At 43.2% G+C, this 253932-nt stretch overlaps 1 protein-coding gene across 1 annotated transcript; it reads right to left on the bottom strand.

The window, feature by feature from the left end:
- Nucleotides 1-51542: 51542 nt before the first annotated feature.
- LHFPL6 (LHFPL tetraspan subfamily member 6) lies at nt 51543-194507 on the bottom strand. The gene is made up of 4 exons (XM_066582290.1): nt 194359-194507; nt 186716-187264; nt 65280-65378; nt 51543-54754 (listed from the first exon to the last, which is right to left on the bottom strand). The coding sequence occupies exons 2-4, from the start codon at nt 187098-187100 to the stop codon at nt 54636-54638; spliced, it is 603 nt and encodes a 200-aa protein (XP_066438387.1). The 5' UTR covers nt 187101-187264; nt 194359-194507; the 3' UTR covers nt 51543-54635.
- Between the last annotated feature and the right edge of the window lie 59425 nt (nt 194508-253932).

Below are 253932 nucleotides of genomic sequence, written 5' to 3' on the forward strand. Positions count from 1 at the left end.
TTTTAGTGCACATTTCAGTTGTGCAAATAATAGGACCTTCTCTATTTTCCTGTGTATTTGCGCATCAAAAAGAACCCCATAGAAATACACAGGCAATAGGCAAGGGGATGCATGAGACACTGCACAAAACCGCAGGGAAAAGAATATATATTTGCACCTCATTAGGCTAAAGAGTCATTCAAACCACGGTGGTGTGCAAAAGTGTACAGTACTATGCACAGACACACGCACAAATAAGCCCCGTTTACTGCTCAAATATGTTGCGCTGAAACATAAGGAACTAAGAACATGTTGCTATAAAATGAGAATTCTCTCTTAAGGCTTATTCACATGAACATATTTTTGGTCCATGTGTTGTCCAAGTGTACACTTAGATAGACTCTGAAAGCACACGGACCCATAGGAGTCAATGTGCTGAGTCAATGTGTCAATGATGCACACATCTGTTTTTTTCTCATGATTAGAACTTAAACAGATGAGCATATGTCGCAATACGCTCGCTCCTGCACAACGAGTGTATATCTCGCTTGTGTTTGCACAGTATTTGCACAGGCACTGCTCATTTATATGAGCAGGGGAATCACCCAGCCCTGATTAAAATGTTTAATTATCCTAACGTGCCAGTGATTGCGGGTAAGCAAAGCATTTAGAGCATACCTGCGCGGGACATTGCGTGTGCTTGCGCACCCCCCATAGATCTCTATGAGGGTTTTTTTTTGGTGCGCAAACATGCACAAGATAGACCAGGTCCTATTTTTTGAGCAAAAAAAAGAAGTAAAAATGAACCCATTGAAATCATTTACGTGCGGATCTGGCCACTACAGAATTGCTGCGGGTATTCTGTTGCGGAAAGCTTCCAGAGATTCCGCCATGTGAGAAGGCAGCCTAAATATACAGGGCTTTCTAGGGTCTTTACAATAACGATGTACTGTATTTCCAGGCTCGTCCTTTTCAAGATGGTTACTCCAATTATAGCATTTAGGGTAATACGGCCATCAGGAATTACTAGGGACAGGTTAGGTCTTTTTAATCCCTCTATGTTAAGTATTTGAATACATCACATCACAGCAAAACTATTCAATTCCTCTTTTGAGTTTGAATCTGGAATCAAAGAAAATACATGTTTATAAGTGACAGTTAACTTTGACATGAGAAGTGAGGTCCTCATGCTAGGACTGAAGAAAGCATAGATCTGTTACAGGGCCCCTACCAAACAAAACTTTATAGGGGCTCAACTCAGTCTATTATTTTCTATTACTTCTGATAAATCATATGTACAAATGTAACAATTTCGTAGCCATACTTTTGGCGTTGGCATTCTTATTTATTTTACAAGCCACGACAATAGCTAAAGTGAGAAGAGGTCTATGCAAATCAACATAAACTCCAAAACACTTACCTTTTGGTAGCTTTATGCAGTAAATCTGTAGTCACTAAAACAGATAGTCTGACCTTGAAGTAACAGCAAGGATGTACTTTGACCAATTGGCCTGGGTTGTGACTGTCGCATACCATGCATCCCTGTGCAAACTGAGTCACAGCAGTGTTGAACCCTGTGGCAGGTCAAGCAGAAGACACTATACTACACATTTTTTCAGCTTTACCAAGACAGGTGGGATCAGAAGCTTCCCAATATCTGTCTTGCTAGTTTCCCAAAGCGTCTGTGTAACCTGAGTAAGCTGGGCTATATCTGTTGGGGGCATGGGCTTGTTAGCTTTTTCCAAGAAGACACATGCTTGTAGCAAGCAAATTAACTGTTTATCCACTTCACAATCAAGGGTAACAGTGTCATCGGGTGAGAAATGGATAGGGGCTTGCAAGGCTTGTAGCACATCTGCCCCAATCAGATTTACAGGTACAGTGTTGCTGACTAGGAATTTTATCAGAATCTTATGTGTAGAGGAGACAATTTTGCTACCCCTGTCGATATCTGCATTAGGAATGGGAGTTTAAACAACATTTTCAAGAGCTCTAGTTTCACTTCCATTAATTCCAGACAATCATGCGCTTGAAATTCAATGTCATGGTGTGCCTCTACCACCCCTATCTTCACTCCTTTCCAAATTCAGTGGAAGGACTGAAGCTGTATTTAGAACTATTTTGATTGTGATATGAGGGTGCTGGCAGGGCGGTCTCATAATTAGTGAATCTGGTAGCTGAAGGATTTTTAATTTGTGCTCAATGCAGGATTTCCATGCTTGAGTGAGGGACAATAACAGTAAGAGGGCCCACAACACCTCTGTTATGTGTCCAAAAACTTGTTGCAGATCAGGGGAAGAATTTACAATCTAAAACCATAAGAACTGCACAAATGGTGATTAACTGATGGTTCACTAAAAGCCTAGTAACTCTAATACCATTTGGGGAATAGTCTCTTTCTGCTTGCATCACTGTAAGTATGTCTGCCCCAATAAGTTGACTGGGAAGGTCTCTGACACTATAAATCTACCCTCTACCCTTTAAGTAAATTTTTGTTCTTAATTGGATTCTGTTTGCAATGCACTCATCAGGTTTGTCAAGTACATAATTATCTTATTTTAAATCATCTAGTTTCACCCCTCTGGAGTCTAGCTTTCTGTTTAAGCATATCTTTCACACTTCAGATCAAGTGCTCCCACAGTACACATCTCATATATAACACATACATGAGTCCTTCTCTCTCAGACACACAACAATTTTTAAATCACTGTACATAAACATCCTTTCAATTAAACTTCCTTGTAACCTTCTGCATACAATTGTTATAACAGTTTAATTCACTTAATTTCTTTTATTTGTTTTCCATCCCGATTTGATATCCAATGTTTCACTTCCTCAAACCACCTATATAACTTATTTATCCATCTGATTCATTGTGCATAGTTCTATGCAGCAGTAACACATTTTATAAAGTTCTCTAAAGCTGACAGCCCCTCCCTGCGGAATTCATCTTATCTCTAAAGAAAAGCAAGAAACCATTAACCCTCTCTAATCAAGACTCTATGAAAGCTTGCCCTCCTTACAAACTACAAATCCACTAGACACAAACAGCAAGAACATTTATTCATTCATATTCAGAAACTAGAATTGGCCAAACTAGAAATGAACAAAGCATGAGTAAGAAAGGTCATACTCACTGTGGTTTGATGTGTTTGTCCACTATCGGTGATCTGATGCTGATGACTCAACAAATGTCATTTTTCCACTTGCACAACTGTCCAAGCATCCTTCCAGGTCCATACCAGCACTTTTTAACATTGCTTGACATCCTTGCACTGCATCTTCACCCCTCAACCAGCTGCTTTGCATTCTTACATACACCGCCCTTACCACCATTTCCTTCTGAGTTCCCCATTGGAACTCACCTTAGGCTTATCTCACAATCTTTGCCGCAGGTTCAAAGTCCTGTCTGGGCAATTGAAAAAGCCTGTATTGTGCCAGCATACTTCTTAACACTATCCTCTTGGTAGTATTACACACTGTACCCTTGACAGTGTACTTATTCCAGGAAATGAGCGGTTGGGTGGCTTTTTCGCAAACTGACAATAATTCTCAAAGTTACCCAGATCAAAAACAGCAATGCTTTAGTTATCAGCAGTGGAATCTTCAGCTCCAATCTCATTCCTCAATAGTCAGAACAATATCGGTCATCTACGAGGGTTACTATTTCTCCAGGGCAATAGATGCAAACTTCTCCAAAAGGACTATGCACTTTTTTTTCAATTACCAAATTCCATGGCTTTAGCTGATAAGAACACTCAGGTCTGACATGGATGTTAATCTGCCAGAAGGTACCGTTGCCTTTCTCTCCAGGTCGCATTAAAATCACTTATGAGTACAGGCTGTGAACATTATCTATTAAAGATTACTTTTCTATTTGCCTTGCGAGACAATATGACACTACACACACATGAAGCACACCAGTTCATTATTAACCCTTTGCAATCCAATTTTGGATTCAGGGTTTCCTAGGGGGCTTTCTCTTTCTGCCATTATACAATGGCGCCGTTTGCTGGCTAGAGCCAGTACTGCAGTATAGGATATGCGGGAGAGGCCCCCAACAACAGTGCGGCCAGTAATATACAGTAAGAATACCCTGCCGGATGTCTTCCGACATTAGAGCTTTTCAGACATCAGACAGTGGATTGGAAAGGGTTAACAACATCTAATTTGTGGAATAACCATACAATAACCTTGCAGACATTAAAGAAAAGTCCAGGACAATAAACAACCATTCAAGGACTGTATAGTCTGTTCACTGGTGCAAATCCTTCCAAGTAGCCTCTCGTGATAATATTACAGAACCTACGCACAGATTACATCAGATTCAGAGATAAAAAACAGAAGTTATATATATATATATATATATATATATATATATATATATATATAAACAAACAAGAAGACATTACAACCACAGTCTACTCTACGTCATCCACCAGCTTAAATACTATTCAATCAGAATCACACTGCAAACTTCCAACAGCGACTGGTCATTTAGTTGTTCTTTCACACACCAAAAATATACATCTGTCTGATGATTCTTCGACAAGGATCTCAAAGCACAACAGTAATGCCCTTCTTGGCCAGCGAAGAGAGACAATCACAACCTCAGAGAAGGACAGCTAATTTTGTAAGAAATAAGGTTTCTTACCTTTTGCTTATAGAGCGCTCTGTCTGTCCTTCCCGGAGAAGAGAAAATTACAGAATTCTTGGCTGGGATCCGGAGTGAGATTCTGGTCATGCCTCACATTGGGAGCTAAGTTTGTTAGTGTAACACCTATGCTCCAGGTATATTTTCAGGTGGCTAAATTCAAAGAGTTAATGCTCGAGCTGGAGGAAATTTACAAATCACACTGAATGTGGTAGGAAGTCGTTTGTCTTTATTAGTGCTGCGTCTCAATCTACAACATTAAGTAAAACAGAACATGTTCTTGGGAAACTGGTGCTGATAACGTCAAGTTTGCCAGTCTGGATTTCTTGTGCCACTTCGGCAAGCCTAAGATATTATGTCTGTTATGCACTGTAATGGAAAAGCACAAGGTTTATGATATAATACACTAAAGCATATAAAATGGATACAAGATACAAAATGGATACATATTTACTGCTCTTCCAGCATATTTGCGCACTATTTTGTACACGGAAATAGGCTCGCGCAAACCGCAGACCATAGAATACATTGATTTCAATGAGTTCACTTACATGACTTGTTTTTGCGCGCACATTTCCGTCAGGCAAAAAAATATGGGACCTGCTCTATTTTTGTGCCCATTTGCACACCAAAGGCGCCATAGGAGTCAATAGGGGTGCGCAAATGTGCATGAACTCCACAAAAACATGCGTAAAAAATGGCGTAATTGTGCAGCCACGTGTCCGGACACCATGAAGTTTGTAGCTTATTGCAAGGAAGGGACAGCAGACATTTTACAGATTGTTTAGGATCATCTCATTTGGGAAACATGCTCAACCGAGTGGAGATGCTCATCAATTTAGTTAGTTGAGCAGAGGACGGCACTCTGGGGTACCAGAGGATGAACCCAGAACTACCGAATCCATAAAAAACATATCCGCCGTTACACGTATAAAAAAAGACTCATTCACTGCGCAAATATGTTGTGGAAGAGCGAGCAAATTTGCACTTGTCTGTGGAAGCCCTAATTCATTTTTTTTCTGCATCTCTTAACAAAAAGGACCATGATGTATAAGTAGCACTTAGATTGCCTCCATGTGCTGTCAATTTTTTTTTTGCATCTCCATTGACTTGAATAGGCAGGCCCTGTCTGTAAATTGGACCAGAACAGTGCATGCAGTTATTTTTGTTCACATAGACCTTTTATGCAAGTTAAAAAAGCAACATATGAATTGACTACTACGGGTCCGTAGACTCGGACAGCACATGGAGATGTATGGCTATTGGCTAACTTTCGGTTTACATTAAAAAATACATTTTTCATATCAGGGTCCAAAAATGTCATTCTTTTTCTGTTTACCGTACTTCCTTTTCTCTTTCCTAATCTACATCCATGAAGAACTGTTGCAAAATATTATCTTCAGATGGAGAGAATTTCACACCTCTACATGCCAGCTACATGCCAGCTAGGTGCCAGCGAGGAGCCTGTCATCACTACCTGGTATTTCTCCATTTAGTTCCAGCTTTACAATTGATTGTTCCTTTAAGATAAGGTGATGGAAACTTCTTACAAGACCCCTCTACATGCTGTACTTGTCTTCACCGTCCGTAAGGGAAACTATGTATCTGGCCTCCATGGAGCATTGCTGTTTATGTTCCGTCCAGGCCAATGTTTAACATCTTGAAAGCATTTATCCAGCAGATTTGTGGAAAGCAATTAGAAGGGATGGCTGCAAACAATGCAGGATGAAAACGAAATGAAACAAGCTGTTTACTAAATGACCAAAATAATTTACAGTGTGTAATAAATACTGAGCAAATGTTGCTAATTAGAAATGAATGGAATTAAACATCATGTGTCTCTGCCAGAGCGGCTGACAGACAGGCGGGCACAATACCCGCTGCACCATCATGTGATACTTGACATCAGATTAATGTCCCTAATAATGCGCCATTTCAAGGACAATGCATGAATATTTGATTTTGTTGTGTAAAATATATTGTCTTGACTAGATTGCGCTGAACAGCGGGTAACAAAGAGGCAGTTACATGTATTAAAATGTCAATAAACATCTCAGTATTTTTTCTGCCAGTAGGAGGCACTTTTGAAAGGTAACTGCATGGAGATGTATGGCTCTAGCTTATTACGGATTCTTGTAGGCAGCAAAGGGTTGGCTTATACCACTTGGTTTATCTTCGTTTCACTATTGAACCATGTGGGACTAAGGGCCATTATCAACGGGACGATAAATTGTTCAGTGTGAATCCATGCCCCAACTGAATGGCGAACATTTGCTAAATGATGGATCGGCCATGTGAACAGGCAGCCGTCATTTGTTAACAGCTGCCTGCTTACTGTGAATGGGGGCAAGCGCTGATCCCTGACCCGACTCTATTTGCTGAGTGATGCTCATTCCTGTGTAAAAGCAAAGGGACGATTAGCACTGGGACAACTAAGCAATTGAGTAGCAGGGGCACGTCAGAACTTCAGAGGGGAGAAGACAGAGCCGGGAGGAAGATGATTCATGTTGCTCCACAAGACATTGCTTCACAGAGGAAAAAGATCATCTGGCCAGGTAGACCTAAGGGCAGCAATCGCTTCTAGCCTATGTAAGTCTGGTGCTCCGCTGTAAGTTGGTGTCTAGAACCCTGTTAGATCACACGTTTGCATGTAGCTTAGGCCAGCCATAGCAGCAGCATACCCGAGGGGGCCCAAAGACCCCACTGCTGCATAAGAAGACAGCAATGAAGTGATGAGCAAATTTTTGTTCAGTTTGACCAGTTCACCAAATTTTGGCAAAAAGATTGGTTTGGTCCAAGTGAGTTCAAACTGACTCAGAACTTCACCAGTTCCCCCTAAAATGTGTGTATAACACTGTCTAAGAACCATAAACGCCTTGTATGACACTATTAGGTCACCTATGAGTGCATCTAAGTACTTTTGAGCTGTTTTTAAGGCAACGTTAATGACGAAGGAGAAGAAGTGGAAGTAGAGAATATAGAGGAAGAAGAAAAGAAGCAATAGGAAGAAAAATATGCAAATGGCTTTGACCAAGATGAACCTGGGTTAACACCAAATTTTTTGCAAAAAAAACCCAAAACAGGGTTCAACTATTTTGACTCACATAAAACTACACTAGTATTATAAGTGGCATGTTTACAGAATTTGCTTTGGGGTCCAGGAACTTTAAAGGGTTACTCTTGCGTAAACATATTTTTCCATCCCTTCCCCCCATCAACTGATTGCCTGTCAAACTCAAGAGATCTTCTCTGTGTATAGCAGCCACTTCTGTGCAGTGAAGCTGCCTGTTTAATACTTATCAGCCACCATCTTGATGATGAAAATTTTGTCTTCCCTTTCACATCAGTCCCATGAGGTATCAGCACAGCATTAGCTAGGGGTTGTACCATTTGTGCCTGCTGGGGGAAGCGTTTAATTTTTATTACCTTCTATAGTCACCTATATAAGCTACAAACCATAAGTATACAGTCAGGAGGATGAGCTGTGATCTCCTTTGTTATAACTGTGTGACAGAAGCTGCGTGATCATCAGTAGCTGTGATAGCAGTGTTCGTGTCCCCCTCTAGGCAGTTTTTGTGGTAGGTTTATGTAAAAACATCACATAGAATGAAAGATTGACTAGTTTCAGACAGCATGAGCCCAAGTAGATCTGAGCTGGTCAGAATTGACATCACATGACCATCTGAGGAGAAAGAAGCCGGCAGATAGAAAGTAATAATTAACTTAGGTAACACTAGCTCACTTATATATACTAGGGGAATAATGAATGAAAAAAAAATTCACAGAAGTGGATCTTTAAAGGGGTATTCCGGAGACTGGGCAACATTTTCAAAATGTTGCCATTTCTATTTATTGCCACTATTGAAAACATTCACCTAAATCTAAATTACAGTAAAATAAATGTTTTTAAAGAAATTATATTAAATGATTAATGAGGCAATTAGATAAATATAAGTTGTCTGAAAATTTAGAGTCCCTCTAAAGGGGTTGTCTTATGATAAAGTCTTCTATCTCTCAATTATTCAATTGCAACTAGCTGCTGTCTAGATTTTTCGGTTACAGATCTGTTATGTTGTCCCCTGGTGTTCATTTGATTCACTCTCAAAAAGTGACAATTACTGTAGTATATCCAGTCCAGAAGAATTGTCTTCCAGTATACCGATTCTTAATGGATGGTCCACATGATAAGAAGAATAACCTTGCCAACTATGTACAAGAGGATCCACATGTCGGGATTGATTTACTGGGTATAAGTGTCCAGCAAAATTGGACCCTATGTGTAAATTCTGAGAGGGAATCAAAGAAGTACCTTGGTGCGCCATAATAATTATGTAAGAGCTATAATCACAGAAAGGACTGTTCTTTAAATTATTTCAATTAAAAACTTATGTTTTACATAATGCAACAGAGTAAATTGTTATTTAATAATAGCCCCTTTAGAGGGGTTTTCCGGGACTAAGATGTTGATGATCAGTCCTCAGAATAAGCCATCAATATAAGATCTTTGGGGTCCACTGCTTGGGATCCCTACTGATCAGGTATTTGAAGGGTCCACGGCACAAGAGTGAGCACTGGGGCCTCTTGGGATTGGATGTCACGTTTATTGGTCACATGGCCTCCAAGAAGCTCAATCCCATTCAAGTGATTGGGATTGAGCTGCAATACCTAGCACAGCTGCTATGAAAATTATAACGCAGTGTCTGGTATGTAGTAAAGTGGCCACAGCACTCACATTGTGGCCACTTCAAACAGCTAATCGGCAGAGGTCCCAAGACCTGATATTGATGACTTTCCATGGTAATATACAAAAGATAAAGGCTGGTGGAAGCCAAAACATTGCATTTTGTGGAATAAAAAGAACCTTGAAATGTCTTAACCATATCTTGGTCTCTGAAAACTCTTTTAACTCTGGTCAGTGGTATAGGCTGTGAGGTACTGAGGGGCGTGATAGTGGATGGTCGCTACATCGCCCCTAGGTTCCGCTATTATGCCTAGTAGGGCTGGAGGAAGTGCATGTCCCGCTGTTTGAGACATGAAAAGCCAGGAGTGCAATGTAATCTCCAGCAATTACTTGCTGGAGGTCTTTTCTTTAAAAGTATCTGGGCCTGGTTTTTTGGAATGGATGTCAGGTTGGTAGTGGGGCCATCCATTCCACTTCCTCCACTCCAGGTTGTGGGCGAGGTCAATCAGCACAGGTGCTGAGGGTGAGCTAGGATAGGGGCTAGATATAAATAGCAGCGTGCACGGACACAGGGGGGGGGGGGGGGGGGGGGGGAATGAGATGGCTCCTGGACCCTGGCAGCCTGTGATACCTGCTAGAGCTGAAAACCCTGCTGTGTGGTGCACCTGCGGAGCATGACCTGTACAGGCAGGGACTGCCTATTGTTATTGCTGGACGGTTATTTTTTGTGCCTGAAGCTAAGGCTGCATTTGTGTTAACTATTCTGGACTGAAATAAACGCAGGTCACGCCTGCTTTTGGACTTTATCCACTGGTTTCCGCCTTTGACTGCCACCCACCCGCACTCTACCGAGCTGTCCTCCCACAAGGCCTACAGAGAACATTGTTACCTGTATGCTTTCCAATTTCTGGACAGGCCGTAGAAATAGAGAACTTTATTCTACTGTCTGTTAAAAAAGTAAAAAATGATGCCTCTATGACATTTTTTTAAGCAGCAGATAATTATACAAATTATTGTGATAGTAATTATTGTTGTTTGGCAGTTCACATTAAATTCCGCCAATGTGGTTATATGCAGTACTCTAAGCTATGGACGGCTATTACTTATCATCATTATCATTCATTAGGGAACCCATGTCAACGGCCGGAGGTGGGAGGGAGTTTAGCAGTGTTGCTGCTAAACTCCCTCCCTCTGGTCTCCTCCCCGCTCGCTCTTTGCAATGGGAGGGGGCAGAGCTAAGCACCTCACTATCCCGCATCCTCCCATTGCTGGCTGTGGATAAGGGGCGTGGGTAGAGCTCGGCCTACCCACTTACACACATTTTCACCTAGACCAAGCATTCTCATTTTACATACCAACCTTTTCTGCTCCACAGTATCAAACGCTTTAGAAAAGTGAAGATATACAAGATCCAACGACTCTTCCCATACGGAATGTATTTTCGCATGAATGAGGTTGGGAGATAGCAAGAAACAGGCTGAAACGTCTGTGATAGATCGCTTTTTTTTGCAATCAAAATACTGGACTAGATTGACATTGTCTTCATTCAGCCTTACAAACTATGTTACTATGTAAATTACATGCTTGCGCGTTACATGCTTCCGTGGAATAGAATGGAAATTAAATGCCTAATGAATGCCAGCTGTTTTCTTTTCCCCGCGTTGTACGCAGGGTAACTGCCTCCCTTTTTTGAGCTGCCATAGAAGTCTATGACAGTTCTCTGTGTAACACGGATAGAGCAAGACCTATCTTTTCACGGACAAAGATTTTGCATGGAAAAAACACGTTCACCTGAACAAAACTATTGAAATAAAAGGCCCCGCTCTGACATGGAAGCATTTATGGCTAATAATCTAAGCCTAACACTTAAACTAACCCTAACCCTCCATCCAAGGCAAAACTCACACCCAGAGCAGGCGTCCCCCTACCAATTTCTCTGCTGAACTGCTTTCTCCCAGCTCCACTGACACTCTGCTACTGCCACTGCACTGGCATCTCAGCTCCCGTGTCTCTGACGCGCTGTTGCCTCACACCTTCGTCCAACCCCGCCGGGTCTCTCCCACTGTGCTTTGCTGATGGTGCCTCACAGCTCCATCCCCCGCTGTGTCTTTGCTGCTGTTCCGGCTCACTGCTCAGTCCCGCCCGCTGTGTCTCCTTACTGCTCAGCCGGCTCTCTGCTGCTGTGGCCGCTGATAGCTCCATCCCCCACTCAGTCTGTGTTGGGGTCTACATTGCAGGGCTGATGTCTGCTGTGTCCTGGGTGTCAGCAGGCGCCGCATCTATGCAGAAGTGAGCAGCCTGCTCTGATAGCCGCTGTGTGCCCCGGTTGGATCGTAGGGGTGGTGGTAGTGACAGTGGGGTAATGCTCGTGGTGGCCGCCTGCAGCAAATATCTCAAGGCTCCCAATAGAGTGACAGCGGGGCAATGATGCAGGCCCACAGTGGAACACGTTCGGGGACAGTGAGCCACTGCATCAGCCAATCATCTCCTGGGGTCGTCACCGGCCTTTTACGCAGCCTAAATCTTGTCTCCGCCCATACTTCTGGTGGTGGCAAAATACAATAGTACCAAAGACATGTATGCATATGCCAATTTAGTCTAATGGTTCCGTGTGCTATCCGTATTTAGTCAGCAAAAAATACAGACAGCACATGGACATAAAATACGTGCGTGTGAATGGGCCTTTAGACAGTCATTAGCTCCCATACACTTAAGCGGAAAGTCCATAGGCATGGGTGGCTACCTTTCCTTCATGTAGATGCAACAGTGGTTTGGGATTCCAGATGTTCCATCGGGGTTACACCAAATAAATTTGCCTAAGGCCTCTACCACCCGTCATCTAGCTTGTATTTAGTGAAGGATGCTCATATATTCTGATGCGTTGCCTCCTTTGCTTGCATCCCACGTCTTTGCCTTTTTTAATGGTACAAGAATGAGACACTAAGACTCCAATCTACTCCAGCTTTGTCTGACATCTATAACTGGAATCAGTCACAAATCTGATGCATACGATAATCCGTCTCCTTTCATGTGCAGCATGGAGAACCCCCCAGATGTTATGTAGCTTTGTTCTTTCTTTTTGTATAGCTGCCTTTCTGAAGATAACTGATCCACCAAGCAGCAAATCTGCTATCTAATGATGTTTCGGGGCTGTGGGCTTCCTTCTGACTCCAGCGCTCTGATCAAATGGCAGGGGAAAAAGCTCCTGACTTTTTCATTAGAGACAGTCAGCATGGTGTTGCTCCCTTGCTGTTTTCGTAATCCAGGACTGTCTTCTACTCCACACTTAAATTAAAATATGATGGAGATACTATTGCTGGCTGTACACAAAAACGTCTGCCGTCTATCTGAGGCTTTTGATCTGTTATAGTCTGATAAGTATTAGCAAGAAATTGGTCTCTGAATGCAAAATTACAGCAATATATAAATGTTCCTAGACTGCTCGCAAGTAGTGCCGCTGGCGCAACCACGTGGGTGTAGATTGTGTCTGTACTCCTGCTGGCATTCCTCGTTAAAGGAAAAGTGTCATCAGGAAATTACCTTTTGTATAGGCCATTTTTTTATGTTAAATATTAGAGATGAGCGAGCATATTTGGAAAAGCACTACTCGCTCGAGTAATGTGCTTTATCCGAGTATCGCTGTGCTCGTCCCTGAAGATTCGGGTGCCGCTGCGGCACACATAGCCACTCTCCCTCATGCCCAGACATAGGCCTGCCATCTTAGATCTAGGAATTCCACATGGCAGATACCGCAATGCAGGAAGATAAGTTGCCCAAATTATTTTAAAACAGACCAGATTATTCAACTTCCTGATACTTAAGTGTTGTAGTTTATAAAGTCCTATCTTGTGTAGATTTACCGAAACCTAGTTTTTTTTACATGCTATTACTGCTCCGGAACAGGCCCTTAAAGGGGTTGTCCCGCGGCAGCAAGTGGGTCTATACACTTGTGTATGGCCATATTAATGCACTTTGTAATATACATTGTGCATTAATTATGAGCCATACAGAAGTTATAAAAAGTTTTATACTTACCTGCTCCGTTGCTGGCGTCCTCGTCTCCATGGTGCCGACTAATTTTCGGCCTCCGATGGCCAAATTAGCCGCGCTTGCGCAGTCCGGCTCTTCTCCTGTCTTCAATGGGGCCGCTCGTGCAGAATGCCGACTCCGTGTAGCTCCGCCCCGTCACGTGCCGATTCCAGCCAATCAGGAGGCTGGAATCGGCAATGGACCGCACAGAAGAGCTGCGGTCCACGGAGGAAGAGGATCCCGGCGGCCATCTTCACCGGTAAGTATAGAAGTCACCGGAGCGCGGGGATTAAGGTAAGCGCTCCGGTAAGCTTTCTTTACGTCCCTGCATCGGGGTTGTCTCGCGCCGAACGGGGGGGGGGGGGGGGGGGGTGTTTGAAAAAAAAAAAAATAAGTTTCGGCGCGGGACAACCCCTTTAACTACTCGGCCAGTTTCATTGCATTCAGCATGCTCCGGAGGCCATGGCCGCTGCTTGTGGACTTCCTGTCCTTCAACTTCTGTCCCAGATCTTCCCTGGTAAACTACATGTTGTGTCATCCTTAGCGCTTGCATCAAACCAGTGCTTCCTGTACCCACCCCTGCATTCTCTGGACTTCCACCAACATCCAGTCTTGTCCACCTGCCCATCCAATGAACCCGTAATTAACGGCATGAACAGGAGCAGAAGTCCAAAATGTAAAATACCCCACAAAACTCCACAACTAGAGACATGATTTCGAGGAATTGTATCAATTTCTAAAACAATCAGAACAATGTAAAAAAAATATAATAAAAATAATTAAATGTATCAATTAGAAATGGTAAACTCTCACCGACTAACATTACTGGGGAGGATATATGACAGGCAGTTGGTTTCCATCATACGAGATGCTGTATACAGTAGATCAGATCTTGTGAGCCGGAGTTGTCTTTTCCCCAGTGCATGGAAGATTTACAGTTTAATTCAGGTGAAATTGCTATCATTTATCTTCACATGTCCAGGATTTGTTTTTGCTCTATATCTTTAGTTTTTGATCACATCTCACCATTTTAATTCTTGTGTTCTAGATTGTCCATCAGTTTTTGCTTTTTCTAAGCTCGTTAATCATCATCCACTAGCGGATAAAATCAAATCTCTTCCTAAGTTTTAAATGTTTAGCAATATCTTACAAAGCATTTCCATCAGCGAGGAACCATCTGGGAATATCTGCTGCTGGTTCTGTCATCATTTATATATATTGTATTCTTAGTGGAGCTAATAGTTTCATCGTAAATGCTTCAGTTATTGTTCTTTCTGACAATTGTGCAACTATTTCCTTCTGATCTGGCTTCAATGCTGGGACTGGCCGTAAACTGTAATATTCCAATGCAAAGTTCTCTTCCGAATGTAAAGGTTTCACATGCTGGATATTGTCAAGGAGAGTGCTACCATCAGCAGGAGAAATCCTGCAGCATCATTATCTCTTTCTTTTCAAGTATTTGTTGGGGTAATTGCTATGACTTGTTGAAAGGGATCAGCTGACCACACTGCTCATGCTAGCCTAATTACAGAGATGGGTGTCTGACTGGTTAGCCTCTCATTAAATACTTTTGTTTCCGCAGTGCAGTGTGGTTGATAGCTGTGGTAACAAGTTCTATCCAGTATTCCTTGCTCTAGTTCCAAGTACCTGGTTCTAGTCTAGTCAGTGTGTCTTGCTCCTTGGTTTTCTAGTTCAGTCTGTGCTTCCTAGTTTGTGGCTTGTCTAATCTTTTCCTTGTTTGTTTCTGTTTACCTTGGATCATTCCAGCATTGGCTTTTTTAAGATACCGTTACAATGGGGCGACACTCACATGAGTTATTCAGTGAATGGAGGCGTAGTATGCCAAAGATCTCTTCTGGGTGCCTGCTTCATTCACTGTGAACAGGCAGTTCATAGGAATAAACAACTGCCTGTTTACATGAGCCAATAGTCACTTGATTTTTAGATGAGTTAAAATAAGTGACTGACAAGTGAGTGGTTTCTTGCTCACTGCCCAGTCAGTGGCTGTGTGTACATAAGACGACTATTACTGGAAATCACTTTTTTCAGCAACTATTTGAACGATAATCGCCACATGTAAAAGTACCTTTAGGCTCTTGTTTGAGCCCTAGTGCCCTTCTGTTCTCATGGATAGTGTATTAGCCAGGGTCACCCAGAGGGACAATATAGGGCTGTTTAGGGACAGTGGGGTCTTGTATTACGGGACAGTGTTAGGCAGTATTTGCACAGCTGATTTTTACACTCCATTTTTGTGCGTTGCGAGGTGCACAGAATTGTATTTGAAAAGAACCCATTATTTCCAATGGGTTAATTTATCTGAGCGATTTTTTACTTGCAGCGAGAGTGCGAAATCAAAAAATCACATGTCTATTATTTTCTATTACTGCGTGAAAAAAATCCCATCACACTCAAATGCCCTGCGATTTGCATGTGAGAGCGCTGCATTTTTCCATTGTAAGTATTGAAACAACATGCCTTTTTTCGCGGGCGTAAAAAAAATCTCACGTGAAAACCGCATGTTCACCAGTGCAATGCATTTTCCTACCAAAATGCATCACATTCCCAGAAGAAAATGAACTGAAAAATTGCAGGTTAACGAGTGTGATATCAGTCCGATCTTCTCAGACCAATACTGCACTCGCCCATGTAAGCACAGCCAGAGGGAGAGGTTAGAGAGAGAGGTAAGTAGGATCATTATTGGCTTATCACTGCAAAATAGAAAAATCAACTAAAATCTGACTGCTGGAGGCCATATTTATCGATATACTAGAAGATATACAAGGGGAGGTACAAACACCACGTCCCAGCAGAATGCAGACAGCCAGAGTGCTATATGGAGGAGCATTGCATGTATCAATGGAACTTGGCATTCTTTGTATGCAATTATAAGGGTGGCTTCACACGAGCATAAGCGAAAAAATGCACACGTTTGCTCGAAGTTCTCGGTGAAAAAAACATTGCGCTATTACTCGCATATCTGCGCATTTTACTGTACTTGTTGCACTGATTTAAAAGGCTGTGCAGCCTAATAAGTGCCAGATGTGTTCGATTTCCTGCAAAATTGCACAGCGTCTTGCACATCCTATTGAACGTTTGGTGTGCAAATGCGAACTAAAATAGAGCATGCTGCGTTTTTTTCTAGCATTTTCTAGCATTTTTTATAGCCTTTACTGCAGCAGACACTAAAAATACAGCCTTTTCCTATTAAACAGTTAACGCTCTACACATCCCATCCATCTAGACTCTTGTAAACATTATAACTTTCTTACATTTAATGGATTAACTTTTTCCCACCCCCTAACAAGTGGCCACCGCTGGGGTAATGTAGTATTAGCCACACAGCTATTTAGATGAATGTACACAGCAGCTTTCTGTGTTACGTAGTTCGTAGAGCGGTGGTCCCGCGGGTACGACACCCTTTTATAATGTTTATATGCCTCAGTAAGACAGGGCTTGTCATGAAACAACCACTTCTACATCATACTATATTAGTCAACCATAAATGTGTTCCCCTTGTAGTTATCTGCTAACCACAGTTCTCACTCATAAAAGCATAAAAACAGTTGTTGCAAAATTCCCCTTTCTGTTTCTCACAGAGTAATGAAGACCAACAGTTAATCGATTATGTAAGTCACCTCCGTCGTTCACCGTGACGCTGGCAGCTCGGTGCACAGAAGTTATTAGGCTCTTTGTTTGCTAACACGGAGTTTTATTTAACAGATTATTCTCAATGGCCAGTTATTTATGTTCCATAATCTCCTAGGAAATGTCACATTTTATACGTGGCCGGAGCAGAAGAATGTTTATCCCACGGGTCTATTTCTAGGTATTACATAAAAACTTTTTCTTCTAACTATTGTCTTCTAATAATGTGGTTTTTTAAATCCTGGTTGTTCATCCACATTTGTACCATAGATTCAATACTACAACCATAAATACAGGCCAAGAATCAAGCTCATAAGTTAAATACAGCACCAGAGTCAAGCTTGCTACATAAAATACAGCATCAAAAACAACCTAATAATGTAAAGAACACAAACCAACGTCCATACATAGATACAATACCAGAACCAATCTCATAACATGAATACAGCCCCAGAACCAAGCTCATACCATAAATGCAGCCCCAGAACCAAGGACAGTACATAAATGAATCCCCAGAATCAAGCTCATGACATAAATACAGTAGCGGAACTAAGCAATTGTGTTGCGGAGGTGATGATGGACTGATATTGGCACCCGATGACATCAGAGGGGAGGAGGCAAAGCCAGTGAGAGGATAATTCATGTAGCACCACAAGACGCTACCACACAAATGATCATCTGTCTGGGAGGACCTAGTGGTGTAATGGCCTCCAGCGTAGAACTGTCTGGTGCCCCCTCCACAAGCTTGTGGCTAGACTCCTGTGCAACCGCACAGGTTGTGTTTAGCTAGAGTCACCCATTCCCATATACATCTATCAGACCTCCATACGGCAGTAAAAAATAAGGGCTCAGCATGCTTTAAATACATAAAAGGGCTTACTGCCGCAGCGATGACATCCTGACAAAGGGTTATGTGACTGTTGTGGACGATTACCGTCTGTTGAGTCAATGCTTAGGCATATGATGGGAAGCATTGGGTGTCTGCACTTCATTTAACACCTGCGGATTTGTTTTTATTTGATTTCCGGATGCCATGTGTGGACAATAAATCGCAGCATGCTTCATTTTACCACGGATCACGTGTGGATGTGCTCTATTCATCTCTATGGGATCTTACGATCTGCACTGCGGATTTGAAGGTTAAAATCAATTAGGGAGGTGAGGGAAAGGCTGGTAGGGGGGATTGCAGATTTTTTCAGCACACATAATCTGCGGGGCCATCCGCGATCTCCCGCAAGCAATGAAAAATCAATTTAATGATGACTCACAGTGCATCCGCTGCGGAAATACGCATAAAAAATCCGCGCGTGCCGTGGACGTGCGGCCCTACTGTGACTTTTAAGAACAGTCACACCAACATGGATCAATGCAAAAATACAATTGTTACTACTTTTTCTACAATTGGAATTACTTGCCATAAAAATACCGTAATGTGACTGCAAGTTGGAGATTCCAGTGATATTTCTATGGGGCGCTTCAGCATTAACGCTACATGGGAAGTAATAGGTTACTGTTTTCACTATTCTTATTTATATCTTTGGCAGCAGCTAAGGAGCTTTGATACTTTTCCATTTATGGGTAAAGTAAAGCCTCAAATTAACCAAAAGAAGGAGGGTAGAGGACAGAAGGCTTTCACTTTCTTCCCAAAATAATTCAATCTACAGTTACATATTGTGGGAAAGAAATGACGAGATGGAGAACAAATAGCTCTCTTACTTTCATATAAATGCATGCATAAAAAATATTGCTATTCCTGAAATTACAGTATAAAGACTTAAAAAACAGCCGAAGATCTTCTCAAATCATGAAAGAATTTCATGGGAGACGACCTTATGGTAGAATGGTTGGAGATCCGGTCGCAGCTGGTGGTATTGCAATGCAGATTCAGAATACAATGCAGCAGGAGGAGTTACAAAAATGTGCAACATTAATTGGCGAACAAGAAAATTAAAATGAGTAATGTTGTAATAACAAGCAAGGAATTTACCTTCTACCGTAGGGTCACCTAGCACTGACTATGGCTAAGTAAATCCTTGGATTAATGAGACTTTATGAACAATAGGAAGACAATAATACTTTGTGCTCAGTATGAATTGACATCAGTGCCGGCAAAGCAGTATCATCAATACAGTCCAAGGAACTACAGAACAGAAAGACGACCCGTATAATGTAATGCCCAGTTTCCATGTAGAGGAATAACCCATCACTTGTGGCATCAGGGAAATCAGGCATGTAATTTTGGATAAACTCTAATAACAATGTCTCTGGGATTTCAGGCCTGAATATCACTGCTTTAGCCACTTCTGAGGATTCAAGCCCAGAACTTTTGACAGTCTATTACAAAAAGTATTTTTCATTGCAAACTTTGCTGTGGATTTTTAATGCAGAAATACAATAGATATGTTTCCACTGTGTGTGAAAGTAGCCTAAGTCCTAGTTCACACAGGGTGAAATTTGCTGCAGATTTTGATGTGGATTTTCCTGCGGAATTCACCCTGTTATTAGTAGAGATGTAATCCACATCAAACATCTGTGTTTATAGAAGCAGGATGGATGGGGAAGAGTTAGATGGTGGAATTTTGTGTGTCTCCCTATAGAGATGTGCTTTTAGGGTGTGCTTCAAAACTGTGGGTATTGCATATTAACCTGATTGTCTGGGGTAGCGCATTCCGGAGCACTGGTGCAGCTTGGGAAAAGTCTTAGAGACAGGAGAGAATGATTATCGCTCAAAAAATTGTTCATAAAAGTGAAACTGAACTAAAATTTTCAGTTTAAACACGAGCCAACGACTGAATGACGAACGAGAATCGTGTGCTTCTCTTTGTTGCTCAGTTGCTGCTGGCATAATAATTAGCGCCGGCTCATGCCTGGATTGTGTAACACTTAATGATTAGTGAATGAGAACTGCATGATTAGTGAATGAGAACTGTGTGTCTAAACACACAGTCCAAGTGCGACTGAGATGGTGATGATGTCACCAGCTCATTCGCTTGGGCAAGCGAGAATTGTGTATTCACATTCAGTTTAAAATGGGCATTAATGTAAGATCATTAGCAGAACGGAGAACGATGATGAGTATAAACTGGATTCTATAGTGGACGGCAACCAAGTGTAGTGACTGGCACAGGGGAAAGTCATCAGTACAGTGACTGGCATAGAGAAAAGTCATCAGTACAGTGACTGGAAGAGGGGAAAGTCATCAGTGCAGTGACTGGCACAGGGTGGAGGCATCAGTGCAGTGACTGGCACAGGGTGGAGGCATCATTGTAGCGATGGGCACAGGGTGGAGGCATCAGTGCAGTGACTGGCAAAGGGTCGAAGGCATCGGTATAGTGACTGGTACAGAGTAGAGACATAAGTGTAGTGACTGGCACAGGGGAATGTCATCAGTGAAGTGACTGGCACAGGGGAAAGTCATCAGTACAGTGACTGGCACAGGGTGGAGGCATCAGTGCAGTAACTGGTAAAGGGTGGAGACAGTGCAGTGACTGGTACAGAGTAGAGACATAAGTGTAGTGACTGGCACCGGGGAAAGCAAGAATTGTAAGATTCACATTCAGTGTTAAAGGAGCATTAATGTAAGATCATTAGCAGAACAGAGAATGGTGATGAGTAGAGATGAGCGAACGTACTCGTCCGAGCTTGATACTCGTTCGAGTATTAGCGTGTTCGAGATGCTAGTTATTCGAAACGAGCACCACACGATGTTCGAGTTACTTTCACTTTCATCTCTGAGACGTTAGCGCGCTTTTCTGGCCAATAGAAAGACAGGGAAGGCATTACAACTTCCCCCTGCGAAGTTCAAGCCCTATACCACCCCCCTGCAGTGAGTGGCTGGCGAGATCAGGTGTCACCCGAGTATATAAATCGGCCCCTCCCGCGGCTCGCCACAGATGCGTTCTGACAGAGATCAGGGAAAGTGCTGTCTTGCTGGAGTTGCTATAGGGAGAGTGTTAGGAGTATTTTAGGCTTCAAGAACCCCAACGGTCCTTCTTAGGGCCACATCTAACCGTGTGCAGTAGTGTGGAGGCTGCTTTTTGCAGTGTTGCACTTTTTTTTTTTTTGTATATCGGACGTGCAGAGCATTGCGCCCTGCAGTAATTATACATTGTCCAGGGCCAGTAGTGGTGAGGCAGGGACAGAAGACATATTTATTGAATATAGGCAGTGGGCCTTTCCAAAAACATTTGGGAAAAAAAAATCTATTTGGGCTGCCTGTGACCGTCCTCAGTGTACTGGGTCTGTGCTGGGGGTAGTTGTCCTAATTCATACGCAGCCAGCTAAGTGTTACAGCAGGCTTGCGCAAAATTATTTCCTGGCTCTGTGTTGGCTGTTACATCACCGCTGTATTCCAGTCCACAGTGCAACAGTCTGCAGTTATTTTACATACTCCAGGGCCAGTAGTGGTGACGCAGAGAGAGAAGACATATACAGTGTATATAGGCAGTGGGCCTTTCCAAAAACATTTGGGAAAAAAAATCTATTTGGGCTGCCTGTGACCGTCCTCAGTGTACTGGGTCTGTGCTGGGGGTAGTTGTCCTAATTAATACGCAGCCAGCTAAGTGTTACAGCAGGCTTGCGCAAAATTCTTTCCTGGCTCTGCTGTGCGTTCCGTAAGCGAAGTCAGCCTCCAACCACAGGCCAATAAGCGGCACATTTAATTACAGCGTTCTGTTTCTGCACTACTGGTAATACACCATGCTGAGGGGTAGGGGTAGGCCTAGAGGACGTGGACGCGGGCGAGGACGCGGAGGCCCAAGTCAGGGTGTGGGCACAGGCCGAGCTCCTGATCCAGGTGTATCGCAGCCGACTACTGCGGGATTAGGAGAGAGGCACGTTTCTGGCGTCCCCACATTCATCTCACAATTAATGGGTCCACGCGGTAGACCTTTATTAGAAAATGAGCAGTGTGAGCAGGTCCTGTCGTGGATGGCAGAAAGTGCATCCAGCAATCTATCGAACACCCAGAGTTCTGCGCCGTCCACTGCTGCAACTCTGAATCCTCTGGCTGCTGCTCCTCCTTCCCAGCCTCCTCACTCCATTACAATGACACATTCTGAGGAGCAGGCAGACTCCCAGGAACTGTTCTCGGGCCCCTGCCCAGAATGGGCAGCAAGGGTTCCGAATCCTCTCCCACTGGAGGAGTTTGTCGTGACCGATGCCCAACCTTTTGAAAGTTCCCGGGGTCCGGGGGATGAGGCTGGGGACTTCCGGCAACTGTCTCAAGACCTTTCAGTGGGTGAGGAGGACGATGACGATGAGACACAGTTGTCTATCAGTGAGGTAGTAGTAAGGGCAGTAAGTCCGAGGGAGGAGCGCACAGAGGATTCAGAGGAAGAGCAGCAGGATGATGAGGTGACTGACCCCACCTGGTTTGCTACGCCTACTGAGGGCAGGTCTTCAGAGGGGGAGGCAAGGGCAGCAGCAGGGCAGGTTGCAAGAGGCAGTGCGGTGTCCAGGGGTAGAGGCAGGGCCAGACCGAATAATCCACCCACTGTTTCCCAAAGCGCCCCCTCGCGCCATGCCACCCTGCAGAGGCCGAGGTGCTCAAAGGTCTGGCAGTTTTTCACTGAGAGTGCAGACGACCGACGAACAGTGGTGTGCAACCTGTGTCGCGCCAAGATCAGCCGGGGAGCCACCACCACCAGCCTCACCACCACCAGCATGCGCAGACATATGATGGCCAAGCACCCCACAAGGTGGGACGAAGGCCGTTCACCGCCTCCGGTTTGCACCGCTGCCTCTCCCCCTGTGCCCCAACCTGCCACTGAGATCCACCCCCCCTCTCAGGACACAGGGACTACCGTCTCCTGGCCTGCACCCACACCCTCACCTCCGCTGTCCTTGGCCCCATCCACCAATGTCTGTCAGCACACCGTCCAGCCGTCGCTAGCGTAAGTGTTGGAGCGCAAGCGCAAGTATGCCGCCACGCACCCGCACGCTCAAGCGTTAAACGTGCACATAGCCAAATTTATCAGCCTGGAGATGCTGCCGTATAGGGTTGTGGAAACGGAGGCTTTCAAAAGTATGATGGCGGCGGCGGCCCCGCGCTACTCAATTCCCAGTCGCCACTACTTTTCCCGATGTGCCGTCCCAGCCCTGCACGACCACGTCTCCCGCAACATTGTACGCACCCTCACCAACGCGGTTACTGCCAAGGTCCACTTAACAACAGACACGTGGACAAGCACAGGCGGGCAGGGCCACTATATCTCCCTGACGGCACATTGGGTGAATTTAGTGGAGGCTGGGACAGAGTCAGAGCCTGGGACCGCTCACGTCCTACCCACCCCCAGAATTGTGGGCCCCAGCTCGGTGGTGGTATCTGCGGCGGTGTATGTTTCCTCCACTAAACCACCCTCCTCCTCCTCCCCCGCAACCTCTGTCTCGCAATCAAGATGTGTCAGCAGCAGCACGTCGGCAGCAGTCGGTGTCACGCAGCGTGGCAGCACAGCGGTGGGCAAGCGTCAGCAGGCCGTGCTGAAACTACTCAGCTTAGGAGATAAGAGGCACACGGCCCACGAACTGCTGCAGGGTCTGACAGAGCAGACCGACCGCTGGCTTGCGCCGCTGAGCCTCCAACCGGGCATGGTCGTGTGTGACAACGGCCGTAACCTGGTGGCGGCTCTGCAACTCGGCAGCCTCACGCACGTGCCATGCCTAGCCCACGTCTTTAATTTGGTGGTTCAGCGCTTTTTGAAAAGCTACCCACGCTTGTCAGACCTGCTCGGAAAGGTGCGCTGGCTCTGCGTACATTTCCGCAAGTCCCACACGGATGCTGCCACCCTGCGCACCCTGCAACATCAGTTTCATCTGCCAGTGCACCGACTGCTGTGCGACATGCCCACACGGTGGAACTCTACGCTCCACATGTTGGCCAGGCTCTATGAGCAGCGTAGAGCTATAGTGGAATACCAACTCCAACATGGGCGGCGCAGTGGGAGTCAGCCTCCTCAATTCTTTACAGAAGAGTGGGCCTGGTTGGCAGACATCTGCCAGGTCCTTGGAAACTTTGAGGAGTCTACCCAGACTGTGAGCGGCGATGCTGCAATCATTAGCGTCACCATTCCTCTGCTATACCTCTTGAGAAGTTCCCTGCAAAGCATAAAGGCAGACGCTTTGCGCTCAGAAACAGAGGCGGGGGAAGACAGTATGTCGCTGGATAGTCAGAGCACCCTCATGTCTATATCTCAGCGCGTTGAGGAGGAGGAGGAGGAGCATGAGCAGGATGAGGAGGAGGGGGAAGAGACAGCTTGGCCCACTGCTGAGGGTACCCATGCTGCTTGCCTGTCATCCTTTCAGCGTGTATGGCCTGAGGAGGAGGAGGATCCTGAAAGTGATCTTCCTAGTGAGGACAGCCATGTGTTGCGTACAGGTACCCTGGCACACATGGCTGACTTAATGTTAGGATGCCTTTCTCGTGACCCTCGCGTTACACGCATTCTGGCCACTACGGATTACTGGGTGTACACACTGCTCGACCCACGGTATAAGGAGAACCTTTCCACTCTCATACCCGAGTGATGCTATACCACAGGACCCTGGCGGACAAACTGATGGTAAAATTCCCATCCGACAGCGCTAGTGGCCGAAGGCACAGTTCCGAGGGCCAGGTAGCAGGGGAGGCGCAGAGATCAGGCAGCATGTACAGCACAGGCAGGGGAACACTCTCTAAGGCCTTTGACAGCTTTCTGGCTCCCCAGCAAGACTGTGTCACCGCTCCCCAGTCAAGGCTGAGTCGGTGGGAGCACTGTAAAAGGATGGTGAGGGAGTACGTAGCCGGTCGCACGACCGTCCTCCGTGACGCCTCTGCCCCCTACAACTACTGGGTGTCGAAGCTGGACACGTGGCCTGAACTCGCGCTGTATGCCCTGGAGGTGCTTGCTTGTCCTGCGGCTAGCGTCTTGTCAGAGAGGGTGTTTAGTGCGGCTGGGGGAATCATCACAGATAAGCGTACCCGCCTGTCAACCGACACTGCCGACAGGCTTACACTCATCAAGATGAACAAATCCTGGATTTCCCCAGACTTCTCTTCCCCACCAGCGGACAGCAACGATACCTAAACAATATGTAGGCTGCACCCGCGGATGGAAGCATTGTTCTCTCTCACCATCAATCTGTGTATAATATTCATCCTCCTCCTCCTGCTCCTCCTCCTGAAACCTGACGTAATCACGCCGCAGGGGCAATTTTTCTTAGGCCCACAAGGCTCAGTCATATAATTTTTGTAAACAATTTTTATACTTTTTAATGCTCATTAAAGCGTTGAAACTTTCACCTGAACCAATTTTTATTTTAACTGGGCTGCCTCCAGGCCTAGTTACAAATTAAGCCACATTAACCAAAGCGATTAATGGGTTTCACCTGCCCTCTTGGTTGGGCATGGGCAATTTTTCTGACGTAAATTAGTACTGTTGGTACACCAATTTTTTGGGGCCTTCGCCTACAGTGTAATCCAATTAATTTTTTGCCCACCTGCATTAAAGCTGACGTTACATCAGCTTTGTTGGGCACTGCAATGGGATATATTTATGTACCGCCGGTGGGTTCCAGGGAGCCACCCATGCTGTGGGTCCACAGGGAGTTGTAACTGCATGTGTCTACTTCTAAAGAACCCCAGTCTGACTGGGGCATGCAGTGTGGGCCGAAGCCCACCTGCATTAAACATGACATTACCTCAGCTGTGCTGGGCAATGCAATGGGATATATTTATGTACCGCCGGTGGCTTCCTGGCACCCACCCATGCTGTTGGTCCACACGGAGTTGTAACTGCATGTGTCTACTTCTAAAGAACCCCAGTCTGACTGGGGCATGCAGTGTGGGCCGAAGCCCACCTGCATTTAATCGGACGTTACCTCAGCTGTGATGGGCACTGCAATGGGATACATTTATGTACAGCCGGTGGGTTCCAGGGAGCCACCCATGCTGTGGGTGCACACGGAATTCCCATTGCGGAGTTGTACCTGCCTGTGACTATTTATAAAAAACTCGGTCTGACTGGGGCATGCAGACACCTTGACAGAATGAATAGTGTGTGTCACATAGGTTCCCCATTGCTATGCCCACGTGTGCAGCTCCTGATGGAGGTGGCACAGGATTGGATTTCTCATTGCTTCTGTACAGCATTGTGGGCTATCGCCCCGCCCCTTTTAAAGAGGGTTGCTGCCTAGCCGTGCCAACCCTCTGCAGTGTGTGCCTGCGGTTCCTCCTCATGGCAGACGCACTTATAAATAGACATGAGGGTGGTGCGGCATGAGGGCAGCTGAAGGCTGTGCAGGGACACTTTGGTGTGCGCTGTGGACACTGGGTCGTGCAGGGGGGGGTTGGGCAGCATGTAACCCAGGAGAAGTGGCAGCGGAGTGTCATGCAGGCAGTGATTGTGCTTTGTTGGAGGTAGTGTGGTGCTTAGCTAAGGTATGCATTGCTAATGAGGGCTTTTCAGAAGTAAAAGTTGTTGGGAGGGGGGGGCCCACTCTTGCCGCTATTGTGGCTTAAAGGAGATGTCTCGAGGAAGCAGTTAAATTTTTTTTTTGCCCAGTCCCCCCCATTAAGTACACATTACTAAGCCCCCCTGTAAATGACATTTCTAGCTGGTTCGTACTTACCGTTCCAGCGTTTCAGCAACTTATAAAAGTTTCCTCAAGATGGCCGCCGGCTCTTTCCCCGTCGCTCGCTGCAGCCCGACGTGCGCGCTCCCGAGACGCCGCCAGCTGTGTCTCCATGGCAACCGGACGCATCGCAGACGCCCCGCAGCCGCCGACCAGACGCCCACCGCCAGGCAGCAGGTAACCGGCGCTAGCCCCCGGCTCCCCAGCGCTAGACCCTCAGCCCAGGTGAAGGCCCCGGAGCCCAGCGCTAGGTTCCGGAGCCCAGCGCTAGTTCCCCCGGCCTAGCGGCAGCTCCCCCCGGCCTGGCGGCAGCCCCCCCCGGCCTAGCGGCAGCCCCCCCCGGCCTAGCGACAGCCCCCCCATCCTAGCGACAGCCCCCCCATCGCAGCGACAGCCCCCCCGGCCTAGCGGCAGCCCCCCCCGGCCTAGCGACAGCCCCCCCATCGCAGCGACAGCCCCCCCGGCCTAGCGACAGCCCCCCCATCGCAGCGACAGCCCCCCCCCGGCCTAGCGACAGCCCCCCCATCGCAGCGGCAGCCCAGCGCAGCGGCAGCCCCCCCCGGCGCAGCGGCAGCCCCCCCCCCCCCCGACAAATCACTTACCTGGGAGGCTTCTCGGGGCTGCTGGGCTGGGCTGGGCTTCTCCGCTGGGCAGCTCCAGTTTCTGCACCTTCCTCTAACAGAGGAAGGTACAGAATGGCCGCTGCAGCGCGCTCCCGAGCAGTGACAGCTCGTCTGCGCATGCGCAGAAGAGCTGTAGCGGGGAGCACACTGAAGCGGCTCGTGCTGAATGGAGAAGACCGGACTGCGCAAGCGCGTCTAAAAAAGCAAGCTGCTAGTGAATTTAGACGGAACCATGGAGACGAGGACGCTAGCAACGGAGCAGGTAAGTGGAATAACTTCTGTATGGCTCATATTTAATGCACAATGTACATTACAAAGTGCATTAATATGGCCATACGGAAGTGTATAACCCCACTTGGTTTCGCGAGACCACCCCTTTAATAGTGGGACCTGGGAACTTGAGATGCAGCCCAACATGTAGCCCCTCGCCTGCCCTATCCGTTGCTGTGTCGTTCCCATCACTTTCTTGAATTGCCCAGATTTTCACAAATGAAAACCTTAGCGAGCATCGGCGAAATACAAAAATGCTCGGGTCGCCCATTGACTTCAATGGGGTTCATTACTCGAAACGAACCCTCGAGCATTGCGATAATTTCGTCCCGAGTAACGAGCACCCGAGCTTTTTGGTGTTTGCTCATCTCTAGTGATGAGTATGAATTGGATTCTATAGTGGACGGCAACTAAGTGTAGTGACTGCATAGGGGGAAGTCATCAGTATAGTAACTGGTAAAGCACAGAGGCACCAGTGTAGTGACTGGAACAGGGTGGGGACATGAGTGTAGTGACTGGCACAGGGTAAGCAAGAATTGTAAGATTGACATTCAGTGTTAAAGGAGCATTAATGTAAGATCATTAGCAGAACAGAGAATGGTGATGAGTATGAATTGGATTCTATAGTGGACGGCAACTAAGTGTAGTGACTGCATAGGGGGAAGTCATCAGTGTAGTAACTGGCAAAGCATGGAGGCACCAGTAAAGTGACTGGTACAGGGTGGAGACATGAGTGTAGTGACTGATACAGGGTGGAGACATGAGTGTAGTGACTAGCACAGAGTGGAGACATGAGTGTAGTGACTGGCACAGGGTAAGCAAGAATTGTAAGATTCACATTCAGTGTTAAAGGAGCAGTAATCATCATTAGCAGAACAGAGAATGGTGATGAGTATGAATTGGATTGTATAGTGGACGGCAACCAAGTGTAGTGACTGGCACAGGTTGGAGACATGAGTGTAGCGACTAGTACAGGGAGGAGTCATCAATGAAATGACTGGCACAGGGGGAAGTCATCAGTGTAGTGACTGGCACAGGGTGAAGACATGAGTGTAGTGACTAGTACAGTGTGGAAACATCAGTGTAGTGACTGGCACAGGGTAGAGACATAAGTGTAGTGACTGGCACAGGGTGGAGACATAAGTGTAGTGACTGGCATCAGTGAAGCAGTTAGACAGAAGAAAAACATACGACACATAGTGTACTTTTTTTGAGGTGGCATTCTGTATACAGGAAAGCACACATTTTTGTCCTCCGTCTGATGAATGGGTACCTATAGAAATGTTGTCGCTATGATACCTTTTAATGACTAACAAAAATACATGATGTTATAGCGAGCTTGCTCAGGAAGAACCCTTGGTAGGTTTGTAAGATCGCTATAACATCATGCATTTTTGCTAGCCATTAAAAGGTATCATATCTACAAGATTACTTGGTTTCTCCTACTGAGAACAATCACATTTTGCTCTGCTGGATAACACGGTACTATACTTTTTTAATTTTATAGAAATGTTAACATGTACGCCGGGAGCTTTCCCCAGCATATACTTTATGATAAGTGCACAGCCGAGGTGTAAGCTTAGCCTTACAGACGTTACATGGGCATCTGCTCATGATATTGCTCCATGCTATACTTCTGGAGGTAGGCTGCCATAACCCAGTCAGAGGTATATGAGTGAGAGGAGACATATGCAGGATCGGCTGCATTTACTGCTGACATACATAAACTGGTGATAGGAACACACAAATATTTGTTCTTTTTCTATAATGACACAGTGTGAGCATGTTAAGTTCAGGATTATACTGCTCATCTCTCCGTACACAGCGTACTTTCATCAATTCATGAACATTTCCATTTAAAAATATCTTTTTCACAACTATTATTTAATTACGTGCTGCAAACATCAGCTGTTACCCGACAATTACCCATCTGTGCTCCATAATCTGCAATTAATCACATCTTCAATCTGTTCTGCGCTCATATTAGCAGCAACAAGAATACAGGGAGGGTATATTCAGACATGGCGACTGCGCTGCTGTTCTTGCTGTGTGGCGAGAACTCTGTGTCAAAAATGCGCTGTCTTACATAACACAACTGAAGCTAATTAAAGCCACAAAACTGCATTAATTAGCAGCAGAACCATGAGGTTCTTGGTGCAACCACTGCAGGTAAATATACCCTTAGGCTGGGTTCACACAAGACGGATTTCCAGGAGAATTCTCGCGGATTGGCCGCACCGAAAATCTGTGAGAATTCTGCTGGAAAACCACAGCTTTGGCTTTTGGAGCGGCTTCGCCGCATGCATTTCCACTGCAGCCATCTCTCCCCATAGAGATCGTAGTCTTGATTAAAGGTTTCGGAAGTGAGGCTGGCCTCAGTAAACACTGGTTTGCACACAAATGAGAACGAGTTAGCTAACCAGCAGGCCTGATGTGCATTCAAGAGGGAGTGATCATTAGATTCACTTATAAGGGGAATTCAGGTATATATAATAACAGGTATCACTTTTAGACAGAGGGAGTTGGGATCGCATACAATACTGTGAAAGTTATTGGATTTTTAATCTGCCTGCTTTATTACATAATATTGTTTTTTTTTCTTCCAGTTTTATGCTTGAAATAACATTTCTGTAACTCTGTCGTCCACGTTGCATTCTGTGAGCTGTGTTGCCTACCACCACCTTCAACATGAGCACCCTTAGGGCTCTTTCACACGAGAGTAGTATTAACACTGAGATAGTCGCACTACAGCTGTGCTAAAAACTGCGACTATCTGAGTGTTAAATCAGGTAAATGAATAGCAGCCATGAGCACATTGCGGCTGCTATTAGCTAGTCTACCGATCCCCCTCCTGTCCCCTCTCTTTGCCAGACGGCTTCCATAGAAATCTATGGGAGCTTCCGGCACTGTGCCGTCAAAAGATAGAAGATGAGATTTTTTTGACACACCTAATCAGCTGCAAAACAACACTCGTGTGAAACAGTCCTTAGGCATCCTTCAGACATGGTCTTTTTTTCTGGATTTTACCCCCCCCCCCCCCCCCAAAATCGGATGCGTTTTTTGAATGATACCTGCAGGGGAACCCCTCTCTCCATGCTATGGGGAAAATCCTTCTTCTCCCCCGCAGGGGAACCCTTCTCTACTTGCTGAAATGAAGGTAGTCCCCAGCGATGAAGGGAAGCTCCGCAGGGCTTTCCCTAATCTCTCTCTCCTCCTGGAGCAGCAGCACTTTTTTTCAGTGACACGCAGCTCCCAATTGGGTGAATGAGCGATTTCACCGCTAATTAAGCTTGGGACTAGAGATGAGCGAGTATACTCGCTAAGGCACATTACTTGAGCGAGTAGTGCCTTAGCCGAGTATCTCCCTGCTCGTCTCTAAAGATTCGGGGGCTGGCGGGGGAGAGCAGGGAGAAACGGGGAGATCTCTCTCTCCCTCTCTTCCCCCCGCTCCCTGCCGCAACTCACCTGTCACCCGCTCCGGCCCCCGAATCTTTAGAGACGAGCGGGGAGATACTCGGCTAAGGCACTGCTCGCTCGAGTAATGTGCCTTAGCGAGTATACTCGCTCATCTCTTCTTGGGACTTAATGTCCCTCCAGCTCCCCTGCAGGGGAATGCTTCTCTCCTCGCTGAAATGTAGGAATTCTACAACGTTGAAGGGAAGCCCTGCGGGGCTTTTCTTCATCTCTCCTCCTGGAGCAGCAGCACTTTTTTTCAGCAACACGCGGCTCCCAATCGTGGGAATAAGCAATTTCACCGCTAATTAAGCTCAGGACTTGATAGTGGGAAATTCTCCATATTTTCTCGCGAGCTAGTGGCGATTTTCGTGTGCAGCTAACTCCTGCGTGATTTCGTAGCCCATTTGAGCAAGCCCTAAGACTGCCGCATTCAATGCCATTCTAAGTAAATCAGTCCGTACATGTGACAGCAGTCTTAGGCTTCTATCACATGAGCGCATAATGGCACGTTTTTACGCCCGGCCGTACATATGCAACCATCTGAGCCATTGGTTTCCAATGCATCCGTTCACATGGGCATATATACCGCGCATAAAAACGTCAAACTGTCAAAAACGGAACATAAGCGACCGAAATACGCACTGATGCGCATAAGCTGAGCAAACAGATAGTTCTGGAACTATTTTTTTGCTTAATATATGTCCACGGCTCCCATAGACTCCTATGGGAGCTGGACAAAGAAAGGGAGCGGGAGGCATTTTAGCAGCGTCCAACGCAGGGAAAAGCTTACAGGTGCCTGTATTTAGGCATTGGAAGGCATCCTGAGGATTTTTGCTAACTCTCAATCCATTTCACCATAACTTTAATGGCAATGTACACATCCCTCTGACTGATGAGAAAACCCAGTAGCCCCCCACCGTATCTTACAAATTAAATATATTTAAATTTTGTGATGAATTAAACCCAGGGCTTCCAAATATTCTTCTTCCAGCTCATTATCTCCATCTCCCTCCTCCCGTGATAACACCGAAACATGAAAGAAATTTAAAAGCAAATAACCAGCAATTATATATAAATTACTTTCATGTTCACTTTATTTTCCATTTCATATGACCCTTTAGATATTTCATTATGCGGGGCTTTCTAATTAATTGAGGCACGAGATGGAATTTTGCAAACAATTAATTTAGTAGGACCGGGGGTTTCCTCCTTGGGGAATAATGTGATTACATGACATTAGGAGAACTAAATGAAAAGTCTGATTGATTTTTACATGTTTAAGCGGTTCGGGCCTTTGGAAGGTCATTTATAAGATCCGCAGGGCGGCAGTACATAGGTATAAATCCATATACAGGAAAGTAGGATTTTATTACTAGGGGATAATTGTAACTACGGTTTCATGTAGTAATTGCTGCTAAGAGATATCAGTGATACTTGTACTGTAATATACTGGCATTATAGGCGCTTTTATAAATGACTATGTGAGAATAGGCTATAATGATCTCCTACAGATTAGACCCATTCATTGCATTAAACATCTGTAGAGAAGCAGCGAAAATCCTCATACGTTCCATTCATTTTCATCAGAGACCCCTCCGTTGACATTTAATGAACACAGGGTTATTGCTGTTTCTGTATCAGTCAGTTGTGAAGATCTGGATTCTGCAGCTTCTCTGAGCGACTAAGGAACTGAAGAATTCTCAACGCTTCACCTGTGTACGATTAACCTTAAATACGGTAGATGGAAGTTGGCGTCTGCAGAGGGGAACAGAACAGGAAGCAAGGTCGTTTTAACCTCTTATCACCGTACTATATTTTTGTAGCAATTGTAACCAGATGCTTTTTAACAATGTATTTGCTCTTTCAGGTTATTTATGCTATTTTTATGTATTTTTTACATACTAATAAAGTAATTTTTGCATCTTTTTTGTAGAGTGTTTTGTTTTGTTGCTGTTGTACACAGAGGTTTCTTTACTGTTTATTATAATTGGGCTTTCAGTGTTTTTCAAGTTTTTGTAATCACATAGAGGAAGCATGAAGAACGTTTTTGTGTATGCTATTGTTTGATGTCTATTTAGATATATAAAATGGTCTCAGTAAGAGAGTTGGTTCAGAACTTGGACTTCAGATATGGTGGTCAGAATTATTAGGAATATATATATATATTATATATTTTTTTTATTGAAGAGGTTGTCAAGGAAACTTTTCTCTATAAAAGGTGCTAAGTGTGATGGAATAACATAAAAGAAGCCATACTCATATCAATCAATCCCATACCACTCCCGTTTTGATGGTGCCCGGTTCTCTGTCAACGTCCAGTCAGAAATTCTTTTAATTTACCGTTGAAATTTCACACTTTTGCGCATGGGTAAAAAACCCAAAAAAACAGGAAGATAGGTCCTGCCCTATCTTTTCTTGAGCGTAGTATTAACACGCGAGAATCCCAATAGTGAAAACGAAACCATTGAAATCAATGGTTTCGTTTCATAACACTTTACGGGCGAGCACCCACTGGCGTTTTTTTACCTGCGTTTTGCGTTTTGCGTTTTTCCTGCACAGGCATAGAGATAACATGTGTTCCTGTCCACTGGCGTTTTTTTTGCGTTGCGTTTGCGTTTTTAACATAGGAACTGTCAGTTGCATATGTGTCCCTATTTTTCTCCTAATGCACCCATGAATGTCAATGGAAATTAACGGAAAACGCCGCGAAAACGCCGCGAAAAACGCGCGGAAAAACGCGAGAAACGCGGCGAAAACGCTGCGTTTTTTTCCCGCGGAGAACGCAAACGCCAGTGGGTGCTCGCCCTTCAGCTGTGATTTTCACTACTGCAAACCATGACAAAGAAAACGGCCATGTGTTTAAGCCATAAAGAAAAGTCCCCATCCAATCTGGATAACAAACAGTGCCCTGCATCCAAAGAGGAAAAACACTCCATAATCAGAACTATTGGGAAAATACGGCCACGTGATCTCGGGCAGTAGAGCATGGATTTAAAGGGGTTGTACAGGGAGCATAAATACTTACACAGACTTCCACTTCCAACTCTCTCCACGTCCTTCACATCATTGCAAGGGGCTGGCTGTCCGGCACATTTTAATAATTGTAATAATTGAGCCGTCTCTCTGCTTCGCCCGTAACAGAGAAAGCGGCTGACTTATTTATTAAGATGAGCTGAACAGCTAACTCTCTGGATGGTATGAGGGCACAGAAGGAGGCTATATGTACCAGGTGACCCAGTGTCAGAGCTAGGCAGATAGTGGACGTTCTGACACGTGTAAGTAGTTAGACTTTCTGAACACCCCCTTTATCAAGTGTCTTGTCAGCAGTTTTGCTGCTGACCACACTGCGTTGGGGCAGGGGAGCAGGCCAAAATCTTTTTTGAATGAACACTTTTGTTATCATCAATTGTAATAAAATCAACTTTTATTCCACAGCGTGCACCACTGCAAGTGCTCTGGGAACGGGCCTTCTCACTGTCCATTGCTGCTCTCTCTGTCCATTAAGTTACTCTACAGCTCTATTGATAGCATCCAACCAGGAGGCCGCTACCGCTGTCAATCAGAGTGTAGAGCGCAATGGACAGACTGGAGGGCACTTCGGTGAGAAGGTTCGCCCTCAGAACACTAGAGATGGCTTGTGCTACTTGAATAAAAGTTGATTATATCACTGCTGATGATAATAAAAGCCTTCACATAGGTGTGATTACACTTTCAGCAGTTATGTATTCCCAGAAGTAATGACAAACTCCTGTTAAGCTTCTATAACTTATTTTCAATCATTAATCTCTTAAATGTATGTGATGGGATGTACTGTAAGAACTGTCTGCCCTGAGCCTATTGTAAGGGTATGTGCACATGGGATCGATTTTCTTTATGGACCTTCTGCGGCATTTACAGTAGCAGCAAAGTTGATAAGATTTTAAAAATCTTGTCTACATACTATTGAAAAAAATCTACTGTGTAAGTTGACCTACAGAGTAGATTTTGGGTCAGCAGCATGTCAATTATAGCACTGGATTATTGGTGCGGATAACACCGGTATTATTGTAACTTGACACCACTGGAAGCTAGGGGTTTGACAGGGCTTGGAAGCAGGAACGCCCAAGCCACACCCCTAGTTCCCGATAGGGTCAGTTCTGCAAGGTCCTAGCAGCACGCTGTGTAGACATTTTAGCCAGGGCTAGAGGGTTACGATTACAGATTATTCTCCATTAAGCCTTACATTACCTGCAGGGCTGGCAAACATGTCTCTACCAGATCCAGCCATTTGTCTCCCTGTAGCTGCCGTCCCACCTCTTCGAATGAAGGGGTGTATTCTGCAACAAAATCTGCAGATCCTCTGCGGAAGGTTCACTGCAGACACTCCACAGCAAATTCTGCCCCCTGTGGAATTCCCTAAGTCTCCCCATTTCTATGTCTCCTCCGCTCTCACAGCATGCACAGAGTCTGCAGCTGCGTTTCTTCTCCCCCTTTTCTGCATTTTTCTGCATTGAACTAGATACAGTAAATTGCAATTATAGTTGTATTAAAGATTTTAATAAACAGCATATAAACATCCTTCTGCACCGAGAAGTTAATAACATTTCAATTGTTCACTTTCCTGCATAAAACCAAATAACCTCTTATAAAGTGTATTTAAAGCCAAGAAAACATAAAGCAAAGTTACAGTATAGCTGCGGTATGCTTATGAGGAGCTGAAATGTAGACAAGTCCATTAGATAGGATACAGCTGTCCTAGATTGTACGGCGAGGAGCAGGATGTAAGGACACGGTTAACAGTGAAGGTATTTTAGTATAGAACTATTTCAGTTGGAAAGCAAGTATTGGAAAGGGAGCAGAAATGATTTGCTTAAATGGGTCACATTGGTGATGCTGGTCTCCTCCAGCTGTGTCACAAGATACCGAACTGGAGCAACAGACCACAAATTTGGATTTCTAGACTCCTCGTCAGTGTTGTAGACACAATATGAGGAAGACTAATGACAAGTCCCCCGACAGGTAATTAAAGTAACATCAGGCATGGCTGAAAACAAAAATAACATTTTCCCTTCCAGTCTTATTTCTCCTTTGAGACTTCTGTCTTCCATAGAAAAGACAGCACTTTCCCTTAAGACTCCAGATAGAACTTGCGCTCTTTTAAAGGAGCCACCTTGTGTCACGAGCGACGTCCCTTACAAAGATATCTTTTAAATGAGATCGTTATGTAATCTAGATCAATTTCATGATGCTTAATATCACCAAGTATTGCTTTACCATTCATCCGGTAACTTTTCTCGTAGTATTTATTTTTTTATGAAAGTCTGCTTTTATTGGGGATTTTTACAATGTCAGGATTTATCAGATATAGAAAGATGTGTAACACAATTTGTGTATCCCTAAAGACAAATTTACGGAAATCAATTGCCATTAAGAAAAATGCTTCAAAAAGGTCATCAATTGCAGGTAGGTGGGGATCTGCCTCTTAAGATCCCGCCAATCAGGTGACCTGCTATCAGAGCAGAGGGGCCAAATGTCATCATCAATGGTCAGGGGCGGAAGTGTAATAGCGGCTTCACTTCCATTGAAATCAATGTGAGCAAAGCCAACTATAACTCTTCCAGCCCTGGCCACCCATGTCAGCATCCAGCCCTGCTGCTTAGGGTCGGAAGGGTAATAGCTTTGATTTCAATGGGAGTGAGGCTGCCTATTAGACTTCTATCCCTACCCACTGATACAGACATCCAGTCCTGCTGCACTCACAGTGGGCCGGATGGTCACCTGATCGGCGGAGATATTGAGAGGTGGATCCCCAGACATCTGCTATAGATGACTTATCCTGAGGAAGAGATGCTAACAGTAACAAGCTTATGTTAAAGAAACTTTGCAGTGTTAATCAAGCTGTCAAAATGCTAGAAACTTAATGGACTCTATTAAAGGGGTTGTCCCGCGCCGAAACGGGGTTTTTTTTTTTGCATAGGCGGGGACGTTCAGCGCAGGACAAACCCAAGGGATGTGGTGAAATTTAAAAAAAAAATTTTACTTACCTGAATCCCCTCTCTGCAACTTCTTCCTTCTTTCCCTCAGATGGCCACCAAGATGGCCGCCGGGATCTTCACCCACGATTCACCCCGGGTCTTCTCCCATGGTGCACCGTGGGCTCTGTGCGGTCCATTGCCGATTCCAGCCTCCTGATTGGCTGGAATCGGCACACGTGATGGGGCGGAGCTACGCGATGACGCGTAGAAGGGGGCGGAGTCAGAACGCCGCTCGTGCCCGGACCGACCAGAAGGGAGAAGACCCTTCCGCGCAAGCGCGTCTAATCGGGCGATTAGACCCTGAAATTAGACGGCACCATGGAAACGGGGACGCCAGCGCAGGGAAGGTAAGTGAATAACTTCTGTATGGCACATATTTAATGCACGATGTACATTACAAAGTGCATTAATATGGCCATACAGAAGTGTATAACCCCACTTGCTATCGCGGGACAACCCCTTTAAAGTCAATGGGTCCATGAAGAGTCACTGATACCCATATGAAAACAGATAATATTATAGGTGTGATGGCTTTGTTATAACAGGCAGGCATTACTGTGGTATAAACTAAGAAAATTACTATGAAATTAGGAAGAGGGAGATGTGCAGTTTTCTGACTTTCATGCAGCTTCTAACCTGTGAGAGATCCTATTAAAGCCTTGTTTAGCTAAACTAACTCTAAACTGCTGGAGGACCAGGAGGAAATGTTATTTTAATAATTTGCTATGCAAATTGGGGATGGTATAATGCCTGTGCAGTGCCACCTATTGGAAGATAGCTGTTACGGCATGCCGGGCCACAATCAAGAAGTGGAGCTTGGGTGATATTGCAACATCAGCCCCAGTCCACGTGGCTCCACCTTCGCGCATGCAACTGTAGTGGCCCAAAACACCCATATCTGGTCGCTCAATAATTGTCATACATGTTATGTTTTCAATGTGGATGCCCTGTGCAAAAAGTCTTGTCTGCCGTTATGTGTATTGCACAGCTGCAGCATGCAAGAGGTTAATGTCTGAAAGTGGCTGGGGTATGTCTGGTAAAGTAACAGTTCAGTTCAGTTCTAGTCACGTGATGTCTACCCTCTATAAGTATGAGTGACTGAGAGCAAGGTGTGATCTTTCTACTTCAATGGCTGAGAGAGGAAGAAGAGTGCTGGCCACATGGGGGTACCGTCAAACCTCATGTGGTGAAGTGATGGAAGAAGAGGAGAGGTATCCAGATTTCCACTATTCTAGGAATCACCTCTGAGGAATGCAAGGAGTGAAGAAGTCCGCCATGCAGTGTTCTACAAGACAAGTTCTGAGTGAGTGTCAGCGGAGTGCTGTTTCCCCCTCCGTAGTTATTCAGAGTCCCGGAGTGTGTGTCTGTCCAGGAGTGGAGCACCACAGATAACTTAGACTGTGGGCCAAGTTTCATCCTGTGTTCTCCTCCCTGACCATCTACTGAAACACTGTCCTTCCTGCACTTGCGAGTAAGCTGTATTTCTGCAAGAAGTAAAGTTTCCAGTCACTGCCTGTTCCCATTGATTGAGATATTAAAAGTTAACTGTGTGTAGACTCTCTTATTTAACTGCCGAGGATTTGCCGGTGTGAAAGGAACTTTGACGTCACGCGTGACATCTTCAAGTTCACTACATTTACACAGGTAATCGCTATCCCAGCTTTGCCTGGAAGAGACCTAGCGGTAGCTTGGCCGAGGTTCCATGTGTCCCTCCAGGGAGGAATCTGGTAGAACCACAGTGACAAGTGACACCTCTACCCCGCCAGCTCCTCAGTGAGGGCCTTGTGTCTTGGTCGCCGTGGGGCACCACACATCCTGTCCTTCGGTGCTGGGTGCCAATAAGTGTCTTCTTCCTCTCAAGAAGGTCCCTGATGTATCGTCTATCAGAAATCCTTCAGCAGGCTCAGTGTGATTTTTTTCCCCTAAATTCCCGCTCTGTTTAGGCCATACGCAATGCATGCATATGGACAGCGTATCATACGTGTCAAATATGTTTGGCACAAAACCAACACTGAGCATCACCAAAAGAACACCTAACCCACAGTGAAGATGGTGGAGGCAGCATTATCCTTTGGGGCTGTTTTTCTGCTGCTGGAACTGGAGCTGTAGTCAAGGTGGAGGGAATCATGAACAGTTCCAAGTATCAGTCCATTTTGGCACAAAACCTTAAGTCCTTTACTTAAAAGCTGAACATTAAGAGGAATTTCACCTTTCAGCACAGCAACGATCCAAAGCAAACCTTCAAAAGAATTGGTTTGTGAGAAGAAGATCGACGTTTTGGAATGGCCCAGCAAGAGCCCAGACCTGTATACCATTGAAGATCTAAGGGTTGACCTGAAGAGGGCGCTACACACAAGATGGCCTCGCTATCTGACAGATTTGGAGTCCTTTGGCAAGGAGGAGGGGAGGCAAAAATTACCAAGCCAAGATATGCCATGCTGATAGATACCTACCCAAAAAGACTGGATGCTGTATGTCATAGGCTATTAGTATTAGTGTGTGCAAGAATTTATGGATTTGTACAAATAATGTGTCACGCTGAAGGTGGAAATGAATGACAAGAACATGGCATTTTAACAGCGGTGTGTAAACTTTTTATATCCACTGTATGTGACCTGGGGGAGTACCTTCCCAATGGGACCATAGTAGAATGTGGTTTTTGACTTGCTGCTCAAAGTCAACTGAGTTAGTGAACAATGCCATATGTAAATGCTTTGTGCTGGGCTGACAAGGCACTTTGTATTGGTATCATGCATTGATAAGAATGTGTGTGAGATGAGAGTGACGGTCTGCATTCTGTGCAGTCACTGAGATATATTTTTGCACCTATGACGCGTGAGTCCACAATATCTATATTATGCCATGGATCTCTAAAAGTACAGTTAGCCGAGTTATGGGTGGAGAACGATGGTGGTTAGCTGTGAGTAAAGTTTGAAGAATCAGATGCCTTGCCCTTCTGATATATATATATATATTTTTTATAAAAACGTTTACGTGACACTTACTCTTCTATGGAACGAAGTAAAAACTCAAGTTACATTATAATAAAGTTTGTTTGCACAACAGTTCTCTCTCCATCTGTCAGCTGCTGCATCATCACGTAACCTGCAACTTGGGTGCTTTACCCGCGACCAATTTCACTCTAAAAACCGTATCCCTCAGGGTTAAACAAGATTGAGAATGTGCTACCATATGGTGCCACCACGAGGCTTCATTTTCTCTTCTAGAAGCATTGCTTCAGAATACCTCTTTAATGTGGCATATGATGGAGCATGACATGATTCTTTTCCCTGTAGAGTTTAACATAATCCATGGGAAAAAAAAAATCACAGCTTACAGAGAGAAGGAAACACACCAACGCTCATGCTATAGTCAAACACAATAAAGTGCGAAGGGTAGAGGAAATTTAAACCTCGCCAAAGTGATCACCATTATATAAAGAAAAGGTAATACCCAATACATTGGTGCCAGCAGGTGTTGGTTGCACCATTTATCTCTGAATTGGAACTTTATTGTGTTTGACTATACCCCTGAGTGTTTCTGTATGCCTTCTCTATATATACTGGGATTTCATGACTGGGACATATTGGATATGTGGGGTAAGACCAGTGTACTCTCTTGTTTGGTTGACCACAGGTTAGATTTTAGAAAATACTTTCTGACAGTGAGGGTGATCAGTGAGTAGAACAGGTTACCATGGGAGGTGGTGAGTTCTTCTTCAATGGACGTCTTCAAACAAAGACTGGATGGACATCTGTCTGGGGTGATTTAATGAATCCTGCACTGAGCAGGGGGTTGGACCCGAACCTGGAGGTCCCTTCCAACTCTACGATTCTATGATTCTATCCTGGACGGGAGATTGATCATGAAGGTCACTATTGATTATTCAAGGTTCCCTGGAATTCCTATCACACTAGGTAAGTCTTATTCTTGTTACAGCCAACATATTTATATTCTTTTGTGTCAGAGCACTGTCCTTTGAGTTAGCATGAGTAAAAATGTCCTTGTGCCTCCGTGTAAAATTGGCAGCATGCTGAAGTGCTTATAGAATACTCTGGGCGCCAAATTGTGGATCCTTTTAGATGGATTTCCTAACTTTCACTAATAGCAGAAAGTCAACAAAGAAAGAAATGACTGCTCCACCTTCAGCCTTACGATGGCCTGATTTGGGCTGCAGTTATTGCCCAATGTATCCCTGCTTTAAAGCTGCCTATATACTGCCTTCTAACATGAAAATTCGCCAAAACACATAATTTTAACCGTGTCGGCAGTCCAATATTTACAAATTTATATGCTATTATTTGCGATGGCCAGCTGCAGACTATTGTATGCCAAAAATGTTATCTGTCAGGTTGTATTCCTTCTCCATAGTGGGCTGAAACTATGTGTGTATGGCATAATTTGTGCAAAATCACCCTGTTGATGTTTCCTTTTTTTTGTCTTCCCGATGTGGCAGTTTAGTCTGGTGTTTAAATGGTTATATCACGGTCCGTACGATCCTATACCTTAAAGATTGGCCACATCCTGACTGAGCATAATCTCATATGTACGGCCAGCTTTAAGCCCCTTTTACACGGCATGATTATCGTGCAAACCACTAATTAGATCATGCGGTTTGCACAATAATTGTGCCGTGTGAACACAAGTAGTGAATGATCGATCAGCAATAAATCGCTGATCTGATCTTTTATACAATCATCGGTCAGTATGAACAACTGTCTGTTTATTATGAATGGAGGTAGGCATGTCGGAACAATCCGTGTCCTACTCCGCCTCCATTCACTGACCGATCCTCCAGTTGTCCTGTGTAAAAGGGGCTTAACCCTTTCCAATCCGCTGTCTGACGTCTAAAGACATTATGATTTAAGGCTGTACAGCTCCGATGTTGGAAGGCGCCCGTCGGGGTTCTCTTACTGTATATTGCCAGCCTTTCTGCTGTCGGAGCCTATCCAATGTGTCACCTCGTGCAGTACTGGCTTTAGCCAGCATATAGCGCTGTTGTATAACAGCAGAAAAAGAGTAAGTCCCCTAGGAAAACCAGGATACAAATTGGATTGGAAAGGGTTAAAGGGTTTGTATCAGAATATCAAGTTATTCTCTATCCACAGGACAGGAGATAACTTACTGATCAATTGCCATCTCACCACTGAGACCCCAGCCGATCTGGAGAACAGGACTCCCATTTCCTGCCACTGCGGGGGTCGCTTCTGCCTCAGCAGTAATGTCACTCTAAGTAGAGCACTGGCCAGGCATGCACAGTCCGCCCTCTAATCATTTCAATGGGAGTGATGGGAATACTCGAGTGGGTGCGCCGTTCAAATACTCAACAGTCCCACTGAAAAAGAATGAAGGAACTTGTGCAATCAGTGCTTCATTTAGTCTCCTCCTCATTGTGGATGGTGCTGTAACCCTGCGGTGTGGAGGACGGTGGACATGGGACCCCCGTTCTTGATAATGGTGTGGGTCTCAGTGGTGAAACACTCACTGATCAGCAAGTTATCTTGCTATTCTGTTAAATTCGTGTAAGTCCACCTTGGAGTCTGAAGACCAAATCCTGGGATTTTTCAATTATGAAAAGGGAGATAAATTTATCTGAGGTTGAAAAATACCTGTCCAAGCCTGGCTATAGGTTTGTCAAAGCCGTAAATAGACAATTGTCACTTATTTTCAGTAAGTTTTCATTTTAAGACTACCACTTTTAACAGGTAAAACAAATGCCTGACAGTACTTGACATGTGGTCCTTCTATGATCAGTAGGTAATATTTCCTATATTGGCTGTACTGTTAAGTTTCCATGGAAACCCACATCTTTAAAGATAAGTGCAATAATACATATAATACTGTAATAATTCATTTTTGATGCTGAACCATTTTGGGATTTTCGTGTTTATAACTCTTATTCTCCCAGCTGGTTCCTTAAAGGGGTTATCTGGAAACAAACATTTTTGCAAAGCTGTACACCAGGCTGCACAAACATAAAAGAAGCCATTCCCACCTCATCAGATCCGCTGCCACATCCATTCTGACGGGGACCGATCCTCTGCTGCTCTCATTTCCTGCAGCAGCGATGATGTCACCAACACCACTGGCATGTGACTGCTGCAGCCAATCACTGGCTCACTTTGCTTAGTATATGGCTGGGGTATGACTCTGCTCCTGGACACACACTCCGGGACACCGGACGTTACCGGGCATACAGTCCAAATTATCTGTATGACTCCTCTCCTGGACACACACACACTGGGACACAGGATGACCTCGGGCCTACAGGCCGAGTTATCTGTATGCCTCCGCTCCTACACGCACATAACATAGGAGGACAACACTCCACTGATACTCACGTTTAAGCAGGTTTTTGAACACTGCACGGAAGTCTCATTCTCTCCTATGATTGAGGTCCTGGGACTAGGTCATTAGGGTACCTCTCTTCCTCTTACATTTCTTCACCACATGAGGGTTGAAGGTACCCCCATGTGGCCGGCGCGTTTGCTCATCACTCAACCGTTGAATGTCCCTTCTCTCTTACCTTTCACTCACATTTATATCTTACATACCCATGTGACATGACAATTGGTCACAATTTCCAGACATATCCCAGGCATTCATAGACATTAACGCTAAACGCGTTTCGGCTAGACAGTGGCCTTTGTCAACAGGGCTGTTAACAAAGGCCACTGTCTGGCTGAAACGCGTTCAGCGTTTACTTGTAAGATGTATGCGTTTTAATCAGTAAAGTTATTATTTTTAATGGTTGAAGCCTTCCTCCATATCTACAGTTTCTCTCATGAAGTTTAGGCGATTGCCAACGGCCAACTGAGGACGGAGCTCCTGCTGGGAAACAGATATTGTTTTTTCCCCTGTACCGGAGGCACTGCTGGTGAGATGAGCCCCTATTTATTTTTTTCCTTTTTTACTTATTCATAGACATTAACCTCTTACATGCTGCAGCTATACAATACACATAAGTAGTGACAGGACAATTCCAGAAAAAAGAGTTGTACAAGCAGCACTCACTTATTGCCCTCAGGGTGGGATCCAGCAGTGCAAAGCGACAAAAAGGGAACCCGGACTATTGTTCCAAGATAACCCGTAAGAGACAAATAGTCTGCTGCAGCACAACGATGTAGTGGAAAAGTAAAAAACTTTTATTCTTCCATTTCAAAGCATGGCAGCCATGCTTTTCTAGTGACAGGAGAATTTACACAGTGCATCCACATGAAAGACGTGACATGTATGACAGTTATGGAGGGGCCAGATATATAGGCTTCAGCCACTACAATGGGAGCAGATCGCTATCCCCTGCTGCGGCTGTGACAACTGCAGGGGATTCCTTGGATGTAAAACCCCTGGATGCTGTAACATCCAGGCGTTTCTCCTTGTTGCCAATAGGGTCGGCAGCAGCAGTGTCGGCCTCATTGAAAACATAGGAAGAAAATGTGCTTTTATGCCACAGCCACGGCTTAAAATATAAGCCCTTCCCTGAAAATCATCCCTAGCCGTTGAAAAGAAAACAAAAAAAAAACATTAACTCACCTAGAAATGCTGTCCGGCTCTTCTCCCTGTCCCTCCTAGTCTTCATCTGTATTTTGGAGGCCAGAGATTGAAAAATCCCCGCCTCCAGAAAGCGCTGCCTCTGATTGGCCAATCACAGCTGTCATTAAATGAATGGCTGGGTGCTGCCTCTGATTCGTCACAGTGTTCAGCCAATCAGAGGCAGCGCTTTCTGGAGGCGGGGATTTGTCAATCCCCAGCCACCAGAATACAGATGAAGGGGAGAAGAGCCAGACAACGCTTCTAGGTGAGTTCATGTTTTTTTTTTTCTACAGCTTGCGCTTATTTTCAGGGAAGGTCTTATATTTCAAGCCCTTCCATGAAAAACACTGCGGGAGTTGCCTTCATCCCATTGCTGTCAATGGGGTGGTAGCAACGCCGACCCCATTGAAAGCAATGGGATAGCATCGCGCTCTTCTGCCACAGCTGTTGCAGGGGATTCTTTCGTCCCTGCTGCAGTCCCCTCATCACCGAACACTGTGACAGTGTTTAGTGATAAGGGGACCTTCGTGGAGCAACTGTGCTTCTACAAACACAGCTGCCCCAGTAGCACGGAGCTTCGGTCATGTGCATTTTGCACATCTGTGCAGCACATTTTTTTTGCGCACATAGGTACGCAAAAAATGCCGCTCATCTGCCCGAGCCATTAGTGTGAATTTCAAATGAAAATCATCTATATTTGCATGGGTGATATTTCCGTGTGAGTTCTGTCCAATACCGATATGGATAGAACTCGTGTGGGTCTAGAACCTATTGAAATCAATGGCTTTATACATGAACAAAGTTTTTCTCGGACTGATAGAGATTGAAAAATCGCGGCATGATCTACTATTGTGCTATTCTTGTTCAGGAATCGCCCATTACTTCATATGGAAGTATGAAAAAATGCATCATACCCGCATGCCATGTGATTTGCATGCAAGTGCAATACGTTTTTTGAGCATTTTACTATTGGAAGCTCTTGCAATTTTTTCACCTGCATGAAAAAGCGAGTACATCTGATGCAAGTCACGCATTTTTTAAGTAACAACATATTGGCCATAGATATTGAAGGGAAATCTTCCCTGACTGATATCGCTAGCAGCGGTTTAAATGCAGCCTTTACCATCGGATACAGCAGCTCTATTTTTCTTAAGCTTCCGCTCCGCCATTATTTTGCTTATCCAGCATTTCATTTCTGAGACTTTTTATACACTACTGGCTCTGTGCATGTATGTAAGGGGATAATATGCCTCTAAGTAATGAGGCTCCTAGATACTCGGATATGCAAGTCCAGTCTTCCACCATCCCACCGTACATTGGGGCGCATTTAATGCTGATGTGGCAGAATTCTTGCATAAACTGCAGATTAGGCAAAAAAGGATGACAGAAATGTCTTCTAAAATATTGTCCTCATGATAAATTCCCTTCGTTGTGTTCAGATTTGATCCCAGATTGCTGATCGTGGAGGATTTTATATACTCTTCTACACATACAGTTGAGGACACTTTCATACGAGCGTACGCGTTTTTACGGTTTCTCGCCCCTGCCGTAAATTCGCATGAATGGGCGATTTTCCACCACTAGGTACAGTGCTTATTTAGTGTTTTCTCATCCACTCAGACGGCTAAAAAAAAAATATATATATGTGTGTGTGTGTTGCACCCCGGAAAGTCCTTGCTTGGCAAAATGTTCACACGGCCCGAGCCTGGTGCATATACGCCAAGCCCGCAATGCTGTCGGGCAAGGGGAGACAGTTTAGCTCTGGTAAACTGTTTCCCCCTTCGCTGGCTCTTGGCAAGAGGTGGAGGCGGGACAGGAGGTAGTGTGCATCAGATGGTAGCGTATATCGGCTGGCCGTGAAAATGGCGGCTGATATGCGCTCGTGTGAATAAAGCCTAAAAGTGAAAAAAAAACCGTTTAACATTTTATTTTTAGCGGTTGAAAAAAATATTAAAAAGCTAAAAAAAAACCTTTTCTCATTTTTTACAATTAGAAAAACTAAACAATGTCCCACATATTTGATATTGCCATGTACATAAAAATTCTGAACTATTAGAATATCACAATATCATATTACGGTGATGGCCATAAAAAACAAAAAGAGAATAAAAAGTGAAAAAGATGTGTGCACCCCAAAATGGTGATGATGAAAAGTAAATCTCAGGGCTTATTCAGATGTGCGTATATCGGCGGGGTTTTCACACCGATATAAAAAACCCTGTCACTCCCACTCACCGGCTCTCTGCTTCTCCCCTCCCCTCCAAACGGTTTGTAATGGGAGTGGGCAGGACAGGGGAGGATCTAAGCTCCTGCCCCCTCCCCGTGTCCATAGCCAGCAATGGGAGTGGGCGCGACAGAGCAGAGCTTAGCTCCGCCCCCGCCGATTGCAAACACAGTAGTGAAGGAGAAAAGCAGTGAAGGAGAAAAGCCTTACATGGCTCAACTGGCAAAAACAACCAGCACCGTGCATGACACAACCTTTCCGCGGAATAAAAGGCAAATTATTGAGTTATCTCCTCTTTTCGAACACCTTTTGCCAATCAGCTCTTGGGGAAGTAATTAACACAGAGGTTCACTTACTTTTTCTCCCTGCATTGTGTTTTTTCAGTGCGCTCCATGTTTGTGTTATTAGTCAGGCTGTTTTCCATAAATGTAAAGCCCCTTTCACATGACTTATGCGGTTTTTATGCTCACTTGATCTCGCCAGAAAACCATGTGAGAGAAAAATAGCCACAATCAAGTCCAGATCTTGATTAATGTTTTTTCGTCCATTCACATGGTGGCAAAAGGATGTGCTGCTGCACAGAAATCCCTCAGTCGGCAGGAATCATTGATACGACTACTAATGCCTAAATAGAGCAGCTGTCTTCTTTTCCCAGCATTGTATGCAGCTAAACTCCCTCCCCCTCCCTTTTTTTCAGCTCCCATAGAAGTCTATGCGAGCTTCCAGTGTAGCTCTGGAAAAAATAGAGCGAGACCTATCTTTTCACATGCCATATAAAATTGGTCACCGATGTCCTATTTTTCATGGTGGGACTTTTTTACATGCCCAAAAATCACTCATCTGAATATGTTGGAATCCAATGCTTCCGATGGTCGCGATCTTTGGACGCAGCTAAAATAGCCGCATATTACGGTCTTGTGAATAAGGCCTCAGGCCGCTTGCAGACGGCCGGGTCGGATCCCACTGTGAGAATTCTCGCAGCAGGATGTGGACCCGTGCCCCTGCACAGCCCTGTGGCTTACCCGCTCCCGGCGTCTTCACTCTGCGCCGGCGGCCGCCCAGCTGGCACGTGTGCAGAGTGGAGCTGGCCCGTCCCTAGTGAGACGCACAGAAATAGAACATGCAGCGATTTGTTTTCCACGCATGTTTTCACGTGGACAAATCGCGGCTGTGTGCATAGGATTGCATTATGTAATGCAATCCTATGCAAGCGGGCACGGGCAGAAATTCTGCGGGAAATCTCGCTGTGGAATTTCCGCCCGTGTGCAGGGGGTCTGACTTGGATAACAATAAGACCACAGTTTATTAGTAAACAATGCAGAAGTCTAGGACATTCTACAAGGATTCACTTACTTTTTCTTGCACTATTTATTAATCAAGAATTAGCGTGTACGCCCATGGGCAATTAATGTGACAATTACCCCGTGACCTGCTACATCATGACTGATATGAATTGCTGGTAATTACCGGAATGTGATATTGCTCTATACCGTTGACCCAATTATTGCCAGCATTAGCGGTTGAGATGTCTCCGATGACTGGGCCACGTTGGGGAATAGATTTTTCGTCACATTGTACAGCACTTCTTGTGTCATCCAAACAAAGTGTTATATCTGCAGAATACTGACAGCACAGGCATTTACACCAGGCAGCAGCAGACCAGCGCTGACAGCATTTGATCTTCATTATTTTAAATTGGGCATCATGTTCCCGCCAGGCTGCATGGTAATGACCCTGGATGCCACTCTGTTGTCATCGCTATTGCTCTGTGAGTCGATCTGTCTTGTAAATCTGAGTACAACAAATGTTTCATACCTTTTATACTGACATCTTTGTTGTTCATGGTGGATGTTCAAAAATGTTTGAAGCTTCTATGCGTGATATAACGTTCTGTCTGACTAAAGTAGGAAGAGTTCATTGTGTCGGTAATAAATAAGATGTTCTTCTGCTCACCTAATAATATGACATTACAGACCACGGAGCATCTTTACAGCTAAAAATGTCACTTGTGCCTCATCAACTCCCTTATTACAGTATATATGTTCCCCAGATTTAGGTGGTAGACTGGAATCATTTACTGAACATCAAGTACAACCCAAGGTCAGGTAGCTGTCAAAAGTCTTTCCAACATTCAGCCTCTGGGCCACCTGTCAGTCCATAACACTTCCAAAACTCAATTAACATTCAAGTTACACTGGCCAGTCATTTAAAGGGCACCAGCCACTGGAACGGGACCATTTATATTTACATCTGTAAAATAGACCAAATAATACCAAACAGCAGGTTAGAGAATAAGAAAACCTATTATTCACTTGTGCAAAGTGATTTCCAAGAAGAAACGATGTGGTAGGACTTGGCTGCTCTGTAAAATGTTCTGACCTCAACCTCATTAAATAGCCTTAAAGTGACCCTATTGTCTTAAGCTACCGACGCATACTAATGCACAGCATTCATCAAGTAGTCAGAGAAGCGGTGCAGCCATATTTGTTTGCCTTAAAACCACATGAAACATGGCAGCACGTCAAACCTTCTCACCCAACTTCACCAAGGTGTTGTCATCAAGGGACTTGAAATCTCACAGCCAAGTTTCAAAATCTAACCTTCCCTAGAAGAGCATAGCCTGTTGCAGCACCATATGAGAGGATCATCTCCACATAATGGCTTATGGATATTCAATGAGATATTCAATATATAACAGGGCTAGATAATACAAAGGGGAAAAAGGGGGAAATTGCCCATCAGTCTCTATCACCAAGTCTCATCAAGTCCTTGCAAGAATTTAAAGCAACCCTATAGTTTTGGGGCAAAATTCTGTGAGGGTGAGGATAGTATATTACCTGCACTTGTTCTTCTCTGCCATCCCTGTGATCTGCCAGATTCTTGGTCCTATTTTTGGCCATTTAAAATGGCCAAGAATCTTTAGACTACCTAATCCCCAAATTGGAAGGCTGCCAGTGCACTACACCTAATCTCTGATTAGCCACCAGTCAGAGTGGTGCAGTGTGTATATTAGGTAGTTAGAAAATTGTGGCAGCTATCTTGGATGGCTGAAAATAGGGGTTGCATTTGGAAGATTGAAGGGGCAACACATAAAAACAACTGTAGGTAATATACCTCTTCACTCATCGGCCATGGGATAGAATTCTGTCGAAACACAGCGGGTCATTCTAAAAAGTTTTTTAAATGAAGCAGAAGAGAGAAATGATTGTGCAGTTTTTAGACTGGAATCACATATACAGTTTTTGATGCAATTTTATGATCTAAAGTCAGGAGTTAATCCAAGAAGAGGTAAAGTGTAAGGAATAAACTGAGGTTTCACTTCTGCTCTTGTATTCACTGCTGGCTTTGGCTCTAAAAACCGCATCAAAAATGCCATAAAAATACCGTGTGCGATTCCTTACTAATATGTATTACTAATATTTATTTCTAAATTTCAGGGCTCCATTTTCCTTCCTAGGAGCAGTCTTGCCCATTTAACTGTACTTATTACAAAAAAAATCTTGTGACCAAACATGTATTCTAAATGCCATAAAAGGGGGGGTGGGGGATATGTAGCTTCCAGGTACATCTGGTGGCTGCTTAACCGCTGTCAGATTAACGATTATGCATGCTGAATCCTATTTTCCTCAATATCAGGTACTAGAGGACAGTTTGCATGAGCGATAGACATTAGATATTAAATCCTTTCAATATCTGCATCATCTACTGACAATTATCTAATGGTTACGTCCGATATAAGATAATCTCACATTATAAAAGACTATTAGTAGGGAAGGGGCCCCTCTATATTCTGCACCTTAGGATCTCTACCCTAAAACATTAGTTTTGGTTAAAGTGTACTCACGCTTTCAGGTGACTTTTCAGAAGAAGCTGTCATGTGTGCGCTTGAGGAAAAAACTATTCTTGGCAATTATCACCAGTTTCCCCTGCTACAGGCTGTATGACTAATTTTCCATTTTTTCCTGAGCTGATGAGTGGAGATTGCTGTTGTGATGGCTCCCATGTGCTGTACATGGACGAATGAGAAAATTCTCCTTTCTAACTCTCTTTAGCACACACAAAGAGATAACAGCATCATGGAGGACAATGCACAGCAGTACTGAAGAGTGTGGATGTGATTCCAGTAGCTATAATACAGTAAATAACTTACTATTAGGTCCAGCAGCTGCGTCGATGTAAGTCTCTCTGACTAAACAACAGCATCCTTCTCTCCCTTTTTCTCTCCGTAGACTTCTACAGGAGTTATCATTCTCGTCCACTTCCTGTTATCCATCTCAGTGTCTCTCTTACTAAAAAAGGACTTCACGGAGATTAAATCAGAAGAAAAGTAACACCCTAATGGCTAGCACTTCATAGGGATTTTTCGACATAAAAACATCATTTTAGGTAAATAAAGTGATTTGTACTTTTGCTACATGATATATTGGTTATCGTGTTAACACAAGTGCGGTGACCATTTAAGACGGCATATAAACTTTTGTAACTATGTTAGAAAAAACCCAGAATAATTCAGTTGTGTGTTTTTTTTAGCTTCCTATAGCTTGTGTAATTTGCTTAGAGGGAACATCAATAACATGCTGTAATCAATAGTAAATGACCGTGACTGTCACTTTGCGCAAGAACAGTTATCATGATTGAAAAAAGTATGCAATCACTCAGTCGACCTTTCCCTAAGCAAATATCAGTCATTTTAGCCCATCTGTAATTAAAAGCGATGATCAATTCTATGACGTTAGTAAATAAGCAACATGACCAGCAATTCGAAGGCGAAAGTATCCATAATACAAGAAGTCTACAAGTGTAGTAAACGTAAAACAACAGCATATATAAAAAGTACCAGCCGTACTTTATTGTTTACTCTACAAACCAATGGTAAAAGAAGCTTATATATTTACAAGGTTTATTCTTAATACAAACATACTACCTTGTCATTGTAGGTAAAAAAAAAGCATAGTAAAACGTTACAAAGCCCAAAGATGGCATGACAACTAAACCACACGTGACTTCTATGACAATGTCAAACATAAGCTGTGTGTAGGCAAGAGGGTGTTTCTAAGAGAGTATTGAAGTTCCGCTGAAAAATCATCAGGATTTTGCATTGTGAGAGCAAACAAACCTATAATTGTGTTATATAATAGTGCTGGAATATGATAAAACATGTATTATAACATAAAACATAATGCAGAACTGGTTCCTAATGTCACCTGTGCACATAAAACAAAGGACGTTATAAAAGGGTGATTACTGGTCCAATGAATAGTATACATAATATATGCAGCAAAGGAAAAATAATACTGAATACGAAGCTCCTCTGTTCTTCGAAGGACGTAGTTGCACAGAGGAGGTTCAGGAACTGAGAGGGTTAAAGAGAAGTCTCTCAAGTTTTCATGTTATTCCACAGATGGCAGAAAGGAAGCAATGGCTTTTACCCGATCAACATTTGAGAAAAGCTCAGGGGAAAGTATTATATAGAGCGGAGTAAAGGGCAAGACTGTACAGAGAAGGTTGACTTACTAAGCCATAGACTTCAGCTGGCTAGGGTTTTGAAGGAACGCAGAAGAAGTGATGTAGAAATCTGGGTTACCTTTCGAGTACTTTATTAGGAACATTTTTATCAAATCATAATTTTAACCCTTTCCAATCCAATTTGTATTCTGGTTTTCCTAGGGGGCTTACTCTTCTAGAGTTATACAACGGCGCTATATGCTGGCTAAAGCCAGTACTGCATGAGGTGACACGTTGGATAGGCTCCGACAGCAGAGAGGCTGGCAATATACAGTAAGAGAACCCCGACGGACATCTTCCAACATCGGAGCTGACAGTGGATTGGAAAGGGTTAAACAATCCATTCTTACATATGTATGTGTTATCTAGGGCATTCTTACCTACAGGACTGTGCAAAAGTTTCAGGCAGCTGTGGAGAAAATACTGCAAAGTAAGACTTTTTACAAAATAGATAGTGTCTGATTGGCTGCAAATTTATTCTACAGCAGGACAACGACCGCAAACATCCAACCAATGTCAATAACAACTATCTTCAGAGTAAAGAAGAACAAGGAGTCCTGGAAGTGATGATATGGCCCCACAGAGCTGTGATCTCAACATCATCCAGTCTGTCTGAGATAACATGGAGAGATAGAAGGATTTGAGCAAGCTACATCTACAGAAGATCTGTGGTTAGTTCTCCAAGATGTTTGCAACAACCTCCCTGCCGAGTTTCTTCAAAAAACTGTGTGCAAGTGGACCTAGAAGAATTGATGCTGTTTTGAAGGTAAAGGGTGGTCACACCAAATATTGGTTTGTTTTATATTTCTCTTTTTTTCATTCACTTTCGTTTTTTTGTCAAATAGAATGCAATTAACACTTCTATTTTTGAACATATTCTTACTTTGCAGCATTTTTCCCATAGGCTATAATAGGGCTGTCTATGGAATTTCATGGACAGCACACAGCCCCAAAATATGCTAGTATGCCCGAAGCCAAATTCAGAGAGTGGGCTCTCCACAGCATTACCACCTTTACTACTAAAAATGGCAGCCAGATAAAAGGGAGATATGATATAAGGGTCATGACTTCCTCTGGAAACCTTTTATTTTCTAATATCCTTGTGGACCAAGGTAGTGAAACGGTTAATATCAACATCTCAGGTCTAGAATAATTAGGAGATAATGCAAACTTTCCTGGCAGTTTAGGTGAATGGGTGAAAGCTAACATCCCTGGTGGTCTAGTGTATTTAAAAGGTCAAAGTCAACATCCCTAGTGGTCTAGTGTATTTAGAGTCCTATGATCGGTGGAGCCGGCTGCATAGCTTTGCAGCTGCAGCTCCTCTGATCCTATCATAGCTTTTCTTTTCTCTCTATTCCCCCATTCCTCTGTATAAAGTCCTATTAGATTCGGCTCCCGACGCTTTGAACCTATCAAGTGGGTGGTTTCCACTGTTTACTGTCAATGGAGGACATCAGATTTGAGTAACCGTGAGCGGTGGAGACCGCCCACTTGACAGATTCAATATGCCGAGAGACAAATTTATCAGGGTTCGGTATGGGGAAATGGGGGAGTGTGTAGAGAAAAGAAAACCAACCAAGCCTACTAATCCTGGAAAATAACAGGTCCTCTTTAAGAGGTCCCTGGTGGTCTTGAATATTGAAGAGGTCAATACCTTCTTAAAAGCTACCTGCTACTTACACGTTACAGTTACAAGACTGAGATGGCTTACAGATAATAGGAGGAGATTATACAGAAAGACTAATTAGGGTTACACTTGTACCTTGAAATGTTTGCTTGAAATCAGGAGAAATATGGACAGGTTACTGTAAGCTTTGCTGCCCACTACCGGAGTTACTTATCTCCTTAGTGCCTGTTGACCTGGTTAGTCACTATCTGCCCATTTTAATACTATGTATATACAGCACTACTCGATGACAGATGTGGGATTGGATCAAACAATTTTCCTAATGGAATTTCAAATACAATAACTTGTCTGGGACCATTGTGCCGAGTCTGCCATTGGTCTAATGAGCCAGCATGAGGAGAAACATGAAAACCAGAGAGACAAAGTCCTCCATTCTATTTCAGTGCAACTGTAGACCATTTTGACGGACGGAATAATCAAAGGCTGTGATAACAGGTGCCTTTGTGCTATTCATATATATGTGCTTATCCCAATCAGTAGTGATCAAGTGTAGACTCCATCAAGATCACAAATGTGGCCATCAAAAAGCGTGGTCATTTGTCCGCAACACACTGTCCATCCTTAGAACCAGACTTTTGTTTCTCTTACGTTGCATTTTATCCATTTCAAGTTCTTGCCGATGCAGTCATATTATAAGGTCATCTTAACTTGTCAACTGTCCCGGTAAACAAGCTCAAAAACTAGGTTCAGAAGATCAGACGCTGCTCCTCGTTTTCTGTGTGGCTTCTAATATGGATATTGCTTCTGCTTCTTTCCAGAGAAACATGACAACCATGTGCAGATGAGCATTGCGGCAGCTGCTCCTCCACCGGTGCAGTAATAGGCCCATCCAATTCTGCACATGCCTAGAACAAAAAATACAGTCATGAATACAGGAACATAAGTTACATTAGACAGCATAACAGCATAGTCTTCTTCTCAGCCCTGAATTATCTACTCCACACTTTTATTTTAATTGGCACCGAAGTCACCGTGCAATGGACGATATACATGCTGGAACTGGTCTGGGTTCTCTTCCCTTCATTCAGTATAAACCCTGGCCTTTGCCATCTTCTTGGAAGGTCCCACGTCTCCGGGACATGGGAGCTGGATAAATCAACCACAAGGCAAGGGGCAGGGTTTAGTATGAATGGAGGTGGAGACAGAATCAGTTCTAGTATGTGAATTGCTCTTGGGAAGGGACCCAAAGACCACTGCAATTAAAAAAACAAACAAACATATGATTACACTTGTCTTCCTATTACCCATCTATGGTTAAAAGGGTGTCTGGAACTTTTTTGAGGGTCTGCCACTCAGATCTCCGCTCATTCCGGGTGCCACTGTTACCATGGAAAGTGCAGGAAGCACATAGCGCTAACCATAACGCAGTGGCCCGGGTTTGTATTGCAGGAACCACTTCCATTAAATTCAAGGAGAGCTGCATCTGCAATACCAACCTGGACCGTTATACTATGATCAGTGCAATGTGCTTCCTGCACTTCCCATTTTGACAGCGGCACTGGTATTCAGCTGATTGCAGAGAATCAGAGCGACAGACCTCCACCAATCATATATTAATGACCTGACCTGAGGACAGGTCATCAATAGAAAAAAATTTTAAGTCTCAGACAACCCCTTTAATATAGCTTAAAGGGGTTGTCCCGCGGCAGCAAGTGGGTCTATACACTTCTGTATGGCCATATTAATGCACTTTGTAATATACATTGTGCATTAATTATGAGCCATACAGAAGTTATAAAAAGTTTTATACTTACCTGCTCCGTTGCTGGCGTCCTCGTCTCCATGGTGCCGACTAATTTTCGGCCTCCGATGGCCAAATTAGCCGCGCTTGCGCAGTCCGGGTCTTCTCCTGTTCTCTATGGGGCTCCGTGTAGCTCCGCCCCGTCACGTGCCGATTCCAGCCAATCAGGAGGCTGGAATCGGCAATGGACCGCACAGAAGAGCTGCGGTCCACGGAGGAAGAGGATTCTGGCGGCCATCTTCACAGGTAAGTATAGAAGTCACCGGAGCGCGGGGATTAAGGTAAGCGCTCCGGTAAGCTTTCTGTACGTCCCTGCATCCCTGCATCGGGGTTGTCTCGCGCCGAACGGGGGGGGGGGGGGGGGGGTTGAAAGAAAAAAAAACCCCGTTTTGGCGCGGGACAACCCCTTTAATGTGAGAAGTGAACTTGGGCTTCCATTCAGTGCGACCCTATGGCATTTCTGGCACCCCACATTTGAGGATTCCTCTCTGGAATTTCGCACTCCAGAAAGAAAGAGATGAGGTGAAGAGATGGTAGTGCATTCGTTTGTCTCTTTCTATGGTAGTTTTATGGAAGTTGTGAAACTTGTAGCTGCTTCTATACTTCACATAAACTTCAGTGGAGATATTCCCATTAGGGGCATAACTATGGAGGGTGCAGGGGATGTGGTTGCACCTTAGGGGGCCCATAAGGCCTCTCTTCTCCATATAGGGAGCCCAGTACTATGAATAAAGCATTATAGTTGGGGCCCCTGTTACAGGTTTTGCATTTGGGCCCAGAAGCTTCAAGTTATGCCTCTGTGCAGCATGGTTTAGGTATGGGTACGGGTACAGATACAGATAGAGGAGGGGCCACAGCTCACCTTTTGCATCATGGCCCCTGAGCCTTTAGTTACGTCCCTGATTCCTATTTATATGTGGCCACTGCAATTTTTCCTATCTTGAGTGCCAAATGACTGGCATTAATTCTCCCAATAAGTGAAGTCCCAAAAGTGGGACATAAGGAATAATAGTGTGCATGAGGAATAACACTATTTCTGGCATTTACAGAGTTGTATCCTGTATTTATTACCAGTGTTCCTATCTGCAGGCTGTATCTGTAATTTTCAGTTTTCTCTAACGGCATGTTTAAGTTATTCTCCCCCTCTCCTCTCCATAGACTTCTATGGGGACCACGAGTCATCACTTTTCTCCTCTTCCTGTTCACCATCTTGTTATTATTGTTACTGAAGACAGATGTCACTTGACAACCAGCAGCGGACAGCAAATTAAGAGTCTCAAAGTGCAATGACAATTTAACTGTTATTGCAGCCATTGGGAGTGGTGTAATCGAACAAAGTGGCCTTCAATCAAATAATGTTGTGCACCCATAAATTACATGAAAGAGTGAAGGCATCACTGCAAAAAAAACAAATTTAACCAAGTTTTTCCAAAAAAGACCATGCCAGTATCTGTATTCTTTTGCACCCCCATTGTGTACTGGGGACTGATGGTGTACGACGAGCAGCACTGTAGACTGGTGGTGAAAATGAGTCCTGCTAAGTGGAAAATCATCTGAATCACCTGTAATAGAGTCTGTGCACAGAGGTGAAATTGCATCGGCCTGCGGGCAAGAGTGTGTGTAAGGGCTCCTTTCCACTTGCGATTGCGTTTTTTCTTAACGCGATTGTCAATGGGACTTTCTAATGTTAAAAACGCAACGCAATGCACCAAAAACGCAGTTGCGTTTTTTACAATAGAAAGTCCCATTGACAATCGCGTTAACAAAAAAACGCAATCGCAAGTGGAAAGGAGCCCTAATAGAGACTCGTTACTGTTGCCACTAGTAACCACCGGTTGGAGTAAAGTGCTAAGAAACTTTGTTGCTGTAAAGTGCTAAGTTACTGCCTCTGTAAAGAAGTGTAACTGCCAAGCCATTTGCCTCTATAAAGATGTGCCATCATTACACCTGTTTTTTTAATTCTATATTAATGTAGGTTTTTACTACCAGAACAAATGAAGAAAGCAATATCAAGGCAGAATAGCAACAAGGCAATTGTTATCTGTATGATAATTCCATATTGTATAATAAAGAACATGAAGAAATTACAGAAAGATCTCCAGAAAAGAAAGAGTGAAACCCTTCTGATCGGAGAAGAGCCAGGGGAAGGCAAAGCGGAGGAAAGGAAACCCAAATATTACCTATAGCAATAAATACGTATACTGATACTAAACTCCATCCCGTTATACTTCAAAGTAAGAGAGATTTATATATTTCAAATGTTGTCTTGAAAACATATCCAATGATATCAGGTATTTAGAAATTTATTGCGGTATCCTTAAAGGGATGTAGTGAAATCCTTCATCCTCATCGCCTCCTAAACTTTGCTAAAGAGGTTTCCCGGTTACTGGACAACCCCTCTTGAATAGGATCCCCAGTGTGAAAATAATAAACGTACTTCTCTGTAACCGCCAGGATCCAGTGCTGCAGCTTGCTGTGGTCCTGGTGATTCCTGTAACAGATGACATAACAGGAAATCAGGTGACCACTGCAGTCTATTCTCCTGGCATGTTGCCAGGAATTCAAGAACGTGACATTGCAGCCTCATTGGCTGCAGCGGCCATGTGATTTCCTGTGACATCATGTGGAGGGGTAAGTATATCTCTGTTTATTATTTTCCCATAGGGTGTCGTATAGGGGGTTGTCCACCCCTATCCACTGCACCTGTTGTCTATATTGAAGAACTGTATCCATCGCCCCCATTGCCTTACAGTGACTAAACATCCACTTTGGTTAACCCTCCCGCGTCATTGTCTGTGCCATCGCCAAGTGGGGTCCTGGTCACACACTTTGGCCTGAAGTTCGTAAGGACTGACCCCTTAGAGGTTGTCTCCGGTATTGCAGCTTATCCCCATGGAAGTGAATTATATGAATACTAAACTATATAAATTCTACCCGATCTTGCACTCTTGAATGTCAGGTTTTGAACGCCTATTGTTCTCGGTTGGGGTTTCACAGGTAAATACACAATAGATTAGATATTCTCTAACAGTACATCCAGTGCATAAGATGCATTAGCAGTTCCATTCTCTGTGCGCTCCGTTGGGTGTAAAATCTCTGCTGATATTGAAGCTTCAATGACTCTTCAACGTTCAGAATGTCATTTTCCTGCTTTATAGCTGGTTAAGGTGTAAGCAGTGATGCGTCGCTTCATGGACAAGTTAAAGCTAAATTTAGAGAATTGAAAAGCAAAAGGCACTGAAGTAAGAATTTCGCTATAAGAGCTGAACAAAAAGTGACTATAATGATCATCATTGTCGTTGAATTATATAATATTAATTGTCCTCCTCCTTTGTAGCAACAGAGAGGCTCATTATTAAAAGGGGTTTTCTGATATTTAGCTTTTTGCCCCCTGCTGCCCACAGTCCTATTCCTGTATACTTGCTGTCCGTTGATGCTCCTATTCTTGTTCATTGCATCATCTGTGATGTCATCGACAGCCCCTGGCGCAGTGACGTAAACAGGTCACACGGGCTAGGAGCAGATATTCCTGGAACTGTTTTGGAGACGTCACGGAAGACAGCCCGTTCAGGACAATCTACTAGGACACTAGCAGCAACGACCACCAGTGTATACTAACATGTCACTGCAGCAGCCAATGCAGAGCAAGGGTGCGGACGGAGCGGTGGGGAATGAGTAGCGCATTATTAGGAGGTGAGTACTGTGACTTTTTAAAAATTTAAACCTCCCTCCCACCAACAGTAATCAAAAAACACCTTTAAGGCTGGGCCTCCATGGCGACTTTTGGTCATGATGGTCATAAGTGTTACAATGATGGTTAGGAGGCTTGAATGCTTTCCTATGGGAGAAAAATTTGCGATTGACTTGTGACGATCATAACTGTCAAGAGACTTTTCACTGTACAGAAATGCTGCAGAATCCTAGTTTCATTGATAATACACTTGTGTAAAATCTGACACATACTGATATATAGTATGGATCTATAGTAGTGATGAGCGAGCATACTCGCTAAGGGCAATTGCTCGAACAAGCATTGCCCTTAGCGAGTACCTGCCCGCTCGAGAGAAAAGGTTCGGCTGCCGGCGCAGGTGAGAGGTGAGTTGCGGCAGTTAGCAGGGGGAGAGGGAGAGAGAGATCTCCCCTCCGTTCCTCCCCGCTCTCCCCCGCCGCTCCCCGCCCGCCGCCAGCAGCCAAACCTTTTCTCTCGAGCGGGCAGGTACTCGCTAAGGGCAATGCTCGCTCGAGTAATTGCCGTTAGCGAGTATGCTCGCTCATCACTACTATAGATTTCTATAGGCACCATATTCAGTATAACTCTGGTTTAAATACATTGAAATGCTGGCCTTTATAAATCCCCCCACCACCCATGTTTTTCAAAACTCCTGGCATTTTGGGTGTTGTATTTTTCTTAGATTTTTTACAGCATTCATTGTGCGGGATTAATAATGTGATATTAAACAAAAAACTGGACTTTTATGAATGCAGAAATACCAATTTTTTCTTATGGGATGACTAGGAAAAGGGTTGGGGGACTTTTACTACTTTTTTTTCTAATAATTAATAAACCTTTTTGTCACTATTCTTTTCAGTCCGCACAGCAAACTTGAACTTATGATTGTCTGATTGCTTATACGGTATAATGTACTACCACAGTACTGCATTACACTGTCTTTTGTCTGGTGTTCTATTAAGACGTGCCCGAAGCTTGTTTTAATAGGGAATCACTTATGGCAGACCTGGGAACTTTCTGAAGGCCTCGGGCTACTATGATATCCAGATAACACTTTGCAATGTCATTATGGGGCGGCCCTTTTTTGCCCCCCCAAACACCAATCGGGGCCTTTAAAGGGTTACCAGCCACAATCAGTTATCCTCAACCACAGCTGTTGTAGCCAGGCTGTCAAAGATCGCTAACACCCCCCATACATGTTGGGGGCTTGGTTCCCAAGCTCGCTCCATACGCAGACACCCGATGTGTACCATACATGTACTTAAGGCACAAGAAGTGTTATTGTGAACTATAAACTTGTTGATGTTCCAGCTTTTCTATTTACCGAAATAAAAGTTAGAGAAGGTCAGTAATTTCACAGACTTAAGAACACATCGAGATGCAAAATTATTGTTGAACAGTCCCATAAATCATTTGGAAAGATTATTAACCAGAAAATTGGTTATGCTTTTGTTATAACAAAGCTCCACGTGTTGTAATAAATCCAGCGCTGACACTGCTGGAAAGGTCGAATGAGGCAAAAATATATATCAGCTTTATCTTCAGCAGCAGAACTTTATCAACAGAACTTGTATGGACAGGCAGTGGTGATAACGCCACGTTCATGGCGGGCAAACGTTTAAGAACTTGTTACAACTGAAGAGATTTTATAAAGAACAGGGTGTAGAGTGGGGGAGGGGTGATACTATATAATGTCCGGACATAGCTTCCTGTTAATACAGTAATAATCCAAAATAAAGCCGTGATTGATACTACAATGTCATAGAAACAGGACATACTTCCAAATGTAATCACCGTAAAAGTAAACTATTCTTTCCAACATTTAGCAGACTCTGAAGACTCGAACTCAGAGATACTTTTAGGAACTTAAAAAACTCCAAAAAAAAAAAATAGAGCACAAATAAAATAGCAGATTGTGGGGGTCAACCGCCTGGGACTCCCGGTGATCAGCTGTCCCCCTGGGCCGCTGTCTTAATGTATGTAGCTGTTTTTCTGTTGTAAGCAGACAGAGCATTCTGTACATTGCTGAGTAGCCATTACTGCAGACTGAGTACCATTCACTTCAATGGGATACAGCCTGCATTAGCAACCTGCTCCATGGAACAATGTATAGAGTGGTCTCCTTCCAGCAATTAAAAAGCCCTCGTCGCTGCCACTCCAAACCCAGAAGAAGTTGGTATCAGTCAAGTGCCAATCATTTTACACATAACCGCTCAGCCAATCACAGACTTCAGTGGTCACCTTTCATTCATGGCACTGTTGAAGCTTGTGATTGGCTAAGTGGTCACATGCACAATGTATGGCACGAGTTCTGATTGCTTCCTCTGGGAGTAGAGTGTCAGGGACATGGACCAGGGGGCACTGAAAGAGGAGTTAGTATCTATTATTTCTTTATTTTACAACATTCCATTGCTAATTTGTTTTTTTCTCTGACTCCCAGAAAACCTTTTCAATTTTTTCTTTGTCCCATAAGGAAGACTTTTTAAAAAAAAATTTTAAATTAAAATACATAGATTTTTCAATGTATTCTAGTGCATTATTGCCTATGCAGAGATTCTCACAGAGCAGGACAAGGAGCCTTTGTTAGGCTGAGGCTGTCCGCTAAAACCATCATCCCAGGCAATCAATATTAACAATTAGGGGGCTATTGGCTAGAGAACCTTTTTGCAATAAAGCCATTAATAAAATAACAATAGAAAATCTGCTGCTACAACTTGGCTTTTAGGTCAGGATCTCCTATGTGGTTCACCTTTTAGACACAACGATTTTTGCTCAAAAATCGCTCAAAGCCGTCTTTGAGGGATAATCGTTGTGTCTAACTGCACTGACATCGTGTAGTTTTTTTTAAGCCATCGCTGATCTTTCAGCATGCTGAAAGATCAGCGCTCAGTTATCGGGAATTCACAGCAGGATACAGCTGATACTATTGTTTCAGCTGTATCCCGCTCCCTGAACACAGGCTGGGTATGAAGGACAAAGCGGTCCAGCTGTGTTCTTCATACTCCACTCGGAGCACTCAGCTGTATAACAGCCGGGTGCTCCGAGCGGGGAACAACTGGAGGCAGAAGATAAGCGGCTCCGCTTGTCTTCTGCATCCTCCGCTCTAAGCGCTCGACTGTATAACAGCCGGGCATTCCGACCGAAGAACAGCTGGATGCAGAAGACAAGCTGCCCCGCTCGGAGCGCAAGGTGATCGCTCAACATTTGAGTGATCACCTTGTGCTGTAAAGAACACAATCACTTTCCTTGCGCCCTATAGACACAACGATTATCACTCAAAAAATCTTTTGAGCGATAATCGTTGTGTCTAAACCAGCCTTTAGTTTTATATCTCTGGTCTTATAAAATTTTGTATTAGTTTACAGTTCCGCATTAGAGACAAGTGTCAGATTATTAAATTTTCCGGATTACTAGATGTAAAATTCAAATAATTTTGCTGCAATCGGAAGAACAATTGAACCATACAAATGGAAAATTATGTATTCAAACCATGAAGTACCACTGATGTTGAACCTGAGCTCTGCGTCTACTCTGCAGGAAATAGTGTAAAGTGCTGATACAGTCCTTAACCAGAGGCCGAGTGTCAATGATATGTTATAAAGTGCTCATAATATAGTCCTGGATACTTGTTGGTGGGTATCTGATGCATGAAGTACTAAGAAAACAGTGGGCTTTTGTAGCAAATTGGTTGGTCAAGTCTTGGATGGATGATCTCTCCACAATCCTCCTCGCTGACCTCAATCAAGGGGGCATTCCTGAACCACAATCACTTTCCTTGCGCCCTATAGCAACTGCATGGGTCACTTACCAGTAGATAAATGTGTTTACAGTACCACAACTGCATCTAACCCTTCAATTCACATAGAATAACAAAATATTGTATGTATTATTGAACATTATGAGCTCTGTATGTCTACCGTACATATGATATCAGAAGTACAGTAGAGTTCCATAAGATTTCTTGGAGTTTATACAGATCTGCAATATGGCTGCATGCGTGAGGCCTTAAAAGAAGTCTTCCACCAAAAAGTAGCTTCCTAAACTCATCATAGTCAGAGGTATGTGCAGGAATGGTCCAGGCTCTATCCCACTACATCCTCTAAAAACACTCCTCTTGACTCTTAATTGAGGTCTCCAGCTCTCTTGAGCTGGAGATGACGTGCGTTTCACCCACCGTGCGTGCGCTACACTTCCGGAATTGGAGCATGCTCACTGATGTTTCCTGCTGCAGGCATCATACTCTCTGAGGTCACATTTGTGTGACTCCCCAGGAAGTAAATCTGAGTCACAACATCTGTTAGCGAGCCACGATGGCCACAGCCAAGAATGCGAATGTGCATGCGCTCATTAAAGAATTGCAGAGTGGAACATAAAGTGTCTCCAGTTCAAGGGAACTGGAGACGAAGAGCAAGAGACAAGGCGTGTGTTTTGAGACGATGGAGGGGAAAGACGTTGGACCAGTCCTGCAAATGAAACGCCCAGCTGACCAGTTACAGCTAATTTGCATACCACATCTGAGATGTGAAAACAGCAATTTCGGGGGATTGGAGTTGCCATAAAGAGAAGTGTTATGGCTTGACTTGTCTGCACATCCCACACCCTTGGGTAGTATTGGTTTTGAAATGATAATTTTAGGTGACAGACCTGGGGAATATTTGTATGTACCCCCTGTATATCTTTTAGATAGTTTATTTTTTAGCCTTAAGTATGCAAATCGAAGCAGCAATTATTTAAAGAACACCATGCATTCTTTTTTAACCCGATGAATTCATTAATCTCCAGCTCAGGCTCCGGGGAGATCATTCAAATCTGACACAAAGATCAAAGCAAAGTGATTAGCGAGTTTGAGGTTGAGTCAAAATAAAGAAAGTATAAACAGGTATAGGAGGCAGGGGGAACGCCAAGAGAGGAGGTATTTATAGAAAAAACGGAGAATACAGTCTCAAGTAGTAACTAATTAAAGAGACAAGCAGGTGTTCTTTAATTAGGAAAAGCAGTAATCCAGCAGCTGATAGACCTTAGAGAGTTTAGAATTTCCAACTTATCAGATTCATATTTAAAAGGGTTTTCTGGGCAAATATTGATGACCTGTCCTCGGGTCGGGTTGGCACTAGTTGATCGGCTAGGGTCCGCCAGCACAGCTGTCATTGAATTTATTAAGAGATGTGTCGGCAATTACCATCGCCAGATACTTCACAGGAGTTGGAGCTAACTGCTTCCACTCCGCACTCCTGTGTGTTGTGGCGTTGATAGCGGGTGCTCGATCGGCCGGGGTTCCGAGTGGTGGATTGCAGCCGGTCAACTATTCATGACCTGTCCTGAGGATAGGTCATCAACAGTATTTCCCTGGAAAACCCCTTAAATAAAGCAGATACATCAAAGACTTGGGCACCTAATAGAGACTCAACATTCTAAAGGAAAAACAGGATTTTTCCCTTCTTCACTCTGAATGCGCATATGAATTGGGCAACTATGTGTGACTACCACTCCATTCCCTTCTATGAGGCATTTCACACAGAACGGAATTGTTTGCAGAATGCAGCACACTCCAGGAATGAGTATAAGAGTTACAGGCATCGTATACCCCTACAGCTCTCTCCATTGTAGTTTATAGGACATCCATCATCTACAATGGAGAGAGCCCCATGCATTGTCTCCTCCTCTCTGAAGTGCTGATTGGGGGAGAAGGTGACCCCTATTCTCCCAATAGGTGGGAGTCCTGATGAAAATTACTTCAATTTATTATTGCATATTCATAGGATATACCATAAATGTCTCAGATGCGAATACCCTTATGCTCCTTGGAGCTGGTTCAGTATGGAAATGTGGCTCTAAGACCAGAAAAAGTTGTGTAACCCAGATCTAGACCTTTATGTATGCTGGTAGCTGTTGTACTTACCCAATTCAAATTGTGCAGAGAGATTTCCACATGCTTGTCGTACTTCTTCACTGTTCCAGCCCAGAGGATACAAAGCACAACCAGATCCAATCAGCAGCCCTGCAAAGAAACAAGAACAAATTATTGTATAAAACCATGTAACACGTCCTAGCTATAGACACAGCCCAGAGTCATATTCCAGATCAGGGACTATAAAAATCCTGATGAAGCTTCTTCAATTTTGGAAACAAACATCCACAATGAATACAAGATATATTAATTACACATATTAATAATAATAAATGGGTCAAGAGGGTTACGGTTTCTCCTTGTGAAGAACACCAAGCAGGCGTAAAGAGACCTGTAGGCCATGCAAATGGGAGATGGAAGGCGACATCAAATAATAAAATAGCAATACATAGGTAACAGTAATGTTCCCTCGTGCAAGCACCAACTCAAGATGTTTTCTTGGCAGACTATTTTTGCAGGGTGGTTTGCCATTGCCTTCCCCAGTCATCTTTTTTACTCTCCACCAAGCTAAGTAGCCATTTTACCAACCTCGACAGGATGCGAGGCTGAGTCAACCTTGAGCCGCCTACCTGATCCAAGCGGAGATTAAAAACGCAACCTTCAGGTCGTGAGCGAGAGCTTAGCACTGCATTTCTGCTGCCCTAACACTCTGCGCCACATTGGATTCCATAGTAATACATAACAAAGTAACAATCACAAATAAATACCAATGAAACAACTAAATAACCTCCACCTAATAAATTTGAGGTGGTCAACACAAGTTAAGGCCCATTTACATGAAGCGCCAATCGCTCCAAAAAAACCCAAAACGCTAAAAAGCGATCGTTTGAGCGCTAATTGTTGCGTCTAAATACGCGGCCATCATACACTTTTCGGGCACTGTTAGCTGATCGCTAAATTCAATCCAACCTAAAAATTATCTGACAGCCCTATCAGCAGTTCTCCACAGGTAGTGCTGATAGCATTGTTTCCCTCTGGACAACAAAAGACCTGAAAGCAGATAAGAGCCCTTTTAACTGCTTTCAGCTAAGGCTACATTTGCACACTTAATTGCTCTTAAGCAGCTGAGTAGCTACCTAATAGTTTATGCAAAATGATCGCTCAAAGCTGTCACTCAAACTGTCATTTGAGCGATCTTTGAGCGATCAACGCTCCGTGTAAATGGGCCTTCATTGTAGTTCTCTGAAACTTACAGTGAATTTACACACAAAATGTAAAAAAGGAAAAATTAGAACCGCTTCCAGAGTACTTTAGTATTTTGGCATTTTTCTTTCGCGTCATCGTGTCCATTTTTTCTTTCAAAAGTGACAACAGGAATATCGGCCATATTGGTTGCCACTTTTAAATTAGCTTCTCTAAAAGTTGTCACTTTGAAATTTTTCTGAATGTTCAAGCAGTTACAGCTGGCCATCTATTTCACGTATCATAATTTAAATGTGACAACTAAAATGGCTGCATTTTCTGTTGTCACTTAAAAAAAAAATGGCTGGAAGATCAAAACACAAAAGTACCAATCCAAAAAAAGATGTGCAATTAGCCATGCTCGAAAGCCACAAAAGAAAAGAACCGAACCCTCATAGTATTTTCCTTCTTTCGCATTCACCAAGACTGCCAGGACAATGTAAACTGAAAATATATACAGATGGTGAGAATTAAATTTGCATGAGTTTGTGACTAGTGACTGCAGCCAGCAACATTGGCCAGGAGCGAGGAATGCTAAAATCACTAATTCAGCCAAACTAAGGAAAGGAATTCTTAAGTTGCCCAGATCAATTTTGAGGAATGTGGCACCTTAGCAGCAGCATCTGTTCTGTGTCATCGCCATCAAAATACTACTTCTGTATACCGCACACACAGAACAAATCCTGATCGCCCCGGTACTACGCCCAGCGCAGTGAGGAAGCATAGCCTAATGACAGCAGCGCTCACTGCTACTGCACCCAGCGTCCGTGTAATTGAAAATAATTAAAGAGCGAACAACAGGTTCCAAGGGATATTCTGCTTGCAGAAATTAATGCGGCATGAGCTAATGAACTACTTGCATCCCGTTTCTTAACCCTTTCCTTAGCAATGGGAATATTTTATGGAATGTACAATATTTAACATACAATTCTTAAAGAGTACAACGAAAAACTATCTACAGAATAAGCCAAAGCCTAATACAGGCAATTACTTTGTAGCTCCTGTCTTATACCACATAGTGGTCTTATAGGATTTCCAATACTGTATATCCATCAAAAGCCAACATGACCCTTTCAGTTAATATTTTTTTTGAGCCTATAGTCTTGAAATGACTGGAGAATTTCATCTGGTCTGGAAGCTGCTCTTAGATGAAGAATTTCCTTTTCCATCTGAAGACTCCAAGAAATAAAGTGCTACCCTAAGGTTACATACTGGGCAAATCATAAAGCTGTCTATTCTGGCATCGTTCTTCTACGTCTTTACGGAGGTTGCACAACGTGACTAGGCCTTCTATGGATTCCATAGTTGTTACACCTAGACAAGTTAGTAACATCCACCCCTTCAGCCTTTTGGACCAATGGGAAGTTTTAATTAGTTTGATTTTTTTCCCCTGTTGTCTTAAACCTGGCTGTCTTTGGTTGTCTGAAAAAGACAGTGGAACAGATTTAGTATTCAAAATACAGCAGTTTTCTGGTGCTTTTTAGACACTTTTGTACACTTCTTCCAACTTGTCTGAAAAGAAGTGTGGCTTTATGGGAAAAGAGGGTGTGGCCAACAATTGCAGCAAATTGTGCCAAAAATTTTTTGGGGAAATTTTTGGCATAAACTAAGCCAACTAAAATATGGTGTAATCTTAGAATAGGCAGTTGTACCATCCGTATGAGTTACTGTAAGGAAATGGTGAATTTTAGTGTAGCCTAAGGCAGTCTTAAAATGAACAAGATTCATCACAGTGACTCATGCTGGATGGTACCGGTCGAATATTTTAAGACTGTCTTAGTCTGCATTAAAATGTGCCAGATTCATTACAGCGACTCATAGTCTAAGTTTATACCAACTATTAGTTGCCTTAATGTACACAAAAAATTGGTTTGTTGCTATGTTTTTGTGCAATTTTCTACGACAGAACACCCCCCCCTCTCTCTCTCAGACAAAAAATTTGCCAGTGACGCGCGCTGTGTCGCCGCAGGGAGGGGCCAAAACAGGCACGTCACAGCAGGGAGGAGCCAAAAACTGGGGCGGGGTTGAACACAATTTGATGCTCGTTCGAGTAACAAGCACCATCGAGTACGCTAATACTCGAACGAGCATCAAGCTCAACAGAGTATGTTCGCTCAACTCTAATCTGGAACCTTTCAGTAAGGAAGTCAAGTATTAAAACTTTATTGAAAAAAGTACTTCAATCACAGATAAAGTATTTAAAGGAGATGTCTCGAGGAAGCAGTTAAATTTTTTTTTTGCCCAGTCCCCCCCATTAAACATACATTACTAAGCCCCCCTGTAAATGACATTTCTAGCTGGTTCGTACTTACCGTTCCAGCGTTTCAGCAACTTATAAAAGTTTTCTCAAGATGGCCGCCGGCTCTTTCCCCGTCGCTCGCTGCAGCCCGACGTGCGCGCTCCCGAGACGCCGCCAGCTGTGTCTCCATGGCAACCGGACGCATCGCAGCCGCCGACCAGACGCCCCGCAGCCGCCGACCAGACGCCCACCGCCAGGCAGACGCCCACCGCCAGGCAGCAGGTAACCGGCGCTAGCCCCCGGCTCCCCAGCGCTAGACCCTCAGCCCAGGTGAAGGCCCCGGAGCCCAGCGCTAGTTCCCCCGGCCTAGCGGCAGCCCCCCCCATCGCAGCGACAGCCCCCCCCGGCCTAGCGACAGCCCCCCCATCGCAGCGGCAGCCCCCCCCGGCCTAGCGACAGCCCCCCCATCGCAGCGACAGCCCCCCCGGCCTAGCGCTAGTTCCCCCATCACAGCGGCAGCCCCCCCCGGCCTAGCGACAGCCCCCCCATCGCAGCGGCAGCCCCCCCATCGCAGCGACAGCCCCCCCGGCCTAGCGCTAGTTCCCCCATCACAGCGGCAGCCCCCCCGGCCCAGCGCTAGTTCCCCCGGCGCAGCGACAGCCCCCCCCATCACAGCGGCAGCCCCCCCGGCCTAGCGCTAGTTCCCCCATCGCAGCGACAGCCCCCCCCGGCGCAGCGCTAGTTCCCCCGGCGCAGCGACAGCCCCCCCCCCGGCGCAGCGCTAGTTCCCCCGGCGCAGCGGCAGCCCCCCCCCCGACCCCCGACCCCCGACCCATCACTTACCTGGGACGCTTCTCGGGGCTGCTGGGCTGGGCTGGGCTTCTCCGCTGGGCAGCTCCAGTTTCTGCACCTTCCTCTAACAGAGGAAGGTGCAGAATGGCCGCTGCAGCGCGCTCCCGAGCAGTGACAGCTCGTCTGCGCATGCGCAGAAGAGCTGTAGCGGGGAGCACACTGAAGCGGCTCGTGCTGAATAGAGAAGACCGGACTGCGCAAGCGCGTCTAAAAAAGCAAGCTGCCAGCGAATTTAGACGGAACCATGGAGACGAGGACGCTAGCAACGGAGCAGGTAAGTGGAATAACTTCTGTATGGCTCATATTTAATGCACAATGTACATTACAAAGTGCATTAATATGGCCATACGGAAGTGTATAACCCCACTTGCTTTCGCGGGACAACCCCTTTAACTAACACCAAATTTTTTTGTTGCCAAGAGTCTGGTATGGTTATCGATATGTCTTTTTGAATGACATGGGATAACATAACTTGGGAAAATCTCATGATTCTTGGTCATGAAGTCTTGGAGAACCTGATAAGTTACTTAAAAATGTTTTATTTTAATTTGGCAATTAGAATTTCAGATTTTTTTCCGGATTATTGACTTAGACATCGTTGTTGGGTTGTGTTGGGGGAGAGATACCGTGTAACATACTGTGCAATATTACTATATAATACTATAGCCGCCCCCACCCCCATGTCATGCTACAGGTGTTCAATAAAGCAAGGTGACCCCAGAGAAAACAAGGGAAACCTCGAATACAGAGACAATCTATGCTGTCAGATACAATACTACTAGATTAAAATCTTGGAGTCTTCAGTAAAACATGTCTGCTACATAAGAGGTAGTTTTTGCTTCGGAACTCTGTGTATTTTTTTTTTCATTTCCAAAATTGCTCCCAAGCCTCCGTAAATTGCTTTCCCTGCGCCAGTATTAGGTTAGGACCACACCATGTGATACGGTTATGTATTTTAGATGAAATGTAGAATTTGGTTCTAGCGGAGGTCTGCTTTTTTAGGTTGTGCAGATTTTGCTGTGTAGTAGTTCCTAGAAATGCTTTGAATTACAAACTGCACACGAGCCGCGTCACGCAGGCGACTTTGTATTTTTTTTTTTAACTAAAAGTAAGTAGCGTCAAAATATTCCAGGGACAGAGGAGTCTGAAATGTAAAATATGCTAAAAACCTTCAAAAGCGCACAGCGCATTCCTGCTGCGTGTCGGCAGCAACTGAAGGTATAGCACAAGAATCCGAGGATTGAAGTGTAATGTGTAAAATGCAAAAATAAAAAAAGGACAAAACGAAAGTGAGGCGCAAATACTTTGTATTTAATGGGAAACTTTGATGGAAAAACAGATTCTCCTGTGGATCCTCCCATGTAATAATGATGTCTGATGCCTTGGCTGTCTCTTGTAGGCTTTTGAACTGAGTGATGAAATCTTGCTATTGACACTTAAGCTCCTTCAGGCTGCTTTCTGTTAATCGTCCTTCCCTGCAGTCGGCTATACAGTGTGATAACTCCATTTATAACATTGTCATACATTGTAGTTCTCATAATGCGGTAATTGTCCAGTTGGCGTTTGCTACATCTGTAGCCTGCACACTGCTCTTGACATGCATACTGCTTCACAGGCACAGCCTGCTCCTCTCCTGTGCCTAATGGTGGCCATAAACATTAGACTACAGCTGAGGAGAATGAACAATTTCAACCAATCAATGGATGATTATTCTTTCAGCCGGTCATTGTCTAAAAAGAAATCTTCCGCTTCTGCAATATTCCTCCATTTGCCACCTGAAAGATCCTTTGTGACAAGAAAGAGCTTTGTTTGAAAGTACGATCCCAGAAAGATAATTTACCCTTTGCCCAGTTTTAATCAACATGCATGGCCAGTATGGACTGATGTGCATGACTGTTCACCAGGCAATTGATTATTCAACAGATGTTCAATCTACTTCTATCTAAAGTTTATGGCCACCTTAACGGGGTTGTATCACAACGGACTTTTATCACCCATCCATAGATAGGATAGGTGAAAAAAGTCTGATCATTGGGGTCTCACTGCGGAGACCCTTACCGATCCCACAAAGGGGGGCCAATTTCCCCCTCTTTTTGTCACTGCAGGCTCACTGTACCCGCCACAGCGAAGAGGAGATTGAATGGAGAGGCGGTCATGCATGTGCAGTGCCATTTCATTCATTTTCAGTAAGACTGACAGAGATAACCAAGCACTTGAACTTGGATATTTCTTTCAGCCCCAGTAAAATAAATGGATAGGAGCCAGAATTCATTCAATCTGCACGTCACTGCAGGTGGGTGCCCGCAGTGACAAGAAAAAAGGGACATGGGGCCTTTGTTTTTGGATCGGTGGGAGTCTCAGTGGTGATATCTCCATCTATCCCACTTTTATCACCTATCTTATATATAGGTAGTAAAAGTCAATTGTGATACAACGCCTTTAAAAAGGCTGTCCAAGTAGAATTTGTCCAACAATTGGGCCATCTGAGACATTTGTAGGAACTGATGGCGGGGGACCATCCAGAACGTGGGGACTCTCTTGCAAAGTGGGTGGCCTGGTCCTTCTTCCTAGAATCGGCAGAGTTTCAGGAATTCTTGGAATAGGCAAGCAACGGTAGATACAAACCTGGCGATGGGTGAGCGTCCTCTCTCGCAGATATTTCCCTCATACCCCCTCCTCTTCCCCTTACCTTCCCACCCTCTCTCCCCATTTAACCTCTTTCTTTCTAATGTTACTTTTCTCTCTCCGCTATACCTCTTCTTATACATGGACAAACCATGGCTGAAACATTGAAGTGTTTAATAGCAATCAGTGTCATATGACACAACACAAAACAATGTACATCGAGATTGCATTGATGTTAGTATCTTAGCAGCAGAGGGATCCCCAGAGGTCTCCTTCTACAGTTCCGCGCAAAGAAGTTCACAGTTAAGGGTCTATCACTTAGTCACTCTTGCCTATCTGAGGTCGTTGAGAGCACTAGTAGCAATTAGTACTATAATGTTTCGCACAGTATACGGTTTACACATGCTGATGAATGCTAATATATCAGAAGCAAAAAAGTAGTAACCTACAAGTGATGGTTCAGAGTTACTTATGTAAATGTCATGTTTTTATTGTTCTACTTCATTACATGGTCCGGTGAGACCTCTTTGATATGGTAGATTTAATTTGCAAAACCTTAATAAAATCGTTTAAACATAAAAAGGTTGTCCAGGATTACAAAAATATGGGTGCTCTCTCCTAAAACCAGCACCACTCCTGTCCATAGCTAATGTGTTGTATTGCAGCTCAGCTCCATTGAAGTCAATGGGAGGTGAGCTGCAATACAAGGCACAACCCACGAACAAGGGTGACATTGTGTTTGGAAGAAAGTAACCCTGGACAACCCCCATAGGGACCTCCATACAAATTAGGGAAAAGTCATCCAAACCCACTGATTTTACTGGAACCGGCCAACTGTTGTATATGTATAGGGGCCTCTTAACAGATGATGTTGAGAAAAAGAAAGATTGGGCATGTTGAATGTCAATTCTAGATCCTGCTCTTCCTAGAGATAAGCAACCGCAGAGGTGTCTGACAGCTGCTTACGGGAGAATTAGCCATTGGCCGAACCAGCATTCGACTGACACCTATTGAAGATATATGAGCACCTTAATTAGTCCTACCTCTGTGAATCTACAGCATCCAGCATACAGGCCGGCATAATCTGTATAACCATAGCTTGTGGTAGACGCTATAATGGGAGATTACTGTAAAAAGGGGTAGATTAGGTGGTGTTGGGAATGATTTCCTATCTCTATGACAGTTTCTCTTTCAACACCAATAGATTATAATATAATACAATTATTAAAGGCTGAAGATAACGTTCAATATAACATTATAATTTATGTATCTAGAATCTTCTATTCTAATAAAGTCTATTGTAATTGATGATACAATTAATTCTTAGGCCTATCTTTTTACATTACAGATACTGATGCTGTTCGTCTTCAAGAAATAAAGCTTCTTCTCTGAATACTAGGAAAAATAAAGATCTTAATTGTATTTTTTTAATCTTTTTGTACTATCCACAATAATTGATGTCTTTGAGGGTAAAAAAAAAATGTTTGACTTTGATACATTGACAAGAATAATTATTTAGACATTGTGTGCACAAATGCATTACCCTGCTGCCAAAAATAAAATCTTATCTCCTTCCAGGAGCTCAAAACTGTTTCATCTCTTACAAGCAGACAATACAAATCTAGACAATCTCGGGTCTCAAAGGATTTAAAGCACCTGATCCGCAGACACATTCTTCAGAGGTTTAATAAAACAAGTGTGTAGGTATCGCTGTCAGCGCTGGAGGCATTTCTAAATCATCTATTCCTCACAGGTAGGACGTTCTCCCCTGATACACTACGATGTAGGAGAGGAGGTGTATTTAAATAGAAATAGTCATTCATTGTCCATGTGATATGTAACCAACAAATCTGTGTTTTTGAACATATTGCTAAAAATTCTGTAAAATCCTCCCGCTCTTGCCTATTTGTGTATTAACATGAATAAGGAGAATTGAAAAGTTTTTTGGGACTTGTAACATTTTTTTTTAACAGCCATGGTATGTTGTAACATAATAATATGACATACTCCTCTTCTTCAGTGGCTCTTCATCCAACGCTGGAGCTGCCACATGGGGTATGGAAGAAGCCAACTGCGGTAAAATGCCATTCATTATGCACGTGACCACACAGGCTTTAGCGATGATTCTGCCATTGCCGCTGAGTGGTTGTCATAGTTTGCCGCCAACGCTCCCTTGAGTGACTTGCTATAGGGGCTGTGCCACCATCTTGAATGCTGTGCTCTTCCTTCTTTTGCCTCCCTTGTTTCTGTCCATAGAGTGAGCACATGCTCCTGACCCTTAACATAAAGGGCTAGTACTCGGATCTTAAACATAACCCCCACTAAATCACAAGCCTTCATTTGCATATTCCCATTCTGACCTTTTATCTATGCTCCTGACCATTCTAACTTTTGTGTTCCTTGATCTTGGTTCTGTATACTGAACTTTATTGTTGCATGTTGCCTGCCCTGATCATCCGTTTTTGCTCCTGTGCTACCAGCCCTGACCATAGTCTTCCCAACCACCTTTGGCTACAACATTCAGCCAGGCCAGGAGGGGTGGGAGCCCAAGCTTGAAATAGATGTGGGTATAAGAGGTGGAACCCACATTGATTGAACTTTTAAAGCATATCCTGTAGATATGTCATAAAAGTTCCCGATGGAAATACCCCTTTAATTGCACTATCCTACCAAAAGCATTTGGACACCCTTATCAGCTAAATGGATTGTGCCTTGTTAACATGTCATGTGTCCTATAGCGAAGTGCAATGTATCAGTCCGTCTACAATGGTGCAAGGAGCATTGTCATTGAACAATTGAGCAAGAAAAGAATGTTCTATGGAGTGATGAATCACACATTGCCACCTTCAAATCAGATGGACGTACCTGGATGTTGAAAATTCCTGGGGAACGCCTTCTGCCTGAGTGTGTTGTGGTCTTGGGATGTTTTACATGGCATGGTCTCAATCCGTTGGTTGTAGTGACAAGAACCATGGTCATGAAGGTGGACCTCGTCATTCTAGACAGTAATGTGCTGCTGACAATGTGGTAATACTCTGGGAATGGTCAGGATTCTTCTAACAAGACAGTGCCTTGTCACAAATCCAAAACTATTTTGCTTTGATTTCAGGATATGGATGTTCTACGATTGGACTGGCTGTACAGAGTCCCGACCTGAACCCTACAGAACATCTCTGGTACAAACAGGAATGTCAGGTCAGAAAATATAAACAGTGTCTATTCTCTTTGAAAGAACTTGACAGACGTTTGCAGGATGAATGGAGGGAAATACCAGCTGAACAGTATCAGACCTTAGTAGAAAGTATGTCACGGAGAGTATCCAATGTCATAAGGACCAAAGGAGCCCCACTAAGTATTAACATAGGGAAATAAACACTACTTTTCATTCTTGCTCAGGTGTCCAAATACTTTTGGTAGGACAGTGTATTTGCATAGACTCTTTCACGTTTGGTGTTCGGCAGGAGTTGGACCCCTACTGACCAAACACTCATGGTCTGTGTTGGAGTCTTAGGCCTCATGTCCACGGGGAAAATCAGGCCCGCTACGGATTCTACATGGAGAATCTGCAGCGGGTCCCTCCTGCCCCGCGGACATGAGCACTAAAAATAGGAATTTAAAAGAATTTACCCATCCGTAGCGGGCGGGGAAAATCTTCTCTTCCTCACGGCCGGATCTTCTTTTTCGGCCGGCGGATGAACTCGTCACGGCTGCGGCACGTCGCCGACGTGCCGCGCGCATGCGCCGGGCACATCCGCCGAGCCGAAGCAAGAAAGATGCGGCCGTGAGGAAGAGAAGACCTTCCCCGCCCGCTCCGGATGGGTAAATTCTTTTAAATTCCTATTTTAGGTCTCCCGCGGATCCGGACGGCTTCCATAGGCTTCAATAGAAGCCCGCGGGAGCCGTCCCCGCGGGAGACCCGCATGAAAATGGAGCATGGTCCAGATTTTTCATGCTCCATTTTTAAAAAAATCACTTTTATTGACCATCCGCTGGTATTTATCTACCCGCGGGTGGTCAATGCATCCCTATGGGGTGCGGATCCGCGCGCGGGAGAAGAGTTAAAATCCGCTGCGGATTTTAATTCTTCTTTTGCCCGTGGACATGAGGCCTAAAAAAGAAAGGCTATAAGAAACAGAAACCAGTTAAAGAAAATTAATGTCGGAACCCTCTACTGTAAAAGTCTTCAAGGTTCTCCAAAAAATAGGTACATTTATATTGTCTCTAGACTATGTAGCAATAGCCAAGCCACAGTACTGTAGTGAGGTTAATTAGGAATACGTAAAATATTTAGCCCTTGCTTAAGGCCCATATTCACAGAGCAACTTAGAGTTTCCTGGAATAAAGAAACCAAATTGTTCTGCCTGTCTGGAAAAGCCATTGAGCAGCGTGCCTTACTGTGATACAAAACTTGACCCGCTTGAGACTGGCTTTGAGCCCAGCTGTATAATAGAAATAGCCATTCTCAGAGCCTGCACTGCCAATTCCACTCGCCCCTTTATTGCACAGTCTTTGCTTCCTTTGTTCCAGGATATGTCCTTAACCTGATGCAGCTCCTTCTCTCTGAGATTCTCCGGTATATCTTGCTGAAATGTGCAGACTATACAAGGATGCTGCATATCAACGTTACAAACAGAACAATTCTTGATCACAAGTATATCACAAGTCAGATACAAAGTAACAGTATCCCCGCTGTTGCCAGAATGATGAAACTGAGCTATATGAATAGAGTATGTTCTTCTGTATAGTTTTTGCTGCACTAGGCGAAATACCAGGGCGCACCCCTCTCCACCGTAGCATGGCCCTCTTGCAGAACAATATAAGGATTTGTTGAGTGGCACTATGCACTTGTCCTTCAACAATACTGTCATTGTGCCGTCACATTTTCTTACTGCTTTCATGCCACACAAGTCTAAAGGAGCCCAGTGCCACTTATTATATAGTATAATAAAAGTAATGAAACTGTTTGAAACTATGGGGGAAATTTATTAAAGACTGGTTGGCGTTTAAACACTGATTTTACCATTTCCCCCAGCACAGGATGCACATTAATACATGAAGAGGTGCACGCCTCGTCATACATTAGGCACATACGTGTGTGCCTACACAAAAATGTACGCCAGATCTGACCTGGCATACATTCCTAGTAAAATGTATGCCAGTTTCTGGTATAAATTATGCTTAAATCTGTTGGTCAGAGGCAGCCACGCCCCACCCATCAAGCCCCGACTACTTTTTTACAAAAGTGGCAAGGGTAACAGAAAAAGGTCGCAAATTTTTTCACAAATCCCTGTTTGCTGAAAAATTTAAACTTTTATAAAAAAATGTTTATAAATGCCCCCCATATGTTATTATGGTTGCATATACGACATAACACATGCCTATCCTACTGAAGACGTCACATTTTGCACCTTCTCAATGTGAAAGAGGTTTTTTTTATTTTTGGGGGGTGCGCTTCGAAGTTCACAAAGGTCACCCCACATCACAGTTGTGCAGCTTTGCACCAGTGGTCTCAAACCTGTGACTCTCCAGTTGTTGTAAAACAAGACTACCACCCCGGGGTTTGTAGTCTGGCGGTTAGAGTGCCACAGGTTCAAGACCACCATTCTAGACAGAAGCTTTACCGTTACTTTGTACCTCAGTGCATATATAATAATTGTTATATGGCGCCAATATGTTCCACAGCATTGCTGCTGCCATGTTGGAAAGATGAAGAGAGGCCCCAGAAGGATTGGTGGCGAACCAGGAGAAAGGAGAGTGAGAGGTAATCTGACTAATTAATAACAAATTTTATCCAGAGATTAGAGGGTTGCTTCAAATGGGTATTACAAGCATTTACTATTTATGACAGAATAGGACATCAATAGTTGATTGGCAGGGGCCACCACTCATGACTCCCACCAATCAGCTAACAGTATAGTAGGGCCAAATGTCCGCATCTGCAGTGTAAGCCAGAAGTATAATAGAAGGCTTCACTCCCATTAAAATTGATAGGAGCAATGCTTTCTATGACACTTCCGGGTCTGTCTGCAATGAGGAACAGAAGTGTAATAGAAGGCATCGCTTCCATTGATTTCAATAGGAGTGAAGTCTGGCTCTGAGCACTGGTGCGGACATCCGGCTCCATTGCACTGACAGCTGATTGGTGGGGATGCAGAGCTGTGGACCCCGGCCGATCAACTATTGATGACCAATTCTGAGGATATGTCATCAACAGTAAGTGCATAGAAATCCACTTCAAACAAAAGGTTATGCATACAGGCTTTATAATTCAAAAGACGACCCATCAGCAATAAAGCATTGACGGTACAGCATAGAGTTAAAGGAACAAATCTTATATATTAGCGGGTCTTGAAGGAGAAACAATGAATTCCATCATTTTAAGATCTAAGCGTACTGATGGATGGCGAACATGACCAGCTGATCTTCGGAGATCGATGTCTGCCTGAAATCTATTCTATCAGTCCGCACTCTAGAAGTATAAATGGACATTTATGTAATACAGGCTCATAACATTGTTCTAATACACAGTGAAAGTCAAACTAATTAGAAATGATGAGTTCATTTTCACCCCGTCTCCTTTACTTTCCACAGTAAATCAAAGGCTGCGCGGTATTCAGAGCCAATGTTCTTGTACCGCTACTGCTATCACAAAGACTTTTCAACTTTTTTCCATCTGACAAGACTTTGTGGCCAATTTAGTCACATTCTGCAAATGGTAAAAGCGGTAAAATAAAGTAATGTCCCATATTCATCAATGTATTATTTCCCGTAAGGAATGATACAGAGTTTTGACAGTCATTGATCTAGACTTATGAGACCATAACCAAGAGCCATCCTGATAATGTAAAGTAATCTGATAATATGCTTAGATTTTGGAGGATATTCTTTTACCCTTTAAGGACTTGCAAAGCAATAGCATGGTACAGGAAGTATTCCTCAGAGGAGATGTGTCACACTAATAGGGCACTCTGTGTGTGATAGACATGATGATTAGTTAGTATAAAATGTCTATCGATTTGTACTAAACTAGACGTATTATGTGTGTTTTGTGACTTCAGCCTAATGTGGAACTCTGCTGCATAAGGAAAGAGTTAAATCACAGTGTTATGTTATTGCTTGTACTCAATACTGAGTGTTTTCCCAGTCCTCCCCATCCCCCACACAGAATCTTCTTCAACAAAGAGATATCTACTTTCAGTTTCAGGTTCGAGCACATGTTTGTAAGACAAAGACTTGCTTATACATTGGACTTGAGAGAAGGTGGGCAGGAAGGAGGGGGGATTCTATATGATCCGACAAATGAGAATCCTATATGTTACTGATGTAACCTGTTGCACGCCCATTGTATGCTTTACAATAAAAGGGGCTGTCTGGGTGTTTCTGACCAGAGAGCCATTTTGGATATGAGGCTGATAGCTTGTGTCTGATCTGCTCGATGATGTGTGCACACTATACAATTTGGAAGCTACAAAATACCCCGAAACCTGCTGAAGAAGACCATAATCCAGATCATGTGTGGGTACTGCTACTGATTGGGTACTTGCTTAGTGATTGGTAAATGGTGTAAAAAATACTAAAATGAAAATATGGAAAAAATGACTTTTCTTAAGAATTTCTCTCAAAATATAAAAAAAAATAATGAATCCATAACATACTGTATGTGTCACAAACATAGACAGTCTTAGCTAGATGTGACCCATACAGTCGTATGGCACTGGCCACCAGCTTGTATGGAGGAAGGGTCCACTAAGTGGATATAGAATGGGGGCAATCACTCCTCCTAAGCTTGCCTAGCCAGATGTTGTTCTTCCTCCAAGCGGCCGCGTCCTCCTCTTGGCTCGGTCTCCCACCCTCTCATGTTCTGAGTTACCCCTGTCAGCCCATCCGTGCCCCCACAACACAAGTGCTTATTTCAGCTAGTGTATTCATGTATGAACTTGATTCTGTGGTTATATTTATGTTCTGAGGTTGCTTTGTGCTGTATTTATGTTATGAATTTGGTTCTGGTATTGTATCTATGTAACATGTTAGATTATGTTGACAGACCTATACACAGAGCTGCAAAGGCTTATGGGGATTTGTTTATGGAACGTTTGTGGATAGTTCTTGGATTTCACAGTGACATCATGTGAACATAGTCAGGAAAACGGGGCCCTTCTCCAAAAGTGAGTAAATTCCATATGTGTTCAGTGTAACGTAATAAGAGTAGATTAAAAGGCAGTTTTGTCAATCGGATGACTCCTTTAGCACCAAAACAGGCTTGGTCTTGAAGGGGTTGAAAGTAGAGATGAGCGAGCATACTCTCTAAGGGCAATTACTTGATCGAGCATTGCCCTTAGCGAGTACCTGCCCGCTCGGAAGAAAAGGTTCGGCTGCCGGCGCGGGTGAGCGGTGAGTTGCGGCAGTGAACAGGGGTGAGCGGTGGGGTGCGAGGGGGGGGGGAGAGAGGGAGAGAGAGATCTCCCCTCCGTTCACCCCTACTCTCCCCCGCCGCTCCCCGCCCGACGCCGTCAGCTGAACCTTTTCTTCCGAGCGGGCAGGTACTCGCTAAGGGCAATGCTCGATCGAGTAATTACCCTTAGCGAGTATGCTCGCTCATCTCTAGTTAAAAGTAATACAACATAGAATGTAACACATTCTAGTAATAATAATAACCAATTCCGAATTCTAAAAACTAACTTTAGAAAACGAATACAAAAAATATAATAACAATAGCAGAAAAATCCTTGAGACTACTTTGTATGCGTCCTCTTCAGCGGCACTACGGGAACAGTGAAAGTCCCCAGGTTTGAAAAGAATGAACTCTGCAAAATTTCTTTGCACTGAAGTCTTATGTATCTGCCTTGGATCTGGGAAACAGCTCATTCTAGTCGAAAATGTAATAAAAATTTCCATATAAACAAACCGGCACATGAAATTCTGAAGGTTTGGGAATAAGTAAATCAGAGCTCTCCGGTGGGTTCGCACCTAGCAACACTTGTGTTTAGAGAGTTTAAAATTCATTCTGAAACTCAAGATTTTCTTTTCTGTCAGAAGTTCGGCCACATAGGTCTCCAGACAGTGTTGATTTACAGGTCAAGGCTGTCTGGGACGCTCCGGCTGACACCAGGTCCATCAAACAGGACTGCTCTCCTGCATTAATGATATGGAAAATAGTTGGTGCTCTCAGCTATTGTTTCTTCTATCTGAATTTTTTACTAAAGTGCCATGCCATACCAAAAATATTTAATCAATAGGTAGTAGTAGAGAGCCAGCAGGATGAGAGCTTATTTGCATACCATTTTTTCCCAGGAAGCATTGCCTGGCCTATAAGACTTCCTACAACAAGTTGGCGGTCTCCACAAGGAGAAACATTATTTCCCTAGAACTATTTATACACAATCACAATCTATAGTCAATAGATGCAGAATTTAAGGGGTTTTCCTGGCATTGATGACCTACCCTCATGAACATTTGATTGGCTGATGTCCGCAGCTTGGGACCTCGACCAATCAGGTGACAGCTCATCAATAGTATTTGCCCAGAAAAGTCCTTTCATGCCTTTGAGCCTCAGCAAAGACTTGTCACAAAAAGTGTCATCTTATCAATGTGCATACACAATACAGCAGTTAAATACTCCACAATGTCATGAATGAGACAACATGAACCAAATATGGCTGCCCAGGCACAACAAGATTTCCAAAAAACTCTGTCACTAAAAACTCAATGGGAAACATTTATCAAAGTATTAAGGACAGTATTCTGGCATAAATACATTAAAAAATTGGTGTACAGGTTGAAATATATATTTATTTATTTAAAGGGGTTGTCTTTTTTGCATAGGCCCCCCGTTCGGCGCAGGACAAACCCAAGAGCTGTGTTAAAATAAAAAAAAAAATATTACTTACCCGAATCCCCGCTCTGCGACTTCTTCCTTCTTCCTACGTCTTCCTTCTCCAAGATGGCCACCGGGATCTTCACCCACGTTGCACCGCGGGTCTTCTCCCATGGTGTACCGTGGGCTCTGTGCAGTCCATTGCCGATTCCAGCCTCCTGATTGGCTGGAATCGGCACACGTGACGGGGCAGAGCTACGCGATGACGTGTAGAAGGGGCGGAGCCAGAACGCCGCTCGTGCCCAGACCGACCAGAAGGAGAAGACCCTTCTGCGCAAGCGCGTCTAAAAAAGCAAGAAGACCCCGAAATTAGACGGAGCCATGGAGACGGGGACGCCAGCGCAGGGAAGGTAAGTGAATAACTTCTGTATGGCTCATATTTAATGCACGATGTACATTACAAAGTGCATTAATATGGCCATACAGAAGTGTATAACCCCACTTGCTTTCGCGAGACAACCCCTTTAACCCCCTGCGCCATTTTACCCAACACATAAAAACGTGACTTCATGATTATTTTATAATAATGTCTATGAAAAAATGACACCAAGCCCAAGTTTTTTCTTAAACCTGGTTCATCAGCATTAACCATTTTCCTGCTTGGGAAGTTTCTCTTATGTCCTTGCAGAGAGGCACTGCAGTATCCAAAAGCATATGATATGTCCTTGTTTCAAATGGCTACACGTCAGGCAGTGTTGAAGATAAAACTTTGATTTTGGTCTTGTTTGAACACTAAGAAAAAGAATTTTGGCATTAAAACAAGACCAGGATTGTGGTTCTTTCCGCACTACAAACTGAGATACTGGAGGCTGAAGATGGGGCTGCACATACCTGCAGCTCTGACTGCAGCCTTCACCTCTGATTGTATTTCTATAGTCCATACTATAGGCTGTGTTGTAGATAGAGATTTGAGTTTGGTCTTGTTTTAAAAACCAAATATATAGCCTAAGATACAGTGAGTTGAAGTTAATACAGAGAGTTGATGTGAGTTTTAGGAACAAACATATGTTAATGCATTTTTATACATGAAAGAGGACATAGCTGTCAACAGCCCATCAAGACAACTGCAAACAGCAGGTTATTGGTTTCCAGAAAATATATAAGGTTTAGAGGTGCACTTACTATTTAAGGTTTATAACTACTGTCTTCTATAGATTACTATTTTCTAAAAATTTCCAACTTAACACCAGATTTTTTTTCCTATTCTGTATTTTAGGATTTATCTGTACTTCTCAAAAGTGTGAAAATTGTCTTGGCAACTAGAGGTGCAAAATGTCGAAAAAAACCATGGGCAGCGAAAGTGTTAATCCACATTAATATGTTTGTATTTCACTGGTTGTCAGTGTACAAGCATTACACTGTATATATTGAAAGGGGTTGTGACATGTCACACCATGCTCAAGCCTGGCATCTGCATCAGACAAACAATAGGCAAATGCTAAGGGCCAACAGGCTTTGGAGGAAGGGTGTAACTGTAGTGCATAGAGGGCCTGATTGCACCCAGGACCAGGAGTCCTAGAGGGCCCATACAGTCTCTCTTCTTCATGAGAGGAGAGCGGTACTACAAATAAAGTATTAGAGTCAGGGGATCCTGTTACAGATTTCGTATTAGGGCCCAATGGCTTGAAGTTACTGTACATTATTGGCTATAATGGGAAAACATGATCTATACTTGACAAGGGTGGGTTTAATATAGGATCCACCCAAGGGCCGACGTACATCTGGTGCTGATCCTGACAACCTGCCTATTAACGTTTTTACAACCCCAGAAAATAAATGTTTAGTAGATTTAACGACGTGACTTCACTCACTCGCAGTCTGGTGCTTTCGAAGTTCCTGATACTTTTCAATTATACAGAAACTGAAAACTGTATACTAAGTGTTTATCTGGCAATCTAAAAAGTGACTCATTTGCATCTCATTAATCCTGCACATTATTAGAAGGTCTATTATTTTAGACTATTTAGACATCTGCTCTGGTCACCCTTACCGCCTCCCCCCGATCTCTGGGGACCTAATTATCATTATGTTTGCCCATATACAGTACCGGTTGTCTTGATGTATGCATACCACCAATAATGGAAAGTGTTATTTAGTGCTGAGCAAAATAGAAGATATTCCCAGCGGCGGGAGCGTCTTAGGGTAACGTGATAACACATCAAACCGCCTTCTTGCTGCGCCAGTTTTATGTTGTTGCTACCTTCACCTACAGAGATTCCAAGAGGGAAAGAGGTTTAATACAAGCCTGTGTTACATTACAATACTAGAATGAACATAGACGGCATCCCTAAAGATCCATCAGCATCCACAACCACAAGACAAGCACCCCCAAACTAACATCTCGGTGATCAGATTTAAAGGGGTTCAGCGGGACTTTTACTATCGATGAAGGATAGGTCAGCAAGAGTTGATTGGCGGGTCGGAATCCGTGCCAATCAGCTGATCACCAGGCCCGTCAGCACAGACAGTGCTGGAAGCAGATGACGTTAGGGCACCGGTGTGGTCCTGTAGGCACAGCTCCACCGCCATCACTATGGATTTACAGCAAGTACAAGTGATGGCTCCTTCACACTGGCGGTTGCGATATCACCGTGAGAAAATCGCGGCAAAATTACGTTTTGCCATGTGTTTCGCCCCTGTATCACACATTACAATCCTACAAACACCCTGTGAAAACCGAGTCTTAAGGCTCATTCACATGTGCGTATCTAATTTTGGTCCGTGAAATATGCAGCAGTTGTAGGGATTAAACAGACCTGTACAATTATTTTGCGCCGTGAATGACTGTATTTTGTGGATGTGCCTGCGCAAATACTGAGCGTACTTGCTCAGGTACTGCTCATTCACACTGGCGAGGAGGTCACCCAGCCCTGATTAAAATGGCTAATTAGGCTAATGTGGTCCTGCAGATCGCGGGTATGCGCAGCGTTTAGTGCATACCGGTGCGTGCAGATGTGTATGTTGGCGCACCTCCCAGAAATGCCTATAGAGCTCTTTGGTGTGCAAATACACACTAAACAGAGCAGGTCATGGCACCCACGGGCGCAAAAAGAGTCCGTGAGAATGAACCCGTTAAAATCAACGGGGTTTATTCTCCAAGCTTTGCAGGCGGGATTTTCTCGCTCGCAAAATCATGGTAAAACACGCTTGTCTGTCTAAGCCCTTAGAGCGTGTGTATATGTTTGTGTGTTTCTGGTGCATACTTTTTGTGTATGCCTTTTTTTGCGCATGTGTTGAATCCATATTCAATACGGTTTTTACATGTGCAAAAATACAAGTGAGTTGGCACAATTGATGTCACTGTTTCTTTAAACACGGTCTCCTACCAACATGCGTAAAAACTTAAGTGTTGCACTTTTACACGATCTCATAAACTTTAATGGGTAGTTTTCGTCGGTGATACGGACCAAGATAGGACATGCTGCAATTTTTTTATGCATGTAAATCTAACTACCCCAATGTAAATCAATGGGGTATATGCTGTCCGCAAAAAAACATGCATGCAAAAATATGTGCGCCTGCACCGTGGATCCGCAGCATATAGCACCCATAGCATGCTATGGGAAATCCATTCTTCCTGCACAGGGGGCCTAATACGGACCGAAAATCCGCCTGTGTGAACGAGCCCTCAGTCTTTGGATCTTTAAATAAATCCCATAGACTATACTAGAAAAACGCCTGGCGTGTGCCATTCTTGTGCCATGACTTCTTCACTGGTAACAGGAAACAATCACTTCAGCAGTTGATCTGCACCTAAATCCACTTTCAGGCTCCATTCACACGGGGCAATTCGGTTGCAATAAAAAACGCACTAAAAAGTGCCGTGGTGAAACCAGGTGTGTTTTTACTATGTTTGTAGTAAAATGCAGCAAAAAACGCACGCAATTTTGCAAATGTACTTTTTGGTGTGGTTTTTATAGCAACCGAACTGCCCCGTGTGAATGGAGCCTTAGACATCTTTCACACGATTGTATGCATTTTTACGCTCAGCCGATCGCGGGAAAAAATGGCATCTGTATGAAGAATAGCAGCAATCGAGTCCTGTTCTAAAACCTCATGTCCACGGGTATAATTCAACTGCGGAATCCATGCATGCCACCCGCAGTTCAATCAGCCCATAGAAGCTCATTGGGCATCTGCAAGTAATTAAATATGTGCAGATGTCATTTGTGCAGCATGCTCCATTTCCTGCGGATTCCTGCACGGACGGCTTCCTGCATTGAAGTCAATAGAAGCCGCCCGATCCACGGCACGCCTGCAGCTGACACTGCGCGTGCCCGCACGAATACGCTGTGCAGAAGCAGGAAGATCCAGCTGGGACGGAGAAGATCCGCACCGCTTCCAGACAGGTAAAAAAATGCCCATGGCTGTGGGCAAAGGTGGATTCCGCTGCATGATTCAGCAATTGGAATCCGCATGTGCCCGTGGACATAAGGCCTTAGGGCGCTTTCACATGTCCTATTTTCCCCGATGCGATTTTTGTACGCACCCATGAATCGCTCATCTGAATGAACACATTGGAAACCAGTGCTTCACATGGTTGCGATTTTTGATGCGGCTACAATAGCTGCGTATATACGATGGTGTGAATAGTGCATGTGCCATATTTCTGTTCAGTGGGGGCAGATCATTAAGCAGAGGGGCACATTTGCTAAATGAAAGCTAGATACGCCTATACATACTATACAATTAGTTCACTTGAAGCATATGTGCATACGCAGAAAAGATAAATGAGACGGCATTCAGGGGACAAGCCGACATATGGTAAATTAGTTAATCTTCATCAGCACTAATTTTCCCCAAATTCATATTTTTTTTCATGTGGTTTCCTAAGCAATTTCTAGCTCCATTAATGCCAAAGCATCTTTATTGTTAGGGCGCCTTCACACTGGCGATTGCGATATCACAGTGAGAAAATTGCGACAAAAATCGCACCTTTGTTCAGGTGAAAAATCGTGCATTGCTGCCACCCACGATTTTCTCATGTGCTAAAATCATGCAATTTTATCGCGTGGAAGTCAATAGGAGTCTCTAATGTTGAAAACTCATTGCACGAAAATCTTCCTCGTCTGACAGTATTTCGGCTTGCGGCGTACATGCGCTACAGCCCCACCTGTCTAAATGGGCGACAAAACGAGAAATGCAGGTGTGACTTGGTGGCGACTGCCTCTCGTGCATGCGATTTTGGGCCGCGACACATATGGCCGAAAATCACATTGCCCGTGTGAAGGCGCCCCAAGACACAGCTGAGGTTCTACTGAAGCACATGTAGTACAGGTAGAGAGCAGTACAGTACAGGTAGTACAGGTAGATATTTGCACAGTACAGATAGATATCAGTACAGTACAGGTACATATTTGCACAGTACATGTAGTACAGGTAGATATTAGTGTAATACATGTAGTAAGGTAGATATTTACAGGTAGATATAGAACAATACATGTAGTACAGGTAGATATTTACACACTACATGTACTACAGATAGATATTTGTGTAATACATGTAGTACAGGTAGATATTAGGACAGTATATGTACTACAGGTAGATATAGTACAATACATGTAGTACAGGTAGATATTAGTGTAATACATGTAGTACAGGTAGATATAGTACAACACATTCAGTACAGGTAGATATTAGTGTAATACATGTAGTACAGGTAGATATAGTACAACACATTCAGTACAGGTAGATATTAGTGTAATACATGTAGTACAGGTAGATATAGTACAACACATTCAGTACAGGTAGATATTAGTGTAATACATGTACTACAGGTAGATATAGAACAATACATGTAGTACAGGTAGATATTTGCACACTACATGTACTACAGATAGATATTTGTGTAATACATGTAGTACAGGTAGATATTAGGACAGTATATGGACTACAGGTAGATATAGTACAATACATGTAGTACAGGTAGATATAGTACAATACATGTAGTACAGGTAGATATAGTACAGTACATGTAGTACAGGTAGATATTAGTACAGTACATGTAGTACAGGTAGATATTAGTACAGTATATGTAGTACAGGTAGATATTAGTGTAATACATGTAGTACAGGTAGATATTAGTACAGTACATGTAGTACAGGTAGATATTTGTTACAGTACGTGTAGTACAGGTAGATATTAGTGTAATATATGTAGTACAGGAAGATATTTGCACAGTACATGTAGTACAGATAGATATTAGTGTAATACATGTAGAGCAGGTAGATATTTGCACAGTACATGTAGTACAGATAGATATTAGTGTAATACATGCAGTACAGGTAGATATTAGTACAGTACATGTAGCACAGGTAGATATTTGCACAGTACATGTAGATATTAGTGTAATACATGTAGTACAGGTAGATATAGCACAATACATGTAGTACAGGTAGATATAAGTACAGTATATGTAGTACAGGTAGATATTTGCACAATACATGTAGATATTAGTGTAATACATGTAGTACAGGTAGATATAGTACAATACATGTAGTACAGGTAGATATAGCACAATACATGTAGTACAGGTAGATATAAGTACAGTATATGTAGTACAGGTAGATATTTGCACAATACATGTAGATATTAGTGTAATACATGTAGTACAGGTAGATATAGTACAATACATGTAGTACAGGTAGATATTTGCACAATACATGTAGATATTAGTGTAATACATGTAGTACAGGTAGATATAGTACAATACATGTAGTACAGGTAGATATTTGCACAATACATGTAGATATTAGTGTAATACATGTAGTACAGGTAGATATAGTACAATACATGTAGTACAGGTAGATATAGCACAATACATGTAGTACAGGTAGATATAAGTACAGTATATGTAGTACAGGTAGATATAGCACAATACATGTAGTACAGGTAGATATAGTACAATACATGTAGTACAGGTAGATATAGCACAATACATGTAGTACAGGTAGATATAAGTACAGTATATGTAGTACAGGTAGATATTTGCACAATACATGTAGATATTAGTGTAATACATGTAGTACAGGTAGATATAGTACAATACATGTAGTACAGGTAGATATTGGCACAGTACATGTAGTACAGGTAGGTATTAGTGTAATACATGTAGCACAGGTAAATATTTTCACAGTACATCTAGTACAGGTAGATATTAGTACAGTACATGTAGTACAGGTAGATATTTGCACAGTACATGTAGTACAGGTAGATATTAGTGTAATGCATGTAGTACAGGTAGATATTAGTGTAATACATGTAGTACAGGTAGATATTTACACAATGCATGTAGTACAGGTAGATATTAGTACAGTACATGTTGTACAGGTAGATATTAGTACAGTACATATAGTATAGGTAGATATTTGCACAGTACATGTAGTGCAGGTAGATATTAGTATAATACATGTAGTACAGGAAGATATTTTAACAGTACATCTAGTACAGGTAGATATTAGTACAGTACATGTAGTACAGGTAGATATTAGTACAGTATATGTAGTACAGGTAGATATTAGTGTAATAAATGTAGTACAGGTAGATATTTGCACAATGCATGTAGTACAGGTAGATATTAGTACAGTACATATAGTACAGGTAGATATTTTCACAGTACAAGTAGTACAGGCAGATATTAGTATAATACATGTAGTACAGGTAGATATTTTCACAGTACATCTAGTACAGGTAGATATTAGTACAGTACATGTAGTACAGATAGATATTTGCACAGTACATGTAGTACAGGTAGATATTAGTGTAATGCATGTAGTACAGGTAGATATTTGCACAGTACATGTAGTACAGGTAGATATTAGTACAGTACATATAGTATAGGTAGATATTTGCACAGTACATGTAGTACAGGTAGATATTAGTGTAATACATGTAGTACAGGTAGATATTTGCACAATGCATGTAGTACAGGTAGATATTAGTACAGTACATGTTGTACAGGTAGATATTAGTACAGTACATATAGTATAGGTAGATATTTGCACAGTACATGTAGTACAGGTAGATATTAGTATAATACATGTAGTACAGGTAGATATTTTCACAGTACATCTAGTACAGGTAGATATTAGTACAGTACATGTAGTACAGGTAGATATTAGTGTAATGCATGTAGTACAGGTAGATATTAGTACAGTACATGTAGTACAGGTAGATATTAGTATAATACATGTAGTACAGGTAGATATTTTCACAGTACATCTAGTACAGGTAGATATTAGTACAGTACATGTAGTACGGGTAGATATTAGTACAGTACATGTAGTACAGGTAGATATTAGTGTGATACATGTAGTACAGGTAGATATTAGTGTAATACATGTAGTACAGACAACATTATGCATCATGATGCAGTGATTAGCTGAATTCAGAGTCAATCTGATGCCCTGCAGGTCACACCGCCGCCTCATGTAGTTTTGCAGTACTTTGGCTAATGATATCAGGAAATTGCCTATAACACAATTCTTTCGGTTAGCTTCACACTGGTGTTTCCCTTTAAGGGATCTCCTTGACAAATGTAAGGGTTCAGCATTTTCGCAGTCCTGATCTTTGGTCCCTAACACTTAGAATACAATTCCGACAAGAATCTTTATTCATCTTTTGCTGAGCGCCGGCATCCAGCCGCTTGTGCTTATCACTTAACAACATCTCTTCTAGATGCCACACAGGGAATTTGACTCATAATTTTCTGGCAGTCCGATGCTTTCAGGCATATTTTGATCTGCTTTGATAAAGAGCAAAATAGTGGGACTGTCAGACTTTAAGATGCAATGACTTCTCTGAAGTGACAGGTATGAAATATTGATGCAATTTGCCTCAGAAGCAAAAATAGAAGAGAGGAATACCTGAGACAGCAGAGCTTTCTACAATCCACCGTATTCTCAGAAATCGCTGAATATTGTCATTTACATAACCCTTTGCTGATCTGACTTTTTACACTTCAGTGATCTTACATTCTGCTGCAAATTGTACCGTTGTCAATGTCATGGATCTAACTGCAAGCATCACATTTATAGGGGGCTTTGTTGCTTTTACGCACAGCTGCAGCAATAGGGGACAGAGTACAACAAAATCGTAGGTAGCAAAAGTATATCCCAACCGCTGGACTCAGGACGAAGGGGGTTGATCTCACTTTCTTTTAACCCTTTCCAATTCAATTTGTATCCTGGTTTTCCTAGGAGACTTATTCTTTTTCTGTAGTTATAAAATGGCGCTATCTGCTGGCTAAAGCCAGTACTGCATGAGGTGACACGTTGGATAGGCTCCGACAGCAGAGATGCTGGCAAAATACAGTAAGAGAACCCCGATGGACGTCTTCAGACATCAGAGATGTACAGCCTTAAATCATAATGTCTTTAGACGTCAGACAGTGGATTGGAAAGGGTTAACTATGTGCAGCAAAACTTAATTTTTAAAAATATAAATAGAGCTTAAATGGGTTGTTTGTATGTGGCAACCCTCTTAGGTAGTCATGCCGTTTGGGGTTCTGCCGATTTGCATAGGTTTGGTTTAATAAACCCTATGATGATTGGTCAACCATTAGGGGAAGATCCTGGTAGCCATACTTTGAAAGAACTGAACTTATCAAAGCAGTATTCATTGTTTGCAGTCACTTAATGCTTCGGGCTAATAGAAGAAGGTCTTGAGTGAGGGGGCCACCACTATAATGACTATATGTCCTAATAAGGCATGTGGATTGGGTTGTTTAGGTGTGAAAACCCCTTTAATCCTTTGCAATCCAATTTTAGATTCCGGGTTGCCTAGGGGGCTTTCTCTTTCTGCCATTATACAATGGCTCCATCTGCTGGCTAGAGCCAGTACTGCAGTAGGTGACATGCTGGAGAGGCCCCCGACAATAGAGCGGCAGTAATATACAGTAAGAATACCCTGCCGGACGTCTTCCAACATCAGAGATGTATAGCCTTCAATCAGAATGTCTTTAGACGTCAGACAGTGGATTGGAAAGGGTTAAGTGACTGGAGTGCCAAAACAGCGTATCCAAGCCTGCTCAACTGTTTCTGTAAGTGCTGACAACCACGGCCACCACATTTAGCCGGGCTGCGGGAATGTGGTCCAGAATTAGAGAAGGATGCAGACAGGGGCTTCCCAAGTCTTTATCCTGCCTGAGGCAGAGCATGAAATGGCGCTTTCTCTACAAAAAACCACTCATTTTACAGACATTGAAAGCGGTAGTGCATAAGAGCAATAAGTTATAGAGCAATAGTGGCACCAATAGTAAGTGCCCCCCTTAGTGGCCCCAATAGTAATAGTGCCCCCCTTTAATGGCCCCAGTAGTAACAGTGTCCCCATTAGTGGTCCCAATAGTAATTGAGACCTCGTTAGTAGTCCCAGTAGTAATAGTGACACCCATAGTGGTCCTAGTAGTAATAGTGTCCCACTTAGTGGTCCTAGTATTAAACAGTGACCCCCATAGTGGCTTCAGTAATAATAGAAACTCCCACAGTGGCCTCAGTAGTAACAGTGACCCCATTAGTGGTCCCAATAGTAATTGTGACCTCGTTAGTAGTCCCAGTAGTAATAGTGACACCCATAGTGGTCCCAGTAATAGTGTCCCACTTAGTGGTCCTAGTATTAAACAGTGACCCCCATAGTAGCTTCAGTAATAATAGTAACCCCCACAGTGGCCTCAGTAGTCACAGTGAACCCCCCCCCCCCACTCATAGTGGCCCCAGTAGCATTAGTGGCCCCTGTAGTGGACCTTCAGGTAGGCAGAAACCTAAAAACACCAAGCATTTCATTCACTCTGTCAAGTTCTGGTCCTGGAAGATGCTGCTAGAATCAGACTATGACCCCTGACCTCTCCCCCTTTCCCCAGGTGACAACCCTAGCTCCATGCCTCTGAGGTCCTGCAGACTGCCGCCTGAGGCAACAGGCTCAGGTCGCCTCATGGTAGGGGCACCCCTGGGTGCAGTTTCCAGACATGGGACTAGTGTCTGTAATACTTTCATGGCTTATCCTGTGAATATGCCATGAAAGTCTCATTTGGTCAAACCCCTTTATCTCATAGCCGAAAGTTCATTTCTCATCAAACACATTAGCAAAATGAATCTGGATAGCAGACTGATAGTTGTTATCTGCACCGATACATTGCAGTAACCTCAGCAGCTATGTGAGCAGAACATTCTCTAAAATGGTCTTGATTTTTCTCTTCGATGGCAGCAGACAATTAACAGCATTGAACACTACACAGGGGTCTAAGCTATCTGCTTCTGCTCCGTACCCTGTGTTTTGGTGCTGACAGCAGGCGCCCGATCAGCTGGGGCCCCGAGCGGCGGACTCCAGCCGATCAACTATTGATGACCTATCCTAAGGATAGATCACCCATGAAAACTGCTGGGAAAACCCCTTTAACAATCCACAATTCAGCAGCAATGCCTTCTAGCAGCTGATATGCATCACTGCTGTCAAATGTTCTGTACACAGCAAAACCTATAGTGAGCACTTCAGTAAAAGCCTAAAATGAGACATTCGCTGAAATATGACCATTCTGCTCCAGGTCTGAATGAATCAGGGAGCTCAGCAGTTAATTAAGTAGAACAGGCCTTTTGGGCCATTACCCCGCCATGCTGTGACTGCTCTGTATGTGTGGTCTCTGTAAAAGCCTGAAATCAATGTGGAAGAAAGAAGTGCGATCGAAAAACAACAATTGCGAGTAAAAAGAAAAAGGAAATATCGCTTTATACCTGTTTTATATATATATTTTAAGATTGAAATAGACATTGTAGCAGAGGCGTAACTTGAAGCTCCCGGGCCCCGATGCAAAACCTGTAACAGGGCCCCCAACTATAATGCTTTATTCATAGTACTGGGCTCCCAATATGGAGAAGAGAGGCCTTATGGGCCCCCTGAGGCTCCTGGGCTCGGGTGCAACCGCATCCCCTGCACCATCTATAGTTATGCCCCTGCATTGTAGTAAAATAAATGAATTAATAATCTAAGGTGTTAAGAAACGTGATTAAGGAAAATTAAAATTATTGCAAAATTAGAGTTTGCTAAAATATTGTAGAATAAAAAAAATAGATATAAACAAGCAATAGCATTGTTTTTTATGCCATGTGCATTCAAATAGCCCATTAACAACACACACTCCCATAGACGACGTAGCAGGGATCAATCAACAGGCATCATGGACCCAAGTCTGGGTCAAGACAATAGAGCACTTGTGAACACAATACAAACAAGACCAATCATCTTGTCCTGAGAGAATGAAAAACATGCAGGCATAGCAATACCCGTAATCATTATATTGCTGGCAGGTCTACCTGAAATCAGCTTCCAGTGAACGTAGCTAGCCAGTTGTATTTAAAGGGAGCCTAATAGTGACCCACTGGTTTAATGGGTGGGCTGGACTGTCTCTTCTGCAGCTGAGGTCATTCCAAAAGTCCACCTCTCTCTGCCACTGTAAAGTGGATGATGCCTATGATATCATCCATAGGATGAATGATACCTTGTGTATACAAGAGATTGCAGACTAGTGCATGCACAAGATTTTGACAATCCTGTAGAGATCCAGCACATGAGAGAAACGTCATCTGTCCTGTTGTAGGCATCATCCACTTTACAGTGGCAGAGAGGAGTAGATCTTGGGGAATTCCCTCAGCTGCAGAAGAAACGGTCCGGCCCACCCATCAGAGTGATGGGACTCTAATTAGCATAGGGAACTTTTCAAAAGCTATTTTTAAGGTATACTGCTTTTCTTAGTTGTAGATGCAGAAGATTTGGAAACAGTTATTTTCGCCATTTTTTTGGTGTAGGCAGTTTTATATTTTGGGAGTCGCCAGATAGATAGTTATCCCCTATCCACAGGGTAGGGTATAACTTTCTGATCCATGGGAGTCCGGCTGCAAGGATGCTTACGGGTCCCAAAAGCAGGAGTCCGATGCATCCAGGAATGAGCAAAATGGCGGTTGCACATGTGTGTTGCCTCTCTAGTCATTTCAATGGAAGTAAAAGAGGTAGCCGTGATCAAGCACTCGGTTAACTTCAATGCCCCATTGAAATAAATGGAGCATGTTTAGACTGCTGCTCTTTTCATGTGGGGAACTTCAGGACCCCCAAGCAGTCGGACCCCCATGGATCAGAAAGTTATCCCCTACCCTGTGGATAGGGAATAACTATCTATTTAGCACAACCCCTTTAAATGGATTTTCTGGGACTAAACTATTGATAAAATAGCTCTAGGATAGATCATCAATAGTTTAGTCCCAGGAAAGTTCCTTCAAATATACTTTGTTTTATCTATTTCTTTTCATTGTAAAGGTGTGAGCTTGCTGTCAGTGAATGGAAGCATTCTTATTTACCCCCAGCGTCAGAAGACATGTACAGACCTAGCAGCTCTCAGGGCTGATGGTTTGCTACAATCGCATCTAGTCCCCGCAATCCTTTGTGAACTGAGCAGTGTGAACTCCAGACTGATACATTATAGCAAAAGATCAGAGCACGTCTATCCAAAAATAAATTTGTGTAGTATGGCGTACCAAAGAATAAAGCGATAACGTTAATAATATTCGCACTGTAGTAAAGGACTCATCACAGACAGCGCAGCAGAAAACATTATCAGCCCTGGCAGATTGCACTTGAAATGTTTCTAAGCGCCAATGTAGTTCTTAAGAGCATTCCTAGATATTTCATCCGGAACTGTAAATGCAAAAGCTAGATAAGGTTCCCATAGATGCCTGGCACTGACAATCTGGCAGGGAATAGCACTGTTCATGCAAAATGTAATACTAGAAAACGGCAAGTTCAAGACGCCTTGTAGCATCAGGAATAAACAGACGTATATATATATTAAGAAAACGGAAAAAAGTAGGAAAAAGTATGCCGCCGTCTCCCCAGGATGGTAAACTCAGATATGTTTTAGAAAAGCTTTCATTGGATACGCAGATGTCCTGGCAGTAGAAACCATTTGTCTCATCACACATTAGCCTGACGTACCATTTGTTCAGACTAGAACAAGAACATTATGGGAAAGAACTTCCTGCTTGCTATACAAGAAGAAATGGAGAAGGGAGAAGAGAGGTCACTGTGGCAGGTAATGGAACATGGTGGCTAATCGGGCTGACCCGTCATACTGAAGTACTGCAGAAAGTGGTGGTGTAAATGTGGTGCAGGAGCCCGGGCCACATTGTTCTGACCCCTGAAGAAGCTGCAACAGTCATGTGTAGTTTATTGTAAATGTAACAGCTCAACCAATATCAGGATTCAGCGGTATGAACAGCACATGATCCCTGAATATCAGAGCGGTCACGTGTACAATGACCAGCATGTGACAGCTACAGGTCCTTTCAGCTCTGAGCCGCAGGGTCCTGGAGCTTCTGTATGAGATGCGGGCCACTTAAAGGGGTTGTACCAATATAGACTTATATTACCTCTCTATAGGATAGATGATAATCATATGATTGTGGAGGTCTTACTGCTGAGTTTCCTAGTGATGCCGAGAAATGGGGTCCCGTTTCCCCATCCTCATGACTGTGGGCTCGCTGGACATCAAGCGGACCTCAAGAAAGGGACCAAAAATGGACCTCAAGAAAGGGACCAAGTGGGATACTTTTTGTTCTTTTTTTTTTTGCATTATAGTCAATGGGTTACGGAACTGAAGGGTTCTTTCTGTCCACTTTTTGTTTATTTAGCAGGAGAAAAGCACTGTAGTCTGCGCTATTTTCTCCATTAATGAAAAAAGAAAGTAGAGAGAATGTAACCGAAACAAGCATAACTGAAGCTCAGAAAATCCCCCCCCCCCCCCCGTCTTTCTGCTCCTCTGACATAACAGCAGGACAGAAAACAAAAAAACTGATATGAATGAGCCCTTAGATAAGCGGAATGCCCATGCCAGATTTTTTTGCCCTGTGTGAAAGGACCTTTATATGTATGGGTAGATCAAATATTGCCATCAAACACATCCTGAGCAACAGCAGATGAAAGTTCTTGTGAAGATCTACAGAATATAAGAAATCTGCAAACTTGTGGCACATCAGAAAGTGGTGGCTAGAAAAGGTTAAAACCTGTTGGTTCCAACATCCAAAGAAAACTACGTTTCCATGGACACCCCCGACTATTCAATGATCATGAGGCCCTTTAAGACAATTTCCTTGTAATTGCACCCTTGGCAGAGCAAGCAACTCTAAGAGAAGATAATAACGGTTTGTTCTTTTTAGTCTGCACATTAATAAATACGAAAGAACGTAGAACTTTCAGAATAATGATAGTTCCCCTTAGGAGGAGAGATTGATTTCCCATGACGGCTGTAATGCACAATACATGTCGCAAGATAACAGTGTTTACAACGCAGTAACGGAAATATTAATGACTCAGCGGGGATCCCATCATAGGAGTCTATAATAACCTCTCGCAGCGAGACATCACCGCTATTTTCTTATTTTCTTACTTATGACTGCAATATAACAACTTTCAAAAAGTAAAGCCATTCATAACACAAAAAACACAAGATTTCCAACTGTTGAAGATCCGGCTCATAAATGCCAGATGCCCCAAACATCTATTGTATCCACTAGACGCGGCTGCCCAACTATTGCCTCCAGGGTTGACCGCTTTGTACAAACATTTAATATTGAAAGAGTCCCCTGATAAAAAAAAAGCTGAATGCAGGGAGTTCTGCTACTGGGACCACAGTGATCGACTGCGAGGAAACCTGCACTAAGTGTTCAGTTTCCCTGCAGCGCCACCACAGGGTAAATGAAGAAATACACCGAATTCTATTGAAATCAATGAGATGTCTGTTCAATTTAACACACTCTGGGTCCTCCAGAGCAAGGCTGCACTGTATGTAAAGACTACAGCCACAGTAAATCGTGAAATGTGTTAAAAAAATACATTTTAGTCTCGGTTCATATGTGTGTTCAAAGGCAAGCCCAAAAATGAACCAGAATCTCGCATGTTGCACTATTTTGTCTGGGAATTTTTGGGATAGCATGCAGGAAGCCATATAGTACCCATTGTGATTAATCTAGTCCATCAGCCACTGTTCGGCATGTCTGGCTATATTTCTAATTTTTGTACTTAATGGTGATCAAGCTAAAAAAATAATACTTGTTACATGGAAATATTGATAAGCTTTGTACATAAAAAGATGCCCCAAAACTATAAAAAAGTTTTCTTAGTCATAAAATAGGTAATTCTGGTGAGCATGTACAGTACATTTGTTAAGCAGCTGAATCTTTATTACACTCTGGATTTAATACTGTATATTGCACACAGGGATGATGTGATGATGGGAAGTGACAGTCCTATCATGAAGAATGAAGTGACAGCTTGAAAAATGACATTTCACTTGGTAACACCAAGTAGCTGAAAAGCAAATCTTGTGACAGCCACCGTGATCAGCCATATAGTCTGCTAAACCTTCCACAGACTAAAGAGGCACAACTTGAAGATTTGGGGCCCCAATGCAAAATCTTTAACAGGGCTCCCAACTATAAGGCTCCTGAGCCTGGGTGCAACCCCATCCGTTGTAGTTACGCCCCTGCGTAGACCCTATCGTCATCCTTTCCATATTACCATATAATCAAAGCATTAAAGAAAACACACTACCAGTCAAAAGTTTTAGAACACCTCAATTTGTCCTATTATTTTTGACATTAACACAGTTCAAGGCCATCAAATAACATGATATGGTTCAAAGGTTCAAAAATAAGTTAAAAACCCCAAATATTAAAACATTTTTAACCTGAAATGCAACAATAGTCTGAAATTATGGTTTTAACCTTAGTTTTGTTTTTTTTTTGAGGGAACACATCAAGGAAGGCTGCTCTACAGCAGCGTTCCCCAACTCCAGTCCTCAGGGACCGCCAACAGGTCATGTTTTCAGGATTTCCTCAGTGTTGCACAGGTGATGTAATTATTGTCAGTGCCTCAGACATTGCCACAGGTGTTCTTACTATAGGATACCTTGGAAACATGACCTGTTGGTGGTCCCTGAGGACTGGAGTTGGGGACCCCTGCTCTACAGCACTGAAAGCAGATTATGGCCTCCTGCAGACGGCCGGATCCAATCCCGCTGCGAGAAGTCTCGCAGCGGGATGCGAGCCGTGGCCCTGCAGTGACCACCACGGCTCACCTTCTCCCGGCGTCTTCTCTGCTATGTGCTGGCTGCCGCCCAGCCAGCACTTGCGCAGGGCAGAGCCGACGCGTCAGCCTGACGTTTCTGTGCGGGCCTCTGCAAGGTTCGCACAGAAACAGGACATGCCTCGATTTGTTTACCGCGCGAGTTTTCACGTGGTCAAATCGCGGCTGTCTGCATAGAATTGCATTATCTAATGCAATCCTATGGCAGCGGGCACAGGCGGAAATTTTGTGGGAAATCTCGCCACGGAATTTCCACCCATGTGCAGGAGGCTTCTGGTTTAAAAAAATTGGATGGTATGTGTTCCTTTGTTAAGGTGTCTTAACTTTTGTAGATTACTTTCTAACTTTCTGATTCTATATAACCAGTGTTGGCACAGACTGCATTACATCCTCTGGGGCAGGATTTGGACAGTTTTCTTCAGGACAGAACACATTGCCATCATTTCTCGCAAAAAACATCACTATCGCTTGTGATTTTATTGAGCAATTTTTTTAGCGCAAAAGTATATACGACTTTCTAATGTTAAAAACGCATCGCACAAAAATCACAAGTTTGTGCATTGTGATAAAAAGGAGGCTCCAATATGGAAACATGGGCGATAAAGAAAAAATTAAATATCACAAAACACAGAAAGATAGGACAATTCTGAGAATTGTATAGCACAAATAACACTTCTGGCCTGGTCACCCCCTCAACAGTAATTCAGGGACTATAAACCTTTACTCCCTTATCAGTGTCTAGTTAAAAATGTTTATGTCCGTGTTGCAGTATTCCTTTGCAAACCAATCACATCCATGTCTGTGCCTTGTTATAAATATCTGTGTCATAAGGGTATATAAATATTCATGACTCTTCAGATCTATTCTATTTTAGCCTAAAGAAGGACCCTAAGTAACTTCAGAAGCTCGCTATAACATCATGTATTTTTGTTGGCCATTAAAAGGTATCATATCTACAAGATGACTTGGTTTCTCTTACTGACAACATTCACATTTTACTCTACTGGCTAACAGTACCAAACCTTTGTTTTGATTGTAACAAACAAGTCATGCCAGATTAATTTAATTTCCTTCAATGACAGAATTAGGCAATAAATCATTTATTGTTATCATATCACTGTAGCCCTGTTTTTTTGCTCCCCCTGAGGACACTGCAAGGTGAAGCACGTCGAGCTGGCTATAGGTTAGATTTTAATAGGGTTTTGGTGTTGCTGACTTATTTCCACATAGGCTTTTGGAAGTTGGCCATCTAGGCCCATGTTTTAGGGCTTATTCAGATGTGTGTATATCGGCCAGGTTTTCACACCCGGCCGATATACGCTGTCCCTTTCTGCAGGTGGACGGGTGGGAGCAGTGCACTGAGCTCCTGCCCCCTCTCTGCCCCTCGCCACTATTTGCAATGGGAGGGAGAGGGGTGGGGGCGGAACTTAGCTCCACCCCGTTCCGCCCCTCCCATTGCAAACAGTGGCGAGGGGCGGAGAGGGGACAGGAGCTCAGTGCACTGCTTCCGTCCCGTCCCTCCTCCTCCCCCTGCAGAAAGGGACGGAAAACCCGGCCGATATGCGCACATCTGAATAAGCCCTTAGTGTGTACATGCACAATTACACACGATATTAATTGATGACTGCTGGTCACATTGTTTTGCTACCATTTGCCCCATTATTTTAATATCATTCGATGTTCTCTTTGTCTTTTTGAATAATAAATATTTAGATGATATTTTAGAGGATATCACCTGTGGGTATTTTTTGTCCTTGGTAATTAGAATTGTGTTTATATAACCTGGGCAATTTCATAATATATCCATTTAGCGCTGATACTGGGACACATCAAAATCATCACAGAGACAGGCAATAAGTTTTAAAAGTCACAAGGAGGAAATGCATCATCTATATATCTTTTTTTTTAGGAATTAAAACCAGATAGTGAAACATTTTCAATTTTTCTAATTTGTCTTTATTTTCTGATTGTAGATTTGTTTTTATTCGGTTTTGTGTGCATGACTATGGGGGCAGCCATCTTGGCCGAACTAAGGTTATCAGCATTTAGAGATATGCTTTACAGTGTGTTCATATGTGTCCAATTTGCTGCAGATTTTCAGCAGTGGAAAAATTCGACAGCATGTCCAAACCAAAATCTGCTGCAAATCCACCACTCTGTTACAAAAGAACTCATGGGGCATAGACACTATGGACAGGAAGGGATCCATTGACTTCTCTGGGAGAGTGTTGTAGACATGATGTATGCAGAGGTCATTGTGCAGGAAGCGCGCGCGCGCGGGGGGGGGGGGGGGGTAAGCTGGGACCGTCACCTGTTAGTTGATCCTGTGTTAGCTATACATAGGTGTCCCCTTTAATTTTAATCCAGCCTGTAATGAAAATGAGGTGACTGCTGAAAAGTTTTTTCTACAGGAAAGTCAGAACATTGATTTATACAATACGTAATGTTCTGATAATACATCACCTTTGATTAGTTAAATAGAATTATACAGTTGAGGTGTGTAAAGTATCTGAAAGGTCTGATTGCTGAAAAGTCACTCGAAAACTATCAATGCAAAAACACTCCAGTCAATTTGGTAGCAAGGTTGTTGAAACGTTCAAGGTGATGGACATCATACTGTATTCTATATACATACACACACTTACAAACAGTTCCTCCAGCGGTAGAGCGAACACTATTCTGGGATTATCACTAGTTCCGGTTTGTCCTCTGAAGCTTCCCGAATGTGTGCAGCACACAGATCATTGTAATAGGCAGCTCTCATCTGACATAAATAGTGCAGCCACTTAATAGAGTATTCCAATTCATTTACAAAGTGGAATATCAGGTCATGCAGCTTACTAAGTGATACTAAGTGACAGTGACAGGATCCACCGACTGGAAGTCCCCCGAGCGTTCTTAGAAAGCGTATCACGCAACTTCAAAGCTCTTCAAGGGACACGGGCATTTTTCACGTAAGACAGAGCAGCAATATTCTGCGTAGATGAATAAATACGACCCTTCCCACTAATTACTACCAGCGATGGCTGTAAAATGTGAACAGTAAGAGGAGGATCTTCTATTGACATTGAATTTTTTTTAATACTAGTAGGGCTCATTAATGGTGGCGATACATGTAAATGTATTTGTTTGCACTGTCTTCGGAGAAGGCCGACTCACTGCTGAAATACTGCATCATCTACACATGCATGAACACACAGTCGCTTTTATGCAATTACATTGATATCTGCTGATGCTTTTTGCTACATTCACTTGCCGAATTGGGAATTTGGGTGTCCATACCAATTGACTGCTGCTTTTTAGTTTCCAATTACTAACTTCTGACTGTACTCAAAGGGACAATTCAAGGACTTAAAGGGGTTGTCCAACATTAAAACAGGTCCCCCATGCTACAACAAACAGGCATATACTCACCTCTCCTGGTTCCCCACATCTCCCATGTTGTCAGCGTTGGTCTCACCTGTGACATCATGTTTACAGGCTGCAGCAGCCTCTGATATCCCGCACACAGGCTGACTGCAGCTTGCAAAAGACTGAGCACAGAAGACCGGGCAGCAGCGAGGGAGATGCAGGGAGCCAGGAGAGGTGAGTATATGCCTGTTTGTTGTAGTGTGGGGGACCTGTTTTAAGATAATTTACACCTTTAATAGCTTTCTTGTATCCATCTCCTGACTCGACCTTCCAGATACCTTGAACATTTTGACTGCTTACATCCGTAAAACTAAGTGACTTCTTGAACCACTTGGCTTTTTATGTGATGGTTTACTGTAGAAGTGTCAAAATATATGCAGTGAATAGCTGCATTCAGTTATTTTGACAGCTACTATAGCCCATCCGTGATAAGAAAAATTAGTTATATAGTCAGACACATTAGTTGAAGCACCAGCATTGTATTTGGCCACATTTTACTTGACTGTGGGTAGGCTCTGGATATGGGATTATGGACACCAGAGGAGAGAACCAGGAGCAGCATCTAGGAGCAGGTATGGGACGGAACTAGGAAACATCAGATGTATCATCCAGGAGCTACACTACCACAGCACAGGGACATGGAGCAGGCACATGAATCCAGACACAATCCAATACTACGGGCGCATGCTCAAGTTTTGGGGTACAGGGCAGAATGCAAACTCAGGCTTCATAATTCAATCCAAAGTCCAAGCACAGACCAAGACACTCACTGCTGCACACAAAAAACATATCCTCAGTGACTGCTCCTGAGGCCAGTATGTAGGTAATTCAAATCCCTCACCCACCATTATAGGAGAGAATTGGCCTTAGGTTAGATGGCACCCTGGAATTATTTTTTTTGCCCCACCCTGTAAAAAGAAAAAAAGAAAAAATAAATTAAAAAAAAAATATATATATATTGCACTGATCCTGTATTCTGCTAGTGTAGAAAGCAGCAAGATAGCAGCATAACCACATCAGAACAGATCAGTGAGTAAATATGGTACCAGAACCAAGCTCATAACATAAATACAGCACCAGAAGCAAGTTCATACATAAGGCAACCTCAGTACATAAATACAAGACAACAACCAGGCTCACAACATAAATACAGTAGCACAACTAAGCGACTGCGTCGCAGGGGCACTGTTGGTCTGACAGCTGCACCTCAATACATTAGAGGCCAGGAGTCAGAGCTTGGAGGAGGATGATTCATGTGGCTACACAGAGGAAGAAGCTCATCTGGCCCATCAGGGGTGAAAGGAGAGTAGTGGAGCTACTTCATGGGTTGATATACAATGTTCGTTGATGAATAGTGTTACAAGTGTATGTAGGAGGTGCTGCCGGCCAGACGTAGACCTGTACAAGACAGGTCAAGAAGTACACAGTGGAAGAGAAAGAAAAATAGCTCAAGGCGCAACTCCTCCAAAAAATGGTGATGATGGTACGATGCAAGAAGATTTTATTATATGAGGAGTATAACCAGGAGAAAAAAAGCGTTGAGAGGAAAAAACCTCTTCTTCAGTAAGTTTAGGTTACCTACGCTTCAGACACCAGGACCTATACCTGCAGCTGGTCCTCTCCCTATAGTTTTCTTATGGACCTTGCTGGTATGGCAACTTAAATACTCACCGTAGCCATCCAGCATGTTATGCCCCAGCATCTGCTGAAGAGGTTTTACCTGGAAACATGTTTTTCTGCTGGTTATACTCCTCATATAATAAAATCATTGTACCATTATCACCATTTTTTGGAGTTGTGGTGCCTTGAGCCATTTTTATTCACTTCCATCTGGCCCAGCATACCTAGATGGTGGAGTCATGTTTCCCTCCTACAAGCTTGTCGCTGGAACCCTGGGCCACCGCACGGGTCACACGTGACTAAGGTTGGCTACGAGCGAGGGTACTCCTTACAGCACTATTATGGAAATAAACAGTGATACAGAATTTCACTGCACTTGATATTTTCATGAAGGTGAAATTGAAACAAATTCCTTCTACACATTACCTGCCATTGTTCTGACCTGCAGAACATTTAGGCTCTGGAATAGGAGAACTTTGTCAGCATGACCTGTATATAACTCCCATCAGATAGCAATCATAAAGGGGAGGCTCTGGGAGTCTACGCTACAGTATGAGAACCTGTTCAAACATGAAGACGACCAACTAGGAGGAAATCCAGTCAATGATTACCTGCGGGAGTTAGGGAGGGGAGCACCGCCGGTGGTCTGCAGCTGCTGCAAGTACCGTGTCTGGCAGGTGGTCAGGTATTATAAGCTCCAGGAATAGTAGATACACTCTATGTGACCGCAGCATGTAGGGTTTACAAACAATTGCACCTATTATGATCCATGTAACTTTCATCTTGTATGCATAAAGCCAAGAACATGAGCAGTCATTCATCAGCTTCACAAAAAGGTAGGAAAGTCAGCTGCAGTGTGCACAACCTGCACTGCCCCATACAAATACAGTATAGCAGATCTGTACAATGTGCCGAAGTTCCTTTAATCAACAGGACTCGATAGATACACAATTAGCATTTCTGATCATATCGCAAACTGTTATCAGAAAATGATGCTTTTAGTGTTGAGACATTACTAATTGGTTCTGAGCTGAGAATACCCTGTTTCCCTGAAAATAAGACATACTCTGAAAATAAGACATAGCATGATTTTCCAGAATTTTTGAGGATGCAAAATGGTTTTTCAGGCTTTTTGAGGATGCTTGAAATATAAGCCCTACTCCAAAATTAAGCCCTGCTAACAGTTATTTAAAAACAGTCAATTTAAATTGTGTCCAGGCAGCTATACATGTAAAAAAGTTAAACCTTTTTGAACAAAAATTAATATAAGACACTGTCTTATTTTCGGGGTAACACGGTAGGTGCTGGATTATTAGACTTTCTGGATTACCAGATTAAGGCCTCATTCACACAAGTGCATGTGTTTTTATGGTCACCCGCACACACTGTACAATTAAGTGAATTAAGAAAAGCCGCGATCGAGTCCCAATCTTAATTAGCATTTTCCTGTCCATTCACATGGGCGGCTGTAGCGTCCGCATGAAATAATACACTGCTGCCCGGAAATCCCTTGCTCGGTAGAAATCTTCGAAATTAGTTCTAATGATTAAATAGAGCAGCTGTCTTTTTTTCCCAGTGTTGGACGCAGCTAAACTCCCTCCCCCTCCCTTTTTTTCAGGTACCATAGAAGTCTATGGGAGTTTCCAGTGCATCTCAGCAAAAGATAGGGGCATGACCTATGTTTGGGCAGAGCACGAAAAATTGGCAAATGAAAACGGTCACTGATGTTCTATTTTTAACAGCGCAATTGTTTTACATGCCCGAAAATCACTCATGTGAATGAATGCATTGGGATCCAATACTTGACATGGACGCAACTTTCGGATTAAAGAATCTGAATTTGAGCCCAAAAATAGGATGTGCTGTGATTTTTTTAAATTTTTTTAAATCTCGGACCAAATCGGTCAATCGCTAATGTCTTTTCCCTTAAGAGTTCAATCCATATCACAACTGGGCAGAACTTGTGCTAAAATGTTGCTAGTGTAAATACACCTTAAAGGAATTTAAAGGGATTTTCCCCCCAAACATACGTATTCACTGTCCAGGATAGGTGATAAGCATCTGATTGACGGAGGTCCAGCTGCTGCGGCTCTAACTGATCATGAGAACGGGATGAATCGGCGGTCTTGCGCGTGCACTGCCACTCCATTCATCTCAATGAGACTACCACAGATAGCTGAGCGCTTGTTCCCAGATATCAGCAAAAAAATGGAAATTAATATGAATAAGATACTGGTTATTGGCAGGTCATCAAACTGTAAGTCACATTCCACATACTCCAATGAACTCTGAGGACTGTCATCTTTAATGCCGATTTCAGTACATTCTCAGATATTTACAAAAAGCCCTGGGGCTACGTACATGATGTAATGTGATGAGGGGTTTTCCAGCCTTTCTAAGAGATCTTGGCACTGCAACAAATACTTGGAATTTTTGTAAGAACTTTGAGAATACAATTCCTCATGGTTCAAAGGGGACCTGTCATGTCCTGATATTAGTGGGCACCGGCTGCTTAGCTTTCTACGGCAGCTGCAGCCCCATTGACTACAATGATGTATTTTTTAATATTCACCCCCATTCGTTCACATAGGCTCTTCTTCAGTTTGGTTCTGGGCACTGTGAATGTGTTGAGTGAGTAGTCCCCAATGCTCACTGTCAATGGGTGACAAATGAGAGGTCTGAGTAGCCAACCAATATATGTAATTGCTTGCAAATGCTATTGAATCCACAAATATATTAGTACCGCTGGTGTACAAGGTCTTATTGTGTTCCGCCCACTCTTCATGTTTGGAGATGTACTGTATGGGTATTGGTCAAATGAAGAACACACATACACCTATCCTGCTAATGAGCTGTGCTGTCTGTCAATGGGTGTCTGCAGACTTGATTGACATTGAGCGGTGGGTGGCTCCCGCTTGACCTGGAGAACCAAATCTAAAAAGAGGAATGATGCTTATAATTGGTGACAGGTTCTCTTTAAAGCAATATCCACCTTTGCAACTAATATTTTTATTTTTTGCTCCAGTGCATAAAAAAAAGAAAATGAAGCAACTTTGCAAATAGTCTGAATTAAACATTTTTTACTGTTTTGGGTCTACAGCTCCTATACTGTCCAAAGTTTCCATGGTTCTATTCTCTCTTCCATGTGTCTTCTACTTCTTGATACGCTACTAGATGTAGGTCATCATGATGTGAGAGATGGAAGGAAACAAGGACTGCAGGATCAGACTACATAAGGTTTGTTTGTAGTCTGTTACCATGGGGATACACAGGTCTGCAGAGGAGCTGTAAAGACAATATGGTTAGAACACTTGAGTCTTGATTGGCTGTCATGTTATTAGCTATATACTAATTGAGGCAATGCCACAACAAGTGTAATACTACACAGGAAAAGCTAGATGCCTTTTGGTCCAATGCAATATTTTAGAGCCAATTTCTGAAGAGTCGAATTGTACACGTAAGATGGGACTAAGAAAAAGCACTTTATGATTTACTGAGTCGTAGTGGGACCAAGCCTTCTTTGGTGCAATTAAGAACCAAGAGGATTTTCACAGCCACAGCGGGTTTAGGGCCACTTTGGCAAGCATTATGCAGTAGTGAGATAGAAGATATTACATATCTGGCAAGGTTCATAAAGCCTGTGCTCTGCTGATAAGAATCAGGGCATTTCATGTTTTGATTTTGTAAATGGCTTTCTTGTTCCACAGAGCCTCTTACTGTTTATTGGCCGTTCTCCAAATGAAAGATTAAGAACGTGAAGAGTTCAGAGCGCATTCTCAGCATCTACAATCAATAGCACTCCCAAGTTCACTGCCCCCATGATTTGGAAAAAGGCTGAGCACATAAAATCATTTCCTTGTATCCAGGATTGTGTTGCCAAATGCATTCAATCGATAATCTCCTAGAATGAATGGAAAAAGCAGCACATGTCGAAAAGTACACATATCCATCATAAATGTTCCGAGGAACGTGCAACTATCGACAACCGGGCATGAACAATGCTAACAATGGCTGTCCAGACATGCTCGGTATTACAGATAAGCAACATCAGAGGACTTAACCCTATGGCTTGTGTTAACAACAAATCAAGAGCAACAAGGCTGTGCAACATCTTACAAGGTCTAATCCCCTATTAATTTAGGCTCCCAACATATCCGAATGAGCAGTGTAAGACGTGTATAGCATGTTGACTAGTACAGTTGCCAAGGCCTTCGTATCGGTATAACACCTAGAGTTAGTGGTATTAGAATGTGAGCAATATTGGGTGCCATATGGTTGGTTGCCTCTGTAAATATATCACCTAACAAGTAGTCCTCATTGCCCAATCTTACTTCAAACTTCAGTCAAGACTCACAGAAAAGGTGAAGAAATAGTGACTCTTTAAATTGTTTTCCTCATTCGAGAACTCAATGAAAGTAACACCAATTTTATGCTTCTGGAAACTGCTCAGTGGCCCCGAGGCTGAAAACATGACAGCTCTTTTATTAAAGCAACCCTCTAGTTTTGTGATAAAATGATGTCCCAGGGTGAGAGGAGAAGGGGGTTATATTACCTACAGTTGTTCTTCTCTGCCATCTCTCTGATTTACTGATTCCAGGCACCGATTTTGCGTCAGTCCAATATAGCTGCCACCATTTTCTAACTATCCAATGCTCACTGTGCATTGCTCTATGATTGGCCAGCACTGATCACATGAGCGGCCTTGGCCAATTAGAGAGCAGGTATCATACATTGGTAGTTTACCACTACCAACATACTGTGGAGATTAGGTAGTTTGAAGATTGTGACGGCCATCCTGGACGGGCAAAAACAGGACCCGGAACCAACAGATCAGAAGACTGGCAGAGGGGCAAAAGTTCAGGTAATTTACCCCCCTCCCCCTTTGATGCCAGGACAGAATGTCCCAAAACTATAGGGTTATTTTAACCTATAAAAATATGGTGATTGGTGGTTACTTTACCCATGTGGATAAAATCGGGAATGTACAAAGAGAGCAAAATGTTTAGAGCTATTTTAATGTTACATATCGTACATCATGTCCTCATATCAGCAGGGCAGGCTGCATAGCATTGCAGTGGAAACCGCCCATTGTCAATCAAATCTGACATCACCTATTGACAGGCAGGTCGGTGGACTGCCCACTTGAAAGATTCACAACTCCAGGTGCCGATTCTAAAAAGAGCCTGTATGGGGGAACGGGGCTAGTATGACGGAAAGGAATACATTGTTGGAGTCAGCAGGCTCTTTAATTTGTGCTGAAACTGTAGACTTTCCTAACCCATCACTAACTTAAAAGCCGCCATCTGGTCTATAAAGCACCTCTATCATTATGATTTTTAGGTATTTTTCATGCCTTAATAAACCTTTGAAAATGTTTCTCTTTCCAAGCCTGTTAGGAGGGATGACATTACCTGATTTGATGTTTGCACTGAGCCAAGTAAATATGTTGTGACACCCCTTCTCCCCTCTCATAGCAGACAGTCTCAGAAAGATAGAAAGGCTGCAGCTGGATATCCCTCCTAATTGTCTTCTATTTACTGTATTACACTAGACACATTTTTGTGGGACTAAAAGTTTTTGAACAGAGTCTGCAGATACAGAAAGATGAGCTACAGCCACAGGAAGATGTGGAACACGCCTTTTTACCCCAATAAGGTTCTGCAAATTATGCACACTGCAGATTTATGAAATAAAATATTTTAGTAATGTTTTAAACGTTACTGAATGAAATTGAGTCAAATGATGATGATCTTAAATAAACTGATATAATATTAAAGAGTTTTTATGCCCAAGTTCTAAAACTTGTATGTACAGTACTTGTGAATATTTCTGTTCTACAAACAGGAGGCTGCACTACGTTCAGCCATTTTGGATGTTACGGAGAGCTGTATTTGGTTATCCATCTGGTATACAAGTATGCGCAAATTTCCCTGCACTCTCATCCTTTTATTCTCTTTCAGTCTCCGTCAATCTAGGGAATATTACGGACATGGTAACTCTCTTCTAAATTATTTTTCTACTTGGATAAATACACTAGGATGCCCTCCAAGTAAGAAACTGTGATGACGACCCATCTGTAGTCTGGATAATGGTAATGTAAACTCTTCCTTCTAAAGTTTCAATGGAGGTCCCAGCCTGCAGTGACTATAGCTATAAAATATGAACATGCACATTTTTAAAGGGGAGCTGTCATGTTATAAAGTCAGCGAGGCTGGCTGTCTATCACACTTTTTCTTCTGTTCATACTCACCTCTGTTTGCCTATAGGGGCTCTTCTTAGATCTGACTCCGAGCGCTGTGGAACACTCAACTGGACAGCTCTCTCCACTTACTGTCAATTGGTGATGTCGGACTTGATTGACAGTGAACAGTGGGGTCTGCCCACCTGACAAACTAACAGCCAGATCTTAAAAAAAGCCCTACAGGTGAACGGAGAAGAGTATGAAAAAAAAGAAAGGCAGCAATTGAGTCAGCAGGGCCATAGCAGATGTGCTATGCAGATAGCCCAACTGACTTCACAACATGACTGACTTCTTTAACTTTAGAAATGTAGTATTTTATTAATGCCTCATGAGCTTTTGAACAAATATCTATAAATTTTAATTTGAAGAGTCAAAATTAAAGAGGTTGTCCAGAACTTTGGGCATACATGATCAGTGGGGGTCTGCTGCTTGGGATCCCTGCTGATCATCTCATTCCCGCCGCAGCTATCAGGACGGACAATGCAGGAAGCAGATCATGCTAAACGTATTACAATTGACCAAGTTGGTATTGCAGGCACAGCTTCTATTAAATTCTATGGGAGCTGTGCCTGCAGTACCAAGCTAGGCCACTGCAATGTTGACAGTGCTATCTGCTTCCAGTGCTGATCAGATGGACAGTGATGCTGGGAATAAGTTGATCAGTGACGATCCTGAGAGCTGGATCCTCGCTGATCCACAATTAATGACCTATTATCTGAATAGCAGAAAATATATCCAACTTCCCGGAGAAACCCTTTTAAAATTTAAGGCCTAAATTTGACGTACAATGATGAGTTCTGTGTAAGAGTTGGAAGAGGCATTCGCTGATTCTTTGTGCAGAGAAGTTGGTTCTTGAAAAGAATTCTAAGGTCATCTATATATTTTTTGTATCTGACGAATGAGTTTTTATTAGGCAGTGTTTTCAGCATTTGACATGTTATGTATCACAGACAGCGGTGCCTATTTCATCAGTCAGTGGGTTCCTGGTAGCACATATGTTGTATCCGGCTGCTCCTTCCTTTCACAATATGTTCACCTTTGGCAGTCAGTTTATTGTTCTGCACTTTCCCTTGTATCCTCACCAACTAATCTAGTTGGCAGCTGAGCGATCCAGCAGTCATAATATCAGCATGCCTGCCACGTCTGCCACGCTACTGTGAAATGGCCATTAGATGCTAAAGACAAGGTGATTTAAGAAAAATCATACTAATATTATTGAGAAATAGCTTTCCATACACTGGTGACATTTGGAAGGCTTCTCCTTCTATAAATTAACTTTATCTGTAGCTCTAATGAATCTAAAAGTACGTTCACATGGCGCAATTATTTCTGTCACATATTTTGCTGCAAATCTGCACGCGGACAGGAGAAGCCATATGTCACTTCTTCTTTTTTCTGCAACATGGATGTCAAATCTACAGAGAAAAAAAATATGAATTCCCATTCAAGTGAATGGGACGTAGAATTGGTGTAAAATCCACCACGTGAGTTTAATAAATGAAAGATCAAAACATACATAAAACAACACAAATAGAAATCTAAATTTGTGCTCAATCTAGTTCTGGCATTGGCAGGGAACCTAAGGGCTAATGCCCATGGCAAGATTTCTGCCGCTTTTCCCATGGTGAAAATCCGCGGTGGAATTCTACAGCTATTAGGTTCTATTGAACCTAATAGCTTTTCTGCCTGCCAATGCCGCCACGCAGAATTTCACTGTGGATTTCCACAGCGGTAAATAAATAATTTACACCGTGGGAGGTCTCCATTAACATGGTATTAATGGAGACCGCGGGAAAACGAACGCTTTCTGTAACTCCCTTTGACTACAATATAAACATCCCAATGGCCACGTCTTCCTCTCTGGAGCTCCAAATGTGGGAGCAAGAAACTCACATTCTCAGTTTAGCTGGTTTTAGGAAAGAAGCCGCCAACTATCAGACATTTATGACATACAAGGGGGGGTACCCAAAGGAAAAGAGGAATCTTCTTCTGGTGGCGGGGTGTTACTAGTGCAGGCTTCTGTTGCTAGAAGAATGTCTGTGGCCTCCTTCTGAGGCGGTCTGCCAGCCAACATTGTTGGGGAAGGTTGTGTTTGGCGCCAGTGATTTATTTATTCGACGAGCTGTTCAGTTTTTTTGCCTATTTTGTGATGGCTGATTCCTACGAACAATGTGCAACTAAGAAATCTTGTTTCCTCTTAAGAAAAGCAGATAAGGAAGCTGCCATGAGTAAAATGGAAGTGTACGAATGGTTCTCCCATTTCACACTAGGTGAAATATCAATTAGTGATCAACCTCGTTCCGGACGTCCTGCGGCAAACAGGTGACTGGCTCTTCCATCATGACAACCCATCTGCAGTACAGTGCTGAGCAGGGGCGTAACTAAAGGCTCAGGGGCCCTGATGCAAAACGTGAGCTGGGGCCCAACCTCTATCTGTATCTGTACCTGTACCCATACCTAAACCATGCTGCACAGAGACAATACTTGAAGCTTCTGGGCCCCAATGCAAAACCTGTAACAGGGCCCCCAACTATAATGCTTTATTCATAGTACTGGGCTCCCTATATGGAGAAGAGAGGCCTTATGGGCCCCCTAAAGCTCCTGGGCCTGGGTGCAACCGCATCCCCTGCATCCCCTATAGTTACGCCCCTGGTGCTGAGTATTACCCTCTGTATTCACCCAATCTCGCTCCCTGTGACTTTTAGGAGTGCTTTGAGAAGTGGAAAGGAAATAACATTTCACATCTACACGTTGTTCGTATGAATCAGCCATCATAAAATAGGCGAAAAACTGAACTTGTTGAAAAAAAACCCACTGGAGCTGAATGCAACCTTCCCCAAGAATGTTTAGCAGACCTTCACCTAGGAACAGATGCCTGTACTAGTAACACCCCGCCACCAGAAGAAGATTCCTATTTATTTTGACTACCCTTACCATATACTATTGATTTTCCATAAAAATGTATCATATGGGAAAACGTTGCTAAGTTTTACTACAGCCCTCCGAAGTAGTAAAATCTAAAAACTTGGCCTTGGGACCAAAGAAAGGTTATGCAGACCTGCTGCAGACTATAATCAACTATTCTTGACTTGACCCTTGTCCATATGCTCTATATGGACATCATAGAGGGTGGTTTCCCTATTGAAAATCCTCTATATCAGCCCTAGCAGAGTACGGTCACCCCTCTTCTAGCAGACTCTAATACGTGGTAGCCCAATTATTTGAATGGGCACCATACAATATTATTTTCCCTTGCATCGGCTGCTGCAGGGTAGATGAGTGGTTGGCAGCAGTTTTCCCCAGTGATAATCAGCTACTTATCAGCTTCTTTCATCTAGGAGACTTCTTGCCATGGGTAATTTCTCCCAATTTCACTTTTATAGTGCTGTAACTTTTTAACCCTGTATGATACGGATTTCCCTGTTTCACTTTATTATGTTACAAATGTTACAACCCGTCACTTGTAATAGAAAGTCCCGGTATAACTCTTAAAACTCTAAATGAGGGATACCCGACACCATGTCCTTCAATAGCTGTATAATAAAAGTTTGCCTCAGTATGATTCTTTATATCCTTTTATCTTCACACTTTGCGATGGCTGAAAATAAGATTTATTCAGAAGTTTTAAATAGATAAAAGTTAGTGGAGACGGAGATACATGGTGACTGCATGAAGCACGCGGCTTTTCATCTTCTGCCTAAGGTCAAACATCAAATCCAAGGGGAACAGAAGAGAAAATCTTCACACAATGGTTTATCCTGGGATGCCAGCTGACGCCATCCACTGTTTCCTCAGTTTCAGTATGCGGCAGCAGTATTTAAACAGCTGGTGATCAGTAGGGTGAGATCACTGAATACATATTCTGATATATCCTCTGGACCCATAAACTAAATTCATTATTTAAGAATGCATGGAGATGTAGCAAATGTTAACTTGACATTTAACGTATTATGATAAATGACAATATTCTACAATGCTAAGAAATTGAGACATCATGATGTGCCAGTCACGTTAAAGAGATCTTGCCAAGTCATAAAGTTACAGGATGTGTGATAACTTTATGATTGGTGGGGTCTGAACACTGGGACCCATACTGATCCCGAGAACAGTTGTATGCTCAAGTGAATAGAGTGGAGGTCCATCCGGCACGCTGCCGCTCCAGTCACTAAAATGACAATCACCAAAGATTAATGAGTTCAAGAACTTTGGCAATCTCCGAAGCGGTCATTGAAGTGAATGGAGACCGAACAGACCCCATTTTCGAGAAAAGAAAGGGGTCCCAGCAGGTGGACCTCCACGATCAAAAAGTTATCCCATATCCTATGGATAGGTCTAGAAGTCAAAAAGCAACCTTGTTAAATTCCTAAAGGGGTTTCCCACTTAAAGACATTCATCCTCTATCTATCTACAGCGTTCCTGAGACTAGCTTACTAGCTTAGGTTGGGATTTTGTGTAAAATGTACATAAATGTAAAGAAAGTAAGAATAGAAGGATTTTGAATTTTCATATAAATATATTTTATTCACAAAAGAACACATATCAGAGTGTGAAAGTGAGAATTTCAATTTCACATAAAACAATTAACTCATTTAGAAATTGATGGCAGCAACACACCTCAAAAAAGTTGGGATGGGAGTAACAAAAGGCTGGAAAAGTAAGTGGTACTACTGAAAATGAGTAAGAGGGTCAATTTTCTACTATGTTACATGACTGTATAAAAGGAGCATGTTAGAGAGGCAGAGTCTCTCAGAAGCAAAGCTGGTTAGAAGTTTACCAGTCTGTGAAAAACGTCATCTAAAAATTGTGGAACAATTTCAAAAAATTTTTCCTCAATGTACAATTGTAAAAACTTCGACTATCCCACCATCTACAGTACATAATATCATCAAGTGATTCAGAGAATACAGAGAAATTCATGCATGCAAGGGACAAGGTCAATGTTAAATATTGGATGCTCGAGATTTAGGGGCCCTCAGACAGCACTGCACTCTATAATGCAAATCACTGCATGGGCTCTGGATTACTTCCAGAAATCATTGTCTGTGGATACAGTTTGCCAATCATTATATGCAAGTTATAGCTGTATCATGCAAAGAAGAACCCATATATCAACACAATCCAGAAATACAGACGTCATCTCTGGGCCAAAACTCATTTCAAATGGACTGGGGCAAATTGGAGAGCTGTTCTTTGGTCAGATGAGTCAAAATTTGAAATTATTTTTGTAAACCACAAACCCTGTGTCCTGCGGACCTAATAAGGAAGGGACCAACTAGCTTGTTAGCAGCACACAGTTCAAAAGCTGGCATCTCTGATTGTATGGGGTTGAATTAAAGCCTATGGCATGGGCAGCTTACATATCTTGGAAGGCACCATCAATGCTGAGCAGTATATAGAGGTTTTAGAACAACATACGCTCCCATCCAGACAATGTCTCTCTCAGGGAAGGCTTTGCATATTTCAGCAAGACCATGCTAAACCACATACTGCATCCATCAGCATGGCTTCCCAGAAGAAGAGTCCGGGTGCTGAACTGGCCGCCTGCAGTCCAAACCTTTCACCAATAGAGAACATTTAGCATATTAGGAAATAAAAAATCCGGCAGACAAGACCCCAGACTGCTGAGCAGCGAGAATCCTACATTAGACAAGAATTGGACAACATTCCTCTGCCAAAACTCCCGCAATTGGTCTTCTCACTTCCCGGACATTTACAGACGGTTGCAAAAAGAAAAGGGGATGCTACACAATGGTAGACACGGCCCTGGCCTAACTTTTGTGAGATGTGTTGTAAATGGAGCATCGGTGCACACGTGTGACCACAGCTCCATTCACTTCTAGGGGATGATGATAAGAGCATCAGTGCCCATCTGTTTCATAGAAGTAAAGGGATCGGCAATCAAACTGGCACACCACTGCTCTATTAACATGGAACATCGCGCTGGTCTTATGATCACTGGGGGTCCCAGCATTCAGACCCGAGTAATTAGACTTTTATCCCCATCCACAGATAGAGAATAACTGTCTTTAACTGAAACACCCTATATAAGAGGCAATAACGAATACGTTTATATGTCATTCAAGCTTTGAGGAAAGGTAGATGACAATGCACTGTAACAGTTACCATTAGTGGCTGTCACCTATCATCTGGTCACCATTGTAGGAGATCACCGAAAATGGTAAAATAAAGAGAAATAGAAACTACAATTTATAGCAACATTCATTAACGTGTCAATGTTTAACAGATCCCAGAGTGTGTGCACCATTCTTTATGTGACACTACGATGAATGGCAATTAATGGCCGCATGCAATGTCAGGCAGCTGCAGCAACAGCTGATCTACTGTTGGTATTAGTGGTTTTCACATGTTACAATTGATGGAAAATTCTACAATACAAACTGATGACACAGCGAAGACTAATCCATCTGTCTAACACACTGGTGATGCAAGCCACACAAAGATGATTTCAGTACCATCTCTATGCTGACAATACCCAGTTATACACCTTTTTCCATGATATCACAGCACCATTCCTCCAACATGCCACTGACTGTCTGTCTGCTGTCGCTAACACTATGTCCTCTCTCTTCCTAAAACTGAAACTCTTAAAAACTCACCTACTGGTGTTTCCACCATCTAATAACCAACCTCATCCTGACATCTCCAACTCAGTGTGCTGCGCCACCATAACTCTCAGACAGCATGCCCGCTGCCATATTTGATTCCAATATCTCCTTTACCCCCCCACAATCTCTGGCCCGAACATGTCAGCTGCACTTCAAGAACATCGCAAGAATCCCCTCTTTTCTCACAGCGGACACATTAAAAACGCTCACTGTTGCCCTCATCCACTCTTGCCTCGATTACTACAACTCGCTGCTGATCGGCCTCCCCGCACCAGTCTCTACCCTCTCCAATCCATCCTGAATGCGGCAGCCAGGCTCATCTTCGTGTCCAGTGGCTACTCAGACGCCTCTGCCCTGTGCCGGTCACTGCACTGGCTGCTTGTCAAATATAGAATTCAATTCAAACTCGCCACCCTCATCCACAAAGCCCCCCACAGCACTGTGCCGCCATACATTGCTTCCCTCATCTCAATTCACCACCCAGTCCGTGCCCTCTGCTCACAAAATGAGACTAAGTGCCCCTTTAATTCGAACCTCTCATTTCAGCTTCCAAGACTTTTCCAGAGCAGCACCAGTCCTCTGGAACACGCTACTCAAAACTATCTGCGCAATCCCTGATTTTCTAAACTTCAGGTGTGCTCTAAAAGCGCACCTCTTCAGGGAGGCATACTATATCCCCTAAACCAAACCCCTCTGTACTCCGCCTGATAACATGCTCCCTAACCTATTGGCTGCAATCCCTGCTAGCCACCATTAACTGCCCCTGCAGTCATAACGATCCTGCCGTCACACGGCTGAACATCTGACCATTGTCTGTGTGTATAGAATCCCTCACTGTCCACCTCGCCATACCGTGCACATCTCCAGCCCTTTACCTTCTGTATCACCCCATTACTTGTAGTATGTAAGCTCGTTGGAGCAGGACCCTCACCCCTATTGTTTCCATCAATTGATTACTTTGTAACCGTGGTTCTGTAATGTTTGTACTTTTGTCTTTCTGTATCCCCTGTCTATGTAAGCGCTGCGGAATATGTTGGCGCTATATAAATAAAGATTATATTATTATTAAGTACAGACATGTAAGGCAATATTATTCTTTACAGCTGAATCAACATGATTTTCACAGTAAGGCTGTTGTTGCTCTTGGAAAAGAATATTGTTATTTTTACTTCTTATTCTTCCTGAAAATCGTGAGCCATTATTTCAGATATTTCGCTGGATGCAAATAATGTAGCAACACCTGCAGAGTTTTCATCACAGATTTGGAATTGGCACGGCTCCGCTTCCTTACATCATACATCAATTAGCTCTACTCATAATAGCTAGTTACACAATTATGTCTTAGATAATACCTTATGTCCCTCATGCATCAAGAAATACCATTATTATCCATCTCCTGTTATACCTCCAGCACAGATGGTCAATGCAATGTTCCTCCGGATGTATATGATGCCTGTTAAGAATATTCACCCCTGTGAATACTTTATTATGTAATGTGTGGATTAATTAGGCTTTTTGACATTGATCAAAAGGAAATCTTTATAAAGCACTCTACGTTTATTACTTTTGGGACTACTGGGGGTTAGTCCAAATCTCAGAATTGGGTGAACTAAGTTTCCCTTCATGCCAGAATAGTAGCCACATATATCATGTTGCTCACCATGAGAGTCAATAGCCAAGCTTGGTTGTTTATATGTAATGAAATTATTTAGCCCTGAAGACCCTCTTAAAGGGAAACTTTCCAAATAAACTATACACGTTATAGTAGGGTTCAATGTGATTGTACCCAGCAAGAGAAACCAGGGAATCTTGTAGATATGATAACTTTTAATGACTAACAAAAATACATGATGTTACAGCAAGCTTTCAAATATCTCTCAAGCTTTTTCAGGGTTCATGCACATGATTCACTTGTACAGAATCACATCTTTATGTGAGTATCCTGAGAAAATTAGAGTAAAGGTCAGCTCATTGAAGAGTCAAGAGGATGCATAGAGGTACAGGGCTACACTACATAATTCTCAGGAAAAGAGATCACAGCATCCAATATGAGTAAAACACATGGCTTTATTGCAGATCCATAATAAACCATGTGGTGACTGCTTGACAGCTTACGCGTTTCAAGCCATGTTTAACCTTTAATCACAGCATATGGATTAGAAACGCATGCAAACAGTTCAAAAATGTGTTTGACCAATTACAAATGCAAACAGGTGACTGAATAAATATTAATGTGAGTATGACTTTTGAACCAGAGTCGTCTCACGACTGATTCTCTCTGCTTATTCTTCTATTTCTATTCTCGAGAGTCAACATCTTGGAGCATTGTGCTGGAAACACAAATTATCAAACTTTGTAGCTAGAAGCAGGATTCATGAGTATGTCTTTCTATAGACATTGGTGGCGTATCATTAGAACGTATAATCGGCACAGTTTTGACCACTATGATCCACGATGACAGCCAGAATGATGTGGTAGGGGCGCAGGGAAAGCATTGTGTAACGGCATCTCTTGTGAGCTCTATTTAGCTTCACTGGCAGGTTCATGTCAATGATCAACCATATGGCTGGACACAAAAAGGCAGGCAGAGCCTACAATAGACAAACTAGCATAGTGCTTTCCTATTGCTGCTGCCACATTGTCTTAGTAATCAGTGCTGAGACAACTTCCTCAAAGGAACTGAAGCAGAATTATGGTTAAAGGGGTTGTCCACGACTTCACTATTGATGACCCATCCTCATGATAGGTCATTAATAGTTGATTGGCAGGAGTCTGCTGCTCAGAATCCCCACCAATTCACTCATCACCAGACCCACTGTCAGTGCTGTCAATATTGTAACAGCTCAGACTGCTACTACAGGCCCAGCTCCTGCTGAATTTAATATGGCTCGGTTTGGTAATGCAGGCTCAGCTCCCGCTATTGCTTTCCTTTTTGGGTGTTTTTTCCTCTCCTGTGGCTTTTCTTGGGTCTAGCAGAGCCACAACTATCAAAGACTTTGCTTCAGTATTGTGAATTCAAGGGGAGCTTTTGCCTGCAGTACTAAACCAAGCCATGTAATACAGCTCTATCTACTTACCAGCTCTGTTCTTACTGACAGCATGCTTGGGAAACTGCTGATTGCCGGTGATCTTAAGTAGCAGACCCCTGCTGATCAAGTACTGATGACCCATCTTGAGGATAGGTCATCAATAGTAAAAGTCCCTGACAACCCCTTTAAAGTGTATCTGAAATTTCAACACGTTTACTAAAATATAACAAATTCTTCTTACCCACTCATTTGCTGCTGTTTACACCCTGTGTCATGGTTTTAAGGTCTGCTTTTCAGGTGTTCTTTGCCATTTTTCTGCTGCCCGGTTGTTTATCTACTTTTATGCAGGGAGCATGTCACAAACCTAGCATTCTACTAGTAGTTCACTGTCCTGCACTTCCCTTCCCTCACGTCCCATATTGCATTGCTCTGTCTCTGGTCCAATCAGCAGAAAGGCAGTATCTGAATGCTGACTCCTCTTCACTACAAGGATGACTATAGAAGATGAGAGTTCAGAGACATTCTGGCCAAATGGATAGTAATCCCAATATAATGTGCGGGCACACACACACAAACACACATACTGTAACAGTGGGAGAGGCAGATATTGTGGAGATTGTAGACACAGTCTGCAGATCTAACAGCATGTACAAGGAATAAGCCTATGAAGATAGCCCTTCCTCCACAGCTAAGCAAACATCCTAGCATCCCTGTTAATACTACAGAATCTCAATACCTAACAACCTGCAGTGGATTGCAGAGCAACTGGAAGGGAGACCCCTATTGGCAGCCTCTTCAAACTTTATTTACAGTGGTAAAACAACAAACCTTTTAATGAAAGTATATTACAAGATTGATTAGACTAACACAGGCTATTAGAGGAGCATAAATTGTCTGAAAAGTTTGTGCCCCTTTAAGATACATCAGTAAGTCACGTACTTTGGCATTAATTAATTTGGTGTGATATAAATAAAGCAGATGTATCATGTGCTTAATATAAAGGATCAAAAACTTGTTATAGAGTTGATTTTTCATTTAACCCAAAATGAAAGGAAAAGAAAACTTATTCTCCTGTCAACTTCATCCACAAAAGCAATTACCAAACTGACGCGGTTTACTGCTCTTTCTAGAACGGAATCAAAGACTTATCTACATGTACTCACAAAGCAAATATTGGATAAGACAGAGATTGTTGTTAATAAAAGAGATTAAAGTGCGGCAAAATACATTTCTCCCAAACTCTTTCTCTTACTAATTAGCACATCAAAGACATCAGTCTTAGGAACGAGCAGGAATACAGAAGTTATCAATTATAAAACAACTAGAAGAAGGTCTGGGACCTTGCATTTCCATATTGTGAGACTTATGACAAGCCTCACAACTCAAGGTAATAACAAGTCTAGATGTAAATCAGCTATTGATTTCTTTCTGGAAATAAAAATGGTTTAAGTGTTTGTATCCAAACAATAAATCTACATAGGAAAAGCACTAAAAGGCTAATCGTGTTATTGCCCCTCCTCCACGCAATTATTTTAAGAAAAGGATGTAATGTCTAAAGTTACCTAAACATGCAAGATATGCATCAAAAAACGTATTGTGGTTCATTCAACGCTAATTTGCCCATAAAATGTCCAGTTTGGCTAAACAGGAACACTATCCTTGCAAAAATAATTGGACACTTGAGCAAGAATCCAAACTAGTATTTATTTCCAAATGTTAATACTTAGTGGGGCTCCTTTAGCCATAATGAAATCAGATACTCTCCGTGGTATACTTTCTACTAACATCTGATACACCTCAGCTGGTATTTCCCTCCATTCATCCTGCAAACTTTTGTCGAGTGCTCTCAAAGAAGAAGGGCACTATTCATATTTCCTGACTGACATTCCAGTTTATCCCTGAGATGTTCAATAGAGTTCAGGTCGGAACTCTCTGCAGCCAGTCCAATCGTGGAGCATTCATATCCTCAAGGCAAGGTAAAACAGCGTTGGATTTGTGACAAGGCACGTTGTCTAGTTGGAAGTATTGCTGGCAATTCTCAGAATATTGCCATGTTGTGGGCAACACATTATTGTCTAGAATGACAAGGTACTCCTCCATGTTTATGGTTCTTGTCAATACCACCAACGGGCCAAGACCATGCCACGTAAAACATTCCAGAACCTTAACGGAACCTACACCGTATTTAACTGTTGTCACAACGCACTCAGGCAGAAGGCGTTCCCCAGGCTCCTCCACACCCAGGTATCTCCATCTGATTGGAAGATGGTGCAGTGTGATTCATCACTCTGTAGAACGTTCTTCCATTGCTCAACTGTCCAATAATGACGCTCCTCGCACCACTCTAGATAGGCCGATGCATTGGGCTTTGTGATGGATGGCTTGTGTGCAGCATTACCCGTATACATCCAATAGTGTGCAGTTTCCATCACAAACTATGGTTGACACCTCCTAGGGTCTTCGTCATATGTAGAATGTTTTAGGCCATGTGACATGCTAATAAAGACACAATCCAAATCCTTTGTAGATGAGAGTGTGGAGTGAAGGGAAAGAGAGGTGCAGAGGGCCAGAGATAGGAGTGATATTCTGTAATCTATGATAAAACCTGACAGTAAGCTGTATTTGCGTTGCACATACGCTCGTGTGACCCTGTCTCTGACAGCCAAGCACCTGACACCAAAATCCGAGTTAACAACCACATTAGAATCCACACCGACACTGTGGATTTTGGTGTGGATCTACTGCAGAATTCACTCTTCCATTGGAAGGGGTGAAATCTGTTGCAGATTTGCATCAAAATCTGCTGATTTGGTGAAGTTTTTGACATGGCTTTCTGCTGCGCCAATTACACTACATGTGAAGTACCCTAAACCTTCTGGGGGAGGGGAGGCTCCAAACTGGATCTTTTGCCCTGGGTGGGTACAGAAAACCTAGCTACACCTCTGTGGACAACCTGTTTAACTTGGAATTAACTAAGTGTATACGGAAAGGTTTTTTCTAAATTCGAACAACTTCTTTAAGTATCAGCATGACAGTTTTCTGTTACGCTGTTTAGTTCTGTAATATTAGCTTTTATAGTAACAATTAATTTGATTAATTGACTATTTACATCCAAACTCCAAAACTTTATGGAAATTCTAAAGAAATCTCCACATCGGATGAGCACTCAACATTTGCAATCCGTGTACTAGAGACCCAGGTACAACATCAAAGTCTCCAACAGCTGAAGTTCAACATGAAGGTGAGACGTGAGCAAGTCTAATATAAGTAACACTGCCACATGAGATCTTCCTAACAAAGACATCGCTGATTTGAAGCCACAGCACATCTAATAACATGAACAGATCCGGTGCGCTTGCCACCACCGGTATGGGAGGAATATGTTGGGGGAACATTTGAGAGATCTGGTAGATGAAGCTGAGCTGTGTCAGACATCTAATTATATCTTAAGCGTTTCACATACATGGCATCTCACATAAAAGGAAGTCGGAATTTAAATGAAGCAGAGCAGTAACAAAGCAAGATAAAATAAAGAAGCCGCTGTATATCTGACAGCTGGTTTAGAGCCAAGCCTTTGCTGCCGTATCATCCTTAGGTTCCTGGAGAAATTACCATATCTGTAGTCATTTCATAACCAACCGTTTTCTTGAGGTTTAAGAAACCTGTTATTTAATGGCTATAGAAGATACTTCCAAAATAATGACTATTCTGTTAAGGCATCATGCAAATGGCTGTATTACAACTACTAGACTGCACAGAGCCGTGATATACTTAATGGCCAATGTACTAGCCACCAGTGGCCCTCTGAAGATTAGAGCATCCCTGTATAGACATTAGGCATGTCAATCCGGATTGCAACATAAAATGAAGTGACAAATCACAGAAAAGGAACATCTCAGATTTTTGAATTGATGTCCTTTTTCTGTGATTTGTTTGTAAATTTAGTGTAGGGACTTGTAAAATAACGAGGACCCTTGACGTTAGCTGCAAGCTTGTGTATTTTGACCAACATGTTAACCAATACCCTGTATTTATCATTATTTTTGCAGCAAGTTGGGGAAGCCCGAGGGTGTCGGTCCTGTGTGGCTCACTGTGAGATGCAGGGCAACCTGCCAGGCTAAATCATTGTGGCATCATTAATAGGTTGTAAGATTGTTCTCAGTAAGAGAAACCAAGTAATCTTGTAGATATGATAGCTTTTAATGGCTAACAAAAATACATGATGTTATAGCAAGCTTTTGAACCCTTCAGGGTTCTTCCTCAGGCAGGGAGAACTCTAAGAGTTTCAAAAGTTCACTATAACATCATGTATTTTTGTTGGCCATTGAAAGGTATCATATCTACAAGATTACTTGGTTTCTCTTACTGAAAACAATCACATTTTGCTCTACTGGCTAACATGGTACCAAACTTTTTAGGTTTGCAATACACATATCAATGGGACTTGGCATCCTTTGTATGCCTTATATGTGTGCAAGTATAATACTAAGCAGCCACTCTTCCCCAATATGCGGTAGGCGTGTGAATGGTTGTTCATCAGTATCTTGTAGCTATGTCCTCCATATAGCAATCTGCCCATCTGCATGCTTGTATACCAGTAACTACGGCCTCTTCCTATGATTTTTTAATAATATCAACTGGGTACGTTTTCCATGAATCAGTTTTAATGCAAATCCACGTTAGAATGGAAAAATCTAGCAATCTGAGTGATTTCCAAAAAGACCTGCTCATCAGCGCTAGGCTAGCTGGGTCAAGATTACATACACTGTGGGCTTTTTATATGCAACGGTGTGGAGGGTATACTGGGAATGGTATGATCGAGAAAAAACATACAGCAAAAGGGGATCCTGTGGGCGTTACAACTTATTTATGAAAGGGGTCAGAGGTGATTGTTAGGAATCATTCTAGTGAACAGGCGATGCACAGTCAAGCAAATTGCAGCTGACTAGGGCACTGGTGCTCCAACAAACATGTCTGTTAGGCCCCCTGCACCCTGCAGAGCTAGATTTATTTTTGTTTCTGATTTTTGGTTTGCGGGTTCTTTGGTCTGGCTGTTTCATGGACGACCTCGTTATGATTTGACGCGGCGATGAGACGGCCATACCAGGTTTCATTGAACACCTAAACAGTAATGATTTAAATCTCAGTTTTACAGCAGAAGTGCAAAAACAGGAGGTAGCTTTTTTTGGATTTGTGTCTTGGGGGGGGGATGTGGCTTCAGGTATAGTGGTTTCTCCCACTTACCGCAAGCCCATCGCTGGAAACACGTTCCTTCATGCGAAGTAGTGTCACCTGATGCATGTAAAAGAGCGTTACCCTTAGGGGAATTTATAAGAACAAGGAGAAATTGTTTAAATGAAATTCCATGGAATAAAGAAAAAGGAAATAGTCAGCGAATCTTTCCGAGAACGAGGATACCCTAAGGGGTTATTACAGCAAGCAAAAGGTATGGCCACCACGAGAGATAGGAATTCCTTGGTAAACAATTTAAAAAGTTTGTTTGAAAACAAAAATAATGTAAAATCAGGGTTAATTTTTTCAACTGCCTATCGTTCGGAATTTGGCTGCATTAAAAATATTTTTTTAACTGTTTACCGATGACTAATTAGTTCCAGGTGTTCTTTTTCCAGCCCCATTATGCAATGTTCCAAGCAACTCCTTGCGTATTGTGTGCATTTGCACACCCCTTATTGACTTCTATTGGGACCTTCGGTACGCAAATAGACAGAAAAGTAGAACACGTAGAAATACGGAAATGTGAATGAACCTATTGCAATCAATGGCTTTATTCTTTGCATAATATGCAGATCAATTCTGTGCAAAAATACTCCCGTGTGAAGCCGGCCTCAATCTGATGACCTAGGTCAGAATTTGGCACAAGCAGCATGAACCGATGAGCCCTTCCTGTCAGCTGGTCAGAACAGGTCAGTACTTGGAATCTATGCCATGATGATCTCCTGCAGTTCTGAAGACCAAAGGAGGTCCAACGCCCTACTAGATGTGTCTAGTCATTGTAAACTGCAGAGCTCATTGATGTTAATGTAGGCTGAAAGTGTTGTAAATATTTACATAGATGTTTTATATGAGATAAAGTAGTAATCAGGATTATAGGCGACCTATTAGTAATCCCATAGCAGAACACTCCCCAACCTGGAATGGTGGCTTGCAGGGAACAATAGAGTGTAATGAACTGCACTGCGAAAGAAAGAGTTCGGGATGATTGAAGCCAATGATACGGTTGAGCGCAGGTTTGGATGTATGTTACGATTTTGCTGGTCTTGCAGTAGCGGTAATAGTATATATTACGGTATATGCACGGACACCTTGGCACAGCCTCACAGAGCAAAACAGCATGTACATGATCATGTAGACGACGAGACAAAGGCTCCGCAGCGCCACACTAGATGTGTCAGATGTAATTTGCAACCTCAAGATTCTCATATGCTATGTGTTGACCCACTTTTCATGCATATTATAAACCCTTCTGATCTATTCTTCCTCCAGGCGCTGCACTTATCAGCCGGTTCACTAAGTCAGCTTTAGACCCAACTGAGATACTCAAAAGCAGTTTTAACTCTTTGGCCGCTTTAATCAATGCACGCTGCCATTGTTCTGTATAATCAATTTGTTATTTAGTTAATTGGTATGTTTCATTAAGAATTCATGATTCTTAGGCTAATACTACGGCAATTCACTGGGGGGTAACTTCACTTGCTATGAACCTTTCCTTCAATGCTTGAATTCCAGGCTTCGCACTAATTGCATAGGCTGCAGCACTGCTTCTTTCCAGGTTTGGTATTTTTATTGTTCTTTTTAGCATTAAAATGCTTTTAACTTCAGCAATGAACACAGTTGTTACAATGGGAATGTTCTGCACCTGTTGTTGGATCATAGTCAGATTCTCCAGAGCGTTGACATTTCTTCAACCATGATAATAGATTTGCATTTATTTGAGATCACAGATGACACTAAAGTTGGGTTTACACGGGATCACTATCATCTAAATAGTCGATCGATAGAGAAAATGTAAGCAGCAGTTGTTCCATGTAAACACGGCCACCAACGCTTGGATAAGTCAGTTACTCCAGCGAGCCTCGCTCTTCTCGAGTAACTGCATTCTTGTCCGAGCGTGCTCGGGGGGGGGGGGGGGGGGGGCGTAGCGGGGGGTGAAGAGAGAGAGAGATCTCTCTAACTCTTTCCCCCCGCTACTCCCTGCTACGATAGTAAGTAGCCTTCCATTTTTTAAGACTGTGTTCACTTCTACGTCAAAGGCTCCGTTCAGATCCTGCATGAAATCCCAGACAAAATAGCACAGAATGCTGCGTTATTTCATCAGATAACATTTCTGCCCGTATGTCAGAAGCCAGAAAGACTCCGTTATAGTCAGTGGGATCCATCCAGCACCGTCTGGGTCTGGCATATGCTGGATCTGGCACTTCCAGTTTTTCTGTTGTTTGGCTCCTAGGATAACATTAGCCTTACATTGCTGTCAATGGAGAATGGATACAAACAGAAAGCCTTCCCGTTGTTATTTATCCCATTTATTTTCACCAAAGGACAAAACAGCACAAAAACTATCACTGGGAAGTGGAAAAGATGGCCTGGTCAGATGAATCCAGATTGCTGTTGCACCATGGTGATGGGAGGTCAGAATTTGGCACATAGAAGCATGAATCGATGAACCCTTCCTGTCAGGCTGGTGGAGTAATGGTGTGGGGAATATTTTCTTGCACTTTCTGGGTCCTGTGATACCACTGGATATACTCCACATTGAATTTCTGCAGCTGGGACATCCAGAAGAGGTCCAATGTGCTACCGTACTAGATGGGTGCCTCTAATAAAGTGTCTATTTAGCGCATAAGTGCCAACATATTCTACAGTGCTGTACCGAGATTATCATTAATCACATCATTCCCTCACAATCTATATTTTCTATTTCTAGGGCACACTAGAGTGAATTTATTAGAAGCTAGTTATGATACCAGTAGGTTTTTAGCACTCGTAGCAAAGTTTTAGACACATACTAGGAGCTAATTAAAGGTACCTTTACATGAAGCAACTGTTGGGTGTATAAGATTCAGACAGTCTTCCAAACTACTATCATTCCTTTGCTTTCGCACAGGAGGGATAGTCGTTGGGTGAATGGATTCAGTGGATGATAATTGCCCCATGTAAATGTGCTTTAAGTTGCTGCTGGTGCCTAACTTCTTAGGGGTTCTCCTGGCTGCCTCCAGGCTCATGGAGTGGTCTACAGTACATTTGTCCACAAAGCAGGTGTTGTCACTCCTCTACCCTGCCCCTGTCCTTATGTTCTAATAGCCTTATGTCCTTCACGCGGCACAACCTGGGCTACCACATCATTAACATGGTAGAGTATGAATCTTTATTGCGGGTGGGTTTGTCTGCTTTCTGTAGCATGCAACAAATATGACATAGAACATAAAACTTGTCAATAGCAACATAAACTGTTACTTTACCGCCAGATAAAATGATATTGATGGATTTGTGAAAAAAGAAAGAGGCGATCCGGGCGTTCAGGCATGATAGCACTACAGGAGAGGTGAAGCAAAGACATCTCACCCCACACTTAAATAAAGCAGAGATGTCTCTTGCTGTGCGTTTTGATGAAGACCTCCAACTGCGATGGGTGGAAATAGGAAAACATTGAGAAATGAACCGTAGACCCAGTGCGCAGCGCAGTTATTGTAGGAAGCAACTGAGCAATAAATGGCTGCCCATTGGGATAGAGCAGTGCATGATCGCCTACTTGTCAGGAATGCCACGTGAATGCTTTATAGTAGAAGACGGAATACTGCCCGGCTCAACCTGAAAAAAAAAAGATACATTTTTCTTCCCCTGCTAAATGGCAAGAACTGGATTCAAGAATTCTAAGCATGTCCCACATTCTTCAGACAAAGTATAAAATTAAATCCGGAAAGCCTGTATCTTTAACCCTATCCTTGACACTCATATTTCCATTATTTTCCTTGCAAGGATAGAATAAAGATGCAGTAGTTCTACAGCTGTTCTAATAAGTCAGCTAAAGCTATTACAGTGAGGGCGTCACCGAGAAATCCACAATAACGTCTTACTGGAAAACTTGAGAGAATTGGCAGCAGCAAACGGTCTCAGAATATTCTCCTAAGCAGCGAAGTCCACTCTAATGTCTAGATGCCATAATAGTACATATGACAACTTGGGCAGCATAAAATATTTCTTTATTTCAGCAAGAACACGGACAAAAGCCCAGCATAGAAGTTTAAACGACTACAAGTTTCAAGCAGGAGCTCTTCAGCGTTTAAACATCTATGCTGGGTTTTTGTTCATGTTCTTGCTGAAATAAAAAGTATTTTATGCTGCCCAAGTTGTCATATGTACTATTATGGTAGCTAGACATTAGAGTGGACATAGCTGCTTAAGAATATATTCTGAGACCTTTTGCTGCTGCCAATTCTAAGTCCACTCTAATGTCCAGATTATAGATGAGCGAGTATACTCGCTAAAGGCAATTGCTCGAGCGAGCATTGCCTTTAGCGAGTATCTCCCCTGCTCAAGACTGCAGGTTCGACTGCAGCGGGCACGGAGCTGCAGGGGAAAGCGGGGCGGAACGGAGGGGAGATCTCTCTCTCCCTCTCTCCCCCCGCTCCCTCCTGCTGACAGCCGCTACTCACCGCTCCCCCGCGCCGGCACCCGAACCTTTCATCTCGAGCGGGCAGGTACTCGCTAAGGGCAATGCTCGCTCGAGCAATTGCCTTTAGCGAGTATACTCGCTCATCTCTAGTCCAGATGCTATAATAGTACATATGGCAACTTGGGCAGCATAAAATACTTCTTTAGCTCAGCAAGAACATAGATTATAACCCAGCATAAATGTTTAAACGCTGAAGAGCTCCTGCTTGAAACATGTAGTCATTTAAATGTCTATGCTGGTTTTTCATCCACGTTCTCACTAAATTGCTGAAATAAAAAAGTATTTTATGCTGTCCAAGTTGCTGGAAAACTTTTACTTTTTTCTATGCTCTTCAGCAATGACTTTTTGCTTCTGTGCAATCGGGGGGGGGGGGGGGGGTTAAAACGGCTAGTCTGTGACCCTTTGGCTGTTTTCGCTTCTTGCAGTCTTCTTTCGCAGCTGAAGACGGATGCATAGACTTCTACAGGCCTCTATGTGTCAGCTGCAAAGAGGAGCTGGCAGGCAGCAAAGCAAGGGACACAGCGCTTGGGTGTGTGCTGCAGCTTCCTTGCTTCAGTAATTTGGCGCCGAGAACGCCCACTGGAAAAGGAGGATAGTGGGATATTGCCATTAAAGGTTATGAAAGTAAGTTCTCTATATATAGAATGTGTTCTTAATAATATGTGTGATTGAAAAAGTCGCCCTGCATAGCGACGAAACGCGTTGCCAGAAGCTGCCTTAATAAACTGATGACCATAATAAGAAGTGTTCGGAGCCTGATCCTGGTGATTTGATATGAGTAGCGTGGGTGGTTTTTTACCCTATCTCCATATTGCTTCAGTGATTAGCGGGGGTCTCAGCATCCGGACCCCACTGATCAAACTTTTAAACTGACCTTCCCAAAAGATACTGATTGATTAATTGGCTTCCTATGAAATTGGCCATAAGGAATGTAGATTATGTCCCAGTCAGAGACAAGAGAGCTGCTGTTGGTGCTCAACTAAATAGAAGTCCATGTCAGAGATGTAATTCCTGACCTCATCAGCTCCTTGATAAGACGTTGCAAGCCTGATAGACATTATACCCAGCATGGTCCCAGCACCAAACAAGTGCTTTCTGCAGACATGTCAGCCAGTGCAGGTGTCTGCATAGAAGATATGTCACAATACATTAGAGACGACGGCTAATTGCACGCTTACACCGAAACAGGAGTGTCAAACGAGCCCGCACCGCTGACACGCTGTCAGATAGCTGGCGCGCACACAAAGCCGACTTCTTTGAATGTTCTCCATGACTGAAATGTCCTCATAGCCAAAATGCAGTTGTCCTGTTTACCGGGGACAAGACAAAAGCAATAACTCCTCATGAAGCAGATGCACGCTGCGCGATGCTATATGGCCGCCATTAAGTTAATTAAAACCTGTTACAAAGATGCATTCATAAGGCCGTTTTTATTAGCGGAGTTTTTATACCTGACTGGTCCTGTTGTCAGCATTTTTATGCAATTGTAATGTTTGCTGCTTTCATTCCACCAGGGGAAGGCAAGAAAATGAAACAGCATGTGGTGCGAGCGCGTAGCGCTACCAATATTCAAAGAAGTGGTCAAACTGTTTATAATTGGACGCATGTGAATCTATTGTACACAGCCAACAGCCATAAACAGCTTTTACTATTAAAACTCATTACATTATGCAAAAGTAGGCATTAAAATACAGCCGAGCGTTGCAGGGGCCGTCTCTGTTGGCTGCGACTAATGCATTGTGCTCCGATTACTACTGCACATGTACTGATGCCATTGGCAAATACCCGCACTGATCCCATTGTGCGACACAGCCCTGTCGTGCCCTTCATGGGGTAGCATTTCGGTTATGTTATTAGCCTTCCAGTCACTACAGAACCACACAAATTAGTAATTTAGAACAATCTGGGAAATATTGTCAAATGCCATTTATAAAAGATAACGGAATCTGCATTGAGTTTCCATGACAGTGGAAATAAACAGACACTATGGGGAGAGTTAGTGAAGCGACAGGATTTTGTTCCAAAACCAGGGAGCCCTGGGACCAGAGAGGTTGGAGGCAGGGGTGTGACTAAAGGCTCAGGGGCCTGGGTGCAAAAGTTCACCTTGCCCCGCTTCCCTACCTGTACCTGTTCCCAAACCCAGAGGCATAACTTGAAGCTTCAGGGCCCCAATGCAAAATCTGTAACAGGGCTGTCAAATATAATGCTTTAATCATAGTACTGGGCTGCCTATATGGAAAAGAGTGGCCTTATCGGCCCTCTGCATGCCCTATAATTACGCCACTGGTTGGAGGAATGTTACCTGGACTTGTTTGTCTTTGCCATCCATCCTATTGGGGTCCCAGTTTTCAGCTATCCAAGATGGCCAGTGCAATTTTTTTATCTAGTTAATACACACTGTGCAATGCTCTCTGATCATGTGAGTAGCACTGGCCAATCAGACTGCACTGGTAGTCTAACCTTCCATAGAATCATAGAATGGTAGAGTTGGTAGGGACCTCCAGGGTTATCTGGTCCAACCCCCTGCTCAACGCAGGATCACCAAATCATCCCAGATAGGTGTCTGTCCAGCCTCTATTACCAATGCACGGTGAGGATCAGGAAGTCTGAAGATGGCATTGGCCTTCTTGGATGGCCAGGAATGGAACCCGAAACCAGCAGATCGGACAGACAGCAGAGAAGAACAAGTGCAGGTAATATACCACCTGCCTCTCTGGTCCCCCCGAAACAAGAGGGTCACTTTAAGACTGGTGTTTCATATGCCAGGGATTCTATGGGACCTTTTCTATTGATGACTTATCCTCAGCATAGGCCATCAATAGTTGACTGGCGGAGGTCTGGGAATCTCCATGAATCAGCTGATTCCTGGGCCTGCTGTCAGTATGGACAGCACTAGAAGCAGATCTGTATTCCAGCAGTCCAGGTTGCTACTGTAGGTGCAGAATAGACCATTAATAGTAACAGTTTAAAGAGGACCTATCATGTCCTCTGATCACTGACTATCACACTAAGTGGTGGCTATGGCTATTACCCCCAATCCTCCCACCAATCTCAGTTGGATTCAGCTGCTGGCACTTTCAATCTGCCAGGTTGGTGGTCTTCTCTGTTCACTGTCAATGGAGTACGCTGGGTTTCCTTCACTCATTGACAGTGTGAGCAGGAGACCACCCACATGACAGATTCATAGTGCCAATGCGCCGAAACTAACGGAGGTTGGTGCAGGAGAACGGGGAAAGTAGACACAAAAGAAAAGCTGCGTCATCGGAGTGCAACGCTATATACCCAGCCCTGCTGAACCGAGGACATGACAACTCCTCTTAGTTCCCGCTATGAAGACATTGATTTTCTATCCAAACAACCTCAAAAGTTTTTCTTGCAACTCAACATTTGTCTTCTGTTCGAATTCTAGTTTGTCACTGTAAGAGATGATTTCGGGGCTAAATTGAGTCCAGAGTCACAGCATTCAGTAAGAAGATGAAATAGAGATACACACAATAGGAATATATCATAATAGAGGCACATCAGACAGGAACCCCGATGTCATGGAGAATTCATCCTCCCCAGTACAATTATGCCCTGGGAGAAGGATCCTGTCTATTACAGTCCTGTATATTCTTGTATGTCTTGTTACAGTATCAGGCTTACTGTGTAATGACAAGTAATCTGAACATCAAAGAAGAGCGTCCTACTGGGTGATCAGACATGAAACAAACATGGGGAGTGGGGGCTACCGGAACGAGTGCTGCTCGGGGCCCATTAGACTTTTAAATCGCCAAATACTTGTATATGTACGGGTTATTAAAAATAAAAAAGTCAATGGTAGTAACACAATCTATCCGACTGAGATACATTACAAAGAGCTTATGAATACATATATTATGTGCTTATGGAATATTAAATATTGCAGGCAGATAGAATTACATTTCTGTAATTTTTTTGCCATTGTTGCTAGCAGAATATTCCCAGGGAGTCCACTGAACAATAAATGCATTATAGTACAACATTGTCACTCTGGTTACAGAATTTTCAAGCTTTTACAAAAATCTTGACAGGAACGGGCCAATTTTCTCTACATCGTGTTAAAAAAAGAGATGAGTCAGCTGTAGCTCCACAATCAAGATTTTTCTTACTGTGAGAAACGCAAAAACTCTTATGCGCGCATTTGTGCACTCCACATTTCTGTGTGCAATACAAAGAATAGAACCCATTGATTTCAATGGGATCGTTCACCTAAACCTTTTTGGCGCATGCAGAAAAAAAAATGCACCGCTGGCGGGTGACGCGTATGCCGCGGGACGGATGTCTTCCATTGACTTCTTAACCCACACTGTGTAACCCACACAAAATTGCAGCATGCTGCAATTTCTTCTCTGCAAGTGGAAAATTGCAATCGATTTCCACTCGTGGAGATGAATTGGTGTTTTGCCATTGAATGCTATGGGCAGTATTTTCTGCGGAGTCTAGCGACGGACGCCCGCCGTGGACTCCGCAATGCAAATATGCCTGTGTGCAGGAGGCCTTATTGTTGCCCTGATCCATTTTAGTGTTGACTACTGCAACTCACTACTAATTGGCCTACTCCGACTCCATTTACTAGCGATGATCGTTCCTGTGTAAAAGAGCAGAAACGATTATCACTGGGATGACTTGTCGGACATCTGCACCCAACAAGTCATTCCGTGTAAAAGGGTGCTAAGCTCTGCACCAATACCTTCACCCTGTGCCAGTCACTGTCCGATGCCTTTATCGTGTGCTGATGCCTCTAGCCTGTACTAGCTACTGCCCAATGATCCAATGTTCCAAACCCTGTGCTAGTCACTGCCCGATGATCCAAACCTTTTGCTAGATACTTCAGATAGTTAAAACCATGTGCTAGTCATTGCACAATGTCTCTACCCTGAGTCAGTCACTGCCCGATGTCTCTACCCTCTGCCAGTCACTGCCCAATGCCTCCACCCTGTGACAGTCACTGCCCAATGCCTCCACCCTGTGCCAGTCACTGCCCAATGCCTCCACCCTGTGCCAGTCACTGCCCAATGCCTCTAACTTGTGCCAGTCACTGCCTGATGCCTCTACCCTGTGCTAGTCACTGCTCCATGCCTCTTCCCTGTGGCAGTCACTGCCCAATGCCTCTACCCTGTGCCAGTCACTGACCAATGTCCCTACCCTATGCTACTCACTGCCCAATGCCTCTACCCTGTGACAGTCACTGCCCGATACATCTACCCTGTGCCACTCACTGCCCAATGCCTCTAACTTGTGCCAGTCACTGCCTGATGCCTCTACCCTGTGCTAGTCACTGCTCCATGCCTCTTCCCTGTGGCAGTCACTGCCCAATGCCTCTACCCTGTGCCAGTCACTGACCAATGTCCCTACCCTATGCTACTCACTGCCCGATGCCTCTACCCTGTGACAGTCACTGCCCGATACATCTACCCTGTGCCACTCACTGCCCAATGCCTCTAACTTGTGCCAGTCACTGCCTGATGCCTCTACCCTGTGCTAGTCACTGCTCCATGCCTCTTCCCTGTGCCAGTCACTGCCTGATGTCTCTACCCTTTGCTAGTCACTGCCCGATGCCTCTACCCTGTGCTAATCACTGCCCAATACCTCCAGCTATCCAGAGGATAGGTCATCAGTTGAAAAAAAGGGAAGAAAACCCTTTTCCTTCTATAGATGTCGTAAAATGGATGTAACCACACCATGGCCATGTGCATAACTCATTTTGAAGCATAATGCCAGCATAAATAGTCTGTCACTTTTAGGCAAAGTAACCTTTTGTTTTTTCACCTTTCTATGGTGGAAATGAATACTGGAAAAGAAAAAATACCTCCTGGAAACCAAAATACATATTATGGATTTTGGTAAAAATGTGAGGACCTACAGGGTCTTCTACATCCTGACTGCCAACTGTGTTGTTATGCGCCATCAAGGCATCCAGTGGGTAGAGTTTTATATTATCTAGATGCCACGGTGCTCTGTAGTTAGGCACTGTGGGGAGCAATGAGAGAGCAACCAGGGCATCTCAAAACAACTGGAGTTTGAGTTACAGAGTAACATACAAGTTACCTGCGATTCGATGAAACCATTGATTTTTTGTAAAAAGACCTAAAATATCACCACAGGAGATCTTGTGATATAAAGATAAGGAAAGCAAAAGTAGAAGTCTTACTGCTCCATCAAGATGCTATCAGCATTCATATTTTATGGGCTTTTTCTTGGAAAAGTGCTTGAAACTCAGAGACAGGAAGAAAAGAAAACAAAGTTACCAGAATACATAAAAGGTCATTTATAATTTATAACATATCTTCATAATGGAAACATATTTTCTAAATACTTCCGCAGACCTTTTATGAATCCAGGATGCTAAATCGTGGAATATTTACACATATTGCAACCATGAAAATATATTTAGCATTCCATCTGGGAACCGTTGGCTGGCTGTGATGCTGGAGAGTGGGCATGGTGCCCACCTAATGAGATTTTTCACTTTCATATGTTTATACAGAATATTATGGTTCTCGTTGCTTGGCTACCAGCTTTGATTATATTTATATTATACTATCATTATATTTTAGCATTTTTGGTCCCTCTAATTATAATACCTGTATGCTAGAATACAGATAAAGCTGTGTTTTACCGATAATTACCTGATTCCTATACCCTTTAGTGAACACTAAGCCCAATGTCCACGGGTGGGTTTTAATTCTAAGAGATCCGCAGATCTAGAAGCCCATAGGGATGCATTAGCATCTGCAGGGCAATTTAATGCATATGGATGTGATATTTCTTTCCTGGTGCGGATTGCAACTTGCCCCATTTTTCTGCGGATCCCATTGAAGTCAGCGCATCCATCCGCCAGGCAGAAGAAAGAAGATCTGGCCGTGACGGAGGAGAGCCCCGCAGCATCCGGACAGGTGAGTAAATGTCATTTTTGGCCTCTTGGCTGCGGCACAGGTGGAAACAGTGCGTGACCGTGGACATGAGGCCTTAGGCCCCCTTCACAAGAGCGTAGCATATCTGTGGAATGAATACTGCCTTTTGCGCACACAACAGCTTATTTTACTGTTTTTTTTGCAACGCAACGCATGTTCATCTGCACGCGGCAAACAAAGATACCCTGATTTAAATGACTAATTCATCTAATATTCTTTTTCCAGCGGAACTAGGCAGTGTTTTACGCATCTCCTTGTGTATTGCGTACCCACCATTGACTTCTATAGGGACCATTGGTGTGCAAATTTGCAGAAAAATGGAGCATGCTGTATTTTTTTTGAGCAACGGAAATGCGCCAAAATACGGAAATGTGAATGAACCCATTGAAATGAATGGGCTTTATTCTCTGCGTATTTACGCATGCACAAATACGCCCGTGTGAAGACAGCCTTATTAGAATTTCCTTCATGGAGTTGCTTCATCCTCGCAGCCTTAGGGCGGCTTCACATAGGTGTATTTTCGCAATACGCAGAGAATAGAACCCACTGATCTCTTCTTTTAGCGTGCGCAGCATGCTCTATACTGTTGTGCGCATGTTCCCACGAAAGGTCCACAATGAAGTCTATGGAGGGTGTGCAAATGCATATGCAACGAACAACAGGCTGCGCAATTCCACTGGAAAAAAGACATCTGGAACTTGTTAGTCTAAATAGCCACTTAAATCAGAGCGTGGAAGTTTCTAGTGCGCAAAAAAAAAAAAACATGCCCTGTGAGCGCAAAAAGTACATTAAAAAATATGCCGGTATGCACGCAAAAAAAACCTGCTCATAGCGCAAATGCATTTGGCTGAGCTGCACGCAAAAACGCATGTGTGTGTGAAGCCAACCTCAGGCTGGTCTCAAATGAGTATATTACAGGGGCATTTCTTTTGCATGTCCGTTTTTTGTATCGGTATTCGTAAGGCTGGGTTCACATACATCAGTTGTGTCTGGCCAGTTGTTCAATGATGGACACAACTGATGGCATTCGTGTGCACTGCTCTGGCATCCATTGGTTGGAACATTTTTCTATCTGGCACAGAGAGGCATCCAGCAACACACTGATGCAACAGATATCATTAAACTTACTTGCATCAGTATCAGCAGGTTAGCGCACCACCCATTTGTTCTACCTATACATTGTTCACCCTCACACTACGGGCCGCCTGCACACAGGTAGATTTGCAGATATTGCGGAATCCAGGGTTGGCACCGCGAATCTGCAGCAAATACCATTCGTTACATCCTATGGAGAACCGCTGCTTCCTGCACACCACAACTGATTTTCGCGTATGGAGGAAAAGTTGCAGCACGTTCTATTTCTTCATGGATTCCACACGGCTCGCTGTCAGACATACGCAGTACAGATTTATTTTGAACTCCTGCTTTTCCCAGGTCATCATCTAGTGATGACGCAGAATCCATAACCCTTACGCAATGTCAACTGTGGAAGGGCCACAGATCAGAAGGCTTCTATTGACTTCAATGGAAACTGTCTGCGCGGAATCCACGGAAAAATGGTGCATGCTGCGAGCTTTCTTCTGCGAGTGGAAATCGGATTTAGTTTCCACTCGTGTGCAGGAAGAAGCACTTTTCCATAGCATACTATGGGCAGTATTTGTAAATCCGCCAGTGTGCAGGCGGCCTAAATCAAATTAATATTTGGTGTGACCGTCTTTTGCCTTCAAAACAGCATCAATTCTTGTAGGTACTCTTAGGCCGCCTGCAGACGGTCGGGTCGGATCCCGCTGTGAGAATTCTGCAGGGACCAGTGCGGCTCTCACCTCTCCCGCGGCTCCGGCTCTTTGATGTGCCGGCTGCCGGTGCATGCACAGAGCGGAGCCGGCGGCCCGGGAGTGACATTTCTGTGCTGGCCTCTACGAGACCCGCACAGAAAGAGAACATGCCGCGATGTGTTTTCCGCATGTGATTTCATGCGGACAAATCGCGGCCCTCTGCCTAGGATTACGTTGTCTAACGCAATCCTATGGCAGCTTCCACGGGCAGAAATTCTGCGGGAAATCCCGCCATGAAATTTCCGCCCGTGTGCGGGGGGCCTTACACAGAGTTTTTGAAGGAATTTTGTAAGGAGGTTATTCCAAACATCTTGAGAACTAACAATAGATCTTCTGTAGATGCAGGTCTGCTCAAATCTTTCTGTCTCTCCCCACCATTCACTAAAATGAAGCTAGAGAAATGTGAGACTTTGTATCCTCTGCTCGATACTGTAGGTGAAGACATAGCCTTCGTATTGAGCTCATCCTCAGCTAGTGAGTCAAGCCAACACTCAGGTGAGCGTTCCTGCAGTTTTGCTCTAGTGATCATTAGAGGACTCCCACCAATCGAGACCTTTGACATGTCCCTGTGAAATGTCAAAAGTTTTCTGAAAGAGCGCTTCCACCTTACTTTCTCAAATCCTACCACAAAAAAGCGTCAGCACTCAGATTTACTTGAATGCTTTCCAAGTTGATATTTTGTTCTTCCTCAGAATGATGAAAAGTACTTTTTCGAAATAAACCAGATAAATCCATAATGTGGAAGACATCTGGAAAAAAATAGTACAAGTTGTGATTAAAAATGTTGATGGAATCAAGATCTGATCTCATCTGTAAGGAATGTGCGGCTTACTTCGACGATTTTTTTTTTTGTAAAGGAGACATGAATATGGAACATATTACAGAATCAGCGCAATATTTCTCCAACTGGCAATAAATCAGAGCAATAAGAATTCATACAATATCAATTTTACGGCTATGGCGAAACTTCCAGATGCTATTTGTTTAAAAAGTTACTTTTAAAAGTTTTTCAAGGACGCACCGCAGATTGCAGCTGCAAGACATCCACATTCATTAACTCTTTCAGGACCAAGCGCATATTCGCATAACTGGGGTATTCCTGGACTTTACAAACTTGTTACCCATTACCACAGCCAACCTCAATGAAACATTCAACAATGCCTCTTGTTTATCAACAATGAGTGCTTGTGCTTCAATCAGGGTGTGTCACATGACCCTGCTGCCCTGATTTTGAGACTTCCACTGATGTAATGACCATGGTCCTAGTTTTCGGTTCTGAGCATCCTGTCTCAGCTATATGAATATTTGTGAGCTGGGTGGGCAGTCAGATGTAACCTCAGAAGAAGGTACACTGCATGCTCATTGACAGCCCAGCTTATATTATAGTGGGTAAATGGGCAATATAGGTTACATTTCTGGATGGAGTGTATGCAGAGTATACATCTTATTCCACAGCATTGCTATTCACTGGATAAAGCGTCTGGGAGGTAAAGGTGTGTATTGTACTGCATGTAGAGCTGATCCTATGCATATATGGAAAGGCTGGATAGGGTAGTGACTAAGAATGCTGACTTTGAGGTGGGTTACTAGGGTTCAACTCTTGGCTAAAACCAGTCATAGTGGCATTTTGTGAGTTTATTTGGTCCAAAACAGTACATTTTTATAAGGAGGTGAAGGGGGGTCCAGTTTGTCTGTGAAAATGAACTGACGGATAAAATTAGTTGCAGGAGGATGCATTTCACAGTAGGATGACCACTGTACACTAAGAATATTCTCTTGTATGAAAGATGACAGTTGCAGCTATAGCCAGTGATAGTGATACAGACGTTCTCCTCTTCTATAGCTGGTGACAGTGATACAGACGTTCTCCTCTTCTATAGCTGGTGACGGTCATACAGGCTCTCTCCTCTTATATAGCTGGTGACAGTGATACAGGCTCTGTCCTCTTCTATAGCTGGTGACAGTGATACAGGCTCTCTCCTCTTCTATAGCTGGTGACAGTGATACAGGCTCTCTCCTCTTCTATAGCTGGTGACAGTGATACAGGCACTGTCCTCTTCTATAGCTGGTGACAGTGATACAGACTCTCTTCTCTTCTATAGCTGGTGACAGTGATACAGGCTCTGTCCTTTTCTATAGCTGGTGACAGTGATACAGGCTCTCTCCTCTTCTATAGCTGGTGACAGTGATACAGGCTCTCTCCTCTTCTATAGCCGGTGACAGTGATACAGGCTCTGTCCTTTTCTATAGCTGGTCACAGTGATACATGCTCTCTTCTATAGCTGGTGACAGTGATCCAGGCTCTCTCCTCTTCTATAGCTGGTGAAAGTGATACAGGCTCTCTCCTCTTCTATAGCTGGTGACAGTGATGCAGGCTCTCTCATCTTCTATAGCTGATGACAGTGATACAGGCTCACTCCTCTTCTATAGCTGGTGACAGTGATACAGGCTCTGTCTTCTTCTATAGCCGGTGACAGTGATACAGGCTCTCCTTTTCTATAGCTGGTGACAATGATACAGGCTCTCCTTTTCTATAGCTGGTGACAATGATACAGGCTCTCCTTTTCTATAGCCGGTGACAGTGATACAGGCTCTCCTCTCCTATAGCTGGTGACAATGATACAGGCTCTCTCCTCTTCTATAGCTGGTGACAGTGATACAGGCTCTCTCCTCTTCTATAGCTGGTGACAGTGATACAGGCTCTCTCCTCTTCTATAGCTGGTGACAGTGATACAGGCTCTGTCCTCTTCTATAGCCGGTGAAAGTGATCCAGGCTCACTCCTCTTCTATAGCTGGTGACAGTGATACAGGCTCTGTCTTCTTCTATAGCCGGTGACAGTGATACAGGCTCTCTCCTCTTCTATAGCCGGTGACAGTGATACAGGCTCTCTCCTCTTCTATAGCCGGTGACAGTGATACAGGCTCTCTCCTATTCTATAGCTGGTGACAGTGATACAGGCTCTGTCCTCTTCTATAGCCGGTGAAAGTGATACAGGCTCTCTCCTCCTCTATAGCTGGTGATAGTGACCCAGGCTCTCTCCTCTTCTATAGCCGGTGAAAGTGATCCAGGCTCACTCCTCTTCTATAGCTGGTGACAGTGATACAGGCTCTCTCCTCTTCTATAGCTGGTGACAGTGATCCAGGCTCTGTCCTCTTCTATAGCCGGTGAAAGTGATCCAGGCTCACTCCTCTTCTATAGCTGGTGACAGTGATACAGGCTCTGTCTTCTTCTATAGCCGGTGACAGTGATACAGGCTCTCTCCTCTTCTATAGCTGGTGACAGTGATACAGGCACTCTCCTCTTCTATAGCCGGTGACGGTGATACAGGCTCTCTCCTCTTCTATAGCCGGTGAAAGTGATCCAGGCTCACTCCTCTTCTATAGCTGGTGACAGTGATACAGGCTCTGTCTTCTTCTATAGCCGGTGACAGTGATACAGGCTCTCTCCTCTTCTATAGCCAAAGAATAGATCAGAGACGCGCCAGGTGATGAAAAGACAATAAATTATAATGAGCCAATATTAACTCACCTGGTGCCTGACGGGGAAATCAGCCTGATAAACCCCGTCGGCACCGATGTCCAGAAAGACTTTGCACAAGTTCTTTTATTCCCACATCCGCAGCACGACGGAGAGCAGCAAAAGGGTACACAGCAAACAAGCACCTGTCCAGTGCTTGATAGACGGCAAAGTTGTAAGTTTTTTGAGCTTGAAAAAGACGATTGTATTCATCGAAACGCGTTGCTCGTATCTATGTAAATAAATTTGATTATGTTTACATTTTTTCCATCTTTTATCCCGACGAGCGCAAAAGCAGCTTTTTTCCTTTTAGCATTGCCTCTTCTATAGCCGGTGACAGTGATACAGGCTCTGTCCTCTTCTATAGCTGGTGACGGTGATACAGGCTCTCTCCTCTTCTATAGCTGGTGATAGTGATACAGGCTCTCCTCTTCTATAGCCGGTGAAAGTGATACGGGCACTCTCCTCTTCTATAGCTGGTGACAGTGATACAGGCGCTGTCCTCTTCTATAGCCGGTGAAAGTGATCCAGGCTCTGTCTTCTTCTATAGCCGGTGACAGTGATACAGGCTCTGTCCTCTTCTATAGCTGGTGACAGTGATACAGGCTCTGTCTTCTTCTATAGCCGGTGACAGTGATACAGGCTCTGTCCTCTTCTATAGCTGGTAACAGTGATACAGGCTCTCTCCTCCTCTATAGCTGGTGACAGTGATACAGGCGCTGTCCTCTTCTATAGCTGGTGACAGTGATACAGGCTCTCTCCTCTTCTATAGCTGGTGACAGTGATACAGGCTCTGTCCTCTTCTATAGCTGGTGACAGTGATACAGGCTCTCTCCTCTTCTATAGCCGGTGAAAGTGATACAGGCTCTGTCTTCTTCTATAGCCGGTGACAGTGATACAGGCTCTGTCCTCTTCTATAGCTGGTGACGGTGATACAGGCTCTCTCCTCTTCTATAGCCGGTGACAGTGATACAGGCTCTGTCCTCTTCTATAGCTGGTGACAGTGATGCAGGCTCTCTCCTCTTCTATAGCCGGTGACAGTGATACAGGCACTGTCCTCTTCTATAGCTGGTGACAGTGATACAGGCTCTCTCCTCTTCTATAGCCGGTGAGAGTGATACAGGCTCTCCTCTTTTATAGCTGGTGACAGTGATACAGGCTCTCTCCTCTTCTATAGCTGGTGACAGTAATACAGGCTCTCTCCTCTTCTATAGCCGGTGACAGTGATACAGGCTCTCTCCTCTTCTATAGCTGATGACAGTGATCCAGGCTCTCTCCTCTTCTATAGATGGTGACAGTGATACAGGCTCTCTCCTCTTCTATAGCTGGTGACAATGATACAGGCTCACTCCTCTCTTATAGCTGGTGACAGTGATACAGGCTCTGTCCTCTTCTATAGCTGGTGACAGTGATACAGGCTCTCTCCTCTGCTATAGCTGGTGACAGTGATACAGGCTCTGTCCTCTAAATGTATTCAGCTTCATCTATATCTTGAGACACAGTTGAAATTTGGATATTCTGAGTCCATCCTAAGGAGGTCTGATAGCACCCAACAATCAGGACTGTCCTGCTTCAATCTGGGACAGTTGGCAAGCATGCTGTTGGTATGGCAATATGGATGTAAACATTGAAGGGGAAACTTCATTCAGCTGATTGGTGGGGGTCCAGCTCCAGGCTTCCAAGTATAAGTTACTAACATTACAGAGAAAATATATGTATGGAGTAGCTCACAGTCTCAGCATTCACAGCTGACTCGTACTGAGCAGAAACGTGTCCCGATCAATCTGGACACATTTAAGGCACATATGAAATAAATAAAGCAAGATATTTTCTTACCTACGGAGAGCAGCTTTTCCTTTCTTTTCCTCTGCTTGGAAAGAAGAAATCTACACACTAATATTACAGTCTAAGAAAACTACCTTAATTAGGCCGGGCTTATACAGGTACATTGTAATTGAATGTCACATGTGATGCCAATAGCCCATTGATTTCTATTGGGCCACTCACACCTATTTTTTTTCCAGACACGTATTACTCGCATGAAAAATATTGCGGCATGTCCTATCTCAGTGCGTATTACGTGTGCATAAATGCCAAGATAGTTTCGGGCATTGGCGCCATGCAGCAAGTATGAATGTCATTGCGTACTTGCTGCGTGGATCCCAGAGGATATGCGTGTAGCCCACAGGTAAACACAATCGTGTGAGCCTGGCCTTATACTAATTGTCGGTGTGATGTACAGCGGTATGTCGGTATGTCTAATATGACTCCAATTGTTTCCTGTCATTTATGGCTAGTTCGGCTGAACACAGCCTCTCTTCTCTTGCTGGTTGAGACAAATTATACAATTTAGTACAGTAAACCACCATGTCTCAATAAGATTACTTCATCTAAATGCTAAGGAAGGTTATATCCTACAGATTAACAGCTCGTTCCAGGCACACTGCTTTCTATCAGCTGCAAGCAGCAATGCACTGCAGCGGCCACCGGTGATAAGCTGAATATTGGGAGCAAGGGAAAATAATTTGATCTTATAAGCTTTGAAAAATGCTTCAACAGCTTGGAATTTGTTCAGATGTCCCTATAAATCAAACATTTACTCAACGATGATGTTTATCAGCGGGAAATAGCATGGAAGTGTTTACAAAAATGACAGCAATTTCCGCAAAGTGCTAGTAAGGGCTGTGGTCAGCAAAATGCTGGATAACCCTTCATATGCGTGAATAGTGCCATACTGTAAATGAGTTTATGGAATATGAAAAGAAGAAGATTGCCTTTTATACGTAACCCACCTAATATACTGAACACAAAAATATCGAAATACGAGTCTATATGCTTCATAAACGCTATGTCCTTGTGGGCTCTTACAAAATATCATTTCTCTTACAAGCGCTGGTTTCATCTTGGGTTTCGGTCTACACGAAAACTGCATAGAGATGCATCCCTGGATGGAACTATATGGTTCTCCTTTTAGGGCAAGTTCACATCTGTGCTAAGGCGTTCCATTTCCCTGCTGCATTATGGGAGCAGGAAAACAGAACCCAATGGCCGAATTGATTCTATTGACCATAATGGGGTCCACTCGGTTTCTGTCCGTCATTTGACAGGACGAAATAGGATGCACCACTATTTCGTTCTGTATAGTGGTCAAGCAAATGAAACCAGTAGGAACCCTGTTGTGTGTCGAACCTTGCTAAAAGTTCGGTTTGTCACGAACCCAAAACGGGCCTTTGTTCTACCCGACATTGGATTCTACTGATTCAGCTCGTCCAACACTAGTCCTGAACACTGGTATATAACACTGTCTAAGAGCCATAAAAGCCTTGTGTAAAACTGAGCATTATACAAGGCTTTTACGGCTCTCAAACAGTGTTTACACCAGTTTTAGGGGTTGAACCTTTTGAAACATTTGCCTTTTATTTGCTGAACTAAAACTGTGTTAATATCAAAAATGACTGGAAAAATCAAGGTATTCTAAAACTTATGACCAGTAGTGTAAATAAAATGGAAACGTCAAGCTAATCTATCTCTGCATACTTGCAAGCTTACTATTAGAGCACACCACATTTATAGTAATTTTTCTAATTGTTTGGTGCATGGGGACGATGAGGGTATGTTTACACACAGCTGATGTTCATACACGGCTGACAGCTATCTCTCCTAAACCCCAAACACATGCATGTTCAGCTTGGGTGAAAGCTGTTGCCAAACACCTCTATCAGTGCCTTATCTCAAGAACAAAAGGATCAGGTAGTTGTAATCCAAGTGCCCAATTCTTCTCTCCCTCCTAACATTGAGGGTGAGTCAGGAGGCCGCCATACATACACATCAGGTGATCAATTTGTCCCGTTGAAATTGACAGGTTCAACCAATCTACATCAAATGTGTATGGCCACGTTTAACTACTACCTTGTCTGATATTGTAACTGTACATGGGTGTAAAGCTTGCAGTTCCAAACATTTTTTTTCGTTAGGTGTAAGAGCAGCTAGGAATTCTTTTTGGAAACCTCTATTCTGCAATGATGTGTTAAGTTTTTTTTTTTATTTTATTTTTTTCATTTTTTTATTTATTTGCTTTTCAAGAATATAATTAAATTATAACATTGTGAAATGGGAATGTCAGGTTTACAGATTTTCAAAACTTGTCCCTAACAACAGCAACAGGCAGCGAGAGGATAGAGGTCATGTCATTGTAAGGAGCGAACCAGTTTGGAACCCAAATATTTTTATTTTTTATTTGAAAGAGAAAAGTGTTTCTGGAGTCGGGGAGATTGCACTTACATTTGGTGCCATTTTTAACACTTTTATGAAAAAGTTCAAAAGGTTCAAACACAACTTAAAAGCATAAAAATATTAGGACATTTTATCCTGAAACACAACAATAGTCTGAAGTTATAATTTTAACAAAAGGTTTTTTTTCAGGGAACACATCAAGCAAGGACAGTCGCTCTGCATCACAGAAAGCACATTGTGGTTTGAATTGGAAACTGGTTGCAAAGCTAGGGGTTTGACAGGAGGAATGCCCCTCTCACACCCCTAGCTCCTGATAGGGCCAAGGGTGTAAGGTCCTAGCAGCACAGTGTGCATTGATTACTGTGTGCCCTGCTGCGTAGGCTGAGGGTTACTAAATGTCTGAGCGTTACATTATGAAGGCAAACAGGAGAAGTAAACATCAGTCTAGGCAGTCCGACATGCAGTAATCAATGCAGACGCTGCACCCAGCACAGTCAGTGACGGTCTGTCCCTGGCTCCCAACCGGCACCCGCCGCAGCGCCTGTGCTCCCTGAAAAGGGCACTCCCCAGCTCACTTCCCAGGAAATGAATCCAGGCGCTGGAGCCTGTGTGCTGCGTCCCGCCTGGCATTTTAGAGATGCTTAACAGCCAACACAGCCGCCTCTGGTCTTCCTCCAGCCCATAGGCTGCATGCTCTGTGCCACAGCGCGGCTCAGTGTTCCCCCAACGGCAGTCGCCTCTCATGTCGGTGACGCTGTCCAGCTTTCTCCTCGGTCACGGCTGCGTCCTTTGTGAGGGCTTCTGCCTCTCCACCATGCAAATGTTGTTTACGGCAGTAAGCGCTCCCTCATGCTGGCCCCAGCTCTGCGCTTCTACACAGAGTGGGGTGGAGGCTTAAGGCCCACCATAGGGGAAGGGTCTATCTGCTGTGGAGGGGGCCGTCAAGTTACTGCTGTGCAGGCCGCCCTGGATTCAGCCACAGCATTACCTTACTGGGCTGGCAGGACCTGCAGGTAACCCAGCTCTCCAGCCAATTAGCATCAGGGGTGTCACCCCCCCCCCCCCCCCCTGTCAATCTTAACTCCACCAGGACTTCCTGGTGGTGTCAAGATACACTAATACCTAGCAGAGAAATATACAGGATAACCAACAGCCCCACTTCTCACCACTCCAATTCGGTTGGATAATCCGCATGGAAAAGTCACCTGGAATCTGAACATATTCCTTGCTGAATCCACACAAGGCAAGTAATGCGGCAGCTTACAAGTTGCTAGGTGCAAAATTTCTTTATTCTCCTATGTCAGACAAGGCTAAAGGAAGCAACGTTTTGACCTGAATTTTCTTAAACCCCAATAATAGTCTGATAATAACTGATCTGCAGAGAAAACTTTTCAGCAGTCCAACCTTATCCTCACAGAGAATACAAGATAACCCCTATATATAAATAACACCTATATTTAGATAACACATGGTGGCCACAGTTCACCTCCTCTTTCTCCCTGCCCGCTAACTTCTGCACGGTTCACAGAGCAAGCCTAGAACACTCTCCCACAGAAGTCAATGGGTCAGCTCCAGTCAATTGTGTTAATGGCCCATGTGGCTGCTGTAAGTTATATATCTACATATCTACTGCAGCTCAGGCAAGATGGATGTCCCCATAGTCAGGTTAAAACAATAGAATAAACAAAAAAAAAATCTACAAATCAGAAAAAAAATAGATTAGAAAAATGGAAAACATTTCATTATCTGGTTATAATTAGAACAAAAACATATAGGTGATACATTCCCTTTAAGACCGCTACTGAGTCTCAATATTAGAAGGAGGCCTACTGTGCCGCATAATAGAGGAGTTGTGTTCCTGTAACAGATCTGAGTTTTATGAGCCCCAGAACAGGCCGTACAAAAGGAAACAAATGGCCTAATGATTAAAACACCTGTGGTCATGCTGACATGTCCTTGTAACCTCCTCAAGAGGAATGCTGTCTGAGACGTCTGGACTGCAAGATGTTTTATGGTGACATATGGATTTCTGAGTCTTTCCACTAATCATAGAAATTATGTATAATAACACATTATCCTTCTCACGTAACAAAAGAAGACAGAACGTTCTGCTAAAAGTATACATAGTACAAGGCCCTCCGGAGAACCAAAATAACTAGTAACAACAGTATCATACTTACCTGCCTCCCGCATCACCCTGCCAATTGTCTTACGGAAGTAATCTTAGACCCGCTCTATTTCTGGCTTTTGGGATCATATCGGAGAATGTGCCCTCAATGAAAGGAGAAATCCCACATCTAATTTGGGAAAGCCGTGAGAGGCACAAACAATGGATACATGGGTGACTGAGTAACAGCATGGTACAATCACAGCCCGGGCTCCCTGCAATGCTCCGTGCGGACAGTTGTCAAGCTCAATATTTCCCAGTCAGTTGATCTAGAGTTGGTTTTTTTATGCCTTCAGATGCATGGAAGAATATCAAGGTACTCGAGAATTTACTTGCAACCTCCAAGGATTGTATTTTTTATTGTTTTAGTAATTATCTCCTAGTATTCCCCATTTCTAGATTGGAAACAGTTATTCCAGGTGGCCTACAGTACATATATAGTGTGTTACTTTTTTTCACTTACAGCCAGAGTAGGATAGGCGATATATCTGATCGTTGGGGGTCTCACCACTAAGAACCCGAATAATCCTGAAAACAGGGGATCCCATTTTCCCTCTTCTCCTCATTGCAGCTCACTATACCTCCTACAGTATGGAAGAGATTGAATGGAGCGGTTGTCACACATGCTGAGACCCCCACTGATTCTGAGAATGGGGTTCCCGTGTCCCCCTCTCCACCTCACTGTGGGCTCGCAGCAAGATTAAATGAAGCAGCCGTTGCACATGCAACATTTTCAGGATGAGTGGGGTTGTTAGTGGTGAGACTCCCAATAATCACACTTATCACCTATCCTATAAATAAGTGATAAAGTCAGTTTTAGAAAAACCGTACCCCTTTATGGCCCCCACACACATTAGACAAAAGTTGTCCAAACCCAACAGCATCTGACTCCACATTTTAAGCACACTGCCAGTGATTTGAATGGACCTATGAGGTGTCATTAACAGCAAGCAACCCCTATAAATCCTTTTGGACCAGCATTGAGATTTCCAATATTGATGGAACATACTGAGCAAAGGGTTATTCAAATCAGCTTAGAAAGTTGTTGCAGATTTTCAACAACAGAAATCTCTGTGCAGTGTTAAAGGGGCTGGGGCTCGTTCACATCTGCGTTACGACTTTCTATTTCTCTGCTCCGTTTTTGGAGCAGAAAAATTAGATTAAAGGGGTTGTCTCGCGGCAGCAAGTGGGGTTCAGCACTTCTGTATGGCCATATTAATGCACTTTGTAATATACATCGTGCATTAAATATGACCCATACAGAAGTTATTCACTTACCTGCTCCGTTGCTAGCGTCCCCGTCTCCATGGATCCGTCTAATTCTGATGTCTTTTTTAGACGCGCTTGCGCTGTGCGGTCTTCTCCCCTTCTCCTAGGTCCAGGCACGAGCGGCGTTCTGGCTCCGCCCCTTCTACGCATCATCGCGTAGCTCCGCCCCGTCACGTGTGCCGATTCCAGCCAATCAGGAGGCTGGAATCGGCAATGGACCGCACAGAGCCCACGGTGCACCATGGGAAAGGACCCGCGGTGCATCGTGAGTGAAGATCCCGGCGGCCATCTTGGTGAAGGAAGAAGAAAGAAGAAGGAAGACGTCGCAGAGCGGGGATTCGGGTAAGTAATATGTTTTGTTTTTTTTTAACACATCCCTTGTGGTTGTCCTGCACCGAACGGGGGGCCTATGGAAAAAAAAAATAATGTTTCGGCGCGAGACAACCCCTTTAAATTAAAACATTTCCCTTTTTTTTCGAAGGGTGTTCATGCAATACTTTGTTTGCTTCCGTTCAGTTATGTGTCCACAAATAGTGCTGCAGACTGCTATTTGTTCCGTAGAAAAAGACATAACGGAATGGAAGCAAACTGAAGGACTTCCATTTTTTTGAAAACCCACTGAAATCAGAGAGGAAGAAAACAAACTTTTAATTCAGTTTTTGTGCTCCAAAAATAGCATAGAGGCATGGAAAACCATATGAATGAACCCTTAAAGACTAGGATGTGAAAAACCTTAAAGGGCCACTCCTGTGAAAACACATTTGTCCATCCCTGCACCCTTCACCTGATTGCCTGCCACAATCTGGAGGTCTCCTCTGTATTAAAGCCACTTCCACGCAGTGCAACCCCCTGTCTGATACTTATCAGGCACCATCTTGAGAGTGAGATTTTTTTAACTTTAACTTTCAATCCATCCCATGATACATCAGCACAGCATTAGCTAGGGGGCTGTACTATTTCTGCCTGCTGGGAAGAGGGGCGGTTTAATTATCATAACCTTCTACAGTAACCTAAATAATCTACAGAGCATAAGTATACAGTAAGGAGGATGAACTGTGATCTCCTCAATTATAACGGTGTGACAGGAGCTACGGGATTATCATCAGTAACCGTGTTAGAAGTGCCTTTATCCCCCTGTAGGTAGTTTCTGTAGTAGGATTCATGTAACAGCATGAACAGATTGATTAGAAACCTCACGACTAATTTCAAGTAGATCTGAGCAGGTCAGAACTAAGATCACGTGACCATCTGAGGAGAAAGTTTCAGATAGAGAGAAATAACTAACCAATGTATCACTTATATATACTGGGAGTGATAAGTACGCAATGAATGGAAAAAAAATCAGCAGAGTAGCCCTTTAAGTGAAATCTGCTCAGCCATGTGCAAAAACACTTAAAAAGTTAGGCTGTATTTACACTGGTAATGTGAGTTGCGCCTGAGACTCTTGGACGCGACTTGCATTAAGCAACACACGGGCACCAGATTCGTGTGCTATGCGAAGTACGAAAATGAGGTATGCAGAGATTTTCCAATCTCGAACTGTGTGGTCTGAGTGAAAAAAAAATATATAAAAATTGCTCATGTAAATGACCCCTTGCAAATGAATAGGTTCATTTTACATGCAAGTTTTGTCCGTGTCGGACAGGACAGAACTCACACGAGTTTATCGGCTGTGCAAATACGACCTATTACCCCATCTGATCTCCTGCAACTCTCATTCTGATGGTGCCCAGTTCCCGCTGCACTCGTCAATCTCCAGTGATGATGTCCAGTCAAGGGGACATGTGACCGCTGCAGCCAATTACCAGCTGATCATGAGTAATTGATAATTGCAACCAATTACACACAGATGGTAATCGTCACATATCTTTATGAGGGGACGTTAGCTCTTGAGTTGAAAGCAAAGTGGAGTGGTGAACTAGACCAAGAACTACGGGGGAACGGGTGACCTTTTAAAAAAATATGTTTTTGTAGAGTGTTGAGCAGATTTCAATTACTTTTTTTCTCCCCAGACTTTTAACGAGTTTTGTTCAGTTCTTCATTCTACGAATTGGTGTTGTTTCGGGACCACAACCTTGACCAACGTATCTATATAATATAGTTATTTTGACTGGATTTTCCATTAATGAAGGTTCTGTATTCGGCTAAAACCTTCTTCACCATGGATATGCCGTATGGCAACTCATATTGCAAATCACCTTTTATTTCCGCTCTTGAGTATTTCCTAACTGCTTATTTAACCAAGTCTAAATTATCTTGAAATTGCCAGTTAGAAAACAACTCTAAGTGGACAGCAGAATTATTATTGCATAATAATTCCACACAAAGCACGACTGTCTAAGATTACGCCGGAGTTAAATGTAGATAAAAAGGTATCCGCGCAGGCAATTGAAACTAACTGCTGTGAAATTTAATGAAACCTGCTGAGTGCCGAGGGCATAGAAAGCCAAATTGAATTTAGAATTGTGTCTTGCAGGGGTGCGGGCTTTCAGTATAGTCACTGATGTGGAGGAACTAAGCATGGCAACTTTCCCTAATCCTTGACACTGCGAGAATTTATTGCCCGACAGGAAGAACTAGAATATTTATACTGCGCTCGTAGTTAAATCTCCATCACAAATGTTCAAGACCTTAACAAATATTCTGCATATTTAATAGGTATCTCCTGCTGCTTTTATTACTTACCCACCAACCAGAAAATAAAAATGCCGCCACCTAATTAAAATAGTTTGGATTATATCACGGTACATGGAGAAAAGTGTATTTATTTCTAAATTAGATTGGCGCATTGAAAAATAATACACAAATCATACTTCATGGTGTATTTCATCTGACTCGACCCAAAATGTATAAATCTGCTTTGTGAGTTATGGTCAATGATGAAATTATATTCCTAGCACAGCGGACTGTGGTTCGACTGTCCCAGCGTCCTTACGGTACCTCTGTATGCCCCGGATTTCAGTTGGTTTTTGTCAGATTCAGATGTAATATTTCTGTAAATATAGTACTTGAAGGACCCCGTAGGGTGGCACATTCTGCAGTATATGTCTACTATAAAGACATATATAAGGGTATAACGTACCCTTCCTAGCTCCTCAGCTCCCGAAGCTGACTCCTCACCCCCACACAGGGGAAAGAACACATAGCGCTCGAAGCGGCTGCAGCTGATGGCTGCCAAGGTGCTGGAACTGGCTGCAGCACTCCACTACCTTGGGCACTCCTGCAGCAGCCGCTCCTGCACTGCTCCTAAGAGCGGGTCCGGCAGCCCTGCCGGATCCCACAGCTCCTGCGGGTCCACAGCACCGTCACTAATGACACACGGCGACCCAATCAGGGTGGTTACTCAAAACTCACTATGTCTCCTATAGTACCGGTAGAGACATAACCCACCAGTACCATTTATATATCACCAAGCTGGGTACTCATTTTACCAACCTCAGAAGGATGAAAGTTGGCTACCTAAACCCTGTTGGGATTGAACTTGCAACCTTCAGGTTGTGAGTGAGAGCTTAGGACTACATTTCTGCTGCCTTAGATGCTGCGCCACATTTATCCTCATCTTGGCATAATTAACAATGCATTGGCTTACCTGCATGGACCATACCAAAACCCTATATCTGATCGAAATACGACAAAATGGTGGAAAGTCCACTTTATAGGGGTTGTTTGGTTTAGGAAACCCATTTTCATATATTCATTAAAGGCAGTTCCTCTTTCTGTGCTCCTATCTATTTAGCCAAAGCAAAGAGTGGCTACAAAGACCTTCTTTAGCTCTGGGAGATGTGGAAAGTCTATAAATTACCTAGAAAGTCAATTGATTTAAAGTAATCCTCTAGTTTCAAGACAAAATTCTGTCCCAGGGTCAGAGGGAGTATATTACCTGTAGTTGCTCTTCTCTCCCGTCCCTCCAGTCTACTGATTCCAGGTCCTGTTTTCAGTCATCCAAGATGCCCGATGAAATCTTTAGACTACCCAATTCCCCACAGTGCATTGGTTGTGTTAGACTGTAGCCAATAGGACAGCAGTGCATAGTGTACATTAGGTAGTTAAAAAAATTGCTGCGGTCATCTTAGACAACCAGAAATGTGGCCTGGAACTGGCAGATTGGAGAGGCAGTAGTGAAGAACAACGGCAGGTAATATATCTGCCTCCCCCTCCAGTTGTGGGACAGAATTTTGTCTCAAAACCAGAGGGTCATTTTAAGTGTGAACGTTGTAATACTTCATTTCTCCTGTTGGTGGTGTTGCAAAAATACTGATCACTCACTGCTGGGTAATGCTGCGGATTACAGCTGATCCCCTGAGCTCTAAGAATTGCGACCCCGTAATCATCGACTCATCTAATAAACAGATAACTAGTATGTCCTTTACAGGTAGCAATTTGGTAGTTCACTGCGGAAAAATCTGCACCAAAACCTGTATCATTTGGTGTGGACCCGCAGCAGACTTCATACCTAAACCCTTTCCAATCCACTGTCTGACATCTAAAGACATTATGGTTTAAGGCTGTACAGCTCCGATGTTGGAAGACATCCGTCGGGGTTCTCCTACTGTATATTGCCAGCCTCTCTGCTGTCGGAGCCTATCCAACGTGTCACCTCATGCAGTACTGGCTTTAGCCAGCAGATAGCGCCGTTGTGTAACGGCAGAAAAAGAGTAAGCCCCCTAGGAAAACCAGGATACAAATTGGATTGGAAAGGGTTACATTCAATTCAATTAAAGGGTTAAAGTCTGCTATGAATCGGTGTCAAACTCTTAATCCAATATGGATTTTGATGCAGATTGTGTTGCAGTTGTTTGGGCTCCAGAAAATCGGCTACATGTGAACGCACCCAAAAACTGCGCTGGATCTACGGTATGTACACATCAGTAGGGTTTACTCTGATGAATACACAAACGGAGTACCAGTACCAGGATACTACTAATGGCTAAATACCTCTTTCTTTACATGAAGAATAGAATACCTTCAGGCTAATCTCAAGGAGGACAATCTTCTCAAAGGAATGCTACAAAGCTTAATTATCGTCTTGACAACTGCTGCTTATCCTTGCGGCGGGCACATCCACGCTACAATTCAGAATTATTTCACACAACGCTGATTATTTTTCACCTCAGAACAACATTATGTTTATTATTTAACCAGAGGCATCCAAAAATGCTAATCTGGATGCTGAAATACACGCACCCCTCCCCCATGCTGGTATAAAATTCATAAAGAGATTTGTACTTCAAAGATAGTCTGGGTTTCTTAAAAATATGTAAAAAAAATATGAAAGGCTCTATTATTGAGCTGAGAGAAACATATTACTGAACAAATATCGTTTTGGTGGTCAAAAGTCTTGAAATCTAACCATCAAAAGTCAAGTTCATCACAGTGCAAAAGGAAAATAGTAGAACACAACTATGTACATAAAAGCTTCCAAACCACCGGGTCTTCTACTAGAATTGAGGTCTAGTTTTTGTAGACTGTCCATATCCCATAGACACAATATTTGTAACATTGTCTACACATGCTTATCAAATATCTACGTACACCTGACTCTAAAGCTGCCCATACATGAGATAAAAGTTGGCTGAAATGGCCAATTTAAGCCATTTTGGGCAACCATCAGTTTCCAACTTAACGCAAACAAATGATGGTCTGTGCGGGCTATTGGGAGAAGTTTTGGATCATTTCGGTAAATATAGGTGTAAGATACTGGAGTATAGCATGATTGCCTAATTTTGGACTATTATTTGCAATTTTGTGTGTATTCAGGAAGTCAGGCATTTTTTTTGATCAATTTCATCTTCAGTGTTGCTGGTGGGATCACAATGATCCCATGGATAATCGATCGGCCACATTGAAGATGATTGTGCTAAATGTCTCGCCAGCCTAAGGTTGGTTTCATATGGTTTTGTTTTTTTTTGTTGGCAAAAAACCACAATTTTAGATGCAGTTTTTGAGATAAAGCCAGAAGTCAATCCAGCAGGAAGGGAGAATAAGTCCTATAAGGTCTTCTTTTAAATCTTCTATTCCTTTCGGGAGAAGGGAGGGGGGGCCATTTTTTGTCTCTAAAATGTATGTATACTGTCTTTTGCAATGGGGTTTAATTAAAACTGTTGCCACTGTACATAGACACTGAGCAGGGGGTTGAACCCGATGACCCTGGAGGTCCCTTCCAACTCTACCAGTCTAGGAGTCTAGACACTACAGTCTAAGCGCAGGCTCACAGAGCCGTACACGCAAAAACACACACAGTAGTGCTATGCTTTTGCGCTGTGAAAGTACTTTACTGTACTTTTTGCATTGTCAGGCACGTGTGAACCCGGCCAAAGTGTGGGGGAGAAGAGATGAGGGCTCTATCAGTCCAACTTCACGGACTTATCTCCAACTGAGACTTCAGAGTCTCTATACAGTGATATGTACAAGTTGCAGAAGACAAACGATGCAAGATTTTTAATTAAAACTTGTGGGAAAACGACTTTCAGCCCAAAATACATAGATTTAGGGCTAATTCCCACGGACGGATTTAAGCCGCATTTCCTGCGGTGTAAATCTGCAGTGGAATAACGCAGCTATTAGGTTCTATTGAACCTAATAGCTCAGTCCTCACATGCAGGATTCTGCCGCGGATTTGCGCCAAGGGAAAAAAATCGCGACATGTTCTATTTTACTGCATTTTTCTGCGGCGGGAGGTCTCTATTAATATAGTATCAATGGAGACCGTGGAAAAAAACGGGTTTTTCCGTGATCACCAGTTGGGCCTTTTTGTTTATCCCCTACGGGATTCCCACGGCATAAAACCGCGGGTGTATCCTGCTCCGTCCGTGGGCATGAGGCCTTGAATAAAAAAATAAAAAAATCCAGGAGATCAGTGGTTCCAGATGGACTCCGCTGACTATAATGAGATTCATTGGGCTTCTGACTTGTCCTTTGGCCTTTTTGCTGATGAAATAAAGCAGAATGCTACTTTTTTGATATGTGAATGACAAAGAAGTAGAAAAGGTTACTGCATACAGAGTCTTAATCACATGCGAGGCAAAAATAGTGCATGTCCTATATAGGTTGATGCTGATGTTGCAGATACAAGGAGAACTGTCTCCTATAGTTATCTATGGCATGTTATGGTCACATGCTTATACGCTGGTCAGGCCACTAATTGTGCTTTGCGCTGTGACTTCAACCAAAAATGTTTTGCAAACTACGGGGTCTAAAAAATTTTTAAAAAACACTAAAAAAAACAGCTGATATATAGGAAAGCAATGCAAAAACATAATCCAGCTCATTTAACATGTGCATGTAAAGCAGATTTCCAACAGCAACTAGAGTGCATGAAGTAAATATATTGTCAGCCTCTTTGAAACAGCAAATTCAACCTCCCCCAGTGAAATGTAAGCCCGAAGTGAAGGATTTATACAAGTCTGCCAGCATTGTGCTCTGTGCATATGTGAGTGGGATATTCTACAGAAGAGAAGAATGCTTATGTTATAAAAGTCGTCTGGGGATTTTCTGTGCCGCTCTTGTATAATGGAAGTGCTTTGCTCTTTACATTTTGTGTTCTCTGGACAATGTTGATCTGGATCATAATTATTAAGAATGAAATTTGACCAAAATTTGACTGCAGCTGATAGAGGCCACTTATAGGAAACTAAGTAACACGAACATATAACAGTTATTAAGAAACTAACAGGTTAAGATAAGATACAGTAAGAGTCATTGCTTCTATAGTTTACACACACACACATATATATATATATATATATATATATATATATGAATGAGAGGGATGAAACTTTCTGTTAAGAAGCTAAGATTATGAAGCTTGCGGGAGTCTTTGTGGATGACACTTTATGCCACTCCCAAGGCCTCTGTGCTAAAGAGACGCCTATGCACTGAGCAGGGGGTTGGACCCGATGACCCTGGAGGTCCCTTCCAACTCAACCATTCTAGGAGTCTATGCGAATTCATTTATCTTGCCTTGGGGATATGCGTTGTAGAAGACGTTACTACAGACTATTGGATAGAAACATTGCTTCTAGGAACGATTACATTCCATATGGCAGCACACATGCCAATATTCCAACCGATGGTAAGACCTCTTAGAGCTCATTCACATCAGAGGTGAAGCCTCCCTTCAGAACCTCCATAGCAGATTTTTGCTAAAAACTGGACGAACTAGCAAAGCATGCTGACCTATTTTGTCTTGAAAACACCGGAGGGGCAAACAGAAAACCAAATGGACCCGATTATAGTCAATGGGGTTCATACGGCACCATTCGTTTCTTTCATATGATGGATCCGTTTGGTCAGGGGTTGTCCCTTCGGAGAACTGGAAAATGGCAACCCCTGACACCAGTGTAAAATAGCCCTTACTGATTGCATGCCATTATTTTAGTTGGAAACCTATTCTTGTGATGCCCTCTACAAGCTGATCACGTATTATCTGGCACCAAGTCGTCTTTGTTATTAGAGGGAAGCTTTACCATCAACGTGCTGTGCCTATGCCAAAGGGTCTAAATCTCTAGTACAAATTGACATAGTAAATGTGGTGCACAACTCTGTTCTGTCCTAAGAGCAGCCAAATGGAAAAAACACATCCGGTAAATACTCATTGATTTCAAGGGATCTTCTTTCTTCTCACTGGGCTTCAGTTCGCCTCCATTTCGCTTGGTTTCCAGTCTTCTCATGGAAAAAAATACAGACCTGCAAAAGTTTCTTTTTGATGTTCAAAATAATGAAAACCAAAGGGAATGACGTTTTCAACACTGGGGACAGACACAAACAGAAAGTATTCTGATTGTACGTGTTTATACTTTCATTTAATGGATCCGATAAATACAACCGCGCACTTGTAAAACAGAGCTGCATGTCAAGCAAACAGAAACCGGATCTGTTAACCTGACATAATGGATATCTAAGGGCTCGTTCACATGAGTGTTGGAGGTTCCATTCGCAACCGCCGTCGCTGATTTCCCCTAGGAAACAGGATAAACAAGCTCTGCAAGCTACCCTATTTCATCCTGTCAGCTCTGGAAAATCCTGGACTCTAGGCCACAAGTCGAATGGACCCCATTGTAGTCAATGGGGGACCGTTCGCTTCCATTATAAGACAGAAAAGTTCAGCCAGGGATTGCCGTTTTTCCTGCTCCTCAGGTTGACAAAAAAGACACACATCAATCCAGTTCTGCTAATTATCCTGTAATGTTGATCCAGAGGAAAACAAACCCCCACCCCTCCGATGAGGTAGCAGGTCAATTTACATTCTCTCAGAAAACAAATTCCTTCCCGACGCCAATCTGGCAATCGGAGCAATCCCCGGGTCACCGACCCTTCTAAAGTAATCACTATAACATGAATTATTGTAACACTCAAGAAAGGTTTCCAGAACCCTCTTATACTCTTTTATCGAGTTCACCATCACCACAGGCAGAGAGTTCCATAATCTCACTGCTCTTACAGTAAAGAACCCCCTTCTTTATTGCCATAGAAACCTTCTTTCCTCTAGATGCCCCCTTGTAACAGGCCTGGGTATGGTGAGATCATGGGAGCAATCCATATATTGTCCCTTGATATATTTATACATACAGTAGTTATTATGGTAAGAAATGCCTGTCCATGTAAAAGCTGATAGATGCCGGTAAGCATTTTCATAGTCTCACAACATCCTGGGTTTGATTCCACAATAAGCTCTCAGTTTCAGAAACAAGCAAGAATAAACGGAATATCTCTCCCCCCTAATGTATGGAAATCTCAGATACCAAATTACGCTCATTGTCACAGCCCCAATGATTCGCTTCAAACAGCAGTTCAAATGGGGATAGAACACTTTGGAGTTTTAGAAATCTCATCATGGAACATTACCTTTACAAAGAGGGTTTTAATAGAACATTAAAAATGTATTACAGAGGCCTCTGACAAATATAGCAAAGAAATTCTCTCTACTCAAGCATAAAAGCTCTTCTTAGACAAGACCTAGAGACAAGGCAAGCTCAGACTGCAAAATCACTCCTACTGTACCTCAGCTTGCAGATTTTTTCCAATTGGATTATGCAAAAATAAACTACAATAAAAAAAGGAATCTTGTCTTTAACCACCTCCTGACCAGCGGTATTACCTGCCTTCCTTGCTAGACATAAGCCTTTAGTCTATGGGCAGTCAGGAACTGATGAAAGGAAGTCCGTCACCTACAGTACCATTAACATCATAAACTATCCTAATCAAAGATAGGACAGAAGCGGGCAAGTCTAGTCCATTTCTGGGCAAGTCTAGTCCATTTCTTCTCTTCGCAATGACTCCATGAACCCAAATTCTCAATTTTTGCATGATATGCAAATTAGTTGCAAAACAGTTTGATGGGTGGTTGACTCGCTAGACTGGTGCAGGCTATCCCTCCCGTATTGGCGCAAACTATGCCCCTTGTCTGATGATTGACATCTCCAGCTCCCTTGAGCCAGACACATTATGTGTTCCAGACAATATGCCTGTGCTGCACTTCCAGGATAAGTGCACATGCAGTGACTTGCCCTACCCTAGGCATCTGCCTCAACGACATCACTGTGCATGACCTATCAAGGAAGTGTTGCACAAGCCGATCACCCAACAAAGGAGCATTTGCCTATTTGTTGACAGAACATTTGCAATTTTACATGGCCTGACAAGCAGGCAAATGAACGTTCCCGATTATTGAGCCATGTAATAGACCCTTGATCGGTGAGTATCAGATGGTAATAGATCATGATAGCTGGGATTTTGTATCTGCGCATAAAGTTAAAGTTTGTTTTGAAGAGGAGGTCTTTGCACCATGTTTTAGTCCTTGAGTTTTGTCCTGGGGATCCATCAGAATCCCAAAAACAGGATTCCGAAGGAAACCTGGGCAGAACTGTAAGCTTCCACTGCTCCAAGGGAAATCAATAAGGTCTCAATTTGAGCAGCTTTCTGGTGGTTTCCTGCATTTATGCCAGAAAGACTAGCCTAGTCGGCCAAATGCTGGAAACAAAACAAAAAACTGCTTAGACACCTTACTGATCATTATTGAAGCAATGGTTCTGTCCTGGGATTCCATCTCAATCCTGTTTTCCAAGATTCAAAAAAACGTTTTACACATCATCTTAGAATTGAATTACCAAATCAGTCCGAATTTACAACGAGGGCAATATACAAGCATAGTGAGTACAATCCTCACTTGACTTTGGCCATGGAAAATCATTCCCGTCATCTCAACTACTTATTACTATTACTAAAGAGGAAAAGTGCTCACTGTGTGTCTCACTTTGGTAAGAGTGACATAGTGTTACAAACCTGACATACTATAAAATACTACCAAAATCAATAATAAAAGACTAGAAAAACAGGCTTGGCCGAATAGATGCTCGTCTTCATAATGACATGAGACCAACAGAGCATTTATCTGTCATTAAGAAGGTTAACTGTCTGCAAGTCCCTTTATGTCACTGGCCAGCTAAGGTTGATTAATGGAGCAGTGAATCTGCTGTTTTTAGCTGTCTATAGTTGTATAGCAACACAATTCAAGAACAGCCAATGTCATTAAACATGTTAAAGTTACTGTAAGGTACAAATGTGACGTCTTTCCGTTAGAAACCTCTGTAGCAGATTTCTGCTAGAAAACAGGACAAAATAGTGCTGCAAAATGCTGAACTGCTCACTGGAAATTGAACCCCGTTGTAGTCAACTGTCTGTTCTACTTTGTTTGTTTCCATCATAAGAAGGAGCTGTTCAAAACAGGGGATGCCGTTTTCCTGCTCCCCAAACAAAGCAGGAAAACAGCATCCCCTAACACTGATGTGAACAAGCTCTTACCGTGCTACTCTACAAGCATATGCTCAAGCCTCATGCCATATGTCAGCATAATTCATTGTCCACTATCAGTTATACATCAAGTTGAGTTTTACAGTAAAACCTATTTTCAGCTGGACACAAGACAGCGGAACTGGACTTCACCTGTAGCAGTTGCCTTTCCTGAATACTAGTTGTGTTTCCCAGTACTCAAATACCCTCAGAACCTATAGTAGGACCAAACTGTGTAACAACCAGACAATTGAATGAACAAATATATGAAGCATGTGTCAACACTAGTAGATAATGCAAAAATAGAAACTCATCAATAGCTCACAGGAACAGAGTGACAATACTAATCAGCTGATGGCATTAATGGATGAGTGTAATGATGGTGGTCAGATAATGGAGCAGATTGGTGATGGAAAAAAATAAATAACCTGACAATATAAATTTAATGTCAGCTTTCCCTACGTATTTCCCTAATCTGTTGCTGACACTCACCCTAAATCCAGACACCACTGTCCCTGAATGACCTTAAGCTTTCCCTAATGGGAGCCCTACCTTAAATGTTATTCCTAAGAAACAATGAGTGGGTACATAGGCAAGAATACCAAACTAAGCCGAAATGAACTAGAAGCAAGGAAAGGCAGATACAAAAGGGGAAAAAGAAATCAACTGACAAGGCTAAGAACCAAGGACTACATTAAAACTACAGAAGCAAACTAGACTGACAAGAAACCAAGTTAGGTCAGAACCAAAGCACTAGAAGAAGCAGTACTAGATTTAAATGCCCATAGCTTACTCTATATCCAGCAACCCCCTGCAGAAGCCAAGACTATTAAAGAAAAACTAACCAATCAAGAACTCCTCTCACAATGAGCCTGAGCTGCCGCAGTGTGATCAGCCTCATGCATTAGATGTGGAATAGTTGCATTGCAGCTGCACTACCAAAAAATATCTACTGCAGTAGTCAAAAGATGACAATACAGAAGTACAATATGGAGAACCCCTGCTGTTCATAACACCTATTAAATTGTGACAATTACTATCTTTTTAGTAAAAAAAAAAAAGTCAAACTATCATTTCTTGAATTCTAAAGATAACAATTTAAGTATAAATAAAGAACAATTTCCCCCCAAATCGTCTTTAGCGACTGTTCAGTCACTGGAGAAAGATCCCTCATAAGAGAGTCTTGAAGTAGAGTATATGCCCTTGACATGATGACCCAAGACCACAATGGTGATACCGCCAGATTCATGTACTCAGCGTGGTTTCAGCTCACCCTTGCCTGATCAGCATCATTTGTGTAAACCCAGTGAAACAATATTTTATGTTTTGGGTGCAGAATACACCAAAATATACAATTGAAGCCACTTGTTACACATCCATTTAAGTCTTGGTGGTAGGACTTCTGTTTTTTCCCTATCTAGCAAAACAGTAATATTACAATAGTATCTTAATCTAAGAAAATGTGTGTAGGAGTAAATGAGTCTCTTGCTTTTAAGTGAATTGAGAAGGAACAGCTTGTGATGTAATACAGACAAAGTGTTTAGTTCATGTCTCATGAAAGATTACGGATAACAACATGAGTGGGAGAAATCTTCTCGATATCTAGGAAAAAACAGACTTCTAAGTGGAAAGGAAGAAAAAGCATTTCCGTCGTTATTTTATTGCACGATATACGGCTTGGCGTTTCTTTTCTAAACTTTATAGGTTTGATTTGCTTCCTCTTAGTTTATTACACAAGAGTCTTCCATAAGTTAACAGGTTAAGTACCAGATAACGAATATAATTTATCCCGTACAGTTTTATGTGCATGTAAACCTTGTAAGTTACGGGTTCCTATAAAAGTTTGAAGTGTATCTCTGAGCAGAAAAGAAGAAAATTTGTTCTAGTCCAGGTTAGAGCTGATCTCACAACCCTCAAATCCTAGAAATACAAAGAACTCGAAGGTTCTCCTGGTTTGCGTCACCCTCGGGACCCATTCTAAGGTGAAGTCATATTCTTCTAGGTTTTCTGTATAAAGAAACAGTCCACCTGCTGGATGCTGTATTATATATCCTTGGGATTATATCACTGGTTAATTCAGGATAACATTATGTGGAAGTGTTCAGGACGTCATGATTCAGATGAATGTATCTTAGGACTCGAAAAGTGGGAAAAAAACAAAAAAGAGAAGAGACAGATTTAAATGTAGTAGTCAAAACCGTAAGAAATGTAAGAGATATACAACCTTTACTCACCTGATCAAGTTATCTGCAAATGGGCATACGAATGCCTGATATAATGAAATGATCAATTAGCAGCAGGCCCTCCAGCTTCAAGCCGTGATGAAAAAGGACGTGTCGTCCTAAACACCATAGAATCCACTGTATGAAATGACGTATAGAAGAAAACCACCACCAATGGCGCTGCTGGATGGGAATCCCACTGGAAGCTACCAACTCAGAAGATAATATCCAAAGATATTTACTGAACGATTTCTGACAGACTCACAATGAATCCACAATGCGATCAGGCAGCAAACAGAGCAAGCTGGATGCTCAGCTGCATAACGAGAGGTATAACCAGTAGAAAGAGGGAGATTGTGATCCTGCTGTATAGAGCTCTGGTGAGACCAAATCTGTAAAACCGTGTTCAGTTCTGGAAGCCTCATCTACAGAAAGATATTGATAACATAGAACAAGTCCAAAGCTACAAAAATGGTGGAAGGTCTCACGGACGAAACTTATCTGGAAGGACTTAAAGAACTAAATTTGTACAGCCTGGAGAAGAGAAGGGGAGGGGGACATTTTTGAAGCTTTCAAATATATTAAAGGTATAATTAAGATTCAAGTAGGAAGTATTTTTATTAGAAAGCTAAACACTACAACAAGGGGGGAACAACTTGAGAAAAATTGGGGGAAAAAAATCTGAAAGAAGCAAGCCATTATATAAAGGTCACCCCATCGTTAAAACACGCTCCATGTACAGTTGCTGACTAGTATTAATCCCTCCTATGTATTTATCCAAGATCATTATTCTGGATACACTGCGACAATTTTTAGCATTAGTACAGGAACGGTGAATGTTCTTTGGTATACAACAGAAGAGAACTGGGGGTCAATTTCTCATTTTTGCAATGTATTAAGGTGGTTTTACACAGGACAACTATCATCCAAATAGTTGCATGATAGAATGCATGTAAGCAATAGTAATTCTGTGTAAACATGGCGGCCAACCAAATGACGAGCTAGAATTCATTTAATAGTAGTTTTACTTCAGCTTACCTAAAAATAGCTGTTGGTTGATTCATTATAGTCCGCTGTAAACAGGTGATTAGAGATGAGCGAGCACGCTCGTTTAAGGCTGCTGCTCGATCGAGCATCGGTCTTGTCAAGTAACTGATTACTAGAGTGAGCACCATGTGGGTGGGCGGCGGGTGGCAGCGGGGGAGAGAGTGAGGGAGATATCTTTCTCTCCCCCTTGCTGCCCCCCCCCCCCCGCATGGTGCTCGGTCGAGTAATCAGTTACTCGACGAGACCGATTCTCGATCGAGCATCAGCCTTAAACGAGCGTGCTGGCTCATCTCTACAGGTGATCATTGCCTTATAACGACTAGACAACAATATTACAAGGAGGCGTGTGCTTGTTCAACAAGCCCCTCCCAATGAATGCCTATTGGATGGCATCTTTTTTTTTTTTTTTTACATTTTTCATCCCCTTTAACACTCATTGGTTCTCGGAAACACAAATACATGCAAGTAAACCTTGACTGAACAGTCCCTGGTGGACTTCAAAAGAACACTTGCTCCTACAGTCTCTGGCTGGTTTCGGTCCAGTATTGAGCGTTCACTTGACACCTGCTCGCACGTATTTATTTGTATTGGGTGGACTCAAATTTAAAATCCACTCCTGCCGCCTAACTAGCTGCCGAACAATATTGTAGCCCATATAAATAGTCCCAACAACTCATTTAGCGACAGTAAAATTGAGAACAATCGCTGTTAAATCACACAGTCGTTTATACGCTTGAGCACCTATTCTGAGCGACTATTAGCCGGTTAACCTTAGACGGTCAATCATTCTTTAACCCTTCAGCGACCTGTTTAAGTGGCCCCTGGAAGAAAAAAAAACTCAATCTGGTGTGATGTGGAAGAGATATATGGATGGCCGAATAGGACAGAAATCTATTTTATGGATAGGTCACCTAGTTGTGACCTAACATATTTTTTTATTTATTTACACATATTATATATACACAATCATATCATCATAAGAGAAAGATACTAAAAAATGTACTCCACCTTCTTACCGTACAGTAAAGGTTATGTACGGTAACATTCTCATGTGGTCGACCCAGCAGAAATGTCCATGATTACTACCCAACAATTCTGTCTACGTCTCACTTAAGGAATAATAAAAATGCAATAAAGTGTCTTTATTTCGCCTATCGCATCACTCTAAAATGTCGCTGGTAACCCCGCTTAATTTATCCACTGGTTTTCTAAGAGATACTAGAAGTCCCCGATGTACTCATGCGAGGAAATGACTCTTTGACTTTAGCGTACAGGGAGCAGCTGGGCTTAAACATCCTTGCAGAAATGTCATTAGTATACTAAACATACACATAAAATGAAATGATACAGAGGGCAGTTAGACTAGACAGGTGCACCGGCCCTGAATCCCGAGCAGTGAATTCCTGATTCAGCAGAAGCTAGACTGACAAACTACCTCCTAATGAGGAGAACCAAGGAGATGACAGGGCACCTACTAGAATTTCACTGAGGTCAGAGGGCAATGTATTCCCAAAATCTGGAATTGTAAGCAAAAAAAAAAAAAAGAGTCAAAAAGTCACTAATATATATATAGTTTTTTTTCCCATTTGGTCCTTTAAGGCTCTTGCGCTTGTGAGGCTGTAACGCTACCATCATTCTGTATGGTTATTTAGTACCTACCATATAACTGCTGGGATCTATTACCCCACGGACACAGCACTTTAACCAATTAGAACCAGGGCCATTATTCAAGGAGTTTTACGCGTCTGCCCTATCTTTGACATGCTATGAACACATTGCTATGGGCCCCTCCTTCCCCAAGCCTAGAGGGCCCAGGGTTGTGGTAGTCCTGACTCCAGCCATGAGCAGAAGATCCTTTAGCTCACATTATGGAAAAAAAATATCCTTAGTCCTTGTTCTTGTATATTTCTAAGATTTCAAAGCTGAATCGCAGAGTAGTGATATGTGAAAGAATGAGTATAATCCGACAGCCCGACCTTCATCTAGACATGTCGCCTCAGGGGTATCTTCTCTAACAGCTCCATTGCTATAAGGATTTTAGGAGGATTTTTCTGGGACTGGCTAAGCAAACTGAAATATAAAAATGCTAGATAAGTTGGGCTCACCACATAGGACACAAATCAATAGGCAATACTTGAGAACCAAAGTCAATACAAGTGGATCAATCAGAGTGGAGACCCGCAGTATTAGAGAGGGGAGAGACTCTAGCGAGGGGAAGACCAATTCGAAGAGAGGTGCAGTAATCCAGATGACATTAGATCAGCACAACAAAAAGTTTTTGATGAATCTGCAGTTAGAAAAGGGTGGATTCTGGAAATGTTTTTGAGGTGCAGGTTACATGCATATACCTGGTTTGGGTTGCAAAGTAATATTTGTATTATTAATAGTTACACAATGACTGATATACAATGACTGATAGGCCTCCACTACAACTAGCAATAATTTTATATATATATAGCTAGCAAGAATCAAAAGTTGTACTTATTTACATATGTTTATACTTAGCGGGACTCCTTTGGCCCTAATGACATCAGTAACTCCCAGTGGTATACTTCTTCTAACATCTGATACACATCGGCTGATACTTCCCTCCATTCATCCTGCAAACATCTGGCAAGTTCTCTTAAATAAAATGCATCAGCCCATCTATAGCGATGTAAGAAGCCTTCGTACAACAATGAGGGAAGAAACCCTACTACATCTTCAAATTAGATGCACATATATAGTTGTGGAGAATGCTTGGGGAACAACTGAGGTTGTTGTTCAAACAGTTAAGTACAGCGGAGGTTCCGGTATGGTCTGGGGATGTTATGCATGGCATGGTTTTGGTCAGTTCGTTGTAGTGACAAGAACCATGAACATGGAGGTGTACCTTGTCATACCAGACAATAATGTGCTGCTGACAAGGTGGCAAAACTCTGGAAGTGGTCAGCAATACTTCCAACAAGACAACGAGCCTTGTCACAGATCCAACACTGTTTTATGTTGCTTTAAAGGAGATGTCTCTAGGAAGCAGTGAATTTTTTTTTTTGCCCAGTCCCCCTAATTAAGCATACATAACTAAGCCCCCCTGTAAATGACTTTTCTAGCTGGTTCGTACTTACCGTTCCAGCGTTTCAGCAACTTATAAAAGTTTCCCCAAGATGGCCGCCGGCTCTTTTCCCTTCGCTTGCTGCAGCCCGACGTGCGTGCTCCCGAGACGCTGCCAGCTGTGTCTCCATGGCAACCAGACGCCCCGCAGCCGCCGACCGGACCCACCGCAGCCGCCGACCAGTCACCCACCGCCAGGCAGCAGGTAACCGGCGCTAGCCCCCGGCTCCCCAGCGCTACGCTCCCGACTCCCCAGCGCTACCGCCCCGGCTCCCCAGCGCTACGCTCCCGGCTCCCCAGCGCTAGACTCTGACAACAGACGAAGGCCCCGGAGCCCAGCGCTAGGCCCCGGAGCCCAGGTGAAGGCCCCGGAGCCCAGCGCTAGGTTCCGGAGCCCAGGTGAAGGCCCCGGAGCCCAGCGCTAGGTTCCGGAGCCTAGCGCTAGGTTCCGGAGCCTAGCGCTAGGTTTTGGAGCCCAGCGCTAGGTTTCGGAGCCCAGCGCTAGGTTCCGGAGCCTAGCGCTAGGTTCCGGAGCCTAGCGCTAGGTTCCGGAGCCCAGCGCTAGGTTCCAGAGCCTAGCGCTAGGTTCCGGAGCCCAGCGCTGGGCTCCGGGGCCTACCGCTGTGGCCCAGGACCTTCACCTGTTAGTCAAGATCACCCCCCGACCCATCACTTACCTGGGCGGCTTCTCGGGGCTGCTGGGCTGGGCTTCTCCGCTGGGCAGCTCCAGTTTCTGCACCTTCCTCTAACAGAGGAAGGTACAAAATGGCCGCTCCAGCGTGCTCCCGAGCAGTGACAGCTCGTCTGCGCATGCGCAGAAGAGCTGTAGCGGGGAGCACACTGAAGCGGCTCGTGCTGGAAGGAGAAGACCGGACTGCGCAAGCGCGTCTAAAAAAGCAAGCTGCCAGCGAATTTAGACGGAACCATGGAGACAAGGACGCTAGCAACGGAGCAGGTAAGTGGAATAACTTCTGTATGGCTCATATTTAACACATGATGTATATTACAAAGTGCATTAATATGGCCATACGGAAGTGTATAACCCCACTTGGTTTCGCGAGACCACCCCTTTAAGGATATTTATGTTCCACAATTAGACCAGCCTGCAAAGAGACCAGATCGGAACCTCATTGAACAGCTTTGTGATGAACTAAAATGTTGGATTAGGAAATATGAATAGCGTCCATCTTCTTTGAGAAAATTTGTGAGACATTTACAGGATGAATGGAGGGATATACCAGCTGAAGTGTATCAGATGTTAGTAGAAAGTATGCCATGGAGAGTATGCAATGTCTTTAGGGCCAAATGAGGCCCCACTAAATATTAACATATGCAAAGAAATGCTTTTGGTTTTTATTCAGGTGTCTAATTACTTTTGGTAGGCTAGTATGAATTACCTATGTTACTCTATAGTATATATATATAGAAAGTCCTCTACAACAGGACATCATCATTGACAGGTGGTAGTACAAAAAGCCTTAAGGGGACCTGTGAGCTCTACTACTATCTCTGTTTTCCTAAAGAATTAAATTCCCCATAATATAATGGTTTAGGAGCATCTTTTCACATTAGTTCACACTAGCACTGTGGGTTCAATTTTCCTGCTCCATTATGGAAGCAGGAAAACAGCACTTTCATTATGAAATGGTGCTAAATCAGTCTTGACTACCAGATTGTGGACAGAAACGCTCTCTGACAAGTTCAATGGTAACGCCCAGTTGTCAATTTCTTTATAAATTTCTAGAAGAATAACAGCGGAACATCACAAAATTGTAATAAAAATTGCTCCAAAATTTAAATTTTACAAGGAATTGAGTATTGACTAAAACAAACGTGTTAGGAGAAATGATAGATCCCTTTATAGTCTGCTTACAAAGGAGCCCATTTTAGCTCCGGATTTGGTCTGTGTTTTGCGGACTGCAATGCGGAGCTAATTTAAATCTACATCTGTTCATATAGCCGTATTTTTACGGTCGTTTTTTAAAAACACAGCATGACCTATTTTTGTCCCTTTTTGCCTCTGTCTTTAGTGTTATATTCTATTGGACAAATATGGCTCAGTATTTGCCCAGCAGAAAATACAACCAATGACCAATAATATGGATACAAATATTGATGAAATACTGATCACATACTGCTGCAATGCCATCTGTAGCCCATCCATAGTATGGAGATGTTAGAATACGCTTGTCTGAAACTGACCTAAAAGTAAATATCCCTCTTTTAATACCATGTTGTTTTTAGGTCCAACATGGGGTATTCTAATCTATCTTAGACACTTATAGCATATCCTCTAAGACCTTCACATATTGATAGACTGAGGATCTGCTGAGCCCTTTGCAGACTCCTGGCCACTGCATTCTTCATACACTTCAATCCACGAACATCTACAATACTTCTGGGGTGGGATTCACATTTATAGACATACTGTGGCCATACTGTGGCTGCATCCGCACGGCCTACAAAATCTCGCTACCAAACATTGCTACAATGTGAAGCCAATGGTTTCCAATGGGTTCTTTCATGCGAGCGATATTTTGTAGCGAGATTTTATAGCCCATGCGGATGCTGCCTGATGTGAATACTCCTGTATAATAGTCAGAGTTCCCTTATACAGAGGCACGAGTCTCTTCAATAGACATATGATCTATACGATAAAGCCACAAGATGGAACCTAGGAGCTTGCATTACTCGGTTTTAGTATTGAACTCAGTGTAGAACTAGTATACAGTAAACTCCTTAGATCTTGTATCCTGCCTTTCTATAAATTTACATGGGTGGCAAACCATGCAGTTTGGCCGTTCTTTAATGATAGCGCTCAAATACATCTTCAAACTATCTATTCTGTCTATTCCTATAGCCCATTGAAAACTGGCAAATCCAAGGATGAATAATAGGGCACAGCAATGCGATGCCATCATGGCACTGACACTTTGTTTAGAAGCCATAAACTGGCAGCACAAGCCTCTCCACAGTCTAAGTATATTTCACTCCGGGTTTAGTGGCTTTCACAGTTGTCATAAAGGCACGTGCCTGCAATTTTTAGAAAACCTGCCATTTCCGCTGCATTTATCAACTTAGACTTTGTAAGCAAAAATACACTGGCTCGGAATCCGGAGAGCACATATTGTGGCATTCTCATGCCCGCCCTGTCAGTCTGCTGAGAGGTTTTAGCAACGGTAAACTGTGGCTTCTAAATTATAACCTTCAGCGTTTTTGCGCTATTTTAATTCTTTTCTTCACGAAAAAAAGAGCAAAACATCCTAAACAATGAACCCATGTCCAATCATAGAGTCTGCACACAGTGCTTTGTACGCCCAGAAGGTCCCCTGAAAGCTTTATGCTGGAACCTTGTCATTTGTGCCAGTTCCCAACATGTGTCTTCGAAGCACAACTTCATTCTTCAAAATGAAGCAGACGGTGGTGGTAAAATCGCTAGAATATGCCATCAATGTCTAATCAGTGCGGGTCACTGCCACTTCATGCCCCAAAGGACTATTATAGTCAATGACCTACCAGGTGGCCACCCTGAAAAAGCGAAGTGGTGCCGCTATGTGGTAGATTACTAGCACTACTGTTATTATGACTTCTGGGGTTACATTGTTGGAGCCCCACTGATCAATCTTGGGTGATGTGTACTATCAAAATGCAACTAAAGTTTATGATCAGACAAGTCCTTAAGGCCACTCCCACACATGGCGTTGGCAAAATGCTGCGATTTTAGCACCATTTTCGGACGCAGGTTACTGCCTCCCACAGTAGGTTTTAGTGCACCCCATCATTGTGATGGGTGATGAGGTGTGCTAAACACGGCAAAATAAAGCAGACAGCGCTCAAAAAGCACCACATTCGAGTGCAGGTCTGCGAAGCCCCATTGATGGGAGCGTTATACCGCAATTACCCCAGCATTCAAAATGAATGGCTGAGAGTGGCCCTAGTCAGGGTCCTCGAGTAGAAAATGGAAATATGTTTATTTGAAGAACATACACTGAATGGTCACTTTATTAGAGACCCCCATCTGGTAGCACTTTTGGCCTTGAGAACCACAACAATTCGTCGTGGCACAGATTCCACTAGATGTCGAAATTGTTCTGCAGGAATATCGGCCCCTGTGAACAGGAGGATTCTTGTAGTTGCCACAAATTAGGTGGAGGTGCTGACATGTTCTAAACAGCTGACAGGAAGGGTTCATCGATTCATGCTGCTTGTGCCAAATTCTGACCTCCCATCAGTATGGTGCAACAGAAATCTGGATTTATCTGACCAGGTGATGTTTCTCCACTGCTCAGCGATCCAATTTTTGGCGCTCTTTTGCCCGCTGGAGTCTCGTCTTCCTGTTTCTCTTTAGACAATAATGGCACTGGAGCTGGTCGTCTGCTGTTAGGGCTCATGTCCACGGGCAAAAGAAGAATTAAAATCCGCAGCAGATTTTAACTCTTCTCCTGCCCGCGGATCCGCACCCCATAGGGATGCATTGACCACCCGCGGGGTAGATAAATACCCGCGGATGGTCAATAAAAGTGATTTTTTTAAAAATGGAGCATGAAAAAATCTGGACCATGCTCCATTTCCGTGCGGGTCTCCCGCAGGGACGGCTCCCGCAGGCTTCTATTGAAGCCTATGGAAGCAGTCCGGATCCGCGGGAGACCTAAAATAGGAATCTAAAAGAATTTACTCATCCGGAGCGGGCGGGGAAGGTCTTCTCTTCCTCACGGCCGGATCTTTCTTGCTTCGGCTCGGCGGATGTGCCCGGCGCATGCACGCGGCACGTCGGGAACGTGCCGCCGGCGTGACGGGTTCATCCGCCGGCCGAAAAAGAAGATCCGGCCGTGAGGAAGAGAGGACTTTCCCCGCCCGCTCCGGATGAGTAAATTCTTTTAAATTCCTATTTTCAGCGCTCATGTCCGCGGGGCAGGAGGGACCCGCTGCAGATTCTCCATGTAGAATCCGTAGCGGGCCTGATTTTCCCCGTGGACATGAGGCCTTATTGTTCCTTAGCGCGGGTGGAATACAAGTTGAGCCTTCCGACATGTTAGTTGGAGCACCAGCATTGTATTCGGCTGCAATTTGCTTAGAGATTAGCTCAGCTCCTCTGGCCAGCTCATTTTTCACTGTGTCAAACATACAGCCTGTAACCGCAGAAAATTTACTAGACCCCTAAATGCGCATATAGTCTCACGTCAACCTGAACTGTCACTCCACCCCACACAACATCCTGGAGGTACGCAATTTTAAAGGAACCGTTACAACTTTAATAAAGGAACATTATTTATTTGGTTTCCATCATGGGGGCTTTCATACCCCTCTTACAACTGTGCACTGCCTGTTTGTTACAATGATTCCTGACATCCTCCTCTGACTCCTTACATCAATGAGTTGTTTAAGTCCACAGGATTCCCTTTCATTGGATGTTTTTCCTCATGCTCTATTTTTGTGCGGTGTCCGTACGGACAGCATTCATTGAAGTCAATGGAATCCATCTGACCCGCGACCTGTCCGCACTGCAATTTGAAAAAAAAAAAACAAAAAAAACTGTACCGTACATGTCTGACGGCGAGCTGTGTGGACCATCCGCAGTACAGATGAAGAGCAGAAAAGACAGGTACGCACGGACACCGGCCGGGAACCGGGTCGGACTCTGCAGCGGTATCCCGCATGCGGAATCCGACCCCTTCATGTGTAGCTCACCTTACTCCAGATTGCTGCCTTTATACACAAACATGGAAGCTCTATCCAAAGCAAGATCTTATTTTGTGAGCTGCCCACCTTTGTATGAGAGGATCAGGCCTGACACCGATGGAAGACTCTCCTACTGCCGACACATTTATTATGTATCCTCTCATACATATGGGCAATCATTTTTACTTTCAGAACGAAAAAAACTCCTCTGCTGTAAGGTGTGAAAAAATGCAAATACGCGGAGCGAGAACACGAAGTCCCCAAAATGGAGATTAATGAACACCCAACACGGAGACAAGTTGTCCTTCAGAATAGCGTGCTGGATGGATTTCATGGCAGCAGATTTCCTCTGGAGGATTTTCCAGGTTTCCATATGACTTAATTATTAACACAAGGGAAAACGTACATATTTGGCAGCGGATTTTTGAATACACAGTAACATATTCACTATAATGGTCCTTCAAATTTACAACGATTTATGCCACAAACTGCTGCAAATTATAGGCCCCGCACTGACTACAGCGGGACTGGATGTCCAGATTGGGATCGGGGCCTTGATCCTATTGAAATCAATGGAAGCTATAGCACTTCCGGCTCCAACCTCAATGCAGCCAGAGCTGTCAACATGTAGCCAGCTGCAGTGAGCATGGCACTTGAGATTAGCTGATCACCGGGGGTCCCCGGGTGGCAGACATCCCCTGATCAATTGCTTATGGTTAGAGATGAGCGAGTGTACTCAGTAAGGACAGATGCTCGAGCGAGTATCGTCCTTACAAAGCACCTGCCTGCTCACCCGCAAAGATTCGGGCGCCGGCGGGGGGCGGCGGGAGAGAATGGGAAGGAGATCTCTCTCTCTCTTCCCCCCCGCGCTCCCTCCTGCTTACTCCTGCAACACAGCACTCACCCACGCCGGCGCCCGAATCTTTGCGGGCGAGCAGGCAGGTACTCGGTAAGGATGATACTCGCTCGAGTATCTGTCCTTACCGAGTACGCTCGCTTATCTCTACTTATGATCTATCTGGCTTATAGGTTATCAGTTATAAAAGGTGCTAACTACCTGAACTCTCCTTTAGAAGTGTTTTGAAAGACTAGCATATTATTTAAAATACTAATGACCACTAGTCCGTGAGTGCTTGAGTGATTAAGTTACATGCTCCGCCCTTGATCACATGACGGTGACATCATTAAAAGGTCCTTCGTCGAGAGATTGAGTTGCATGCTCTGCCCTTTATCACATGATACTGACATCATCACAGGTCTTTCAATATTTTGACCAACTCCAACCGTCATCACAGGTCCTTCAGTGAGTTACATGTGATGATGTAATTCACTGTATTATATTCTAAATGGCGCATTGCATCACCAGAAACACTGGTACTATAAATAATACTAATAACTTGTTACCTATCCTAAAGACTGGTCATCAACATCCAATCGGTGAAGATTTGCCATTTCGAACCTCTACGATCAACTGCTTGAAGAGGTCTCAGCACTTGACTGACTGTCACGGTCTCTCCTTAGGTCAGTGATGTCACATTCATCGGTCACATGGCCTGAGAGTAGCTCAGTCCCATTCAAATGTACAACACAGCGCTTGCTGAGCAGTCAAGAGGAGACGGCGCTCTCCTCATTGCATAATCAATATTGGAGTGTCATACCATACCAGGCCTAGCACTGTACATTGTATAGTGGTCATGCCTGGTATTGTAGCTCAATCCCATTCACTGGAATGGGAATGAACAACACTCAGGCCATATATCCAATGAACGTGATGTCACAGCTGATCGGCAGGAATCCCAAGTGGTGGATCCTACAGATCAACTATTGATGACCTATTCAAAGGACAGGTCATCAATAGCATAGTCCCAGAAAACTCCGTTAATATGTGATATGTATTAAATGAGCACCCTTTTTATATGCCAGTCTCAATCCAATATGCGCTGGCGTGAAATTTATTAAATTTATTAATTAGTGCACATTTATATAGCCATCTATAGCTGGCTATGTTCCAAAAGGTCAAATCTACACCAGCTCTGAGCACGATTTACGTTTTTTAAATTTGTAAGGGCACGGGGGGACCACCCCTACAACTAAGCCCCGCCTCTTTTTAAAATAAAAGTGACGAACGCAACAGAAAAAGAGCAAAAATTTGCAGGTGTTTACGCAAGGTCAGCTTGCATAAAGAAATGTGCAATTCTTTTTACAGCAGAATTCTGGTTCAAAGCCGGTATTAAATTCCCCTTACACGGCATAATCTGGGAGGACTCACGGGCTTCGATTAACCTTTCATCTATTTTTCTCAATGTTAGCGACTTCCAAGGACCTTTGCAAAAGAAGTATACTGTACATATAAAGTTAAAAGGCAGTGGAGAAACAAGTATAAAAGTTGGTTATGTGATATTGTAGAGAGTTAGGAGCTAACCTTGTGTAGGAAGATTGAATTTAATGGAAATGTCTCAGATAGTACAGCGCTCTACTGCTGCCTACATAAAACAGATGGCATTAATATATTAAGTTTTGATTTCCTGCAACTGTTTGGATGATTAGTGTGTCTGAGCTGTCTTTTGGTGTAGACTCCTCCAAGATTAATCACAGTATTCGACAAGAACTTTCCATACTTTTTTATCTCATAAATCATATCTTCCGGTGTAACATTCAGCTTTGTTGTAAACCACCTTGAACAAGGGGCTCATCCTTGTAGAACAATAGCACCAAGATTTTCGAAATACAATATTGGGTAACCTATATTCGACAATAAAGCGGAAGACCTTCACTTGTCCATCAAAACCACAATCCCTGCTGAGTAGAAAAGTGTTTGTTGGACACATTTTCTTGCTTTTCTGATACATAGGTTTCTTAACAGGCGGTAACATCTGTTGATTCGGTGGTCATCATCCTGCTGGGACTTCCTGCTGTGCTAGAAGCAAGCAGAGCTGTTTTATTTACTGTCTGTGCTCTGAGATATCCACCTAGCTGTAATACTGGTAAATTAAACCATACAGCCCGATGATTTTAGATGCCACAAACTCATTTCATAGCCGCAGCTTTTGCATATACAACCCAATATATCTCTGGGCAAACAAACAAATTGGAATACTGAATGTGCGTATAGCTATTTAAAGGGTTTCTGTTTTCATCTCATTAAACCAGCCCCAACACACTTTCAGCCACGAAGCAACCTTCCCGAACGAGTATTTGCAGCCACCTAACTTAGGAAATGTACTTTTTAAAACTCCTGTGGCAAATGCCTGTGATAGCTAAAAAAATAGCGTGCATTACGACTGTGCAGGTCTAAAGACTTATTTTTCAGTCCAGCCACTCTGCTTTTGATTGACACAAGTGACATCCCTATGTCAACCACAGCTGGTGAAGACACCAATGTCCCGGAAGTCAGAGCTGGATAGGCACAAAGAAGTCTGATCTGTTGTGGGCAGAGTCATGAGGCTTCTCTACAAATATGCCAGTCCCGCTCTGGCTTCCAGGGCATTAGCGTCCTCACTGACCTGTGGATGATGAAGGGAACATCCATGTTGATCAAAGATGGAAGGGCTGGGTGGCAAAGAAGTCTTCAGGTGACTGGCACAGTTTGTGGATGCCTCATTAGGAGTTTTAAAAAAGTAGGTTTCCTAAGTTATGGGCAATTATAAATAAACGTTTGGGAAGGTGGTTCGTGGCTGGGAAGGGTTTAGTGGGATGAAAACAGGTGACGGGTTCCCTTTAATAAAGGGAACAAATGAAAAGTAACTAAAAATGGATACTTATGGCATGTGGGTAAGGTAGGTACCCTTTGAGTGCTAAGTGCAATTAAAGGGTTTGTCCACAGGATAGGGGATAATTAAAAAATCAGTGGAAGTCTAAGCACTGGGACCCCCACTAATCCCAAGAAGGTTCCCGCATAAATGGAACAGAGGTCACGCATGCATACCATCAGTCCATTCATATGAATGGGAGCACTGGAAAATGCTGAGTACAAATACTCGGCAACCTCCAATGCTCCCACTGAAATGAATGGAGCGGCAGCACATATACATGACCTCTGCTCCATTCATGCGGGCACCTTACAGATCCCCATTCTTGGGATGAGTCTAAACAATCGGACCCCCAACAATCATAAATGATCCCCTGTGCTGTGGCTAGGGAATCTCTTTATAAATTGGCATGGCCTTTAAAAAGTGTTTAAAAAAAAAACGCTGTTTCTTTCCAGAAACAGCACCACTTGCTTGCATAGACTATATCAGGTACTGCAGCTAAACCTCTTCAAATGCTAGTGATCTTTAATTCCAGGCACAACCTATAGACGAGGGTGGAGCCATAGAAAAGACATCTTCTATAGGCTCATACAAATTACCAAGCAACAAGGTGATTGTCTTTTAGTTGTACTACGGCTTCCAGCCCAGGATACATGACAACTCCTGCCAAAGAATGTCCAGCGCAAAGTTTCACCCTAGAGATCAATGCTTTCTTTTGTTATATGGAATCAAGTATATAAGACCTTCCAGATTAGTCAGCGCAGAACAGGTTAGCAAATGTCGAAAAATCTAGAGCACCCCCCCCAATGATGAGCTCCAAGTATTTTGACTGCAGCGACATGTCAGGCAGAACTATCTGGCTGGAGGAATTTCCATGGATGGCTGATGTCTGAGCAGTCGGTGCACAGAAGCAGCAAAGTATGCACAATCATTCCTTATTAAGAAGTTAATGGAACAATGCTGGCACCACTTATCTGGAGTTCAAAGGCACCCGGGCTTTGTACTCGCTGTGTTTGCTTTGGCGTGTTTAGTACATTATTAAAAAAATAGAGCGCATTACGAATGAGTATCCATATACAATGCCATCGCAAAGCACGATGTAACTTCCATTACACGGCGCAGTCAACGGTTCGTGGCCGGTAGTTGCCTACAGATTACACACATGCCTGTTACACTAATATACGATGAATTAAACAAGAACGAAAAAAAAAACGCGACCCGAAAAGAGATGTAACAGAATAAGGGCAGCACCAAGATGTTCTATATACAATGCGTTACTACTGAAAATGTGCCAGAACGGTCTTAGGGTACATTCGTATGTAGCGGAATCTTCAGAAACGGAGAACCCTCACCAAAATCATTGTCAATGGTGCGGATTTTGACACAGATCCGCAGCAGACCTAACCTCTTCAACTGAAAGGATGCAATCTGCTGGAGATTTTGGAGTGGCTGTGCGCCTAATTCTGCTGTGAGTGAACGTACCCTAACATGCTTTCCACCAGATTTATACGGTTTTAAAAAAATTTGCAGCCACGTGCAAAAAGGGGGCGGAGCTTCACTGGAAGGGGGTATTTCTCTATGGAAAAAGGGGCATGGCCTAAATGTTGCATTGTGGGCCAATAATTGCAAAACAATTTTGGCACCAAAACTGACATAAATTTAGCCAACTAATAAGTGGTATAAAGTATTACAAAGGTATCTAAAGCTGCGGCAGATGCAACAGCCCACGAGTCATTGTAAGAAATCTGCTGCATTTTAACCCTTTCCAATCCACTGTCTGACGTCTTCTGACATTCTGATTGAAGGCTGTACAGCTCTGATGTCGGAAGACGTCCGGCAGGGTATTCTTACTGTATATTACTGTCTGCTCTGTTGTCAGGGGCCTCTGCAGCATGTCTCATACTGCAGTACTGGCTCTAGCCAGCAGATGGTGCCATTGTATAATGGCAGAAAGAGAAAAACCCCTAGGAAAACCCTAAATCCAAAATTGGATTGCAAAGGGTTAAGACTACGCTTGCATATTAGTACACCTGCCCAAGTGTGTCCTTCTTTACATGTTTTGTGCCATCCCACTGTTACTTTTGCCTGGAAATGCAGGAGTAAGGCCAGATGACTTTTGTTTATGAACAAAGATCCCTTTATGACACTGCGATCTCACACTCACATTGAAGTCAATGGGGTTATGAGTTGCAAGTAGTCATGATCTGGCCCAGAGATTGCAAAAAATCCAAGCTTGTAGAGTGACCCTATCGACCTCAATAAAAGTGCAGGGTCATAGAGCTATACAGTGCTCTTTGGTTAGGCGGCCAAAAGTTGCCATGCAGCGTGAGCCTTAAGGCTAGGGTGCCACGTGTTGCACAAAAGAAATTTAAAAGTTACGCAACTTGCCATTGCATGACTGTTTCAAAGCTACGATCTAGCTGTTAAAAAGCAGCTGAAGGTACCATTGACAAGGTGATTCATTACACAAGTTGTCAATTTATTCCAGGAGGAATATGGGCTAATTCCCATGGATTGATTTCTATCGCATTTAACGCGGCGGAAATTTGCGGCGCTATTCCGCAGCTCTTAGGTTCTTATTAGGTTCTTTATTATTCCGCAGCTTTTAGGTTCTTCATTATTCCGCAGCTATTAGGCATCATGTGCTGCACTGCACATGCACACTGGCTCGCCGGACGGGACTCTCGCGGCGGATTCGGAGAGGTGAGTATTGGAGCTTTGTGGGGCGCCGTATCGGACTCCTCTGCAATATTCCACTGGCACAGTCCGACACTGCCGTGGGCATGGGGCCTTACAGATGAACATCACAAAGAAGATATGAAAAAGATGCTCCGAAATTCTTCTATTCTGGGGAATGCAAGCGGTTGCAGACATGTCAGGACAGATGACGGCCTCTCCAACCAATGAGTATTTTTATTAAGGAAATTGGAGTAAAGAGAGGAAACAGACAAGAGCACCGGGAAAAGATACCGATCATATACATTGTCATGGATGATACAATCGGAGCACCCCGGTGCCGAAATGCAACAGAGCTACCCACTGAACAACCGCAGTACATGTCTGCAGGTGTAGCTCCGCTCAGAGAGGTATATTGATTTCCAAACTGTGAAGTCCCAAAAGAGTGAAATGAAAAGTTCACCTCGGCTGCACCTGTATAAATGAACAGTAAACTGTGCTTCAAAAATATGTCTTTTGAGAACCGTTCTGAATAGCCAAAGGCAAGAAAATAGCTTTGAGGAACAACTTCAATCTATAAACTGCCAAGGTAAATAATCGTATAATAATAGACTATTTCTGTGTAAAACTTCACACGGGCATTGTACTAGGAACATAATAATTATACATTAACATGTATACACACATTATGTACGCAATATATATATATATATATATATATATATATACGCACATTGTATATAATAATAGGGAAAGAGGAAAGGGACTCATTATTTGTAGTGTCAAGAACCTCACAGGGGAACACGGAGGTGTATCTTGCCATTCTAGACAATATTGCGCTGCCGACAATGTGGTAATACTCTGGGAATGGTCAGCCATACTTCCGACAAGACAACGTGCCTTGTAACAAATCCAACGCTGTTTTATGTTGATTTGAGGACACAGATGTCCCACAACAGAACTGGCTGCACAGAGTCCCGACCTGAACCCTACTGAACATCTTTGGGATAAACTGAAACGTTGGGTCAGAAAACATGAACAGTGTCAATTTTTTTTTGAGAAATGTTTGCAGGGTGATTGAAGGGAAATACCAGCTGAAGTGTATCTGACGTTAGTAGAAAGTATACCACGGAGAGTATCTGATGTCATTAGAGCGAAAGTAGCCCCACTAAGTATTACCATATGGAGTTAAATCCTACTTTTGATTCTTGCTCAGGGGTTCAATTACTTTTGGTAAGATCCTGTATATCTATCCATCTGTAGTGTGATGTCACCTGTTGACAGTGAGCACCACCCACTTGACACATTCACAGCATTGGGGGCCAAATCTAAGGAGACAGAAAGACATAATTGGAGTCACTCTAGCCGTGACTGCAGCTGGCCCGCCAACATGAGGACATGAGAGGTCCTCTTTAATGCCCATTACTAAGATCACCTCTAAGATGTTTATTTCCAAGCAGAGCTACACTGTCCATAGATAGTAAGGCATCATTACAATTAATGGTCCTTCCATACACGTGCTTATTCGTAGATCCTGAGTAATGGAATCAGCCATCAACAAATGCTTCCAGGCACATTACCAAGCCCTGCTGCCCTAGGGAATCATCAGAAGATAACTAGCGCTAGACAATTCCTTTAATAAGCCTTACTACAATCCAACACTATTACGGCTGAGAGAAATCGCCTTATATCATCATGACCTCTAAGGAAGTTCTTGGCTTGAGCCGCCTTACTTTTATAAAGTTGAAGAAGTCCGGGGAGGCTTACAATAGCCATATAATGTACAGTAAGGGACACATTACCCCATATATAATCCGACTGAGTTACCTAAAAGTGATACTTAAGGAGGTTGTTCAATCAATGTGGACTACAAATGGCAGAAATAAAGGTTTTACTGTCAGTTGTCTGGCAGGAAGCAGAATTCTTCTATTTGATGTTACTTTCCTGATTTCTTCCATAGCATGATGTGTTGTGCATTAATTGAACCCGAAGTGATTAATAAGGGGAATATAACAACATGTCACAATTGGAGATCTGTCTTTGGATCGCAGCACAAAAGAAAGCATGTTTTCAGACAACACTCATGAATAATTAATGTTTTCGGGCCATTTTTGGTGCATTGGTTATAAACTGCAGCCATTCATCATTGTCTTGTTCCCAGTCTGTAGTGTGGAGCACATATCAAAAACCACTGATCTAAAGATCATCCATTATCTGGGTCTAGCAATTATAAAGTCCGAACCTTCACCGTCGTCCTGCCGGTTTGTTCACATTTCCAGAGCGTAGGCTTGTGGGGATCTGGAATACAAAATCTGTCTGGCTTTGGGGAGAAGTGGAGATCTGTCAGGGCTCACACATCCAATTACTACTACTATGGAGACAATAGGCATTACACCAATGAACAAGTGGCTGGAGGACCTTTCTCATGACCTATGCAACTAGTTGTGCTGTAATTTATGCCCCAGTCATGTGCCGCTGTAGAAATGGAATTCAGGAGTCTGGAAAAGTTGGATAAGAACTGCTGGTGGGAACTGGAATGGCAGTTACATTAGTTGTAAAACTTTCAATGAAGTATGCGTACCGTAACTAAGAAGGAACATAGAAAATACTTTCTTTAGTGGCTGGACCGTAGGTACTCTAGTAGGAGGATGTGCCAACCATGTTGGGTTTTCTCATGCAATAGTGCCAAGTGATTAAGGAAAAACATCTAGCAAAAGGTTATGCTGTGGATGCAAACAACGAAAGGGGTCAGAGGAGGATGTCAAGAATCATCCTGAAGTTGTATTTACATGGGTGAGCATGATACAGCACCATTTCAAAGCATGTCCAATCTGTTTTTTAGATAAAGACACATGATTTGAATCAGATTCTGTGCGTTTTGATTGCGTGTCCTTTTTACAAGTGTGACAAAAACGTATGTGGCTCCAAAAGAAAAATGCCTGAAAAAAAAAATCATCGCACTCGCATGCAAAATTGCCTGGTCAGATGAATCCAGACTTCCTTGCACCATGCAAGAATTTGGCACATGCAGCACGAATCGATGAACCCTTCCTGTCAGCTCCTCAGAACATGTCGCACCGCCATATAATTTGCAGCAACTGCAAGAAGCTTCCTGTCCGCAGGTGCCAACATTCCTAAAAAATTATTTCAACACCTTGTGGAATCTAAGCCAAAAAAGAACTGCTGCGGTTCTGAAGGCCAAAAGATGTTTAACGCACTACTAGATGGGGGTCTCCAATAAAGTGGCCATTCAGAGTATGCTCTTCAAATAAATATATACATTTAGACTTTTGACTCCAGGACCCTTCTTAAAGGGGTTATCTCATCACAAATACATTTCAACAGTCCATGTCATCAGTCACTGATCAGTGGGGATGCAACGCTGTGACCCCTGTAGTCATAGTCACAGTGCTGCTGGTAATGCACTCTTAATGACAGCACTTTGCTCTTTCTGGGCAGTCGTCTGGTTGGCCATTGACTATAATGGTCACCCAAGGGACAAAGTGGCAGAGGCTTTCCCAGTCACAGTGTCATTATAAATTGAACATGTCAGCTGAATAAAGAACAAAGGTTACAGGTTGTTGTAATTATTAATCCTTATGTGTCCCAAGGAATCAGCTGTCAATAATTCAGGTTTCGGTGAAAATCATCTGACTTCTCCATTCCCGATGACAACTCTTATTCTTCACCTTTAACTTGTCAGAACTGTTGGAGGGGGATATTGGTGAGAATCCACTGATGCTATTAAAATGGTTTATTAGACCACTGGTCAGGCTGGAGTTTACAGAAGTAATACATCTTGCAAGAACATGGCTGTATTGTTTAAGGGTACGTTTGCACGTAGCGGAATTGGTGAGGATTTTCCAAAATCTAAGTCCGAATGCACACGGCCGGGTCAGACTCCGACTGTGAAATCTCGCAGCCGAATCAGACCCTGCGCCCTGGCATTGATCCCCGTGTAACTGTCAGGTTGTTTTCTTTCTGCTTTGCGGGTGTGCTGGCTGGCGCGCTGCCGCACATGCACGGTGCAGAAAGTCGTGCCAGTGATGACGCGGACCCGCTGCAACTCACGCGGGACAGACGGCTTCCATTGACTGCAATAGAAGCTGTCCGTGTGAGGCACACACTAGAATAGGACCTGCTGCGATTTTCCCCTGTGAGTGGGAAAAAAAAAAAAAATCACAGTTGATTTCCGCTAGTGGGCATGGAAAAGCGTTTGCCATAGCATGTCCTATGGGCAGTATTTGCTGCGGGATCCGGTGCTGAACTCTTGCTCCGGATCCCGCAGTGCAAATAGATCCGTGGGCATTGGGCCTAAGTCAAATTCTGTGTTATAGACCGCATCAAAATCCCCGTGAACGTACCTCTAGGTGGGTTTATACAGAGGTCTTTGAGCCAAAGCCAAAAGTAGATTCATAAGGAATGGGAAATATAAAGAAAGGACTTCTAGTCTTCCTTCCTTCTGCATCCACTGGCTTTCACTCAAAAAACTGTATCAAAAACGTTGGCTTTTATCCAATAAATCCCTGTATGTAACCTCCCTTACACCGGCATCAGATTCCAAAATCAGCCAAATAAAGTAAATGGATAGAGCTCTCACAGGCAGGACACATTCTTCTTCAGTTACTTCATTTTCCAAACCCACTGCTAAATATTAACAGGAAATAAAACTTGTGGACCCGGTGAAAGTGATCAACTGCTGCTCTGCGTACTCAACAATCCCCATTCCTGCCCGTATTTACAAGCTCCGATACATACTGTTAAATGGATACTTACTAAGAAAGCTACCATTAAAAAGACATGCTTCTGGGCCCCAAAGCCAAAACCCGTAACTGGTCCACCAGCTATCCTGTGCCATTAGTACTACTGATGGCCTTGCATATGTCCGCAAATGTGGCAAATAGGAGGAGTAAATAAATTAATCAATTATTTGCTTCATTTTGTCAGAGGAGGGTGCCAAATGTGTCAAAATCCAGAGGCATCCCCATGGAAAAGTTGATTAGTGAAATCTCAACAGGATGAACACATTTGCTAGTCTATCAATATAACTCGGCATTGGAGGGAATAGGAAGAACAGGCAGGGTGGGTGCACTCATGGGTGCACAGAAATGGCACATGTAAAGACGTATACTGCAATGCACCGGATATTCACAAGTGTGCAGTAAAGTAACCAACAATGAAACACACCATCCGCAACTCTGCAAGTGAATTGGCTGCTTCAGACCAGCTTAGTGGCCCATTCAGGGTTATTACGTGATCATGGGAAAAGCAATAGAGCAGAAAAGCCTTCACACATGGTAATCAGCACACAGTCCCAGACATATAAAACTCCACTGAACAGCAATATGTCCCAGAGCCACTTGTCTTCTCCAGCGGCCGCGGTCACAAATCGGATCTGCTAGTAAAATCAGAGCAAACGCTGTGGAAATTCAACGGGATCCGAACTATTCTTCTTCTCATGAATACAAAGGGCTAATCCGGACAATAACAAAGGTTTGTGCAAACTGATTTTGCATTACTGTATGGACAGTAGAGTCAACTCACCATTCAAGCATCAAAGGGGTTATCCTACAATTAAAGTTATCCCCACAGGATAGGGAATAACTTAATGATCAGTGGGTATATCATTGCTGATCATGAGAGCAGAGGTCCTCTATCCTCCTTACTGAGGGTGTACTGTACCCCAGCAGTGAGGAGGAGATTGAGTAGAGCAGTGGTTGGGCATGCATGGTGCCACTCCATTCACTTTCAATAGGACTGCCAGAGATAGCTTAGTAGAAAGTGCACAGCAATTCCGTCGGCCTCACTGAAATTAATGTAGCAGCAGCCACACATGCATAGCCTATGCTCCATTTATTCTAATGTCACTGTGGGTGGGAGAAGCATCCCCGCAGTGATGAGAAGAGGGGGACATAGATAACTTTAGATTGTAGGATAACCCCGTTAATGTATTGTCTAAGGGGCCATATGGACGGAGGGCACCCAATTGTCCTAGGTTATCCCATGAAAAGTATTTATTTTCTATCCACAACATAAGAGATAAGGATCTGATCAGTAAAGAAGAAAGGGCTACCAAGTTTCCCCAAATGAATGGAGCTGTGATCACACATGGGAACTACCATTTCATTCATTTTAATGCAACTGCCTTAGATACCCAAGTACTTGTACTCTGCTATCTACAGCAGTTTCATTGAAATGAATGGAGTAGTAGTCAGCATGTGACCACTGCTCCATTCATTCGGGGACACTTGGGACCCCCGGTGATCGATGAAGGTCCAACATCTCTATCATCAGGACAGGTCATCAATAGTTAATTGTGAGGGGTCCACTGCTCAAGATCCCTGATGATTAACCGATTAAAGAGGCCTCTTCTCAGGGCTATGACGTCACGTTCATTTGTCACATGGCCTGAGAGCAGCTCAGTCTCATTTAAGTGAATGGGACTGAGCACTAGGCACAGCCGCTATACAATGACAGATATTCCAAATGGATAGGTTATCAATAGTTTATTGCTGGAAAACCCCTTTAAATGCTGAATAAGGACACCATCATATAAGCTGTCGAATAGTAAAAATTAGCAATTTAGCGTTTAACCTCAAACACATAAAAAAAGACAGGGGGGCAACGATGAGTAAAATAGGCCCCATATAATATCCATCAAAGTCATGTGCATTTATGAAGGATAAGTCACAAAAAACCTTTAACCTTACCTCCCAGAAACTGAATCCCACCAGCCACTCTTCCAACAGTCCTGGAGATAAGCTCAGAGACACAGCATCCCATGATAGCGGTCAATGCCACCAGAAGTAGAAGACCACATCCAAGTCCGGTAACCACTGTACAGATTCGCCACTCAGGGCTCGGAATGGCTTGAAAAGAAGCATAGCGACCACATTGCTCCACCATAACTGTGGTCTGCAGGCTCTCATCTCGTACAGGGTAAGAACATCTCCGGAAAGTACCAAATGACACTGGCTTATCCAACTGAGAGCCCAAAAGCCAATAAGGCATGAAAAACCCCACGCAAGACGCTCCAGCACACAGGAAGGACAGCAGTGCCCAGATCACTCCGGTACATGTCAAACTTGATGCCATGATGCCCAGCCAACAAGGTAAACTTCATCAAAGGTTAAACAGAGTTAAAACAAACACAGTTATCCAAGGGAAGATAATTTGTTGAGCAATTCCCAAATAGAACGTAATCCTGCACGATTTAATTTCCAGAAGCCGAAGTCAATACTTTTTCCGCTAAGAGATTCCTGAGGGGGGAGGAAAACAAATATAATTATTGGTAGGGAAGCAAATAAAACCAGACTTTAGTTGATAAGAACGGAAACATTTCTTTTCATGCAGAGTCATGTTCATCTATGATAAGAAAAGAAGTGCATTATGTTAATGGTTGTTCCATGTCATAAAGCACAATCATCAGGTCTAGTTTTCTTAGGATATTGAATTTACCCGTTCTGTAATGAAAAGGGGAAGGACAACTGAAACACTCGGTTCAATCCGTAAATGTAATTTAGTGACTCAAATGAGTAGTCGTCTTGGGATATTCAGCAGGGACACAATGTTCGAGCAAGCATCCCTGAAAGAATGCAGAGACCTTTAAAAGAGTCTTTGTTAGAAAGGGTTCATCCATACGACAAATAAGGGAAAAAGTGGGCAAAAAATAAAAAGGCATCTCTTTCTATGAGCCAAACAGCATGGAAGAGTCATTAGTAATCATTTCGAGAAAGTAAAACATTTTATAGGAATTGGCTGACTTATTAACAAGTCTTTTCAAACTTTCCTATGACCCATACATACATGTAATGACAATTCAATATGATTGATGTTCCCAAGTCAGGTTGAAGTGTATCCGATTCACTGGCTGCAACAAATAAAGGACTTTAAAAGGTTTTTCCAAACTCTTATAAGAATCTTGTAAGTTGCTCCCAATTGTAAAAAATATATTTTAATGTACTTACCCTTTAAAGTAAAATTAAATGTAGCAAATGCACAAAAATCACAGCAATTCTTCCCTTAATCTCTTCCTTCACCTGGATCTTATCTTGTGTCATATTGCAATTAAAACTGAGACTTAGATCAAGTATTCTGTGTGTCTTGGATGCACCTCCCTCCTCCTCCCTCTCACTACCCTGTATCTGGCTGTAGAATAAGAGCCCCTGCACTTCTCTATCTGCATGGGAGACACTAAACCCCTCCCCTTCTCAAAGTCCCACCTTTTAGCCACCCGCTAACTAAAAACTTGTGTCATAAGAGTTAAAGGAGATGTCTCGAGGAAGCAGTTAATTTTTTTTTTTGCCCAGTCCCCCCCATTAAACACACATTACTAAGCCCCCCTGTAAATGACATTTCTAGCTGGTTCGTACTTACCGTTCCAGCGTTTCAGCAAGTTATAAAAGTTTCCTCAAGATGGCCGCCGGCTCTTTCCCCGTCGCTCGCTGCAGCCCGACGTGCGCGCTCCCGAGACGCCGCCAGCTGTGTCTCCATGGCAACCGGACGCATCGCAGCCGCCGACCGGACGCATCGCAGCCGCCGACCAGACGCCCCGCAGCCGCCGACCAGACAGCAGGTAACCGGCGCTAGCCCCCGGCTCCCCAGCGCTAGCTCCCCCGGCGCAGCGACAGCCCCCCCGGCCTAGCGACAGCCCCCCCCCATCGCAGCGACAGCCCCCCCCGGCCTAGCGCTAGCTCCCCCGGCGCAGCGACAGCCCCCCCGGCCTAGCGCTAGCTCCCCCGGCCTAGCGACAGCCCCCCCGGCCTAGCGACAGCCCCCCCGGCCTAGCGCTAGCTCCCCCGGCGCAGCGGCAGCCCCCCCGGCGCAGCGGCAGCCCCCCCCCCCCCCCCCGGCGCAGCCCGGCGCAGCGGCAGCCCCCCCCCGACCCATCACTTACCTGGGAGGCTTCTCGGGGCTGCTGGGCTGGGCTGGGCTGGTCTTCTCCGCTGGGCAGCTCCAGTTTCTGCACCTTCCTCTAACAGAGGATGGTGCAGAATGGCCGCTTCAGCGCGCTCCCGAGCAGTGACAGCTCGTCTGCGCATGCGCAGAAGAGCTGTAGCGGGGAGCACACTGAAGCGGCTCGTGCTGAATGGAGAAGACCGGACTGCGCAAGCGCGTCTAAAAAAGCAAGCTGCCAGCGAATTTAGACGGAACCATGGAGACGAGGACGCTAGCAACGGAGCAGGTAAGTGGAATAACTTCTGTATGGCTCATATTTAATGCACAATGTACATTACAAAGTGCATTAATATGGCCATACGGAAGTGTATAACCCCACTTGGTTTCGCGAGACCACCCCTTTAAATCTACAAAAGAATTCTGCAGACTGACAAACAGTGTAGCCAAGATTATTACCCGTTTACTTGTATCATTTAGTTTTAGGTCCAGTGCTCCATGAGGATGTAGGAAATACAGTGGATGCAAAAGGTCCACACACCCCTGTGAAAATACACCTTTTTGTCATGTTACAAAATCTGACAAAGATGCATCATTTCAGATTTCTTTCCACCTTCAGTGTGACCCGTTATTTGTACAATTCCATTGAAAAACAAACTTGTGGTTGCATAAGTGTGAACACCCTCTTATATTTGGGGTGTGATTGTGTTCAGAATTAGCTAATCACATTTATACTTATGTTAAATAGTAGTCAGCACTCCGCTGCCATTAATTACAGTGATTCTGATTTACCCCATATAAAGTTCAGCTCTTCTAGGAGGATTTTCCTGACAAATTCTTCTTAGTTGCATTTTTTTAGCACAAGCCATGGTCTGTAAAGAGCTTACAGCACATCACAGGGATCTGATTGTTGGAAGGTATCAGTCAGGAGAAGGGGACCAAAACATTTCAAAGGCATTACATATATCATGGAACACAGTGAAGACGGTCAGCAAGAAGTGGATCATATTTGGCACAGCAGTGACATTACCAAGAACTGGAGGTCCCTCAAAACTTAATGAGAAGATCAGAAGAAAATTGGTCTGGGAGACTGCCAAGAGGCCGACAGCAACATTAAAGGAGCTGCAGGAATTTCTGGCAAGTACTGGCTGTGTAGTGCCTGTGACAACCATCTCCTGTATGGTATTAGTGTATCTTGACACCACCAGAAGCTGAGGTTTGACAGGAGGAACGCCCCTCTCACACCCCTAGCTCCCGATATGAGCAAGGAAGGAAGGTCCTTCTACATTCAGGATACATTTCTGGCGGCCGTGGAGGGTTAGCCTGACGGTTATTGTTCTTCTTAGGGTTTACATTATTACCTGTAAATGCTGCCATGTTACCGCGGTAACATGGCAACATTTGTATTTAATAAAGTAAGCCCTAAGGCCTAATTCCCACAGGCAGATTTCCGCCGTGTATCACGCGGCGGAAATCCGCGGCGTTGCCCAGCAGCTATTAGGTTCTATTGAACCTAATATCGCAATGCTCACAGTGCGGAGTTCCAGCGTGGAATTTCGCCCCGTGAAATTACCCGTAATCACCCACAGCATGTTCTATTTGCTGCGGGCGTATGTGCGGACAGCTTCCATTGCAGTCAATAGAAGCCGTCCGTCATGCTATCTTCCGTGGTAGCACAGCGGAAGATAGCGTGAAAAGACATATGACGCAGCCTGCGAGTCATGTGACACTGTGGGCGTGTTATATGACACACCGGCGCGTCACATGACACTGCCGGCGCCTCATGCGCTGTACTGCACATGCGCGCCAGCACGGGATGCAGGACATCGGGCAGCGGATCCAGAGGTGAGTATGGGGTCTTTGGGGGGGGCGCCGTGACGGACTCCGCTGCGGAATTCCGCTTGCGGAGCCCGTCATGGCCATGGGCACTAGGCCTTAGAAGAATAGTAACTGTTAGGCTAACCATCCACGGCCGCCAGAAATGTATCCACACACTGCAGCGTCTCAGCTCTGTGTTGGCTGGCATTTAAATGCCATGCGTGGTACCCGCCGGCCGTTAAGTCACACCTTGGTCCTGCCCGTCGCCTTAGCCCTCCGTCCCGGCCACAGCCTCAGCCCTCCATTCTGCACACCAGCTGTCAGCTCCGTGCCGGCGGCCGCAATTGTGTGCTCTGTCACGCCGCCTCCCCCCCCCCCCCCCCTGACATCTGGCAATCCACCCCCCTGCACTATTTTCAATGAGGAGAGGTGGGACGGGGGCAGAGCTAATTCCCAAAAACGTAGCCCCGCCCCCATCCTGCCTCCTCTCATTGCAAATAGTGCAGAGGGGTGGAGAGGAGGCAGAGAGGGGGCGGGAGCTCAGAGCACTGCTCCCGGACGATATACGGTCGTCTGCACGCACCCTTAGGGCGTGCATATTTATGCAACCACATTATTTTAGCTTGTTTGTTGTTCTCCTCTCTAAAAGATTTCAGCTTGTTTTTCAATGGAATTGTACAAATAATGGGTAATACTTAAAGATAGAAATTAATCTGAAATGATTCATCCTTGTTGGATTTTTTAACATGACAAAAGCATGGTATTTTAACAGGGGTGTTAGAAGTTTTTATATCCACTGTACATCCTTGCAGAGAGGCACTTCAGTAGACAATGATATATGTCCTTACTACAAATGACTATCTCAGGCTACACTGTAGATCAGGGCTTTTTTAAAGCCAAGATTCTTGGCTTTAAGACAAGACTAGGATCACCATTCTAGCCAGAATACAGCCTGAGATATACAAGGTTGAACTATAACAGAAGCCCCTATGTCAGGCTAGATGGTATCTAGGGCTGCAATCTTGGTCCAAGGCTCTTGGCTTTTATCAGGATCAAGATCATTGGTCAAGGTAAGCGCTAGCTAGAGACAGATCAAATTGTGCCCCCCCCCCCCCTTATTAACGCAACTTTTATTTTTATGTCACAATGAAGGAGGAGGCTGTACTGAGACAACTGTAGATTACCCTAGACGAGGGGGTAGCATGGACTTTTATTAATGTTACCACCACTATCACCCTCCCATCAATCAGAGGACATATTCACTCTCTGTCACATGTTTTTTTCCTCTTGAGGCTGGTTTCACATAAAATCCACCAATGTGAGAGCAAGTGAAATCGTTGTAATATCAAGTCCATGTATTTCAATGTCTTCCCTCACATGTGAAAGCATTGCTGACGCTCAAACATATCAAGTACAAAATTTGATATTGCTGTTATTCTCTCGCAGCGATATCGCAATCGCCCGTGTGAAGCTAGCCTTAGAGATCAGCACTTTCCCATCTAATCACCTCTCCTCACTCAATATTATTGACTCCACGATCCAGAAGCTTAGCAGCATCGGAATCACAGCACCAAATGAGTCACACAAATATTTGCACCACATGCACAAATCTCAATTATATGTATACACGCATCAATCCTGTCTGTGCCGATGTTTGCATAACATATGCTGACAGCTTCTCCAGCGATACCTCTTACTATCAAGCTACAGTAGCAGTCCAGGGGAATACTGTGAGATGCATGAAACGAAGTGCCCCCTGTGAACCGCAGCTGTCACTTAATAGTTAAAATTGGTCACACTGTAAAGAAAACTCTCCAGCTTTAGGTTATATTCACACAGGTGAGTGCAATGTATTTCAGTGAAAAACTGACTATTTTACACGTGATTTGACTGCAATTTTCAAGCGTTTCTAATACATTTTTACGCAAGACAAAAAAATGAACATGGGTTCCCAATATTACAATGCTTTAGAATAGATCATGCATGGCATGTAGAGATGAGCACCGCTTTTTTCGAGTAACTGACTACTCGGGAGAAAAGATTCGGGGGGCGCCGGGGGGCAGGGGGCGGAATGGTGGAGCGAGGGGTAGCAGTGGGGAACAGGGGGGAGCTCTCTCTCCCCCCCCCCCCCCCACTCCCCTCTGCAACCCCTCGCTCACCCCCGGCGTCCCCCGAATCTTTTCGACCGAGTAGTCAGTTACTCGAAAAAAGCGCTGCTCGATTGCGAAATCGCCCTAAACGAGTACGTTCGCTCATCTCTAATGGCATGCAATTGTGTTCCGATCCGATTTTTTAACACTCCCATAGAAAATAATGGGCAATTCTTGAACTTGAATCATGCAAAAATAGGAACTTGGACCATCAGTGGAAAAAATAAGTTAAAAATAAATCACTTATGTGAATGAACGCAATCACATGAATGGGTTGTTTACCTGTGTGAGTTCTGCCCATCTCAGAATAGGACAGAACTTGCACAGGACCACTGTCCATGTGAATACAGCCTTAGAAGGGCTCAAAGCTCTCCACTTAGAAACTGCATCATATATCTTAATGGAGAAAGTGGGAGTCAGAGCTGCATTTTTCTTATACCTCGAAGTCAGTCTTAAAGACCCATGCCTCTTTTTGCCCGTGAGCCCAGAAATAGGGCACTCAGGTTTGACATTATGGAAAACTTGTATGCTTCCAGGGTTGAGCCCTTGCTTGAAGTCCTTTACATATAATCTGTAGTCTTGCAAAGTTCCTCCTGTTCATTCCCAACCCTGAAAATTCCAAAATGACAAGTAATTGCCGACTAAAACCAAGTTCTGGGCTATTTTATTTTCCTACTGTATCAGGACAGGAGTTAGAAGAGAATGTAAAATCCATGATTCTGTTAAAGGACACCTCCGACCACAGTCATTCGGTTGTGCCTTCCATGTGTCACTACTGTATAGTAGAAGAATATGGGGAAATGTCCCCACCTGGAGGAGCAGCGCTAGTCAAGAAGTTAGCATTGGATGTAAGAACTGATGAGCTCATTACTATCAGGGGTTAAAAAAAGGAAACGCTGAGTGTTCCAGCAAATAGATACATAACAATAAAAAATAGTAAACATGTAACAAATACTACAGAATGTGGGAACACTGATCCCTTGGAAATCCTGCTCCCTGGGCTGACCCTTCCTAAGACATCCCTGTACTTACTGCTGGATCCCTTCTTCCCACACTTGCCCCCCTGCCAGCTCCTTCCTCCCGTTATCCTGGTCCGCTCCTTGTGTTTATGTGCAGGATCAGTCACTTGGGATACAAGCTCAGCATCACTAAGAAATCCCAGGACCCGGCTGACACCGCCAGTAACCCCATCCATGCTGGAGGGCTTGGGGAATGTGTCTAGGAGCATTGTATGAAGATGCTGAGTGCTGTGGATCCAGGATTACTGCAGGGTCTGGGGGCATCACTGGACGACCCCCGTGTATATTAGTGGTGGGCTCACTGGCTGGAGACCAGAACTACAGGACCCAGTAAAGTACAGAGGAAAGTTCGTGCGCTGCATGCAGTGCCCCCAGTACCCCATCAGTGCAGCCCCGGCGCCGGGGAGATCACTGACAAGTGCGCCCAGGAAAGTTTAGCTGCACGGAGAACTTCTCTGGGGTGACACTTACCCCACTGATGCCGCATGTCGCCGCCTCCTCCAGGGGGCAGCACCGGAGATCTACAGCCCCACAGCCCGACCTTCTCGGAGCTCCCCGGCGGTGATGAGAGACCAGAGCCCGCTGATGGCAGAGCGATCCGCCGACACAGGAAGCCTCACTACTACATTCCAGGAGGGGGGCGGAGCTGGGGCTGTCAGTCATCGGGAGGCCCGCCCACCAGAGCGCAGGAGGGGGCGCTGATCACAGCCAAGGTGCTACACATATACTATACTATATACTGTGTATGTACAGAAATACTAAGCTATATACTGTGTGTATGTGCAGAAATACTAAGCTATATTCTATGTGTATGTGCAGATAAAGTATATTATATACTGTGTGTATGTACAGATACTACACTATATATATATATATTGTGTGCATGTATAGATATATCATATATACTGTGTGCATGTACAGATACTATACTATATACTGTGTGTATCTACAGCTGCAGATGTACAGATACTACACTATACTATATATATTGTGTGCATGTATAGATATACCATATATACTGTGTGCATGTACAGATACTATACTATATACTGTGTGTATCTACAGCTGCAGATGTACAGATACTACACTATACTATATATATTGTGTGCATGTATAGATATACCATATATACTGTGTGCATGTACAGATACTATACTATACTATATACTGTGTGTATCTACAGCTGCAGATGTACAGATACTATACATACTATGTGCATGTACAGATACTATACTATATAGTGTGTGTATGTACTACAACATATATATTATACTGTATATACTGTGTGTATGTACAGAAATATCATATATAATGTGTGTATGTACAGATATACTTTAATGTGTTTATGTACAGAAATACTATATCTACTGTGTGCATGTACAGATACTATACTAATATCTACTGTACGTATTACAGGAGAGGAGGCCGAGCAGAGGCTATCAGTCATCAGGAGACCCACCCACCAGATTTCCAAAAGGGGTGCTGATCACATCAAGGGTGCTACATATATACTATACATACATACTGGGTGTATGCACTTATACTATATATACTATATGTATGTGTACATAGACTACAATATATTATATACTGTATATATATATATATATATATATATATATATCGTGGCAACCTGGTGGTTACACGCTTACTGGGATCGCCGTCTTCTCAATTCAAGAGGGTTGGCACCACACGCATTAAGGCTCAGGATCACCGAATTACTCCAGATTCTGGCTTCCATCAGTCTTATTTCACACACAGCAAACATTTACTGGAACATAAAAAATTTCAAGGTTTGCAAACCGCAGGGTTTCCGTCACTATCCCCAACCCGGGGTGTCTAGAGGGCGTCCTCCTCTGTCAGACACATGACGGGCCCCAGTCTGATCCTCAGTCTTCCTATATATATAGTATGTACATAACCTGTAATATGTTATATACTATGTGTACAGATACAGCTATGCTATATAGTATATATATAATATATACTGTATGTATGTACATAGACACTTCTACATACACACATACAAGTACATATATTACAATAAATATTGTGTTATATACTGTTTCCATGTGTACATATAATATCATATATACTATTCATGTTTGTATATACCATCATTTATCCTGTATTAGGGCTCCTGCACACTGGCGAGAGAGCGATATTGGGATGTGATTGACCCCTCGATATTGCCTTCACAATTCTTCTTGAAGCCCTGGATGCGAGCCTCCCATCCTGCAGGGCTGAAGGAATCAGGATGGTGATCTTCTCCCATTCATTTCAATGGGGCCGTCGGCAGCAGCGCCAGCCCCATTGAAATCAATGGTACATGATCGTGATCCTCTGCCACTGCTGCAATCAGAGGCAGCGCTTCAGGAGGCTGGCATTTTCAATTCCCAGCCAGAAGAGCAGCAAAAGAAAAGTGGTGGGACCTGCAGGAAGATGCGCAAGAGATGACAGCCCTTGCCAGGTGATGCATTCTTTTTTTTATTTTTTCTACAGAAATTGATTATTTTCGAGGGGTGCTTATATTTCAAACACCCCCTGAAAATCCTCATCACGGTCCCCTCCTACTGCTGTCACACATAGCAGTGGCAGAGGATCGTGATCCTCACCCATTGCTTTCAATAGGGTCGGCGCTGCTGCCACCGGCCCCCTTGGAAACAATGGGTGAGATCGCAAAAATAATGGACATTCCACGTTTTCATTTTAACGCTGCATCGGAAGCGTTAAAACATCGCAAATGTGCATGGAGCCATAGGAAGCCACCCTCGCAAGTGTGAAGCCACCTTTATACATTGTTTCTGCATGTACAAATACTATTATTTGTTGTAATATACTATATGTACATGTACTATATTATATACTATGCAGTATTTGTATATGCTGCCATATATACTGTATTATATACTATTCATACTAATATTATATAGTGACAGTTACTCTATCTGTTTGTAGGGAGATAGCTTCCATCTTGAGGAAGGACATAGGCTACGTTTTATCCCCAAAATTTCTCTAGAGTTCTCTAGGGAGCGCGATAAGACAGATTTATTAGGTGATGCGCAGATGCACCTCTGCTCAGCCGCCATGCCGTGCGGAGAGGAAGGAGGTGCACATCATTAGCTAGGCCTCCCCAAACGGGCAGACATGTGAGGTCAGATGTTGTTGCCACATGTGTGTGATTATTAAGCTAGCGAGATACCCAGCGTTGCCCAGGAATAAATCTTGAACGAAAGACACATTAACATGGATTGAGATTTTAAAGAAAATCTGTGTTGCCCATAGCAACCAATCACAGCGCAGCTTTCATTTTACCTCAGCAGTATAAGAAATGGTTTCACTTGTGCTAATCGTATTTACTATCCATTTTTTTGGTCTTCTTTTAATATGCGACGCAAGTCAGATCTAATGCAACCTTTTACGTTTCAATATACAGCAAAATACAGATTAGATTTAAAAAAATACAATTTCCACACGGCCGAAGTCACGGGTAACAAGCTAGTATATATATATATTTATGAACAATGATATTTACTGCATTAGGGCGCCTCCAGATGACCGTATATTGGCCGGGTGCCGATATACGGCGTCCCTCTGTGCAGGGGGAGGAGGCTGAAAGAGCCAGGAGCAGTGCTCTGAGCTCCCGTCCCCTCTTCGCCCTTCGTCACTATTTGCAATGAGAGGGGGTGAGCGGAGTGGAGCCAAGTTCCGGAACTTAGCTCCGCCCCTCTAATTGCAAAAAGTGTCGAGGGGCGAAGAGGGAGCGGGAGCTCAGTGCACTGCTCACGGCTCTTCCAGCCTCCTCCCCCTGCAGAGAGGGATGTCGTATATCAGCCGATATACGGTCGTCTGAAGGCGCCCTTATGCTGTACTAGCTGATATACCCGGCTTCGCCCGAGTTATTTTGGTACTGGTGTTTATCTGGTGTTCACACGGAAAATCTTATGAAGTCGTCGTTACTTTAGAGATACCGAGGAAAAAAATATGTTCACCATTTTGCATGGTTCTTTGCGTTACCCAGGAAACACTACATGGAGGTAACCATACGACATTTCCTATATATAAAATGACATCAGGAAGTGAGAGAATTAGATTATGTACATAATATTTGGACGCTAATTCTTTTGCACTTAGAATTGTATAATCGAGTTTTGACCCATTAACTTTTCCTATTTATGACATAATGAATGCCTGTGCCAAATTTCAAGTTTCTATGACATCGGGAAGTGAGAGAATTAGACTTCGTACGTAAAATTTGGATGCTAATTCTTTTGCGCTTAGAATTGAATAATCCAGTTAGTACCCATTAACTTTTCCTATTTATGACATTTCAATGCCCGTGCCAAATTTCATATTTCTATGACATCGGGAAGTGAGAGAATTAGATTACGTACATAAAATTTGGACGCTAATTCTTTTGCACTTAGAATTGAATAATCGAGTTGAGACCCATTAACTTTTCCTATTTATGACATAATCAATGCCCGTGCCAAATTTTAAGTTTCTATGCCACCGGGAAGTGAGAGAATTAGATTCCATATGTAAAATTTGGACGCTAATTCTTTGGCTCTTAGAATTGAATAATGGAGTTGGGACCCATTAACTTTTCCTATTTATGACACAATCAATGCCCGTGCGAAATTTTAAATTTCTATGACATCCGGAAGTAAGAGAATTAGATTACGTACGTAAAATTTGGACGCTAATTCTTTTGCGCTTAGAATTGAATAATTGACTTAGGACCCATTAACTTTTCCTATTATGACATAATCAATGCTCGTGCCAAATTTCTAATTTCTATGACATCGGGAAGTGAGAGAATTAGATTACGTACGTAAAATTTGGACGCTAATTCTTTTGCGCTTAGAATTGAATAATTGAGTTGGGACCTATTAACTTTTCCTATTTATGACATAATCAATGCTCGTGCCAAATTTCAAGTGAGAGAATTAGATTACGTACGTAAAATTTGGACGCTAATTCTTTTGCGCTTTGAATTAAATAATCAAGTTGGGACTGCTTTATTTTTCCTATTTTGGACATAATCTATGCTCGTGCCAAATTTCATGTATCTACGACATCGGGAAGTTAGAGAATTTTTGGCGAGTCAGTCAGTCAGTGAATCAGTGAGTTAGTCAGTGAGGGCTTTCGTCTTTATATATAGATATATGTACATGTACAAGGGGGTGCTGATAAGTCTTTTGCTTTGTGTTTTTTTTTTGTTTCCATGGTAACGAATGTTCCATCACATGAAAGCCTTATCTGTCTAATATATGTTTTCAAAATTTTGTGTTTGTAGCTTATGGCAACAGTAATCTAGACACACGGGAAAACATGGTGATATGTCGCAGACATTGGGGGATCAATGCCTTTCATAGTCTACAGTTAAGAACTGGGTTGCCAAAATTAAAAAGGGCCACTTCAGCAGCAATGATGAGGAACGTCCTGGACGATGGAGAGGTTGCTGTTCCGGAGATCGTCGATGCTCTGCACAACCTCATACTGGAGAATCGGGCAATTTCAGCTAAAGGAATAGCAGACATCATGGGGATTTCTGGTGAAGGTGTTTGTATCATTATCCATGAATATTTGAACATGAAGAAGCTTTCTGCAAAGTGGATCCCGAAATGTTTGACAACAGATCAGAAAAGCATGCGAGTGAAAACTTCCCGGTCTATTTGTCAGCGTTTCCGGACTGATAAGAACTTCCTGGATCGACTGGTCACTATGGATGAGACCTGGGTTCATTTGTATGACCCTGAAACCAAGGAGCAGTCAAAAGATTGGAGGCACAGGGGTTCTCCTCGCCCAAAGAAGTTCAGCCACTAAGGTGATGGCATCTGTGTTCTGGGATAAGGAGGGCGTGCTGCTAATGGACTACCTTCAAAATGATTCCACCATCAATGCAAGGTATTACAATGAACTTTTAGACCAATTGAAGGCAGCTCTGAAGGCCAAAAGGCGCGGCAAGCTGTCTAAAGGAATCTTGTTCCTGCAAGACAACGCCTCCGCTCACACTGCACAAGCGACCACGACAAAACTGGTGGAGCTAGGCTTCCAGCTGATTGACCACCCACCTTATTCAACAGATCTAGCTCCCTCTGACTATCATCTGTTTCCAAACCTGAAGAAACACCTCAAGGGTACCAAATTTCACACCATTTCTGATGCCATGGCTGCTACGGATGACTGGTTTAAGGCACAACCGAAATCCTTCTTTTTGCAAGGCTTATAGAACTTGGAATACCGATGTAAGAAGTGTGTTGACATCAATGGAGAGTATGTGGAATAAACGTAAAGTTTCATCTTCCTATCTCGTTTTTTTCTGGGTAAAGCCAAAGACCTATCAGCAGCCCCTCGTACTATATTATTTACTGTACCATATACTATATTTTAAATACACATATATACTACAGTAAATACATATACTATAATATATACTGTACTATGCACTGCTTATACCTATAATATCATTTATAGTGTATTACATATTGCATTGTATACTATTTATGCATATTGAAATATATACTGTATATATGTACATGTGTTATACTATGCATTGTAGTATACACTATATATGAAAATATACTATACTATACTATACTATATATATTATATACAATGTGTGTATATTGTATAGATAGATAGATAGATATGATATAGATAGATATGAGATAGATAGATAAATATGAGATAGATAGATATGAGATAGATAGATATGAGATAGATAGATAGATATGAGATAGATAGATAAATATGAGATAGATAGATAGATAGATAGGTAGATAGATATGAGATAGATAGATAAATATGAGATAGATAGATAGATAGATAGATAGGTAGATAGATATGAGATAGATAGATAGATATAAGATAAATAGATAGGTAGGTAGATATAAGAGATAGATAGATAGAAGAGATAGTTAAATAGATATGAGAGATAGATATGAGAGATAGATAGATATAGATACACACTGTATTGTACGCAATATTTTACTACCATCCTGAAAATATATATGACAGGTGTGTCACTACCATTTTTCTGATGTACATTTATACAGGGAAATTTGTTAAAGAGGGCCATCTTAAATTGAAGCAAAATATGGTCTTCTGTGGGGCGGTCATCTGAAAGAAGGGGCCAATGTACATAAAAGATACATGTAGGGGAATTGCAAGTCCATCTCAGAAAAATCTGGTGCAGATGTGGCCGGTCTTCTCAAAGAGGTGGTCTTATGTGCAGGTTCCACTGTACATATCAATATGTGAACCCATCTACAGGTTACATGACTGCATCACATGATGTAACAATTCTAAATCTCCTGGGGAGATGTTGAAGATTACATTGTAGCCAGCGCCTCTGCTGCCCATTGTGTTTACACACAGGTTGAAGGACCTGTACAAGATGAGAACTGCCACAGGATACAGGCAAGACTACATACAATTTTCTCTTACAAGTGTCGGGTCAAGACCTCAAGTCTTATGAAAGTAAAGCTACACTGTCACCTTCTATTCATTCACGTCTAGTCTTGGTAACGCCAGAAGCCCATATACCTTACCTTCAGGGCGCAGGCTACGGCTCTGTGGTGCCTACAGATAGAGACAGTCAGTTCTTGAAGTTGATTTATTGGAAGTAAGAAAAAAGTACAAATGTAAGGATCTGAGCGACTCTGACAAGGGCCAAATTGTGATGCCTAGACGATTGGGTCAGAATATCTCCTTAATAGCAGTTCTTATGGGGTTTTCCAAGTATGCAGAAGTTAGTACCTATCAAAAGTGGTCCAAGGAAGGACAACCTGTCATGGGTGCCCAAGGCTCATTAATACGTGTAGGGAGTGAAGGCTATCCTGTGGTAATGCTAACTACTGGAAAAGTTACTGCCAGGTATGATAAAAGGTGTCAGAACAAATGGGGCATTGCAGATTGATGTGTAAGGGTTGTGTGGTCAAGGACCAGTCAAAGTGCCCATGCTGACCATTGTCCACCACCGATAACACCTACAGTAGGCATCTGTGCATCAGAATTGGACCATAGAGCAATGGTAGAAGGTCGTCAGGCCTGATGAATCACATTTTCCATCATATGGCTTGCCGCTTACCTGTGAAAGAGATGGCACCAAGGCTTGGGCAAGGGGTAGATGAGAGTAGACGATCGCCTAGAGTAACACACTATGCCACAGGTGAGGAGGGGGTAAATTTTATTGGTAAAAAAATTATTTTGTGACACATAACATTCTGTACAGTGAACACTTTTATCAGTGATGGAAGTACTCATTGTTAACGGAGTCCCAGAGAGCGATGAGCATGGTTTGTATTTCTCACAAGCTCCTCACTTCCAACTGGTCCTCTTCTACTAGGGGCACTGCACGGATTTCTGATCTGCCAACATTAGTACACAGCATTCAGACAGAAGGAGTAAGGAGAGTTGAGCAATTCTTTTTTTATGGTCTACAGTCTAGACTAAGGTCAGAGAGCTTCGTGTGATGCAGAGTGTTAGGGCAGCAGAAACAGCAGTCCTAAGCTCTCGCTCAAGATCTGAAGGTTGCGTGTTCAATCAATGGAGCCTTCCATCCTTCCGAGGTCAGTAAAATGAGTACCCATCTTGCTGGGGGACAAAAGATGACTGGGGAAAGCAATGGTAAAGCACCCTGCAAAAACAGTCTGCCAGTTTGTTTTAATTATAAGGTCTGATGTAGAGATTAGTTTTAATTAGGAGGTTTACATTAATTTTGAGCTTGGATAAGGAGACTATATTAATCATGGAGTGAGATCTGCATTAATTATAAGGTCGGATCTGGCAGCCAGGGCAAAATCTGCAATAGGGTGCTCAGCTACAATGTACCATTTATAATACCGGGGTCTTCTTTTATGACATAGGGGCCTGTGGGCCCCCTCAGGCTCTAGGACCCAGGTATGATGGCTACTTCTGCACGCTCTATAGGTATGTCCCTGGTTAAAGATGTTTCGGTAGCAAACTCTGAAGTCTTTGGGAGAAATCGCTAGGACAATCTGGGCCGAATGGAGAAGAAAATTAAAGTGAGTCATGGCATCCATAATTTATTCAGCGTGTATCTGTATTTCTTTTAAAATGTGTTTAAATCTCTTTCATTAGAGAGTAAGGTGGTTTTTAATTGATTCAAGTGGCTGATAGGGGGAACAATTTTCCTAATCTGCTTAAGGCGCCAAATCACCTTGTCCCAGCCCTGGATGGCACCAGGATGAACTATGCGAAAAAGACAAGCTGGCAGAGGCAGCTCTGGGCCTTGAATAATGAGCCGTTCATTGGAAGTGACAGGTTCCCTTTCAACATGAACATTTACTACATGGATTTTTCCTGTCTGTCAGATCATTTTTGTTCACAACTACTGTACCCGTCCTTGTATGGGAAATATATTTTATCTGGAGTGGCCAAATATAGCAGTGAGGAGGAGCAGCTATCTTTGAAAAGCAGGTCCTAACCTGCGCACAATGTATGTCACACTCTTCTTTCACAGCCTCCTCAGTAAAAGATGACTTTGGAATGAGACGAGGAAATATAAAGGCTTTACCTCAGGGGCTGTTGTGGAGATAAAAGAAGAGAGTTAAAGCACAGGTCTCCTACGTCTAGGAGTTCAGCCAGCAATAGCACCATGCACGAGGGGCCATCCGCCATTGCTTTATACTGATCCTCAGCCCACTTTCAAAGAAAATGCTGTTGGATTTTTATTTCCATTTTTTGGGATTTGTACAGAACCGTATTAGGTCCCTCATTCAGGTACATCATGCCTCTACGGTGTCTGTGTACGCCTCTAGGTTCATATGGAAACATACAAACATTGTTTCTGTTAGGGTGGGGTCACACAAGTGCATTTGCACACGCAAACTAACCGCACACATTGCACAGAGAATCAAACTCATTATTTTTAATAGACTCATTTACACCTTCGCTTTTGCATGCGCATTTCGTGCACGCAGAAAAAAAGCGTGACGGGCTGTAGTTTTGTGAACATTTGCGCACCCGATCTCCGTGAAATTGCACAATGAACTGCACAATTTTGCATGGACAATCGAAAACATCAGGGACTAATTAGGCTGCACAGCGTTTTAAATCACGGCACCTCACACTGAATTAAATGGTTCCCGGCAGTGCAAAAAGTACAGCAAAATAGGCTGAAACGTGTGTGATAGCAGAACCTTCACAAAGCAAAAAGTCATGTGTTGCAAGCGTTTTTGCGTATACGCCTGTGTGAAGCCGCCCATAGGTTCCGAAAAAATTCTGTCTTGCTCTTCAAGGCTTTATTCACATCAGCGTTAGGCTGGATTCACACGAACGTATATCGGCTCGGTTTTCACGCCGAGCCGATATACGTCGTCCTCATCTGCAGGGGGGGAGGATGGAAGAGCCAGGAGCAGGAACTGAGCTCCCGCCCCCTCTCTGCCTCCTCTCCGCCCCTCTGCACTATTTGCAATGAGGATAGGTGGGATGGGGGTGGGGCTAATTTGCGAGTTTTAGCCCCGCCTTCTTTCATTGCAAATAGTGCAGAGGGGCGGAGAGGGGGTGGAGAGGAGGCAGAGAGGGGGCGGGTGCTGCTCCTGGCTCTTCTATCCTCCCCCCCACCTGCAGATGAGGACGACGTATATCGGCGTGAAAACCGAGCCGATATACGTTCGTGAGAATGCAGCCTTTTGTGTCAGTTTCTAATGAATCCGTTATAAAATTAAAACAAACCAATGCCAGATCCTTCACTTATTTGTTTCCGTTATCAGATTCCGATGGGTTGATTATATTGATTATTTTCCATCTGCGCATGTGCAGTTGAGAAAAATGGATTCGTCAAATGGAATAAATAATGGATATATATAGAAAGTGTTTAATTTGCATCCGTTTCCCGTTGATTTCAATCTGAAAACGACCATTCCATCATGGTTCTGCTACTTTCAACAGAGGAAATAGCGCTATTTGCACCATCCGAAAGACTGAACCACGAGGGAGCAGATGCTAGCTGACGCGGATGTAAGAGATTTTTTTTCCTCGTTGAAATCGCTAGGACTTTTAATGGAACTCCTTATTTCCGATTTTCTGATCCAAATACAAACTAGAAGAAACAGAAAACATAACGCTGAGGGCTCATTTACACGAACGTGGCTCATTTAGACGAAAGTGATAATCACGGCCGCATAACGGGACAAAACGAAACCACTGATTTCAATGGACTTCTGTGGTTTCATTTTCACCAGCTCTTTTCTCGCCCGTTATTTAATAGGGCGGCACCTATCCTCCTGCGGCTTTTTTCAAGCTCCTGTGCTTTTGCATAGAGTTTGAACAACTGGCGAAGGAGAAGAAATTTCCCCCATTCATGCGAAAGAACCAGTCCGCTCAGTACCAGCAAGCGTAGTTGCGCATACGACTGTCTGTTTTTGCCCTGATGTGAATTAAACCTTAGGGCAAAAACACATGGACGCGTTTTTTATCCACTGATATGACCGTGATAATCACAGCCATATAACGGGACAAAACGAAACCACTGATCTCAATAGGAGTTCAATGGTTTCGCTTTCACTGCTGGGCTTTCTCGGCCGCGAATGCTACTCGTTTTCACTAGCTCTGAATGGCTGAAAAAATCTAGTACCTGCCTTAGGAAAATCAGGGAAAATCAGGGAAAATCAGGCAGCTGCTGTTTTTTTTCATATTCCTGCGCTCTGGCGCTGAGTTTAAACAGCTATCGAGGGAGACGAAATCTCCCTCGTATAGACGCAGCTAAAATCCGTGCTGTTGAGCGTAGTTGCGCCTATTACCCGCCGCCTGTTTTCACCCTGATGTGAATTGAGCCTTACATGCACTGGCGTACCACTAGGGGCCGCAACCCAAACCCTTAGCGAACAGGGGCCCGTGGGCCCCTTCAATACATTGTTTTACCACTGTAGCCCGTGGGCCAGCTATGGGTGGTGCTCAGGGAGGGGAGGACTGTTACTCGGGAAGCTGGCAGCCTGTTACAGGCTGCCGACTCCCCGAGCGGGCGGACCTTCTTTCCACTGAGAGACTGCAGTTGTGATTGGTCACAGCTGCAGTCTATCAGCGCAATGCCGACCGCGTGATTGGGCCAGCTGGCGGTGCAGTGATAGAGGGGAGTGTAGTTCACGGATATGCGGTAGAATGAGGTATGTACTACATGTGATCTTATATGTATCGCTGGTATAACATATACCAGCTGTACATATATAATTATATACAGGAGATATCCAGGTTATATAACTATATACAGAGGGAAGTATATCTCCTGTATATAGTGATAAGGAGCATGCTGGTATAACCTGGACATAATTACACATTTACAGCTGCTATAAGCTATACATTGTGTATATAGTGATATAGACCATCGGCGGTATAAATCTAGTGACCGGCAAGGCCAGTGATAGGCTGCAGCAGTCACATGTGTATACAGAATTCGCCGGCTGCAGTCTATATAAACAAGTTGTGAGGATGGGAGCACCCACGCTGCATTGGTGGGGGGTCAGAACAGAGAATATAGTTTTGTATGATATTTTTAACTCTTTTCTGCCCTCTGTACGTTTTAATATAACTTGGAAAGCCCCTTTAATGACTGTGCGGTTTTGACATTAAGGCTGGTTTCACGCGGCCGACAAAATTGTGCGATTTTCTTGCAATGCGACAGTGCTACAAATCACGTGTACGTGAAGCCCATGCTTTCCAATGGGTTCCTTTACATTAGCAATGCTTTGTAGCCTTCCGAATATTGCCATGATTTGCAAGGTTTTGTAGCCAATGTTTCCCTATGGAGCCTTCCTTTCTGTTGCATCGCATGAAATGTGGTTTTCGTGCGGTGTGATGCAACTTTTATAGTAGAAAATGCTACCGTGAAAGCCCTAAAATACAGCCTATCTGCATTAAAAAAAAAAAACATCACATAACAGGGGCTGTCAGGTCTGCCGCACTTCTCCGCAGCTCCAGCACTTGTTTGTAGTCTTCACCCAGCGCTTTCTGGTCAGGGGGTTCAAATATCCCGCCTCCAGGAAGCACTGGCTGTGATTGGTTTTCGAGTGCCACGGCTCAGCCAATCACTGCAGCGTTCGATGAACCAATCACAGCCAGCGCTTCCTGGAGGCAGGGATTTTGAACCTCTCAGCCAGGAAGTGCTGGGTGAAAACTACAAGCAAGTCTGCCGGAACTGCAGAGGAGATTTTCGGCAGACCTGACAGCGCCTGTTAAGCGAAGTTTGTTTTTTTTACTGCTGATAGGGCTTACGTTTGGGGTAGGGCTTATATTTCAAGCCCCTCCGAAAATTCCGGCAAAAGAGAACTACAAAGTTGTGATATCGCCACGAGAAAATGCTGTGATTTTACACAGAACACAGATGCTATGCCGTTGTCGCCTGTGTGAAAGAAGCCTAAAACTTATGTTTGAAACGTGAAACCTGCATCATTACGGGTAGAAATGCAATTTTTGCGGACATTGCAGTAACTACGTGTAAGCTCTCCCCACCTATCGGGTAAACAGGGGTCCATGAATTCCCGCCCATCACACAAAAATGCAGCCACTTTACAATGGAAGTATATGGAGAATTCGGCAGTTGGTAATTTGCGAACTGGTTTCAGGTGATATTTGGAAGTAGCTGTACAATGAGCCATTGAATGTCACTGGTGGGTGCCGGGAGCCCCGGACCGACACTCCCATCACTATACATATGACACATTTACTGTCTCCTACATAAAGGAATGACATAAATAACAAGAGGTCATCCTATGAGATGTCATAATTTGCTTAAATACTGTATAAGTGATAGAAATTCCGTTTTTCTCAAATTCCTGTTGCTTTTTAAGTAGTCTGTCATCAGGAAGCGGCAGCTGAAGAGAAGAAGAAGAGGAAGGCGGAGGAGGATGGGTGAGGAGCTGGGAAGCCCTTTGCCAAGGTCTAATTTCATTGACCCGCTTTCATTTCAGCCTTAGGCAGTGATGGAGTTAATGGGATCAAACAGACAAAAACAAGTCAAAGGAGAGAGTGGAAATCAGGGACGTTTTCCATGTCATCTTGCAGAAATCCCACTTGATGAAGCGTTTCAAGAAAGTATTTATTCCCCTTTTAAAGCCTCACATGAGGGAAAATCGCGGGCTGCGGCTGCCAGTAAAACCGAGGATGAAGCTGCATTCTTCTGCCGCTCTTGTCATTCTCAGACTTTCCAAACACCAAGAGAAATAGGAGCTCTGCTGGAAGGCCTGTATCACATGGGTGCGTGCGTATACATTGGCGCAACGGACATTGCGGTTTTTCATACGCAACAGTTTATTTTACTGTATGCACCGACACTCTCAGCCATTGTAATAGACAATTAGTTTATTAAGTTCAAGATATGTTCTTTTTTTCTGCGCAAATGCATAGAAACATAGAGCGTGCTGCATCTTTTTTGCGCGCAAAATACACGTTTGTGAGCGAACCCACTGTAATCAATGGATACTATTTTCTGCAAACTGCGCACGTAAAATTTTGTATGCAAATACATCTATGTGACACAGGCTTAAGGCTTCTTCAGATGGACATATGCGCAAACACACTCGCCTCAGCGCAACGTATTTGTACAGTGAAAGAGGCTTATTTGCACGCATATCTACGCATACAACTGTATTTTTTGGCACATACAGGGCATGCTCGCGGCACCCAACCCTGACCCCTTTTAAAGAATAATTTAGCCCAATAAGGTCCAGATGTGGTCTATTGTTCACAGAATTGTGCAGCCTATTGCGGATTTAGGCACCTCCCATAGACTTCACAGAAAAATAGAGCAGGTTCTATTTCATGTGAAAGAACCCATTGACATTAAGGGTGCCTTTACACTGGTGAGAAAATCATGTGAGATTTGTGCGTTGCGAGACGCACAAATATGAAACCTATTCTATTGAATGGGTTCATTCACATTAGCGATTGTTTTCCTGCATGGCACCGTGTTCTTCGAAATCGCCCATTACTCTCAATGGGGCCAGCGGCAGCCGCAGCAGGGTTTCCCTTTATACCCGCAGTGATGCAAGGCTGTTTTCATGGTTTAGGCAGAGTTGGTGGTGAGACAGAGAGGCAGAACACAGGATGAATATCAGGCCCACAGTCCTAGTTATCTGTGCAGCTCTGCTCCTGGACAGCAACACACTTCTTTCCTCTCCAGACTCTCAATCTGTCAACACTCACTCGTTCAGACGCCTCTCAGTGCTACGTGGCCATCTCCTCTTTCTCACAGGGGCTTGTAGTTATCCTGAGGTCTGCTGAGATCAGAGATGTCCAAGGGAGACAAATGATACCTTTCGGCTTCTTCCATTCTCACTTCCACAATGCTTCAAAGACACATCAACAGATACTCCAAGTGTCTTGGCTCTCCATAGACTAACTTAGGCTGCCTGTCCACGGCCGTCATGAAATATCGCTAGCGATATTCCACCGTGAGGGAGCAGGGGGGAGATCTGACTGGTCTCCGCGATGAGTTTATCTGATAGATAGGCTCACCGCGGAAAATCATGACAAATCGCAGCATGCCATGATTTGAATCCCACGAGCGGAGAATCAGTGTGATTCTCCCCTCATGGACGTCGGGCTGCACTTTCCATAGTTAAGTCTATGGGAAGCATTCACTGCGGCATGTCCTATCTTTTGTCGTTCCCTCTGAACGCCTCGCCCATTGTTTTCAATGAGGCCGGAAAACACATGCGATGGGCACATGAGGTTACCCATTGAAAACAATAAGAAACATTTGCCATTGCTCCGCTGAAAAGTACATAGGAAGTCTACAGCGGGCAATGATGAGTTCTTCTATTGAGCACATCACAAACTAACAGCCAATTTATGACACCATTACCCGTTTAGAAAGTGGACATGATGCTTGGCTTTATGTGACCTGCGCCAAACCATGTTGAATGTTTTCAATCTTTTCAGCCTCCTGCAGTTCATTGTGGATATATGTGATGCATTACTACTGAGCTACTCCTCTACTTATGCATTTGTTACACAGCTGTTACCAGGTCTTAACCTCACTTACTAACCAGAGGGTTTTAACCTCAAGAATGTTGTGCCGTTTGTTTACACTTTGCATGATGTAGTAAAAGAAGTACCCATGAGACTCACTATGTTCAAGTCCATAATATCAGTCCAGACGGGGATGCTGTCTAGAGAGGAGACACTACCCGCAGCGTTATACTGAATCTGGCTTGTATCATCATCTTGTTTTTAGGTGCTGCTTCAATTTATTAATATACACTCTTTGTCAAAAACAATCTACATCTATTGTTTTACAAATTGGCTACTGGAAGCTTCTGTGACATCAAGTTCTACATTGACTCTTATTGGTTTGCCAGTTACAACTATTATTTGTGCATTTTTTACAGATTCTAGTAGAGCAGCCCCCTACAGTTAGGCTACCGATGCACAACTGCTTACTGATTGGCCAGGACTGCGCATATGATCAGCAGTGTGCAGAGAGCAACATAAAGAGGACCTCGTGTGGCTCAGATCGATAAGGCAGCAGAATGCAGTTCTAAGCTCTCACTCACAACCTGAAGGTTGACTCAGCGTTCCATCCTTCCGAGGTTGGTAAAATGAGTATGCGGGGAGCCCCCCCCCCCCCCGTGGAGCCGCCCCCCCCCCCCTCCCCGCATACTCATTTTACCAACCTCGGAAGGCATGAAAACACGGCCGATCTACGGACGTGTGAATAAGCCCTTATGCAGTAATCTGGATATTGTATATACTCACTATCTGGATCCTGAGTGATACTATTTATATAAAACCAGTATAACACTATTTAGCTAAGCGCTGTATACACTATTAATCTGCTTACCATGCAGTATAACATATATCTGAATGCTTCTGCACACACTTTATATTTGCTGCCTGCAGGGTACTGTATCTGGATGTCGTATGGTATAATTTTCTGGACGAATATGTATTATGAATAACTATGTTGCCTGATATTTAACCCTTTTGATGAAACTGTTAACCCTTTCCAATCCACTGTCTGACCTCTGAAGACCTTATGATTTAAGGCTGTGCAGCTCCGATGTTGAAAGATGCCCGTCTTGATTCTCTTACTGTATATTGCCAGCCTCTCTGCTGTCGGAGCCTATCCAACGTGTCACCTCATGCAGTACTGGCTTTAGCCAGCAGATAGCGCCGTTGTATAACGGCAGAAAAAGAGTAAGCCACCTAGGAAAACCAGGATAGAAATTGGATTGGAAACGGTTAATACCAACTGCAGAACCTAAGGGTATAAACAAAAGCCCTTCAGGGCTGTTATAACTGACTTCATAATAGATATCTGTCAGTTTTACATTGTCAGGCTATAATACAGAGGTAGTCCAATGCATCATATGTTAACAGAAAAATTATCACTGAAAGTATATAAAATTCTACTAACCCTTTCCAATCCACTGTCTGACTTCTAAAAACATTTTGATTGAAGGCTGTACAGCTCTGATGTTGGAAGACATCCGGCAGGGTATTCTTACTGTATATTACTGGCCGCTCTGTTGTCAGGGCTTCTCCAGCATGTCACATACTGCAGTACTGGCTCTAGTCAGCAGATGACGCCATTGTATAATGGCAGAAAGAGAAAGCCCCCTAGGAAACCCTGAATCCAAAATTGGATTGCAAAGGGTTAATTTTTAGTCACACTAATTTTATAGATTTTTTTTAACTAATTAAATCTGCTGCTGCTGTACCTATAAAGATAGACGTTTACGTGTTGTTTGTATCACACAGCAAATGGATTTTAAAAAACTGTTATGGCGGTTATAGCTGCTTAACTCCATTGAAGTAAATTAGGATTAGCTGCAATATTAGACTCAACCTATGGACAGAGGTGGCAGTGTATTTTTTTTTAACCTCTTGACACGGCCATTTTGTTTTTAATTTTTGGTTTCTCCTCCCCACTTTTGAAAAAATCGTTTCCATCAACATAGATAATCTGAGGACGTGTTTTTTGCGGGAGGAATTGTATTTTTCAGTGGTACCATATAATGTACTTAAAAACATTTTGAAAATTTCTAAGTGCAGGGAAATGGAAAAAATACAATTCTGCCATATTTGGGGGATTTTGCAGAAAAAATTACATCATTTTATTTTGTGGATCAGTGTGATTATGACAATACAAAATGTATATATTTATTTACTGCTGTATTACTTTTCAGTTGTATTTCTGATTTTCATTTCTGTTTGCTTTGCTGTTAGGTACATCTCTCCAGGGTCCCTATTGGGACAATCAGGGCCCAGAATGAAAACCGTGGTGACGTCTCTATCAAGACGATTACTCTGCTTCTAGGCAGTAACCCTTCACCTCCCCTGCTATGTTAGGGCCAGGCTTCCTTCTCCGTGGAGTGGTGCTACCGTTCAGCATGGCGTGGTGTGCGGCTATTTCCACCAGTGTGTATGCGCCCTACTGCCGTGCTGAGTGTAATGAGTAGGTGTCACACAGGCTTCACATCTGGGTTACGTATTTCAGTTGTGGTGCGCACTGTTCTTCAATGCATAAGACTATCTACTACAGTAGTTGTGAACACCACCCTGCGCCTGTGCTGAGCGTGGTGCTTGTGAGCTGCATGGTCCTGACAATAGCTGTGTGAGGGCTCGTTTTTTTGTGGGACAACCTATTGTTTCTATTAGTACCATTTTGGAGTGCATAAGACTTTTTATTGGAGACTGGGTGACCAAAAAAGCATTGTGTATTTCTTTTTCTGACAGTGTTCACCACGCATAGTAAAACGCATTACTTTGATAAATCAGCCTTTTATGAATCCGATGATATCAAAATACGTTTCAGGTTTTTTTGTTTTGATTTTTTTATTATATAAGAAAGGGGGAGTGTTAAACTTTTAATATCCCTTATTGTTTACAATAATAAAATACTTTTTATCACTTATTTTTACCCATTAATTAGTCTCCTAAGGGGACTTGAACTTGCAATCGTCTGATTGCTTATACAATATACTGCATTACTGCAGTATTGCAGTGTATGGTATTTCTGCAGGCAATCTACATTCTTTGTTAAAAACTATAAAGCACCTAAAAGTTGTTCTCATTGTTCTCGATTTACAGCAAAAATCTGAGGTACATATGCAAATGGTTAGACTTGTGGTTTGCTTAGATGAACGCTCTTGCCACCTGGGACTGAAATGTATAGAAAAGAGGTAGCAGCATACCAGGTGCTTCAAAGCATTATAAAAGAAAAACTTTAATTGTTTCATCATTTAAAAAGAGGCAACGTTTCAACCAATTTATGGTCTTTTTCAAGCCGCTGGGACTGAAATGTGGTTCCACCCTTGGCCCATAAGAAGGCTATCAGAGGCTGCTTGTGTGCAGTGGAGCTCTTTTTCCACTTGTTTAGAGCTTGTTGACCACTAGACGCTTCTACGATGGAATGAGAGAGATTTTGTCCAGCTTAAAGAGTTTGAGAGGGGGCAAGAGGCATGATGGTCGTATCAACGAATGCCCTCCACCTGGGTTGTACTGACCAATCTGATCAGACTGTTAAGAGCTTTTGCAACCAATGAATACGTGAGGACACGCACACAAGGACATTTGGGACTTCAATTGCTATTTAAATTATAGCGACATCTAAAGGGTTAACAGCCAGGATTCAGCTATCAAAGGAGTGGGCTCGACTTGCAAGCCTGTGCCATATTAACCCTGTTACAAGGCTTGTATAAAGAGTCTAACATTGACTTGCAGGAATGCTACCTTCTAATAGATGGCACTGCAGAGGTACTGTTCCATCTCCCTTATTTGCATATTACCCAGAGGAGCATGAATGACCTTATAAGTCTCCTCATTTACTCTCCTTCTAGGTGCTCTCCCTAAGGAGAAAAGATAGCGTTCCTGAACCATATTAACCCTGAACACATTGGACATACATGTACATCCTGGTGTGCGAAAGGATAAAAAAAAAAATCAGCCATGTTTTTCTAATTCTGTACAACCCTGTAAAAGAAGAGAGCATGAATGGCACCTCTCAGTCTACACAGTCTACTATAGAGCAGCCTCTCTTGTGTGTAAATAGAGCATAATAATAAAGATCTAATTGTATGTCTTGAGAAATTTGGCACGGTCCGCATTTACTAGCTAAATATAAAACTCGAAGAGCATCCTGCTACTCAGCAGAAAGGACATATATATATATCTCAAGTGTGACTTACTCCAGAGAGCGGATGCACAAGCCATCTCATTAGAAGTTAGGAATTTATGGCTGCATCAAATTAATTAATTTTATAGCTGATTGTTATCCTGCCATGCTAATTTTCCAGCTGCTGATTTATTATCTTATGCTATTATATGGGATATTCAAATCAACTAATGATTGCAGGAATCAAGCTGCCATGACAACACGATGGATGTGATAGGTCTGGCATGCGGGCCTTTCTGTTCGGCGCCAAACTCCTGTTATAAAGTTGTTGCGCACACTTCACATATTATGGGATGAGCAGGGCTAAATCAAGGTTGGTGACACCCACTAGGTAAATGATTTGGTGGGGCGAAGTAGCAGTGTCTTATAATGCTTGGATAATTATGCTAGCCTGTAGGTGGATTCACACGAGCGTGTTTATGTGCGTACAGTTGTGCACACAAAAACATGCGCCTCTTAGAACCATTGGTTCTCTATGGTATCTTCACATGTCCATGTTTTACAGGCGTGCAAACGCGGGTACCTGCAAAACATAGGACATGCGTGCACCATAGGTCCATGGTACGCGTCAATATTCCCCAGCGGGGAGTCCTCTTGTCACTGAACACTGTGACAGCTCTGTCACAGTGCTCAGTGACAAGGGGGCTTCCCGCGGGGAGTAGAGAATCTCCTGCCACAGCTGTCACAGCTGTGGTAGAGGATCGCGATGTTCTCCCATTGCTTTCAATAGGACCGGCATTTCTACAGTCCCATTGAAAGCAATGGGCTGCTTTGCAAAGCCCTGCAGGGATTTTCGGGGAAGGGCTTTAAATATAAGCCCTTCCCTGTAAATCATCCCTTTGCCTCGTTCACTTGGGCACCAAGCGGACTCGGTTCTCGGTATCAGTGGTGATCCCAGCAGTTGAATCCCATCAATCATAAAGTTATCCCCCTATCCTGTGAATAGAAGATAACTTTATAACTTGGCACAATACACATTAAGAGGGTATTCTGGGAATTTTTTATTGATGGCCTATCACCTAGTGCTTTTCACAAAACCACTATCATTATTTTTTATGCAGTTGTTTGAGCCAAAGTCAAAAATGGATCCAACAGAAAGAAGAAGAAGTAGTAGCCCTTAATTTATATTTCCCATGGGTTCTACATCAATTTTTGACTTTGGCTCAAAAAACTGTATCAAAAACTGCAGTATTTTTCTATAAAGCGCTGTTTGCAAAACTATTCTCAGAGGACCATTTTGCTGAAAACACATTTTACATCCCTGCAGCCCTCATCTGATTGTTTGTCACACTGTGGAGGTCTCCTATGTATATTGCAGTCACTTCCATGCAGTGCAGCCTCCTGTCTGATGCTTCTCAGACTGATGCTGAAGTTTCTCACTGCCTTCTCTTCCTCTGCGCTTTGCTATAAATCCAATGATGCATCAGCACAGCATCACATAACCAGCTAGAGTTAGTATAATCTCTACCTGCTAAGAGGACACTGCCATTAGCTTTTGCATTTAATATTCACCAAAATAAGCTATATATACCATAATTGTACAGTTTTGTGAAAGGAGCCTCTAATCCTTAGGGCTCAGTCACACGAGCGCTGATCCGCCCGTGTTTCTGTACGATAAGACGGCCGCACTGCATGTGCAGACGACTCTCTGCACCGCCCAGAAGATAGAACACATGGCCGGCAATGAAGCCGGTCATGCAGAGAGTCGTCCGCACATGGTGCGGCGTCTTATCGTACAGAAACACGGGTGGATCAGCGCCCGTGTGACTGAGCCCTCAGCAGTAACTGTGATAGCAGTGTCTGTTTCCCCCTCTAAAGAGCTTGTGTGGTACAGTCCATGTAATATCAACACATAGGAGTTTTGCTGACTGAAAAACTAACTGAGAGAACATAAACCCAAGTAATTCACAAATGGTCAGAAGTGGGATTACATGACCCACCTATGGAGATGGACTCTGGGGTAATACTAGCCCGATTCTCTCCATTCCAATTTCCACTAAAAGAGGAAGTGATGATGACATGTTCAATTGCTTGCCTCAGCGGCCATGTGTGCATGAACGGCATGTAACGGCTGATGCCAGTAATTGATCGCAGCGGTCATGTAAGTGATGAACATGTGGTGATTCCTTAGGCCTCGTGTCCACGGGGAAAATCAGGCCCGCTACGGATTCTCCATGGAGAATCCGTAGCGGGTCCCTCCTGCCCCGCGGACATGAGGGCTGAAAAGAAGAATAAACTTACCCGCAGCAGACCGTGCAGATCTTCTCCTCTTTGTGGCCGGATCTTCTCTCTTCGGCCGGCGGATGTGCTCTGCACGCCGGCAGCGTGCCGCGCGCATGCCCCGGGCCGAAGAAAGAAGATCCGGCCGCGAAGAAGAGAAGATCTGCACGGTCCGCTGCGGATAAGTTTATTCTTATTTTAGGTCTCCCGCGGATCCGGACGGCCTCCATAGGCTGCAATAGAAGCCTGCGGGAGCCGTCCCCGCGGGAGACCCACACCTAAATGGAGCATGTCCATTTTTTTTAATGCGCCATATTTTTTAAAATTCACTTTTATTGACCATCCGCGGGTATTTATCTACCCGCAGGTGGTCAATGCAAACCTATGGGGTGCGGATCCGCGTGCGGGAGAAGAGTTAAAATCCGCTGCGGATTTTATTTCTTCTTTTCCCCGTGGACATGAGGCCTTAATGTTTCAGTAGGAACCGGAACAAAGGAGATCAGGTCAGCAGAGCCGGGCGGGAGGCATAGTGGAAGGGTGACTAATAGCTATCTTACCCTTTTATGCCATTCCCTTCCCTGGGACACATTTTTTTTAAAGGTCGGATAACCCCTTTAATCCTGGCACGAGTCCTTTAAGTACTGTAACTATTATTTCCGCTGATTCCATATTAATAAGGGGAGCTATTTAGGTCAATATCCACAGAATTCTGCCCGATAAAATGGTTAGATCACATTTCCAAGACCATATTACAAGACGGAGTGCTATGTGAAACAAAGACGCCTGCAGGATGCGCTCCGTGGAGGGAATGCGGCTTACTTTACTCTGCTTTTATTTGTATTGATTCAGGTAGGAAGTAGAAGCCTGAGTGCAATTATATTTCAATAAGCAAAAATAATTTCCTGAGAGCCGGTAGATGGCAGAATGTTTCGCTGATCAATACTCAACTTCCGTTTTACTTACTGAGCTATTTAAAGTTACTGTTATTCTTAACCTCTTCATTCCCTGTTACGCCATAATAGAGTTATTCTCCCTAATCTATTTCGTACTGTAGATGTTGGGGTGCACTACACGTGGGATAAAGAAGTGAGGTTTTGTTTTTGCTTTTTTTACATTTGCACATAGTCATAATTCCAGATGCACAGCAGACATCCTTTGTACATAGACATGACACAAGAGCAAGAACGGCAGCTAAGTTAAAGGGGTTTTCCATGCCTACATAATAATCAGGATAGGTCATCAATAGGGTGCACCGCTCGGGATCCCCACCAATCAGTTGACTGAAGAGGCTGCGGCGCTTCTCAGGTCTGTGACATCACATGCCTCGGTCATATGACTTGAGAGCAGCTCATTCTCATTCAAATGAATGTTCCAAGCTGCAAAACCCGTCTGCAGGTACAATGTATGACGCAGTGCCTGATATGGACTGAAATGACAGCGGTGCTCACCTGAGTACTGCTGTCACTTCAGTCAGCTGATCGATCAGGATCCCGATGAATGGACCCCACTGATCAACTATTGATGACCTATCCTGAGGATAAGTAATCAATAGTGTAGTGCTGGAAGACCCCTTTAAAGGAGTACCTTAGGGCACCACACGGCACTTTGTGGTACTACTGTATTTATTCAGACACTACATAGCACTATTGATATGCTCACTGTATGGGAACATTGTTATAGGCACTACTGGTAATTACCTTAATGGGGACCAGTCACCCATTAGATCATCAGCAGTGTACTTTCAGCCACAAAACCATGTTCAAACACTGCTGCGGTGTCCTTAATATGAAATGGGTTGCAGCTAGGGTTGCCACCTTTGTCAAAAGAAAATACCACCCAACGTAAAGGGGATGTGGTTAGTTTATCAGAACATATGTTTTTTCCTTCGTTATTCTAGTGGCTGTAAATTGTAATTGTGGTCCCCTCTGGCTGCAACTAGTGTCTCCTTCAGTGGTCTTAATAGTAATCGTGCCCCAGTAGTGGTCTCAATACTAGCAATGCCACCCAGTAGTGGCCTCAGCAGTAATAATGCCCCCAATAGCAAAAGTTGCTTCAGTAGTGACCGCAATAGTAACAGTGCCCCTAGTAATGGCAACAATAGTAATAGTGATCCCAATAGTAATACTGCCCCTAGTAGTGCATATTATAAATCGAAAAAAACAGTAATAACATTTTTTAAAAGTAATTTTTTTAGTCCCCATAGGTGACATGAACTTACGATAGTTTGCTCGCTCCTGCAGTACAATGTAATACCATAGTATTACATTATACCGCGATATGACAGGTATTCTATCAAGCCATCCCACAGGCATGGCTTAAGAGGCAATCTGCCATGGCAGTCCCGGGGCTTTCAGAAGGCCCACGGCTGCCATAGCAACCGCACGGCACCCCACAATGCCATCGCTGCGGGTCCCTTGAACATCGATCAGGGCATTTAAATGCTGCTATCAGAATTAACAGTGGCATATATAGGGTTAACTGCTCCGATCAGTAGCGCTGCTGATCGGAGCTGTTATGGGCGCGAATCAGCTGTAACAAACAGCTGACATCCACATTGTATGAAGTGGGTTCGGCTCCTAATCCCCTTCTATACATACCCTGAACTTTCAGGATGTAAATGTATGCCCTGTAGTGCTAAGGGGTTAATGTCTCAAATTTACTTTGAAATGAAAGCATACAACAAATAAACAAAGGCACGTGCACATGGACGATATTTTGCATTGAATGGGTATAAGTTTTTTTAAACTCAGAAAGCCAGAATAACAAAAATTGCAGCATGCCCTATTATTATCCGATTCTTGGATGAAATTAGCGCATGTACATGTGTGGGGTCCCTCACCCAAGCGCAATTTTTTAACAGCCCATGTGCATGTAGCCTACGATGAATAAAAATAACGAAATACCATTGTTTCACAAAATTAAAACTAGATTTTTAACTCTTTAAAGTAGCCACCTCTAGCTGATATAACAGCTTTACACAATTGAGGCATTCTTTCTACAATTGTTTTCAGACATTTTTTTCAAATATTGTAGCTGAAGTTCCCACAAATGTGCTGCACTTGTCAGTTGCTTTGCTCTCATCATTCTGTCCAGTTCATTGCAAACAAGCTCAATGGGGTTTAGGTCTGGAGATATTGCAGGCCATACTATTCTTTGAAGCCTGCTAGCTTATTCCTCTCTTCTTAAGTACTTCTGGTATAAACCAGAAATATGTTTTTTCTATCATTGTTTACTGTAATATGACCCCCTGACCAAGTAGGCGTACACCAGAGCTTATTGCATTGCATATCAAAATGCTGTGGTAGCCCTTTTGTCCAGTGTGCCAGTCACTCTGTACAAATTGCCAACTCTATATCCAGCAGAAGAGCTTCAGACTATCATGCTTCCTTCTCCATGCTTGGCAGTTGGTGTCACATACTCAGGAACCATCCTTTTACCTATGTAGCATACAAAAGCCTTCGTGATATATCGAAGATGTCAAATTTTGATTCCACAGTCCATAAGACCTTCCTGCACTCTTCAGTAGTCCACTGGAGGTGCTGCTTGGCCCAGGCAAATATTTGTTTATTTTCCAATCTTAGCAGTGGCTTTCTTACTGATACTCTACCTGTCAAACCTGCAGATAGACGTATTATTTTCATAGTTGAAATGGAAACTTGTTTACTTTTTGCAACATTAAGCTGTGCTTGAAGATTTTGTGCTGTGAGACGCCGATCACACAAACTGTTGGCTCTCAAAAACTTGCCATCTAATTTTGCAGCGGCCTTTAGTCTGCCAGAGCTCTTCCTTTAGGCCGCCTGCAGACGGCCAGGTCGGATCCCGCTGCGAGAATTCTCGCAGTGGGACCAGACCCGAGCCCCTGCAGGGACCAGTGCGGCACTCACCTCTACCGCGGCTCTGGCTCTTTGATGAGCCGGATGCTGGCCAGCCGGCGCATGCGCAGAACGGAGCCGTCAGCTGGGGAGTGACATTTCTGTGTGAGCCCCGCACAGAAATAGAGCATTCCGCGATTTTGTTTTCCGCGCGTGATTTCGCGCGGACAAATCGCGGCTGTCTGCCTAGGATTGCGTTTTCTAATGCAATCCTATAGCAGCGGCCACGGGCGGAAATTCTGCGGGAAATCCAACCACGGAATTTCCGCCTGTGTGCAGGGGGCCTTAGGAGTTTTATCCATTTTACAAATGGCGTATGATGGTTTAGGTAACTTTACTGACTTGGCCTTCTTGGCCTTGACCCATTCAAGATGAAAGTTCTACCATAATTGTTGACCTGGTAAGCATAAGTTTCACTTTTTTCCCTCATGTTTGCAACCCTGCTGTATTAATAATGTGTATCACTGAGGGCTAAGACTTTACATTTGTAAACTACTGTATGTCCTCTACCATCCTGCCAAATTTTCTCAAAATCTGAGACAGCTGGGTTGAAATATATTCATGTTTTTGTGGTGATGGAATGACCCAGTGAGTTTGGGTGCAATTACTGTTTCTTTGCTGAGTGAGGCTGAACATACACATTAGATAGCTGTGGATCAAACATCCCTTCAACCGACAGCTATTCTTTTTGAATTGCCCCCATGCATATGCGTGCTTGGCCAGTATATGTGTTCTCAATAGCTAGAGGGGAATAAGCCACTATCAGAATGTAACACAGACCAGCGTGGTATACAGGCTGCAAGCTCTTGGCATGGCGTAGAATGAGACACAAGAAAACAGTTCCAGTGCAACATCTGAACTTAAGGGAGGCAAATAACTTAATAGTTACAATCAGTTCAATAAGCATACAGTTACAGTCTCTTAATGGGGTCACACATTTGTAGATTGCTCACACAAGATAGTGGGCACTCATGTTGGTGGTTACAGGCAACGAACTCATTGTTAGGGCACTCAAAAATCACTCAAGGCTTCATAAATGAGGTTGCTGCTGGTACTGTTACATCCGCCCAGGCATCCTGGCTGCCAAATCACATCTACTCCTGAGGCTTTGTTTTTATGTGGGACAAGTTATATTTGTCAATGGTACTTTTTGATGTACCTTATAATGTATTGAAACACTTTAAAAAACTTTTAAGTGGTGAGAAAGGGAAAAAATGCAATTTCACCATCTTTGTGGGGTCTTGTTTTTATGGCATACAGGCTACTGCAAAAATGCATGATATTTTTATTCTGTGGGTCATACAATTATGATGATACCAAATTTATTTAGTGTTTTTCTTTTTGCTGTATTACTTTTAAAAATAAAATATCTTAAAAATAATGTATTTTTTGTCACCACTTTCTGACCGCTGTAACTTTTGTATCTTTCTTTCAATGTGGTTTTGTGGAGGCTGTTTTTTGGCGGGATGGCCCATGGTTTCTATTGGTACCATTTTAGAGTACATATATTTTTTTGATTGCATTTTATTACATTTTTTCTTGGAGACAGGGTGACAAAAAGTGCAATTCTGGTGTTGTATTTTTTTACGACATTTCCTGTTTGGGATAAATAATGCATTATTTTAATAGATTGGACTTTAATATATGCATGAATACTAAATATGTTTTTTTATTTTTGTAAATTATAAATACAGGAAAAGTTTTTTTTTAATTTATTTTTAACCCCTTTTTTTGCAATAAACTTTTTTTATTATTCTTTTTTTTTAGCCTCCATAGGGGGCTTGGACTTGCAAATTGTTTGATCACTTATACCATGTACTGTGGTACTTCAGTATTGCAGTATGGGTGGGTTCACACAAGCGTGTTTTTGTGCATTCATACGCACGCACAAAAACACGCTTCTATTTGCAAGAATGCATTCCCTATGGTGTGTGCACATGTCCGTACTTTGCAGGTGCGTGCCTACAAAGAACATACGTGCACCATTGGGAATGCACGCATTGTTTTCAATGGAGCCGCGGCTGCTGCCAGTGGCTCTATTGAAAACAATGGTCTGCCGACTCCCTGCATTCTTTTTCAGGGAAGGGCTTTACATATAAGCTCTTTCCTGAAAAAGAAAAATTTTAGTGCAAAAAAGGCAAGCATTCTCTTCAATGGAGCCGCGGCTGCTGCCGGCAGCTCCATTGAAGACAGTGGTCTGCTGGCACACCTGAATTGTTTTTCAGAGAAGGGCTTTACATATAAGCTCTTCCTTGAAAAAGAAAAATTTTAGTGTTAAAAAAAAAAAAAATTACTTACCTGTCCGCTGCTGCTGTGTCCCCTGCAGGGATGAAGAACACATCTGCCGCATGCGGCAGATGTTTCCCTCATCCCCACTAGTTAAAAGAATTCCCTGCTAGTACATCTGCCACATCTGTGGCAGATGCAGCAGAGGAATTCTTCAATTCTCTACCGCAGCTGTCACATATGTCAGCTGCGGTAGAGGATTCTGCTGCCGGTAGAGGATTCTGCTGCCGATCACAGGCAGCTCTCGTCCATCATTCATTCGGGGAGAGCTGCCTGTGATTGGCTGAGCACCTCAGCCAATCACATTCAGCTCTTTCAGCAGGCGGGGATTTTAAATCCCCGCCTGCTGATAGATCAGCACCACAGTGCAGGGGACAGCAGGAGAAGAGCGGCTGTGCCCCAGCAGCTGAAGGAAGATGAGTATCTATTTTTTTGTTTTTTTAAACCACTTTCACTTGATTTTCAGGGAAGGGCTTATATTCAAAGACCTTCCCTAAAATCAATTGCCGGCAGCAGAATCCTCTACCACAGCTGACATGTGTGACAGCTGCGGTAGAGTATTAAAGAATTCCTCTGCTGTATCTACCACAGATGTGGCAGATGTAGCAGCAGGGAATTCTTTTAACTAGCGGGGGTGAAGGAAACATCTGCCGCATGCGGCAGATGTGTTCTTAATGCCCGCAGGGGTCACGGCAGCAGCGCAGAGGGAAGTTTTTTTTATTTTTTTTTGTTTTGCACTAAAATGTTTCATTTTTAGGGAAGGGCTTATACGTAAAGCCCTTCCCTGAAAAAGAATGCAGGGGGCCGGCAGAGCATTGTTTTCAATGTAGCCGCCGGAAGCAGCCGTGGCTCCATTGACATCAAGCACTCAGCTGTGTTCACGTGTGTTTTTGCTCATACCTAGGTGCGGATGTATGTACGCACCTAAGTACACACAAAAACACGCTTGTGTGAACGTACCCTATATGGTATTTCTGCAGGCATTCTATTAGGTCAGGCCACAATGTCATCTTAAGGCCTCATTCGCACGAGTGTTTTTGCAGAGGTAATTTAGCCACAATAAAAAAATCGCATCTATGCGAAGCATTGGATTCCAATGCATTCATTCAGATGACTGATTTTTAGCTGCATAAAAACATTGTTGTCCAAAAGCTAGAATATAGCGGCCCGGAAAGATAGGTCTTGCCCTATCTTTCGGAATCCTATGGGAGCCTAACAAAAAGAGAGGGGGAGGGAGTTTAGGAGCTGCTAGCACTGCTAAAACATAGGCATTAGAAGTAATTCTGAGGATTTATGCCGACCGAGGAAATTCCAGGCTGTGGCGTGTGAATGGACTCGATCGTGGCTTTTTCCCGTTCTTGCGATTTTTGGCGCGATACAGCCAGCATTAAAATGCTTAACCCGTGTGAAAGAGGCCTAATAGGCAGAAATATATGGCAGCCCGGGGGGCTTTCAGAAGGACCCCAGCTACCATGATACCAGGTCTGATCTCATCTCAGGGAGGCCATTCAAGATCTCCGGACGCTGATCAAGGCATTTAAATGTACTTTAAAGGATTAACAGCCATGATTGCTGTTAACGCTGATTGCGGCTGGGTGGCATCTGTGAAAGACAGCTTACACCGGCTGTGTATGAAACGGGCTCAGTTTCCGATCCTGCTCCATACAAGCCCTGTGTACCCAGGACGTACATATATGTCCTGGGGCGCTAATGGGTTAAATCTGGGGATTCAACCAACCTTTATCCAATGTGTATAGCCACCTTTATATTTGGCACACTCAGGCACCTGGCATGTCTACAGGCATATAATCAGAAAAAAAACAGAAATTCCATTAAAGTGATAAACTTTCCATTGGTGCCAAGACTATGGCTTATTTATAGAAGCAGCCTTGTTTTCTATAGATAAACCTTTTAATTACATTTGTTTATTTTTAGATTAAAGACTCCGTTCTTCTGTACTGTTAACGGATTTATTTTTTGCAGCCTCTGCTGAATGAAGCAAAGAGGGAATATATCCAAGTACTTGTCAGGTGTTCCTGGGAGAATAGCAGAAAGAACATTATATCAACAAACACACAGACTACTATAACATCTTCTGCTATGTGACAGGACTGACAAGTCTGCACAATTTACTCAACATGTGGCCAAGAGATGGGTTGGCGGTCTGGAGGACATCTATATGCATTAAGACATCACATTGGCTCTTGCTGAGAATGTCGATGACCCTTCCAGATCTGCACAAATGGATGGCCATCCTCCTGTATCATCACAGGCCAGAATGTCATTGCAATGACATGGTCTAAAGTTTGCTTCTGCCTACAGTCAAGATTTTGGAATTCAAGTCCGTTTGCAAATCATCAGTTGCTAATAGAGATGTGAGAACACATATTATGACGTTGTCTTTTGTCTTACAAAGAAAGTTAATGGACAGATGTGCTCGAATGTACAGCTAATAAAGAAGATGGAAAAATGTCTCTGCAGCGCCACTAATTGGTGGCGCTGCAGAGGTATTTTTCCATCTTTCTTTTTTGCATAAATTACCCAGAGGAGCTAGCATGGCCTTATAAGTCTCCTTACTCAGCTTTTAGGTGTCCCCATGCCCCTTCTGGGTGCTCTCCTTGGGAAAAACAATACCATCCCACGACCCACTCACCTCCTAGGTGTCTCCACACACTTTTTGGGTGCTCTCCTTAAGGAGACACGACACCCCTTCTGACCCAATGTACAGCCAGAGGCAGATAATAATGTATCTGTTTTGGATGGCCATTTGGGCTTCAAGGGTTCTAGGAGTCCATAACTGCCCACGCAAACATGCTAAGTTGTGCTTCCGTTATTCGATACGCTTCACATAAAAGTACACGGTGCACGCATGAAGCATGCATCTATGTGGAAGGGGGCCCACACATGTCATAAAGCCAGGGACATGTTGATATTAATCTGCCACTATATACAGCAGATTAATTTTTTTTTAAATATACAGCATGAAAAAAGGGTATCAAACTATGTCTGTCACAAATGTGATGTCAATGGAACTCTATACTTTCAATGGAACTCTATACTTTAGGTAGCATTTTACCAGATCTACTTGAGAGTCTATTTAAAGCCATTGCTATAACATAGCTCTGGGAAATTGTTTTGCATTAGGCCATTCTCCTTTTACACTAAGCCACACCCTTAGTGCATCCTCAGAATAATAGTACCATTTAGTAACCCCCTCACAGTAATAGTGTCCTTCAGTAACACCTTCACAGTACTAGTGTACCTCTAAATAATGGTCAGATATATAAGGTATTGTGCCCCCTGATTTGCTTCCTCTTAATAGTGCTCCCTCTGTGGCTCCATAGTGCCTGCACTGCATTACCCAACTCCTCCTCAGCTCTGCACACTATGGAGTATATTTACTAATACTGTCTGAATGCTAGACAGTGCAAACTATGACAGTTTCTGGCATAACAAAATTTATAAAATTCTGAGTTCCAATGAACTAGTGGGCAGTTCTGCAAACTAAAGGCCCTTTTACACACAACGATGATCGCTCAAAATTCACTCAAAGGCCATCTTTTGAGCGATAATTGTTGCATGTAAATGTGCCCATCTTTCACTTTTCTGCTGAACGATGATTTTATGTTCGGCATAAAATTCAATTCATCGTTCAGCAGAAGAGCTGAAAGCAGGGACTTCATGCTGTGTTCTCAGCAGGGAGCACTGTTAACATTATCTCAGCTGTCAGCCCCAGGGCAGAACAAAGGGAATGTATTCAGAGAACAGACCACCCGCTGTTCTCTGAATATAGCTCCCAGTGGCTCACGCATTAATAAGCTACTAATTGGCATTAGTACTAATTAGTAGTTTATGCAAAATGATTGCTCAAAAGCCATCTTTTGAGTGATCATCTTTGTGTGTTAAAGGTCCTTTAGTCAGGGACTGAGAAGCTTAAAACACGTGGGGGACAATAGAAATGTGTAGCGGTTTGGGGTTCTTGCATCAAAGATCAGATCCCAATTAGTGGGGTTAAATGGTAAACACCAGGAAACCTCAGGTGCAGCTCACACATCTAGCCTTAAGGATTCATACACACAGGCGGATTTTTGCTGTGGAATCCTGAGCGGGGGTCTGCCTCCAGGTTCCGTAGCAATAATCCTCCATAGCATGTTATGGCAATAACCCTCCATGGCAATTGTGGTTTCCGCTCGTAGATGAAAAATCGCAGCATGCTCCATTTTCCTGCAGTGTCTGCACGGACGGCTTCCGTTGGATTCCATTGGATTCCGTGGCTGCATGTCCAACGGTGAGCCGTGCGGCCCATCCCCAGTACAGAAGAGAAGAAGAAAATAGAGGTATGTGTGGACGCCAATTGGGCACACAGTCGGATTCCACTACGGGCTCCCGCTTGCGGAATCCGACCTGCCCTTGTGCATGCGGCCTAAGCCAAACCGGTTTGGGGCATAGTAGATCCACAACTGCTGCCTTGATAACTTATTTGTAAAAGAAAATGTAAGATTGTATTTGTCTTAACATTATATACTATTTTCCAAATTATCGGCCACATTTAAAATGAGCAGTTTGTTTCCTTTGACAGTTCAATAATTCCCCATCCCCCAGCCTTTCATATTTTAACTGTATGAATTTTAATATAGACTCAGGATGTGCCTTAATTAAGCTACTTAAAACGAAGAACCATTCGTGCTTCCTGACAATGTGAATTACAAGATACTTACAATTATGCTTCGTTTTTTGTGCATTTTTTTTATAGATAAAGACATTTTGACATTAATTAGAACATGATTGGCCGTAATTGCTGTCATATTCCCTGTGACTTTACTGATTTTGCTATTATAAACATTATGTAGTTAAAGCCCTACTTGAGTGTTGAGCAAGTGCACAGTTTTAAATGATAGAAATATGGTTCACAGACTCCATCAGCCTGACCAGCACTGACCTAATGGCAACTTACTCACAAGGTATATGAAGAACAGAGACACCATTGGTCACCACTCGCCCATTTACTTTATGCTACAGTAAATATCAGCTAAATTCTCAGCCTGTCCTTCATGAAGTATACCAGAGATGAATGGATTCCCTTCCCTCTAGGCCATACGAGCGCTGTTTTAGCACAGTAGGCGCGTGAAAATATCGTGTCTAATAGAACCAATGGTTTCCTATAGAAGCGTTCACATGAAGGAATTTTAGACGCGTTAAATACTCGCATCTAACAAAGTTAGGACATGCGACTGCAAAGCTCACATCTAAGGTCCATGGTGCGTGAAAAGATAGGACCTGACCTATCTTTGGTGCGTACTGCGCAGGAGTCTCCATAGACTCCTATGGGAGCTGGATAACACGTGTAGTGGCCCAGTACAACGGGGCCCCTCCATAACTGTATGCATGCATTTGTCTTGTCAGTGTCTTCTGTGTTGCATGATTGATGTGTATTGCATAGCTGCAGCACTCAAAGAAATAAGTGTCTGGTATGTGAGATGACTGTCTGGGTTTTGTATCTTTTTGTCTGTCACATGATGATGCTTAATATATGTGTTTGCAAGCGCTGTCAGAGAGAGGAGCGTTGGGAGTTCTGCAGGAGGCCCACACAGGTACCTTCAACCTGTGTGGTTTAGAATGTAGGAGACCGAGAGGATGGCCTAGTGATTGTCAGGGACTGTCAACCCCAGAAGTACTTTGGCATTTTTCTACTCGTGAGTGTGTACTGGTAGAGATTGAGAGAGGAAAGCAAGCATGGTGCCGGGCCACGACCTACAGATAACTTTGGCTGTGGCTTCTCCTGTGATCCTGTGAGTTCTCCCAGTCACACCATTTATCAAGAAACTGCTGAACTAGTTAGTTATTGGAAATTGAAGTAAAACAACCGGTCACCTATCCGTTTCTGGAGGCCGTGTCTTAAAAAGTACCTGTGTGTGTGAATTTACTCGCCAACTTGGAATTCCCCACGGAAGCTGCGTGGAAGATTTATTCCACTATCCAGGAATCTCCGGCTGCAGAAGAAACAATGGCGTCAGGTGTGATACAAAATAGGACTAAAGTAATCCAGCATTGGGTTCCCCATTTATTAACCTGCCCTTGGATGTGTCACTGGTTACCCTTCGGGTTGGAGACGGTGGAGCCACCGTGACAAGGTCCAAACTCTACCCTGCTGTCTCCTAGGCCGTGGCCCGCTTCTCAGACGCTGCACACGCACCATGCAGCTCCCGATCTTGTGAACGAGCAAATTCACAGCTAATTAAACTCAAGACTTAATAGCTGAAAATCACCTGTTCACGTGATTTTCTCCCAAGCGTTATGCGATTTTCTTGCGATGCTGTTAGAGCGCTAAACCCACATTCGAGTAAGGTTCATCTGACTAGGAATGTATTTCCACTACTCACTGATCCAATTTTTACGCTCTTTTGCCGGGATATCGCCCCTTTCCTCGGGCTAATGAATGAAACTGAGCTGTGCCCCCAAGAACTCACACAGCGTGACTCTTTTCAGAAGGCTGTGTGCACACATCTCTCACTGATCTCTATGCACACTCAACCTTCGTTGTTTACCTTATTCTGGAAGCACATTTGAGAAACTTTAGGTTTTTTTTAACCATTTAGGAGATGTACAAATTTAACATTAACATTTTATGGAACATTTTGTTTTCCTACACCAAACCAAGATTGCAAAGGCTCATAGGTGTCAGAATGATAGCTACTCCCACAAATGACCACATTTTAAAAAATACCCATTTTAATGTATTCACTGAGGGGTGTCAGGAGTATTTTGACCCCACAGTTTCTTTTCAGGAATTAATGTAATTTAGAGGGAAAAAAAATAAAATTTCATATTTTGCAAATATGTCATTTTAAAGACAAAAATCAGAAGGCAGCGCTCCAGAATGGGAAGGAATATTTATAGTTTATCAAATTTTAAATATTGTAATATAATATATTTTAACTCACCCTGACATGACCGGGTATCCCTTGGGAGTAGCAGTACATCAGAGATCCAGGTAGGCGGACCAACCGAGGATTATGCTGGGAAAAGGCTTGTGTTTATAGCTGAAACACGTCGCATTTGTTTTCAAATAAAACTTTGAGGGTTTATCGGGACCAGTTCCTTACACCTACCTCAGGCTCTGTAGTCTATGCATGCTGCTCTGGATTAGGGGTGCACTCGTAAGTAAGTTTTGCACATTTAGGGCGCCTACCCACTGGCGATTTTTTTTCCTGCGATGTTTTGCGTTTTTTCTCAAGAGCAATTAGTATAGAATGTGTTCTTGTCCATCTGGGGTTTTTTTTTCCGTTTGGTGGGGTTTTTTCACATAGGAACTGTCAGTTGCATATGTCTCCTTATTTTTCTCTTAATGCACCCATGATTGTTAATGGAGGGCTGCAAAAAACGCGTGAAAAACGCGCGAAGACGCCGCATTTTTCACGCACGAAAATCGGCAACGCAAGTGGGTAGGCGCCCTTATACTTCCTTTTGGAGTGTGTTTATTGGAGTGCTGGGAATTTTTATTGGTTTATGATATCATTTTAAAGACAGGATTTTTTTTTCTATAGTGCACATGAAAATGAGGATTTGCACCCCAAAATGGATAGCCCTGTTTGTCCTGTGTTCAGAAACATACCCATTGTGGCCCTAATCTTATGTCCGTATGCACAACGGGGCTCAAACTGAAAGGAGCAGCCAGTGGCTTTCAGAACGGTCATATTGCTTGAAGGTGATTTAGGCCTCATTGCCCACTTGTAGAGCCTTTGAGCGGCCAAAATGATGGAGAACCCCCACAAATGACCCCATTTTAAAATCTAGACCCTTTAATCGCCGGAGGCATTAGGTAATTTATTTCACCTCTCCTCACGGTTTGCATCCATGACGGGAGGTGAAATTTTAGTTTTTTTTTACTTTTATGCCATTGCCATTATCCATTGGATAACTGGCGATCAAGTGACCAAGAACCACGTACTGCGGCCCCCCAATGAGATCTCCACTCTTCTGGCTACATTTAGTAGCCAGGAGCAGGGAGATTATAATTTACTCTAGCAATCAGGAGCTTTTGTGCATGTGTCTGCCATTTTGGAAACGGACGTATGAATAGAAGCCGGGGTAAGGTACACGAATAAACCCGGGGGCCTTAGGTACATATTTTCAGCTCCCCTCACGGATATGATCCATGAGGTGAGATGAAACCTAAACTTTTAAAACTTTTTTTTTTTACACTTTTTCTTTTTTACTTTAAATGATCGCTGTTATCCATTGGACCGCATACAGTGGCTCTCGATGATATCTCTCTGCTGTCGGCTACACATGCTACCCGGCAGCACAAGCTCTCCTGGGGCGCAAGCTCTTCTGTGCACACGTCTGATGTATGCTGTCTGGCGCGCATGCGCAGTAGGCGACATCAGATTCTGGAAGGATCTGAACGTCGCGGGACACCACAGAGGACGGGGGTGAGTACGTTCAACTCCACTCATGGATCAGATCCATGAGGGGAGCTGATTCTTTAACTTTTATGTACTTTTTTTTACACCTTTATGCGATCGCCGGTATCTGGTGGATACGGACGAGAATACCGCTAGTGAGAACAAAACCATTGAAATCACTGACTTCTATTCATGCCATTATGTGGCCACTTATTGGGACAAAATCACACCCATCTGTTTGAGCCCTGAGACACTGATCCCGTGACCCCCGCTCCCTCACTTATGAGCCCCATAGTGTAGTTTATGGGGCTAAAACATGCTGACAAGTTTCCTTTAAACTAGTTCTTTACGTATACAGTACGTATTGTCTATAGATTTGACATGAATCATATAACATTGTCTTACTTGTCTACTAAAGCTGAATTAGCATGATACACATACACGGATCGTTCTCATGGGTAAAATTATAGAAGGAGACCTAGAAATCTTTCTATGAAGAGCTAAGGGCTTCTTTACATGGCCACATGCGTAGGTGCACTCACCTCAATGTAACATATTTGTCTGCGCAAAGTACTGCACTTATTGCGCATGCAGGGCTAGTTCACATGCTCGCGCAACACTCAATGGATTGAAGGGCTGTTTAGCCTAATGACGTCCAGATGTGTTCTTTTCCCCATGGTTTTGCACAGGGTTTCACGCATCCCCTTGTTTTTGTGCACCTCCCATAGACTTCTATCGAGGCCTTACTCAAAAAAATTGAGCAGGTACTACTTTTTTCCATGCGGGCAAAACACGCTCCTGAAGACGATCCCATTGAAATCAATGGGCTCTATTCTCTGTGTTTTGCATGCATGTTTTTTACATGAGCAAAAACATGTGCAAATACTGTCATGTGAAGAAGCCTTTAGGCCGGCCTCACACAGGTGTAGTTGCGTGCGCAGCATGCAGAAAACAATACCCATTGAAATCAATGGGTTCATTCACATTTGTGTATTTTGCATGTGCATTTTGGTCGCGCAGGAAAAAAAGCAAACAACATGTTTTATTTGTCTGTGTATTTGCGCACCAAAGGTCCCCATAGATGTCAAGGCTGGCTGCACAAACGCACGTGCAATACCTATAGAGATGCGTGAAATGCTGCGTAATTGAGCTGGAAAAATAACACATCTAAAACTAATCAGCCTTTTCAATTAATGCGTTTGCTTACCGTGTGCAAATGAACATTACTTGGGTCAGTTACGAGAATTTCGTGCGAGACTTGTGAGATGTGAGACTCACAAATATTGCGCGAATATAAACACCATTCTATTAAATGGAGTCATATACATGGCATGTCCGATCTTTAATGCAGGGCAATCCACTGCTTAGTCAGTGCGGGTTGTACCCCTGTATGTGTGGTGCACTTATCTATGGCGGTCTTCCTGGTATCAGTTCTGATGGTGCAGGCTGACTCTGTTGGCAGTCACCCTTCCCCCACCCTGGGTGGAGTTGAGTGGCTGCTCAATCAGCGGGCACCTGAACATTTTTGCTCCTCTATATAGCAATCTCTTCCTGCATGTTATCAGGTCAAATGGCGATTGAGCATTTCCTGTAGTACATATCTTATATCTGGCCTCTTTTTCTGTTGGTTAGAACAATGTGATGCAGCAGCAAAGAAGGCAAACACAATTCTGGGATGTATTAAGAGAAGCATAGAGTCTAGATCACGTCAGGTAATTCTCCCCTATTATCTACTCTTCCTTAGTCAGGCCTCATCTAGAATACTGTGTCCAGTTCTGGGCATCCCACTTTAAAAAAGACCTAGACAAACTGGAGCAAGTTTAGAGAAGAGTTACCAGGATGGTGAGCGGTCTGCAAATCATGTCCTATGAGGAGCGGTTAAAGGATCTGGGAATGTTTAGCTTGCAAAAAAGAAGGCTGAGAGGAGACTTAATAGCCGTCTACAAATATCTGAAGGGCTGTCACAGTGCAGAGGGATCAGCCCTATTCTCATTTGTACAAGGAAAGACTAGAAGCAATGGGATGAAACTGAAAGGGAGGAGACATAGATTAGATATTAGAAAAAACTTTCTGACAGTGAGGGTGATCAATGAGTGGAACAGGTTACCACGGGAGGTGGTGAGTTCTCCTTCAATGAAAGTCTTCATACAGAGACTGGACAAATATCTGTCTGGGATGATTTTGTGAATCTTGCATTGAGCAGGGGGTTGGAACCGATGACCCTGGAGGACCCCATCATTCTTTGATTCTATGATTAAATTTTTCATCACTGTTATCAAACTTTTGTTTATCTTGTTCAACATAAGTACATGTTGTTACCAGTTATAATAAAAAGCTAGGTTTCTGTAGACTGATGCCCGCATCATATCTTTCACCCTGTGTCATCTACGACCGTTACAGTTTTATGCAACTTACTTACTATTTTCATAACTGAACACCAAATGGAGCATGTGATACCATTTTTTGCACACCTCTGTATATACAAATACATATTACAAGTCACCACTTCTTTGTGTTAAAAATGATCGAAAATGTAAAGTGATAGCATCCTTGGAAAATATGTGTTGCACAAAAGAGAAGCTAACCACAAAGCCACATTAATTCTGATGACTTCGAAACGTTCCTGGATTGCTGTCATTATCTCTGTAATTACAGTAGAATTTTGCAGAGAATTGACCCTATCTCATTATTGTTGGGCTGTAGCGCTCGGGTGCCTGCTCTCTGGACTCCTGACTGTAAGGCAACAAAGGTGGCGGAGCCGTGTCATTAAAAAGGGCACAGTTTCTTAAAATAAACACATTTTTCTGTAAATCATATCATCATGGTCACTAAAAACTACGGCAGGAGCCAAAATGATACATCAGGCTTATGTTCTCGCTTTGATGATCTCTAGCAGCATTGATTATTTTTATTGGATTCTTTTTCCCCTTTTGGAAAAAGCAAAGGCAGTTGTTATGATTGTATAGTCGGCATCTACATGTGACCACATAATAGTGCAATGCCGCCTAATAGTGCTTCATTTATAGAGAAGTATGGAAAAAGAACTGTTTACAGTTTAACCCTTTAAGGATGTGGTGTAGTTGGTACTTAAGGACTCATATTTTCAGATTTTCATCTACACATATCAATAACCAAAAAAATTGTAATTTTTTATAAGGACTTTATAAGGACTATATTTTTTATTGGTACCATTTGGGGGGGAGACAAGGTGAGAAAACACATCAGTTCTCTAATTTTTTTTACAATGCTCACTATGTGGGATAAATGACATAATAACTTTTTTAAGTGGGTCAGTACGATAACAAAATATTCAGAATTGTATTTTTTTAGTTTTTTCCACTTTTTTTTTACAACCACCCCTTACTTTTCTGTAAAATAATTTTCTTTTTTCCATCACTGCATTGTATTATGTAATTTTATTGTCAGTACTTGATATAGCAGACACTGAGGCGACAGTTAGTCCTCTGGTTACCATGTCAACCCAATAGGCATCTGCAATTTGAGTGAAGGGCTGATGATATTACAGAGGGTGCCCTGCCTCTGTTAACTTAGCACATGCTGTGATCAACATTGATTGTGATATGTAAGGTATTATTGGTGGGGATCAGTGCACTTGCCAATCCCTGCCATTGCAATGGGGGCCAGTTGTTAGTCACAGCCAGCCTCCACTGCAGATGGTGTTGGCTTAGCTCCATATGTTGTACATATATGTCAGTCTGTGCAAACGTACATATACATTTTGAAGCGTGGAGGGGTTAAAGAGGACCTGTCATGTTCCAATGTCAGTGGTGTTAATAGTGCAGTTCTGCAGCCGAAGCCCAACTGACTCTACTACTGCCTATCCCTTCTTCATACTCCAACCCATTCTCCTGTATGGGCTCTTTTTAGATCTGGCTCCTGGCACTATGAATTTTATAAGTTGAGAATGCAGTCTGCTCGGATAACTGTCAATGTGTGACATAAGGTTTCATAAGCATGCTGATGTCACCCATCAACGTTGAGCGTGAGATGTAACAAAATGGTGCAGAACGCTTACTTACGATGTCTAAAGGTTTCAGCATGTAGGCATACTCTACTTCTCTTCCATCCAACATCACCTTTCTGCTGTTTCCAATGCTGTTGTTTCCTCTGGTGCCCAGTCAACAGTACTACCTGCAGAAGCTCCTTCTAGTGGCCACCATGCTGGTACTACATGCTCCATCTAGTGGCAGGAATGTGGTACTACCTCCAATTTTGAAGTTGTCACTCTGACATCACATGACACCTAATCTGATTGAATGGCCTTCATAAACCTTGTTCTGAGAATCAAAAGCTACCATGATGTCAGGTTCTATCCTATGAGTTTTGCAATTTTGTCTATTCATATACCAAACCTTCGCCTGTGACCCTGACCCATGCTTTGCATGACTAACCTCTTGAATCTTGATGTGCCACATCCTCTTCTATCAATATGCAAGTAGCCATGCTAAGGAAGCAGTTAGAGGGCAGCATCTTGGTGAATACCAAGGGGGGGATTTGACTCCTTGCCTCAACACTACCAGCACTAAAACCTCAAAATGGTGAAGAGGAATCCAATACATCCTACCATGCTTGTGATTCAGGGAAAAAGTTCTACACAATGGTCTCCCATATGGTGCTTCCAGAGGATAGAATAAGCCATCTACGTAAAGACAGATCTGAGAATTCGCAGAAGGGACGGAAGACTGGTTCTCTTCTTGATGCGCTGCGGAATAAGTTGGCGCTATACAAATAAAGATTATTATTATTATTGTACTATAATTTCAGGCAGAAAACTATGAGGTTCCAACAGGCTGCTCGACGATTGCTAACAGCATTCTTTGGTTCAAGTCAAAAGGACTGTGGGTTTTGACAGTAAGAATTACTTTGCTGCAAAGTTATGTGGTGTCGGAGAGAATCGTTGCCAGTGTCCAGTCTAATTTAGGAACATCAATGGTTCTTCCATAGTTATGTTGCACCAGGAGGAACTGTGGTCAGGCAGTACCGAAGTCTAAGTCCATCGTTGATGAAGGCCAAATGTGCTCCAGAGAGGGAGAAGATGAAGGATGAGTCAGTAACACTGTCTGTAGTGGGAGACCTGCAGGCCATACAACCCAATACACAGGCAAATCAAGGAAGTCAAAACATTCCTGTGCCGAGAATAGTCGCTACTGCCAGCGGCTCTGCTTCAGTTGTCTTCTCCTTTCCCCTAAGCCTCTGGAGTACTTGCTGTTACTTGACCTGGTTAGAGTCCATTAACGTAGGAGATAAAACCAGGACTACACACATATAACCTTATATATTATGGTCGTACTGTGCAGTTTTTCAGACTGAAGGTCTTGATCAAGAGGAGTTAGTCATCCATGTGTAAGCAGTAAATGCTATCCAGGATGCAGAGGAAGCTGCTGGAGTTTACCTGCAATAGATCTTATGCTTTAAAAGGTCCCGTGGGTAATGACATTTAGTGTAGCAGGTAACTGTGTAATTAGTTGCATGGCAGCCACAGCAGAGATTGTAGAGAGCAAATAAACAGGCTGGAAGACTAATATTCGGACCAAAATTTAAGCCTCAGCACAATCTAGATGAGGAATAAAAAGTGAATCCCTGCCTGTCCCTCCATCCTCCAGAGCCTATCAGTCACCTGGTATATCAATCTACGGACTGCTGTCTAGTTAAACATCGGGGAGATTTACTTGCTGACTAACAAAGTATTTCTTCAGGAAAGGACTGTAATTTGTGATATCACTTCTGAACTGCATCTTTTTTGCCATGAAAGCCGAGTTCGCATTTTGACAGCTGTATGACATCACAACCCAATATATAAAATATACACTGAATGGCCACATTATTAGTGGCCCCCATCTAGTAGAGAGTTGGTCATCCTTTGGCTTTCAGAATCGCAGCAGTTTGTTGTAGCATAGATTCTATTAGATGTTGAAATTGTTCTGCAGGAATATTGGCCTATCCAGACAGGAGGATTCTTGTAGTTGTCACAAATTAGATGGAGGTGCTGATATGTTCTGATCAGCTCACAGAAAGGGGTCATCAATCCATGCTGCTTGTGTCAAATTCTGAACTCCCATGAGCATGGTGCACAGAAATCTGGATTCATCTGACTAGGCAATGTTTTTCCACTGCTTATTGATCTGATTTTTGCTCTCTTTTTGCTCACCAGAGTCTTGTTTTTCTGTTTCTCCTAGTGAGCCATGGCACTGGAACTGGTGGTATGCTGTTATACCCATGCTAAGGAATGATAAATTGTGGGTTTGGAAATGTTAGTTGGAGCACCGATGTTGCATATAGCTGCAGTTTGCATGACTGTGCACTGCACATTCGTCAAAACGACTTCTGACATCTTCCTCTGACCCTTTCATTGATGACTTGTTGACGCCTACAGGATTCCTTTTTCCTGGATGCTTTTCCTCAAGCACAGCATTTTCAGTATAGTGTTAGTATTGATGGCGAAAACCCAATAAGGTTGGCAGTGTATGAAATCCTGGCCCAAGGTAGTCGACCACCGCTGACCAGCCCTCATTGGAAGTTACTCAGATCGTTCAATTTTCCCATGGACTTACACTAAGGCCTTAGTCAGACGGGCGATTTTTCGCGCGATTTGCGGATCGCATGACGGATGCGCATCCGCAAATCGCGTGACCGGTGCGCGCAAGTCGCATGCAAATCGCTCGAAAATCTGCTCCTAGCCGCGTTTCATTAGAAACGGGCCGGAGCTGTCCAGCGCATTGCATTCAATGGAGACGGCAATACAGCCGTCTCCATTGAAAGCAATGCGCTGCGGGCGAGCGCGGGATGAATTGTCGGTAAGGGCTTAAATATATAAGCCCTTCCCTGCAATCCATCCTAAAATGTGTTAAAATAAAAAAAAATTGTATACTCACCTTCTGCCGGCAGCCGGAGCTCCGTGCGGCCGTCCTGCAGTGGGTGTGAAGGGGGTGTGAGTCAGACCTGCCCCCTGATTGGCTCAGCGCTGAGCCAATCAGAGGCATGCCTCACTCACACCCATTCATGAATTCATGAATGGATGTGAGTCAGACCTGCCCCTGATTGGCTCAGCGCTGAGAGGCAGCAGTCACTCACCCATTCATGAATTCATGAATGGGTGTGTGAGTGTTTTCAGCCTCTGATTGGTCAGGGCTGTGACCAATCAGAGGCAGATCATTCAGCAGGCGGGGATTTTAAAGCCCCGCCGGCTGAATAGTGCCAAGAAGCAGTTCAGGAGAACTGACAGCGGCCGCGGCTGGACTCCGGCTGCAGCGGAAAGGTGAGTATACAATTTTTTTTTATTTTAACACATTTTAGAATGAATTGCAGGGAAGGGTTTATATATTTAACCCCTTCCCGACAATTCACCCCGCGCACGCCGGCAGCCCATTGCTTTCAATGGAGCGGCTGTATTGCCGCTCCATTGAATTCAATGGGCAAACATCGTTCTTCTCTGCCACAGCTGTTACAGCTGTGGCAGAGAAGAATGATTTGTCTTCTATATGTTCTCAATGGGGTCGGCGCTGCTGCCGCCGGCCCCATTGAGCGCATATAGAGAAGAGAACAGGAATCGCAGATCGCAGATAGGTGCGATCTGCGATTTTTTGTTCTATAATTTATCGGACGAGCGCATAAAAAGCGCTCATGTGTCCGATACCATTGCAAAGCAATGGTTTTATAAAATCGCCGGACGCATGCGCATGCGCAAATCGCGCGAAAAAACGCCCGTCTGAGGCCGGCCTAACACTGATCCACGTAAAACTTGTCATGTGATTTTATGTTGCACTCCGGGGTCACTTGTCTAATTTCCATACAGGGAAGCTTCAGTCGTGAAAGGGTCGGTGTCTCTACTAAAGTGACCATTCAATGTATATTGTATATCTTATACTTGCCAGCTTTCACAAGTAATACAATAGTGAGACCTCCTAGAAAGGTTACAAGTCCTGGCAAAACACGCACCTCTTCTCGCTCCTGCAGTCCTATTCATTGCCAGGTGCCGTTGCCTGTAGCAGTGCTCAGCAGTGAGGAGGATTTACAAGTTAGGCAACTCTCACACCAGCTTTTTTTCACTGCGATTACCACTGTTTATGCAGATATGCACTCAAGCACGGTGATTTCTAACGCCGCGATTTCCGAGCGCTGTCTGCTCTATTTTTCGTATTTAGCACATCTCATCACCCATTACAATGATGGGATGTGCTATAATCCACTGTTGGCCACAGGAACCTGTGTCCAAAAGTGAAAGTTAAATCGTTGCAAAACGGCACGATCGAAATCGTGACGTTTGGCCTAGCGAATGTGTAAGAACAAGAAAAGACATATGCAGAGTATTTCTGGAGTCTGTAGAAGTTTAGGGGGTCTAGTCTGGATTCTGTATTTATTCTGGAGTCTACCTTTCTTTAGGCGGTCTGCTCTCTGGTATTTATTAAGGCCCATTTAGACAGGACGAGTGTCGGGCAAACGATGCCCGACACTCATCCCCGCACATACTAGCTCCTGTGAAAACCCGACCGATATACGCCCATCTGAATAAGCCCTTACAATGAGATAGTGAGATGCTGTCTTAGTGGCTGAAGGCTCCCAGGGCTGCCATGCATATCTGTATATTAAGAGAGTAGCCTGTGTTAATAAAATGCCTGGACAAATACCATATATAGTACTGCAATACTTCAATACTGCAGTACTATATTGTAGTAGACATGATAATTAGTTAGTATAAAATGTCTATTGATTTGTATAAACCAAATGTATTACACTACTATAATGACTTTTAACTCTGTGGAGGTTAATGGCCACACAATCTCCTCATGGTAGTTGCTGGACAATGGCATGTTGAAAGATGTGTGGTATAATGTTAGCCTAATACATAAGTTCCACAAGCAGCCTCTAAGAGTTAAAAGTCATAGTACTACATGTATACCTGTATGCAATATTGGGTGTCTTCCCAGCCATTTCCCATCCCCCACACTGAAACTTCTCCAACAAAGAAATTCTTTCAGCTTGACCGCATGTTAATGAGACAAAGGCTACTATATACACTGGACATGAGAGAGGTGTGGGGAGGGGAGGCGGGGAATTCTATATAACCCAGAGAATAAGAATATATATATGTTACTGATGTAATCTGTTAAACGCCCATAAAGGGCAGGTATTATGTGTTTCAATAAATTGAGGCTTTGGCCGTTTATGTTCAGAGCCATTTTGGACATGAGACTGATACCTTGCGTCTAACTTGGCCAGTGTGCGCATACTGTTTTTTTACACAATTAGGAAGCTACAGAATACACTGAAGCCTGCTGGAGAAAAACATATTCCAGCTTAATATATGGTATTTATGAAGCATTCTTTTAAGATAGATATAAGTGATCAAATGATCTCAAGTTGAAGTCTCCTATGGAGACTGAAAAAAAATAAGAATACGTGAGAAAATCTTTTTTAATATTGTAAAAAAAAAAGAATATTAAAAGTTATTTAAAAAAAAAAACATTTTCCGTATTTAAAATAAAAAATCAAAAACTTCCCCCTCCCAAAAGACGTATTTGGTATCGCCACATCTATAACAGTCCGGTCTATTAAAATAACGTATGGTGCATATTGGCATTAAGAAATAGTACACTATGCCAGAGTTGTACTTTTTTGTTATCCATCTAAAAAAAATGAATAGAAAGCAATCAAAACATCATATGTACTCCAAAATGGTACCAATAAAAGCCACAGGTTGTCCCACAAAAAAGGAGCTCTCCCACAGCTGCATCGACTGCAAGATAAAAAGTTATGGCGGTCAGAAGATGGCCACAGATATATATATTTTTAAAGCTATTTAAAAAATAAATGTAATATATATATATATATATATATATATATATATATATATATATATATATTGGATTATTGTATTAGTACTGACGCACAGAATAAAATTATCAAGTTATTTTAGCTACAATGTATACACTTTAAAAACAAGCCCCCCCCCCCCCCCCCCCGTCAATGATGGAGAAATTGCATTTTTGTCCATTTCACTTCACTCACAAATTTTTAAAAGTTCTTCAATATCTTATATTGTGAATTAAATAGTACCATGGAAAAATACAACTTGTCCCACAAAAAACAAGTAGCATCAAAAAAAAAGCTATGATTTTTTTGGAAGTGGAGAGGAAAAACCAAAAATAAAAATAAAGAGCCAAATCATTAAGGGGTTAATGAATCGCTTAAAAAAGTCAAACTTTATAGTTTTTTTCCCTTAATTCCATCATTGTTATCTTTTGCCTAAAGAAAGATAAATGATTTGTGTCCAGATACTTCTTCCCAGGTCTGTGTATATGAGCATGGCCTGATATAACATTCTTTCTTCCGCTATTAGAGGTCTTTTGGCAATAAATCATTATTGAAAAGTAATAAAAGAAAACCCTGGTTAAATAATTCAAGCATATCATTACTGATAAATCCTCTGTCTTTCTGTCTTGACAATTCATTGGTTTGAAAGGGAGACAAAATGATGGAGGAGGTTAATAACTATGCTGGGGAACGAATAACATGATTAGGATCTCATTTTCTTATGCGATCTGGGGAATGATAGTCACACAGAGATGAATTTTAATAAACCACATGACCCTTTTGTGAAGCATAAACCACATTAGGAATTGATTGAACACATATTGAGGTTGCCTGCCCCTGACATGGCTTGTCGTCAGCATGTGTACCAACAAAAGGAACAGTGCAATGAATGTATCGGCATGTGAAAGATCTGGGGCACTTGATGAATATATCGTTGATCTTAATATGACACTAGTTGAATTACCACTTGGGCATTTAAAGGTCTACATTGAAATATAAAGAGTTCAAGACAATAAAAGAACAATGTTCTCCCACACACCATCTTATTTTACAGTAGAGGTAAAGGAATCTTTTTGTTAATTAATATTACTGAATAGTATAATGTGAATAACCACCCCAAAATACCATTATTTCTATATAGGTCCCAAATACTGCACTGATTAATTTGTTAGTTTAGCTTAAAGCGGTATTCCCATTACCGCAAGTTATCCATAGGATTTGGGCACCTGCCCTGATTGGAGCCCTGGCGTGTCCCAAAGTGTGGGCAGTGGAGGATATGTATGCATAGCTCTGCTCTGTTCACTTCAATGAGACCATTTGCGTATAACTAAACACTTGAGCTTGGCTATCTTTGGTGGTCCCATAGTGAATAGGGCATAGGTGCGCATTATACTTAAAGACACAGAAATGTGGCACGCGATCCATCCAAGTATTACATTTTAGCCATTCATTTGAATGGCTGCCACATATTACTACAATTATGGCTGAACCACAAATTCCACCAGCAATAAAAGCTGATTGCTTGACCAGTATCATTACAAAAAAAAGAGTTATCTGTATGAGGAATTAAAGCTTTGTTACAGACTATGTACACCTTCACTAACAGAATTATTGGGACTAAGACAAAAACAAATTGGTTACGAAGGTGAACAGCTTTTAATGATGTAGTGGCCCCGTACCGACCTTGGGCTAGGGAAGATGGTGGGGTAAAAGACTTACTCTGTCACAGGTTGCTCTATCATCCTGTCCTGCAAAACCCAAAGTGTAGTTGGCCCAGCCGCACACAGGACCCGTAAATAACAGCTGTGTAGAGAACCTTTTTAGTACCTGTTTGTCTTCGTGACGCCAGTGCCCCTTCCAAGTGGTCAAAGTAAATAACAGAGTCAGTCAAAGAAATAGATTTCAACCTGCAGGCACACGGTTTTCTCTTTACTTGAAAATTCAGTTTGAAAATTCCATTACACAGCATTTCACAGTCTTAGACATTAGTATGCGAACACTCATACTTCTTATTCTCCCCTCTACAAGTTTGTATCCAAAAGACACTCTTCCCCTTTTTGTGTAGGTCCAAGTTATTTGTCAGATGTTTGCTGAGGTATTCCCGTTACTCGCTAAGCACATTCCACAAACACTTCTCTTCTCCACTCAATTCACACTTCATAAATCTAGATACTCAGTCTCTCTCATGTGTACATGTTACTGGGATAGATGAACAGAGGAACCATGTACTCACCACCGCCTACTCCAGGAAAACAGGATCTGCTCCCCACACTCTCCAGAGGAAAGGCACTCCATTACTGCAGGAGTGAGCCCGGGATGCGGCACGGGTAAGCTCCAGATCTCCTGTTTCCTCACATGGTTTTCTTCCTCCATCACATCTTCACCCGCGTTCTGGAGCAACTCACTGCTCTGCTCTTCTCCAACAGCTCACACGCATGCACCTCTTTGCTCTATCTCTTCCCGACTACCACACACTCTTAACTCCTCCCCCATTCAACACACATCACACCCATGGCAGGTTAGGAAGGACAAGATACTTAACCAGACTAGACTGAAGTAACACCAGACATTATCCCTTATGTGACCTGTCTGGGCCATTACACATAACATCACATAGTCTACAACAGTGCAAAGAGACAAACACATCCACACACCACGGTAGGTAGCTATGAAAGTGCGGTGGGGGCCCCTAACTCTGGGCCCTCTACAATGAGATGCAGAAAACATCATGTAAGCCATTTTAAAGGTGTCCAAACAGTCAGTAGATTACTACAGAGCAGAAATTCATTACATATATGACAGTAAATGTGCCAACATAGTCTCCATAGGACTAAAACTATTACTAACAAACTGATGTTCTCTGGCTTAAAGTGGTTGTGCCAATTTATAAAACTATCCCCAATCCACAGAGTAGAGGATAACTTTATGATTGCTGGGGGCGAACTGCAGGCATCAACATGATCCTGAAAATTGTGTCTGGTTGGTCCTCAAGTGAATGGAGTGAAGGTCTTGCAGGCGCAATGACATCGCCGGAGATTTGCAAAGTGCTTGAATTCACTAATTTCTGATGCTGTCATTGAAGTGAAAGGAGTGGCGGTGCACCTGCGTGACTTTGCTCCATTCACCAGGGGACCATTCGGACCCCAGTTCTCAGGATTGGTGGGGACCCTGTAGATAAGGGATAACTTTATAACTTGGCACAACCCCTTTAAAGAGAACCTGTTATAAGAAAGAGCTAAGCAGAGATATACAGGGTTGTGGGAAAAGATTCACTACAACTATTTATTTTATAAGTATTTTACTCATTTTAAGGCCTCGATCAGACGAGCGTTTTTTTTTTGTTGCTTGTTATAGGCGTATGAAAATATCGCATCTATTAGATCCAATGGTTTCCTATAGAAGCATTCACATGAACGATTTTTAGACGCGCAAAATACTCGCATCTGCAAAAGATAGGACATGCATTGCTACAATGCGCGAATCTAAGGTCCAAGCTGTGTGAAAAAGATAGGACCTGACCCATCTTTGCCGCTGACCGCGCATAATCACCTCGTGTGCACGCACAAATTATGCACGAATGTAGATCGCGCACTTAGCTTCAATCACACGTTTTTTACAAACGCAAGAGGCGTTCTTTTCAGCTATTTGTGCGCAAATAAAAACACTTGTCTGAACTTGGCCCAATTTCTGCTCTTTCTGAGTTGAATGGTCCAGTGGGCGGTCCAATAAGTGATTCACAGCTATTTCTCTATGTACTGTCCTACACAGATACTGGACTTTCTCATAGGGTGATTTAGACTCTACAGGTATGGAACAAGCCTTATCACTGTCAACAACACATCCCAATTCACAACTGGAGATGTGCCACTGGCAGTGATGATTTTCCTTGTGGCATAAAAGATGCCATCACTCAATGAATGAGCATTTGCTCCTTTGCTGGGTAATGGGTGGCACCTTCGCACAGTTTGTTGATCAGCAAACAAACTCCTAGAAATGTTCTTGCCTAATTATAGGGCTTTGTAAAAGGTCCTTAATAGAGATGAGCAAGTATACTCGCTAAGGCACATTACTCAAGCGGGTAGTGCCTTAGCCGAGTATCTCCCGGCTCGTCTCTAAAGATTCGGGGGCCGACGCGGGTGATAGGTGAGTTGCGGCGGGGAGAGAGGGAGAGAGAGATCTCCCCTCCGTTCCTCCCCGCTCTCCCCCGCCCGCCCCTGGCGTCCGATTCTTTAGAGACGAGTGGGGAGATACTCGGCTAAGGCACTACTCGCTCGAGTAATGTGCCTTAGCAAGTATACTTGCTAATCTCTGGTCCTTAACACATGAAGATTTTGCCAGATTTCAGGCCATCTCTGGCACTAAAATGTTCAGCTGTGTGAGAACCACGCTTTAAAGAATTTAATTTTACCCCTGCAACTTTTACCTATACCCTCCCTGACCTCACCCAAAGTACACTCTTCAAGAAAAAAGAAGTACAAAAGAAGAATTATCATTGTTTGATGTTGCATAAGGATAAATTACCTTGATTTATGCATAATGCGAATGTTTACCATATAATGTATTTCAATAAAAATTTATTGGCTAAAAAACTTTAGTCTGTTGAAGAAAACTAAACATATCGGAATATTCCAGTAACAATAGCCTGCATTATAAGCATAATGTACTTTCATGCAAAGTATCTGCCTACTGAGCGCTTCGTCTTGACCTCACTTGCTGTAAAAGATCACACTCAAGCAGATTAGTATGTGATTTATGTGTCATTCATAGTTGTTTTGTTCCCTAGGAGCATTGTGTATACGACAAAGGAGACGCACGAAGGAAAAGCATTTCGAGAACGAAGACTGAAGTGCCGCTGTTAATGAACTGAAGAAACACCATTAAGTCTACCTCACCACGTAAAAAACCCTTAAGCAAGAAATCATAGTGCGGTGCATCTCTCTTGTCACAACAGGCGCACTTTCCAACTACATCCTGAAAACCTTCCAAGGATGTAAGCAGGAAAAGCAGGGTTTTTGATCTAATCCATCTCAAAATGTTTTTTAGATTCTTGAGAAACATTGTATTTATTTTAGAAATTAGAAAATGAGGCACTTTTTAAATACCTATCTATCTACTGTATCTATCCATCCGTCTACCCTTTTATCTGTCTGTCCATCTCTATCTATTTATCTATCTATGTATCTCATATCTATCTAGCTCTCTCATATCTATCTATCTATCTATCTATCTAGCTCTCATCTATGTATCTCCTATCTATCTAATCTATCTCTCTCTCTCATCTATTTATCTCTCATCTATCTATTAGAGATGAGCGAGCGTACTCGCCAAGGCAAACTACTCGAGCAGTAGTGCCTTATGCGAGTACCTGCCCGCTCGTCTCTAAAGATTCGGGTGCCGGCGGGGGAGAGCGGTGAGTTGTGGGAGTGAGCAGGGCAGGGAGGAGCGGGGGGGGGGGGGGGGGGGGGGGAGAGGGAGAGAGAGATCTCCCCCCCGTTCCTCCCTGCTCTCCCCCGCCACTCCTCTCCCCCCGCCGGCACCCGAATCTTTAGAGACGAGCAGACAGGTACTCGCATAAGGCACTACTCGCTCGAGTAGTTTGCCTTAGCAAGTTATGCTCGCTCATCTCTACTATCTATCCATATCATATCTATATTCTATCTATCTCATCTATCTATCTGTCTATCTAGCTCTCTCATATCTATCTATCTATCTCATATCTATCTATCTATCTATCTATCTATCTCATATCTCTCTCATCTATTTATCTCTCCCATCCATCAATCCATATCACATCTATCTCATCTATCTCTCTCGTCTATCTATCTATCTATCTATCTATCTATCTATCTATCTATCTATCTATCTATCTATCTATCTATCTATCTATCTATCTATCCACCTATCTATCTACCTATTCAGCTACCCATCCACCTTATCTGACTACCCGCAGCTGCAGCTAGAGGGAGCTTGAAAGCTTATTGCATACTGTTATGTATTTTACTCAGTGATATGAACTTCATAGCCCAAATGGAGAACAGTTTCAAAAAGCATTCTGAGGAAGGAATTTTCATTAACTTCAATGACAATGCTTTAAACAGCATCATTTAGGATGTAGAAATTGATGTGGATGGTGACCTACATTTCTGTCCTTAGGGTAAACCATAAGAGCACATTTTAGGAAGCTTTGTCATAGGAAACTAAAAGAGACATACTGTGGCATGCAATGTCAATCACTGACTCAACAGTAAATAATTAAAATCATTTTTTTCCTGTTTTTAAGACACGCTCACTGGGCTCTTACATACCATTTCTGAGGCATCTCCTTTTAAGCTTCAAGAACCATTCACTGAATTCGGTGTAAATGCTTCCAGTAATGAGAAGGATTTGGCAAATTGTGCATATAATGTTCGGTGGGAGTACAAATGGAGCCCTCATTACATAACCAATTACTCTAAGTAACCAGAGACACAGGTGTTTTTGTACAGCGTTTATCGCTGCATTTTCAGCACAGCGCTAAATGCTATACAACACTTCCATTCATTTCACTTTGACAGCGATGCATGTTCTATCTTTGGCAGTTTTTGGCTCTGCGTTGCCCATTGAAATGAATGGGCAGTGGTTTCAGTGCTGCCAAAAACACAACAGAACTTGATACCGCATTTTTGGCAGCGCTAAACGCCCTAGCTACACTATCTGAGGGAAAAAAATCAATACTCATCTAGCTGCCACCGTCAGGTCCTTGCCGCTGCTCTCCGAGCTCTGTGCAGGCTTCCCTGCACTTATCATCCCCGTCAAAGCATCTCTTTCTGGTAATGGGGGTTGAAGATCCTGCATCCAGCAAGACATTGCTCTGATTGGCTGAGGCGCTTGACAATCACAGCCATTCATTAAATGCCAATCAGAGCAATCTCTTGCTGGAGATGCGTCTTCAACCAACGTTACCAGCAAAAGATGGTCTGTCGGGGATTACCAGTGCCGGGAAGCCTGCACAGAGCTACGAAAAGCAGCGGCAGGGACCCGACGGCGCCAGCTAGGTGAGTATTGCTTTTTTTCTTTTTTAGCTTCCCTGGCTACGTTTTCAGCCATGCTGAAAATGAAGCCAAAAAGCTGGCAAAACGCGTGCCAGTGTTGATGAAAACACAGTAAACGAAGCATTGAAAAACACTGCATTCCTGCAAACGCCTGTGTGATGGAGGCCTAAGTCTGAGTCAGGCTTTAATCCTCAAATCAGATGCATTTATAGTGTCCTTCATTAACCAATATTCACACAAGTAGAAATGTTGATAATATAATATGGTATAAGGAAACATAAGAACAGGGAATTAGAGAATCTGACCATAATCTACAGATGCAAGGAGACCCTACCTAAAAGTGAAGTGCCCACCCTGATCAGGGTGACTTCATGACAGGAACTTCGGGCGATCCTGACTCTCTCTAGATGGTAATGGAATGTGGCGAAAATTAGATATAAAGGCCCATTTACACGTAACAATTATTGCTCAAAATTAGTTTTAACGACCGAAAATGAGCAATAATCGTTACATGTACACGCGAGCATAGTGCACTTTTCACTTAAACGATGATTTTAAGGTGAACTTAAAATCGATAATTTAGCTAGTGAGAGATAAAGTATCGCTCAACAGACCACACATTGTTATCTTCACAGAGCCGACAGATAACATTGTAACCTGGGGGCAGCCGCAAAGAGCACAATGCAGCTGGATGCACAGCTGGGCGTGTGCTTAATCACATGCTGGGCTCTGCAAACAGCTCCTGAAGGCGCTGATAAAGTGATGATGATAAAGTGTTAATGGCCATTAATGGCCGTTAACACTTTATGCAAATAGATTGCACAATCTTTAAATCTTTCAGTCATTTGAAAGATTATCTTTGCTTGTAAATTGGCCTTTACACAAATACTGTATATTAAAACACAAATATTCAGGAGATAAGATGCAACAGTACCCCGGATAAAGTAACTAATTAGACAGACTTATCTGAACTGAGACACAGGAATGCATCATAAGTCACTGACTATACCAGAAACATTTTCAATGTGTACAAACTAACATTGATTGGCTGGCTGGGATACACACTGTTACATTCGTGCAGGCCATGTGAACAGCAGCCTACACAAACATAATATATTTAAACCTAAAAGGAAGAATATGCACTCAAAAGTGGGCACAAAGATCACCAAATATAAACCAAACTTGAAACAAACTAAGGGAAAGGGGAAACCCTTACCCTACACCACAGAAGTCACGGAACCCTGCCTGAAAGTGGACTGATCATCCCGATAAGGATAGCCCCACACAGTGACCTAGGGAATACCTGAATCGCCCTAGATAAAAATAGGGTAAGAGGCAGAAAACATCAGATGGGGACAGAGCAACTACAGAAACAGCAAACTACAAACTGGACATAGTCTGCACACCTACAAACAGAGGGAAATTTAGACATACACCAAAACAAGACATAGTTCAGACTAGTCATCTGCACACTCACAGATGGAGGGGACATCAGACAAAAACAAACAAAACCACATGCACATAGACCACAAACCAGACTGAAAGAACAAGGCAAAACAAAGATCTGCACAGCATGCATCCTAACACCTGAGTTTAGTTAGGAGATGTAAAGGTATGAAGACCAGCACCCTCTGTGCACAGATCCCAGGTGATTGGCTGGCTGGAGCAATACACACAATCAGTCAGGTAAATCACACATACCTGCAGTAATGCGCTGCTGGACGTACATACCGTAGTACTACAAGTCCCAGGACCACGACGTGACACACACCTTCCAGGCAACCAATCTATCCAAATACTGGTAGAAAAGTTTCTCTATTAGGGTCTAGTGCCAAAATGACGATAAGTGCCAAAATGACAGTGAGCATGCGCTAGTGTGAGGATTACATGCGCTGATGCGGTGATGTTACCGTGGCTCTGAACTTTTGACTTGGCCAGTGAGCTATGGCATGACTTCTACAAGAGCTTATTGGCAAAAGGTGTTTCAATTAAGGAGCTAAGATTGAAAACGTGTGTTTCACAGGTGCTTAACCCATTAAATAAAGGCACAAAAAGCCAGGATACTGACTGTTCTTCCCAAGTAAGACTGGTTAGTGTGAACTGTGCCTTGATGCAAATAGCTTTCAAAAGACCTTCAAAGACATAGTAACATAGTATGCAAGGCTGAAAAAAGACAAATGTTCATCCAGTTCAGCCTGTTTCCCCTCCACACTTGTTGATCCAGAGGAAGGCAAAAGTAAAACAAATAAGACAGATGCCAATATACCCCATTTGGTGTAAAAAAAATCCTTCCTGACTCATAATGGCAGTCAGAATAATCCCTGCATCAACATTTGAAAGCTCCTACCTGACTCCAAGACCCAAATCAACCACGCCTCTGGTTATTTAATATCTATATCCTGCAATATTATAGCACTCCGAAAAGACCTCTAGCCCCCTCTTAAACTTCTCCATTGATTTTGCCATCACCATTTCCTCAGGCAGAGAGATTCATAATCTCACTGCTCTAACAGTAAAGAACCCCCTTCTGTGTTCGTGATGAAACCTTCTTTCCTCTAAACATGGAGCATGCCCTCTTGTTACCATTGCAGTCCGCGATATAAACATATCACGGGGGAGATCCTTGTGTTATTCCGTAATACATTTATACGTAGTTATTTGGTTGCCCCTTAACCACCTTTTTTTCAGGGTGAATAATCCCAATTTTGTTACCCTCTCTGGGTATTCCAGTCCTTCCATTACATTTAATAATTTAGCTGCCCTTCTTTGAACCCCCTCAAGCGCTGCAATGTCTTTCCTGAGTACTAGTGTCAATAACTGTACACAATATTCCATGTGAGGCTTGAAAAGTGTCCTATATAGTGGAAGAATAATGTTTTCTTCTCTCACCCCTCGCCCCTATACCTCTTTTAATTCACCTCCAAACTTTATTTGCTTTTGCTTCAGCTGACTGGTGTTGATTGCTCCAGTTAAGTCTACAATCCACTAGTACCCCCAGGTCTTTTTCCATATCACTTTTCCCTATCAGTACCCCATTTAGTGTATATTTGTGACATCCATTTCTCCTGCCCATGTGCATAACCTTACATTTATCAATATTGAACTTCATTTGCCATTTTTCTACCCAAGCCCCCAACCTATCTAGGTCCTTTTGTAGCCTCACATTGTCCTCCATTATATTAATTACCTTGTATAATTTTGTATCATCAGTAAATATTGATATTTTACTATGCAGTCCCTCTATCAGGTCATTGATAAATATATTGAACAGAATGGGGCTTTCTATCTCTGAGCTATTTCTTTACCCAGATACACACGTTTTCACCCAGACCAAACTGTCTCATTTTATATATCAGCCTATTATGTGGCACAGTGTTAAATGCTTTAGAAAAATCCAGATATATGTGATCAATAGACTCTCCCAGGTCCAGTCTAGAACTTGCTTTGCTGTAGAAGCTGATCAAGTTGGTTTGACATGATTGACCCCTCGTGAACCCGTACTAATGAGGAGTTATGCAATTGCTTTCCTTGAGGTATTGCAGGATGGCATCTCTCATAAACCCCAATTATTGAAGTGAGACTTACCAGCCTGTACTTATCAGACTCTCTTCCTGACCTCTTGTTGTATATTGGAACCACATTGGCAATGCACCAATCCAGTAGTACAACCCTGGTCTCAGTAGAGTCCCTAAATATAAGAAATAGCGGCCTGTCTATCACGTCCCTTTGTCCCCTTAGAAACTGCGGTGTTTTCCATCTGGACCCAGCAATTTGTCGATTTTAATCTTCTTTTAGCTGGCCCTGCACTTCTTCCTGCATTATCAGGTGATATTTAGTGGGGGGTTCTTTTTACCCCTTGCATCTTGTATGACATTTTTTTTTCTCTCGTGAATATACTTGAGCAAGTGCTTTCAGTGCAGATCCTTTTTTCCATACAAGTTAGGGCTTACTTACAGAAGTGTATTGAGATTGCGTATTACACACATATTTTTTGCGCGCATAATACGCAGTGCTTATAGCTCATTAATTTACATTGGGCCATTCAAACCTTTGTTTTTTACTCACACATGAAAATATACAGCATATGCTCTTTTTGGCGCATAATATGCACCATTATCATAGTCTGGTGCATAAAATATGCAGTAAATACATGTTATATGCATATTTGCTGTGTACTGTGTATTTTGTGCTTAAAAAAATGCCTACGTATTAAGCAGGCTAAATATGCTTGTCTGAGTTAGCCCTTATAGAGATGCAGGAAGCTGGAAAAGTATTGATAAAGACCTCGGTGTACATAATTCCATAATTAGACAGAATTATCTACAAGTAGAGAAATTTAAAGACTGTGGCGGTACTGGGGCATCTTGTCTCCACCAGAAGTATGGGTGGAGACAAGGGTTGGGTGGCCACAGAGACAGGGAACACCTACATAACGCCCCCCATTAGGGCTGTGTAGGGTTAGGCGTAGGATTAGTTTGAGGGTAACAGTTAGGATTATTCCAGACGTACAGCTGCGAAATTTGCTGTGCTAGTCGCCATCTATGGCAAGGATGCAGCAGGACCGGCAGAGTGGCGTTTACAATGTGGACGCCGGCTTATACCTGCCGGGGACGTGGAGACAGAGAGAGAGAGAGACAGAGAGAGAGAGAGAGACCGTGTGTGGACCCTTTCTTACTCATCGGTCGCATTTGCTGCGGAGGAAGGAACGGTGGCATCACCTGTGATAACCAAAGGAAAGAACTAAGGGCAGCAGTTCATGACCTCAAGCTGAAGAGATGTTGAGTGATGCAACAATGTCTCCAAAGCACATAAGTAAATCAACTTAATGTGATTGTTCCCAGCAAGAGAAACCTCGTAATCTTGTAGATATGATACCTTTTAATGGCTAACAAAAAAACATGATGTAATAATAGCGAGCTTGCGAACCAACGCAGGGTTCTTCTTCAGGCTTAAATGGATTGGATCTAAAGAGGCATGGATATTTATACACACTTATAACATACATACTTATGACAAGGCACAGACATGGATGTGATTGGTTTGCACTTAAAAGGAATTCTGCAACAGCAAACAAACTTTTTTTGTCTAGGCACTGATAGCGGAGTGAAAGTTTTATGGTCCTAAATTACTGTTGGGGGGGAAGGTTGTCAAGCTAGAAATGCTACAAGAGGTACACAAACATTTTTAGCTGAACACTGATAAGGGAGTGAAAGTTTATGGTCTCTGAATTACTGTTGATGGGGGTCTTATCTGTGCAATAAATGTCTCACACCTCCCATTCACGCATAAATCCTGGGGAATAATTTAGCCCAGTATTCAGTGTGTCAAAGGTTGTTATCAATTTATATTCCCAAATTCTTCTGTGGTTTTGTGACTTGAAACCATCCTTCAATATCAAAACTCTCATATCTCCTATGTCATATCCATGGTTAGAAAAGTGCTCGGCCACAGGTAATTCTCTTTTTCTGTGTTTAATCATGTGGCGATGAGATCTCATCCTTGCTTTCAGTTTCTGTCCTGTTTCTCCAACATAAAGACCCCCAACAGGACATTTACTGATCAGGTACACAACCACAACAAAAGACTTTGGGGAAGTTGTTGTTAAAGTATATAATTCGGGGAATGATATTTGTAGCTGCAGATGAGCTGGGATGATTTAAATATCCAAGAAACAGAGAAGATGACCGAGTAGAGGTCAGGCTCAATTAATGATATTTGCAGCTGCAGCTCGTAAATAAATGTCTGGGGGACAGAGATGACCCAGTATAGGTCATGTTCAATTATTTTAGCAATTGTGGACACTCTGGGAGTGCCAAAAAAGTGACAGGCATGCCAAGGACTGGATGTTTGAATGTGGATAGATAAAGTTTGCAGAATGAAGAGTTTTGTATAGAAATACTTGCTTGAAAAGATGCCGGATTATGGTCAGAGCATGTAGAAATGAGAAAGTTGAACAATACCTCTGCAGTGCCACCTACTGGAAAGCAGCATTCCTGCAAGTCAATGTCAGACTTTTTAACAAGCCTTGTAACAATGACTGAATATTGTGAGCCAAAGCCAAAAGGCCTATTTAGACACAACGATTATCGCTCGAAATTCATTCAAAAAACGCCCTTTGAGTGATAATCGTTGTCTAAATGTGCCCATCTTTCACTGTTCGTCCGAACGACGTTTTCAGTTCTGTTTGAAAACCGTTGTTCAGCAGAACAGCTGATAAGCAGGACTGCACACTGTTTCTGCTGTCCGTGGTGCTGAAT

Source organism: Eleutherodactylus coqui, chromosome 1 (assembly GCF_035609145.1).
Source record: "Eleutherodactylus coqui strain aEleCoq1 chromosome 1, aEleCoq1.hap1, whole genome shotgun sequence".
Classification (NCBI taxonomy): Eukaryota; Metazoa; Chordata; class Amphibia; order Anura; family Eleutherodactylidae; genus Eleutherodactylus; species Eleutherodactylus coqui.

Bases quoted from the DNA above. Each gene is read 5' to 3' on its own strand.
- LHFPL6 (XM_066582290.1), bottom strand. From the start codon at position 187,100: ATGGCATCAAGTTTGACATGTACCGGAGTGATCTGGGCACTGCTGTCC. The intron at 65,379-186,715 runs GTAAGGTTAAAG...GTTTCTTTGCAG, and splicing joins TGGGATTCAGTTTCTGGGAG to GGCTGCTGATTGGATCTGGT. The intron at 54,755-65,279 runs GTAAGTACAACA...TTTTTGTTCTAG, and splicing joins CTCTGCACAATTTGAATTGG to GCATGTGCAGAATTGGATGG.